Below are 288,358 nucleotides of genomic sequence, written 5' to 3'. Positions count from 1 at the left end.
CACACATACAAGCATCCTTCAACACCTACACCTCTCTTACATGGTACAGTTGAATAGTTACAGATTTTCCTGACAAAAGGTTCCTTCTTTCAGTGATACACAAATCTCAGGTAAGAATCATTAAAGAGTGTCTTTTCATGCTGGAGAATGCTACCCTCTATAAGCCAACTCCCATTTAAAATCCTTCCAGGAGTCATAAACCATTTTTTTCCTCCTCCACAATGTCAGCTGGCCATTTCCACTTTGTTAAAATAAGCACTGTTTCACTCATTTGAGTTGAAAAATATCTCTTTTCTAGATGAGGTATCAGGTCTCATGCTTGACTGGCTAATTAAAAAGCTCGTATTGGGTTTGTGTGACAAACAGCAGGGGCCTACAGGGGCGGGTTCTGTGAGAAGCTGCTGGAAGCTTCCCCTGTGTCCAACAGAGCCAGTTCCATCCAAGTTGGATGCACTGCTGGCCAAGGCTGAGCCGATCAACAATGGTGGTAGTACCTCTGTGATAACATATTTAAGAAGGGAAAAAAACCTGCTGCATTATCCTAGTCTGATTTGATTGGTAACAAATTAAACTATTTTCCCCAAGTCAGGTCTGTTTTGCCCATGGTAGCAATTGGTGAGTGATCTCTGCCTGTCCTCGTCTTGACCCATGAGCCTTTCATTATATTTTCTCGACCGTGTTCAGCTGTGGAGGAGAGTGATAGAGCAGCCTCCTGGACACCTGGAATCCAGCCACGGTCGACCCACCACACAGCTCCTTCTTTCAACAAGGGGTAAAATTCTTCCCTTGCCCCTCTTGATGACTCACTGCACGTTTCATTTTAAAGCGTTTGCTGCCTGAACTTTATGGTCCATATCACTTATTTATAGACTTGTATTAAAAAAATAAATATGTGGCTTATTACTAGTTCTATATCACAACTGTGATAATAATGTCACCACTTTGGGCTGACAGTTGGTTTGGTACGATCTTCCCCATATTCCTTCTTCAAAGCATCCTGTAAAGTGACTCCACAACTAAGACAGGAAGGCATTCTTCAGGAGGCTGGTTTGAAACTTCACTTCCTTTCACAAACTGCTATGCTCTTGCTCAACTTAATGCAATTTGAAAAGGACTTAAGCTAAAAGTGAGACTCATGCTAATTATAGAATAAGAATACCCACATATGGAGTTGCTTAGGAATAGCTGTTCTTGCATAACACCATATAACCATGCCCAGGACATATTTTTAAGGCTTTCTTTACAATCATGACAAGTAGGGCTTTGGATTTTTTTTTTTCTTTGCTTAGCTTTCTAATTTCTTAAAATTTAAACAAAAATTCTGTGGCACAAAACTTGCTTCAGATAAATTGTTCGGAAAGTGCATGAGTATTTGTATATCCGAATTCTATCCTAAATTTCAGTGAACGTTACCCATCACAATGCAACTGGGAACCCAGAATAATTTTCCACATTCCTAAGAGCAGAAGAAGTGATATAATTTTAATTATATCACGAAGTATCTATTCAGCACCCAATGGGAACAAGATGCTGGTCCCTGACATTAGCTCAGTGACTCAGGCATCACAGCAGATTTCCTTCCCTCTAAAAATTCTTTAGTTGGAGTGGATGATGAGGCATCTGTTCCCTCTCTTTTGGACTCAGTACAGTCCTCTATGGAAAGACACAACTGTTTTGGGAAACAGACAGTGGAAAATCTTTTTGACAAAGTACAAAAGGCCAACAAACAGTGGAGCCAAATCCATTCCTGACATCCCTGGCGAATTTCAGTGGCACTACGGCAGAGATTATTATAGCCTACGTGCTAGATGCTCTGCTACAAATTAAAAGCATTAGAGTAACTTTGCGGACCTGGTTCACAGAAACAGCTAGCAGTTAGGACAGCTGGCTGTGTGTGTTAATGTTCCACTTCTTCTAGGAAAATGTTGCTAACTTTTTTCTTAGGAAGACAGCTGGCTTTTGAGCCTTGCTCCCTCTTTCCCTGGCCATTGAGAAAATCTGGGTGCATATCTAAGGAACAGAATTATATTGTTGCAACAATATAATTACTGGTTCTGGGAAAATGGGAAAGATGTTCGAAGACTTAATTTGTGTATCCTTTGTACCCCTGTATGTGCACGGATACTGGGATTAGGGAGAGAGCAGGACAGGCACCTTAGAAAGCAGTAAGGAGCACAGAAACAGTTTGAGCATACGTTTAGTGTCTGCTTATTAGAAATTTCTATCAAAGCGACACAGTCTTCTAACTTCCATACATTCATACTCCAGCGATGAACTAACTAAACCTAAAAAGGAAAAGCTACACATGCAACCTCATGCAGCCCCTCTCTCCCCATATATACAAGCACAGAAGAGAGGAATAGTTCTGAGGGAGGATGATACACACCTGCTGGAAGAACTGCTTCCCATTACCTGCAACACCCTGCAGCACTGACCTTGGCTGGGAACCGATGCAGCAGCCAACTTACCAGCTCAGGAATCACTGAACTCTTCTTTTGCCAAGGTGTCTGAAGTGTTTTAAGGAGATGTAAAATGCTGCTGTTCTCTTGGGTTCAGAGGAGTCAAGAATTCACACACGCACATTATGAGGCCACACATCAGAGATTATGAAATTATCTCCCTGAGATGATCAGAGGTGTCTGTATTAAAGACACTTTGTAGCTTAGTGTACTAAAATATGGAAATGCATACATTCTGGCGAAATCTTGCATTGAAACTTGACAATAAAAAAGCAGGGGGAGGTTTCTTGTAAGACACATTTATAGTCTGATTTGTTCCACGTTAGTTTTGTTCTGAAGTGAGCGATACTGTCTGGAAACAGTATTAAAATGATTTAAGTAAGAAATCATATAGTACTCTGCAAGATTTATTGGAAGCTTCTATAACCACAAAGTACAGCAGAAATATACATAATATTCAGAGTCCCAAACTCATAATCCTAAGGATAAATCTTTCTGCAAATTCCTGAGAAGGCCTAATTTTAGCCAGCTTCCAATAAAAGCAGATAAACAGAGAGCAAAGTAGGAGATGTAATAACAGAATCATGAATAGTTTTACACCACTACTGTAAGTACACAGAGGGATTAGACTGCATGAGATTTCAAGCAGGAGAAGATCTCCACAATACTGTTATCTTCAAGCCTCATTAGGAATTAATGATGCCTCAAGTAGTATTAACTCTCACAAATTTCTTCCTACTTCTGCTGCTACCCAGCTATGGCAACATTGCGGCTTCTGCCCAGCCTGGGCTATTAGGGAAAGGGATCTGCAACAGAAACAGGGAGGCATCAATTCCTTGGAGACATCTTACTGATCTGCACATCGTTCGACTCCATTAACCACATATCTGGGATTTCCAGACTTCAACATTCCCACGGAGTGCTCCATCTTCCCTAAAGCTCTGAGAGGACAGCAAATGTCAGCTGAGCCTCCTGAAAACTCCTGCTTTGTTTCCCTTCCTGTGGGATGTACACCTTTAATTGAGCCTAGCTTCATTCTGTCAGCAAAATATTGGGTTTATCAGAATAAATTGGAGAGAAAACTTTGCAGAATTAATGGAAGCACTCAACCTTTTCTAATTATACACTGCATTAAACTTTTATGAGAGAAACCATATAAAAATACTTTGCTTTGAGTGTATTCTCAGAGCAGCTAATTTAGTTCGGCCAGTTGAACTGATCTGGCAATGAAAGTTTAAGCCAACAAAGTAAAATTATTGATGCAAGGGTGGAATCCCACATTAATCTCTGAGCGAAACAAAAAAAAACCCCAAAAGCTCATTGCTGGCTCCAAGAGGTAATAAAGAACATGCTGCTGTATTGTAAAAAAAACCCACCCTAATTTTGAAGCAAAGGGTTCTTCTAAGGTACTTTTTCCAAGCATAGATATTTGTCTTTTGGTCATTTTATTTATCTGTCTTTGATACATCAGCTGATACTGAATTTTATTTCTATTACTGTATTCTGCAGAACTCAGATACATGTCCCTGCTGTGCAGTACAAACGTGTACATAGTAAAAGATCAGCTCTGTTCCAGAAAGAAAAGAACTTGAGGGCTAAATAGACAAGGCAAGAAGATTGGCAGGGAAAAAGCAGACTCAGAACACTCATTTCACAGGTGGTGAATTGACGCACAAGACTACAGTCTTACACTGGTAAACGGCAGCAATGTTTTGTCACTGAGATACATAGGGATAGGGTTGCATTTTACATAGTGTACCCAGAGGGACATGGGACATCCGTGTCAGAAGGGAGGATGGAGTCCCAGTCTGCTGCACGCCATTCAGAGATGCTGACACGCTTTGTTTACCAGCACAAAATACTTTTGTACAGCATAAACACACACATTACATATACATTCTGTACACAGTAGGGAATCTAACATATTATTTATAGCATAGAATATATATTGTTTATACTGTAAAATATACATGATATTTATGTCAAAAAAAAAGTCTAACAACCTCAGAGCCAGTGCTTTTGATGCCTGCTTGGTATTTATTAGAACAACAGAATGTAGCTCTGCTTAGTAATTTGCAAGTGTCAATACCTGCTAGTTGACTTTTGAGAAAGAGACAATTTGCTGTTGCTGGTTTGTGACAGATGCTTGTAGGTTGGCGGGTGGGCAGCCAGCCCTCCAGATCTGTGATTTCACCTTTGGAGAAATAGGAAGTGTGTACACTAACAGAGAATGTGGACTAAGCTGACCTGACCTCTATCCTCAAACCTGGTAGTTGGAGAAGTGGCTTTGGGGTGCCCTGCTTTACCAGCAGCCATTGTCATACTGGGCAGGTCCTTTCACTAGTTCCCCCATTTGGTAGCTATTGGAAAAAGACAACTATTACAAGTGTATAATAAAGACTAGACCTAAATGGAAAATAGAACTTTGCCTGATGAAAGATGGTGATATATAAAGTTGGAAAGAAGCTCTTCGACATTTTCAAAATTCTACACAAAGACAATTTTTTAAACAGGAATAAAAACCAAACAAAATTATTTTCTGCTCCAGTAGAATCTTTTGATTCCATTTTAGTTTTTGTTTGCTTGGTTAGTTGGTTTTGGTTTTTTAAATAAAAGCTAAGAAAGCAATTGAAATAGACATAATTTCAAACAACAACAACAACAAAACCCCTCACTATTCTAAGTATGCCAAAACTTAGTCAAATGATTTTTTGCTTGTTCACTTTTTTTTTTTAATTAACATGGGCAAAATTTATCTTTCAAAGCCCTTCAAAGTCAGTATCATCCTTGATGTCTTGCCAACCAGCTCTAATAAAATACCTACTGTTGTGTAATTCTTTGAGAATCACAAATATGAGGTGATATACACGCATAGCAAATAATAATAATTAATACTGGAGATAATAGATTTTATAATTTTTTGAGCTAAGCTCATAGCTATAAAAAAAGAACTCCAGCAAAACTAGGCCAGTCTCTCTTGTGTGACATGATTGACAGAATGAGCTGGTTACACTAAGCATGACACTAAGTCCTGCTAGTCTGAATCAAGATCTTCCATGACATGTTTTCTTGAGTTCTCCCTGTGAATCCTACTGAACATTTCTGTGGAAACCATTCATTTGCTGTTAGCTTCAATGTATACATCGCAGCAATAATTTTAAAGGATATATGCTGAAGCTTCAACTAGTATTTTGGAATAACTTATATATGCTTACATTCCAAGAAATCCCAGATCAAAAGTAGATATATTTCTAAAAAGATATACAAATTCTCAAAGGGAAATGTGGTAGTCAGTACAGAAATTATTTGAAGAGGATCTTTAGCTGTAACACACAGAAACTCAGTCTTGATGGTCATACTGTCTTTTTCTTCATTAATATTCTATCTTTTACTCACCTATTGTGATGGAAACTGTGCTTAAAATGAGAAGAGCTGCTTCCTTATTGCAAACTTGGTCATATTAGGCACAGCCTGAGCTCAGTTTTGCTGCAGTATGCGTAATTCTGCTGAGGGCAAACAAATGAGGCCACTTAGTGATTCTCTGCTGCAAACTTTATCAACTATGCTGGCCATGCAACATCCAAGAAAGCCAGCTGGTTTCTTGTTCTGTGCCCAGCAGAAAAGGGCTTTGACTGATTTGCCTATGCGCTCAAGCTCTGTGGCTTATAGTGCTTCACACTTCACAGTTCTTGCCTCCTGTAGCAGCTATAACTACAGATACATGGCAAACTTGCTCAGGAAGAAAGGCAATACTTTACTAGCGGATAAAGTATAAATTTCTACATCCTTATGACCAATTCGGGCATTTCCAATGCTATCTGAACACAAAAGCACTCAGCTTGAATGTCACAGCTCTATCAGAGTGAAGTACAGAGCTCTGAACTGGGATTCCGAAAACCTGAGCTTTGTAACTAGTCCAGCAAATAGACTAAACTTTCCCACATTTGAAGCCATCATTTGTAAAACAGAAAAAAATGATCTATCAGTGAAAAATTTCATGTAAAAGCATATATATAGTCTTTTAATCATAGCTACTACTGACATGATTTTGCGGTTCTTTTGCTAACTGGAGTTAGGTCCAAGAAGCAAAGTTTGGATCTTAATGCTCAATTTGCAGGTCAAATTCTGCCCACCTAATGTCGTATATTAAAATATCCTGAGCACAGGCTTTATGTGTGCAAGGTAACAAACATACCATTCCTTTTCTTTCAAGGCTGATAACATTTTCTTTTAGGATTAAAACATGAGCTACAGTTTTAGCATTTTTGTTGGATTTGCTCTTTAGAAATCACCCTTGAGTTCAGAACAAAGGTATGGAACTCCAGCCCAAAGGAATAATTTCTGAGAAGTTCTGAGTTCCTAAAATAGAAGTATCAAAAGACTCTCTGTTTTGGGGTTTTTTGCTTGTTTGTTTGTTTTTTCTTTGCTAGTCAAATATCCATAGCAAAACACAGAAGGTATATCACTCTGTGATCTGAGATTATGTACGTAATTCAGTGCTTCTATCTTCTAGATTTTCTCCTACAGGTGAGGCACATAGTATCCAGGGACCAACAAGTGTCATCTTGTCACACAGAAGGCAGCTCAGATTTTAATACAGGTTCAGCCTGCATTAAGACAGCAAAAGTTTCTCCCAATTTCGCATGCTGATATAACTAGAAATAGAACGGGCAAAATTTGAAAAAAGACCAATACATCAAATACAAGGGTTTTCATTAAATCCAGACAGTACAATAGCAATAACAGTAGACATCTGTTTCAACCACAGGAAAAAAATGTAATTTTCCACTATATCCAAGTTTTACAGTTTTCACTGAGTCAGAAAAATCTATTTTATATACATAAAAGAATTACATAAACACATGTTATTTAAGGAATACTTGTCCACTTTCAACATTTCTGTAACTGCAGTCCAGTCCTGAAGAACTTGCCAATGCCAGGAATTGGGATTTATTATAGAAGAGGACAAAATGTACATCGTAGGAAATCAGTGGTAAAAGCAGATGAACTTGTTCTGAAGAGGGTTTTAATATATGCCCTTTGAAATTTATATGCCCCAGCATTTACAGGTACAGTGAGTCAGAGATGGGAACTGGGCAAGGCAGACTCCTCAGAGAGAAAAATGACTCACCAGAATCTGCTTAGACTGAAATCCCCATTTCTGTGTTCCGTATAATATGGAACAACGCTGGGGGAGACAGGGAGGTGGTCAGACGAAGAAACATTTGCCCCAGTGGGACCACTCTTTCCTCACCCCTTATCATCTGCCTTAGTTGATAACCTTTTCTTCATATGTGGAATTGTAAGATGAGGAATTCCGATCTCACTGAGAAAGCAAGTATTTACAGAGGAAGACAGCAGTTATTGAAATACAAGGAAAGAAAATACAGATAAAATGAAGGGCAAAGTTCACTGACAAAATTAGCAATTACTTGATGGTCTTAGAGATGGTCTAACTCAGAGAGAACAGAGTTTATATGCGGCCACTATTTGCAATTATCAATGTTATATTCTGTGTGTGATCCCCTTTTCTTGGAAAGGCCAGAACCTGCCTCACTGTGCTGCCATCATAGATGGCCAAAGCTGGTCCTACATTTCTGTCCCCAGCTTGGTAGAGATTATATGCAAAAGCTAATTCAGCTTGGAGCTGTGACATATCTTTCCAGAGACACACTCCGGGACAAGAGCCCTTCATAGTGCTTATCAAAGCACTCAGACATAAGGAAGGAGTGGATCTCTGTAAAAGGAATACCCAAAACCATCTGCTCAAGAAGGAGCTCTTGGCACTGTTGGGTGGGGAGCTTGCTGGAGGGACTGACGCCCAGGTGGGTCCTTGGCTGAGAACGGTGTTGAACAGAGCCAAGCTGTCTCTGAGGTGCCACAGCTGTCACTCACTCAGCACAGGGGCTGCCTACCACAGCAGAGGAAAAAGTCTCACTCCTTCCCAGGATAACTTCCCAGGGCAAACATGACCATCGCCATCCCAAGTGGATTTAACCAGTCACCAGGAACAAAGAGTGCATACCCTTCACTACTTATACCAAGAATTGTTTTTCACACTTTTTATAAGGTTTCCATCCTATTCTTAGCCCATAAATAAGCAGCTGTTGGATTTAATTTGTTTTATCTGAAATAGCACAGAGTAAATGAGCATCTTACAATGGGACATGGAGCTTTCCTCATCATCTTTTTTTAAAAAATAGTTTAGTCTTGGTGCAATTACATTCATTTCAAATACTTCCCCCCAGTATTTCTTTCCAGGGACTCTACCTGTGGGACTATGCTTCTTCTTGACAGGAATGATCTGACAGTAACCAGAAGTGAAATTAGTTCTTCCATTGTATAAAAGGGAATCAAAGCAACCTTGTCATTCAATTTAGTGGCAGAATATTAGTGAGCAGCTTCCACAGGCCCCTGAAATCATGTTCTGCAATGAAATCCAATTTAATTTAATATGATCCTTGCCATCTTGAGAAATACAGCACATTTCAAGCTGCCACTCAGCCCTAGCTAAAACCCAGCACTGGCTTTTCAATGCACTGGGTTTTTTATATATATTTATAATACAAATTTAAAAAAATAAAATATATTTATTTGGGGTGGTCTGTGTTTTTTGTGGTTTTATTTTTCCTGAAGCAGTCAAAATTTTTTTATATTTTGCTTACACAGTTGATAGGAAATTTATTTCATTATTGGCATTAAGCATACTACTTGAATTTCCTGTGGTTTAACAGCATCCTAACTGATTAAAAAGGGAGGAATGAGAACACTGAGTGCCTCTGCAGGGGACTGCCTCCTCTGTGTGAAATTAATGACAGAGATTTGCTGAGTCTCAATACTTCACTAAAGAGGTTCACGCAGACAGTGCCTGAGGAGAGCAGAGGTCTTAAATGAAAAATATTTTTCACCTTTTAGACTGGTTAATCCAGCATTTCTCCCCTTGTTTGGACATCACTTTGTTCAGAGGTCACTTGTGAGGCTTCTTTAAGTTGCAATTAAAATTCATGTTATGTGTCCACAAACACTTGAGTAGAAACTGTGAGCCAACTACAGAACTACAAATCAAATTTTTTTTTTTTTTTTAATTTGTTCCCCAGAAATACATGTGGCTTTACAATCCACGCATATGTATCACCATTAAAATGTGGGTAAATATATCAATGAATGCCGACGTGACACCTGGATTAAGCTACACATTACATCAACTCATTCTCACTCAGTGCAAGCTCTTAACAGTTGTTTTACATATAAGTACCGATGAGATTTAGCAGAAAGCAGTATTTTTCAGGAGATGGTTTAAAATGTTGTGATTTTGGTGTTATGTCTAGGAAGTTTTCAACAATGAGCCAGACATTTCTAGTGGACACTGTTGTGATTAGTATTTATTTCTCATTTTTATCGCCATAATAACTAGGAACCCTAAAAAGCATCAGCCCATCTCCCATGCAAAGAACTGTGCAGACATTGCATAAGAAGTCCTCCAATACTCAACAACCAAAACAATCAACAAGCCCTAGCCTGAGCCAAAATCAGACTTGGTAGACAAACAAATTCACAGGGGTGATAAGTTTTAAACATAGGAAATATAGCTGTCAGTAAACCAGGTGCACTTGGAAAAGTAGTGCAACTTGAATTGATTCGGTATTGAGCAGATACTTGGAGAAGGACCTCTCTTTGAACTGGTATCTTCTTGGTGATTTTCTTGTTTTCTCAGTCTTCTGAAACTAATGGGTAAACCACAGCCATTCTGCATTGCTGCCACACAAGAAATCACAGCAAATTCCATGTTTTTATTGCTCTCCAGTGTGATTTTCTAATAACCCATATGAATTGTTTAACCTACTGCCAAACTCTGGTCATCTTTTTCCCTTCTAATTGCCAATATTGAGAAAAGAATCATGAAGAGCATTAACTTAAAAGTGTGTGAATCCACATTAGTCTTCCGGTTTTATAGATGGTTGGTTATTTGATTTACTGTCATAGAATAATAGCACCATTTAGGTTGGATAAGACCCTTAAGATCATCAAGTCCAACCATTTTACAACTTTTTACTTTACATCACAGGAAACAAAAAGGCACAGGGAATATGGGCATAGTGATAATAGTTAAAGATTATGTTTCAATTCTATTACTGTGGAAAAAAAATTGCCGTTCTAGCTGATAAGAACAAGATGATGTCATCATGACAAAGAAAATAATTAATTTAGAAAAACTGGACAAAGATAATTTCAGCATATTTTTTTTCCTAAGCTATTATGCAGCACATAAATTGTCTTGATTTTATTTGGTATCCATACATATCATTCAAGGCCAGGCTGGACGGGGCTCTGAGCAACCTCATCTAGTTGCAGATGTCCCTGCTCATTGCAGGGGGCTTGGACTAGATGACCTTTAAAGGTCCATTCCAACCCAAACTATTCCATGATACCATGATATTTTCTCATCTGCACTGATTTGCTCTATTTACAGGAATGAAACGATTTATATTTTGCATCAGTGTAAGAAGAAAAAAAGTCCTTCCTTTAGCTGAGTATAAGTTCTTTGATTTGATTTGATTTAGTAAGATACTGTGTTTTTTGACTGATTGCTATCAACAACTTTTATCAATGAGATTACTGAAATTCTGAAAAATTTGTGTAAGATGCCCACACACCCATATTTATGAACATTTATGTAGCGGCATTTTTCTTTAAATAATGCACGATTTGAATTAGAGATAGAGCCATTGCCAGTAATCATTTACAACTAATATTAGAAGTTCCGGAAAGTATCTGCATGCTCTTTATCAGCCTTCTGTTCCTCACACCACTACAGAAGTACACGGTTTTCTAAAGCAGATCTTCTCTGCAGACACTCTGTCATTCTGATAATGTAACATAATGACAGAAGATTAGCACTTAATTTTCAGTCCTGCTTTTCCAGAAACTCTACATTTGTCACTCTTTGAACAACCAGAAAATGGAACTCGTCACAGAAGGATGAAATCTGCATTGAATCAGAAAATCTTTCCAACACCTTCAGAGGTTAATTTTTAACTTCTGTTGAAAGGTTCCACTTAAATTTGAGAAGAAACTTCTTCTCAGTGAGGGTGACGGAACACTGGAACAGGCTGCCCAGGGAGGTTGTGGAGTCTCCTTCTCTGAAGACATTCAAAAGCCTGGACGCCTCCCTGTGTAGCCTCATCTAGGTGTTCCTGCCCTGGCAGGGGGATTGGACTAGATGATCTTTCGAGGTCCCTTCCAATCCCTAACATTCTGTGATTCTGTGATTCTGTGAAAATGAGATACAGAACAACTAAAACCAAGATAAAAACAAAGGACGTATTTCCGGGAATCTGAGTATTAGCTTTAAGTAGATCAGTATTCAAATCATATTTAACTGAACTGGGGACAGGCACACAAATGAATTCATCAAGATGATCCCATGCAAATGAATGATTAAAAAGCCAAAAACCTCAGCTTTGATGCAGTATATGAATATCGATTGTACCTCTTGAATTCTGGGAGATTCTTGATCTGCTCTGTCCCCATCTTTCTACGTATTAAATAATGGACATAGGGGATACTTTTAGCTAAATCTGTGAAACTAAGTGTACTAAATCAGCTACTGACTTGGAAGCTGAGAAGAAAACTAAAACACCTCAGCCTGAAGTGTTTATTCAATTTCTTTCTAGAGAAACAAACAAGGAAGCCTATAAAACAGTGCTGCCACCTTGAAAAGGCTATTCTTCCTTACAGCTACTTGTAAATATGCTTAGATATAAACATTCTGAAATCGAAATCTGAAACATTTAACAAAAGAAAAAATCAACTCAAAATACTTTCACTTTTGATGAGAACATTTGAATTTCTGAAAGGGTTTATTGACCAAATTGTTGAATTCACACAAAGATGTGCTTAATCTAAATCAGCATTATTTTTAAGTGAATAAAATATTCAATTGACATATTTTACCATGAGCCAATAATTTAAGCTGAACATGCTAAAAACCAGCTGGCCCATCACATTTCTTTCAGACAACATGCTGTTTACCCCAATGCTAACTCTCCTTGTTTACACACTCTCATTCTTTCTCCTGGAACAAACTCTCTTGTACTTGTTAAGTCCAACCCAGAAGATGACTAGGGAGCGGAAAGGAGGAGTTCATGCATTTCTTTTTGTGACATAGATTGGGTCAATCTCTCTGTCTCCTTTCCTCCCTCCCAGGCTCACAATTACTTTGGTGGCAGACAAAGTCAGGTTTTCCACACCCTGTCCAGACTAGTCGATTGCCATACTCACTCTCCAGAAGTTAATACCTCTTCATGTCTATGTAGTTGATCCGCTGGTGAACTGATCTTTAAACTGGTGCTATTAAAGTGGTGGTGGGGGGGAAATAGGAGGGGAAATGCTTCATCTGTGATGGATATACCACTTCAGAGACAAGGGGTGGTGGTGAGAAGTCCAGGAGACCACAGTATGTTGAAGTGGGATGTTGTTTAGTTTTAAGAGAAAATGTGTAAAAGATTCCTATAGGGAAAGGAAGAAAGGGAAAACTGCCTTTTTCCCTTCATGAAAACAGAGGTCCATAGAATAAACTTATCCCTTTTACTTATGAAACTGTCTTATTTAAATCAGTCAAGTATTTTTTATCATTCGAGTGCATTCTGCTTTTTAAAAGGTGTATGTTTCTAGTTGTGAGCTCAGCATCTTAACTAGCCTCAGAAGAGGATGAAGGGTGGACCCTAGACCTGTTGCTTCAAGCTGAGTACTGTGAGACACATAATGTGACACCAGTCTCCATCACTATCTGACTGAACACCAGTAACACACACCATGAAGTTCAATGGGCAGCACAGCTCTTCAAACCACCAAAGCTTAAAGGCCAAGTTACAGTCATCATTTTCATGAATGCAGAACATGGAGAGCTCCAACCAGAGAAACCATTTATGCGCCATTTGAGATTGTCCTGAAATAGCACTGGGAAAAGCTCCAGGGAAACCAACGAAATTACACAAGGGATTCATCTGTTTCACAAGCATCATCCCTGCAAGGTTTAACAGAGCAAACAGAAAGACACTCTCAACAAAAGTAAAAATCTACTTCCAAACAGAACTGTACTAATGAAAATATTATCAGTCCCTCAAAAAAAAAAGCCATGAAATCTCAAACCTTGCAGATTTCAGATAGGTTTAATTGTCCTCTGATATCAGGGCATCTATGTTCACATTTTCAAGCTTTTCTTCACAACTACTATGGCTTTCTTCAACTGAAAAATAAGAATCCTAGGCTGTATGTAAACCAAGAGGATTTTATAGACAAGAACCTCAGCAGTGACCCTGGGGGTGCCTGCCTAAGCCACACAGCTGGGTTCACTTCCACTGAAAACTGAAGCAAAGTGGAGAAAGAGTGTGCAAGAAGGTCTCACCCCAGCATGGAGCTAGGGCAGGTGCAGGGCTCCTGCACAGGTCCCAGAATTAGGCAGTGCTCCTCTCAATAGTTCTTAATAGAAGAACTACTGCTTCTGATAACAAATAAATTCTAATCTCAATCACAAAGTTGGTAATTTAAGGAAAACACAGCAAATAAGATACAAGCTGGCCACACTCAAAAGTATTATTTTTGTACAACATGTTCATGAAGTATTGGCTGCACTATGTATCTGTAATGTCGAGCCACGTTCTGGGAAAGTTACAGCCTTCCACAAAATTAGGGCAAGTAAATCAAAATCTACCACCTATTATAAACAACAGAATTTGACCAGTTGACTCAACACCTCTAACAGAACTGCAAAACAAGGGTGAACAAAAAGGGAATGAGTAGATCATTAGGCTGTATCAATTGAAGTCCCACATTCTGTTCTGTACTTGGGCAAAACTCCAGTCTACTCCAGTGAAGAACAGAAGAGCTGGACTATGTTGTAAGTGTTAGGAGCTACAATGAAGGTGTCTGACAATTCATCTATGTCAAAACTTTTATTGAAATTATCTTTCTAACTGTCACTTTTTGTAGTATTGCAGTGAAAAACAAGCTGTTTAAAAAAAAAAGGCATCTCTGATTCTTTTTCCTTAGGTTATAATTATATGCTTTTATCCTTCATATCTGTTGTTGTTAAGTTTTGCGCATCATTAAGAAAGCTGTTTATGAAAATGTTATCATACAGCTTTCTGTTTTGGTAGAGAGGGACAGTCATTTGAAAGACATGGAAATTTTATTCAATCAAAATTTCAGCTATTGGTAACTGAAGCGTTGCTTTTATGTGTCCAGCTTCTGCAACACCTGAATAAAATGGCCAATTCAAATGTTACAGGTTATGCTCATGTCACCTTTGAAACAGAGTGGACAATTATATTTGCAAATACTACTCAGCCTCCTGAATCACCAACACGTAAAATCTGAGTTCCTAATACAAGCTGATATTCAGTGCTGATATTTTTTTGCTTTCAAAGATAAATCAAAATCTAATGAAAATATGGAAATTATTTTGACGAAAAGGAAATATGCCTATTTGTTACTGCTCTTCTTGAAATATTCTAAAACTCCAGCTTCTCGTCCTAAAGCTATGAATGACGTATCTGGTATCACAAAAATTTAGCAAAGGGCTGCCACAATACGCCTTTACTGTTGAGAACAATTTGCAAATGTCCAAAAAGAGCTGCATCAAATAATCCTTATCTGAACTCAACACAACTGCAATGAAAAACAAAACAAAACCACAAGATAAATAAAAAAGAAACATAAGAAAGGAAAATTGAAGAAAGAAATGTTTTTCTCAATTTTGTTGTAAGCACTGCTACTAAAATCACTGCTGATCTCTCACACTTCCTTTATGTGAAACTGCATCACTGCAGCATGTGCTGCAGCTCTGGTCTAGTTTGGATCAGCAACAGCACCACATATCATATGATTGTGGCTCAACACCACAGCATTTTCTTTTATCATTCTGACTAAAGGCAATTTGACTACCTACCTCTGCCTTTGAACTTAGATTTCTGCTCTCATCTTACTCTACAGGGGAAAAATGTATTGACCGAATATTTTTCATATAGCTCTTTTTAACTATATATGCTACCAAGTATTAAAGTTAGAGAAGGTAAGTATTATGAATGGCATGTTTTGCTTTAAGTGCAGGGCAGGGAGGTTTGTGTCAGTCTAATTTCTGTGGTCATTCAGTCCTACGTCTGACTGCTCTCAAAAACATCCGGCATCTGAACACACCATTTTTACCTATAGAGATCTGTGCTGTGTCAAGCAAAGAAGGTTACTGATGATGGCTTTTATTTGAGGCTTTTAGTTGGCTGTTTAGATATACTATGGAAGATGTTGACTATCAGGGTAAAAGTAGTGGTATAATTCAAAATTCAGGGGGAATTTTAGCAGAGAAAGGGAAGATTGAGTGTGGTCCTGATGTTCTATGAGGCAGAAGACATTTCTTAGTAACATTTTGTACTGGATGGTGCCTAAGCATGGCAGACTTCATTACCATTGTTGCAACCCAACTGAGAAATAATAAAGGTGTGAATAAGGTCTTTTAACTACTCACTGAAAATATTCACTTGCAGATGGGGACAAACTCCTAGTTTGCTGAAAAAAAACTGTTGTACAAAAAATATAATCCAACTATTTAACTTTAATGAGTACCCTAGAATGTATGCAGTTTGGCAGTGTAACACCTTTGCCTCTGTTCCAAGTCCTGCATTCATGTAAATCCACTTACTTAAAATAAGTTATTCATAGCTCCCATTAATGCAAATGAGATCAGAATGAAGTTCCACTTTATATGTAAACATGGGTGAACATGCATCTGTAAACAGTGCTATGCTAGGCATCACAATATCTCTATTCACTACAATTGTTCAGACCTAAATTGTATTAATCCTTTCCCCGCCAGTTGCAAAAAGACACATAAAGGGAATAATATTTTAACCCTCCTGCTAATAAAACAGCAACAGATGCATACTGAAGTAGGAACAATATGCTTCACTTTTGTATTGGTGTGCCAGTAACACATCAGCTGTGCTATGGAACAAATTCTACAAAGCCTGAACATTAGTGTAGGAAAAAAAAAAAACCCAAAACCAAGCAAAACACCACCACCACCACCACCCCCCCCCAAAAAAAAAACCCAAACATAAAAAAACCAACAACCAAACCAAACCAAACCAAAACCACGAAAAAACCCCACAACCAAAACTCCTGATATTTAGGAAGACAACAATGTGAATGAAATGTTCCATGTACCAAACATTAAGAGTCCAGCCCAACTATCTCTGAAGTCAACAGGAAAATTCTCGTAACTCAATGTTATGAAACAGGGTACAATCTCAGTAAAGCTACTTTTAAGGCACAGCCCTCTTTCTGACTTTGATCCTTATTGAAAGAGAATAAAACACTATATGAAAATTAAAAATCCTGTATGAAATCAGTTCAGACAACATTAAACTCTATCCATACACATTGAATAGCTGATACTGCTTTCATCATATTTTGTCAACCACTGTCGTACTTAGAACTGATGTATAAATACATTCTTAAACATCTTTACTTCAGCACAGTGCTTCTATAAAAACGTTTTAGTGGAAAAAAAAAAAAATCTATTCTAAGCAGGTTACCTTTACGGCTTTTTTATTTTCTACTTTTCTGGAAAACAGGTTCTTCAGGACTCCATGCTGTTGCCTCTCATATTCTCATCATTTATTGAAAATCTGCCTGAAGGTTGAATTCACAAGCATGGCAGTAGCACTATTTATTTACCAGCCTCTTTTACTCTGCTATTAGAATTGCAGCACTAGCACAATCTAAACAATTTATAGAGTGAATGGAGAATCCTAGCTCTTCCAAATAAAACACGTAACTGAAATCAAGTTGTACAAATGGCTCATGACCCACTGGAAGGATGTGACTAATGCGTGGCTGTACTGCTGCCCATTGCTGGATACAAATAAAACAGGTTGCCTTATATCACTGGCCCAGAAATTGCTAGTTCTACTCATCGCTTAATCTGATTTCTCGATGTAACTATTTCAGGGAATTTTATTTATTTGGTTAGTTGGTTGGTTTAGAGATACTTTTTCCCCAGGTTATTCTATTTCTGCATCCAATAATACACAACACATTATTTGTCCTTGCCCTGGAAAGTAGTCTCAAAAGGCTCTGAAGCCCATCAGGGAACAGCTGATCAGGGGTGCTGATATTACTGTGTACAGACACAGGCACTGAGCACTATCCTCCTGCAGAAAACTTCAGTTAGCTGAGACTATAGTGAATTATTTACATCCTGCTTTCTATTTTATAATTCAGCTAACCCCAGGGAGAAATAAAACTCCACCTACACAAGCAAAACCTCCAAACCCTCTTTTTTTTTTTTTTCTTTTCTTTTTCCTATTATTTGGACTGCTCATCATGTATGAAAGTTTTCATATAACATCTATAATTTTCCCTAGATCCCCATTCTCCTGTGTTGTCCTCTAAAACAATATGCAATCTGAAATTTCCAGGCAATTTGAAAGATTTTCTCTCCTTTTGTATCTTATTGATCTTCCCTGCACTTTTTTATTCAACTTAGTCCACAGTGTCACTTCACAGCTTCAAGGCCTCAGCTGGGCCCAAGAAGCCTCCCACTTCCGTGTTAACGAGTTTTTCTTCTTCCCATTAAATAAATGTGATACTGTCTGAATATTTCTTTTAGCTATGTTTCTGTAACTGCTTTATGAAAGCTTGGTTATTGCACTTCCCTTTCCTCTTCCACTGTTTTTCATCAATGAGCCCAAGTTTTAATTTCTGATGGAATCCACAGAAGCTTTGTTAGCTATGGTAGCTGTGGTACACTCTTGACAGACACTTGAGCAATCAGACTCTTGCTTGGTTTTGAAATCAGAAATGCGCTGCCTGGGTAGCAAACATAACTAATCTAAAATGGAGAAACACCTCTGCAGTCGAACATCACTTTGCGTTCTGTCAGAGACATGCCAAACATGAAGAATTGCTTCACTTACTGTGTTCAAGATTTGCTTAGTCCAGCTCTTTTGAATACCTGATTTCAGCACTGACACATAAGAAACAAACAAAAAAACCCCTTCAATTTTATCTTGAAGAATGCCTTTCAGGTGTTCTGTCTCCAAGGCAGTGCAGAGATGGCTGCCAGCAAGAAAGGTTTTTTTATTCTAATTCAAATAAAGAGTAAAACTTCTTCACAGTTTGGCGAGGTTGACGATTGTGGGGTTTTAGTTCGTCTTAATCCTTTCTCTGAAGAATATCTGCACACAGCATTGTCCAGCAAAGAGCTGCAAGCAGATTAGTACATCTTTTAAATTGCAATGCATTTAAAATAACAACCCCCTCCAAACAGCGTTTGGGCTTTTTAGGTAATAAGAGACAATGGCAGGGATTTATAGAATACCCAGAATTTCAGCAGCAATAGATCAAATGTTAAAGATTAACTGATTTATTAAGCAACATCTGTTCTTTTTTCATGATATCCCATCATCGTCTTTTCATCATCTTTTCTTTATGCACTTCTGCTTCTTCTCATTGCTGACCAGTATTTGCTATTTCAAACACAAATTAATGCATACACAGCAATGGCAACATGGGGTAAATAAAATGAAAGGTTATTTCTGGGAAGAGCCTTGGTACGCAATAAAATTTTTCTCCAAAAATACATTTTGTCTTACAGTAATCATTAAATTTTCTTGTCAAGAGCTTTCTAAGTTGTGACCTTAACAAAAATAGAACTTAAATGCACAAAAATAAATCACTCAGAACAGATTATACGCATCTCTATGGGATATACACAGTACAGATATGTATTACAATGTTTAAAGGCAGAATTTGAAAAAGAAAATTAATTATGTGCTAGACTTATTCATACAGTATAAAAATCTACCCAGTTTGGGTTGTGGTTTGTTGGGTTTTTTTTCAAGTAAAGTCTCTGGTTGTTTTTGGAATAAAAAATGAATATATAATATTCGAAATGTAGCAAATTGCTTTGGAAAATAAAGAGTATTTCTCATCTTTAATCTGTATTCAGTAAACAAATATTCTATCTATGGCTGAAATAAATACATAATAAAATACTCTAGTAGGAGAGCTGAAGCAGCAAGCCATTACTCTGCTTTGTTGTTCAGTTTAGATACTTCTTAGATTACATGTTTAAAAGTTTTTGTTCAGGAACTGCACTTAGAACAATCCATTATTACTAAGATTATTTATGGCAAATACTGTCTATTTGCTATTTTTAGCATTATTCCTGTTTATAAGTGTGTAGAAAATGGTTTTCTTCTATTTTATGAAGAATGAATCAGTTGCCTATGTTACATTGACTCATAACTATAAGAGTTAGAAGAACCAGAAAGTGACAGCTTATGGCAATGTACTCCACATCCTGCTACTCCAAAAAGCAAGTTTTACAGTCAGATTCCATTCTTTCTCCCAACAGCCAAAGACAAACCTAAATCCAATAAAAAATACAACTATGTTATGACTCATTCCATATGCTTGTATAAAACCATCACTGTTGCTTATTATTTTTTGTTGCATATATAGTGTCCAAGCTATAAATTGAGGCTACTTTTTGTTCCCTTTAGACCCACTAGTCTACTGGAAAATAGTAGAGATTAATAGTAGAGAGTGTACCTAGCCCTACTAAAGAGGTTTGTGATTATCATAAAATTTTGCTTCATTTCCTTGGCCAAATTGAAGTATTCCCAAACTCCAGTCATATTTTCCCTTCAGTGCATACTGTCCATCCTTCAAGGTAATCCTGGAGTTAGTTTTAATATTCCTTTAGACTATTAGATGAGAGTTTAGGCACTGAACCTTACCATGAGTGGGTACATTTTAAGGCAATGTATTGATAATCATCTCTGCTTTTTGTGATAACTGGCTGTACAAATACTTGACACACTAAAAGAGAATATTTATTGGCATTTTAAACTATGTTATCTGTTATTTATTTTTCCAGAGGATTAATTTCTATCTAGATCAGCTAAGTTTTAAGAGGCTTTCTCATATAAAATCTGCAGTGAGAAACCTGTCTGACAGCTTTTATGAGCTTCCTTTTACAAATTCAAAACCAAGGAAACACACCTCTCTAAACAAAGACTAGAGCACTGCTAGAAGCTAACAATTTGGGTTTTGTCTCTTCGCACTCAAGCATGAGTCTGGCATTCATCAAAGTATTCGAATGTATCCAAATCATAAGAAATATCCACTAGAAAACCACTGAACTGAGATAGAGTGAACAAGGAGAGGTAGACTCAGAAAAAGGAGTATAGAAGAAAATGCAAATTAGTAGTTCAAAACCAGTAAATCATCCAGTCTAAATAGTGTCTCTGAGAGTTCGCATGCAGTTTGCATGTAAAATGGCTGACTTACTAAAGGGAATATGCAATGCTGCAATAAAATAAATTTGCAAGGTGGCAAAATATCACATACCAAGTTACTAAAGTTTGCAATGTCTAGTGAAGGCTGTAAGAAAGTGCAAAGAGACCTAAACAAGAGCCTTATAATAGCATAATTATTTAATATGCACACTGAAGAGCATACACATTTAAGAGAAATATACAAACCACCCATACAGTTTAACTGTATCCAAAGAGATCTGCATGTTATTACAGAAAGTCAGAAAAACTGCACTAAAAAAAAAAAACGAATCCCCAAATCCTCCACTACTACAGATAATACCTTTATAAGAATAAACAGTACAGACTTGTCCAGTCTACTCTGTGCAGCACTGGACACCTACCCTGTGAAAATATACATCAGAATCAGAAATGTTTGGTTATTGACAAAAAAAGACGAAAGGATGCTGTAAGGATTTGTACTTTACATCAGGAAGAAGAATACTAAGTGACATCAAGTATATAATGTATATAACAAGCGGAACATTGAGCAACTATTGCCTCTGACTTGTGACAGAAGAATAAGGCTATACACAGTCAAACAAAAAGAACATAGATTCCCAGCTGATGAACTATATTTTCACAGAAATGGAAATAAAACTAAGGAACTTATTGCCAGCGGCTGTCAGATATCTGCCAATGTGCAGAAGTTAGACTGAAAATTTGCATTCCACTGAAGTTATCAAGTGATAGCACAAGACTCATAAAGATCTTAAAAGGACATTAGACTGGCTACTTTACAGACTTGGCCAATATCTAAATAGAGATCAGAAGCCTCGACACAGGTGGAGTCTGCCAAGCTCTTACACCGTTCCTTGAAGGACCAGGCACTATGCACTCCTTTGATAAAGAGCTAACTGGCATTTGGCCTAAATCTAAATGACAATTCTTGTACTCATTAGTGCAAAACTCAACTTGAGTTGAAATTCCTAATTCTGTCCATAGGGTACATCTATGGACTTGCAGTTTAACCCAGGCGCAGGAGGATAAAAAAAGTGGCAGGGCAAGAAATAGTCTCCAGGCAAAGCATATTGGAGTTTAGAAGTTTTGATCTGAACAAAAGCCTGGTTTATATGTACCACCAAACAAAAAAGTTACACAGAATCACAGAATCACAGAACCACAGAATGTTAGGGATTGGAAGGGACCTCGAAAGATCATCTAGTCCAATTCCCCTGCCAGAGCAGGAACACCTAGGTGAGGTTACACAGGAAGGCATCCAGGCGGGTTTTGAATGTCTCCAGGGAAGGAGACTCCACAGCCTCCCTGGGCAGCCTGTTCCAGTGTTCTGTCACCCTCACTGTGAAGAAGTTTCTTCTCATATTTAAGTGGAACATCCTGTGCTCCAGTTTGTATCCATTGCCCCTTGTCCTATCATTGGTTGTCACCAAGAAGAGCCTGGCTCCGTCCTCGTGACACTCATCCTTTATATATTTATAAACATTAATGAGGTCACCCCTCGGTCTCCTCTTCTCCAAGCTAAACAGACCCAGTTCCCTCAGCCTTTCCTCATAAGGGAGATGCTCCACTCCCTTAATCATCTTTGTGGCTCTGCGCTGGACTCTCTCCAGCAGTTTCCTGTCCTTGTTGAACTGAGGGGCCCAGAACTGGACACAATATTCCAGATGAGGTCTCACCAGGGCAGAGTAGAGGGGAAGGAGAACCTCCCTCGACCTACTAACCACACCCCCCTTCTAATACACACCAGGATGCCATTGGCCCTCCTGGCCACAAGGGCACAGTGCTGGCTCATGGTCATCCTGCTGTCCAACAGGACCCCCAGGTCCCTTTCCCCTACACTGCTCTCTAATAGGTCATTCCCCAACCCATACTGGAACCTGGGGTTGTTCCTGCCCAGATGTAAGACTCTACATTTTCCCTTGTTATATTTCATTAAATTTTTCCCCGCCCAACTCTCCAGCCTGTCCAGGTCTTGCTGGATGGCAGCACAGCCTTCTGACATGTCAGCCACTCCTCCCAGTTTGGTGTCATCAGCAAACTTGCTGACAGTACCCTCTATTCCCTCGTCCAAGTAATTGATGAATATATTGAATAATACTGGTCCCAGTACTGACCCTTGAGGCACTCCACTACATACAGGCCTCCAACTAGACTCTGCCCCACTGACCACAACTCTCTGACTTCTTTCCTTCAGCCAGTTCCCAGTCCACCTCACTACCCAATTGTCCAGACCACAGTTCCTCAGTTTAGCTGTGAGGATGCTGTGGGAGACTGTGTCAAATGCTTTACTGAAGTCAAGGTAGACCACATTCACTGCTTTGCCATCATCTATCCACCTCGTTATGTCCTCATAAAAGGCTATGAGGTTGGTCAAGCATGACTTCCCCTTGGTGAAGCCATGTTGACTGCCTCTGGTGACCCTCTTATCCTTGATATGCCTTGAGATGGCACCAAGGATAAGTTGTTCCATCAGTTGTTCATACAGGGTGAACTTAATCAGCATGAAAATTCTTTACTACAAACAAAGACAGCTGTCTGGTGAGAAGGCTGACCATACCTTTTGTGTCAATATTCCGCACAGTTTTATTCCTGCAAAGACTGAAGGATCATGTCCTGAACAATTAAGCACAACTATGATTGTGAGAGCATCTCCATTCACAGAAGGGACTATGAAGTGTAGGGTATTTTTTTACATTGCAGCTGGCACACTGGAAGATTATAAAGGAGCAGCAGGGTCAAACTGAAAAGATTTGTGTCCTTTCCTCCCAGACTTGTTCATTCTTCCAGCAACATTGTTTGAAGAATTATCGCCCTCTGTTCTATAAATAATTTGTGTTTTGGTTTGGGATTACCTAAAGGATTAGAAAGAAGCCCCATAGAAAATACTTCAGAAGCACTGAAATGTAGCACATTCTTTTAATTCCCTGATGAAAGTGATTGTAGCCATCAGTTTACAGTTACATCTATCGTAATGTGCTTGTGCACCTTCTTCCAGCTGTCTGCTTATTTAGCTTGTTTTCCCAGTGGTTTTAGTATTAATTAACAAAGCACCGTGAAGTTCTGTGGCCCGTGAATTAATTCGGTTTCTTCCCAGATCTTCCATCAGCCAGAACTGCCTCTCTTTCAAAATGAGGTAGAGATAGTAAACCAAAGACCTTCAGTGCTCAAACAAACAAACAAAAACCAACAAAACAAAACAAACCCACACACAACAACAACAACAACAAATCAGCAGGCTGGAACTGGCAGCTGTAAACTGGATGCATGTGTAAGCCTACACTCACACAATGGAAGAGCAGTCTGTATTAGTGAGGAAAACTATTTCAGTTTCAAATTCTCCAAGGATTTTAAGTATTAAAACCTAACTTCTTGATAATATCTTTCAAAACAATGGCACCTTTACCCAGTGCAGCCTGATAAGAGCATGAAACATAGCTTCTACAGCAGCCTCAGAAAGGGGAAAACAAGAAAAACAAACTCAGAGTAGACCCATCAAAGAAGTGGCAGCAGAAAAAGCAGAAAAATGAGGCAGGGAGAAAAGGAGCTGACTCATCTACAGATACCGAGCTCTCATACCACTGTTAAACAAAGACAGTGCAAGTCACTGAGTCATCAAGACCTGCAGCTTTTTTATGGCTGTATTGGAGTCAGTCTTGAATTTCAGTGATGCAAGCAAGAGGGACACGTACCATGAGTAGATCTTCAAGTATCTGTTACACTGGACTTGGAAAATTAACCACACTTTTCTACTTAATCAGTTGATGTTCTTTCATTCTTTATTTCATGTGTCACATTTTAGTCTTTCTTTTTAATAAAGACCTTTCTAAGTGTTAAGATTCTTGATTGTCATCACATACCCTGCTAGAGTCATTGTTCTGTATACGTACAGGTTATTAGGTATGTGCAGTCCAGCTGCCTATTGCACTGCACATTGTGAGGCCCAAAAGGTGTCCTAAATGCCAAAAGCCTCGAGTTTGGATAAAAGTAGCCCTCACTGTAAGGTCCCTCATATGTCTTTTCCATTGTGCTTCTGATTATTTGCTTCTAGATAAAATATAATTGCCTGTTCTTATCGCCAGGGCAGTGGGAGGCATTACTATTTACTTTTTTCAGTCCTTTGGGGAGCTGCTAAGGATCGCTTCATTTAGATGTAATAATAAATAGAGCAGCCTTTTACCAATTATTATTTCATTGTTTAAATGTCAAGTATGTAAAAGTCATTTCTAGCTCCAGTGTAAATATATTAAACTAAAAAAAGCGGGAAGACCCACATTTAAGTTCTAACCCTAGTTCCTATCTTAATTTTAGTGGAAGAGAGGGACAGCTTCTCTGCTGATTAAAGGATGATGCATCATCTCATATTCTCCACTCAAATGATCGCAATTCAATTTAATGGACGCATGCGGATGAGAGCTTGAAAGCTACCCTCACTGTTCCCCACAAAGCTGAGCTGCAATCACTGATCAGTAAGAGAAAAGATCAGAAGAAACAGGAGAAGGAGATGGGAAAGTGCTTGGTGTTAGCTCTATTCAGGAGGAATCCTCCTGACCCAGGTTGGTCTGTGTGTTCGTTTTAGGGCTGCTCAGTGCAGTGCAGTCACAACAGAAGGCCAGGCATAGATTTACCGGACACAGTAAGTTCTCCTCTTCGGAGGTAGTGTCTTTTCCGTCCATCCCATGTTACTCCCAGAAAATCAAGTTTTCTTATTGTTACCTAGGACAGAAGGTAAAGTTTTTTCCTAGAAAGTGTTTAACACATGAAGATTAGGAATTGCATACTCCAGTATACAAACTGGGTCAGAATATTCAGTGATGCATCATTAACAGAGCATCCATGAAACCACATAAACAAAGACATTTTGTCTGTAATCAAGAACTAAAGTTTAACAACAGAGTCTATTTTCTCCTTTTTCATCAACACTTGGGGTGTGATTTTTCCCATTCTGGTATGAAGTCCAGTTTTAAAATTTAATACCTTTAAAATGTATTCTGATTTTGTGAAATATGTTCTCAGTATACCAGACACTAAATGCATAGATATTATTATCTGTTATTTTATTAAGCATATCTTTCAGGAGTGAAAGGAAAAGAGGACCTGATTGCAAAGCAGTAAGATGCACTCATGTAGAAATTGCTTTGTTCATGTGCTTCATCTTCCCACCTCAGGGAATGAAATCTTTGCAAAAATGGCTGCCATCAAAATCTCATCTGCATCCTGCTTTGATCCTCTAGAGACATGACTGCCAGCTACTCACAGCCTTTCCAGGAGAGAAAATATGCATTGGGATATGATCCCACAGTTCCACGTGCTAAGTTTGATCGTTATCATTCACCTGATGTGCCTGTACCAGGCTGAGCAACAAGCTATCTGGACGAGTAGATCTTATTCAGAGTACTATGAAGATCAGACTAAAAGCTTTGGGAGAAATAATGAACAGATGCACTACATGAAACTATTTTTAATACTTTTGCAAAAATAGCTGTAAAGAAATTTAAAATTAGACTCCATTATAATTGAGAAACACGGAAGAACTCTTTCAAAAAACAGTGAGATTTTGTTTTTTAATTATTGATTTTCACATGTCACATAGATTCTCTTATTCGAATTTGAATATTTTGCTATTTTGGATAACATATAATTCCTCTTATTTGGGATTGCTAATGTTGAAAAACTAGCTAATGAAAGTCAAATAAGATCCTTCTAGAAAACTGAAATAGAATGAGGTTAATTATGAATATTCAGCTATCAGACCTCAGATTTATTTTGTATTATTAACACCCACTTCCTATCATTTCTGGTTTTACTACTTTTCTCTACATCTAGCCATGACTCATTGTTGCTTGCAAATCTGAAGCATTTAATTTTAGACTCTATTTGTCTTTTGGGAATCAGTCATAAACGACTATAAAAACTGACAATCTTTTAAGCCAAAAATGTCACCTCCTGTCAGAGATATTGAGCCTTATTCCGCACCCTCTTGTTTTCCTATTATTCCATTTATTTCTGCAGAGGTAGTCTCAATTCCCATCAGCTTCAATGAAGAATCAATTCCATAATTTCAAGGCTTAGAGAAGAACACCAGTTAGCTAGGAGCAATGGATTCAAACTACTTATTTGTGTTGTAGTAATGGTGTATTGTCAGCAAATGTACCTGCTGCAGCAGAGATTAGTAAACCTCAGATCAAAGAGATAACATAAAGAGCAAAATTACTCAGTTTTACTATTTGAAAAGTAGAAGCAAACTTTTAAGAATGGGTTAAATGTGTATGGTGACTACTCCAACCATTTGCGTATTTGTCTTGTAAATCATTTTAAGCTAGGATTCCATGTTGTTTTCTTTCTCCTGCTTTGAAATTCAGCCAATGATTTCCTGTTTTGCTGTGATATCCAGCAAAAATCCTGCTGGGATATCACAGCTATTGTGAGGCTCTGCCAAATGAGCGAGCCCACACAGAATGGCGTGGGTCAGTGCCATCAGATGAAATTATCTTGGTGGCTTTAAAAAAGGTATATTTTTATCACATCACAAAAGACAAATTGCATGTGGTTACTTTGACTGTATATATGGTGTTCAGGCTGGGTGCATAAATACATACAGAAGCAACAGAACTCCATTAAAACCAAGCCCAGAGCATACCTTTATTTTACATCCTATAACCAGCACAACGCAGATTATCCTGGCTGGTATAATACTTCCTAATTTTTCTTAAGAAAGCAGCGGTGTCTTCACAATTTCATTTAGCAACTTAAGTAATAACAATGCTCTGAGACTATAAGAAAACAGACAGGTTTTGCTTCCAGAGGATTACTTTACAAAAAGGTAAGCCTTGAGAGCCATGGAAGACAATAGAGGAAAAAGTACAACTTCTGAGGGAATGGCATCACAGCATATCTGTTGAGGTGTGGGTCTTCCACTGCCCAGATAACTACTGAGGTGAAGAACAAAAGTCAAAGTGGTGAAAGAGGAAGAGGGGACCTAGGAAGATAAGGAAACACGTAAGAATGGGGACAAGGGAATATGGGGAAAAGTAATAGTGGGCCCAGGGAGGAATGCATAAACAGGCAAAAGAGCTCAAGGCAGGCAAAATTATAGACAACAGGAATGAAATGCAGTTAATGAGGGTTAAAGAAAAATTCGGAAAGAAAGGAGACTCTTTGGGAAGGAGAGACTGAGAAGCCAAGGAGGGGGGATTTGCCCTATACATGACAGCATAGTGGGAATGCATGGAGCTCTGCCTAGGGACAAACAGGAGCCAGTTGAGAATTTCCAGGTTAGGAGTAGTGGGCAGAGCATCATGGGCGACATCTCAGTGGGCACCTGCTAAAGACTTCTTGTGCAAGAAGAAGTAGGTGAGGTGTTCTTAATGCTCACATCGTGTTCTTAATGCTCACATGTTCACATGTGTTGTTAGCCCATGTGAAAACCTATGAGCATTCAGAGGCCCTGGGTATGTAGTCTTGCGACCAGAGTATGCTGCAAATTCTGTTTAGTCACCAGTAGCGACTGCATTAAAGTCATAAAAGAGATGGCTACCCTGTCTACAAATACACTTTTTTTTTTCACTTAGTAGTCAGGCACACTAAAGGCAAAATCAGACATGCTCTAAATATCTTTGCAGCCTAATGGGAATCTTTCAATTGATTCCAGCAAGAGCTGAATAATAAATATTGCACGAAAGCTGTGCAAGGCAGGCTCATTGTGCAATATATTCATGACAGTGACATTTTACTGAGCTGCAATGGGCCATGAGTCATATACTGCTAGGTGTAATAGTCTGAAGACAAAAAATGTTATACACGTAATAAGGAGGGGGAGGAGGGATATGAATGTTGTGCAGAATAACTAAAAGTTAGATTTCACCAAAAGCCACAGAAACCAAAATGATATCCAGCCACAAATGCATTCAAGGGTCTGACAGCAGTGAAATTTTAAAGACTCAATAAATCAGGGACGCAGGACTTGCCAGCCATCTGGGGTAGTTATGTTATGCAATATCTAACCATTCTGAAGTGAAGAAATGACGGCCTGACAAAAACCTCTTGTTTTGCAATAGGTTGGAATACTACCCATAAGTTTCCTAAATACAGTCCCAAACAGGTTCAATATTCTAATGCACATGACCAACTACCGCTCTGTAACAACTCCTCAATCACAGACTCATGCATGTAACCATTAAATATAACCTTTTTAGTGACCAGAATCCAACTAAGGCTGACTTTGTCTCAGTTTTCTTTTTAATCTTTCAGGGATTGACTCAATCCAGAATCCTAACATCCAAAAGCAACATCCCTTTGTCAGCTGAACAGGGGGGCTGAACCTAAGCTAAGGCTGCTCAGGACCATTAAGATCTAGTAGTACCCTGATAAGTCTGTGTTTCTTCACCAGCAGCAACTAATTCAAAGATTCAAGGCACAGTTAAAATATGCATGTAATGAGGATAGACCAATGTCTGCTGGACACTTCCAGTCAAAGGGCTAAGAATAGTGATGACCACACTAGGGAACAATAAACAGAATGACCAGTATCAATTTAGTGTTCACTTAGCAACGACAGATTTGGGACCAGCTTTGTGATTATCATTAACTAGGAAGGAAGCTGACACGCAATTCATGTTTTACAAAGGTGGGGTGTTTTGTGTTTGTGGGTTTTTTGTTGTTGTTTTGTCGTGTTGTGTTTGGTTTTTTGCCTATGTATTATAAAACATTATGACACTACATATGACAGAGTTGCAGGTTTTACCATAACTCCCTCTGTTACATACACAAAGGTAATCTTAAATCTGTATATTAATATTTCACTACTTCAGCAGCTGAACATGTAAATGCTCCATAAAATTTTGACCCTGTTGAAATCAATGATGATCACTGTAATACCTCTTTGTTAGAGTCAGGTTTTCAGTTTTTCATTCTTCAATACTTTACTGAAAATTAATGGATAAAACAGGCAACTCTTACTACATTGATATCTGGCTCAAGGTTTCATTAAAATATTGTTAAAATATTAGACAGATGGATTAACTGAGACCAAACATTACCCCACATATATTAACCCTACAAATATAATGAAAACCCTCTTTCACACATGCTACTATAAAGCCTTTGTTAACCAGAATTCCCCTTCTTGGATACTCAAAATGAAGAACTGTTCATTGCCACATGGCTCATATTAAATACAAGGAAACAAACAAAAACACAGTAAGTCTTTGACATTTTAATGACTGCAGATCAGCTACTCCTACCAGAAGCTGCTCTATTGGCTAATTACACTCTCTGGTAAAAACATTAATTTTATTTCTACTTTAATTTCAGTTTCTGCCTTTTCCCACTAATTTTGAGTTCAAATCTTGGTGCTGGAAAAGGTTATATTCATTATCAGTAGCCCTTAAAGACCCCATCTGAGACGAGGGTCCCTTTGGCATTGTATAATTAGAAAGTAAAAGAAAGCTCTTGAATAAGATTGATTACACGAGACAGAAAAAGAAAAATGCTGGAAGTGAATGGATATCACAGTGCCTTCATTTTAGGATAGGGGGTTTTGTCCTGTGGGGGAAAAGGTTCTCACAGGATCCATGCTGGTGGTCTGGCTGGCTCCCAGAGCTGGTCAATAAAATTTCTCACTAGCACAAGCTTCCCATTAATCTCAGCTTTTAGAATTCAAGTGAGTTACTCAATGGTGCCAGCTCTAACCGCTACTATGCGCATTTGTAGGTTTGCAGTAGTTAATAGGATCCTCTCTCAATCTCCATTTGAAAAGTAGAGATTTGCTATTGTATAAAGATGAGACAGAAAAGATCTTTCCTCTACACTATTGGGTTACATGTAAGTGATTCACCTTTTGAAGGAGAGACATGGTGATCAGACTAAGGAAGCGCCATCTGATTAAAGAAAAAATTGGTCCACACACAGAATGCAAACAGAGTAATTCATGTAAGTCACACAAAAGTAAGTCAAGTGAAAGACTGATGCATACAGTAAGAACAGAGACACCACTGGATTGCTGCTTACCATGATATCAGGGTACTGCCTTACACTAGAAGAGATGTTCTGTCAAACGAGGACAAAAACACAAAACAATGCTACTATCTAATTGTGAACATTCTCCTGAGATCAGGCCAACCACAGTTGGTACCTTTGCTTGTTGACAGTCCCATATTATATAGAGGGAAACTAAGAAACCTTCATGCATGACTGAGCTTGAGTATCAAGGAGCTAAGGCAGTTTATCACAGATTGAGAAATGAAGTAATATTAAAACATTTCTTACACTACATCCCCATTAAAATAAACTATTTTTAAGGCTCTAGGTGATCCCACATAAATATTTGGAAAGAAGACAGATTCCAAGAGAGAAATTACCCTATTTTCAATAACTCAAAGCCATGCAAGCAGAATGATTTTCCTAAAAAATGATGTTGAGAAAACAAGGTGTAGATGCTATATAAATCCAACAGTGATGAAGGCAGCTGCACAGACATGTGACTGGGGCTGCTAGAAGCTTGGAGCCCAGGTAACATCCCAACAATTCTATCAGTGAAGTCTGCCTTCATCCTTCTCTGTACCCATACGTTCACGCTGATAAATACACACAGAGAGAAAAGGACCTATTATCTGCCTCTCTAGTCTCTATTGAAAGATTATTTTGACTTTTTTTTCCTCCATAAAAATCTTATATTATTTTACATAAAACCAATGGAAATGGAAAAGATTACACCTGGACTTCAGAAAGGTATTGAAAAGATAAGCATCCACCCCCAAAGGAACACAATGACTTTCAGACATTGACTCACTCTACATGGAGTATTAGTTAGACATGATGGAGGAAATGAGAACAAGAAATGCAAAGAAGGTAAGAAACAGGCTAGATCAAACACTATGATTGTGTACCAAAAGTGGAACTACTTGAATGGGGGGCAAGGTCTTCAAGGATCCATTTTAGGATGAGTCTTGTCTTAATATTTTCATTGGTGACCTGGACACAAAAAATACATGTACTAATTAATGTTTGCTAATGTTTAAAACGGAGAAGCAGCACAAGTCTGGGTGAGGACCAGAATATCATACACAAAGAGCTGTATGACCTTGAGGAATGAAATAATAGAAACTGGATTAAATTTTAACACAGCAAATTAGCGTTACGCACTTGAGGGGTGCTATGAAACACAGACAACTGGAAGCAAGATAGGAAAAGGATGGCCACCTCAGGATACCCAAGACACTCATTTGATACAACTGTGGAAAAGGCAACTGAAATCCTCTGATGTATCAGGAAAACTATTTTTAGCAAAGAAAAGGAAGTATAAATGCCATTGTATAAAGCATTTTTGATGTTGGAGCACAAATGCAGTCTACGCTTCCAATCATCTATGTTGAAAAAAACATACATTCAAAGTGGCTCAGATGCAGATAAGTCTTCCAAAATAATCAAAGGAACAGAGAGATTCCCTGTCTTCTAAGGGACGATCTAAAGAAGCTGGCCTGCTTATCCTGGGAAAAAGAAAATTAAGTCAATTATGACAGCACATTAGAAGCCAAAACACAAACAAGGAGAAGATTAATCTAGGCTAAATAATACTGGCACAAGAACAAATGGATTCATATTGGTCACGAATAAACTTAGGCCAGAATTAGGAAGAGGCTTCTAGTTTAATCGTGAAATGAGTTTGTGGAAGAGCCTTCTAACAAGAGTAGTACATGCCAGAAATATGACTCACTTCCAAATGCATCTTAAGCTGTTCATGAATGGGACGCTAATATGTTCTATGATATGATTTCTGAAAACAGCTGGAGGTTACACTTAGTGACCCACAGGTCTTTTCAGTCCTCTTTTCTATATTCATCTGTTACTATCCAACATTTAAACCCACATATGTGTATGCTTACACCTTATAGAAGAAATTATAGACTATGATTGGTATCATAGTAGGTGTAGCCATTAAGAGATGTGTTGCTCCTACAACTTCACTTCACTGGACAACTAAGGGAGGATAAGGAGTAAAAAACCCTTCGCTCAGCTTCTCACTAGTTAACATTTAACCCTTGGTTTTTCCCCTTCCCAGAAGTCTGAGACTATTTCAAATCACTTTGTTTGATAAACACACTTAAATTTAATCAATTACTGTTTTCTATAGGTAAGTCACACAAAACAAAAATACAGGAACAGCTCCCATTTGTGGCAGGAGTGGAAGATACAGGCATTGCTTAGGAATCCTTACTTGTTTGGAAAAAGTAAAATAGCATCTGCTATCATCTAAATCACTTTGTATGTTCTCTCTTTGGTAATATAGACTGTGACTAACTATGTCAAAGGCTTCAAAATAGCTGATATAAAACAAAATAACACAGCAGCAAATCTGCAGCACTGCTTTCAAACTCTACCAGTCTCCTATTTGTCTTCAGACAAATAACTGATTTACCTGAACAGTAACTGGGAGAAGCAAAGATTCTATGGGAGATCAGCTCTTTGAAGCTTTAAAAGTTTTGCAACATTTCAGTAATTTAGAAAACAGTACCTATGCATATGTAATACAAATGTCACAAAGCATAAACACAGAAAGATTACGATGAAGAATATACCTATAACAAATATCTATGTCCACAGGTAACATGGACATATATATATATATATATATATATATACACACCCTACCACACAGGAAAGCTGCTGTGTGAGACATACATATGTGTATAAAACAATAGTTAATTTATGTCATAATTATTTGTTATATAACTTGTAAAAGTTTAAACAAATTGGAAGAAATTTAACAAAGGATTTTTGAAACTATTTTCTGTAAAAAAGCTTGTTATTTTATTGTTCCTTTCCCAATATACACCTTGTTCTATGTTAACTGGAAAGCCTTCAGAAGTTTGTAATAAGCAGGAGTCTTCTACTTTTATATAAGTGACTTTATGAAGAAGGTTATATGTTTATAAGCATAACAAAACAACACAGAAAAATTAAAAACATTTAATATTGAAAGTCAGGAAAAACAAACAAAATATCCACGACAAAGTTTAAATTGTTTAAATGTAAGGCACTTGCTCATCTGGAAAGTCAATCATTGCCTAAAAGAAAATGCCATTCCAAATGTCCAAAGAAGTCCTATAATGCTGCAAATAAATAGTTATGAGAAGGAAAAACAGACAAATTACATGCAAATGTCTATCACAAAACAAAATGTTGTTCTATTAGCACATTACTTTGTGTATTATAAACAAGATAAATCACATTCATCTACTTTCAAACTCAGCACCTTATTGGAGGAGGGAAAGTGGTTATTTTAGATCAAATGTATTTGTGTTCAAATTCTCTGGAACACTATTTAAGAGTCCTTGAGAGTCTATGTTAGTATAGCCCATCTCAGCACTGGTCTTATTTGAAGTGAAATTAAATCAGAAATACTATCCTGACTATTGTAACAATCTGGCAGATCGATTAGAGTTAGAATTATATCTGTGTATATTCAACATCAGCAAAATAATTTCTTTATTTAAAAACTGTCATCTTGCTAATGGATAAGAAAGACATACTGAAGCTTTATTAACAGAGGGAAAAATATCAGACTACGAGAGTAGGGAAAGACAGAAAGTGTGGCTTCCTAAGAGATCTTAGCAAAAAGGGGTTGGAAAACTGGTGGCAGAGTTTTGAAGAAAATAAATTTCAAGAAAAATAAATGAAAAAAAGTAGACACAAACCAGGTCACCTATTATTGCAGTACTGCATGAAGAATTTTACAGCTGCTTAAGCACATCGGTCTTTCACAGAACAGTTTAAAATGCTTTTCATTGCATTGTTATTAAAAAGGCTCTTTCCTAAATCATAAATATCTTCAAAATGTTAATTGAACAAGTCAGATTTTCCATTCAAGAAAAACTGAAAACCAACTTCAGCTCTTTAATGGAATTTAATAATTTGCCCCTTGCTCCCCCTGGACAGGATACAGTGCATATGTAAGCCTGAGGGTATTTAATGCAGTGAAGTAACTCTTTAAGAAGACTGGTTATCAAGGCCTACAGATTCACATGAGCAGAGGCTTTTGAAGACATGAGAGAGAGTCACACACTGAAGCTGCTTGAATAACGTCCTTCTACAGAGTGGAGAAGTTGTGTTGCAATTCTAGTAAGAAGATTGGGGTTGACATTTCTGGTTTTATGGCAAGAACTTAAATTTCTTAACAAACTTTTCTTTCTCTTTCCCTCCTCCCTAGTCAGTCCCTGAAGACACAAAGTATAGCAACTCTTACTTTGAAATTAATAATTAAATTTGGTGCTACGGCAGAATCTTTCTAGCCCTGCAATTTGAACTGAACTGGAAAACAGAATCCATGAAGTGAACACTCCAAAATAGGCATTTGGAAATGTTCATAAGCATTAGCTTTCCTTTTTGCCACTTAGTAGCATGAAAGTGGGAAAAGTTCAAGAAAAACAGCACATGCTTGGTTCACTGCACAGAAAGTTAGATTACTTCAAAAATCCTACAGTAACAGTCTAGCATGACAACAGAATTAAAACATTGTCTTTGTAAATTCAAAGGTAATTAATTTGCAAGGCTTCACCAGCATCTTTTACAATCTTTACTGATGAAAATAATCTCTCCTTTTCAACAGAAGGAAAGAGGGAATGAAAAGGCAAATGGAGTTAGTCTAATTTCCATGTATTGCCAGAATATTTTTTACAAATAAAATTATTTCAGTTTAACCTTTATTTATGAAAATTTTTAAAAATCAGTTATTTGAGCAAAATGCATTCTTACAGATAACCTTCTCCAGATGCAGAATACATTTTTTATTAATCTAAATCTGATCTGGCCTTTGTGGTTCTGTCTGTATTGTGGGATCTGAGAGCATCTGTTATCTCTTGGGTACAGGCACATATGCCTGGTTCCACATCAGCATATCCAATATTCCTTATGTGTGTATTTTTTTCAAAGAGGAAGAAACTTAAGCACATGATCTGGAGGGGAATCACAGCATACTCCTCTCCCTCAGTACCAGAAACCTAAATGTGTTTAACCTGGACTTCTGGCTTAGGAAGCATTTCCTAATCACAGGAGATTAAGGAGAACCAGTGTTTATGACAGGTGCTATTGCAATATTTTGGATTACTATATTGGCGCTTCTCACTCAGAAATGTAAAATTTCTTTTCTATGTATTATTGCATGTATGTAGGAAATACATATTCTTTCTCTGGCTGGAGCAAATGCGCAGTGATAAGTAATGCTAAAAAAATTTATTTATATGTTGCCGAAGTGAATCCGGAGCACTTTCTCATGAGTGTCTTAGTGTTGCTATATAAAAGGAACATGAATATTTTTGTCACAGTAAAAAGATTATCAACACAGAAAACCAAAAATTATCACTCCCCAAAATATACCAATAAACCAAACATCTAGAACTGGTGGATCTGTAAAAGCTACTAATACTATGAGACTCTAAAAAGAGCAACCAATTAGTATAGACAGAGTTGCCGAGACCTGTGATTCAGGTTTGAGAATTCCAACGATCTATGAAATGCCAATTATACTGTGAGCCATAGCAGCAGAAGGGAATGGTGATAGAGTGGCAACAGAATGTTATCAACTGATTCAGCGAGACAGTTTTACAGGCTGTTTTCAGATGATCAAATATTAATGGGTAAAGGTCATTCAGATCAGGGATCCAAAGGCATTCAGACTCATCAAATAATTTATTTCGTATGCTGGTAGCCACAGAATTTGGTTTGCAGACCAAAAGGGACATTGGCATACAGATCTTGACACTGTGAAGGTAATCAAGTACAAAAGGGACTAAAAGGAAAAGAGGAAGACAAGAAGCTCTAGATCATACAAAGTTAATTTTAAAAGTGTAATTTCACCTTCTGATATTATAATAACACATTATTTTCATCATACTTTTAACCTTGCATAACATTTATTTCTCGACTGGCATGCACCAGGTGTGTTGCAACAGTCCATCAACTTCCATCCATCAACAGAGGATCTGACTGCCAGCATACGAGACAGCCAAGCAAGTTGATTTTTACTGGGACTAGAGGCATCATTTATTTCTACAATTTGAAAGCAGTAAGAACTAGCACAGAATAGTACAAGCTGCAATAGAAGCATCTCTTTCCTTCCACTATCCTACTTTTGGGGAAGTATTTAGGTTAATAATTTATGAATATTCGTCAATGCCCTAGATCTTGACTAAATCTCAGAATATTAATGCCTCAGATATCAAAATGTTAAACCCTTTAGCTACATTGCTAGCAAATTCCATTGAAAATATCTAATTCAGGGGCCACCCTTATGTTACTAGTGCAGAAAGAATAAAATGTCAGCAATGCATTTTGTGGATATGGATAATGGCAGAATCTTTCACCTGTACATTATAATTCAGAGCTGTTCTAATAGTATGCGTGTAGTTTAGTAAGAGCTAGCCTATATGAGATGAATATAATATTTCAAATATGACAGCATATCATATTTCAAAACTGAACGAAGTCACAGCTTTCTGTAGTTACCTTTGCTACTGATAGGGAGTTTAACAAATATGAAGTACACCATTTCTCTCCTTAAGACATGTTCCTCCGTGTCACAATACTCCTGCAGAGCTTTGTCATTCCTGTATCTAATTCCATGAGCCAACAGGACATCTCTTTCTAGAGTAATGTTCACCAGAAACCACAACTGTGAGTTAAGAAGTGTTGGCTAACCCCAAATAAAATAAGGATTTATCCAAATGCTATTTAGTTATGATATTCCAGCAGAGACCCATGTGATTTTTTTATTAATACAAATCCAATCAAGTCTTGCCAGACACAAATAAACAAAAAGGCTTCCCTCTACACAAATACTGATAGAAAACACAAGTACATGAACCTTTTGGACAAATGGACAACCTCTTATGAGAATCATTTTTGCATTCCCTGACCATCGTATTTTTTTGTTGAAAACACTGTAAAGATAATGTAAGTAAAAGAAAATCCTCATCTCCATCAGGCAGCAACTGGCTTCTTGCAATAAACTGACAGGCTACAGTCTAGGATTTAACAGTGTGAAAAACATTTTAAGCAGTTCCTTCTTATCATCCAAATTGTCTTGACCCGGTTTATCCAGAAGTGTCACAACTGAAATGTTTAAGACATATACTCGAATTACGTATTTTCTTCAGTCTGTCCGAACGCTTAGAAAAAATAATTCTTGCTCAGTTTGCAAATAGATATTGTCTCAGGTCACCTTTGCACATGGTGCCTTTCTGGAAAACAAAGAGTAAGAATATCCCTAATATTTTTAAAAATAATTTTTGAAGGTGAAATCACAAAGGTGAATACAGATAGATGAACAACATTCCAAAAGGACAGACTCTTCTTTAGACGTGCAAGGTTGCACAGAATTTGTAGTAGAAACAGCAGTATGGGATTCCACGGTAGTGTTTCAGTCATTATATTATTGTGAACTGCTATCCTGCTCACATTAGTGAATTATGCTGCAGTTAAAATCATTCACTAGCTGGATCTGTCTTGGGAGACATTTATCTCACTGCTGGGCTGTTACCACAAGTTATATAGGATACATACCCACTTGTAGCTCACTCAGATAACAATGCAGTCTTTAAACAGGTTTTTAACTTGATACAACCATCCATTCTAACACCCAACCCTTTCATATTCAGGACTAAATACTGTATTGAACTGCTATTTTTAAGGCTCTGATGAGAGCAATAAGGTATCACCTCACAAACTCTAACAGTTTTGTCATCCAAGGGGCATGTATTTGAACATGGATAGCACAAAACAGGCTCTAAATTGATCCTGAGTTGAAGGCCAAACAGCAGGAATCCAGTCCATCTGTAGGTGGTCTTAAATTTCCATTTGATTCTGTAAATACATAGAGGTCTAACAAATACTTTAGACACCTGGTTAGACTACCTGTGCCCTTCAGGGAGACAAACACATCCGTACACCGACCTCCATTCTCAAAAGAGAGACGATCTGATTGAGTTTGTGGTTGTAAGGGTACCTTACATCCAACCTTCACACAGGTTGTTTCGTGGACTGGTTTCCTTCTGCAGAAAAATTATTTAGGGAAGTAAACACAGACCCTCTCCTCACGTTTCCCCAGCACCTGTGCAAAACTGATCCTCCACTTTAGTATTTTCTGTTCGCACGTAATTTTTTCACTAAGTTAATATCTGCTTAAACAAATTATATTTAGGGAGTCTCACAGACCACAAAGCACTTGATCGGATCCACTGATGCACCTAATGCATGCAGATATTTGACCAAAATTGCATAACAAGAATTAGCTCTGCAAACCAAAAAGGGGAATCCATCCCTTTGAAAGCCTCTATATACCTTCCAGAAGAAGGACAGATTTACCCAGGGGCACATAGAAAAGCTACAGCTCCTGCTCGACCCCATTTGCTCTGTACAGATTGATGTGCTCTCCATGTCATATGACAGAGGTTGCATTGTGCTGTTCAATAGCACCCTTATTCACATCCTGCCTGCATCCAGCCCTGATGTATAGCAGTACTGTGTGAACAGATTGCTTTCATGACAGTTTTGAAACTCAGAAGGAGACAGTTTCAATCGCAATTTTATTTTTTACCGTCCTACAAGTGATGTCTACAATCTAAGACACAACTGTCTCCAACATGGTGCCAGTGTAAATAAGTGGACAGTTCTGAATGGTTACCTTATACACCTTTAAAGGGCAAACCATGACACTGGAGAGATTCAGAATCCTAGTATCGAGTTAGCAAACAATCTTGACATTTCTTTTCAGTTCCCTTCTCCTTTCTGTTGTGATAACTACATAAAAACATGATCAATTTAGGAAACTGCTCCAAAAGCTACACCAACGACACATGTGCAGCTTGAATTTCAGATTCCTGGATAATCAGAATAGTATGACTCAGAGGACTCGATAAGCTTTCCAATCATCTATTTCACAAAAGTACTTAGAGTACTTTTTAAACATTCCAACTACAATTGCGTGACTATTTTAGGCCTTTGCACTTACACTGTGAAATACTCAAATTAAACAAGACTAATGACGCATATTCTTTTTGTACAGGATGATATTTATCTCAAGTGGTGTAACTGGCACTTTGGTTATGTGTACACTGTGCAACGCAGTGTAATACAAAGACACCCAAGCTAACAGGAAAGAACACGATTGTGATAATTACAGCAAGAGTGTAGACAATGCGGAAGGGAGGAGAACTTGGAGCAAAACTATCTTCCAGAACAAACTCTTCTTTAGCTTCCACATTTGGACTCCTCTAAATAGCTTTAGAATATTTTAACCAGTGAATAAATGAAAGTGCCACGCAGTAACTATCTTTGATAGACATGGAAAAATGTTTATATCTCATTACTGGATCCTACCAGAGCAGCTTTCCTTTAATCAACCAATTCCATACTCCTTTACTAGACAGAAGCCCAAGCCTTCCAGAATAAATGGGCACCTGATTACACAGTCTCCAGGGCCTTATTGCTCTGCCGGGATAGTAATTATCCCATCAAGGTTTCCATGACAACTTTCTTTGCTCATGATGGACCCCAAGTAAAGCCATTCATTTAAAGTGATAGGATACATTTCAGTTCAAAGCTAGATGCAATGAACTTTCACTTTACATCTCATTCTGTCTATTGTGACAGGATACTCACAAGGCATTACCAGCTTCTTTAGCCACATGTTGTATTCTCCGCTGGATTAAGGCTCCCGCAAAGTGTGATCCACTTTTAACTGGTGGAACAGTTCAGCGAAATCCAAAGCTACTGTCAGGACTGAATAGGAGAGAGGAAATCAATGAATGACATGGAAATAAGATTACACACATTGACTACATGCATGTAAGAAGGGCGAGATACCATGCCATTTACCTGCATTTTCCAAAAAGCATGTGGAGTCATTCAACAGCTGTGCTGCATCCCATTAGAGGTGATATCATACAGGCTGAGAGGAACAAATCATCTTGGGGAAGGATTTCTGAGAAATGCAATGAGTTAGCAATTAGCTACAAATTCCTTATTTAATTAATGAAGAATAAAATGATGATGCTAATTAATCTTGTGATAATAGATTGATTTAAGAATTGCTGCTAAGTACTATTATTAGTCAGAAATGCTGCCAAATCATACAGTATTCCATTTGCTTTAAAGAAGATGAAACTGTAATAGGTTAATGCTCTTTCTGATTTATAGAAATGTAACTGCTTGCCTGCTATTACCCTTAGCAGCCATGTGGTTAAAGAAAAAAAAAAATTCTTTAATGATTTCAATACTTAATTTCTCTCACAATGAAACTCTCAATTTTGTGGACATTTTGGATTTTGTCTCCTACTACAAAACCCACTTGATTATCAATATCATACCATACACATAGCTGCTAATACGATGAGTGTGTGGTCAACTGCAGGGTGAAGACAGTGACCGTCCATTGTTGTGCTTTATAGCTGTTTTCAAGTATATGTACACACCACAATACCTGTGTATTTTTTTCTGCCCCAAAGAAGAAGCAAATTCAAAAACTATCTTACATAGATTGCCAAGATAAGTGTTGTGAAAACATACATTTGAGGGGGCGGAGTGGACAGAAGGGAAAAGATACGTTATATCACAAAGCAAAATTAACATATTAATGGTAAATAGGAGACAAGACAATGGCAAAGTTAAACAATGGGTTGTTACAACATATAGATGAAATTTTACGTCATTTTGTTACATCTCTAGCGATGCTCAGCGCTCACATAACTGAGTATGAAGCCTGCTTTGCACAGGAGTCCCTGCCTGCTCTGTGGAGCTCAATTCAAAGAAATATTGTGAAGAAACTTCATGCAGATGGCAAGCTTTCCATGGAGTGTCCATTCCACAGACCCTGAATTTTCTTGCTGTTCAAGAATCACTCTGCAGACAGCAGTGCTGGGCTGCACCAGCTACCACCAAGCTCTCAGCCATCAGGACAATCTCAGGGCAAGGGCAAGGACTAGAGGATGGGAATCTTCTGAAAGCTTTAATGAGGAAGATGAGAAGGACTTTGCTCTACTTCCAACTCCCGTCTGAACTGCAAGTCTAAATTTCTATGTTCTCATTGGTTTGACTTAGGAAATAACACTCCAGTATTCTCAGCCCCATTACTTTCCTTTGGATTCCTGGTTATCATCCTAATGAATGTTTTCATCAGAATTTGGCCCATAACAGTAAATATTGTTCAATACATCTGTCTGGGTTTTCTTATGACATTGCATGGACTTGAACATTGGCCCTGGAATATCCACATAACTGAATATTTCTGGATGTGGCAGTAATACTCTTGGAATCATGTCTTGTTTATGTGTACTTAAGCCTCTCTACTTAACTTCTTCAATTGCTCGAAGCCTTTAATAACTTTCTGTCCAATGTCCGCAACAGATTTATGCATACTTTTGCAGTTCACATTTTGCCATGAACTTTTGAAGTCACTGGTCATGAATCATGCTATACAGTTTACCATTCCAGAGGACACCCCTTCCTTGCATATTATGTTGCTGGAATTATGAACTGTGCTGCAAAACCCATAATGCAATGAGGTCCAATCTTGAAAGGTGTGTTGAACCTACAATTCAGAGTTCCCAGAACCTTGCAGAAGGTATCAGAAATCCAAACTTCTCTAGAAAAAAGGGATTTTAGGATGTTTGACATTTTAGCTTAAATTCCATTCTGCAGGCTGCCTTAACACCATGAAGGCTTTATACACAAACAATGATAGAAACCGAGCCCCTAACAGATACCAATTTGAAAAAATCAGTAATGCTTAAATGGTCTATTTAGGCGCTTAAGTATGTAGATGGACACTTTGAAGACACTGAGACTTTAAACAGTTCGCATTAAAAAGAACTGGGTTTTAGAATTTATTTGTAATATCCAAGAATTATTTCTTTACTATTAATGGACCATGGTCCGATTATAGTGAAAGCACAACTAGTGGTAGTTCAACAAGAGTTTCCACAAGCCCTACTTGCAACATCCATCCCGTTTGCTGCTTTTCAGTACTTTTCTTTTGCTTAATAAGTTCCCTCTAGTTACACAGAATTATTTGAATTATAAAATCAATATAAGAAGTATTGCTATTATATTAAGCGAGTCTTGACGCTGTCACAAAAACAAAGAAAAGACTTGCAACTGCCATATTAACGAGCATTTTTTCTGTGATGAGGTCCCTGCCTAGCTTTCTCCTTTTCTTTTTCAGGGGAAATTTTACACCTGTTACCACTTCTGATAAGCAACATAAAGGAGAGGGAGTAAAAAAAATGGAAAAATATGGAAATCACGCAGGAAAAAAAGCAGCTACGGTGAGTTATACTGTGTTTTGGGACACACTACAAATTTCTTAAGCTATATCCTACTAAAAAAATCCAAAATTGTAAACCTTCTTTTTCCACTCATATCTGCTGCAAACTGGAACCAGAAATGCAGGGGTTAAATGGCCAGGGAGCAGGTACAGCTGAGACCCTGCAACCCATCAGCCAATGCTGATACCTTGTTAAGAGCACACCTACACAAGAGAACAAAGCATAGCAGCTTTATTCTGGCCTGTTAAGAAGTCATATAGCTTTTTCCACAGAGTTACAGATTTTTAGAAGTGCTTTGGATATTTTTGTTTGTTTTGTCCTGCAATGGTAAGAATTTACTTTTGGAGTTTGTTCTTTTAAACTGTTGGGATGTGTAACTTAAGAGGTTTTATTTCCTTTTGCTTTGAGAGCAGTAGAAGAATGGAGAGCTTGTCTAACAATAGTTGGTGTATTTATCTTTCTCCTGAGAAAGCAATAAGTGCTGATTGGTAAAGAGAAGTACTAGCTAGGTTGTGTTGAGATAAACTGCTGGTCTAACTTGTCTATGAATTATGTGAAAAACAATACTTGAACTGTGAGGGAGCTGAGCAGTAACAACTGGGTTACTTGGCTAAACTGTAGCAATTTTGTTCCCAATTTAACACAGAGGTCTTGTGCACTGGGGCTATTTTTTATATTGTATTATTAAGCTTAGAAAATACTTAGAAAATAGAAAAGGCTAATTGTGAAATAGTTATATCAGTGTAAATACAGAAAAAGAAGTAAAGAGAGAGGCTGCCTTGTAACTCTTCACCAGTCCAACTTGGGGATTCTAATTCTTTTGATGTTTATTACAAGGGGTGGAGTTGATGATAAACTTGATTCAGTAGTTGGCTTCTAAACTGGAGAACCTATCTTTTTGGATGTGGAGACGTGTATCTGTGTAACAGCTGGAAAAGACTCTTTATGATCTTGGCTTTTTGTGTAGTAGTAGCATTTATTTAGGTTGGTTGGGGACTCTTGTGTGTTTTCTTGGTTTTGGATGTTGGGGCAGGGAGGGGGTTTGAAGGGAGGTATTTGTTTTTTAAAGCTATCTTGTCTAGCTGGTACTAATAACTGTGAACTCAGGTGTCCCTAGGAAGGGTCCCACATCAACTTTTAAAACAAAGTCAAAGCCTGTGTATTTTTTGCCAGTAAGTTATGAGAAAAATGCTTGAAGCTTGTAATGTGCTGGTGATTAAGTTGGTGGCTTACAAAGCTGGTGTACTACTATGGGTAGGTGATGAAATACAACTTCAGTATACTCGTGAATATACCTAAGATCTATGGGTGTTTGTCATTTGTGAAAAGTAGTATATCTGAATGAAGACAAAGCTTAACTTCACAAGATTTTAACAGCAGACAGTGATAATGCTAAAGACAAAATCCTACTGTGAAAGAAGCATTCACTATCTTTTGGGTCTATTAACCTATTTTTATATTTCAGTGTCGATACTCCAGCTGTCTAAATTGCTTATATATTTTATTTATCTGTACAAAATGTTGTAATTAAGGTTATGTAAGAAATCTGTTGGCTCCTTGAAGCTGTCAATCTCTTGTGGTGTGAAGGCCTGGCCTTTTAGACATACTGTATTTGTGGCTTCCCAAAGAGTCTGTAGTAACTGGGCTACTGGACTAAGGGCAGATTCAACCCTGATGAGAAAGGGGTGGCAAGCTTAAGACATCAGCAGGTGTGTATTGAGTGGGGACACCAGGCTCCACCTTCTCCCATCACCATCCTGATGAAAAGAGGATTATTTCCTAATACTGGGCGTAAGCCTGCCTTAGGGTGATTGTCTTTAAATATGCTATAATCATGGAGGAAGGCTTTAGATGTGTTTCCCTGCAGTGGCACATGTTTATGGTAGCTCATAATATCAAGATGAATGTGAAATGGGATCACCTAAATCAGAGTTAGATATATTGTCAGTGCTACCTATGTTGTGCAATGTCACAGTGTAGCAACGCCAGATGAGCATCACACTTGACTGGTTCCAGAAATGAAACAGTAGAGCTGTGTCAGCACAGTGCTGCAGCTGGATTAGTCATGCTTATAGACAGGGAGCTAACTTCTTTGGGAACAGACTCTGCTAATGCTACACCGCTGTAGACACTGAAGCTGTTAGCTAGGAATGGTACAGTGAGAATATGCTGGGTTCTGTGTTACTAGCTAGAAGTCCACAGCAGAAGTCTACTGTGCTGCTGCACTAGAAGCCGTATGGAGTGGAAACATCCCAGCAGGTCTGAGGGAAGAGCCTTAAATATGAACACAAGTTCAAAGTCAATGTTATACTTTAGGGCTGCTTCTAAGATTTATGCTAAACCCAGCTTGTGTTCCTTTTAATGTTTTGTGGTTGCTAGGGTGCCCAGAAAAACACAAGAAGAAATGTTTCTTACAGAAGCTGTTAAATATAATTGGATTTTTCACCCTAAACCATACACTAAATCCCTAGCTTTAGGGACTCTCACAACAGTAATGACTAAAAAGTTATTATTTGAGTAGTTTATTTGATAAATGTGAACTACTGCCTCTCAAGATGTTAAAATACAAAAATGGATTACCCTGTTCCTAAAGGAGTCTTGCCAGTCAATTGTAGCCAAGCAATTCTCTATCTCTAAAGACCAGATAATACAAATATGATAAATTTGTCCACCTTCGTACCCTGAAGAAAAAGGAGAGAAGGAATTACACTGAGTTGCTTGCCTCCTGACTCATTCTAGCCTAAGACAAAATGACTCAGAGCCACTATTTTCCACCTCCCTCACCCCATTATCTGTTGGGGGAGGAAACCAAGCCACATGTACTAGATGAAATGTTAACATCATCAGTCAACACTTAGTGAATACATATAGTTTCATCATTTGTATTGATTGTCACCCTAACATCTGGTGACAGCAGCATGTGAATTGCTCTGTATGTTAGGAAACAGCCCCATGAAAACAGGATTCCGAAATGGAAGATTGGAAGTTAGTGTGTATGACTGTAAGTAAATATGAAAGACGTGACAGAAGTTACTAACAGCAAAACACCGTGTGCAAGGTTTGTCTTGGTGGTAAGCATGTCTATTAAGTGATTCTTCTCTCATATTAAAAATGTAAAGCATCACAAGGGGGTTTTCTAACTAAGAAGCCATTAATTAAAATAACTTGCTGTTAGACTATTTTTATGTATTGGACCAAAGATATATTTTTTTCACCTATTGCCTCCAACGGGACCTATTTGAATGTATACATTTTATCTTCCTTACCTGTATGCTGTATTTTGTACATACGCAGAGAAAGATTTAAGGTGAAAAGTTACAGAAGAGAAGCACGATATCCATAAATGACAAAAGAACATAGCTGAAAAAATCTTGTACTTAGATTGCCTGGCTCAGGAAACTATCCTATTAGAAATAAAATTAGATTAGACCTGTTAACTCAGTAGTTCTGCTTCTGTTGGGGGAAATTCACATTCACATCAGTAGCCCCCTATAGGAGTAGATTCTTACAGGAAGACTCTTAAATTCCTGGGATAATACATTCAGCTGAACTGTGCCTCACTGCTGCTTTGAGCACACATAGCTGTGCTTCCAAGTAAACCAGGCAATTTGTAATATTATGTCTATGGCTATCTGTAAAACATAACTGGTAGGTATGGCAAATGGTCCTACATAAATAGCAGTTCTGTACAATCACAGGACTAAAAAGTAATTTAAGTGCAGAATAGTGTAGATGTAGGAGTCTGTGCTCCAAGCACTAATTTATGTGATCAGAATGGTTTCCTTATACTCAAAACAGAAAAAGAGACTCTGGCTTGCAGTAAAGTACCATTGCTGCCTTAAAAACATAGTCTCCTGCTAGCTGCCAGATCTAAACAAATAATGGTTCAAAATGCTGTAGCAAGCTCTGAGTTTATATTCTTGTCAAGGGCGGTTATTGCAAGGCTCACTGAATTGATGCCAAAATAGTATTAATCACTATGCTAAAATGTATATCTAACTTCAAGTCCTTCACAGCAAGACTGCTGTGTATCTTCACTCACTTTGTATTGTGAATGTTTAAAAAAGAATATAACTTGAAGCCTCCAGGATTTCTCAGGAAATACATGTCTTGCAGCATCCTGATGGTTTTTCTTCCAGTGATGTTACTTTTATTTGTCTTTCCCCTCCTCCCACTGCATTTTCTTCTTTCATTCATCCCGATGTACGTAGCCTACCTCACAGAATTGCAAGGGGAGCTGGCAGGGATCCAGGACAACCTGTCAGCACAGGCAGCAGTGAGGTTGTGACTCAGCAGAGGCTCTGTTTGTCTTTGCAATCTGCTGCAGCACTGCTCAGTCCCAACCTTCCTGGAGGCAGACCTTGTCTTTGACATTGAATGTGTCCACAGTTCCTGCTCATCCTTATTTGGATGGAAGGTAGGACACGTCCTCCTTTGAACTTGAGAATGTGGGGCTGCCCTACAGAAGCTAATAACCCAAGGAACAGAGGCTCTGTGTGATCTGAGGATTATTTGAGGCTTAACCAGAGAAGAAGGCTGGCAGTTTTGTAAAGCAACTCATTAAGATCTTCACCTAAGCTGCTGTGTTAAAACTATTTAAAAATAGCATAATTTCACTGTATTGATGCCACACTGCATTCTGTACAACCCCAACATAACAGCTGACATGCACAAAAATCCAACATGTACAACATACGATGGGATTATTTTACCTGGTGTTCAGAAACAAGCTGTCTACTTTGAAAGGAGTTATACCGAATGGTACAAAAGGACATCAAGGAGGCCAATAATGTATTAAGATACCGATGGCTTTGTTTTTGTTCTTCAAACTGTGTTTTTAATGACAAGTATTTAAACGGCTCCCTCTGGTGGTGAGAAAAATTCAGTATTGTTCTTTGGCAAAACTTAGTCCTTGAACAGAAATTAGAATTTATATATATTTTTACTGCATAGTCTGGTCATCAGTATGCTCTGGTGATGAGGAGACTGCACACACCCGTCTCTTGCTGCTTAGGTACTTTTGAAGCTATCTAAGAAAAGTATATAAGCATGCCTTAAACCGCCACCTTTCAGTTGTATATAGTGAAGGGTAGCGGAAAACAGACTGTGAACCATATATATTGCACCCCATTTAACTTGCTAATGCAGACTAGACTGTGTCTTGAAGAGAATGCTGTCCTTGAATATAAATCTCTGTAACATCTTAGCACAGAGTATCTGCATAGCACATCTTAATCTATTTCTAATGTTTTTACAGGTGAGCAAATCTGAATCTTGTAAGGGGTGGGAGGAAAGCAATCAACTCTGGAGGAAAGCTATGAGCATAAATGAGCCAGGGAATGGCAGTGAGGAAGCATAAATTGGATTTTGACAACCCTGAAAGTCTTCTTTCCTTCTTTTTACTACCTACTATTAACAGTTGATAAAGCTTTCACTTGGGCTTTTAACTCATGAAGGCTTTCTTCAGAATAATTAATAGCAATAAAACTCTGAAACTAATAATTGAGATTTTATCATAGCATGGGGCATACTTTGCATGTCAAGCAATAATATTGGAAATGGACATAGGAGAGGAAAATTCCTCATAAGAGACACTAAGGTCTTGATGACTTCAAAGGGCAAATTAAGTGTATACACAGGAAGTATCTACCATGGCGTTTGAAAAAGCAGGTCTAAAAACTTTTGTTTCAAGACAACAGACCCCAGTTCTGTGGCTTCTCACAAAATCTGTTACTGTATAGTTATGAATTTTTTTATTTAAGAAAAGCTAGGCTCACTGCAGCGCAGGATTAATCATATAGATGGTTTTACAGCTTGATAAAGCTACTTTGCAGATTATTCTCTTGACATAATCTCTGTTCATGCTGATTCAGAAGTCTGGTACAGACACAGGAGGCTATGTTTACTAGTTTGATGGGGGGGTTAAAATACTATATTGTAAACTCTCTGCTTTAGTTGTTCATCCTTCTTTGTAAAAAGCCTTCCATGTTGCAGCATTACAGGTTGTTAACAGAATGAATGACAATATGACTACCAATATAAAATTATATATGCTTTTCAAATCTAGGACTTGAATTGAGAGCAAATCATTTTGGGGTATATACATGCAAATAGAGTTACCACTTGTTCACAGAGGAGGAAAAAAATTACTATGATACACTGAATAATCATTCAGTATCTTAGTTTCTCTTTTGAGGGCTTGCATGGTGGCACCCCACAGTCTATTTCCACACTTCAGAGAAGAACTGATGAGGACAGAATCAAATGAAGAATAACTGAAAGCATTTATCAAACCTAAAGTGTGTACTTAAGCTCAAAACTGCTGTTCTTATTGGCTGCCAACTGGGACTAGACACATCTAACCTCAGAAATACCCTGTTTATCTATGCAGCCATGCAAATTTAGTTTTCTGAATGTAACCATCGTTATAATCTTAATGGAACCAAGCTAGCTGCCTTATATTTCAGGCCTGATGGGATAGGATGAGGCAACTGGGCATTTTATTACCTATTTCTCACAAGGTACTCATTCCAAAATTGTTTGGAAGATTTCTGTAAAAGGATTGAGTTGCACTATAAATACAAACACATATATTCACAAATATTTAACATAGCATGGGCTTTAAAAAAATATGGCCAAACACCGCTACTCCTAGCCAATAATCTAGTGGCTGGGGTATGTGCCTGTAAAGGGTGAGAGACTGAGTTCCTCAGGTGGAGTGGATTCAGTATCTTCTCTCCTGGGGTATCACCAGACTGCAGGCTAGCGTGGAGGAGAGGTGTTCTCAGAGACCTTAATAGCTTGTGTGGAGAAGAGAACAACAATAAAAATCAAAAAACACCTGAAACCTGACTGATAAAGCTCAAAAAAGCTGTATCTTCAGTGGTGAAGGCCCTCCAAGTCAGGCTTTTGAGACATGGCACTTAGATTAACAATAAGCCAACACAGAGGTATTTTTCTAGTTAACTTGCATTTTTTTCCAGCATAGTTTTGCTTTGTAAGATATTGGCATACCCAAAGTGGGGCCACCACAAGTTTGTCTTGCCACTATTCTCAATGCTATAATGCAAAATATTGTAAGAAGCAAATATCAATCTCTTAAGTTTTCTAAGTTTTTCATGTGTAAAAAGATTCTGTTCTCTTCTTGACCCAACATAAAGGTAGAAGCTTTCATGCTGACTTCATTTACTTGTTTTGTAGCAGAAGACTAATGTGGCAAGAATACACACTTGAAACTCTAGGCTAAATCATTAAAGATGCTTGGGCTATCCTTCCATTGTCACTTTTGCATTCACCTTAGTAAAACTGTAAATGTGGAACTGAAAATGTTTATGTGAAGGGTTTTTTTCAGTAAAAACTGGGAGAAGAGAAAGGCATGATAAGCATCTGCAAAACTATAGGTTTGGAGGTGAAGGTTAATTCCTTAATTAACCTCACCTTGCAACAGGGACAAAGCTTATCCTGAAACAGTAACGGTTTCAGAACCTGGCATTTGTTAGCTTCAACACTGACATAGGGAATACTGGTGCCTTCGGTATCGCTTAATGAGTTTACTGCATGAGGTCGGAATTTGGGGAAGCTTAGCTAGGGTATAAAATCAATACTTGTGATGGGGGTGGGGGATGTATGCCTTTATTCTGAAGTCACCTAGAACGCTTTCCACTGAGCTACTGAGGAAAATATCATTCCTTTGGGTGCCATTTTGTCTAGCATCCACTATGGTTAAGGTGTGGTATACTAGAAATTATGGAGTGAGATTAATACTAAAAAGCATTTCCCAAGGAAGTCCCAGGGCAGTACTCTTCACACTTTTCAGCAAGAAAATTAGGCTTGTGGTTCATTAGTGGGCTTTTGTACCCTGTTTCTGCATAACCTCAGGTTACGAAACACAATTAATCCCTTAAATGAGGTCTGGATTGGAAACTTAATATTCCTTGCTTATGTGTGCAGGATTTTATGAGCAAACTATTTAATATATATGTTGATTTTAAACAACAATTTTTCCAGCTGAAGGAGGAGTCTTTGTCATTGATTGTCCTGCATCTATATAATGTCAACACATAGTTTCTATGAAGTGCTGAGCTGTTTTATATACATATAATAACATCAGTCAAGATCAAGTTTCCTGGGATGTTGCGCATAACTTCTAATAGTGAATGCTGTAGACAGACTTAAAATTACCAAGCTTTTGTGTTAGATGCATAACTGTCAATGTCATATGTGGTTGAAAGGCACTGCATCTTATTTCTAGACCTAAACTAATAATCTGTACCACAGAAAATACTTACAAGTTTAATGGGTTGATAAGATTAAAAACCCTGCTGCATTTATAGCACATCTGCACCTTTGCTGTACATACACTGCACATCAGAAAAAAAAAATTCCTGTAGCTAAACTACTTTATGCTGCTTTAAATAAAACCACCACAATCTGACTTACTGAAACAGAAAAGCAAAGGTTTATACGTAACCAGCTTCCTAGCCTCCTTCTGTGCTATTAGTTCTCTAGGCCTTTTTTTTGCAAAGCATTTTAGCCATATACTCAAATGAGTGGACGTTGCATAAATATGATTATGTGCTTTTCTAAATTGAGGAATGTGTCCCACTTGCTGCTGCCTTGATTCTCTCATTAGAAGAGAAATCATCTGATGACACTTATATTTCTGGCAGCTGTCAAATGCTCAAGCAGAGGCTGAAGTGATTGTTTTGTTGTGAGGTTTTTTTGGCTTTCCCCCTCTCTCCTTTTTCTGTGTACTAAAAACTAGCCTCACTTTGTCTCTTATACTTTTGGCTCTGAAGGGAAAGATTACATTTGGTTCAGGTAATATTTTTTTTCCCCCTCAGTCTCATCCAAATATACTACCCTAACTTGTGTTACAGGAATTTACAGGAATTATGGTTGGATGTGATGATCTTAAAGGTTTTTTCCAACCTAAATTAATCTATGATTCTATTATATAATTTGCACGTATGTGTAATTACGGTTAAAAAAAAAAAGCCTCAAAAGCGTATATAGGCCAGGGATGTCAAACTCGTTTCCACAACCGCGAGGCTGATGTGGCCCCTGATGAAAATGAGTTTGACAGGCCTGATACAGGCAGCCCTTAGGTGAGTTAGCCTAGGCTGAGGAAACATGTCGGTAAGCTGCCCTACTTGATCTCTGGCTCCAGCCACAGGCGTGCTCACCATCAAGGGTTAACTGCGTTCGCTGGCTCCCGGCTCGGCCGCTGCGGTGCTCGCTCCAGCCCGGGGCTAACGCGGCCTCGCCGGGTGCCGCCCCGCCGCCCCTTTCCCGCCTCTCCACTCCGCCTTCCCCTGCCAGCCAGCAGCGGGACAGGCTGGCGCCGCAGCCCAGCCGGAGATGTAAAGCTGTGCGTTGCTCTGCTAAAAGCGCTTATTCACCTTGCAGCAAGGTGGCCGGGCGGGAAGGAAAGGCGCTGTGCCCTCCGCCGCCGTCTCCTCGGGATGGGGCGGCGGGCGGCGGCCGAGCCGGCCCCTGCCAAGCGCCTCCTTCCTCCCCGAGACCCCCGTAATCGGCTCCCTCCCGGCCTTCGTAGGGGCGGCTGCTGGCAGCTCCCCCTGCCCCGCCGCGGCCGTTAAACGCCCGTTTAACGCCCCGGTGCGCGAGGGGGCGGGCGCGGCCGGCCAGGAGCGCGCCGCTTGACTGCGCAGGCGCAGTGCGCGGCCTCGGAAGCGGCGGCGAGGGGCGGGTGCGATGCGGCCGGCGGGAGCATGACAGGTGGCGGGAAGCGGAGGCCGCGCGGGGCGGCGGGCCCGGACGGCGAGCAGGTGGCTGTTAGCGGGAGGTGGGGCGGGGGGGGCAGGTCGTGGTGCCTGCGGGGCCGAGCCCGCCCGCGGCACCGGCCCTGCGGGGATCGCGGGCAGCGGCAGCCGCCCCCTGAGGTACCCCGGCTGCGGAGCGAGCTCTGAGGGCCGCGGTTGCGGGGCCGCAGGCCTGAGTCGGCGCGGGCGCCTTGTAGTGCCGGGCCTCGGCCTCCTTGCCCCCCGTTCTGGTTCGCGCCGCAGCTTTGATAAAAGCCCCTGGGCCTCTCGGCCCCTCGGTCTCCGCCACGGGAGCCTCTCCCCGCCACCCGGGCATCTCCCGGGCCACCGCCGCCCCTGGGGTGTGCTGTAAACACACCTGCCCGGGGTGCCTGCGGCTGGGAACTCCCGCTGTGCTGAGGTACCTGGCGGCGGCCTGCTCGGGAGGTGGGATGTCTGCCTCATCGGCTGCCCTGACAAGATAAAAGAAACCTTGCCTTTTTTTTTTCTTTCTTTTAAAATAGCAGAGTAATAATTCCTAGAAATTCTCGGAGCCTTATGTGGGAATGAGGTGGTCGAGGTTACCGCTCTAGCGCTGTCTGTGCCCGAATGGATCGTTTCACAAACATAATGGTTCATGTTACATCATTTTTAAAACAACTTTACCTTAAAAATGCTGTGGTGTAAACTGCACTAGTTTGGGTGCTGAATAGCAGAGTAGTTCTGATAGTTGAGGCTCGGAGGATTTTTGTTGTGTTGTTTAACCAGATGTGACAAAATAATATGCCTACTCCCAAGTATTTGTAAAACACATGAGTTTCTTGGATGCAAGCTGCTGTGTGTTTGGAAGTGGTCATTTGAAAATAATGTAGAACTTGGATTAAACTTTGGGATTGCTTAGTCTCTTGCTTGATTAACTAATAAAAATGCTTCTGTTGGTTATAGTGACCCATAAATGGCAAAGTGCTATTTTGATATTACATGCATGTTTACCACATGTCTGGGATAATGCACTTTTAAGGGATTCTGTCCAAAATAGATGTTCTAATCAGTATATATGCTGCTTTAAGTAACAAGCATGACTTGATGGTTTTAATCATTGTTCCTCTGTGAATACAGAAGCTTTGTAAAATCCTTCAATAGAACTGACAGGAAGCAACTAAATGAAATTTGTGTTTTGGTTTGGTTTTTATCTGCAGTGTGAAAAAAATGGAGATGTCAAGAAGAGAAGGTCAAATCAGGCAGATATCCCTGATAATCTTCGTCAAGAAGCAGAAGCATGCTATCGGCTTAGACTGCCTGAAGACTTCTATCAGTTTTGGAAGTTTTGCAAGGAACTAGATCCTGAGAAACCAAGTGGTGGGTTTTAAAATATTTTTTTCCTTTTCTAATTTTCACTCTCAAAAACAGCCTGAAGGCAGGCAAACTGGAGAGGGTCAGATGCATTTTTAACGCTGCTTCAGTGTTCAATTAGGATGAAGGACATTTAAATGAGTGTAAACAAGAATACTGGAGACAATTACAAAGATGTTGGTACACTTCAGGCTTTCTAAAATATAATTACTTAAATGGTGTAATACAAAGGGACTAAATGTTGTTTAAGTTTGCCTTTGTTACAAGTCCATTGAAAATGTTTAGTGTGGAACCGAAGTTTCCTCATATCAATCCACACTTCAGCTTCCCCGAATTTATTATATAACAGAATGTGGCATCCCTGGGTGCTCTAGAAATGACAGCTTCTTTTAGGATCATAGAAGGGTTTGAGTTGGAAAGGACCTTCAAAGGTCATCCAGTCCAACCTCCTGCAATGAGCAGGGACATCTTCAACTAGATCAGGTTGGTCAGAGCCCTGTCCAGCCTTACTTCAGATGTTTCCAGGGATGGGGCATCTGTCACATCTCTGTGCAGCCTGTTCCAGTGTTTTACCACTGTCATTGAAAAAATAAAAAATTATTTCTCATAGCTAGTCTCAATCTCCCCTCTTTTATTTTAAAACTATTATCCCTTGTCCTGTCACAACAAGCCCTTCTAAAAAGTCTGTCCCATCTTTGTTCTAGGCCCCTTTTAAGCACTGAAAGACCACAATTAGGTCTCCTCAGAGTCTTCACTTCTCCAGGCCAAACAGCCCCAAATCTCTCAACCTGTCCTCACAGGAGGCATAATCCATCCCTCTGATCATTGTTGTGGCTTCCTCTGGCCCCTTTCCAACAGGTCCATGTCTTTCCTGTACTGAGGGCTCCAGAGCTGGATGCAGGACTCCAGGTGGGGTCTCACCTGAGCAGAGGGGCAGAATCACCTCCCTCGACCTGCTGGCCACACTCCTTTTGATGCAGCCCAAGATACAACTGGCCTTCTGGGCTGCAAGTGCACATTGCTGGCTCACGTCCAATCTTTCATCCAGCAGTAGCCCCAAGTTCTTGGCAGAGTTGCTCTCAGTCTGTTCATTCCCCAGCCTGTATTGATACCGGGGTTGCCTCGACCTATGCGCAGGACCTTGCACTTGGCCTTGTTGAACCTCATGAAGTTCGCATGGGCCTGCTTCTTGAGCTTGTCCAGATTCCTCTGGATGGCATCCCATCCCTCAGGCGTGTCAGCTGCACCACTCAGCTTGGTGTCATCTGCAAACTTGTTGAGGACACACTTGATCCCACTGTCTGTGCCATTGATGAAGACATTAAACAGTACTGGTCCCAGTATAAACCCCTGAGGGATACCACTTGTCACCAGTCTCCATCTGGATGTTGAACCATTGACCACTACTTACATGAGAAGTGTAATAACCTTACTCTTGAATGAAAGCTGAATAACAGAATGTCTCTGCTTTCCCTTTCTGGTAAGCAGCGTGGTTGACTGTTTGGATTTATGGAAGCTTTTGATACGTGAGTGACACAGGGACTTCTTGGTTTTTACATACGCACCCACCAGAAAGTAAAGCTAATTCATGCTTTGCTTTTCAGATGCGCTTATGTCAAGTGTTGGACTTAAGCTGGTTGGACCGTATGATATTCTTGCTGGAAAACACAAAAAAGCAAAATCAACAGATCTGGACTTCAATCTTCACTGGAGATTCTTCTATGATCCCCCAGAATTCCAGACTATACTTGTTGGGGATAGCAAAACACAGTATCACATGGGATATTTCAGGTATTTTATTTAATATATGCTCTTGCTGGACTGCAGTTGTATGTAGCTTTTTCTCCTCTTTTTTTTCCAGAAGACAGGAGTTTAGAATTGTGTGCTACTACCAAACAATCTTTCTCTTCTGTAGTAGGATATTAACCAGTGGATTTATCTTTTATTTAAAAAGATCACAGATATTAGGGTTGAAGACTAGATTTAAATATTTATTAAATTACCTTCCTCAACCCTCTAGAGCATGTTCACTTACTAATCTTAAATGTTTGCCATGTCACTTAGAAGAAAAAGTCAAGCCTTATTAAATAAAGCAAATGTGTCTTCTCTCTACTTGTATTGATACAAGTATCTTTCAAAGCCATGCTGTAAGACTTCAGAGCTTTAGATCTAAGGGAGTTTCTTGTTAGGTTTCTGAAGGAGTTGGCAGTGTGGTGAGGAGGCAAATTAATTTAACTTTGAAATAGAAGAAATGGACACAGCTTGACTGTTTGTGTGTATTTTTTCATAAATAGGGATGTGCCAGATGAACTTCCAGTGTGGGTTGGTGCAAATGAAGCTAAGAAGGGCTGCATGATTACTCAAGTGGGTGATAATGTCTTTGCTGCAGTCAAGTAAGGTTCATATTTACTTTTCTTTATAAAGAGTAAAGAGATTAATTGGGAGATGTGATGTAGAGTAATGTAGCAAATTTATCATGTATCTATCAAGAAATGCTCATTGACTATTTTGTGCTCCTGTTAGCAAATTTTAAGGTCATCTCAAAAGCCTTAATAGCCTTCTTGACAATGTTTTCCTTTTAAAAATGAAATAGATAAGTGTTGATTATCTCATTCTTTAAATATGTTGGCAGGGATAGGCTCTATTGAGGGAAAAAAAAAATGACCGCTGGGTGTGTTAAAGTACTTCATAAGTAAAGGGCATCTCAAACAATGGTGAAGGAAATCTGAATATTTTACTAAATAAGTAGCATCTATCTCTTGTTCTTGCTTACATAAAAATACATTATTTTTGTATATAATGAATAACTGCAAGAAGTATCACTTCTGACTTGGGGCAGGATAACATTTATATGGATATGTAGTTCAATGTGATTCATGAAGCTTTACATGGTCCTGCATCATGAATGTAAACAACAGATTTTATCACCTGTCCATTAAAAATTGAGAGCTCTCTAAGGACAGATGCATGTCAGTAAGTGAAAGCATACTGAAGAACAGCTTCTGCAAAAGAACCCTTGTGTAGTGCAGAGTTAAACGAGGACATTTGTTTTGAGAGCACCATGATGAAACTCATAAATATGTATTTATGTGCATGACTTGAATGATAAAGTGTAATGGCACTGAAGCAGCAAACTGAATTCTTAAGATAGAAAGATGAACAGCTACTGAGTCCAAGAGAATCTTCACTTGCAGATTGTGTAAGCTGGATTGTAATGCAAATACAGATAGGAAATGCGAAAGTACTGTCTGTGCTGAACTCTTTATCTTTCTCGTTGTCAAGAGGCTTGCAATCCCAAGTCTATGTGTATAAATAAACCCATGACTGCTAATCTTCATTATAAGATTTGGAAGTTTAGTGATTAGAAGGCTATTCATTTGTTTGTCTTCTGTTAAGCTCTCTTAAGACCTGTTTCTTCTTTGCAGATTATTTTTGTCAAAAAACCTTAAGGAAGTGACTGATAAAAAGAAAAATGCTATTTTGAAAGACATAGATGAAAAACTAACAAGAACAGCAAAAGAACTGGGTTATTCTCTGGAACAAAAAACCATGAAGATGAAACAGAGAGATAAGAAAGTATGACTTTCCTGGTCAACTGGAGAGCACCAAGTTCTGTTAAACTTCTTTCATTTACTTGCCTGCCTTTTTAATTTTTTTTTCTCCTTCTAGTCAGTAAGGATGTTTCATTTAGGAATTTCCAGAGCTAATCAGCTCTCTAAAACTTCAGGAAAGGGAAGATTAATAGAAGCGTGTTCCAAATAATAATAGGATTAAATCAAAACACTTTATTCTTGTAAACCATAGCTTGTCATTCAATTACAGAGAAACAAAACAATAAAAAAAAAACCAATAGGGGGAATAGTCTAAAAACTAAAACAAATGGGGACCATGGAGAAAACTGCTTCAAAGTAAAGATTAATGTGAACATTTGGGTTTGATCTATTGGAAACAGGGCCGTTAAGGGATGATATGGATTAGTAACAGAGGTTTTTTTGCATACCTATCAGAAATAATTATAGTAGGAGGTGACTAAACAGGTGTAGTACAGTGCTACACAAGTGACTACAAGGATTTGTAGATTTCAGAATTTGACTCAAATAGATATTTCCAGTTATTTTAAACCTCAGTACTTAAAAGTGACTGCTATTTAATTTGAAAGTATGTTGATGTCCTGGAGCCTGGACATTATATTAGGTTTGACCACCAGCAGTCAGGTGTTAATGTTGTTTAGTGAGGTCAGTGGTTTTATGTCACAGTATTGACTTACAGTGCTATATTCAATTTAATGTCTCTTTATTTAGGTAGTGACCAAAGCATTTCATGGAGCAGGCTTAGTTGTTCCTGTAGACAAAAATGATGTCGGATACAGAGAACTTCCTGAAACAAATGGTGAATATCTTGTTGGCTACATTTCCCTGTTTTAAGTAAACAAACTTTAGTCACACAACTACTCTGCAGAAACAAAACTGCACTGATATTTCTGGCTTGAAGAATATGAGCAATGGGAGTAAAAGGCAGAAGTCTTAACCATCACATCTGAGCTCAAAGTATTTTCTTTAAATGAACCAGAAGAAAGTCAATGAAACGTGCTAAATCTGAAATAATTTCCTGAAGTAGTAGTTGAGACGACCTACATGCAGGGATTTGTGCGTTTGTTTCTTATTCCCTGTCTTCTCCCAGTCTTCTCCCAGTGGTGTTCTAATAAGAATCGGCTCCCTGATGCAAGTTCACCACACAAATGCTTGTCTCTATATGGGGAACCGAGGTGGGTGGGCATGGGTCAAGAATGAGCAGCAAAGGGGGAGGCTTTTTCACTAGCAGCTCAGGATGTGCTTGCTTTGTCTTCATGTAAGCGTGACACACAGTAAGCTTTTGCCACAAACTACTTCTGTGCAACATTAGATTTCTTTATTTAAAGATCTAAATATTTCTGCCTTTTTTTTTTTGCAGCCAATCTTAAAAAAATTTGTAAGGCCATTGTTGATGCTCCTACTGATGATGAGAGACTGAAGGCCTTTGCACCCATTCAAGAAATGCTCACCTTTGTTCAGTTTGCGAATGATGAATGTGACTATGGAATGGGGTATGAACTGGGCATGGACCTGTTCTGCTATGGATCACATGTGAGTAATACAACAACCATATGTCACAAAATTGTGCATTATTTTTTGTGAGGACCAGGAGTTATGTGTCATAGATCTTTATTCCCAACTCTATTGTATAATTATACCTAGGAATCGTGAAAGTCTACAAGGATAGTCTTAATTTGTGAAGGTTGCTTAAAAAGTCTCACTATACCATTCCATGTTGAATTTCAAATTGCTTGTATGAAAGCGCAATCCTGCAATCCAGAAGCATTTAAGCAGCCTTTAACTGTTGTGATTTGATGTAAGACAACGAGTTGTCATCAAGACTCCTAAAAACGCAGAATGTTTATTTGGGATATACTGAATAGCTAGAGCCCCCTATCCTCAGCTACTTGTATGGGCACAAGCACTCATGGTCAACTGGATCAAGAAACACTGATGTTTGTAGCAACTCCAGCTGAGAAAACTTGAGCCTAGGTCAGTTGCCTGCTGATGCTGCTTGTATGGCTGCATCAAAGATCTCCCACCAGGTGTCTCTGGTTCTTTGTTAATAACAAATATCATAAATAAGCTCATTGAGTTACTAGCACTTAATCACACATCAAGATTCTACTTAACACTTTGTTCTGTATTAGCTACTGCCCTGTTGATGAAAAGGGTCATGTCTGTGATAAATCTGTGTCTATGAAATAACAAAGAAGCTTGAACATAAATGTAGTAGGAATGGATAGTCATAGAAATACCCATGCAAAATAGCTGCTTTTTAGTCAAAGCAGTATTGGCTAAGGGCTGCTCCAAAGCATCATGTAGAAAGATAAATCTTGCAATATTAAATGTAGACTCAGAAACATTGTGCTAAACACTAGTTAAAATATTTAGGCACTGAAATGAAGGAAAACTTGTTGTTTTTTCCATACACTGTTAAATTACTAATGTGTTTCTTAAGATTCCCCACTCTACTCTTGTAAGTTCCCTACAGCATCTGATAATGTATCTTGCTCTGGTATCTTGCTTATTGGGGACCCTTCCTTCAGTGATTATACTGTTTCAGCTGCTTAATTCCTTCCTACATCTGGAAGGGCAGTGGAGGAAATAGTTAGTTCCATTTGGCTGAGTAGGTAGAGGCAAACCCTGTCTTTCACACTCTGTGCTTCTCAGCACATGAGATTAACCACTGATAAACTCATGCAATGATTAATGATATCTTTACAGCATTGTGACATGGCCTGATACCTGATGCAGCAGTTTGAAACAGCTATAACTTTGCAGCTGTTTTCTGAAAATAGAAACCTTACTTTAATTTCTAGTTTAGTAAACAGAAAGGAAAAACAATGACTTCGCACATAAATAGCACCATGGTTTGGTCCCAGTGTTTTTTGCCTGCCTCTAGATGCTTAGAGCTGCTTTTCATTCCGAGTGGAGCTCTGTGTACAGAGCCAGAAGAAACACTGATACTTTCTCTGTAGCTGAAGACACAGAAAATGACTTAAACCTCTTCCACTTCACAGGAGGGGTATAATGGGCTTACATGTGTATCACAGATGCTAAATATACTCTGACTTTTATACATTCAAAGCACTTAAATGGTTACTCTAAGTACCATTGTCATCCCCTTGAGCTGTAGAGTGTGACAGGCCAAGGGACTTCAGTCCCAGGCTGGATGTCTGCATGCTTTAAGAACAGCTGTCACCTCTTGCCTTGCTAAACTCTATCTCCATCACTGCCTGCAGCAGTTCAGGTCCCCCTGGCCTTCCTGTGGCTGTTGGGGTGTAGCACAGGTGTGGGCTCACTCCTTTCAGGGCTGGCTGCAGAAACCAGTTTGATTGTGGCAAAGCCTGGAGCTCTGTACCCAAAGCTGCTGATCCCCAGGACTGTGTTTTCCCTCTCCTTGCAGTACTTCCACAAGACGGTGGGCCAGCTGCTGCCCCTGGCCTACACCTTGCTCAAGAGGAACCTCTTTGCCGAGATCATCCAGTTGCACTTGGCCAGCCGGCGAGAGGACAAGGTGGACCAGCTCGCTCCCTGAGCCCGGGGCTGGGGGGTGCAGGCGAGGGGGCATCTTCGTGTTCTTGGGCGTGGGGTTTGCGTTTTCTGTGCTGTGTGTCTGTGGGTTTATGCCCCCTGCTCAGTAAAGCTTTTCTAATGAGGGGGTGCCTCTTCGTGTTGGTTTCTTGCACCAAACTGTCCAGGGCTTGAAGGGTTGTACTTGCTGCTAGTGTGTGTGCTGATGGGAGGGGCTGGGCCCTGCCTGAAAAGAAACCAGTGGGTGCTGGGAAGGGAATCAATTCTGAGCTGGTTCAGTGCAGCTTGGTCACAACCAGCTGCTCTTTTACACCTACTGAGCTTCACATCCCTGCTCCTGGGGCCTGTGACTGGCATAGTGTGTTTCCTCAGTTCTGTCCCACCACACAGGTAACAAACTCACAGCAGTGTTCTCTGTTGGATTCTAACAAAGGTCCCAGTCTTCTGGATCTGGCTGAATTGACAGGAAACAAATAGGCTGGAAAAACAGCTAACTGACATTACAAGATAAATTAGAAGTTCTACTGCAGTTGCTACTTCACTAGTCAGATGGAGTCACCCTGTTTTCAGCAATCTGGACCTTTAAGAATAGAATCAAACTGATTTTGTACAAGATGTGAATGGTTTTCAAGTTCATTGGTCTACTGCTCTATTTCCTTGGTGTTTAAGAGTTTTATTCTCAGGCAACTGCTTGGAATAGGAGTCCAGCAAGCAATGGAAAATCACTAGGCCTGCTTCTGTTGGAGCAGTTCATGTCATTAGTAATGACAATGTACTACTGACAAAGATTACAGGCCACTAGTAACATACTCAAACTTTGAAGTTGTCCCTACTTTTTAGCAAACTGTTACACTTCCTAAGTCCCCTTCTGGCATAAACTAACATAATGCAGGTTAGAGTGCTGTAAAAGTGGGTCTTGAGTTTTAAGTCAAAAAGGTAGTTTCAGTTCTGAGGATCAGATGCCACATTTACTTTTGTAAATTTGACAGCCCCACCACTTTCACTTAGTGTATAAATGTTCCATTTATTCAAGCATAAGCACAAGCACCCAGAGACCTCTTCACAGGCCCAAAATGTTATGTCTTATATATGAGCAGCACTTCATTGAAAATTCAGTTTCATTCCCCCTTACATCTTAGGTTCTAAGCAGAAGATACCTTTATATTAATGCCCTGTAACTCATATAGGTAACAAAAAAGCATTCACTTTTTGTATTATTTGAGCTTAAATCTGCAAAAATGGGGACCTTAGTATGGATTTTTCCAGTCTTGTCTCTTAACCTCTAATTGAGGAGGAAAACTGTTAAAACTGGAAGAATACTGAAGTGTTCTACATAATTAATCTACATCAGCAGCAGCTCTCTAACTTAATTCTTTTTAAACCAGAGGTACTAAAAAATATACTGTGTAGAAAATACATAATCCTGGCTTTTAGACAGTAAAGGCATCATCCACTTTTAACTCTTTTAAATAAAGAAGCCAACTATTCCATAATTAAAATAATTTTTTAAATGTCTACTTCAGAAAAAAAAAATACCTAACAGTGGTCTGTTTGATTGGGTTGATTTGGCTACTGCTTTGTAGCCATATCCTATGCAATACAAAGACTGCATCTCCTAAAATTCATTCTTTTCTTTCTTCTCTATCTCTTATAGTTTTGTTTTTAAAATTCCTAGCTGTTAATTTTCTCTCAGGGAAAATAAATACAAAACTCAACACAGATATTGTTTGTGAAAACAAGAAGACGTGACAGAACAATAAATGGTCATACAGAAGTTTTTAATGTTTGATTAAATCATTACAGTAATCAGAATTTTTACTGTAATGATATGCAGCTCTACCACACTATTATAAATAAAAACATTAAGATCAATATTAAATACAGCTCTAGGCAATATCACAGATTAACAAAGAATGTATTCTTCATGAACCAGTAACTGAATGGTTTTAAAAAAAGAAAAAACAAAACAAAAGCTGACACTTTCCCCCTCCCATCCATCACATTTTGTTTCAAATTAGTAACTTGAGTAAGGCGCTGGAAGTTTTATGTTAGGAAATTGTTGTTGCACAGCACAGGCACACATACTTCCTTATCAGAACCTCTAATGTGTGTTTACCAGAAGACATTTCAAATGTCAATGGAGAAAGCTTAGCAGGTAAGAAGAGACAATAGAGAGTCACAACTTATGCAGAATTTGAGAGCCATACTGAAATTATAAAACACAGCAGGGGTGTAAACCGTAGGATTAGGTACAAGTTAATAGGAGAACATCCAAAAGGGCAGAGGTTTCAAACTGATTTAAAGCAATTTTCATATACGTAGTACATTCTTTCACTGTAGAAAAAAATTAGATGCAGAAATCAGCATCAGAGCCAACTGCCAGAGCTGCCTTCTAGAAATGGGTCAAATCCTGCTCTTTGTGAAGCTTCTTCTGTAAAGTTTCTTCAGGCTTACACAATGTAACAGAACACATTTTGAACCACTAGCACTGACCTCAGGTGAAGAATGCAGCTGGTTGCTGCAAGGTGCCCATTTCCACACAGCCTGCTGCCCTGTTTCAGCTCCAACCCCCTTTTAAATACAGCGGCTGGTCACCATGAGCCCACAGGCACATTTCATTTTCTACTGGTTCCAGTTGCTGTAAGAGATGAGATGATGAGATGGCAGTTTTATACTCAGATTGCTAAAAATTCAGCAGAGCGCTTCAGCGCAGGCATAATTTTGGAGCTTGCCCGAAGTACCAGTTTTGTTTCAATGTTACAGTACTTAAGGTAACTGATGATTGCCTTAGACATACCTAGGATGACTATTTTACACATTTACCATTTATATTTTTGCAGTCTTATGGGCATAATTTTATAAAAGAAAGAAAGTTTATCTAGCCCTATATTATAAAGCATGATTTATGTGAGCTAGATGTCTTTTTTTTATATACCTCCCTACTTCAGGCTTATGGCACGTTGCCTTTTTCCTCTGCGTGTGTCTGTGGTGGTTTGATAAAGTGAATATGAAACAAATTCATCTAGTGCCTGGAAAGAAAAAAGAAGTTAAGGATCTGTCAGTTCACCTGCTAGCGTGTGTGTTGCTGCTGAATTTTAAAGTCCTGCCAAAGTTTCAAGTACTGGATTTGTTTCTGCCCTGCTGCTCATCTTCTATGGCTGCGTATCATTTACACCTCTATATAGCTGGGGAAAAAAAAAAAAAAGTCAAAAGCAATCTAATAATTATAATTGCTTTCTTCCCATTATTAAAACCCTGCAGTTTTCTTAAATAAAATGTTAATGTTACTGTTCCAGTTATATGCTAGTAAAGAAAAAAGGAAATCTCAAGGTAACGGCAGTGAAGTTACATTTGAAAATTACCTTACATGCATGTTGGATCATAAAGAAACCAGTTTGCTTAAACCCTTCATCTAGTTGTAAACATTTGCTAATCCTCTATTACTTGCAGAGGATTACAAATTATTCTATAAAATCACATTAAAAAGGTAATTAGTTATGTGAGATATTAACTGACTCATATTTAATAGATTTTTTTAATCCATAGAAATATAAATAAAGAATGGTAAAACTTCAAGAAAAATAATATACATTTAGTGCAAGTTATGAGTTACATTTCTTCTTACCATGTCAGCAGTGGAACGTCTTTTGTGGAGAAGAAAAAATAAAAATGACCGTTCTCAAATTTTACAGGGGGGGAAAGATCTCCAGTGTTGTAGCATGCAATTTTTACCAGGTACACGTATACAGAATTGTTCCAGCTCTTAACTAGTAGAACAGCAGTATTTTTCCTTGTACTGCACGACATTGGTATATATCATAGTGTTCTCAATAATACAAAAATTGCATAAGACCAGGTCACATTATTGATATTTTCTGCAGCAAAACCAGTATTTTTCTTTGAAATGCTAGTTTCATCTGCTTTAAATTTTTCTCACATCATGACAGCGCATGGGCTGAAATAAGTCTGGTGTGGTTCTTGCAAGGTATTACCTGTTCCATCTGTTTTTGTCGCACTGGATCTGTACTGCTCCAAGCATTTCATGATATACAAACTTACACATTTAATGGCACAAGAAAAAACTCCCTTCTTGTGATCAAACCTCAGTAACTCACAGTACATCTCAATATGAGAAACAACGGCTTCAAAAGGGCACACCAATTTTAAAGAGGCTTTGTTACGGCTCAGGAGAGAGAGAAATAAAGCTCTTCTGGAATGTAGAAAGGTGACGTGTAATCATTATATGCTTCGTGAGTTAACACAACAGTTTTCAATGGTAAAAAGGGCAAGACCTTTCAGTCTCTGTAAGATGGCTCAATTCGGAATGATCCCTCCAGAAACAGGGACTAAACATGTCTCTTCAACGCTGAAGTACCAGGCTGGGGCTGGAGAACGGCGCCACCTCGCAGAGCTCGCCCACTGCACTATCATGGCAGACCTGACGTCTCGGGACGCATCCAGTGCAGGCCGGCAGCGCTCCCTTCCCTCGCTCCCTCGCCTTCCTCCTCCTCGCCACGCGTTCCCCCAGACCAACTCCCCATTGCCAGCAGCACCGTTACGCAAAAACCCGGCTCTCGTCTCTGATTTTAGAAGCGTCCCGCAGACTAAAGTGTTGTGCTATTCAACAAATGAACCTCCTCTTCGGTTTCCTCTCTCTCCTCAGCTATGGGTTTCAGTTGAACATTATTGAGGCGGGGTCTTGGTTTGCCGTCTGGGCCATATGACGGAGGATATCTTTTTTTGTTATAATGCCAAGGAGGCGCCTGGAAAGGATAAACGGAAGATGGGCATTAATCCAAGCAGGAAAACAATAAAGCAGAAGAAATCTGTAGCCAAGTCCTTTTTGTTGACAGGAATAGAGCAAAAGTAAACAGCCTGATTTTCTTATTTAAGCAAAACCATTTTATTAATCAAAATATTGCGGAACCACCGGTTTGTTAAAGACAGCAATGTGGAGACACTATATCATGTGGTCTCTGACAGCTGTAGTCCATTTTAATAAAATACAAGTAATACAAGCAGAGCCCATGACAATTTTTATTTCATTTTTTGTTTCCACAAAAATGAAATTTCTATTAGCATATGCCAACAAAAAAGTAACAAAGAGGGACAAAGAAAAAAAGAGGTATGAAAAAGAAGTGATTTTGATCCCATTTCATAAGGGAGGCATGTTCCAACCTGGCCATCAGAAGTGACGTACCACCTGATGGCCCCAAATCCTAACAGCAAATCAAGCTCTCCTTCCCTCCATTTTTAAATCATAAGGATCCTGCCAGTCTGGTGCACGGGCTCAGGCTGGATGTGCTCACAGGAGCACACAGTAGCGGCCATGAAACTTTTGTAGAATAAACAAGAGTTAACTAGTTTTTGGAGTTCACAGCTTTAAAAAATAAAATCATGAATAGTAAAAATTTCCATTTTCCAATTTAGATACTGTGCTCTTATGACAGGGTCTTCATGGCTTTTAAAATTATAACTCTGTAAAATATCAAAAAGGGTGAGACTGTCCAAAAGGCTAATATCACAGGCGAAGCGAAGAGCAGAATGAATGAGCTGCTGCTCTTGTTATTCTGGTTAGTACATTTTATTTGGTCATATTAAAGGACGCATGAAATACTTGTGAAATATTAGCATAAAATGAGAACATAATTAGCATGTTTTGCACATAAGCAGCTAAACTTGGTGGGTGTGTTTAGTAGAGATGTAACTAGTAACCCATGTTCAAATTAAGACAAAGTCTACTTTCTGTCTAAGGTTAGTTCACAACATCATGGTTAAAACAATATCTAGATTCTGAAGTCAATAGTCAACACAGTAGTGTGCCACTCAGTGGCTTAGGATATCACTGAATATTTTATAAAGGAGTACATTAATTGCTGTAAGTAACAGCCACAGAATCACAGGACTTTACATGAAGTCACAGGACTTTACTAAAAACAAGAGTACTTTTAAAAAATCACATTGATAAAGGGAGAATAAAAGGAAGATCTAATGCTGTGATACATTAAAATTATGCTTGGCTTTGCTTCTCAAAAGACATGATACTTTGCTATTTAACAGCTACTTACAGCTGTCAAGATCAGAAAAAAAAGGCAGATAGGAAAATCTTAATTTGCATTAGGAGGGGAAAAAGTATTCCTAGCTGCGTGCTTTCCCACCTGCGGAAATCAGCAGATCAACTCTGACCGAGTTGTGATCTCAAGAACAAAAAATATCAGAAAGTCTATTGTTTACTTTCCTTTAATGTTGTGACTAACAGTATGTCCATATTAACAGCTTAATTTCTACAAAAAGACTTTGCACTTATTATTTTAGGGTTTAATACAAATTTTTAGCATAAGATGATTTCATTGCTCAGCCGATGTCATCAAAGCCCTGAACAGTTCACAAGTTTCATGCTTCCTGACTTCTAATGTGTCTAATTATGAGATCTGATATATCTAATCACCAAGGGTTCGACGTGCTGCTTTAGTTGCTCGAGATGCTCTAATATGTTCTTCTTTGTGATGATCCCCAAGACAATCCTGAAACAGATCATGTTATGCTAATAACTGGGTGTGAAATCAAATAAAAAGTAGTTCTAATCATAATGAAAAAGGATTAGAGCAAAACTAATAATAATTTAAAAAAAAGGTTGCAAGAAAGCTAATGAGATAATTAAATGAAAAATGATTTGAAAGTCAGTACCCTTTCCCAGACATTGCCTCTTTTCTTTCTCCCAAAATGCTGAACAGAATTGGGTCTTTAACCACCCCAGAGCAGTAGGTTTCTCATGTCAAGTACAGGTCAGGGAAGCGCACTGCATCCCTTCTCCACAGACTCACATCTCTTCAGGTTTTAGAGGCACTGAAACTAAAATCTACTTTATTTCCTTTCTTCAATGGTTATTTCTCCTCACACATACAAATCATCATTCACATTTTAACAAGCCTCAGCAGATGAACAAAGTAGTACTTGTGTAAAGTCACAGCAGTCGAGCTTTGAAGCTGCACTATAGAGCAGGGTCATCTGGTGGCCCTAGAAACAGACAAATTTGTCGTTCATGACAGTGTAAATCAAGAGTAATTCCCTGGAATGGATATTGTCATACAAATTTGGAAGAGTTGGGCTCAGTCTTTATATATCTCTATGTTTGTTATCAGCATCAATTACTGCACAGTTCCTACTCCAATCTGAACTGGAACCAATAAGGTGGTGTGTGTCTTTCTGTGGGTATATTCAATTTGCAGGAAATTTGCCAAAATATAGATTAGTCCTTGATGTCCACATGGCAATATGCTGTGGCTAAATACCACTAGTAGTAGTATTTACTGTCTGATTTTGGTGTAATGGACAGTGTATTCATGGAATATCACAAGTTTGTACACTGAAGTAGGACAACCAATACAAATGTCTGAAGACAGCAAATTATTAAAGCCATCCATACTTGCTCCTACTTTACCATAAAAGTTAAAAATTTATAGAACAGTTCGACGTAGCCTTGCACAATTAAGCTTTCTTTAGAGTCTATTTTGACATCAATGGCAATGTTTGGGGAGTCAACCACAACAGAAAGTAAGAAAAATCATAGTAACTATTCTTCATTGAAGTTTTATCAATTCAAATTTCCTTCCCCAAAACAAGAATAATTGCATGCCTGCACTGTTAGATCATGATGTCCTTTCCCCATCGGGGAAAGGTTTTTAAAGAGTCATTTATACTTCTGAAAACATCTGCTCGCCATTCAATACAGGGATGAACTGAAGCAAAAAAACCCAAAAGGCAGGAGAACACATAAAATACATTCGTTTTAAAACACATCTGAAAAAATAAACTTGGAAACCGGTGTGATATGTAAATATTTGCCACTTATAACAGCAGTCCTTTTGCCCACAGCAAAACAAAGTAAGTCCCGCTCATATTTTAGGTTTCTTGCGTTTTGTCCCACGGACACTGATCCTAAATGATGTAGATTAGCAGACCATGTTTCACTTCCCAGGTGCCTTAAAAGACAAGCTAAAGAGAAAGCAAGATACTATGGTAGGAGCTGCAATGTTGTGTGTCAAGTGTTTAAAGCAGGAGATACAGGAAAGCAGAATGTCAAAGGAACAGCTAGACAGAAAAAGATATGTAAAAAAAGGAGGAATTTAGCTAAGAGGCAACTTTAATGGGCATTTATGTTTCCATGCCTAGGGCTGATAATTCCCTATAATCTCATTTACAAACATTCTAAATCTTAAAATTACTTTCTTGAAATATTTTGAAGTGCAAAACCAGCTGCAGATCGAAGTTCCAGAATTAGTAGCAGTTACTTAATTCTTAGTCTTCCAAACCCAAGAGCTTGGTGGTAAACACCATCACTGAACTACAGAAGAGGAGATATCAACTGGGTCATTTTCTCCCTCACTTTTTATGAACCCAGATATTTGTAGATGTCCAATAGTTGATACATTGCACATTGTCAGAACATATATAAGAATGAGGAAACACAGGCCTCAGGCTGTGCACAAGACTAAATTTCTGTGAGACAAGCCGTGTCTTCTCCACATGCAAGTGTCACATGTAAAACTGCTGCTGAACAAGAGCTGATTTTTAAAAGAACGTCCTGAAGTGACGGAAATCTCCTGCCTGCTTACTTGGACTACAAAGGAGGAGTAAGAACTTGAGAGGTGCCACAGCACAGCACCTCCTTAGTAAACAGTTAGAGTCCTCAGTTGCAGTACCAAAATTCTGGGTTCAAATACCACGATCCTGGAATATATCCTGGTTCAAACACTCTGACCCTGGAAATGAAAGTTACTGTATCTACTGAAACGAACAGCATTGCTGCCACTTTACTCACCCATTGTGTGTTACAAGGCACTGCCTCAAACCCAGCTTCCGGAAAATATCCACCACTATTTCCATTGGTGTGTGGTCTGTCACGGTGAAAGGGCTCATATCAAGTATGCTTCTGAGCTTCAGAGGTCGAGGGCTTTCTGCTGGAAGCGATGGGGTGTGCTGGGCAAAACAGACCCTGGAACTGCCAACGATCCCTTCCTGCTTCTTTCTAGCACTTTCTTCAAGAAAAAGAGGGAAGCAGGGGGAAACAGCAGAGGAGGAAGAATTTACATTCATGGTGTAAGATGATTTAGTGCAAACAGACAGATCAATTGACACTACCAGACCCTGATGTTATCCTCTAAATGCTGCTATTCTGACAGATGCTATTTGGATCTGTTTCCATAGCCACTGCTTTATCCCTAAGAAGTGTTTGTGCAGAAATCACAAAAGCCATCTACCATACAGCTTTAGTCATTCTTTGGCTACTGCCTTTCCCACTCCAATACATGACTTTTATTTACTAAAAAGAGGTGGCAAGGCTTAAAAACTACCAGGCAGGAAGCACATAGATGGCTGCTGAAGAAACTGTGAAAGGGAAAGCCAATCTCAGTTGCCAGCTCCCCGGTCACGATTCCAATGGCTGCAATTATTGTTGGTTTGAAACTAAAGAACTGATTTCTGATCACTCTGAAAATCCTGTCTTCTTGCTATATGAATTTATTTAAGTTTTTCTAACTAGATCCTCTTCATGTCTTTATCACCTTGGTGACATCAGCATCCCTCCCTGTGCCCTGAACTCTTTCACACAATGACTCTACTAAGCTGGCCAAAATCCACGACTAAGCAACTCGCACTGTGCACTCTCAGCAGCTGAAATGAGTCTTACCAGTGAATGTGTATTGTCAGAAGAACGTTGTGCTATTCCCCTGCTTACTCTTAAAGTAAATGCAAACTTAAAACAGTTTCATGTCTATAATAATTTCCAAGTTTTGGACATTTCTATACATCCTACATAATGTAATACCATAGTATACACAGTATTAAGACCACAGGCAAAAGTTTTACTGAAGTAAACAGTGTTGTGTTTGTGTCACAAAACATTTTTTTAAAAAGTTTCAAGAGACATTTGTGTCTCTTTCTCAAGTGTCTTTGGTAGAGATACTTGTCAATGTACAAATGTATGAATTACAAAAAAAAAGTAGTTTAAGATGCAACTTCACTGATTTCATGCACCAAATGTTACAGTTTTGTAACACTGACTTACACAATACTGATTTTTTCCTTTGGTTATGATAGTATCCTCAAAAAACACAGAATTTTTCTTGCCAGTGCCCAAAGCATTGTCACAAGTATCACATAAGTCCTAAGACTCGCCTGGAGAAAAAGGGCCCAAACGGGGCCTGTGTGCTCCTGCACCCAGGGCCAAATGCCCCATTACAGAAACAAATCGAAAAACAGAAAACTAAAATAATTAATATTTTACTTATCTCTCCACAATACAATCTTGTTAAAACAACCGTAAATAACATACTGTCAGAGAGAAGTACAATATATGTTTAAAAATGCCTTGGATAGTAATTCTCACAGAATCCTTCTATTCTAAAATGAGAATTACTCAATTTTGAAGAAGAATGTTAGTGTAGCATGACTTGAAGAAAAGAGACACCAGCAAAAGCCTTAAACCAAACAAAAATACTGGACTAGATGATGTTTTGGTCTACTTCAGTACGACAACTCTCATTTTTATGACAAAGAGACAAAAATTTTCTCCACTTCAGAGCCTCGTACTGAAGATAATTATATACTTCAATAAAGGAACAGACAGCCTGTGCGAGGAACCTGAAATAAGTCTTGAAATACAAAGAGTAAACTCTGGTTTAAGTTATAAAATCAATTTAACTTGGCATATATAATCATGCAATACTTGCAGATAATTACCTATTGCAATAGTTAAATCTCTTCGTAGAGCAAAGCCCACTAGTCTCTGCGATTCTTTCGACATAATAACAGGAAAACCATTATAGCTGGTTTCGTTGATCAAGTTTTCTATGTCTTCAACTGTCATATTATCCTGCGTCAGAACTGCTAAAGGTGGATCGCTTCTTCGAGGTCTCATAACATCAGCAGCCAGTGTTGTGTGAGTAAATTCTTCCTTTGCATCCAAGAAAGGATACCCATTCAGTCGGATGTGGGCCTCGTAGATGCCTTCCCTACCAAAGGCGTCTCCTACCCACTTACTGGTCATGACTGCGGCCATGAGGGGCACAATATATTCCAGCCCTCCTGTTAGCTCAAAGACAATAACTACCAGAGACACAGTCATCCTTGTCACACCACCTGGCGAGAAAAATGGTAGATAAGAATGAATTTCGATAATAACAAATAATAATGGATTTAGAATTTCCTGCCTTCCTGTTGCGAACTACAAACACAACTTTGCCATTGGAGGTCATCTAACAAACATTCTGTATAATACAAAGAGAAGTAGACACAAAAAAACCCAACCAAAACAAAACCCACATCAACCAACCAAAACAAAACCAAAAAAACAAACCACAAAACACAAAACTTTTAGAATTAAAAGTGAGCTTTAGGGAAAATTCTTGGAAAGACAATAAAGGGATTTTAAAAATACGTGAAGTTCATTCATGTAAGCTAAGAATACAAGTATGTATTTCTCCTTACCACACCTAGGTTAAAAATACTGAGAAATGCAAGGAAAACCGCTAAGATAAGAATTTGGAAAAAAGAATGGAATTAATGCAGGGAAGTCACAGGTAGCAATTCAACTGCTGTGCTGTCCAAAGGATAAGGAATTTAATGAATTCCTGTAGCTGAAATCATAAAAGCTAAAGAGAATTCTGAGCTGGTGAAAAGGAATCTCTGTCTTGTACAATGGGAGAAGACTGGAATTATATTTCTCTTTCGTTAGTATTCAAGATGTTTTTTTCTGCCAAGGTTTCTGATGCTGTATCTTCACTCAATAAAAGAGTACGATCTTTCTTTCAATGCTTTCAAAAGGTATTCAAGTTGATCTAGTAAAAGAGGAAACAATCTCTCCAGAAAATAAATTCATACTACTAGTTTATTTGGTCACTCAAATGTACTTTTCCTTAAGGAAGAGGTCTACTTTTTTTTTTTCAGAATCTGTACTAATAACTTTTAATTTCTAAGGCAATGAAGTTATAAGCTAGGGCAAGACAAGACCTTCAAAAACCCTCTCCTAGTTCAGGTGCCCAACTTAAGCCTCTTTCCATGAAGCTGATTTTCAACAGTTTGTAAATCAGGCTTGTTAAAAATACCTCAAGCTGGACCCCTCAAATAATTAGACACTTCTGAAAGTTTTGTTTGGATTATTAATTTCAAGAACAGTTTTTGCAGTTCATGTAGACGTGGCAGCTGATCACGTCACCTTCTTGTGATAATTTCAACAGTACTTGACTCTGCAAATCCTCTCCTTTATACATTTCAAGAAACTGATTTTTCTAACTGATGTAGTAATGACACCTCTTGATAACAAAAAGAGAAAGCAAACGCTCCTACTTAAATTCTTCTTTTTCTCATCATATAGTCGATTTAAATTTCACATGTTATTTCTCAGATCATAATAATCTGACAGTCTTGTGTAGAGATACGAATCTGTTATTCCGAAGAGAGAGAAATCCACATAAAAAGGTATTCCAAAACTGCACATGTTTTTATCTCCGTTTTTAATTGATGTTTTGGCAACATAAAAGAAATCAGATACGTATTTACTTTGTTATCTTTAGTTACCTAAGCATGCAGCAGCACCAACCATGGCATAAAGACCAGGTGTAATACAGTCAGCTCCAACTTCACACCACTCCTTGAAAATGAACCAGTCATGATGGTAGTAAGCCAGCTGCTCCACTGCAATTCCTACAATCCTTCCTGCTATTGCTCCAATTGCCATACTAGGGATGAACAGCCCAGATGGAACCTGCAGCAGAAACAGAAGAACTGCTGTCACACTGATGGGAACATACCTGATGTATAGTTTTACATTTTTTTTTCCTCCAAAAGAGATGCAAATGCTCAAATTGTCATGTTAAAAATATGTAAATTGACATCGCGAGGTTAGTAAAACTTAGCACAATGCTATGGATACCTCTGATCAACCCAGTTAGCTGGATCCCTTTTAGGAGTGTGGTTGTATTTTACTGTATTCAAGAGCAAATCTATCACCATCATAGGACCACAAACTAGACTCAGTGCCAACAGCGCAATTCTTACCATATGTGTGCCCAATCTGAGCTGTGCTACTAGTACCAAAAGGTCTTCCTATTTCCCATCTCCCTTATTACTTCATGTTCTTATGAGTCAACATTTGCTTACTAAACAAGCTTTGCACAAAGGACTGCCTTCCCAAACTGCTTCCTAACACTGCTATACATTAGACAGCCAACTAAACAGGTGACTTTTAAAAGAGGCTTTGCTTATTATATTGCAGTTTCCCATACAAAGAAGTCTACACAGAATGATAAATACATTGAGAGAAAAAGGCAGGACAACTCTCATTGCAAAAAGTAGATAACACATTACTTAAAAAACCCCCACATTACTTAAAAAAGAAATACACACAAACAAACAAAATGTAGTTTTAGTTATTTAAACTTTTTCTGTTATTAACTAAAACCTGAAAAGGCCACACAGCCTTGCAATACCAACATGGCTTAACAGAATATTATTGCAAGTCTTGATTTCATCAGCAGCTTCATAAGGAGTGAGGGTGCACCTGAGAAACTGCTGTTGTGTATCTTTTCTCCTCCTTAGGAAGCTCATCTTCTTTCCAAAAAAACACACTGGTGTCTAAATGTCTCATTAAACTGGAAATGCCCATTGCTTCTCCTTACAGCAGCTGTTAGTATCTAAATATTTTCTACTGTGACTGAGGTACAGACCTGACTACAAATAAGTGGTGGAATTTTTACTTTTTGTCTAAATGCACCTAAACCCATCTTGTCAAAATAACTTCATTAAAAAACTGCACTCCTGGTGTAACAGGACACATACATTTTTTTCCACTGCACAGCTGTGAAATTTAAGTATTGTGCAATTCCAAACTATAGATTTTGCCATGGAATCCAACAGCTGGTGCAGAACTGTATTTCAGAATCTATTTCAATTATTATTATATTGCCAATATTTATGGTTGCAGAGATGATTTCTAACAGACAAACCAAGGACACACAAACATAGCAAACTTTGTGTTTGAAAGCCAGCAACAGTTTTGGGGAAAAAAGTTCACTAATCCTTTATTCCCATCTCAAATTACCTATCATTTCAATGTCGATAAGAGGCAACTATTCAATGCTATCATTTTAGCATATTATCCAAATTGTGTGTTTATACCACTACTGTTATTTCCCACAATTAATCATACATCTAAACCCTTTTCTAACTGTTAATTTTTCTTTTTCCTGAGTAAAATTATTTATTGGCAATCAGCTCAGTAGCATTCTGAAAAAATAACATTTTAGATACTAAAGCAATTAAATAAAATTCTCAGAAACTGCCTGAGATTATAGTCTGCTACAGTGGTGTGCCACAGAAATTCAGTGTCCACATGGAAATTACATCCAAACTGTTTCTGGTCCTTTGTTAACATAACTTTTTAATGCATATGGCTCCTTCTCTTCTTTCCATGATTACAAGTCTAACCATAATTATGATTTTACAGCTGCATTTGTCTGCATAAGCCTCTGAATCACAAGTCACAAAGTGAAGAGGAACCTTCACTGAGAAGGAGCAAGGAAAGAAAGTTATGCTGTACCTCATCTAAGCTTTCTTCTCCAGTGCATGCCAGCCTAACCCAAGTTATACTACAGAGGAAATTATTTGTTCTGTGGCACATCTATCATCTTTGAAATGAGCAAGGAATCAGGATATGGGTGCAACTTTCCACTTCTTTGGTAGTGCAGCTGCACACCAGTCAGGTTCTGAGGCAAACCTGTAATCCCACTCCAGATGTTGATCATCAGCATTTAGGCACAGTAACGAGTCTACTGACAAGAAGCAGTACAGTATATGTACAAAAACCTGAAAGAAAAACCAAAACAAACCAACCACACAGTGCCCTATCAGCTTCCTGGTGGTCCTCGTCTGCGGCAGCAGGAGCAGCAGCAATCTGCACGTCCCACTGGCCCCAGCCAAGGGCCCTTGCTCACCTCCCAGGGAAACAGTTCCTGTGGGGCTGCATGTGTCTCCACAGGAACACACCTGGAGAGCCCAGAGGATCCTTAATAACGATTTCAATTACAAAGTAGGTTGGTTTTTTTTTTTAATTTTGAATTTTCTCCTCCTTTCATAGAAATAAAGCATAAAATGCAAGCAAATGTAACATTGAAGTGACATCCCCCCTTCTCCAAATACTGGCTGACATTCTAACCAGCCATATGCTTTAAAGTTTCAGAGAAATGTGTATGTAACAGAGTCCCACCAAAGACAGCACCAGGACTCCTTGCCTGTTTCCAAAGTGATAAAATATATTCTTACAACGTCACAAAAATACTTCCACAAAATTGCAGATGCTGAAGTTAGGAGAAAATGAACCAAACCCAAATGAAGTGTAAGCTCTACTCTTCTGTAATCAAAGTGTGATCCTGTGGTGACAATCCCATGAGAAACAGTCAGATGCACACGAACCGATGAATGGTAAGAAATGTTGTGATGCTTAGAAGGGCAGAGCCCTTGATATAAGCGAAACACAGTAAGTGAATATAATAGACTGGAGTGGTCATGTTATAGAATAATGTCTGAAATTTTGACCTACGGAAGACTAGCATTTAAAATATAAGGAATGGATTTCTCTTACCCATCAATATATGGAAAATAACTTCAAATAACAGACTGCAACATCTTCTAAAATATCAACAAGTGAGGAACACAACACGATATTGTTCTATCAATTACAGAACGACAGAATGGCTGAGGTTGGACGTGACCACTCCAGACTGTCTGAAGCAACATCTCTGCGCAAGCAGGGTCAACTACAGCAGGTTACCCGGGATTGCATCCAGTCAGGTTTTGAGTATTTCCAAGCATGGAGACTTCACAAGTTCTCTGGACAACCTATTCCAGTGTCCAGCCACCCTCACAGTAAAGAAGTGTTTTCTTACGCATGCAGTTACATGGAACAGCCATGTAGACTGAAAAGTTAAAGTCAGTTTAAACACAAATCCTGCTTAGGGAACTTTCTACAATATGTTTGTGTTAAGACATGTTTGATAATGATGTAGTTGCAAAAAACTATGAAGGGAGCCTGACAAGACAGAAAATGATGAAGGCATGACAGGTATATGCCATTCACAAAATGGCCACAGCTTGGAGAGAAGCTGAAGAGAGCTCCAAAACAGATGTACAAAATGACCAGGAAAAACAAAAATTACACTGCTTGGTAATGGAGAAGAAATTCCCACTACACTCACATGAACAAAGCCCGCTTTCTAGTCTTGACATGCAATACTGGAAATTTCAGGAAAGAAATCATCATCTGCTCCTTTTGACAGTCTGCAGTAATTACATTTATGTGATAAATGAGAGAGGGGATTGAAAAAAACCAAACCTACAAGTTGCTCAAGAAATAGTGTCTTTTCTTCTTCCGTGTAACATGACTAGGGAACCTGAGTAGTTTTGTTTGAACTCAGCTCTTGGAAATTTTGGAATCATCCTTGTTGCTGAATCAGGCCATACAAACAGCCATCCACCCACACAGTTACTGTTCCCTATTGAATTTAGCACATGTTCCTATTCAGCTGAACAAAGGGCTAGTTTGAATTTAATTAAACTTAATATTGTTTTCTACAAGACTTGCTTGATAATCAACAGTAAAAAGATCTTTTTATAAAAGAACTCCACATTAAAAAAAAATCTATAAACAAAGCTGCTAGCTTTGAGAGATGGGAAATGAGAAAGGCAATAATTAAATCATCACAACAGATGATGCCACCACTGCATTCACACTTACCTTGATACCAAAGGTGAAGACTGTCATGATTATTTTAAATATGAGTGCTAAACACAACTGCCATATAGCTGAATAGACTCCAGTGCCTGCTGGACGGTCAGGAATATCATCTACTATTTTGCTTGCATTCATATCATTTCTGTAGTCACAGAGAGAGGAGGATTCTAACGGCCCACAGTCTGTGAAGAGCTCTTTAATAAGCTCACTGGTGTTTAGCCTTGTATATGGATTAGGAAATGCAATGACAGCTGTTATTGCTGCGACAATAATAACCTCCAGGACAGGATACTTCCCAAATTTCGTAGATTTGCGGCGACGACACCACGCGATGTTTGCTCGGATGAAAAACGCTCCCCAGAGCCCACCAAATACTCCCAGAAGAATAAAAGGAAGCAGTTCAAAAAGGTACCAAGGAGTGTGATATTCCACGTAAAAAAGAACTAGGCGGCTATTACCAAAAGGATTGATGGACCTTAAAACAAATGCAGCTACTAAAGCAGCAAAAAATGATCTCCATAAAGTTTTCAGGGGGAAATAGTAACTGACCTGCAAAAGGCAAAACATGAGAATTATTAGTGATTCAATTAAACATGCTGGGAAGACTGTTTTATGCACGTTACAGTACTGCTGCTCACATGGTACATGCTAAAAAAACGCACTCCTAGGGTATCAGTGTTACTTGTATCACTTGGAGCAATGGCTCTCCAGCACATGCTACATTTTTAAAAAGCTCTACAAGTCATACTTAGATCAGTTTTAAAGTCAACATTAAAGCAGTATTGAAACTACTGCTGTTTTAAAACTGCTCATAAATAATGCATGGTAATTTATGTTTAAAAGCTTCTCTGTAAGTATCTCTTTCTAGCATTCATAAGAACCAGACAGTGTACTAGCTGCTCTCTCGGGTTTCCTGCTAATACTGTTTCACCTCCCTTCAGCCAACATTTAAATGTTTCAGGCAGAAGTGTTATTTTTATGAAGTATTGCTAAAAGGTAAAAAAAAAAAAAAATCCTCAAAACAGAACATGCCATTTCATGCTTAAGCCCCACATTGCCTGATTTGAATTTCAATTTCAATAGTCGTCTTCTGAGGCTTTTTGGGGCAACAAAAGAATTCCTCAAAATCCCCTAATGATACAGCGAAATTATACACAAAAGAATATTTTGCTTCCTTTTTTCAACTCAGATGGTTAGATTTTTAGATTCTTTAAAAACGCTAATGACCTAAATAACATTCTTATGTATTTTGAAAACGACTAATGAAAACTGATTTAATATGAGACATTTACTGGAGAACAGAGTTTGGTTGCCTTGGAGACCAGTTTTACAGTATATATGTCTTTTTAACAATTAACGTATTCAATTGTGTTTAGTGTTCGAATCTTTAAGAAATGTCTAAAAACTTGCTTCACAAAACTGTCAAATAGGTTTCTACAGCCTCTTGCAAAATGAAAAAGAAAGCTCCCTGTTCATTTTGGGGGTTTTATTTGTTTGGTTGTTGTTTAGGTTTGGTTTTGGTTTGTTTTTTCAGAATACACTCCTAGAGTGAAAAACTATATCTCTATCTGTATGTAAACTGTAATTATTAACTGACTCAGCTCTTCTCCAGAAAAATGTAACAGAATAAAGCAAGGCTGACATTCATCCAAAGAAAAGAAAAAAATATCTGTGGCAGTTTGCTGATAACAGGACTCTAGACTTTGAAATGTAGGTCCAAAAATAATTTCCTTCTTAGAAAAGACTCCACAGCTTAAAGGAGTCTGAGATTATTCATGCTAAGAGATTCTTTTTAATATCTATCCTTCAGTGCCATCTCTTGACATACCTCCTCCAGACTGAAAAGGACTCCACCAATTGGCGCACCAAAGGCTACAGATACTCCTGCTGCTGAGGCAGCTGACAACACCTGGAAAAGAACAATGGTGAGGGGTTTATTTGCAGTCTGTGATATGCTTTAAACATGAACAACAAAATCTCATTACAGTTATCAGTTTCTTCTATGTTGCTATCAAGGACACACAGACTTGCTAAGAGAAAAGTGTCAAGTGAAGTGTATCAGGATGCTCGTAAGATGTGGCCAGTGGTGGCAGCAACCACTGAACAGGTACTAGCCATGATGAAGCCAAGGACGCTGCTGAAAGCCCCTCCAGCAAAGCACCCGAAGGAGACTGTGGTGCAGTATGAAACTGCTGGTATCTCATTTCCAATGAACTGTAGTAAGCTTTTTCTGTGCTTGAGCAGGCAATTCCGCTGTGTCGTGAGTCAAGCAAGAGAGGCAGAAGACCAGCTTTGCTGAACAGGGAACAGCTCGTGGAGCTCAAGAGGAAAAAGAAATTGTACGATCTCTGGAAGCAAGGTCAGGCTTCGCAAGAAGATCACACGGCTGTGGTTCATATATGCAAGGAGACGACAAAAAAGCTCAATTACAGTTGAAACTGGCCAGTGTTGTGCTGGATAACAAGAAAGGCTTTTCTAAGTATGTTAACAGCAAGAAGTAGTCTAACGAAAACACTGGACCTATATTTGTTGAAGATGGTCATCTGACTAATAAGGATGAGGAAGAAGCAGAGGCATTCAATGCAGTTTTTGCCTCGGTCTTTAATAATACTGACAGACCTTGGGCTGCCCAGTCCTCTGAGTCAGAGGACCACAAGCGTGGAAACAGTGACTTTCCGTTTGTGGACACTGAAATTGTAAGGGAGTAGCTGAATCAGCTGAATGTTCGCAAGTCCACGGGGCCTGATGGGACTCACCCCAGTAGTCTTCAAGCAAAAACCCGCAAAAGATCTGAGGTGAACTGAGATTGAAGGAGAGATTAAGAGGAACTGATGCAACAGCTGGTCCTACAGCATCATGGATGAATTATGTTCAATATATGAGGATGATTAAAGTGTGTGTTGTTATAACAATATTGGATGAATTCCTTGCAGGAACACTGACCTCAGGTAGTAGCCCTTACATACCTATGGAAGAAAATACACAGAGAAACTCAAAGAATTATTACATTATTCTGAGATGAGCAGCTGAACCACAGGAGTTAAATGATTTAAGAATACACAGCTTTGAAATAGGAAGTGAACCCGAATTTCCCATGTTCTGCAGTCTCCTAGAAGTACAGAAGTTGAGCCACAGAACCGAAGCCCAGCTGGGACGATACCCTTTTTTATTTTACAATACGAAAATTTTATTGAATTAATAAGAGTGTTAAAACTTGCTACTCTCTCTGACAGTAACTGCCTTCGTTAGCATAGCTCTCTCTACTGGGTTTACGTGACAAGGTTTTGTTAGCGGGGGGGTGCAGGGGTGGCTTCTGTGAGAAGACACCAGAGGCTGCCCCATATCCAGCAGAGCCAGATCCAAACGGCTCCAAAATGGACCCGCTGCTGCCCCTAGCTGAGCCAGTCAGGGATGCTGGTGGTGCCTCTGTGATAAGATACTTAAGAAAGGCAAAAACACTGCACAGCAGCTGGGAAAGAGAAAAACATGAGCGAAACAGCCCTGCAGACACCAAGGTCAGTGAAGAAGGAGGGCAGGAGGTGCTTCAGGTGCCAGAGCAGATTCCCCTGCAGCCCGTGGTGCAGACCATGGTGATGCCACCTGTCCCCCTGCAGCCCATGGAGGTCCATGGTGGAGCAGAGATCCACCTGCAGCCCGGGGAAGACCCCAAGTCGGAGCAGGTGGATGTGCCCTAAAGGAAGCTGCAGCCCGTGGAGAGCCCATGACAGAGCAGGCTCCTGGCAGGAGCCACGGTCTGTGGAAAGGGGCCCAGGCAGGAGCCCGTTTTCTGGCACGAACTGCAGTCTGTAGGGGATCCAGGCTGAGGCAGTCTGTTCCTGAAGGACTGCACCCTGTGGAAATGGACCCACGCTGAAGGAGCTTGTGAAAGACTTGTCTCCCATGGGAGGGACCCCTTGCTGGAGGGGGGAAGAGTGTGAGGAGGAAGGAGCAGCAGAGACATAGTGTTACAAAGTGACCGCAGCCCCATTCCCCATCCCATAGAAGAGTCAGGAGTGAAGTTGAGCCTGGGAAGAAGGGGGAGCAGAGGCACGGTGGTTTTAGTTTTGTTTTTATTTCTCACTATCCTACTCTGTTATTAATTGGCAATAAAGTAATCTTCCTCAAGTCTAGTCTGTTTTGCCTGCGACAGTAATCGGTGAGTGATCTCTCTGTCTTTATCTTGACATATGAGCTTTTCATCTTACTTTCTCCTGGTATCTTACTGAGGAGGAGGGGTGAGAGAGCAGCTTGGTGGGCACCACAGCTAATCCACCACACTCACTAACAACAACTAACTGAAATAGAGCAGAAACCCTGTTGTCACCAACCCTTTTCCAGGAATATTTTGTTCACGGATTCAAAAGTCTGCTGTTGTCCTCACAACTGAAGACACCCATCATTACCAAAACGTAGAGCAAAGCCCAGAAAGCATTTAAGTAAAATCAAACAGTTTCTGAGGTGGGAGAAGTGCAAACTTACTCTGACACAGAAACAATTTACCTTGGAGAATGCTAAGGATAATTAATACATTGTTTTTAACACAATAAATAACTGTTGATAATCGAAGCCTCAACACTGTCTGAGAGAACAAATATTGTCTTTTAAATGTTTGGATATTGAATACATCCTAGAAATGCTTTTACAAGAGCTTACCTCTCTTTTTTTAGCTTCATTCGTGCTGTATTTTGGAAAGAGGTAGGAAAAAATATTCCCACAGCAGCAGGCAACATGTACCAAGGGACCCTCTTTTCCTAAACTCAAACCTGATGCGACAGCCAAGACTAAAGTAATTGTTTTTATCATCAAAGTCCACTTCCCCAGGTAACCTCTGATGATGAAGCCACTCAAAATGGTTTTTATCTGGAAGGAAAAGAAACAATACCTGTTACTGTATTCTGCTTTCTTCAGAAAACAGTTCATGTTATCATTTTAGCTGCATAAGTTCAAAAACAGCCTTTGCAAATGACTAACTTTATCACACTTTAAATTGTTCAGATTGCTACACTAAGTCCATTTGGTTGCCAGAGGCTTTCACTTGGAACTTACTCTGAAACACTGGACAATAACATACAACAACATTATCAACTATATTTAGTAGAAAATTAATCTGCAGCAGCTTCTGAGACTGCATTCATTGGTTTATGATGTAAATTGTCAAGTGAAAGTCAGAAAACTCCCAAACGAAAAATAAACCTGCAAAAACTATACTCAAGGTCATCTACTGTAGCAAAATCACATTTGCACCAATTTCACCCCTCTTGGTTTTCTCCTTGTTTTACCATCTCTACATAAAACTTTAACAGTAGATTCCTTGGCATAAAGATGGAAAAGATCAGCCTTTTCCACTAGAAAAGATGTGTCACTCACCTAAGGTATTACTTTGCCTACCAGCACCATATTAGCCTAGAAAATATGCTCATATATAGGAAATAATATAGTTATCATAGAAAAGGACAACATGTCTATAAATAGGATGTACACAAAACACTGGGCAGTTGTGTCTGGAAAATAAAGGTCAGCTAAATTTGGAAAGCTATTCAAGATGAAATCTTGTCTGGAATAATGGCACAGAACTACTCCGGACTTGGAATTCAGAGGCAGGATTTCTCCTTCAACTTCTACAACACACATACATAAAGAAGTATTTACAGAATGACTGGAGAAGTGAGACTCGCCAGTCTTTGACTTTCGGTTTTTCCCTCCCATTCTGTGTACAGCAGCAGACAGCAATTGTAAAACCAATGAGGTTTTGAGGCTACTACACATTTTACTTTGTGACTGTCTGATGGTTTGTGCTTGTTAAGGCAATTAAAGCCAGTGCAACAAAAGACCAATTGCTGTATCAAAGGACCTCTGTCAATGAACCACTGATTTCTCATCACTGCAGGGAGGGGGGGATTGAGGGGAGGTTTGGCAATCACTCTACAGAAGTTTACTCTCCTAAGCTGAGCGCTTCCTCAAAAAGTAGTTCAACCAGAAGCGGGCAGCAAAATCTACAAACTCAGGGGATTCTCTGAAATTCTCAGCAATGAATTAGCACAATTACATTATTTGTATTTGAATACTTGTATTAATGGATTTCACCAAAGTCACAGGGCGCTCCCTCTTGGATTCACCTGATCATGAAAGGCAGCAGGAATTTTCACATTAATATGAAACATCTGTAATGTACGTATTAGCTAGACCTCACCTCAGGTATCCCTGAGCCACAGGCGTAGGGAGCAAATACCTTCACCAGAGAAACTGCTAAGAAGGCAAAGCTCAAAGCCCAGAAAATGTACATTATGTAGTTCATTATGTATGAACCTGGACCCTAAAAGCAAAAACAAGCAAGCAAAAAGTCAGAATATAAATTTGATATAGGAGCAAAATCACTACTTAAAATAACCCAGGAGTACTCTTGCTGCAAGTATGCACACATTTTGCGGGATGGTAATTACTACCAAGCCAAAAGAGAGTTTTGTTTGAAAAGCATAAAGTCATGACACCCACAAATCAGCAAAGACTAGGTTATACAAGGTATAAAGTGTTCTAACACTTTATCTTATAAAGAAAAAATAAACATAGCATAGGTATTTTTTAATAGCTATTACCTCCTAAAATCTACTGAATACTGAGTAAATCTTCTTCAAAAATTTTGTGGTGGAAAAATAAACCAAATCTATGCTTAGTTATCGGAGAACACCACCATTTACATTTTTATTTTGTTATGTAGAAGTATGATGATGAACAGAAATTCTCATGTTATTAACCATTCTGTACTCTCATAACTTCCTCACACCTGCAACATTCCAAACCCTCTTGCAGTGCATTAAATGCATATTTATTACAGTATTACCTATTAATCAATTAAAATGCTGAAAAATGGAATTGACAGTACAACCCAAATCCATGTTTAGTAACCTAAACTTAAGACCATTATTTTCTTTCCATGTTCAGTCGAGCCGTTGAGCAAGATCACCACAGAATGGGCACATACTTACTTCTGCTTGCCCAATTATTAGTTCTGCCCATGTTTTCCACTGCGGACATTTATCTCTCTCTTCAAATGTGGTCTCATTTGAACCCCAACAACACTGTTCATGGTTAAACCACAAAGCACTAAGGCAAATGCCTTCCTTTAAGTCAGTCATCCAGTCAGCAGCGATGTCAATTAAGCCCGCCAGTGCCCCTGTTGGAGAAACAGGTTTGTATTAATATTCTGGTAAATAGAAATAACGCACACAGCTAAAATGATTAAATGTGCTGGTATTAATTGATATCAATTGAAATTATGGAAAACTTAAAGAAATATACATTTAAAATATTATTGATTTCCAGGAATATATCCTATTTGCAATATGGTAAGATCAGTATTTGCTGAAGAATCTAGTACCATGTATAGTTCCCAAGTTAAATGTATCTTTTTTTTTTTCCTATGCCATAGTTCTTTAGCAGTCCACTGAAAACTAAGGAGTTAAGAGTCAAAAGACGACTGATACATTTTTGTGACAGAAAAGACAATAGACCTTCTGACAAAACTACCTTGCCATGCTTCAGAGAGCTCATGAGCTATTCTACTATGTTTTGTACAGAACAGTACAGTAAAAACTCATTCTTACCTTGCCAACAGCAGTTTTCAAACAACATAAATAAAACACCAAATAAATGCTGATGACATTCCCATAATCCATGTACAAAATAACTTAATTGTGTAACATGGCAAGTACTTAAAACTCCTGTTGCAGGTAACAAACAGTAGAGATACAGAACAGTTCACAAACTCAAACCTTAAGAAGGATTCTGTGTTGTAAATGCATGCAGAAAACTTGCTGAAGAGTCCTCAAAAAACAGGCCTTACATGGGGAATTGCTTCATAGGATTTTTTAAAAAATCCTTTTTTTGACTAAAGCAAAATAGCTTTTCACAGTAGCAGTATACCGAAAAACTATTAATACTTCTAAAGTAAGTATTTTTGTGAATATGTACAACTGTTAGTTATAATTTATTATTTTTTAAGTATTAATCACCACTAGAAATAGCTGTCTAGAGACAGACACAGTTTACTTGTCTAAGTTGCTGGTAGAGAATTACCTCTGATTTTCTAATTTATATTCACTAATCTTGACAGACCCTCAGTTTGGGATCCTGGGCCAAAGTCAAAGGCAGTATTTCACCAGAACAAAATTTCAACCAAACTAATTAAAATATGGACACAAAAGATCTCCCTGTGACTGAAATCCATGTTGCACTATTTAAGATTCACTAGACACATACAACAGAAAGCAACCGAAACTGAAAAAGCCAGGAATGTCCACGACCAGAACGTGCTTGCTTTTTTTCTCAGAAACACAGTAAAGCAATTACAATATACATAGCAGCTTGTGGGGGTGGAAACACAACACTGCACGTTCCCACCCAAATTATCACAAGCAATTTCTGGTAATTATACACTCCCAGTTTGTACATTCAGAGGTATATAAACATGCTACAGACTTTGCATATAGATTAATTTATATGTGATTTGTGAAAGTGATTATGTATATAAGTAGTAATTATACAGTTACCATGCCTTTTTAGCAGGCATAGCCATACTCTGCAACTAATCCAATTTTCCTTGCATTTAATCTAAGATCTCTATTTGAAATACTGTTTTGGAAAAACTGGGCACTAAGTTTGTTACTTCTCACTCCTGCACCTTTCGGCCACTCCAAACTATGCTGTTAGAAAGCAACACTGCTTGACAGTGGGGCCACAAACTATCAGCCAATTTTAGCTGTAAAACTCATCCTAAAATATATCGAAAAGAAAAGATAGAGTTGAAGTAGAGGCCAACAAACTCCACCTGTTAAAGCTAATATTTTCTGTGTAACAACCTCTAGAAAGGTATGACACAAACATATAGCTAGACTTTGCTCATGTATAAACACATCCTTTACAAGGAAGTGTGTTTACCAGAACTATACATACACCAGACCTAACTTCTGGTTCATGTGGAATAAACTAATGGGTTCAGTAAAATTCCTAGGAAACAAACAAACAATTGACAGCAGAAAAAACACCTAGCAGAATCAATTAACACACTTTCACAAAAAATTCTACAGGAAAACAAGGCAAATTTAACAGAAAGAGAAAACAGCAATTTAAATCACAGGATTAAAGAACATCGATAATTTAGTAGGTGGAAGTCCAATAACTGAGAAACTCTCACTAAATTCAGTCAGGACTTTGTTTTCCATTTGAATAGTAAACCCTTCCCTCAAAATGCTAAAGCCTGTAAATCAAAAGAGTCAGAGTCAACCCTTTCCTTCCCTCATGGAACTCTGGCCATGGTCTGAACCAGCTCTCATCCAGGTTGGTGGATAACACACAAACGAAAAGTATAGTAACTATACTTGCTGACAAACATTAAGAAAGAAATCCTCTGTTTTTTAATTTACCTGATGCCAAACCAGTTAGCGTGACTACTAGCCATCCTGACCACGCATCGTACAAACTTTTTGTCATCTCCCATGCTGACTCTTTCTTCTTGCTGTTAATCTGCAAAGAGAAATCATCATGTATACTTGTACGTGTTTCTATAATATGAATAGGAGGAAAAAAGTAAGTATGATGTACAAACTGCATGACACAAGCTGCAGGCAAATATACCTTCTCTTTAAACTACGAGCATTCTCCTCGTATCAGTGCTTTACATCAATAAATTACCTTGATTATTGAGACATCAAACAACTGACAGAGGAAGGTAAAATTTGCTTAATTTAAAGAACCAAAATCGAAGAAAGCATTACTAGGATAAATGAATACTTTCTATGATACACATCTAAAACTGTAATTGGAAAAATTATTTCTGTCCCAAATCTTAAATTATTTTTTGTTGAACCTCAAACAAACTCCTGGTGTACTACTAATAAGCTATTCCATAAAATTCAAATTCCTAAACTTCTATTTTAAATATAAATGTATTTCATCTTTAGACTAAACACTACATGAAAATAAAACAAAAACTGGACAACTACCCTGTAACACTTTTATACAACTATTACTAATGACATCTAAAGTTACTGTACCAAAAAAATAATAATTCTTATCTACTTTCTACCGTCAGCTCAAATTTGTGCATAGCTTGTATTATGATTAAATCTTCATTATGTAACTGGATCCTATTTTAATGATATTTTTCATACTGTAAACGGAGGGTGGAAGTATTTGCAACAAACAGGAGAAAAACCAAACCAAACCAAACCAAACCAAACCCCAAAGAAAATCCACCAAACCAAGAAAGCACAATACTAAACAAGGAAATCTAGAAAAATATACCATCCCTCAAGCAAATAAATATATTTTATAGTTTCCTTGTCATTTGTGAGATTCCCAAACTTTTTTTTAAATAAAAAAGTTGTTTCTACAGTAGCATGTCTTTCAAAACCACAGTGAGCGAGTATTCATTCCTTCTTTTCACATCTTTCATTACGTGGACAATCTCCTATCGTTCGGGGCACATGTCCTGGTTCTGGCTGGGATGGTTAGTTTTCTTCCTAATAGTTGGTATAGTGCTGCGTCTTGGATTTAGTATGAGGAGAATCTTGATTATACACTTAAATTTTGGTTGTTGTTAAGCAATATTTATACCAAGTCAAGGACTTTTCAGCAAGGAGGCTGGAGATGCACAATAAGAAGGTGGGAAGGGGCACGGCCAGGACAGCTGACCCGAACTGGCCAAAGAGATATTCCACACTGTATGTCATGCTCAGTGTACAAACTGGGGGACTTGGCTGGAGGGTGACAACCACTGCTCAGGAACTGGCTGAGAATCAGTCAGCAGGTGGTGAGCAATTGCATTGTGCATCACTTGTTTTATATATTCTTTTATTATTATCATCATCATTATTAGTCTCCCTTCCTGTCCTATTAAGCTGTCTTTATCTTAACTCATGAGTTTTAAGTTTTTTCCGACCTTCTCCCCCATCCCTCTGGGGAGGGGAGTGAGCAAACGGCTGGCTGTGGTGTTTAGCTGCTTGTCGGGTTAAACCACAACAGCATCTTTATAAATTTCACAGTAGTTCTGTGACCACAAACTGCGAACTGTCTTGTCTGACTTTTCTGGTTTCAGACATTAAAATGAGTAACAGTTGGGAGAATTTACCCCAGACAAACTATTTCCAGGTGTGATCTGCCTTGCCAGGATTTGGTCAGGCCCAGCATTCTATCCAATGGCATGTCCACTGGACACTGACCTACACATCTGCAGGGGAAAGCTGGCATTGTGTTAACTACTGCTTAGACATCAAATTATGAAAAAGCATTACATGGAAAACACCTTACTTTTCATGAAATGCATTCAATTGTCAGAGACTGAAAAGCAGAATGTCTCAAAACATTGTGGCAAAACCAGTTCTACAACTTCCAGCCGCAGGAGATGTCACATCCCTAGTAGCAGGAGATGGGACAATTGGAATTGCAATTTACATATCAACAAGCTAACAAGCCACAGATAAAGGCCGGCTGTGGGATGTGTTGAAGGGCACGTAGCCCTGTATTCTGATAGGCAGCATGGCATTAAGGGAGAAGACCCCTGACTGCTCCCTCCAGGACTTTTCCATCTCTTGCAATCACCCCCCACTGATGGCAGCACAAAAGGGCAAAGATTGTGCAAGCAAGCGATCCAGAGGACTATAAAAGCCCACCTGCACAAACACTGCTGGCGCCCACCCACCACCCTGAGGACCACTCTGTCCAGCAGTCTCACCGCAGGAACTGAACAATCCACTGGAGGACACGGCACATCGCTGGATCTGAGACTACGAACCCCATCATACACAACGCGGAGCCATAAAGATGGTGGAATCTCTTTTCTTTCCTTCCTATATTTCTATTATTTTGCTTTCCTAATTAATATAGTAACATATACATATATAGATTTACAGTCCCACATGTCCCGCAAACTTTTTACGTTTACCAATTGAACTTAAATCACATAAATCCTTCTGCCATCAAATCATTTGCCAATTAGGCCAAGCTGCAAAATACAAGCCTTTTGTTTACGGACCTTAAGTATCGTGTATACTGTTTTCCAACCGAGAGGACTCATGAACCTGAGTCACCTTTTCCCTCCACTCATACCTCTGGGTGGGACCTGACATCAATCGAGGTGCCTGTTCTCAGGTCTACTGCCCAAGGATCTCTTTCCCTCAAAAAAGCACTACATAGCACAACTGTGAAAACTCTAGCTTGAAAACTAGGGTAAGATTCCTTTTTTTTAACCATGTCAAAGTAAATCAGCATATACACCCTACATTTGCTTCCAGAAAGTTACAAATGATGTTTCCAAAGAGAGCAGAATAATGCTACAGTGTTGGACGTGAAGAACCTCTCCTCTGACGCCTTCATACAATTACGATTCATTTTTAACTACTACTTTTGATCAGTTACAAATGTTTTAGGAGAAATCACATCTCAGAATCTGTTCTGTCTGTTCCGTCTTTAAGGTTAACTAACATAAGCATCCCAGAAGTCTGGCAATAAGGCTCTAAAGAGCATATTTCCTCCTAAAATGCTATTACACAAGTCTATTACATGAACAACAGTATCTAGCATCTTACTGACTAATAAAACTCAAGTCCATTTCATTAAAGAACTCATGGCAGCACACACTGATAAAGATGAATGGCCCGAACTTTGATGATCCTCTGAAGAGTGAGGGAAGAGTAGAAAGGACAACTACCATGCATATTGAGACTACTTTTTTGTTAAGCCTATATACACTGATATGTTTTAGACATAAAAACGTTCACTTTCCATAACCCAAATATCCACAGCACTACATAGCAGTAGCACAGATACACTTGAGTCAGCATAAAAGCAATATACATTAGTGCCCAATTTCTGTACAACTACCACCATAAGCACTACTGTACTACTACAAATATACCTAAACTGGAAAACAGCCTTTAATATACTAGCATGCAAAAAACCAAGTACTGTAAAAATGTCATTTAGGTGATGGGGAACTATTCCCACTCTATTAAATCACTGTTTCCTTTCCAAGTTCTAATATTGCTGCAGGACTACAGGTACCAATGAAATGGTGCTTTTTTAATAGCATTCAAGTAGTTCTAGCTGATGTAGCTACTTACATATTTAAAGTATGCACATATTTTCATTTGTCGCTACATCAGACCTTAATGCCAACATATAACAAAAAATATTTTTCAAGCATTGTTATTTATCTCAAGTACCCGTCTATGCCGTTCTCTGTCTTTGCACTTCTCTCGAACCCAGTCAATGGTATGGAAGTCATCATACGTTCCTACTCCAGGAATCGGTTCATCCAGAAGATCCAGTAAATGTGTTGAACTGTTGACACTTCCTCCATTTGTCATTGTATAATGAGTTCCTGTGGCAGAAGAAAGACAGGAATGAACTAATTCTGCAATAAACAAAGTATCCGAATGTTCATAACACTATGGCATACAAAATTTCTGAACAAGTAATTAAGACACTTCCCATAATATGCATATTTTACTTCATTTAGGTCTCTCAAAGTTGCATATAACTTTTTTCTGTCGCTCAACTGTAGGTTAAATTTGCACATTGGTAACTTTGTATTTCCATTGGTTAAATATGAATGTACTAGTCAAACTGTTCCATTTTGTGTGCAGACTCCAGAGAAACTTCTAAAGAAGTGGGAAAAATGAGCAGCTTCAACACACATTTAACTTGAAATTTATTTCAGTTTATGATCTACCAGAGGAAAATCTGACTGTAAGAAAACAAAGCCAGATAATTAAAGTTCATAGCACTTCCATAAGTTGCCAGTTATTTTTAAATATCCATACTATCGATTACCAATCTCTCCTACATGCCTACACTAAACCTAAAAAAAACCCCAACAGATTATCAAAGCGACTAAAAGGTAAAAGAAAGCCAAGCAAATATTTTTTTTATTTATTTCAGGCAATTCACAGAACAGCCCTCAGTCATGAAAAGCTGGAAATACTGTATAAAGAAAATGTCTTCTACTAATTTGTCATTACTAACTAGTCCCTTCACAGACAGCTTGCATAGCAACATCCCCAACAGTATTTATTTCAGTCATCAGAAGAGCGAGAGGAATACTGAGACATTTTCCCTCTTCACAAGTGATCAAGAAAGTTGTTTGTTTGTCTGTTTTAAGCTTTCAAACATCACCAGTTCTGTAATATCTTGACTTTTATGAGTTCCTGCCTCAGTATAGCGTGGCCACCATTTGTCCACCCAATACAAACTGCTTCTGTAACAGTAATGGCTATAAAGGGAACATTTGTAGTTAGGTTAATATAGACAATGAATGTTTGACTAAGAACAAAATAACTTGGCCAACAGCATATGACATTCCACAGTAACCTCTATTCTTAAGATGCAGGCCCAAGTTGGCCAAGACTTCTATCAGTTCAGACAGGCACTAGAAGCCATTTCACTAGACTGACACTGGCATGATTAGACAGGTGGGGGTTTGTTCATGCTTTTTTAACTGCAGACTCAGCTTCTTGGTGTTGTCAGCAGAAGTTTCCAACTTATCAAAAAACAAACAAACAAACAAAAGAGTCTTCTAAGGGCCTACCTGTAACCTCCTTCCAAATGCTATAAATGCCAAGAGTTCACCAGCCCCAGCTCTCACCACTAACTGACAATTAGATCTATACATAGGTAAAATGTGTTCTTTCCCTTTAAATTTTTAGAGTTTGAGCTCTAGCAGAAGCAGTGTGACATCTGGCATTATACTCAGACCCAAAGGTGTGCCTCAGCCACCCATTGCTTGAGAGGTCTAGTTTATGCCTGCTGAATAACACAGTGTTTATTTGGACATTTTCTTAGTAGTGAAAGACAACACATAAGAAAATAATGTAAAAATCCTATTAAGAAAATGCAATCTAAAATTTTGAAGACACAAAAAATATTATTTATTACACATAAACACTACATATAGAAAACCTTAAAATTTATGAAATTCTCTAAAAAGATTATTTTTTTAAAAAAAATCTTAAAGTAAGAGAATTGAAATGCAGGTGACAATTCCTCAACATGCCAATACCATTCTCTCATGCCAGCCTGGCTGCCTCTTTCTTAATATTGTTTTTCTCCCCAGTCTACGCCACATTAAATTCTCCTTCATCTATTCACCATAGCTAAGCCCTGTAAAACTCTTTCCAAAGCTGCTGCTATTCCTTCTTAAGGCAGATGTAAAGAAGCATTACCTACGCTTCCATTAATAAAGGGCTTACAACAACAAATTAAATCAGATTTGCTCATAGAGGTGATTGTGAAAACCTTGTTTTAGGATAAAGGATATGATTCTCTTACAATTTCCAATTCTCATAATTAGAAAGGAAGTCTAAGATATACATCTGGCTAGCTGAAAGGGCAGGCCAATCTTGTGGAAGAAGTAGTAAAAAAATTCACACCATAATGATTAGTTTAGCTCTCAAAATTAAAAGAATAACAGAATACTTTATGAAAAATCTTATTTTTACATGAAATTAACCTCCTTCACAAAGCAAGGGGGCATAAACTAAATTCAGCCACAGTTTAATTATTAATCTCCTACAAAGTCACAAGCAGTTTCCTGAATCTGAGTGATCACAGTAGGACGAAAGTTTGCCTTTGCCCCAGGAGAGCTGGTTTTACGTCCTGCTACATATGAAGCAATATCAAGCTATAAGGAGCATGTAATCCTATGCCACACAAGGCAAAGGAGTGTTGAGAGTTATAAATGTATTACAAAAAGTAACACATGATTTTATGCATATCACAAAGTGCTGAATTGGAATCCTGTCCAGGGAAATCATCGTGGACGGCACCATATTCGCTGCACTAGACCCCAAGCAGAACTTGAAACAGGGTATAAAGAATGGTCATTGCCTGAATACATTAAAACCCCACTGAAACTGTGTCATGCTCCTTTGCCAGCATTTGCTGTCACACCAAATATTGGCATATAAATGATCCTTGTATGATGGGGAGGAGACACAGAACAAGATTTGAAGCTGAAGAGGTGGTTTGGTTGAATACAGAGCTGTCATGAACGCCTGACGCAGCTGAATCACTATAATCTTCTACCAAGGGAGGAACAGGCAGCGGTGATGCCTGCAGCAGTGTGTGGCAGAAAGGCTGCCCTATAGAGGACCACCAAAAGGACAACTGTATAAAATCTGATGCTCTGTATGTGAGATACATAAGTCTGACAGCAGTGGAAGAGGACAATCCCCAGCTAGTGTTATGATCTACATAGGGTATAACTGTTCTAAAGGAGAATTTAGAGAAATATGCCTTTACCAATACGCAACACTTTTCCAAACTTCCGCTCCCCTTTCTTCTCTTCCTTCTCTAGCACTTCACATAAGATGCTCTTTCCAGCTATGATGATAATGATTCTCATCAACATAAACACATGCAAATTCTCATCGTTTATTGTCAGTTTAATCAAAGTGTTATTGAATGTATTTTCAACTCAATAGACTTTGTTAAAATCCTTACCGTAATATGTATTTTTCATCACAACATTCTAACCTCCAAGCAGGAAAGCACCATTACCCTGATAAATCGTAGCATTTAGCAAATGTATCCTTCTGGACATTCACAATGTTCAGAGAGTATTTCCCCTTCCATCTTCCTCCAGCTCCCCAGTCCTCAAGTTTCAAGACTTTCTCAGGCTACAACTCAATGCAAGCACTTTTCATCAAAATACAAGCAGCCTTAGTGTTAAAGACCACGAGCAGCATTTACCACACAAGGTATATAGGCACAGCCTCTAGCTATGGAAAGAGAACACCTCAAATTTCTGTATGTATACACCTAAGCCATTCTGCAGCTGTAAAGAAAACAAAGCCTTCTCTTTGTTGCATATGAGTTTGCTTAAGGCTTTATTAGACTGGAAAGCAGATAGTAAAAGTGGCAGGCAGAACTTTTATTATTACTGTTATTCCAAATTAACCCATGTCACTATGGGGAGGCAAACTGTAATACATTCATCCTCTCTAGAGGCTCAATGCAACTCACAGGAATCGTTACAAAGCAAATTTAACACAATCCTTCCATACTTAGCAAAACTAAGGTAGGTGGCATCCCTTTATTAGCACACTCTTCTCCAACAGCATCTGTAACAATCCTGTTCCTCAACATGTAACCAACGAGATGCTGCAGAGAGTGCAAGCTTGCAAACAGTAAGCTTCTAGACAATAAAAAGTAACATGTTTCTTCAGAGACAGGAGACTGACTTTTTTAGATGATTCAGCCACTGTAGGTCTTGCTTGAACTACCTTGTAGGAAGGCAGCTGACTTATTATCTTTCCATGCATGTAATTCCAAGCCTTCAGCACAACCCCTTCTCAGCAATCAGCTCTGGTATTGCTGAAGAACTGCTTCAAGTGAAGTTTCTTCAAAAAAAAACCCAAACCGAACCAAAACACCAACCAATGAAAAACTAATAAAGAATAGAAAGAAAAAAAAAAAAACACAACAAAAACCCACAATGTAATAAGCATTAAGGTTAACAGTAGAACACTGGTACTTTGGGACACCTGACCAGAACGAGGTAAAGCAAAAACAAACAAAAAAGCTACATGGACAAAACTGGAATAAGAGAAGTAGATTCCAAGACCATAAAAAAGCTCTTATCTCTGAAGAAGTTGGGGGTTTGCTGGGTTTTTTTTGGTTGGTTGGTTTTGTGTGGTTTTTTTTGCTTGTTTCAATAAGAATAAAAAAATGCAATCCAAAATCGCTTGAGAAGATACTCTGCCTGTCAGAGAAATCAGCCCTTACCATACTGCTCTTCCAACTCCCTCTGAACATGAACTTATACTGAATAGCTGTCAGCTCCCAACACCGATCCAATCTCCTGCTTTGCTTATGTAGTCCCCCCTGATGTAAAGCAGGAACAAAGAAGTTACAGAACTAATATTTTGCTATACATACACAAGTGGGTTTATACATTACAGGTTCCTCCTTGCCTTATGTCCTCCTCGAGGCAAGGAATATCTCTTCTATCATATTCTATATATGTGCCTTCATACAATCAATCTTGATTGATGTTGGAACTATGATAAACATGACAAAAAGCTGATTTATGTAGATTACATGCAGCATTTTTCAGGTGCCATGCACAGCATTTTCAAAGACTGTCTCACCTTCTCTAGTAGTGATCCCATATTCCCTTGTCCTTTTGCAACTCAGTAGATTTCTTTCAGATATAAAAGCAACTCTGAGAAACACACAGCTGATGAAAGTCATGGGGTTTTTTTTAAAGAAAAATACCTGCTAAGTTTTTACTTAATTCATTTAAAAATATCACATCACTAAGGACTAACTAATACATATAAAACATGAGTAGACCGCTACTGACTATTCACTATGGTACCGTTCAAAAATTATCAAGATGAAACATTTAAAACACTAACTAATCAAAACGTGAGTTGATAGGCTGCTGCATTTTTCACTTCACAGAACAAATCCCCAGTGATAGAACCCAGTACATCATAAAGATCTCCAGGGTCCTGCTACCCAGGCCCTGGTATGAAAAAACAAAGAGCCACTGGACCTGGGTTCTCACTTCTTGGTGTTCTCTCTTCTGGGGAGGCAGTGGGTTACAGTTTCCACACTCTACCATTTAAAACTCCCAGTGAAAGTAAACTTAGAACATCTTGAGTTAAAGAAATGAGGGAGCAGGTGCTTCACAGTTACCTAAATACAGTTTCACACAAGAAAGGAGTTTTGCAACATACTTGATGCTCCTGATTCCTGCATAACTGTTCAACAATCCTTCCCGACTCTTTCCTTGTGTACAGTGGTCCTTCTTTTCTCATAAATCTTGATGCTTCTCATTATTTTTAAGACAAATGCTGCAACCTGGGTAATCAAATGGTGCATGATAGCTTCTTATGTGGTTCTCCACCATGTGATCATCTTAACAATTACCCAATATGACCAAAAGAACAAATCCACAATGCTACGGCCCCTGCAGAGCATAAGGTACAGAACTGAGACGTGAACAGGCTCAAGAGAGCAGCTAGCAGAGTTAACAATGGACCATAATTTTATGATAAAATTTAAGACCCCTTCTGTATGCTGTACAGCATATGACACGCACCTTGTGAATGCACAACACAACATACATGGCTCTTAAACCCAGCATATATCAGCTTACTCCATTTTATGAAATGAGACATCTCTCGGGACATAATCACACAAAGGGCTGAGCTGACCTGACAGACTGCTGCCACCCAAACAGGAGATCTTGCTCCCTCTATTTCTTCTTCCCATTCTTGGTCACACACTCCCACTCTCACCCTTGGACCAGCTCTGTCACCCTTGGATCCAACTGCACAGTAAACCAATTTAACATGCTAATCCAACTAAGCAGACAAAACAAACAACAACAAAAAATTCTGCTCTTATACGGAACTGGAATCAAGCTTCTGTGCTGTCAAACAAGAAACAGAGCCAGTGAAAGAGCAAGAAACTGAGAGCAGAGATTGGGCACAATAAGCAAATTCACCCCCTTCCACAGCAACAAGCTGTCAGGCTACTTACATTGAAATATATAAATGCACCCTTGGGGTCTTGTTAGATTTTAATTATGTCTTTCTGTTGGAAACAATTTAAAACTTTTACATAAATATTAATATCCAGACACCATACAGTAATATCTGTTTCACAGTAATACCCATTCCAAAATTCCCAAAGGTGGCTATGTTTAGAAACATTTCAGAGTTGTGAACACAACAACAGATAAGCAATGCCAATATTGGAGTCAATGGCAGAGCAATAACAGGAGCCAATTTCTTGAAGGTATTTCTCTACAAGCTACGTAACTGCTAACTTTTCAGCAAGAATACACTAGTTTGCTGCTGCTCACACATCCCATTTTCTAGACGGTGCACAACTACATGGTATTCCCCACAGCAGCTGTCCCTCTGGCTGGCGGCAATGCAAAGTATTTCATCTGTGCTACTCTGAGCAGTGTGAAAGGACAGGAAAAAATAAATACACATCTGTAAGTAAAATGAAGCTAATCAGTTTACACCAAAGGCTGGAATAAGCTCTCCCTGACATGAGCACTCGGACCTGCTGAGTGCTAAAATCAGCAGGAGCTGTAGCTTTCCAGAGGCCAGATACTAATCCAAGGCTTTGCTTCACCCATGTGTCCTTGGGTATTAGGTGGCAAGGGGAACAGAGGCAGGAAGCACCCTGAATGCAACACGCACCATAAGGATCGTTTACACTTGTAACGGAGAAGATTTGTATACACGGATATGTGTTAGAGCCTCAGTTTCTGTCTCCATATTCAGACCTCAAAATATGAGGCTTTCTGTTAAAAAAAAAAAAAAAGGAAACAAAACAATTGTCAATTTATTTAAATTTGTCTGTAACCACTCAAGAAGAGTCATTACACTCTATTGTCTTTTCCTGGCTAGAAGTAATTTCTAAATTTCAGAATCAGAAGCACAGCACGCCATGCCAGAGTGCTATCATGTGCTACTGTTGATGATTTTAAAGTCTTTGTAATCAAGTAGTATGTTCCCCTTTGTGTCTAATTATGAATTTTCAGCCTGTCTCTTCAGTTGCCTCTTCTGAACTGCAACTTAAATATAACATCAACAGTGCAGGAAGGAGATGAGCAAAAAAAAAAAAAAAAAGGTATAAAGATATATGAAGTTAGATAAAGTAAACACTACAAAAGGGAAATTATCATCTAGCAATGGCCAAGGCGACAAGAGTCAGAACAACAGAAATTTAGGTAATCAGATTTTTAAGTGCTGCTGCTGCATGTACGTAAGAGCTACTTACTTGCTATTCTGGAAGGTAAAGGCAGCATGCAACAGAAATAATAATTCTGCTAATATGATTATCCCAGTCAGGCCATATTCAGACCCAAGGAGGGCATAAACTCAGTTTGTTCATTAGCTTTCTAATATCTCAGATAATAGTACATCTCAAGATGACTTACAAAAATTGAGACATACGAACCTAATAGAGAACCTTATCAGATTTACAGCAGATGCAGACAGATAACCTGTAACTACCTTCAAAGAACTGCAGTTATATCTAATGGTATTTTCTATTAATCACCAAAGTCAAATATGTTAAACTCATAATTGAAAACCCTTATCCCCTTTTTATACTAGTAACCTTAAAGTTCAGCAGAAATTCAGTGCTGTAACCATGTTGAGTTCCTCCAAGCGATACTTTCTCTCAAAGCACTCAATGTCAGGCAGCTATAAGCACCTTGAGCACATTTTCTGTCATAAGCCTGTAATTAGTCTAAAAATTAATTTTATTACTCTTCCTCTACTACCAATAAAATTTCAGGGTCAAACTCTAGCTCTGAGCATGTGTACACAACTTTCACACCCATTTTCTTCAAAGGTCACACTGAGAATTCCAGTCTCTAATTGCTTTTGATTTATCTACTAATTCTTAAACATGAGAAGCCCATAAGCAAAAATGTAGCCTAAAATACAAAAGTACAACTTTTACCAACTAGAGGATCTGAACTGGCTCAGGAGGCATCTGACTCAAAATCTTCCTAAGACATGATTAAACATCCTCTGCCCCATAGCTGAGGATAACAAGGGAAGCTGGGGAGGGAGGTTTCCCCAGTGTCGCTATTAATAGTGTAATCTAAGCAACAGGAGTTGCACCTACATGGAGTGGTAATCTGTGCACAACAAATGAAATTGTGAGTTATTTTGTCTCTCTCAAAAAAAAATTTACTAAAATGAAGTCATCAGTAAATTTGGTGTGCTCGTCATATAGACAATTTTCACATCTCGTGGTCACTAACTGCAGATTATTAGCAGAACACCATTTCATTAATTTTGCTTGAGGACTTCCAAACCCTAAAATCTAAGATGTAGTTATTATATGTAACAAATAAAAGGGAGTTGACAACCCTCATGCTTGCTGAAGCTCAAGTTTTGCTACCGGTAGCCTGGCCACTATACATGTACTGCCATTGCTCAGATTTCAAATGATTAAAGAATGGTAAAATGAGTGCTTATTTAGGAAAAAAAAGGCAAGAAGGGAATCAGAGTGTGAGCATGTTTGTGAATGGCTAGAAGACAAGCAAGATACTGATAATTTCAAACTTTCGAAAGGGTCCAGCTAGCAAAAATGATGCAAAAATAAATCCAGGGCAAAGAAGTGAACAACACTAATAATTTATTTACACAACATATATTCCAGCATATGGTTTATTCTATAAATAATTCCTACCATATATGCAATCCTAAACCAGGACTTAAAGACCCTTTCTGAGGAGAGAAGCACTACTTTTAACTCTTTTAGTTACCAGAGAAGAATAGAAATGAACTGTATTCCTGCAATTTTATTTCAGTGTATGAGGGAGGATAAGGAGGTCTGGAACTATGCATTTACTAGCACAGAAAGAGAAGTCTCAGGACAGAGCAACATAAGGAAGTCCTAATAAAAAGTGTTCAATAATATCCGTCTTTTTTTTTTTTTTTTTCAAAGAGATAATGATGAGTAATCAACATAAAAAAGTAAACACAACTAATAAATACGTATTTTAAAATCTTTCCATTTGATGTTTCACAGCTTATCTGCATTGAAAAAAAAAATCTTCTTAATGCAAACCAACAGGTCAGGCTTTTAATAATAATATATTACAATATTTTGTATCTTATCTCATTGAACGTTAGTGAAGGCTGGTAATTAAATCTCAAAGACCCCTACAGTGATTTCATCATTGCTGAGGTACAGCCACTTTGGGTGAGCCACTGCAGTCAATTAGTGCAACAAATGCTTTGATGTTACAAAGCAGATTTTCATGACATGAACGGTATTCTGAAGGACAGAACTGCTGTCGGTGTGTGAATAAGGGAAAAAATCTGCAGGCTTTAAAAATTAAGCCTATTTTCTTAAAATATCTTCATCCATTTTCTCTTGGCTTGTTATTAAAATGCTCTGAAATCTACGGGACATGAAAAAAAATCTTGGCAGTATCCTTTTCTAGACTCAGAGATAATAAAGAAATGTCCAGAATTTACTTTAAATTTCTGGTTTTGTTTGTTAGCATTTTAAGTCTCATTTTTGATAGCAAGATGACAGTAACAGGTTACCGTGGTATTGTAAATCAGCAGGAAATACACACAAATTTTGATGAAATCTATAGAACAAACTGGTCTGGAGATTCTTCTGAGTCATATGCACTTGACAAATTAAGATTTGCAAGAGATTATGGTAACACCGTTTGGGGTTTTTTGTTGTTGTTTGTTGTGTTTCTTTTAAAATAACAAAAACTCACTATAGCAAACCAAAGCAACAACAGTAACACTGGTTTTGAAATACAGTATCAGAATACAGGATTTACAAGCCCTAAGGGACACGTCACAACTGGGAATTCTTTTTCTGGCTCCTAGTACTGTCAGCCCAATGGGAACACCCAGTCAAACCTCCACTGTTTCCATTACAGTATTTGTAAACTGTATATTTAATACCAGTAAGCCGGATACCATTTTGCACTGTGAATAGATCTACTTTTTGTACTGTAAAATCAATTAAAATCTGGTAATTTCCAGGAATGTGCAGCTGATCACTTTTCAATATCTAACTATAATTTGGAGAGATTGAAAGTGTAACAATAGGTCTGTTTTACAGTTTTCAACTTTAAAACTATCTACAAATCTACACTCACATAATGGTGGAGGTTGGGAAGGACCTCCAGAGGTCATCTGGTCCAAGCCTGCTTGCTCAAGCAGGGCCACCTACAACCAGTTTCCCAGGACCACGTCCAGACAGCTTTCTCCTATCTCCAAGGAAGGTGATTTCACAACCTTTCTGGGCAACCTGTTCTAGTGCTCAGTCACCCTCACAATAAAAAACTGTTCCCTGATGTTCCTGATGTTCAGAAGGAGCCTCCTGCATTTCAGTTCGTGCCCATTTCCTCTGGTGCTGTCACTGAGTGCCACCTGGCTCAGTCTCCTTTCCATCTTCCCTTCGGGTATTTATATACATTGATAAGATCGCCAATTCACACCTCACAAATATTCTAAGAAAATACCATCCTTGATTTCTAGGAAGTGATTCTAAAATCTGACTTAGAGAGCTATCCAGCACCTGCTATGTAATAATAATCTGGGCAGAGAAAAATTTGCTTGTCTTAAAACACTCTAAACCATATTAGAACCTGTTGATATTCTTAACATACGCTGAAAAACACTCTAAAGTGTCTAAAGACAACCAATAACCTTTTATGTAAACTACTAAAACACAGATAAAAATGCTAGAAGAACATTAAAAAGTGTGACCTAATTTATTTATTTATAGAAATGAGTTTACAAGGAAAGGTGAAACAACAAATTAACATGGAGAGGAAAAAAAATCATCTTATGTAAATCATACATTTATTCTCAGCCTACCTCCCCTCTAATGCCATCACCATCAGCCATAAATATTGATAACTTCCTAATTTTAGATTAGCCAATTTAAACAAAACTACAGTAAGAATTTACCACGTTTACTATTTTTAAACACCAAAGTGCAACCATCAAACCCAACCAAGAAAAAACAACATATCCTCATAACTTGAATGCGTAACTTTAACTTAATCCCACTACAACTTCTTTCCGTACAAACCCAAATCTTTGTAGAACATATTCTGCTTTAAATTTGCAGTAAGAAACAAAAGGCAAGCTCCAAACAGGATTTTTCCCCCCAACACTGACAACACACTTCTTTTTAAATCTGCTTCCTAGCAAGCAACAGTGTAAATAACCTACCACAAATCTCCAGTTTCTTAACAGCTCATCAATACTGGCTTAACTGACATATTACAATTGCATAGCTTTCCCTCCATATATCAAAGACATCAACAAAGAATCAAGACTAAAAGCATGTAGGGAAACTTCAAAGCTAGACACTGTTCCTATCCAAGTTAGTGAAAGGCATGAAAACAGCCTCTTGCCAATTTAGTCATGGTCAGTCACAAACACATTTTTTGGTGTTTTTTTTCTTTTTGCACGCGCGATTATTATATTGATTTAAAAAAGAGAGAAAGCCAAGACTGCCACATATCGAAGATGGAGTCCCAAGCCGATGAGATGTGCAGCAGGACTAATCTGCCCACAGAGAAAACAGTCACTGACAGCACAGGAACCAGCCAGAACTGAATTCTCCTCCTACAAAAGGCATGAGGCTGGCAAAACAAAGCAATGCGATGATTAACAAGTCTTTAGCCCTCTGCTTCAAAGCCGAACAGCAGTCTCACACATCCAGATATGCAAACAAGTAACTCAAACGTGAAGCCGGCATACCTCGCTTATGCAGCTCCCTGAGCGGAATGCCGTCTTCTCCCCCCCCATCGTAGGGCAGATACGGATCAGAAGGGGCATCCATGGATGTGACGAACCCGAGGCCCGTGTGCCGGCTCAGAAGGGCCGCGGCATTTCTCACACAAGGGCGGCCGCGGGGGACGCTGCCATGTTTGACCAGGATCCGGCCTGCGCACCGCGGCTGCCGCTGCCGCCTCGGCGCAGGAGCCGGGCTCTGCCCGCCGCTGATGTCAGCGCGGGGCGGCCGCAGCCGCTGCCGGGGGCTGGGCGGGCGGCGGGCGCGGCTCGGCGGGGCGGCCCCGCTACCTGCGCCTCCCGCCGCGGGGGACGCTGCCGCCACGCACCGCAGCGCTCGCGGTTGCGGGCTGTTTCATCTGCGCAGGAAAACGAAGCCACGTATTTAGCCGCTGACAGGAAGAAGAGGAAAAAGGCCCGTTTGCAACTTAGGGCAGAGGTGCCCCCGAGCGGGCGCGCAGGGCTGCGGCCCGCTCCGCCAGCACCGCCCCGTCCTGCGGCTCCAGCGTCGTGGCGACAGACAGACAAACGAGGGCAGAAGTTCATTTGCTGCCAAAACTGCCAGCCTTTTCAACAAGGGGTTACGCGCTCAGTTAAAAAGGCAAACGTGCATTTCGGCGAATGAAACTGAAGAAAGATACTCGAACTAATTTTATTTCCCAACTGGAGCCACACCGGCATGGACTTTTTAAACAGCTACCATCACATTTTATTTGGAAGGGACATGAAAGATCAAAGTTCATGTATTACCCCTGGTGGGGGGAAAGCCTGTCTCCCAGTAATTTTATTTACTCTTTTCAAACATCAAAATTACTACCACTGAGGAAGAACAAGAGAAGCTGCTGTCCTGTTTTCAGCTGGGACAAAGTTAATTTTCTTCCCAGTAGCTGCTATAGGACTGTGGTTTAGATTTAGTATGAAAAGAATGTTGATAATACACTGGTGTTTCAGTTATTGCTAAGTAGTTGCATGGTAGTCAAGGACTTTTCAGCTTCTCAGACCCTGCCAGATGCACAAGGAGCTAGGAGGGGGCACAGCCAGGACAGCTGATCCCAACTGCCCAAAGGGATATTCCACACCGTATGGTGTCATGCTCAGTGTATATTTGGGGGGAAGAGAATGGAGGGGACATCCAGAGTGATGGCCTTTGTCTTCACAGGTAACCTTAACATGTGACAGAGCCCAGCTGTCCTGGAGACAGCTGAACACCTGCCTGCCCATGGGAAGTAGTGAATGAATCCCTTGTTTCGCTTTGCTTGCATGTACAGCTTCTGCTTTACTTATTGAACTGCCTTGATCTCAACCCACAAGTTTTCTCACTTTTACTTTTCTGACTCTCTCCCCCATCCCACCTAGGGGGAGTGAGCGAATGGCTGCATGGTACTTAGTTGCCAGCTGGGGTTAAACCACAACACATGCTAGAAGCCAAGCACTGCTCCACAGCGTGAGCTTGCCTCACTTTCACCGCCACCATCCCATTCACATTGTAGAACTTTCAATTCTACAGACGTGAATGTCCGATATGAACATATGCACTCCAAAACATTTACACAAGAATTAATTACATCTCTAACTAGAATGGTCTGGTATCTCCATTTTTTTTGGTGGTAATTGTTCTGGTATTATAACCACATAATATCCATATTCATATTAAAAAGTTTTGGGGGGAGCAAATGTAATAAACACAAGTCCATACTTTGCATTACTCTACACATTGATAAAATGCTCTAAGTCTCTTATAAGTCACAGACACAAAATAAGCAACAACCCACATGAATGCTATGCAAGGCATTCATGTGATACATCAAACAGTGACTGTTACAGCTTTGTCAAAGCCCAAGCACTTCAAATAACTGGTATCTAAAGACAGGAAATCTTGAACTGACTACATAATTGCTTGCTTTTGAAACAGATATTATTATATATTGTATCCATATATTAATTTATGTTTACTGTATGATCTTGTACTGGTCCTATCTTGCAATTACTGATAAGAATTTTTTTTTTGACATGAGATTTCCATAGTTAGTTCACTTGTAATGAAAGATGAAGATGTACATATTTTTTACTTTTTTCTCTCTAGCACGTAATATAAAATTATTGTTCCATGATATATTATTCTCAGTCATTTTAAGTGTTCTGCTTCAGTAAAATGTGTCATACATTAACTACACTAAAGTTGCAGAGATTCATTTTTGTCAAACTACATAACAGTAAAAAATGCTCCCAAGAGCTGAAAATGGATATGCTAGTTAGACATACTGCCTCAGTATAACACTGTACTATATCTCGTACGTGTGTGTATACACACAAACACATGATGTAACTGAGGGGTCCCAGTGAAATTACCAAGACTTTGAATGCTTAGTGAAGTTGAGAACAATGCATGCCTGCAGCACCACGGCCCGGCTTCAGTTTCATTCACACAGGACATAAGGAACAAAATTAATTTTATTATGTATGCTTTTTCACCTCTGAAAGTGTGACAGACATACAACTATTTTAGTTTTCAAATGCATTGGTTTCTTAGATAATTTTCCAAGTATGTTCTTAAGGAAGTTATTTCTTTTATAAGCCAATGTCAGTGTTACAACCTGTGTACTGTAAATGATCTTTTTGAGCACAGCGTAGGACAAGGAAATATTAAATTAACTTTACAGACCTGTCCAAATATTAAATCTTTAAAATATGGCCCCAATACAAATGTTGAGAAAATGCTGCTCTCTCTGTAGATGGAAAAACAAATGAGAATGAAGGGGGAAAAAAAGATAATATAGTCTTTAAGGTTTTAAAATATATTTTGATATCTTATCTCTAAGACAAAGGGAACCCTTGAGCCACAGATAGTCAGTTTTAAAATACTGGTGTCTTCTACCGAGTTAAAACAGACATCTGCATTTGCTGTCATCTATACAATGAAATGCTTTCTGAAGAGTGGCCTCCTACAATCACCTTTTCAACAAGAGCAACTGAATCTTTACGATCTTGAATATCCAAAAGTGGTGTGACTTTCAGAGCTGTTATGCATTCTCACCATTTATTTTTGACTGTTGAAAAATAAACTGAAGCACCTCTGACCTTCAAATTATTCACATTACTTCTCCGTTAAGTAAAAGTAAACCAGAAATCCCCGAGCATTCTCAACTCTTTACCTCAACAGCACCTGGAAAGAGTCTGTAATCTTATTGCAAGGCTCTAAATAAAAAGTTATTCACAGCAGGAAGAAATACAACAACAATTTTTGTAACCTGAAGAAAGAATTATTACAGAATTAACTGTTAGTACATTTATTTTATGTTGATAATAGAAGACTCCATATTTGATAGAATATGAAATAAAGGATATAAAGGACTTAACACAGTCTGGAATATCATCGCTAGTTTAAGAGTTTAATGTGGTTACCAAAGGCCTGGAATGTCTCAGAACAGGTAATAAAAATCAGTCATAGCAAATAAATGGCTAATTTGTTGGCCTAAACTTGTTCACTGTACTAGGGCACATGCAAAAATTTCTACACATTTCTAATATTTAGTCCAAGCTCAAAAAGATAAAGGGTATAACTAGTTGGAGAGCATTTCTCATAAACTTTAGATAATGACTGAAAATAGATAGCACCAAGTTTGCAGCATAAATCAGATACAACTTCTTACTTGCTACATAGTATTTCAAGTCTACCTAATTTTAATTGCATCAGCTCTACCAAGGTCACTTGTAGACTGGCTGCCAAATACAGTCCTTTCTTTGTCTACTCTTAAAAAGCAGAACAGTCATTTTCCCTTCTCAATTACCAACAGCTTGTGTTCTCATTGTTCATAACCACTACCACTGTGTGTACTCCCTTTCCTATAATACAATGAAAAGTGTGAGTTTTTTAAGCAAGAGAAAGATACTATGCATGCTAACCTGACCAAGTTAAGCCAGTCTTTTTTAATATCTAAAAGCCTACAATCTCATCTTTCCAAATTACTCTTTTTCTACCTGGTTTGAAATAGTGTCTGACTGGTGATTTTATATTCAGAACTGAATGTCAGTTATTTCTGTTGTGAAGTTCAACAAATTCCAACATTGTAGTTAGTGAAATAGTGTCTCTAGCTAAGTACGTACTTGGGGCATTAGGGAGTACACAATATTATAAACACTTGTTGCAAGGCCTAAACTTAGTTTTACAATAGCCTTATTTTTCAATGACTGAGAACCCTTTAAAATGGGCACACAGAACAGTTTATATGTAAACAGCAGGTTAGTACAGCAGCTTCCTTTCAAGATTTCATCACAGTAATTACAGACTAAGGCCTCAATCCCAGAAATCCTCCATCCCAAGTAACTTCACACATCTGAGTGCTCCCATTGTTCTCAGCTGGCACATGCTGTGGTTAACCCTCCCTTAGATGCATTTATCTTTGCAGAAAAGGGTTCCAAGTCCATTGTTCTAGATATATCACAATGTATATGGGTGACACACATTTAATGAATACTGAGAATGAAGAAAGATACTTTAATCCTCCCTCCACACCTTTTCCCTTTTAGGGAGAGAGAAGAAACACGTTAAAGATAAAGTAGCTGAAAATACAAGAACCAGTGAGAGGTTAGACAAATCAGATGCACCCAGGTAAAGGTGTTTTGTGGTGACAAAATAAGGCCAGTGAAAAGAAGAGCAGTACCACAGAGGCATGACAGCCTGCTTACCAGAGGTTGGATGGAGGACCTTAATTCCAAAGCACTACTCCACCATTTCATATTAAAAGGTAAACTAGGCTAAAGGGAGACAACCAAACATCTTGTTATATATAAACCAAACATAATCTCTCCATTCCCTCAAATAATTGGTTTATTTTAGTGATAAAATATGTAATTTCACTGCACCAGATAATGAAAATTAAAAATCGTGTCTTTTATAAAACTCCAAATGTAAGACTGAGGAAGCTGAATGATTTCATTAAAGTAAAAAGAGATGCCAAAAATATGTCTGATAATGACAAAAGTTAGTGTGATTGATGCAGTACATTTTGGTGACTCTTCACTGTCATTTTCTTTCCTATTATTATTCAAAACTAAAGCTTCTCCTTCAGCAGCGCTAGAAGGTAATTTTCTCTTGAAAATGCTACATAACAGAGCACTCCTCAAAACTGCTGCCATCTCCAACCATTTAACTCATACACATCCTAAACTGAAAGTTGGGCATGAAAGCATCCATTTACAACAGGGTGCCCCCCAAAAATACACAAAATGTCTCAAAACCTACTGTGTCTCGTTTCTCTTCCTTCCATTCCTTTTCTTTCCAGCTGCCAGGTCTAATCCCTCTACCAGCTTGACTTCTTATACTTAATATGCTTCGGTTTACTGATCTTGCAGCCCCTTCAGTCTAACTTTTGTTCATTCTGCATAGAATCATACAGCTTTCTCATCTGGGTCACACAGAGCCAGCAGTGAGGATACTAAAGAAAATAAGACAATGAAAGAAGGACAAACACCCTTCTCTCAGTTCTGGTACCCAGACATAGTCCAGAATGAAATAACTCAAAGATGTGATTAAAAAAAAGAAAAATAAGAAAAAATAAATTTCAGTTAGTTCAGTTATTCATAGCTTCAAATTAATACACAGTAAAAATATATTATAATAATCTTAAATTATAGAGTCCCAAACTTCATTCATTCATTTATCAGCATTATATGGAACTCTGTGCTTGATCACAGCGCTGGCAGCAAAAGGCTCCCAGCTCTGTATCAAGCTATATGCAGAAGACTCCATTAAGGTGTTTCCACTGCCACCTCATCAAAAACCTCACTGAGCCAGATAGACAACAATATGAAAAATTTTAGATCAAATGTAAAAGCAGAAGAAAAATTTATAACATGCTGTTGAGTAGTCCAAGGCAGATGGGGTTTAAACAAAACAGGAGTCAAAAAGCCCAGAGGAATGTGCTTAGCAGTGATACACAGTAAGATTTCCTCTACTTGTGTTTTATTATACAAAAAAACCCCCAGCTTCTTAATCACAGGGTTTGGTGTTATTTTTTTTCAAAATCATTTGTTTCCCACAAATTAGTTACTTAATTTTGCTTGCAATCATTTCACCCATCACTTGATTCCAGGATCTAGCCTAATAAGCTTGTGTCTTCACTGGCCAACCACAGGTTCCTCAATTATGCTTCTACAGTATTGTGTAACTTCCAATGGTGCTTTTATTCACTGTCCAGACACGGAAGACAGTAATTTAAGACAAACCCAGCCAGCAAACAGAATGCCGTAGAACAGGTCATATAGCTACAAGCACATTGTGTAATCAATTTTGAGACTGGCTTCCCCCCAGGGTAGCTGAACCTTCACTGCGAATCAGTGAAATATGAGTAAAGGTTCCCGACTGCCATGTAAAACCTTATGACAGGAAAAGAAAAAGAGAGACAGAAAAAAGGGGAAATAATGAAATCATGATGCAACATTACCAAAATAAACTGGAAAAAACCCACGTGTTTGGTCCCTAAAGACTGCTTTGACATCTTGGCCCAAAACACTTAAGGCAAGACTATTCTCTTTAATTATCTTTTCCCTTCTTTCTGTCCATCATACTTCTTCATCTATAACCAAACAACACTGGAAGAAAATCCTTTACATCAAAAAACTACATATAGCTATCAGCTGTGAGAAGTGGGGTTGTTTTTTTTTTTTTAATTGGTCAGCTTTATACTGACATTAAAAATATCTAATTTTACTGTACTAATAATGCAAGAAGGACTTTGAAAGAAAAGCAGACTATTTTCTGCAAACAAGTTGCTTTCTCTGATTCTTTAAGTACCTCTTAACTACTTTCTATCATTTTTCTGTTCTTTTACAGGGTAGGCTTTTCCTAAGAAAAAGTCCTACTGCATTTTCACCTTTGCATATGTGTCCTTTCCTCACACTCCAATATGCTAAAACCGTAATTATAACTCATCAACAAAAAGATTTTGCATTCTTAGTAGGAAGCAATCCTGGCTTACTTAGCAGCTTTCCTAAACTTTACTTCTCCCTTTTCCAGGATTAGCCCAAGTTCTGCTACCAAGATCATTTGGTTTTCCTCTTACATAAATGCATTTAAGGAAACAGGCTTTATCTGCTAGATTGCCGTTATTCGGTTTTAGGGTTATTTTTGGACACTATTTCCAACTTACACTTCAAAGTATGTGCTGGGGATGAAATTACAGCACCAGTATGTATTCCTCCCTAGATATGCCATATATATTAAGCTTACTTCTTGTCTTCAAGGATATTACATCTTCTCCATACATACACAAACTGTGTGAACATAGTGCCAACAGCAATTTTGCATGTTATTAATATATAATGCTCTTCTATGCCAGGCATATTTGAATTCCATGAAACTATGAGCTCAAAACTTAGTAGTGGTCAAAATAAGACTTGCTACTTCATGACATGCTATTTCCATGACATGCCAAATGCTGTGTGAAGTTCTGATCCCTCCCATAAGTTACAGATATCAGAAAAGGTTCAGAAAGGGGCACTAAAAAGGATTCAAAGCATGGGGTAGCTGCAAGGTCCAACTGAGCAAACCAGAAGTCCTTAACCTGGAAAAGAGACAACTGAGGGAAAGAAATAAGCAGCAATGGAAATAAAATTCTCACCATCTCTTCTAATGAAAGAGCTCTTAAGATAGTTATTGGTTTGCAGGATCAAGACAACAACAAATGACAAGGGCAAGGACAAGAAGAAATTTTTGTTAATGAGTATATGTTGTATGCAAGTATAGCAAAACATAAACAGTTTGATACCTCCTACTAGTGATTAACAAATTTACCTACTCACTGATTTGCTGTAATTAAACTACTGCTTTGATGCAGTTTTTTTTGATGGAAAACTTGGCTTTTTAAACCATGATTCTTTCCTTTCTCCTCTGAGAAGCCTTCCACAGCCACAGCACCATGCTATCCATGTGCTAACCATCATTAGTTTCTACCTGCATATGGCCAATGCATGACAGGCCTTATCAGAGTACGTGTATTGGGCAAGACAACCAAGTCACCCTGGTTTCAAGTCACCCTGTCCTAGTTTCATAGCAAACCTTTTTGTACCAACAGCAGTTTCATTTCAATAAGCTCATAATAACCCCTAAAGCCCTATGTATCAGCAGGAAGAGTTTTCACAGCTGCAAATATCAACAACAACAAAAAAAAGAGCTTGAACATTTATGCTGTAGAAGGGTGAGTGACAAGGAAGTCCATGTGTCAGTCCATGTGTCAGTCCATGCTACTGCATAGGCCAGTGTTAGCCTAGGCAAGACTGGCAGTTATAGCTGTTCTCAGCAATATTTATATCTGGATTTAGGTTCAAAATAAAGAAAGTGGTCCTTCACATAAAGCGTAGCTAAGCTGTTAGAGCTTGCCAAAGGATGGTGTGGGTGCTAAAGACCATGGAAAAGGAATCCACTGATGAGGACTAAAACTCTAAAAACCACCACTCAGCTGAGAGAGGCCTTCAGCCATTGAAAACCGCTCTACAAGTACTCAGATGAACTTCCATAGGCACTAACTTTTGACCCCTGTCAGAGACAGGATGCTGAGCTTGGTGGATTTGTGGTTTCACCCAGCAAAGCTGTTATTGCATTTCAGGAACATCACAACATCCTCTTCCAGAAGAACATTTCTGTTCAGTCTGAGTAGATGAAAAGCTTTTACTTTAAAATGTATTTCTTCGCTGGTAAGCAAGAATATCCTCAAAGGTAGAAAGCAAGAGTGCAGCCTGACATCAATTTGGTTAAAATCCTATCTGCCTCCTTTGGCTGACTTGAGAGAATAAATCAAAGGCTAAATGAATAAATGAAATATTATTATTAATGTTGTGATGACAATTATTTATTTAGTACTTGAAGACTTTATGGCCATATTAGACTATTGCACACTTCAGACTCTTGTTTCTACATACCTACATATCTGCCATCACATTTCCTCAGCTTTCATTCCTTCTCCTTACACTATCCATAAAGCATGCCTGGGAGGAGGACACACATCTGATAGCACTATACCAGGCTGTCAAGTCAGAAATAACTGCCTCAGCAGCATCTGTTAACAAAGCCAGTGTGCTGTGAGCACTTCGGCAGAGCTGCAGAAGGAAAACAAGATTATATAATATCTGAAAGACGGAAAGAATGAATTACTAGTATTATGATTCATCTTCTTCCAGCGTAACAGGCTAGAAACGCATATGCTTGTGTGTTTTGGAAGATGATGAAACCTAATTTTGTAAATACAACTTTGGCAAGAAAGACTGGCAAGATTATTCAAGGACTGTAGGGAGGGTTAAGTTCTAAAACCAACACAATTCTCATATCCTATAAACAAGTCTTCAAAGAACTGACCTTGGCATCTGTGAAAAATTAATTACTAGAACTTTACATACACACTGCCATAATTTCCATCCCTTAGGAAGTCTCACGCCACACCAATCCAATTCTAAAGGCACAAACTAATACTGTAAACACTGTTACAGGCTGTTCAACTAAAATAACATCAAGTGAATTTTCATTTTGGACAATAATTACGTTAAAAACAAAACAAAAAATGGATCAGAGTTCAGGAAAATCACTCTCACAATAAACAGGTAAGATGCAAAAGAAATTTCAAACACCTGCAACTCATTCAATAATGACATCCAATAACTAAAGAGAAAACATTTTTTCACCTTAACCTAAGAATCATCCAGTCAATTTTTTCATTTTCTGCCAGAAGTTTGAAATCCTTGAAGGAAGAGCTTTGTTAATTACCCCAGTTATCCATGTAAACATAATGTATAACAACCTGTGTTCCAGATAGATGGACAAAATTACCTTCATGCATTACTAATAAAAAAAAAAGAAACATTGTTCTGTACTGTCAGATATCTTGTGTTCACCTGCATTAGTAGCATGGAGCACAGGCAAGATGTCTGCAGCTCTAACTACAATCCAAGAGAAAAAAGTGAATGATAAGCAGTTACTGACAATTTAACTACTCAAAATAAACTAGCTGTGCCTCATGCTTGCTGTTGTGATCACAGCAAGTCATCTCATGCTTCAATTTGTATGGCATCATTTGAAAGCAAATATATTCCCTCCTTAAGAAGAACAATGAGCCCTTTAAGGCAAATATTGCTAACTTGGAAAATAGTTTGTATGTAACTTAGGAAAGAGATATGTCAAACTGTCATAGGGACTGTTCAGTCATGTCAGTTTTATACCACATTCATGGAAAACACAAACAATGCCAACAGTGCAAAATGACTTTGAAGAGCCTTCTTTATATCAGCCATGGACAAGAGGAAGTACCTGTTAATGCAATTTCCCCGCATAAAGAATATAACAGGAACTGAAGTTCTTCACGCAGGAAATAAGTTATTTTATTCTTTTCTTTGCATTCTTTCTTTTCTCTATGAACTGCGATATTTAAATACAAACAAGCAAACATGTGAAAGGACGTTCACGAGTTGTTGGAAAACATAATTATGTCTAGATCTTGCTTGAACAATTAACCTCTGATGTGGTATGAATTTCTGGATTGTATAGAAGAACCTGCACTTGCTGAAAATTACATTCTCTTCCTCAAATATGCCATAATATTAGATCACTATGTCATATTTTTGATGTTGGTCTTTAGGGTGCTGAAAATTAATCATTTTAGTCTCACTTTAGGCGAACGACTCCAACTCATGGGTAAGGACGGTCTAGGAGAGCTGCAGTGTTTTACACCATGACCCGCTGGCATATTCTTTTTTTCGGTGGTGCTGCTATCACTGTGGGGAGATAGTAGCGGCTGTAGCAGCAGCTTTTGAATTACCAGTTTACAGGTTGTCATATTAAGGTTAACTTTTGCCAATTTTCTGTTAACACCATATGCCAGACTGTAAACTGTCTCCACACTGAAGTCACAATATAAGCAACCAAGCTCCTTCAACTGCAGCAGGAAACACTATAGCTATTAAAAAGAACACGAAGCTCATTCAGGACTCAGACTCCCACAGACAGATCAAAGTACCTTGAGACATAAACACCAGTGAGATCATTTGTTTGCAAACCATTTTTCCTGCAAATAAGGTTTAATCATCTGATTTCAGTCAGTGCCTTGAAAAATTTGCAGTCTGACAACATTACACAAATCTACCTCCTGCTGAGCTTGCCCTGCACTTAAATAAAAAAAAAAAAAGTGAAAACTGATGCAGTCCCCTCTTACATCATATAAACAACCCTCAATTCTGAGTAAAATTATGGAGACCTCTCAGTTTCACCTTGCTAGCTGGCTAACCCCGGGTCATAAAAGGTGAAAGTTTGAACTTTGGAAGAGACTTGTTATACCCTTCAAACCCAGCCAGTAGCCAGGAATTATCTCTCTCTCAAACTTCAGAGACAGGCAAGGCAAGGCAAGCCAATGTTGACAGAAAAAGAATGGATCAGACATTTCATCTGCTCATTCACATTCCCCAGTTAAAATATGAATCTGATAATACATTTCAATTCAGGAGATTTCACTTCTGTTCAGAAATAATTATTTTTTTCCCCTATTAAAGTGATGGAAAACTATGAACTATTCTGTGTAACTTTTTTTAAACTGAACAGTATAGATCTCCTCCTATAATATTTAAACCAGTATATATTAGCTTGTATGACTTCATTATTAAAGAATGTATAGCTTCTCAATGGTAAGTATAATGTGTTTAAACGGACCTCGCAAGAAACAGAGCATACAGTCTAAAAATAAATACAGATAAGTCATCATGAAAATGATCTCCACAGATCGCATCCATGGAAGTACATTACATGTACAAGTGTTAGTTAAGACATCCTCCCTACAAAGAGGCAGATACTTCTGTTATCAGTATAATGTCACCGTAATTCTCATTACACAGCAGTTCATCAAGGAAAAACATTAACTTCAGAACTACAAAGAGATTAGTTTTGATAAGCAACAAAAACAAGTTTTGACCCAAGCTGACAGGCAGTATACCTTTTAGGCAGGGTTTTGGTGCAAGCCATCCAAGCCTCCACATGCATAGCAATTTAATTATTTAGCATGTTAAAACATACTACGCTAAAAGAATTTACAATTTCACGACACCTACTTGTTTTCCATAATGCTATCACTAAAAGTCTGAAATTTATGCAAAGAAAACAGCCTACTGGGGAGCATAACAGACATATGATATACTACATATATGCTATAATTACTATACATATATATTTATATAATACTACATATTCACAGTTTCTGTATTCTTCTCAGATGACACAGTGAAGGATTAGGTAATATACATGCTCTCAGATGGTGTTAAAGAGAAACAAGATCATTGTACTGCATTGTTTTTAACATAATGGTTAATCCTCCATGTGGAAATATACAAAACCACCCAAATTGCAAATCAGAGGTGACACTAAAAAGGCAAATGTCTATCAACCATATATTAAAGACACCTAACATTCTAGCTGATAAGACTTTCTGAAGACAGGTTCCAGTTAACATACACTTATTTAGTGCCATATAATATAAAAGATTTTCCCACATAAGTACTATGTATCACTAGTATTCTTTCCCAATATCATCCAATTTCCACATGCTTTCAACAGAAGGCATATTCACCATTGAATAATAGCCTCAATGGCTTTGTACATCCCAGTTAAGTGCTTAAGTATGAGTGGTAATGTGAATGGCAGTACTGTGCAGGCTTTATAGAATTGCTATTCTCGACAGCCAAGGGATTTATCAAGCCTACTGAAATGAGCAGACTTCTTCCATTAACTTACTGCCCTCTGAATGAGGGGGAAAGACTACAATTACTTTAGAAATTCCATATTGTTAGCTTTTTATCTGCATAATACTTGTGTAGTTTATGGTTCAATTTTCATTAGCCAAAAAAAGGAGAAAAAAAAAAATTTCTTGATCGTTCATCTTCTCCTCACTGCATGGTCTTGATTTTTAAAACTTTGTAATTTTATATTTCATTAAATAAACTGCACAATTATGATGAACACTCTATTGTCCGTGGCAACTTATCCAGATTGGATAAGTTCATGTCTGTGCTCATTTGTAGTCCAAGCTTACATTCTGCAGCCACGCAGCTTTCAATTTTAACTACTTTATTTCCACAATCACTTTGAGTAAAGATACATTATTGGCATTTTGTTCATGTTGCTAAGACACCAAGCTCATAAATTCTTCCAGCCCTACAGACCTACAACAGAAACTATATGTTTAAATAAGGCTCCCAATTTTGGCAGGGTTCACCAGCTAAAGTACAGAGCTAGATCTAAGGCCTCTGCATTCACATCATGCTCTGGAGGGCCTGCAGTGTGGAGAAGCAAGGGATCTTCCAGCTCCTGGAATGGTCCAGCCCTTCCTCAGGAGGTGGGATAGATTCTGTGTGGTGAATTCAGCTGTACTTAGACTCAGTGAAAAAGAAAAAATGTAAGGATAACAGTTTTTAAATAACAACAACACAAAACAAACAAACCAAACAGTTGATGCTAAGTAACAGAGGACTACAAAAAAGGGCACATGCAGTCCAGCAAAAGAGTGCTTGTTTGGTCTTGTCAATGAGATTTGCTGAATTAAAAACACACAAGAAAAAACACCTTACACATTTGGAGACCTAAGGAACAAGAAACGCAAATGTTCACCTCCTGCATGTGTGTTTATTTATAACTTCTTTGGAAGTATGTTCTTACCACCTGGAAATGAAAATTTACACCAGATGCTGATCTACTGCTATTTGCTATGATTTACTGTGCAAGAAAATACTTTGCATGCATTGAGGCACATAAATCACTATTCACTTAAATAATAGTGGTTATTATCATTGCTGCTTCTTACCAAGTGACCAGAATTGTGGCAAGCAGACACACCATTAGCAAAAAATTCAACTCCAGGAAAGAAAATACATTAGTATTTATGTTCTAATGCACATTCTAATACTTCAGCATTACGAGAGAGGGGCTGTGGGCATGTGCAGCAATTAGCATTGCCTTTGACAGCGCAAACAAAACCACCACCTCATCTGTTTAAACTCAATTTATGGATCTAATTTCACAACAAGTAAGATGCAGAATACTGGCTCTGTAAACCACTTCTTTTACTGCAAACTTATTTCTCTATAAAGCTTGAAGTGATGGTGAGGATTTATACAAACAATAACCAGAGTAGCTTCAGACTTTCAGTGCAGGTTGCAAATATTATGTTGGACAAGCGAGGCACTCATTTTATTAAAAGTGCCAGATATTCAGAAAAAAATATTACACATGGAAGCCAGCTGTTCACTTAATAATTTCCTAACTATCAAGTGCTTCACTTCATCAAGTTGGTGTTCTCTAAGTAATTTTGCAGAAGGAATCTTCATGTAGATTGAAGGTGTCCTGGCTCTTGATACCTGTATTGGTATAAAAGTTAAATAACTGCATATTCAAGACAGATGTAATTAAATAGAAGGAATACAGATGAGAAGGATGCTTACAACGATATAACACAACTATCTAGTAAAATGCCAGCATCCAATTGCTAAGTGTGGCAAAGGAAAAATGCATGAAGGAAGAGACTCTGCAGGGACAGAAGACAACTAAATGTTAACGGGGGAGGAAAGGATGGTAAAAAAAAAAATCCATGAGACTGAGTTTGATTTTAAACTAAGAGGAAGTGACAAGAGTATATATTTAATCAAGTTAACCATCTTAAGAAGAAATTACTTTCTTTCCCTTCTTCTGTTCCCTCTTTGACCATTGCTAAGAGAATGTTAACACTTTCACTCCATTAACTGCTTTTAAAATTAAAAAAAAAAAAGAGGGAGGAAGAGCTTTCTAGTTCTTTCTTCTTTGTATTACTTCAGTGCTTTTCTCAGTGCTCACAATAACAAACTTTCTTTGCAACATTTCACCTAGTCAAAAGTTAAAATCATATGGTGTTTTCTGTTGCTTCTAACACCTCTACTTATAAGGTTTCTACCTCTATGAATCAAGCAGAAACAGATTTATCTCTAGCAGTAATGATTTAAAAGAGACTGTTAATTTCTGCCCCAAAGAAATATCGAAGACAGTAGGACTTCCAAAATCCTGCTGCAGCAAAGACCAGGTAGCTGCACAATAGCCATCCTTCCGCTACTTGACAGCAAACTTGTCATTTGCCAGAAATAAGTTAATATCTGCCTGGTATGAGAAGTCATCCCATACAATGTAACTGTTGGGCAAGCACACAGAAAAACATCCAGCCACTTTCAGGTTCAAAGGACCCCTCTGAAGGGCAGATTAACTAAAGAGAAACATTCATTAGTTATGAAAAAAGGTTGGTTTTGTTTATTAAACAAACCCCCACAGAAAACCCCAAAACAAAAAAACCCCACAAAACCAGAAAAATACAACACCGAGAAACTTTTAAGTGGAAATTAACATTAACTTACCAATTGATGCATCACCATCCAAGAGATTGTCATCTTCAGAGGTCTGAAAGTCCATAATTACACCTGCTCCATCTAAAAGCTCCTCATCGCTGCTTGCGCTAGTTATACTGTTGTAGCTGTTTCGATAGTAGCCTCTATGAAACAGCTGCTCAGACTCCATTTAGCTGCTTTATAACCTATACAAAGATAATGAATTATTTTCTATTTGAATATGCACGAAAGACTGAGAAGTTTACATCAAATAAAACAAAATAACTATATTTCATGCTCTGGGGAAAAAATACTAAGGTCACAATACTATAAATTACAAAACATGCAGCATATATACATATAATTTTATATATAGAACATTTTACACACATCTGTAGTGATTTTTAACTGGATGATGCTTCCTCATCCCCTTCCTTGGCCTCTCCTTAGTTCCATGTTATCGTCATGAAAGTATTTCACTTTCAGTACAGGTGGTTGGAATGTGCATGCCCCATGCGTAAGCATGTGCATTGCACCATGGAGCTGGTGCAAAATCCAGCCAACGTTAAGGTTAAAAAAATGAATTTCTTTAGTCATGGTGTCTTTGTACTATGTCTGCTTGGAGTGAAACAGATGGCAGGCTAAAGTTGTAGCCCCTTGAACATAACTATTCATATTCTTTTGCACAGAAGAGCAAAAATATAAAAGTAGAAAACAGCCCAAAATCTTCACGTCCACATAAAGCTTTCAAAACCCGTACCTACTTGCCTTTTATTTGGTTCTTATTTTACTTTTAAACGCAATGAGGTGTCAGCAACACCTGCTTTTGTGCACTAACACATTAGGTTTTCACAGACTCAGGCCAAGTCCTCCTTTGCCTTGTAGAGTTAAATCCACAGAAATAACTTTGTGACTGGGGTGTGAGGGAGGACGTGAGCAGACCTTGGTTCCACGCTCTTCTTTGTCCAAAGAAAATCTTGTGTTTGTCATTTCTCAAAGATCATAATTCCTTATTAACATACAACAGTTCAATATACATTTTTTCAGTAATAAGAAACCTCTCATTCCCTCCAAGCAAAGGAGTTGTCCCCCCAAACCACCTCCAAATCTTCTCCTTACACCCTTTTTCCTCTGCTAATCTCCAAATTCTGTAACCATTCACTGTAACTGCTACAAGGCTATATGCACTGTAAACATCAGCCAGCTGGCAGCAATAAAAACAGATAACAGGACTTCCAATTCGGATCCCTCTCCTCTAGCCAGCTGTCGAGCCTTGTGAGGTACCGCCAAAGTGGCTGGCCAGTATCAAGAGTTACTAGCAGAGGTCAGACAGACATCCTTCCCATATTGGCAGACTCAATCTTCTAAATAAGTTACCTAGAGGAAGGGGTGAAAAACAAATCAACAAGGTTTGCTGGGTAGCTGCAGGTGGAACTCTCAGCACTGTGCGGCCAAGTGATAACACGAGATAAGGCTCTATACAGATAAATGTGAATTGCATCACGTGGTAAGGGGGCACCAGAACCAACCCAACTTACTTTACAAAGCAGTGGGCTCTCACCCAACTACTATCATTCACAAATAAAGTTACAAGAGTGAGCTCAGCATGCAATAACAATCCCCAAATTAATCTGATACAAGAATTATCAGTTAAGAGAGAGAACTTCATTAAGAGCACAGTGATGATGGACTACAAAACAGCTTTCCTTCTACAGGGCAACAAAATGGATCGGGACTCTTCAGTCTGGAAAAGATGTCATGTAGAAGCCAACGCAACCTATGTCAGCAGAATCACAAGGGCATGAAGAAAGTGAAGGGTATCCACTGTTTTTCAATAGTCCCTGCATGTCATAATGAAAGAGGTCAGGTGACAATCAGAGAATAAAGAGCTGATTCTTCACACTGCATGTAGGGAAGTGGTGGAATTCTTTGCTACTTTGCAGAAGTAGGCAATGGTTCATAAAGTAGCCTCACAAATTCACAGAAGAAAAAAAGAACATCAAAAGCTATTAAAGATGACACCTCTGGTGGAAATGCTAGAGGCTAGGAAAGCATTCTGAAGATGTGCATATGCCTATTCTGTTCTTACACTCCTCCCTAGAGATATGTTATCAGGCAAGACAGATCCCTTTGGCTTTACTCATTCTCATTTCCTTAAAAAATTATTTAGAATATTTACAATTTGAAACATACTCTCTCTTCAAAGAAATTTCTTCCATTCATCTTCATGTGATAATTTTGCTTGATCTTCTACCATTTTACAGCCACAGAAAAAAGTTTCCTAATGGACAGCCAAAAAAATTTTATAGTGCCATATCATTAAACGTATCCTCTTAGAAAATACAGTTGCTTATATCTGGAAACAATAAAAGCATCTCCATTTTTTCCCCAAATAAATCAGATCACAATTTACAATTTATTCAGAAGCTATACTTGAAACTGTTCAAGTGATACTAAGTTTTCAAACACAGTAATTTTTGGCATTCCCAATAAAATGGTACCTACAAAGAAAATGCACCAAAAAAAAAGTCTGATCACAAACAGCCTGACTATTTCATTATTATGCTCACAGAAAGTCCTGTTAATACCTCTCTGCCAGTGCCAGCTGGGTACCATCATAAACGGAAGCCGCACAGCACAGCTGAAATGAGACACTGGGACTTCCTAGAAGTGTTTCCACTCATTGCATCATTCATCATCATCTTCCACCTGCCACATGCACCAAAAATTATATTCTAGGTTCTCATCTGTCAATTGGCCTCCTGTTTGAGTGAAATCTTTGTTACTACTTTTACATTCATCTGAGTTTTCCTACATTCAGACGAGGTTTGCAAGTAAACAGAAAACTCTCCTGCCTTGTCCATAAAAGTAGCCCTAGAAGACAAAAAGCACAGGACACAAACCCCTCCCTGCAGCACGTTGTAAATTTTAGTCTATTGTGTTCTCTTCCTGTTGTATATCCGACTTTTTTAATAGTTAATTTTTTTCAGTTATGTAGTAATCTTTATTACAAAGGAGAAAACAATTAAGAAGCAAGAGAAAGACCACCTTTTAGTTAGCAGTCACCAAGAGTTGCTTGTCAATACACCAAAACAAACGAGGCAGCAAATCTAGACCCCAAAAGTACTACTAGTTCTATGTAAAGCCCAGGCCTCCAAGCTCAAAATTCAAACTGCACCAAGGACTCCTGAAGATCCTCAGTGTGCAAAAGTGAGAATACATATTTTGTAAACCACAGGCAGAAACACAACTAGTAAAGGCAATTACTTGAGCTCGTAGGGAATTGATCTGATAGTGTTAACACACACAAATTAAGGAGACAGGAGTAGTGAATTCTGTTATTAACATTTTTTTTGTTATGTTTGATGCATACTGAAGGCATGGCTAAAACCTGCTTAATCTTTTAATTATTGTACCAAGTTTGAAAGCCACATAAAGATTTTTGATCTAATAAAGACATTTTCCTGCAATGGCCTCAGCAGAAATATTTATTACAGTACGAAGCTGAAAAACTGTAAATGTCTCTTTAAAAAATATATATAATTTTCTTTATATTAAATTCCACAGCTTCAGTTAATCTTACTACACACCTGCTATTCAGAATAAGATAAATAACTCTCCCTTTGGATATCTTTTTAATCACTGTAGAGAAATGTCAGAACAGTGGATTACAGAATTAAATCTTCCAATAACTGATAAAAAGCTTTCAGCCTGGTCTACAATGCAAGGGAAAGTTTAATCAACTAGTAACTGACAAACAACCCCAACAGACTCACCAGAGCCAGACCAAGTATACTGCAAAGAAACCCCGCACCATCTCTGCACAAACGCCTCATGCCAACTCCTTTGGCACATACACACCCACGGTTACACCATAGTCATGATTCTACTGGCCGCCCCTTCTTGTTTTGAAACACTGTATGTCCCCTGCCTTAGAAGTACCACTTTTGACAGACCTCTCCAACAATCAAGCAAAAGTAGTAAGACCAAAACCATTCATTACAAGGACCCTAATCAAGATTCTTAAGAACTGTACATTAGTTCTCTGCATTCAAAGAGAGTCAACTACACCAACTGCTTTGTATCTGACACTGTGTTACAGATCCTGCCTTATGCAGGGAATAAGAGCATGAGAATGCTAACTGTGCAATAAGCTTCACATGGGACTAAAATTTTACTTCTTGGGAGCACATCAGTCACTAATTTGTCTACCACTATCCACAATTCATGGGGGGGAAGGACAGCTTAGGTCAACATAACAACAAATCTCTTTGTGAATCTTTAAGGAAAGGGTTTGTTTAACAAAGTAGGATACAAAGTTAGGGATGAGCTATCTTGAGCTGCATTAAACTTTCAATACAAGTTAAGAGTGTATGCTTATGTAACTTTAAAATAGTGTTAGCAAGTAAGAGATCTGACTCGCTTGAGTGAAGGAAACTGAGTGATCTGGACACCGTGAGCAGACTCCTCCTTGGAAACAGATCGCTGGGAATAGCAAGGAATAGCCAGAAAAACGTTGTGGGTTTTTGGTTTTGGTTTGGTTTGTTGTTGTTGTTGTTGTTTTCCTCTCTCTCACTCTACAACAGACAGAACAAGCACCATGCCTAACCCAGCCTGGTGCTGATTATCCTTTGTGGATACTGGAAGAGTGCACTCAAACAAGAGAGCCTGCACAAATGCTTACGGAGTTGTGAAGAGAGAACGAACCAGCCACCTTGCCATTTTATAATGTCAGATTCATTCCACAGATTCCCTGCCCTATCCAAATGGGCACTAGAAGGCAAGTGGGGAAAGACGGATATTACTCAAGAGAAACTGCAAACAGGGAAGAAAGGTACTGGCTGAATGCTAGCCAAAACAAACAATCTGAAAAAGCAAACAAACAATCCTACACCAGAGTTCCCAAAACCACTAGTTACAGTAAATATTTAAGTAATAAACTTTTTTCCAACCTAGACTACTGTAAAAATCCAAGAGCTATTACAAAGGACTGAGAACATTACAGATATTTCATTTAACTTATTTCTATAAAGCATCACAGTTTTGATCCAGAGGCCAGTCCAGATACCTCAGAAAGCAGACTCGAAAATGCTTCAGATCACCTTCGGAAAAAAGAAAGTGAAGTAATGCACTGTAAGAATAAAATAAAGTAGAAACAAAATTCTAAGCAATATTCATGGAGCTTTTGGAACAGGTAAGGAATTTGACTCAACACACACACCCAAGTCTTCTATGAAATACTGTAAAGCAATAAAGGTGCAACTAACCTGTCACGTTTCCATTACTAAGGTATTTCCAGGGTGACCTGACCCATCAAAATTCTACAAAGCAGGTTAACATAGAAGCCTCTGATGCTAAAAAAAATTAAACAACCGCCAAAAAACCTCAGCAAAACAAAAACACCAACAAAAAGCCTTAACAAAACCAAAGAACAGGCAGTTAAAGCAGGATGTCTTACCTGTTATGAGAAGAAGAAAGTAAAAAGCAGGTATATCAAATTGTGAAAGATCTAAGTAAATACAGTGCAGGCAGGACTACACTAGTATAGGAGAACAGCACAGAAACAGTTACATTAGTAGTAGAAAAAGGATGTAAGGGTATTGCAGTTTTCTGCACAGTCTAGTACCTCAGGCACTTTTCTACTCAAACATCAGATGTCCTGCTTATCTTCCAAGCTCTACAAATAAAAGGTCAAGCAGAGAAGTCAGAGTCAGCTGAGGGAACCACTTTCAACTCAGAGAAGCGTCCCTGGAGAAGACAGAGTAGGACAGTTAGAAGTCTGATTTACAGGACATTTGTTGTCAGGCGATCTGAGTAATCTGTAAATCTCTGCTATGTGCTCTGCTGTCCCATGAAAACACTTTTCTTTATCTCAAAGGGGTGGCAGGAAACAAAGGCATCTTAAGTTTGCTGTTTCTTAAAAGTACTCTTCCAGATTCCAAGCCTGATTTAGTGGAGCAGGGGGGCGGCGGGGGGGCGCGCGGAAGAAACGAACAAAAACACAAAAAACACCAGACCACAAACAAAACAACGATTGATCTTGCTAACAGAAAAGCTCTTTCCTAAACTAAGAATCTCGATAAACCCCAAACTCAGGGTAATATTCCGTTTTTCTATTTTTCTATTCAATACTAACAACAAGAGCTACAAGGCAGTCACCTGTCCCCTAACTCACACATACCTTCATGCAAATCCTACAAAAGGACAGCACCTAGTGAGAAATGCTATGCAGACATGTAACAAAAGCAGATTAAATGAAAATTAAGAATACAATCTCTACATATGTCCTACAGTAGAGGAAATGCAGTGATGGCAATAGAAAAGTTATTTGCTGTAAATTTAAAAAAAAAAATAGGATTTTAAAGGTTTTAACTGGCAAGAACCTTCAAAGGCCATTATTTGTTATGAACAGAAATTCTAAATACATCATCTTATTTAAAAAATATCCAACTACTATATACCTTAAGAACAGGTAAATAATATGACAGAAACATTCCCCACACCCACACTTAAATTAAAATGTTATCATATACCCCATATATGGCGATATGTGTCAGAAAAACCGCCCAAAAAATAAAAGAGGTCAAGAACAGCTTTAAACACTTACTTCCAAATCTCCCATATTATGTTAATATAAAATTACACAATGTCATCTCTTATTTTTTTTTAAATAAACCTACCCTTCATAAAGAAATTTTGAGCTCAGAAAAAATACTTTTATAACAGTTTTTTAAAAGACTATGTTGTGGCCATTCTTTCATCCTTAGTCTCAGCAGCATCAGAATTACATTCTCACTTTTGTCGCAGACCCAGCATATCTAACCTCCATTTATTTATTTTGCCTATCATGTGAAGATAGTTAAGCAAGATGAGAACATCACTAATCTTCCAAACTTCAGGTTTTTAGATCACTAGCAGGCTTTTTCTTCATAAAAATGCTCCAAAAAATTTTACACTTGAATTCAAATACAGAGGGGAAGATGAGCGCAATAACAGCTTTCCTCAACTTTCTCAAGTCAGCTTGGACCATAAAAGGATATCTTAAGGATACTCAAGAACCCAAACTCTTAACAATTTAGGGAATGCATATTCTAACCTTGCAAAAATAAATACACAGAAGATCATTCTCTATGGCATTCAAAAAAACCCATCTGAAACTAATTTGAACTCATTCCAGGGATAAGACTGTTCCCATTGCAGTCATTTAGTGAGAAAGGATCTTGGTCAATTTTTAGGTCATATTTAGAAAAATAAAGTCACAAAGGAGGACTTCCAGGTAACTAAAGCTATTTGAGTTAAAAAAACAAACAAACAAACAAACAAAAAAAGCAACCTCTTCAGGTTTACATAGTATGTTCTCTTGGAACAGAAGATTGAAAGTCAACTTCCAAAAATATACCTAGGCAAATTTTAGTCGTTTCATTCACAGCTGCTTCCAAAATAACATCAATGTTTGTGGAGGAAAGACACACATACTCCAATATTCTTTAAACAAGAAAAAAAGCAAGGGCAAGAACAGAAACACACAGACAAAACTACATGAAAAGATTATACTTGTAAAGCAAGACGACAATTTTAGCATTAAAATGGTAACAAAAAAATCCCCCACAGTATTCACATCTACTTTCTAGATTCTACTGAATCTTACCACTCTTAGTTATAAAAGCTTAATATAACATAACAACAGCCTGAAAAGTTTTTTCACTTTTATGATACATACCAACACAGAATATCAGCACTATATCTGATCTTCACAGAAGCAGAATCAATAAGAAATACTCGTTTTTATAGGACTTTTTACCTTCTCAGCTTAAAAAAACCCCACACAAAACCAAAAAAACTAAAAACTGCCAGCCTAATTACAGGATGAATACTGAACTCATGCTTCTAGTCATATGACTCCAAACATTAAGGGTATTGACTTTAGTTTGTATAAAGTATTCAAAAGTACTTCATCTCCACTCTGTATAATGTCTTAACCACTAAGGCTATGAGTAGCCATAGCTGTGACAGCTGAAGATCTGTACCACCGGGCATAAAGATATTTGCCTATATGATGGAATTGCTTCTTTCACATTCACCAAGTTACGAATATAATCACTTTTTAATTGCTTTCAATCAAAACTGGTTGGATTAGCTGAAAACTCTGATTTAAACTTACCAAACTAACCTCATTTATTGATAGAAAAAAACTCTGCTATCTGAGCTGAAGAGTAGTCTCCCACGCAGGCACAGCAATAAGCAGCTACGCGAGTGGTACAGGCTTTAGTTAATTATTAACAAAAAACAAAAAACAAACAAAAACACCCCACCACACAAGCTAAGAACATAATCCTTTAGCATGAACCTGAACTAAATATAAAACCAAACACAACTCAAAAGCTTAAGCTTCACAGACAAGTACTGATGCTTAGCTAAGTCATGGTAAACAATCGTGTCTGTTGCTGCCACTTCGGAGCAAGACTAAACTACATGCAATATATTAGTAATAGTTTCTAAACTAATGGGTTGGTACCTATAGCTGTAAATATTCTGTTCAGAAAATATGGAGAATATTCTTAGCAAAATAATCTTTGGTGTTTCTTCTCTGATCATATTCAGATGAGAATGACACGGAAATTCATTAAGACAACTGAAAGGTAAAACCCATACTCCTCTTTTGAAGGACAGGAACTATGACTGTCTGTCGCCATGATTCTCATTTTCTGTTCGATGAAAAGACACAGGAACAGCATGCAACCTTCTCTTTGCTGTTTTTAAAGGATTTTGCTCCTTTTTAAGGTGGACTTGTGTTGCAGTTATCTGAGGGTTACACAAACAATGGAACAGAGCTTTAATACACCACAGGAACGACCAGAAGTCTTGCCATTCATACTACTTTATCTTCTCAGAGAAATGCACTGAACAGTCCTCAGCTATGGGCACAGATTTGTAAGTTCAGGGTCACGGTTGTGCTGGATATCTTTCAGATAATTTTTTTCCAGTTCAATACATTTATATCTGAATGATCTATTAATAAAAGTACTCAAGGAATGAAAGAGAAACTTTATATTAAAGGAAATACAGAGCATCACAGAAAAGAGGCTCTGCAAGCCAAGACAGACTCCAGCAGAAAGAGAAGCACATGAAAAGTATTCATTCTTGATAGACAAAATTATAATTCAGGATAGTCAAACTGTAATCTGAAGAAGCACCACTATGCCCATTTTAACTCTAAGCATCATCTCAATAACAGCAGCTACCACAGATTTTTAAGATCCTTGTACTGAACTCCAATTTCTTTATAAACACACTAAAGCCCTTGAAATCAAGAAACAAAAAATCCTATGGAGCCCTCCAATACCCAGCACAGGCAGACAACCACTGCTTATGAAATCTTGTGGGAACCCCTGGTGGGTCCGGTTTACTTACTCTCCCTACTACTGATTTTTGAACTTCAAAGAAGCAAATACCAGCTACTGAGGAACCCATTCACTGTACTCTGGTCAGAAATGACAAGTCTTTGGTCACCAAGAAGTACAAAAGGCTGGAGGTTCTTCTTAGTATGTGTAACACACAGATAAACTGACAGATGCAGCTATTCAGGCTTCAAGGCTAGGAGCCTTGCCAATAGGCTTGCTCTTTTTCTTGCTCTGGATCCTCTTAAGCAGCAGGGTGAAGGCAGCAAGGTGCGGAAGGACTGAAGCAATCCACAAGCAACACCTGGATCTGGCTCACAGCTGAGCTTCTTGTATGTACTAGAGAGAAGCTGCCTCATTTTCGTAAATATAGCATATCCAACTATTACTGATTGCCATTCTGGTCTTCTCCGAAGGACGAAAGAAATAAATTTTTTAGGAAAGACCTGTGAACCTCTGACGTTAGTACATAACATTGTTAACAGCTTGTTTCTGCTTTTTAATAAAAACATATACCTTAACAAAAAAATCCCCAAACAAAAACACAACTACAAACACTAACACAACAAAACCCCCAAAACAAACCAAAAGGCAGCGTAGCCCTGGATGCACAAACACCACCAGAAGTGTAATAGTCACTAAATCAAGTGTGTCAGCAGTTCTGAATGCATAGCAAGTTCCTCTCACTTGAATATTCTCCTCTCGAGCTGTAAAACTCAGTTGGCTGTTTGGCAAATACAACTTGTAAGATTATGTATACCTTGTCGGGGTCTACAAACGGTAGACAAGTTGCTGGCAATTATTATTGTTAAATAGTGGTATCAATTTGAAAACATGAATCAAGGTGGATATTTTATGAGGAAAAAAATAAAGTGGCTTTATGGGAGATTTTTCGTTTTGAAAATTACAGAAAAAAAAGATTCAGTAATACTTCACTAAAAGGCTTCTAGTTAACAGAATTAATACAAGAAGGTCAGTTGTCTTAAACATGTTACATAACCACAGAGATGAGATGAGTTCACTGGGTTCATAGATCAAATTTACTAAAAATAACCCATCCTCTACCTATACAAAGAACCAAAAGGTTTTTAAAAATTTCTTAGAGGAATAAGCATTCAGAATTTTGTGACTGTTAGGTTTCTGCGGTCTTATAAGCTTTGTTGCACAAGTTAAAAGAATATTCATGTCTCAGCACAAACCAGAACAAAACTGGTAAGTCTGTAAGACCAATAGTAATTGTATTTACTCATTCTTGTAGGGTTCCACATAAGAATAAAAGTTTTCTGTAAGACAAGCAGCAAAAAGCAAAATAATAGTTTTAAAAAATCTTCAGTTTTCTTTCCTAGAGGTACCTCCTTTGGAAATCTGTAGATTCACTTCTCAGAATCATAAAATAAGCGTGTTTGGAAGCATAGGGAGAACTGCATGGGGTTCCTTCCAACACATACACAAAAGACATTAATAACAGGAACCTCAGGGGAAAAGCTGCAGTAGATCAAGAACTGCAGATAACACATCAAACCCCAACAAATCTGGCAAAGGACACTAATCTGGGGATAAGAGTGGAAGGAATTCAAACACCAACTTATCTTCCAGGAAAATGAGTACTTGAATTTTAACTGGAAGGACGCCAAAATATTGTCATCTCAATACCTCTGTCTGTAATTTAAACATATTACTGAAGTAAAATTTCATGTTTACTATTTCAATTAGGAAATGTTTCACCACTATACTGTATTGCAGTATGAACATGCAAAGTGGACATTTAAGTACTTCCTCTTTCATGAACTTTTTAGATAAATTTATCAAAATATACCAAAAACAAGAAAAAAAGCAACAGCAAAGGTTATCTTTATCAAAGCGTCTGTGCTTTAGAAGGGAACTTAATTCACTTTTTCATTTACTGTTCCTCCTTACCTTCCCAAAGTAAGCACAGAGTCTACTCCTCTAATGAGAAAGCCTAAGTAAAATGCTTAACAAACAAAAAAGCTGAATGTCTAGAAAGCTCAAGGGGAAATAACTGACTAGACTCCCTTCAAGTCATTAAAAATAACCACTGGTACCCACTGAGAAATTATAAATTCCTTTCTTTCCATTCATTTCCAGGAGTACACATTCAACTACACAATACAAACAAATAAGGATACTCCAGATGTAAAAAGATTTACACCTATTTTAATAGCTTTGTCTAAAATCCTTTCTATTATGCATGAAGCCCAGGAATTACTTTGTCAATTCTCTGCTCTCTGCTAGTGACAGGTATTATCAGCTCATTAAGTTTAACCACCATCTCAACGTTTTATGTAGATTTTTCCACTTAATCTTTTTAAAGCAGAGCACGCGTCCCAACAAACGTTATTTTTACAGTTGGTTTACAACCCTCTTATCGATTTAAATGAACATTGTTTTGTCTAAACATTATTCTCTCAGGTGATTTTATAAAGGCTTCCAAAATTAAAAAAACAAGTTTCAAGTTGAACGGCTATGAAAATTTATAATTGACAACTTTCTAATATTCTGAGCACCTTCGGTTTCCAAAGCCTGTCACGTAAACAAGCACAACATACTGTGTAGCAGAGCCTAGAACTGCATACCTCATTCATGAGCACAGGGAAAGAGAAGACCTGACACCTGCACAGCTTTAGGATATCAGCCAACACAGAACCTGCATTTTCAGGTTATGACACAAGGGCAAGACTGACCAGGGAGCAGAGAATTGGGAAGCTGCTCTCCAAGCATGCAGGTATTAAGTTGAAATCTTAGTTTGGGGAAAATGAGCAGGAAGGGTGTACAAGCGGTTTCATGCACATCGTAACTGTCACTGTTGACCGCCTTCATAGATTACTGGGTTACTGCTGCGCCAAGGAGGTGCCAAAGCAAGAAGTTTAGGAACACGCAACCTAGAGGCTGAGAATTAGGAAATTAACCCTTCAAACAACTCAAACTGGCATTATAATTTCTGGCACAAACCTCTTCAAAAGCAGAGCTTCTACGCCACTTTTTCCTTATGATGAAGGTAAAAATATCCCTACTACCAAATTATTACAAGGCTTCACCCTGAAAACTTGGTCTGCACAGTAACACCTATTCCACATGCATATGAAGTCACTTAAATAAGGGGAGGAAAAAAATTCTAAATGTTTCTAGAATGCCTTTCAGGAATGGTGCAAACTTGGAACAGTTGTCTCAGCTTTAGTGTTTACATTCAAAGAATACAACTCTGCTGTTCAAATACCAAGACACAGTCCCCAAAACAAACTGGTGGAAGAAAAAACAAAACTAAGTGTATATTTAGTGAACCGGAGAACACATATTAAACAGTTAGACCAAGCTGTTCCTAGAATAACCAGCACACAGTGGGTTCTCACTTGCAGGTTACTGAAACATCTGTTTGTGACAAAACATTAGCTGTGGAAGCGAGCACACGCAAACTCAAAAAATAAAGTGGCTCAGGGCAATGCAGTCATAGAATCATAGAACAGTCTGGGTTGGAAGGGACCTTCAAGATCATCTAGTTCCAACGCCCCTGCCATGGACAGGGACACCTTCCACTAGACCAGGTTGCTCAAAGCTCCATCCAACCTGACCTTGAACACTTCCAGGGATGGGGCATCCACAGCTTCTCTGGGCAGCCTCTTCCAGTGCCTCAGCACTCTTATGGTGAAGAATTTCTTCCTTATATCTATTATAATATAAACCTATCCTTTTTCAGTTTAAAGCCATTACCCCTTGTCCTATCACTACACGCCCTTGTAAAAAGCCCCTCTCCAGCTTTCTTGTAGGCCATCTTCAGGTATTTAAAAGCCAGAATAAGGTCTTCCCAGAGCCTTTTCTTCTCCAGGCTGAACAACCCCAACTCTTGAAGTCCTTCCTCATTGGAGAGGTGCTCCATCCCTCTGATCATTTTCGTGGCCCTCCACTGGACTCTTGTCCAAGATGTCCATGTCCTTCTAACACTGGGGGGTCCAGAGCTGGACGCAGTACTCCAGGTGGGGTCTCATAAGAACGGAGTAGAGAGGCAGAATCACCTCCCACAACTTGCTGGCCATGCTTCTTTTGATGGAGCCCAGGATACAGTTGGCTTTCTGGGCTAAAAGCACACATTCCCAGCTCATGTTGAGCTTCCCATCAACCAACACCAAGTCCTTCTCCCCAGAGCTGCTCTCAATCCATTCTCCATCCAGCCTGTATTTGTGCTTGGCATTGCCCCAACCCATGTGCAGGACCTTGCAATTGGCCTTGTTGAACTTCAGGAGGTTCGCACAAGCCCTCTCCAGCCTGTCAAGATCCCCCTGGATGGCATCCCTTCCCTCCAGTGTGTCAACCGCACCACAAAGCTTGGTTTTGTCAGGAAACTTGCTGACGGTGCACTCAATCCCACTGTCCATATCATTGACAAATATATTAAACAAAGCCAGTCCCAATACTGACCTCTGAGGAACACCACTTGTCACTGGTCTCCACTTGGACACTGAGCTGTTGGCCGCAACTCTTTGAGTGCAACTATCCAGCCAAGTCCTTACCCTCTGAGTGGTCCATCTGTCAAATATATGTCTCTCCAATTTGGAGACAGGGATGTAATGTGGGACAGTGCCAAATGCTTTGCACAAGTCCAGGTAGAAGAGCAGAGACCAACAGCTTCAAGTGTCTTTCCGGTTGAGGATTTGGATAGCCTTGTTTTTATTACAACCCAATATTAAGCACAAGAGAGAGATGACATACACCCCAAGATTACTTTAACTTGCAAGTGTGCACAAGGAGAACGGTAGTATTGTAAACCACTTAAAGATACGATGCCATAAAGATTTGGGCAAAGACAGCCTTGGAAATCATAGAACAAGAAAAATATCTTTCTAGAAATATTGCAACACACATTGTGCACGACATCTACTATTGTCAGGCAAAGATTTTTTTTGACTGGTATACCAATAACAAACAGAAGCAAACAAGAAACAAGCTCATTTTTTTCTGGAAACTATATACCTTTCATTTTCACAAGTTTTGAAGACAGATGCAAAGTCATTTTGTTTCAAGCTGTGAGTTTCACGCTAGCTGCAGTTTTCCCACAGCAGAACTGCTTCCCATTTTGACAAGTCAGAGTACTGAGCACTAAGTTTTCATCTGCTTGCCAACCAAAGAGACATGCACACATACCCTTCATTCAAATAGCTGTTTTTGCAAAGAAGCATCTATGTTGCCAAGGGATACAGGCTATAAAACCCTTCACAGGTCCACCAAGAAGAGAGGTGTCAAAAAGCAAGAAGTACCAATATATCTGACACATAAATAATCATTAACTTAATTTCTTTCACAAACTCTGCACCTTAAACTTCAGAGGTCCAACAGCCTCAAAAAGAACATTCAAGTCCTGAAACACAAATGATTACCATTTTGGGACATCTTTCAAAAATTATTTTTAAGTAGCTACTCTAAGACAATTTAGCACCAAAAACATTTTTAATTTGCTTTCAAGGCCTTGTTTTAACTCAGCTGAGTACTTTAAAGTGTGACACAGCAAATCTGCTATTCAACACTGAACATATTTCACTATTAGCACACAATTTTCCACTATTGCGCTTGCTCCTGCTCATTTTAGATGAGAATCAATACATACTTGTTTTACAATCAGCTCCCCGTTTTTTGATAGGGAAGGGAAGAATTTTGGATAAGTGGGGAAGATAATATGAAAGAATGTAGTCATCTTCAGTTTTAACCTCACTGGCCTGCACCTTTCTCATTTAATTAAGAGGCTCCCAGAGGAGCCCATTATTTCCCTCTCTTGTGCAACAGCAGCTTTACCAGCCAAACCCGTGAGCCAACATAAAGTGAGCAACTCAAGCAGAATAATACTTCTAACTCTGTTTACGTGACGAGGAGACTCTGGATCTTCCAAGCGGCAGAGCCCCTCAGAACAGCTGCCACAGAACAGCGAAATCAGGTGAGGAGGTCACACGCTGAGTAAACACGCAGGGTACTTCCCCTCACCCCGGCCTTTCCCGTCTCGGGGGAGGAGGTCGGATAAGTTGAGGGGTGCATGAGAAACCGCCATTTCTGCTCCTTCCCGCCTCCCGGCCGCAGAACGAAGCGGTCCCGCTGACGCGGGCGCAGCAGCCGCCGGGCAGGCGGGCCGCGCGGCGGGGTCTGCCTTCTCTCCTCTCCTCTCCGCCCGCGTCCCGCCGCCGTCGGGCCGGAGCCGCCACCTGGGCCTCGCTCGCTCCCACGCCAGCGGGCAGGACCGAGGGGCCCACCCGCGGCCCCTCCTGTCACGTCGCAATGCCGGAGCGACCGTCCCGTGCCGCGGCCCTCCGCCGAGGGGAGGCGAGGCGAGCCGGGCCCAGCCTCGCCCGTACCTGTCCGGGTGGCGCCGCCTGCTGCTCCCCGGGGAGGCGCTGGCTCATCCTCCTGCGGCGGCGGGGCGGGGTCGCGGAGACGCCGCGGACACCGGCTCGGCCCCCCGGCCCAACGGTCGCTCCAGCAGCCAACCCCGCCCCCTCGGCCTGGGGGCGGGGCTTCCTGCCGCGCACGCGCGGTACCGCCCCCGCTCGGCACCTGCTGGGCGGCCCGAGTCCGCGTCACCGCCGCTGCTTCCGGTTTCCGCGGTCCGCCACCGATACGGGTCCTCCCTGTTGCCCGAGCGCGCGGAGGGGCGTGGCTTCCCGGCGGCCGTTGAGGAGGGCGGCCGTTAGGCGCGCGCCCGATGCGGAGCCTTGGCGGGGGGCGCTGCCGCCGCCTCTCCGCGGCACCGCCGTGCCCGGGTGTCCGCCCGGCCGCGCCGCAGGCGGATCGTAACGCGGGCGGCGGCCCGTTCTGTGAGGGCGGGTTACGGGCCGGGGTTACAGCTCGCCGCTGCGCAGAGCGGGCGGTGACGGGGGAGCAGGAAAGCCCCATGCTTCAGAACGGGGAGGAGGCTGCTTCCCAGGTAAAGGAGGTGGCTCCGTACATCGCAGCACCGCGTGGCTTCTGGCTGAAGCAAGACGCGGCCAAGCTTCACGGGCGCCGTGCGCTCTGGCTAGCAGGTCCAAAGAGCTTCCAAATTTTACCTGCAGGTGACGTGCAGATGGCGGGCAGAGCGCGTCACTGCTGTGCAGCCCCAGCCTGAGGCAGGGCAGGGCATTTCAGAGCCTGCCGAGGTACGGAGGCCAGCAAACAGCGAGCTTACATCCACAGAACGGAGGTTCCAGCAAAATATTGTGCCCGGTTAAGTGTTGGGGTTTTTTTTTCCACAAGGAAAAATTACTAAAAACCCGCAGGTTCGTTTGTATAAAAGTGCTTTGCAGTGTGCACGCTGGATGATGCATCGAGACAATTCGAGTAAGGCCGGAAAAGCGCGTTGTGACTCGCACTGGGCCCGGCCCTCCACAGCTCCGCCGCACCGCTGGAACGCGCTTCCCCAGCACATCCCTCCCGGGGAGGCCCCTGGCCAGACACGTACCGCCGGTGCCCGGCTGCGCGGTCTTGCGGATCGTGGTTGGTTCGGGGAAGATTTATAGCGGTTTCATTTATTTTCACCTCGAAACGCAAATAATCACCCTGAGCGCCCGGCTCCCGGCCCGTCACGTGACTGCCGCCCGTGCGTTGCCACGGTGAAGCGCTGCTAAGGCGGGAAGGGCGGTCAAGCGAACCTGCTGCCCCGCCTTGGCACACGTTACCCAATAGGAGCTGAGCCGCTGGGGAGGCTCAGCCAATAGAGGCTGAGGGGGCGGGCCCGCGGCCGGCGTGAGGCTGGGTTGAGCAGCCGTGGCAGCGGCGGGCGCAGCGGGGAGGTATGCCGGGGTGGGGATGGGGCGGGCGGCGGCAGGAGCTGCTGGTGGGGCCAGGTTGGTGGCTGGTTTCCTGTCTCTTTCGGTCTGGGATGGGGGTCTCTGGCCGCGCTTCTCACCTGCCGCCGGCCTTGTCCCAGCTTTGCGGGGGCGGTGGCCTGGTGGGGCCCGGCGGAGGAGCGCGGCCCACTGGCCTGGGAGCCGCCGCTGGGCTGGGGTTGGCGGGCACGGCGCGGTGCCGCTTGGCGTCCGCCTGGTTGTGGCCTGGCTGTGCGGTTCGGGTTTGTCGCCTCGCCTCCGCACCCAGCGGTCGGTCGGTCGGTCGGTCGGTCTGTCTGTTTGTCTCGGGATGTAACTTGTGCCCTGGCGCACAAGCCGCTTTCGTGCGCGTCTGTGATGGATAAAATGACTTCTTGCCCAGGGCTTGAAAAGCCAACGCCCTGTCAGCGCTGACGGTCCTTTCTCAAGACTTGTATTTCCCATGCCACGGGTAAAAATAAGCCGTCTAACTCGTACAAAATTGTATACCCTCTTTGACTGAACTGTACCTTCTCACCCACAGGCTGCTTCTTGATCGCTTGTATTCGCATAGAACAGTGAACAGTAAGAGCCCTAAGCTGCGCCTAATGCATCTGGTTTAGCAGTAGTACAGCATAGCTTGTTTCACAAACAAAGCAGGGGTAGGAAGAGAGCTTAGTAAAGCCACGTGAAATTAGAATTATGTCTCACCTGCTATTTTTACTATTGCCCAAAAGAGAATGTTGATGTTAATAATGAGGGGGTTTTTGTTGTGTGTTTTTTTTTTTTGTAATCAGAGGTGCAACTTTGCACTAAACTATCTTTCTATACTCCAAGGTAAAGAAAGAAAAACCCACCAAGATGTTGCAGGCCTGTTATTGTTACTCTTTTCTTTCCTGGTAGTTATCCCTAGTCCTGCTTGTTTCCCCATCTCCTATTTTGCAGAACAGATTACTGCAGTTCTCTTGTGTTTTGTCTTGCTATATTAATCCAGTTTACTCATCTTAGTCTGCTTCTGTGGTATGGGTCCTTCATCGTCCTGACACTCTTTAGCAGCATCTGTGGTGCATGGTAATTCTGTGACAAAAAAAATCCCCGATCAGAAAGAAAAGCCACACCTGCGATGTGTGTGAAGTATGGATCTGTGTAATAGGGCACAATGCTGTTAGTGCTCTCAAGTGAGGCTTGGATGCAGAAAAGCTTAGGAACCTTTTGTCTTTTCAAGCTTACAGAAACTTGCTCAGGGTATGTAGGTTCCTTCTGCAGTAGGAAATACGTTTTAGTCCACCATGAATTTATTTTGATGTTTATCACTTTGGTCTTGGTTTTGACACATCTCTATGTTGCCATACTTTGCACATGCAACTCACTAGTGTCTTTTTTTTACCAATGTAGTTTTTAATATAGGACCTTAAACACCCTCAATATTCAGTTGAGTAATCTGTTTAATCTTGAAAGGTAGTCTGAGTGGTCAGACAGTACTTTAAAAATACTGATTTGCACCATTTTGCAATTAATTTATTTTCTATGCAACATAGAAGAATAAATCATCTAAGTTTTCAGTCAGAGTTAAGGTCACACCTTTCTATATTTTATAATAATTCTAAACTTGATGTGGCTCTCTTGAATTCAGTCCCTTTTTTTCTTCATTGTACTGACTAACTTCCAAAATATTGGATTTAGTGCTTCTTAAGAAACAGCATGTAGGAATTTCTGCCTCGCCACTATCATAGTTCTTCCAGGTAAAGTTCAATGGAGGATTGTTAACCAGGTGCTATAGCCCTATATGATGATTGTATGCTAGCTGAATCAGAAGTTATGGCACTGACTACTTGCTGTATTTAATGAGAAAACACACAATTTTCTAAATACTGTCTGTAAAGAAGAAAGATTAAACTGATTTTATCAATGCAGCCTTTTTGTTTTTACACCAAGTGAGCCAACTGTACCCAAATAGAATTGAGGCTAAGAGTAGGTGATTTATGGAAAAGCTACAAAGCGTGTGATGCAACCGAGGAGATGAATACGTTAACATTTTGAGTAAGAAAAAGAGAGGGCGGGGGGAAAAAAAAAGTAACATGACCTGGCAGATTAGATTACTAAGTACAGCAAACTAGATCTGGTTTGTTTGTTCTTTTTTTGTGTGTTTGTTTGTTTTTCCCTAGTACTCGAGTAAGGATGCCTTAAGAAGATAGCTATGGATAAATATATTAAAGTGCGAAAGATTGGAGAAGGATCCTTTGGGAAAGCAATTCTTGTTAAAGCTAAAGAAAATGGCCAACAGTATGTTATTAAAGAAATCAACATCTCTAAGGTGAGTGTTTATTACTAATTACTAATTCATTCTTTTTGCATTCCTTTTCTCAAAAAATCATTATTTTCCTTCTGAAGATGTCAAATAAGGAGAGAGAAGAATCAAGGAGAGAAGTTGCTGTATTGGCCAACATGAAACATCCAAATATTGTCCTGTATAGGGAGTCATTTGAAGGTAAGATTAATTAACACAGTAGAACCTGAAGTAATGATAGTGACTGTCTATGCATTATTTATTGCACATAGTTTTAAAAGTCAGTGTGTTTTCTCTCTTTAATCAGGTTTTTTCACACTTCTGTTACTCTTTTCATTTCTTTCTGGTTGTATTTTTTCACAATTTCCTGCATGTTAAAAATAATAGTTAATATGCAACAATTAAATAGAAATATTCATGTCTCTTCCTTACATGTGTCAGTTTTAGTTGATGCTTAAATGAAAGGGTTATGTTCCCTTTATTTCTCCAGAGTGTAAGTTTCCTTGAATACTTGTGTATACTCTAATGACTTGACTGCTTGTGCATGTTAAATCTGAGTATGGTCTAAATTTGGGTATTGATAACCTACCAAGAGCAATTTGGATGTCAAAGCCTGTTGTCTTAGAATACAGTCTTCAGTAATTATAATCATATAATTGCTTTCAGAGGTGGAAAAATAGGTGGGACTGTTTGCTTCATCAAGCTATGAAGGAAAGAGAAATATAATCCTACATTAGTTTTCACAGTGAATGTTTTTGGAAATGAGCAGAACAGATAAAAGATTCAAAGAGCCTATTCTATGGTTAAAATACTATTAAAATGTAAATTTTATTTGAGATACTCTCTAGGAATACTGCTCTTTTCTGTTTTCCTTCTTTTCTGCTTTCTTATGTCTTCTTAGGGCTTTTATTTTTGTCTATTCATTAAATTAGAATTTTGTGCTGGAGTCATTGCACAGCCATAGTCTTCTAATTTATAAATCTACACTTTTGTCTTTGTAACAGAAGCCTGTTCTTTAAGACTGGTTTTTTCTTTTTTCTTCTTTCAAGGGTAGATCCTCTAATCTGTAGTTCAAGAGACTTCATGTTGCATCTCTATTACTAAAGCACATTGACTTTGAGTGTACTGATTTGGTTTATAAGAGAGAACTATTTCAGCAACAGGTCTACCAGAAACTCAGAATCCTAGGATCATCTTTTAAAATTACACCATTATAAAGCTTAATCAAGATACAAACAGCTGTAAGCACAAACGAAAAGTCTTGAATGTGATGTTTTGAAAGGCAAATTCCAGAAGCATTCTGAAGGAGTAAAATTTAAGCAGCTTAGATGATTTAATTAATTTTGACTCTATTTAGAGTTTTTAAGTGCTATGACAATCTCTTTCATAAAATAAGAGTTTTTCTTTTGAGTGACATGTGACTGATAAAATGCATTTATTCAGCTCTTCTCAAAATCATGCCTAATATGTGGCTAGTGTAGTTCTTTGTAGTTTTTAGTAACCTGCTTCTGCCCAGTCTTTTTTTCATCAGTAATGGGATAAGATTGCATTGGGGAGCAAAACTGTAATGTTGTATGAAATGTATTATATATGTTCTTACGTCCTAGTGGAAACTTGCATAGGATTTTTGGAAGCCTCCCCGAATTTCATTTAAAAAATCAGAAAAATAATTGTTTCCGTCTGTCATTGTCTGCTGGAAGTTTTACTCAGTCCCTGAAATGAACTGTATGTCTGGTATGAGAGCTGGTGGTTGTCACAGTCTTGCACTTAGTGTGAGTAATACCTTGTCCAGATAAAACTCCAAGAAAGAATTAGGTAAATAGAGGCAACTACCTGAATTAGAACTCTGTTTTTAGAGTAGGGGATCTATAAGATGTCTGAAAGCAGGTTGAAGAGTGGTTTATATTACATTCGTAAAGCGACACCTTTAATTTCATAGTGGTTTTGAACCTCGTTTTGTGCCTTTGGTTCAGCAGATGTGGCTTTTTTTTCCCTCTCCTTATCGAAATAGTCCGATGTTACCAGAAATGGGAAACTCATGTTGGGAAACTCAAAATAATAAAAGTAATTTTGCTTGAAGTTTAAAAAAAAGTACTTAATAAGTGATATCTGAATCTGCATGTGAAAAGGTTAACTTTTTTGTTGCTTTTTCTCTGACTGCAGTGAAGATACTTGGAAAGCGACATTAAAGGTGGGTCTGCCTTTTTCTTTTTGAAATACATTGTGTTTTATTTTACAGAAAATGGCTGTCTCTACATAGTGATGGATTACTGTGAAGGAGGAGACCTCTTTAAAAAAATTAATGCCCAGAAAGGAATCCTGTTCTCTGAAGATCAGGTAACAGGAAACTGCTGCTATAGTGTTTTCTTGCATGATACTTTTTCATGAGTTTTAAATTATTTTGGTTCAGTGTGATAGATATAGTTGACTAATCTAAAGGAGGTTCTCAAATTGTGATTCTCATTGCCATCAGTCACAGTAGTCTCTTAAAAATGTAGCTGGAATTTTTGGCTATGTTAATTGGGGTTTTGTCTGTATGTGTAAGATGGTTTAAAAAAAGTTGGATCTCTTATGAAGTAAGTAAACCAAGTCTGAGAAATGAAAAATACTGAAAGACAACATTAATATTTTTAAACCTTTGAAATCATTTTTGTAAATATATAATGGCACAGGATTTTTTTAACACTGATTTGCACTTATGAGAAGTATAGAATAACATACTTTGTAAGTACAATAATATGGCAATATGAAGTTGACATAGTTGAAAGTTCATTTTTCCATTAGAAAAAATTTAATATTGTATTCATGTATACCAGCAGATTTTCTTTTCCCATGATACTCATTATAAAGTCATTTGTACCGTGTGAGAGTTTGGAATAAAAGAGAGCATTTTATATAGATCTGATTCAATTAAGTGAAAATAATTATGCAGGGTTCAGGTTTTTTTTGTTTCCAACTAACATATGTTTCCTTGTTTACAAAACTTTTTCTATGCTTTTGTGTCTGCTGCCAGTAGGATCTCAATTTACCTGTGGTTGGAAGGGCCTCCTATTGTATTAGGTCTGTTGATGGTGTTTAGAATAGGGTAATCATCAAACATTTTGGATATGATTTGTAAAACTTTTTTTCTAATTTGGGCTCACTTTTACAAGAAGAACTTAACATAGACAAGTGAAAATTACACCTTGGATTATACCGTAATCTTGACATGTATGTGCTAAATTGCGAGTGTAAAACCAGTGTTCACATGGAAAAGTTCTTGCAGGTAGTCACTTTATATTATGTTTTTTACAAATTTACAAAAACATGGGTTTTGTTGGCTTGTTTTTAATCTTCTAGGTAAATGTAGTTCATTGCTTTTCTCATTGAAATGTGCTTTGTACTATTTTTCTATTTACGGTAAAATACATAAAGTTACTGTATGATAAAATAAGTGTTTCTGTAAACATCAGTATGGTTTTGTAGGACTCTTGGTTGGTTGACTGCAAGAAGACTTGTATTCATTACCGCAAAAGTACAATCTTTAAGATGCAAATTCTGTGTCTTAAACATTTTCGTCAATCAAATTCATAATGCATACTTTTGTTAGCTTTATAATATGTAAGGGTCTCTGACTTAATTTCCAATTTGGGTAATATGCATCTTTCATTAAAAAGTTTGCACTGTAGTGACAATACTGTTACATTTTTTATTATTCTGTGGTATATAAATGACAAGTTTGTGGGAAGAGGGTAAAATCTTGAGTTAGAAAACTGATCTGATAGTATCTTTAGTTATGTAACTGGGGCAGCTTTCAGATAAATGACAATACTAATGTTGCATTTTCTTTTGCGCATAGATTCTGGATTGGTTTGTACAAATCTGTTTAGCACTAAAACACATACATGATAGAAAAATCTTGCATCGGGACATAAAGTCACAGGTATGTAGGTAACTATTTTTTAACTGAATTTACTTCCAAAATGGTTACATTCATATCTTGCTAGCGTAAGTTGGAAAATTATAGAAAATAGTCTTTTTACCTAAACACTTTGAATACTGGAAACACTTTTCTTCTTCAGAATTGTCTGGAAGAGATTTATGTGATATTTGTACAAACAGATGAGGCTATTTGATGAAGCTACTTGATTATTACTCATATTTATGAGTGGGGACAGAAAAGGTTATATTCTAGAATGTGTAATAGTGTTTAATTTTGATTATGGAGGACTAGAGTAAGCCTGGTGTTTCAGAGGAGTCAATAACGCTACTGCTAGTGACTTCAGAGTGATTGAATAGTAGAAAACTTTATTCTTCCCAAAACATGTTGAGAACAAGAAGTTTGCAATTGCATGAATGTTTTAATTAACAGACTTCTTAAAATTTCTGTATCAAGAATATATTTTTAACCAAAGATGGAACAATACAGCTGGGAGATTTTGGGATCGCCAGAGTTCTTAACAGGTAACTCCTTTTTGATGCTGTTTTCTCTGACTTAATCTAAATCGCTTTGATCTAGGAAAACACAATGTGTGCACTTCATGTGAGTTAACTAGTTAACATTCATTCTTATTTTTTTCTTAGTACTGCTGAGTTGGCTCGCACTTGCATAGGAACACCATACTATTTATCACCTGAAATATGTCAGAACAAACCTTACAACAATAAAAGGTACTAATAAACATTTTATTAAACGTTTTTGGTAAGGAAAAAAAAGCGAGCTCTTTAGAAATCTGAAGCTATTCTATTCGGATAATGGTGAAGAGCTACTAGTTCCATCTCTTACCCAAGAAAGTACTGAATCTGTACAAGTGGGATGTTAGCAGGTCTGTGCAGTACAAAGCAATGTGATGCAGAGATGATGTAGCTTAATGCTCCGAGTTCTTGATCTAGCTGTGTTCTTCATGATGGTTCTGCTTTTGCCTATCTCCACACTAGTTGTACTGCCTTAATTTATGCACTATGAATGTGAAAGCATGATGAGAATGAAATCACAAACACAGTAATTGGTTTCTCTAAGCTGATGCATAGATAAGTGGCTCAGCTTGCTTCAGATAACGAAGTCATACAGATACTTTGCTTATATATTTGCTGTCCAGGCAGTAGGCTGTATCTGGTAACAGCATCCGTCATGTCATTAACATGCTCACTCTCAAGTTAGTCTTAGGCCTCACTAAGCTGCTGCATCCATTGCTGTGGGTGCCTTGTACTAATTCCAATTGGTATCTTAAAAGATAAAAATTATTACAGTTCCTTGTCCCTTAATTTCTCCTATATGGCATTTATTATCAAATGGTATTCTAACCAAATCGTGTAATTTTGTCATCAGTAAGGGTAAGATAAGTCAAGGGTAAACAGAGTAAATTGACTTTAAGAATTTTATTTGCTGAACTGGGTGGAGGTTTTTGTTTGGGTTTTTGTTTGTTTAATACAAAGACCTCAGGTAAATGTATACATTTAAAGAAAGAAAGCCTCTGTCCATGTATCGTCTAATTTCTCTGATTGGAGTGGTTTAGATGAAAAGGTCTAAATAAAATCTGGAGCCAAAATAACCCCAGCTAGTTTTCAGGTTGGCCTGATTTTTGGTTGTTGAATTCTTTTTTTGTTTGGGCTGTTGTGCTTTGAGAAGGTGGAAGATACAAGAGAGCTTGTACATACTCAAAATACAACCTTTGCCTTTTCAAAGATGGACTTCACAGATGTAAGTTACATGGCCATGTTACACCTAGCACCAATTCTTAAGCATGTTCTCTTTGCTTTAGTGACATCTGGGCTCTTGGTTGTGTTCTCTATGAAATGTGCACACTTAAACATGCGGTGAGTAGAAACGTCTTGTTTCTTTAAAATCATAGTGATTTCAAACAGGGATTTTTCCTGATGTTATGCAAATGTGCCTTACATGATGAAAGGCTTTAATGGTGATTGTTTAAAATTACCTTCAACATTTTCATCTCCTCTTCCTATACTGACCAACATTTTCCATCTGTTTTTTGTTCATGCCAGCCTCTCCAGAAATCTTCGTACTGTATATTTTGTTTCAATGTCAGTTTCTAATGAACTATGCTAGCTGAAAAAAAATGTCAGGTGCTGTAGCAAACGATACTGTGAATAGTGTCTCCTTCTTTCCAAAAACTTGACTTGTTCATTGCAAGTCTGAATTTGGACCGTTGGCTTTTGTGCAGATGGATTAATGCATTTCTGTTTAGAACAGAAATAGTTCTTAGAGAAAACTCCTGAGGTGAAAGAGTTGCCTGTGTGTGTGTGTTGTTTTGAAGAACACATCTGCATCATGCATTTTTCCAGTTAGGAGGGGAAGAAAAAACCTTTTTTTCTGTCTTGTTTTGGTTGTATTTTTTCATATGGTTTTGTTTGTTTATGTTTGTTTTTTAAAATAATATTTTTTTCTTTAAATAAAAATAGCTAAAATATTCATATCAGAAAAAAAACAACCAAGGAATAAGGATTTCATTTCAAGCTTTTATAGTTTCTTATTGCTTGGTCTCTTCTGTGGCAGCAATGCTGACAATGTTGCCTTTCTAAGAATTGACAGCAATAGGTTGCTTTCTGTGAGCTGGGTGATACTTACTATTTTCTTTTTATAGTACAAAGGAATTGAAACAGTGTGCTGGGCTTCCTGAGCTTAAGCTGAAGTCTAAGCATTCCTTTGGATTTCACTCTGTGCAAGTGTGAACACTTTACAATGTTTCATTTGAAAAAGTGTGTGGGAGAAGAGATGAAGCAGATAATTACGTCATTATTTTTTCCTTAATTATATATCATTGTCAGTCTGGATCTGGAGTGAAATAGTTACTTGTTAGCAAGGTTTATATCTCTGTAGTATTAAATATCTCTATTATGAGGCAGCAGGTTATTTTAAACCACTGATGTGAACTGTTGATGGCCTTGAAAATTTGTTTTGGTACATTGAGGCAAGGGAAGGTGTGTTGGTTTTTGTTTTCCTCTTTATGTTTATATGCAGCCTTACATATGGACAGAGAGTAAGTAATAATAACTTTTCTTTCTTTTGTGACGTAGTTTGAAGCTGGTAACATGAAGAACTTGGTACTGAAGATAATCTCTGGACCTTTTCCGCCTGTTTCTATGCATTACTCCTATGATCTACGTAATCTGTTGTCACAATTATTTAAAAGGAATCCTAGGAATAGACCATCAGTAAACTCCATATTGGAGAAAAATTTTATAGCCAAACGGGTTGAAAAATTTCTCACACCACAGGTATGGAGTTAGTTTTAATTCTAACTTTGCTAAAAAACATCATAGAACTTTTCCTTTTCCCTACTGCAATGTCAATGTACAACATGAGAAATCGGAGTAATGGTATTTCCTAGAGCTTTTATAGAGATGCTTTCAGTGCGGAAGAAAAGGTTTTACTACAAATTGTAAAGAAAAATCTCAAATTACTTAAGTATTTGGTAGTTTCCACAAACAAATTTAAATTGACATTTTAAGTGCATTGTTTTGTGTGGTTTTCTGCATAGTGAGGAATTATGAGGGAGATGTTGATTTGTTTACATATGTATTTTTTCATAAAACGGTGCTGCCAATGACTTCAGCATCGCTTCTTTATCACAATTTCTTCAAGCCATTTTTGATTGGAATTTGGAATGTCCTGAAAGTGTGTTCTGTGAAATATTGCGAAGTAATCTTTAAATTTATTGATATTTAAATGTCACATATATATGACCTAGAAGTTGCTCACTATTCAGTTTAGAATCTGTTGATATCATTTGACATCTATTCATGTCCTTTTACTAATCTAAAGAGATCAAGTTTAACAATTGAATAGTAGTACTCATACAAGGTAAATAAATATAGACAGAGAAAGGACATACAGGAAATGAATGCAAACGGAAACCTCACCAAGTGTAAAGAATTCTAGTGGATTCTAACTGGCAACTAAAGAAATTTCAGGAGAAGGCTATTCATTTTGTATATGAAATATACTTTCAACTCATAATAGTTAGATGAAAGTCTTTACAGGTAAGTTTGTCTGAAAAAGAGTTCTTTCAAGCCTCAGACATAATACTGTTGGTTAACTGTTCGACTTTTTGTTTAGCTTATTGCAGAAGAATTCAATCACAAAATCTTCCAGAAGTTTGGACCACATGCTGCACCAGGTAAGTAAGTATGGCAAGTGCTTTTGCTTTCAGTTCTGGCAAGACAGCGTATAGAGCTTTGTTCTTTTATTAGTTTTGGTGTGTTCTTATACCTGATTGTAAAGTTTCAGGGAAAAAAAAAAGAGAGGGAAGCAATTTTCCTGTCTCCCCCAGAGAGCTTGAATGTATGTAGGGTACAAATGATGCAAATATGAACTATGGTCCTGTAAGATTTTAGGTGTACTTTTTCCTCCTGAAGTATGCTATGCTTCCAAAATTAAAGGAGACAGTGAAGACTGCAAATACTGGAAATAATTTATATGTTATTGTCTGTTTATTTTTTCCCTTACTAATGACAAATGGGTAACGAGAAATACCATTTCTTGTAAAAACATGGGAGATTTTGGTAAAAATTCCAGGATTTAGCCCTGACTTTAGCCCAAAGCAGTAGAATTTCTACTACTGGCAGCAAATTAGGCTCCAGGGAGACCTTATTGCAGCCATTCAGTACTTAAAGGGGCATATAAGAAAGATGGAGACAGACTTTTTAGCAGGGCCAGTTGCGACAGGACAAGGGGTAACGGTTTTAATCTAAATGGGGAGAGATTTAGGCTAGACATGAGGAAGAAATTTTTTACAATGGGGATGGTGAAACACGTTGCCCAGAGAGATGGAAGATGCCCCATTCCTGGAGACATTCCAGGCCAGGCTGGACGGAGGTCTGAGCAACCTGATCTAGTTGCAGATGTCCCTGCTCATTGCAGGGGGCTTGGACTAGATGACCTTTGAAGGTCCCTTCCAACCCAAACTATTCTATGTTCTATGAAATTAGATTGTGGTTCACTTTGTTCAGATGGTCATATCTTACTACTTTTTCCTGCATTATTTTACCCTTTTTTCCTACATTTTCTTCCCCTTCTTTATTTTATTTCCTCCTAATTACTTGAGGCTATGGCACATGCTTTGTTGTTTTCTCAGAATGTTGTGGGTTTCACTGCTATCCTGCTATTCTGTAGTAAGAGAACCCTGCTAGCACAGAATAAAATCCACAATATTGGCATATTTTTGAGAACTCTATGGGGAAAATGATATCCTTCAAGGACCCTGAAGCTCTTCCAGGGCTCATCTTCTTCTGACATGAGTGTTGCAGGTTGCAGTCCAGTGTCTTAGTGGACAGAGGCCTGTCTCTGCATTCCATTAGGAAAACTTTTACCTGTGTCCATGGGATATCCACTGGATAATAAAGCATGGCAGCTGAAATAAGCTTCAGTTCTGCAGTTTAGAGTGAAGTGTTGAGAGTGAAAAGCTCAGGGATTGTGTTCTGCTGTTTCTTACCAAGCATGAAATTTAGATGAGCTGTTTTAGACAACTGGGTATACTGCACTTATGCATCACCCCATGTGAATGAAATGTTAGCAGTTCACCTGTGTTCCTCCGGTTTTGCTGTTCTACCACCTTGTTAAAGGGAAATATAGTAAACTGGCTGGCTCGGATAGCTGTGAAACAGTTTTGTGGGTTTTTTTTCTTTTTAGCTAAAAGACTGGCTCAAGAACAATTACTGACTTCAGTTGCACCAGCTCAGAAAATTACCAAACCTGCTGCAAAATATGGAGTGCCTTTAGCAATCAGGAAGTCTTATGATGCACCTAAAAAGCCTAATGAAAAGAAGCCATTGGCTAAATCTAGACAGGTAAGAAGCTAAGTTACTTAAATTGAACTGATTTGCTCATATTTAAATGCTATGAAAATACTATGCATTCGTTTTCAAAATGTCTCTTATGTGGGCACATGCATCTACAGAGAAAGTAGTAGTAGTATAACTGCTTGGCTTGCTTTGTTATTGATTTTTGTTTGTTTAGTTGGTTTTAATATAATGATTTTTGGAGACTGCTGCCTTAAGTTTGGAGTTTAATTCCACTGCTGAATTAGATGTGCTTTGCATGTTTTCAGTTCTTTTGTTAATGTTGACCACTCTTAGAAATATTGGAAGTCTGTCAGGATAATTGACATAATAAAAATCTGTACATCTTTCTTCCTTGTTTCAAAAATAATCTGAAATTTTCAAAACATAGAAAAATTTCTTAGTCATTTTCTGAAGTGTTGTCAGCCAGAGGAAACTGTGCGATTGGAAGAGGAGTTTCCCAGACTTAATTCCATGAGCTAATGAGAAATAGCCTTCTGTATACCTTCATACTGTACTTTTGATCTTTCTGCCAGTCATCTTCTCTGTACTCCTTATTATGTAAAACTCCTCCTTTTTTTTTTTTTTTTTTCCTTTTTCTCTTCTCTCTCTTTATTCCTTTAATTACTGCATGGCCAGGAGATGTTTATGATACAGCTAGTTTTGAGCTATGTGCACACACCAAACAACTAGCAACCAAGAAGCTCCCACTTCAGCAAGAGAAGTAATTCACATTTTTTCTGAACGAGTAATATTTTTAATGTTGTTGGGGATTTTGGAGTTGGGTTTGGTTTTTTTTCCTTCTCCCCGTGGCACTTTGGGGAACATGATACTGATATCTCTACCCACCTGTCAAATTTGATAGGTGGATAGAAAATTACCCCTGAGATGTAACTTATTCTTGAAGTTCAAAATTTTCGGGGGTTTAGGGAAAAACTCATTTATCACACAAGCCTTGATGGCTTGGGATACACACTTTTTCAAAGACAGCAAGAAGAAGGGAAAGCACAGACTTCTTGTGTGGCCTTATGAGACCACAAGGTTTTTATGGTTTAAGGCTGCTGCTCTTTGTAATTGGTGTCACCAGTCAACACCGATCCAGCTTGCATAGAGACTCAAAGTGGCAGAGTAGAGACTGAGGAAATACCTTTTGCTCTACATGTAAGGAGTCAGTAACGCTGCAATTTTAAGATGTATTCTTTGTGTGGATTGTACCTGGTGACAAGGGATAAGATGTAAAATAGAAACAATGGCTACAGTGTAATATACGTGTTCTTCTATTTGTTGTTCCAGGGTAGTCTGAGCTTGCATCTCTCAACTGTTTTTTCAGAGGAGCATGTAGCAATCATCTGCTTTGTTTAGTGATATTACATTAACTCACTGTAGTTGAACTACATTGACTTAAGTCTCTAAAGGCTTCTGTCTTCTGAAATACTTGATTTTAAAGTACTCATTTGATAGGACTTTAGGTCAACAAAAGAAAATACTGTGAAGTGCTCTGTGTTCTAGCATGATCAGAAAAACATGCTTTAGAAGTAACCACTTCTTTGAGAAGACTAGAGTAAGCAGCATGGTTTATTACGTATGGGTGTTTCTTTACCCTGTATTCAATAGTGGCTGTGTTCTTTTCCATAGGTAGCAAGAGCCTTTGTTAGAGTTACCCAGGCTCAAGAGCCTAAGGATAACTTAATAAATCTCTTCTCTGAATAAACGAGAATCTTAATATCCAGGGACCCTCAAAGAGTTCTAATAGGAACAGATTGTGATGCAGAATGATACTACCAGAGAAGAAAAAATAAGACAAACAGATGTAAAAGTTACTGCCTTCAGCTTTCAAGACAGAGCTTACAGTAGAAGATGAACAAGTACAATAGCATTTACCCCTAGATCCTAGCACTGCTTTTCATTTAAAACCTCTTGAGTAATTACTTTAAACTTCATTGTGCACGTACTAAGTTGTGGGTTTAAGATTTTTTTTTTCTGATTAGAATTTTTCTGTCATTCTGGCATCATACTATCTAATTTGAAGTTTCACCTTTTATTTAGGCTTTCCAACTCCAATGAAGAAAATTAATCCAGAAGAAGAAAGGAGGAAAATGTTTGAGGTATCATGAAATAATGTTACTTTTTCAAACTAAGCAAAAGTGAAGTACAGAGCAAGAATGACAAAATAAAACCTTCAAACCTTTCCTCCTTTTTTTCCAAACATTATGTAACAGTGATTTTAAAAAAAAAGAATATATATATATATTTTTTTTTTTTTAATCTTCTTGGACATACACCAGCAATTGGAGCACTGGCCTATCTTGACAGAGACTTGACAGAATAATGGCTCGGTAATAAATACCAAATTATATGCTTATTTTTCAGGAACTTCCAAAAAAGAAAAGATTAGAATTGCCTGAAAAAGAAAAACGCCAGAGAGATCAGGTAGACAAGATTCTTCAGACTTTTTTCCTACCCATATTAATTTTAATGAAATATCTTGTGGTGTGTTGTATGTTGCATAAAAATACAGAGTAGTTCAATTCCTCGGTTACTAAACATGCTTAAACCTTACACATTGCAGATCAGTTTACTGAAGGCGGATGAAATGAGAAGATTGGAAAAAGAAAGGGTAAAATATGTTTAAAATGTGTTAATAGTGAAGTTCAATTTTTACTTAGTGATTCCTTGAATTATGTTTTCCTGTATTGTTTTCTCCTTCAGATGGAACGAATAAACAGAGCCAGGGAACAAGGATGGAGGAATGTGCTTGGTTCAGGTGGAAGTGGTGATGTTAAGGTTGGCAGCAGATGCAGAAATGTGCTGTAGTCTGTTCCCTCTGACTTTGGTTTTCTGGCATGGTCTTCTCTTTTCAGAAAGATCTGTTCTTGGAGATCGGCTCTTGGGGCTGCCCACTATTAATCTATGGATAATTTAAGTGAAACTCTATAACAGACTCTCTTCCCTGGCTTTTTGGAGAACATGTGCAATTTTCATTTTTAATACTTCCTAAATTTCTGAATCTCTTCTCTTTCTGCCAGTAATGGTTTTCATGCACTACTTTCTTTTTTCCACTCCTGCTCTTGCTACTTTTCTTATGCTCAATCTATGCATGAACAGCTGCTTTCACATTCAAGTTTGTTCTTGAATTCCTTTGTTGAAATCTTTTTCCAGATTCTCATACTATGATAATGGACCTCTTCCCCAGTATTAAACACCTACTTCTAAGCATTCTTTGTTATTTAGTAACGTAAATGACAATGTTTATATATACCGATAAGTTGTTCAGGAGGCGGGTAAGAATCCTGAGTAAATCTAATTATTTTTGTCTGAAAGCAGTAAACTCTTTAGCCATTCACTTCTTGCATAATTTAGTTACATAATTTAATCTGATTCTATGACAGTTTCTTTTTGCCTGTTTGTGTGTTATAGTTTCATGGAAACAACTGTGCTGGGAAGTAGTCTTGTGAAGTTATTTGAATATGGAGGTCTGGGTACTCTCATCAGACAGAGCCAGTGCAGGAATTTAAGTATTGCTGTGGTGTAGATCTATTTCACAATAGAAAATGGATTAAACACAGCTATTTGTTGCGGTGTTAGTGAGTCTTTAAAAAATATTTGGCCTGAACATGTTCAGTAGGGTTTTTGTAAACAAGGTCTGACTGAGCAGTAGAGTCAAAATGAATAAGGTTTTGTTTTCTGTTCCTTGTACAAGAATATGGGGAATAAACAAGCACTTGACAAGGTTTCAGTGGCTACTTGTTAAGTATATTATTTCAAAATAGACATCATCTTTGGATGTGTGTCACACATCATATAAGTGAAGCTTAAATATAAAAGCATACTTAAGCATACCAGACTTTAAAAACTGCATTTAATGGAAAAATCGAAAAACATAATTTGCTTCCTATGCCGTGCTTCTCTCTCTCTCTCTCTCTCTCTCTCTCTCTCTCTCCCCTAAGATGAAATTGGCAGGCACCAATGTAAGCTTCCACCCAACACAATATATCAGCATTGTCATTTTTGGATCAGAGCTATATATATTCCTGAAAACAGTCATGTTTCTGGTTAGCTTTGAGAATTTTATTGCAAGGTCCTCAGGCACTGCAAATGTATGAAGTATTCTGTTGTAGCTACAGCTGCATCGTTATCAGTATCCTCAGTCATCTAGGGAAACAGGTTCAGTGACCGTGTGTATTTTTCACTAAGCATCACTGGTGCAAAATGTCATGGCAAACATGCTTTAAAATTCATTGAAATGTCTTCTCCAGATTGGATGGTTTAGTACAAATCTTACTGCATACTGCTAGGTTATCATCACTCCAGCTTTCCATATGCTATTGTAGTATTCTTGACTTCATTATCATTTTCCTTTCTCCAAAATGAAAACAGTGTGTCCAGCAACTCCCTGACGATGCTGTCGAACAGCACTCTCTCATGAAAGCACAGGAGGCTCATGCACTGCATGATTTTCTCCTCCTGTTGTCTTTTTGGGTTGGTTGCTGGTACCTGTTTCTGAGGGAAAGTGGGGAAAGAGGTGACAAGGATCTGGCTTTTGGGTTCATGGTTCTAGCAGGGGCTGTAACTGTTCTGCAGACTATTGATGAGCACCTGCTTCACAGCATTTGCCTAGAGATGGATCATACTATTCCTTTAGATAATACTTTTAAAAACTGAGCTATAATAGTGATAGGTGAAACCTTGAATAGTGTCTAATGCAAGACTTTGCCTTCTGTTTGTAGAAACTGGAGTCTTGTATAGTGAATTACTTCTATTCAGATGAACAGCATACCAGCATATGTATTTGAGTGCCTGGATAAATCTTTCAGTGTTCTGTCATATGGGTTATGGGGAGCTATTGATGGATGCTGAGCAACCAAAACTCAGAATGTGAGCAGAATTCCATTGCCAAATGTAATCTGTTCAAGAGCTGCTAAGCAGGCAATCTTGAACCTGTCACATATGCACTCACCTATTTGAATTTATTAAAAATACTTAAGACCACTCTGGAAGGAACATTTACACTATTGTTAAAACAAATCCCGTAGATTCACTACCATGGGCTACTTAACTGCTTCCCCAGGTGTAAAGGGAACATTTTTATGCATGTGCTGACAACCTTAACCTTGTTTTGCCAGTTTCACATCTTCTGCTTCCATCCTTGCCTACTACTGTGCACAGCTGCTTGCGACATATTTCTTTATTATTATTTTCACATGAAGGTTCTGTAGGAATTCTAATTCTTTGAGAATGACAGAGATAATTTGCATAAAGTAGTCACTTGTGGTAGATGTTCCCCTGATCTGAGCTTTAATAGTGAAGCATCTCAGTTCTAGTGATGAAACAGAATTATAGGTTGGTAGCAAGAGGGATTCTTAGATAAATCTGCACTTAATGTCACTCAGCAACCTTAGAAGTGTGCTTAACCATTTCTAGCTTCATGAAAAAAAAGGGGTTTTGGCTACAAATCACTTGTTAGTACTTTGGTTAGTACTTTGTCACTTCTAGCTTTTGTGCTAAAACTTTGATTTTTTGCCATGTGGAACATCCATCTCTAATTACACTTCAATGGATGTGTTACCAATAACTTCCAAAATCTGTGATAGGTATCTTGTGTATAACTAGACTATTATCAGAAGGAGGTAAAATGCTGTATTATTCTGGAGCGCTAACAGAAAAATAAGTTTTAAATATATTTATCTTGTAGTTCCTTAAAATTGGGGCATGCCAGGAATAAAACTAGGAGCAATTCAGAGTTGTTGCAGGATATATTAATGCTCTTATTCTGCTGAAGAGGTGAAAATTGGAAGGGTTTGTTAAAACCAGTATTTGAGATTTCCACCCTCTCCTTTCTGATTTTCAGGCACCATATTATGGCGGTGGAGGTGGTGTTGGTCCTTTTCCTGTGTCTTCCAGAGGACCATATGAACACTATCATGCTATTTTCGACCAGATGCAACAGCAGAAGGAAAACATTAGAGTAGCTGAAGAGAGGGAAGCCAGATTGAGGGCGAAAGTACAAGGCCGAGAAGTTTCTGAAAGGTATGGCTACCTTGCACTAGACGTTGTGTGTGCTCTGCTTTAGATGAAAGTAATGAAAGTTACTGTACATATTTACCTACAGAGGAATTCCACCTGGAGTACGTCCAGGAGTTCCTAAGAGACCTGCAGGTCATCACCATTTACCTGATGCTGGTGCAATTAGGAAAAAAGTGAAAAGATTGAAGGAAGTGTCTAAACAAGGCAGTGCAAACAGGTTGGGCTACAATAATCCATAAATCTGTCCTTACATGTTAGATTCTGTTCTGTGTCTTGTTTCATTTAGTAGTTGGACATGTTTCAAAATCGCTTTTATCCATTGGTACTGTTCTGTCTGTTCATGCGTTAGTCCCTCACAGACCACAATTCCTTAGAACCAATGGAAACCTTGGCTTCCCCAATAGTGGAAAAAAGTAGATTACTAACAACTGTTTAGTAAACTACATTTCAGCCAAAATTATTGGCTTAATGCACTTGCAGATAATATTATAATTATGAGCCTCCTCCTTTGCTATTTTCATAGTTCCACTTTTTGTGTTACGTGTTTAGATGCTTCCTTCTCCTGTCATCTCATTCTGACTGCCTTCCCTACATCTAAGTGTTTGGCTCTCTAGCATAGGAGAGTGTCTAGAATGCTTCCAGAATTGTTAGCTCCTGTTTATTGATCAGTGGAAAACTTCCAGAAGTTTTCCTCATCAAGATGTTATGATGGTGTGCAATTCCTGATTTGGTGACACTTATTCTTTTCAATTATTGTAAACTGAGTGTTTTATATATAAAAAGGATTGTAAACAAGTACTGATTTTTTTTTTTTTTTTAAATTATTTCACTCTTTCAGGTCGCTTCTTCAAAACTTCTTTGCACTCCTTCAGACCTGTTAGTATTGCCCAAAGATTTATGTCCACACTTTTGAGCAGTAAATGGGAAAATATCTTTCTAGAAGTATAGTACATGAGCATCACTAAGTAACTTTCCTAGAGGGACGAATTTTCTCATGCATTATTTAAACTTCTGCAGATCCTACGATGTATCCTATGGAGGAAGAAATAAATGGAGTTAATGTCAGGAAAAGAAAGAGGCCAAAGAAAACATTTGTTCTTCTAAACGAATTTTATTCGGTTTTATGTTTCAATGTATTAATAATATATTTTGCCTCTGTAGATTTTTTTTTTTCTATTTTAAAATTTGCAGCAATAACATAATGTATTTAACACTGTTACAATTTTGCAAGCTACAAGATATATTTTATTTTACTTACAGTAATTTGGGCTGTTATGAGCTAAATAAAATTCCTCCTGGTAGAACCCAGTACTGGAAGGTGTATTTTCCCAGCTGATGTAGATGCATATTTCTATCCTCCGCTATTTATTCTCAGTGCTTTGCATTAAGTGCCACAATGCCCAGGTCTTGCCTAAATTAGGAAACACTGCCTCACACATTGACAATATTAAATGATACTTGGCCACATCTGGGTAAAGTGTTTTAGATGTGTTAAAATTGAGAAGAACTGTAGTAGAGGGCTGTAAATTATGAATAACATGGAGATCATGAAGAGAAACTGATTCAGTATTTCTTAAATACATGACCTTGGAAGAACTCAATGAAAATACTATGCAGTAGTTTCAAAATATTTAGAGATCTTTCTTCTATTTATAAACGGGAGTACCTTTAGCCTTAAATTGAGGTTCTGTTTCTTAGCATTTAAAATGTGGTAAGTATTTGTACTTTATTAATAATCTAGAAGCAGTTTTATTATCATAGCTAGCCTAGCAGTGTTTCTCTCCTACACTGTATTCTTTCAGCTGGAAGTGAAATATAAGGTAAGTGTTCAGGATGTTTAGCTCAAATGAAGCATTTAAATAGTCACAACTTTCTTAAAGATAGGTAATTCAGAGCATAAATTAAAGCTGCTGAGAAATCCTCAAGTTACAATGTTTTGGATTAGACTACCACAACTAACGTAAAGCTAAGTATATTCAACATCAACAATCTTTAAAAATTGTCTCTTGACCAGAAATACAGCCCAGAAGAAATGTTTTAGCAAAATGAGTCACTCAGCTTTAGTGCAGGGATAATTATTTTCATAAACTTTAATTGAAATAAGTTTTTCCTGTTAATTGGTTTCAGACAAATAGGTTTGTTTTGGTTTGGGGTTTTTTTTGGTTTTGTTTGTTTGTTTTTTTCTTGGGAAGCACCTCTCCTCCAACACTGTAAACTAAACTTCAGCTGTATGACACAGGTCTGGACAGATTTCACTATCCGCCAATTAAGTTCATATGTAATGAACTATTGCAGTAAAAATCTCGTAGTGAGTCAAATATGCGTATACAAAGATTATCAGTTGTTTGGTGTCAGCTACAGTGTTTGTTTTATTGTATCAAAGTAGTTTTATCTCTGTTGTCCTCTTAACGAATTGTAGCGCATAGAAATATTTCATTTTCTTATTGCTTGGGGTGGAGGTGAGGGGAGAGAAAAAACAAGTTGCAAGGATGTTTAATTAAGTGTGCTAATTCATTTATTAATTACTAGCAATAGTTCCTGTATTGCAAAATGGTTCTTTCTTTAACTGTCTCAGCCTGATGAGTTATTGCTATCAGCTTATTCCAATTTCTGTTGCTGGACCCCCAATACTCCTCAGTCAAATGAGGGTAGGGGAACCTTGGCAAGGGGATTACCTCATCATTCTGCCATTTGTTAGACTATCTTACACTATTTCTCAGTTGGGTGTTGTGTGTTTTTTGGTTTTTGTTTGTGGTGGTTTGTGGTGTGTGGGGTTTTTTTTTAATAGCTTCCTCTGACTCCACTTTAACCAATTTGACAGAAACTGGTTCCTCTACTAAACTGTAGAATCGAAGAATTTTTAGGTTGGAAGAGACCCTCTAGATCATAGAGTCCAACCATAACCTAAATCTGGCACTAAACCATGTCCCTAAGAGCCTCATCTACACGTCTTTTAAACACCTCCAGGGATGGTGACTAAGGCACTTCCCTGGGCAGCCTGTTCCAGTGCTTCAAAACCCTTTCTGTGAAGAAAGTTTTCCTAATATCCAATCTGAACCTTCCGTGGTGCAACTTGAGGCCAACGATCATGTGTATGTGCTAGGAGACTTGCCAGATGCTCAGTTGGGGTAACTTGAGCACAGCTGCCTTGTCTATCTAAGCAGGTCACTGATCTGGGGTGGACAACGTGGAAAAAACATCTTGCTCTGGCTAATTCTAAGGCAGGAAAATTCCTTCACAATCCCTTTAAAAATGAAAAAAAATCCCCCCAAAAGTTGTTGCCAGAACACTGAGAATACTAATTATCTAAGTGGTAGAAGCTATTACTCTAAACGTAGGTCAGTCTTGAAAGACTGCTGCAGTATTGACCTTCCAGAGTGGCTCACGTGATGAGTTCTTGCTCATCTCTGAAGGCAAATGTTTCATTATTGTTATCATTTGTGAAAAAGAGGACTCCTTTAACCAGCTGAGACATTTTCAGAAATAAATGCACTAAAATTGTTTTGACATTCATTTTTGTTTCGATGACCAGGATCTGGAAGGACAACATGGTGGTTTGGTCTGGGTTTTTTTTAAATTGTTCTTTTAACTTAGTCGAGCCTATTTTCCTCCATTTTATGGAAGTCTCACTTGTATTTTGGTTGATGTAAGGCATATTTTGAAGATGTTTTATTCCTTTGAAGTTACTTTTTTTGTATGTGTCCTAGTTATAATAGAATAAATGCAGTGGGGGTTTTTTGAGTGTCATATTTTGGAGACTTTCATCTTGTGATGTGTTGCAATTACTCAGGCAGAAAGGATGGATAGCTGCAGATAGAGCAAAGCAAGTGGAAGAATTCTGGCAACGAAAGAGGGAAGCCATGGAAAACAAAGCTCGAGCTGAGGGACACATGGTATGGAATCTGGTCTTCCTATGTATATTGCTGTTTCATCATGCTTTATGAATCTTTGAAGTAGCATCATTACCATGAAATACTGGCTAAATATTTTCCTTAAGTATTAAAAAAAAGGGGGAGGTAAGTTTTTTGCATTCTGTTCTTGGTTTTATTAAAATCTAACAGAATTTTGCAATACATTTCTTATGACTATAAATTTCTTAACGAAGGAAAGTATATTTTTTTTGCATGTGTCTAACTTGATACTGTGAATTTTGGAACATTCATTTACATTTTTTTCCTGTTCATAGCTTTAAAGGTTTGGTTAAAATTGAACTGTATGTATTATTCAGTAGCTTGCAACTAAAATGAAGTTTAGTTAAACTGATAGAGCTAATGATCAGATACAGTAGTGTGTTTTACAAAAACAGGTTCTGCTTATTGAGAAGGTATTATAAAGACATCTATCTCTGTCAAGGTTGATGTTTCAAAACCCTTTACTCTTTAGAGATTAACTAGTGGACAGTATCGCAATATGTTCTTTGTGTTGCAGTTCTAAATTCAGTATTCCTTTAGGAAGTTTGTTTTGCAGTAAAGGTATCTTTGAAATGACTCATTTGCAATGGGACTTTGTGTGTTGAACTATGTGTATTCATGATGTGGAGGGTTTTGCTTTTTGAGTGCTTCTCCACGCTATTCGTATACAACCAAGTCACAAAATCACTATCAGGTGCTGAAATTAAACTGACCGTGCTGGCATTGCAATAAGACAAGACCAACTGCAGATTTACAGAAGCGTCACCTGAGTTATAGCTGAATATCAGATCATGATGTACAGCCAGGTCTTTGTTTCAGGGATTATTTCACTGACAGTTCACAGTCAGCAATTATTAGAGACTTTGACTCACTGCTTTGATGGCAAAGTATCCTTACATTAGTATATATGTTTTAAGCCATAAATCTTCCACTTTAAAAATATGTTTCTGTTTTTTAAAACATCCAAGACTAGTAAATAGTTTTGAAAAAAGTGAGAATTCTAGTTAAGACTGCCTCTTCTTAGACAAGTCCTTAGTAGTACCTGCTTCTATTTTGTTCTTGACTTTGTCGTCATTAATATAAACGTGTGAGATCAATTAACGCAAGATACCCAACTATTCAGGTTAATGTTTCTCAGGTTTATCTAATGTATTCAACTGAGCCCGAATGTTTTAATTGGCTGCTGTAATAAAATAGGGAGGTTACTGAACAGTTGTAAAAGTAACTTCCAGGTGTTTAAGACTTGTAACTTGAAGCCAAGGTTCCAAATTCGTGTACTATCCTTTACCATTGACAGCAGAAGTTCTCAGCAGCATCCTTCTACTTGTGCAGGAAAATAATTTGACTAGCCGGCTGTAGTTCTTTTATAGGGACAGGACTATTGTCCAAACCGTGATGAAAATCAGTAGGAATCGTCAACTAATATGCAGCTCTTTGTCATATGAATATTTGTAAGTCAAATGACTCACACTAATTTCTGTTAAATGTAGTTGCTGTCAATTTTAATTTTCAAGTGACAGTCTGAAGTTTGACTCAGTAGTTCAGTTGATCCTTTCAGTCATCTCTTCTTTGAGACAGCTGCTGACCTAATTTGCTACTTCACTACAGTTGTGTGGCTTTGCAAAATTTTGAGTCCTGGTCTTTGATAACTTTCATGCAGGCAGATGAGTAAAAGTTAACGATCTACAGAAAGAAAATCAGTTCTCAAAAATCTTGCTTCCAGTTTCTTTCTTGTTTAAGAACAGAGGTATAAATCTCCATCAGTTTGAAAATACCTAAACAAACTTGAATGCTAGAATGAAGAACAATGACATGACTTGAATAGTGTCAGTTAGCTGTTGCAAAGCTCAGGAGCAGGCATAAAAAAGGTAAAAATAAACCCAAGTGTTTTCTGAAAAGGTAAATATGAAAATATTCCTTTCCATTTTGTAGGGCTTAATGCTTAAGCTGAAACCAGTATTTTTTGGAGTCTCTATGAATGTATGCTACTTCTCATCCCCAGGATTGTTCCTTTAATTTGTTTTCTGATCCCCAGTCACTAAACTACGGAAGTGCAGAAGTTTGTTGTTTTCCTTGAGTTCTTGATGGTTTTTTTTTTTTCCTCAATCTGAGAGAGTATTTAGCCAGAATATTTGGATTCAGTCATCCCTATCAAGAACTTAACTGAGGTATTTACTTACCGAAGATTCTCTACACTCACACTTGAGAAATCTAAAGCCTTGGTATTTTATAAGGCAGAAGGTCCATGTAACTATCACATGTATGCTTACTGTCTATATCGTATGTTGAGTTAACAAAGCAAGATATTTTTAACCTATTCAGCAGAGGCTTATGGTATATCATGAACAAAATAATTGAAATAATTTAGATTTTCGTCTAAGCAGGAAACCTAGAGTTAAATGATCTCTGTATTGTTTTGTATCGGACCGCCTTAAATGTTGAATCCTTTTGGTGACGGCACACAGAGTAAATCACACTAACCAAGACTATACCCTATAAATGCACACATACTAGGCATTTAACATAGCTTGTTAGATGTAATATGTATATCTAAGTATTTTATTAGGTTTTTGAGTTCGCAACTTGTCATATATTTTTTAAAAGTCATAATTGTGGAAAAGCTTAAACTAAGAACATACTAAGGTTCCGCTTTTACTTTAGGCTTGGCTCAACAATGGCAGAAATGCCAACTCTGTGCCACAATTTGTATATAAACCAGGTGTAGAAAAACTCGTGCCCATCAGAATTTAGGCTTTCTCACATGGCACGAGAAGATCAGAATTACAGGGAGTCGGCAACTATATTCTTAAAGCTCTAGTCTCTCTCTTTAGCTGCTCTGGATTTTTAGTTACTACTGTCATATTAACTTCAGAACAACTGCAGATTACTGATGGATTTGGTTTCTTGTAAGTGAACAGTTATTAGATAAAGCAGATAATTTTACTGCCCCAGCCACCTTAAATTTGATACCATTAAATGGCAAACAGGGTACACTGCAAAGCGTGGCAGATATCTATGGAGGCAGGTCCATTTCTGCAAGAGGAAGGAAATCCAGAAACAAGGAGGAAGAGGTATGCTTGCCGCATGTTTACCACTTTGCTCATCGCACAAATAGCACTGACCTTGACTGTGCCTAGTTCCCTGCATGGTCCATCCGTGTAACAAAATAAAAGGACTTTATAAATTCCTAGGAAATAATTTATTGTATAAAGAGTTTGGGTGTGTTTGGTTTTTTTTGGTCTATGTTGGGTTTTTGTTGTTGTTGTTTTGGTTTGTTGTTGTTGTTTGTTTTTAAATCATCAAAATTATTGTCTATATCAGTCTTCTTCAGAGAGGTTCTTGAATGTGCATACATATAGATATGACTCTCTATATCTTAAGCCTGTTGTAATAAAGGTAACGATTCCTAGCCTTCAGTGATGTAAAATGTAATGAAAGCTTAATACTGGGAAACATACATCGCAGTTTATTTTCATTAGGTGAGGATTTTCCTGCAGATTAGTAAATGCAAATATGGTGACAGCAATAGTGGGGGCGAAGGGGCTCACTCATCTTATTTTTTTGTGGAATCTTATGTATTTTAAGTTAACAATACTGGAGATGGTTTCATTATAACTGAAGCTTATTTCATTTCTTTGCCTTAGGAATATTTGGCTAGATTAAGACAGATCCGACTACAAAACTTTAATGAACGTCAACAGATTAGAGCAAAACTTCGTGGAGAGAAGGTTGGTTTGAAAAATCTTAAATACTTATGGAAGTTGGCTGTGGGATGTATTCTTTTATCCTTATAGGAAGACTTTTCTCACAGGCAGTTGTATATAGAGACATATACTTTTGACATTTAATTCTGTTCCACACTTTGTGTACTTCCATCTCTTTTTCCAGAATATGCAAAATGTGTGTGTTTGTTTCAGTGCTGGAGGTGCAGCTTCAGTACCTGTGAACTAACAGTATTTTAAAAACAAGACAACATAAGGTTACATCTGAATTTGACATATAAATTTCTCATCAAGCACTAGTATGTCTGCATTTATTTGCTTTTAGTTAGGAACTTCTCCTGAATTCACTTTTCAACAATGCTCACACAGAATACGTATGAAGCAAGTATTTTCATACATTCTGTAGGTGTGTATTAAAGTTAAAAATTCCTGGCATGAGCTCAATTTAATCAATACATTTTTTTAAACATCACTTTTCAAAATTTTTTCATAATACAACAAAACCAAAATAATATGTTCATAAAGTAGATTAAGAACAAGCACTTCTTATTATCGAATAATCCAAGGCACTCTTGGAAGCAACCTATTTACTTGTTTAAACAAGTTTCATTTGAGAGGCAGTCTGTGTAGTAAATATGGTCCAGAGTTTGTTTCTATCTTTTTATTAACCTATTGTGTGATCTTGTACTCCTGTGTGTTCTTCCTCTTCCTGTCCATTTGTCTTAAGAGAGTGTTCAGGATTCCACAAGTGATTACCTGCTTATATGTTCACATTGTACGTTGTGATTTAAAACCAGAGAAATGTTCCTGTCCCACCCCTGCCCCTCTTTAAGCACCCATGCTAAGTGCTTTTGTGCATCTTGTGTATAATGAGCGGATATGTAAGGCAAGAGCATGCCCAGTACCACTCATGTGCTTTGGACCACCATCCCACCTAAACAGAGTTCTGCATTGCTGTAGTGGTTTTTTTTGGTTTGGGTTTTTTTTTGTTTTGGGGTTTTTTTTAAATGATAAAATATTCTATATTTTTTCTGTATTAGTTACTTCTTTTGAATAGTTTTCTTTATTTTCTTTAGCCTTGATTGCATCTCACAGGTGAGACACAAGAGAGCCAAATTCCATCTCTTGCTTGAGGTGCAAAATTTCTTTAGTACATTGAAGAGGATTCTCTTTTAAATCTAAAATGAATGATCCAGAGCAAAAGTTATGTACGTTTCTACTTGAGAAGACTGTGCAAACTTTATGAGATGTGCTAATGGCTGAGTCTGGCATGGGACTAACACGGGGATTCTCCTAAGTTTGTCGTAGGGAACATCAGGAAAGTCGAGGTCTTGTGAGTCTATGAAGTTACTGTAGAGCCTGGTCAGTGGAGTTGATCACTAGAACTGACTCACATAAAATGTTAAGCTGATGCACCATAAGCCCATGCTGTCTTAATTGCAGTTGGTGCTAATTTCACTCCTAACTGTCGTCTTTGCTGTTTTGGACAAGCTTCAAAGCTGCTGCAGTGGGACTAATCCTCTTCGTGCACAGCCCTACAAAATCTTACTGCGTGTCCTGAGTACCCTAGTAATACTGAGGACAACGCTAAAATGTTACCAGTAAAGAGCCATTGCTGTACTGCACTGTTTCTTTCAGTTCTTTCACTGAGAAACTGCCAAACTTCCTCTCAAAGTTAGGAGCACCAACATTCCACCTGCAGCGTGGTTAACTGCAGAAGTAAAGGTACTCACCAGAAACCTTTTCTCTGGAAGCCACGGCTGCTTGTGCTAGTGAAATCAAACGAAAGTACTGTTGCTGTGACTGTGACAGTAATTCTTTGGATGGGTTATGAGGCATGTCAGGAACCTCACTTCCTTTCCCAGTGACTGTACCTTACCTGGGGTAGCGTTGGATGTCCCAGAAGGTATGTCACCTACAAAGGAACAGAGAATAGATCAGTATATTTCCAGGAAGTAGGCCTAAACTAATTCAGAATTCAGAGACCAAGTTTAAGAGGTTTTTTTTCTTTATGACCTGTGGATGCAAACTTTAGCATGGAAGTTCACTTCTAGAGGAACACCATCTCAGACCAAATCTTGTCGTAGATACATTTATTTCCTTACGTTGATTAACAATTTTTTATTGTCCTGGTTTCAGCTGAGATGGAGTTAATTTTCTGTCACCACTGCATAGTATCCTATTTTATATGCAATAGATGAATATATGTATTCGTTCCTTTGCCTATGAAAAGTACCAAATTATTTTCCTGAAGTTTTTCTGTCTTCAGTGTTCTTTCCAGTCATCTTTTTTTACTGTTAGCTCACTGAAGCCAAGTTGGGCATGACCTTATTTTTTAAATTTCTTTTAAAGATTTACCTAAAATTCTAGCTTTTGTTTTGCCACATTATTTCTAGTAATACTCTTACACTGCAAGAAGCCTACTATAGGCCTTCTAAACATTTTGTTTTAAATAAAAGGCCTGCACAAGTTGGTCATGAATAATAAAAGGCTCCTGACAGAAATTCTTCATGTAACTCTGTCAGTCTGTTCTGTAAATTGGAATATGCAGAGGCCATGGAAAGAAGAGAGATGGAAAACGGAGATTTTGGAGGTAGACATATGTTCTTACTTGTTACCATTTCTCCCCTCACCTATTCCATGTTCTTTGGAGCACATGCAGTGGAAGAAACTGGAATTCCAGAGGATCAAACTTTTTTCCCTATACCTTACCCGCAGAGCATGCAACAGTGATGAGGGGTGGCAGGTGAGAGCCCAGCATCATTAGCTCACTTCCCTTGCAACAGTAGGCACATAACTTTTTTTCCTCGGTTGCAAAAACTTAATATCTTTTAAAACAAAACAAAAAACCCTAAACAAATAAACAAAAACCACACAGAAATCTCCAAGTTCTGACAAGTAGACATTACTTTTTAGTAAGGAGTTACCTAGTGAAATTATGACTCGTGTTAGTCATAGTTGGTCTAAATTGTCTGAGTAGTCACTTAGATTGCTCAGCTTTTCAATGCATGAATTAATTATATAATAATTCTTTGAGGACTCTTGCTTTGCAGAATGATGCTGCCAGTTCTGATGGACAAGAATCAAGTGAGGAAGCAGAACTGAAACGCAAAAAGATAGAAGCGCAGAAGGTAATTGTAGGGAGGGAGGAGATGGAACTTCCTGTTTTCAGACTTGCTTTATATCTCACGAAGTTTCTTACATTTCATTTGGCTATCAAGAATTTGTTCATACATCCACCACAAGAGTTTTTTACTTTAACTGTACTGAGGTAGCAACTCTGTTCAACTGATTTATCTCAGTAATTTTCAAATGTGTTGTGACATAGCATAGCAAATCAAGGATTTATACTATCTCTGAGATTTTTCCTCTAGGTTAGCTTTAGTTCTTTAGGCAATTTGGTATAACTAAGATAGCCCTTAAAAACTGAAGGGGAAAGGAAGATGGACCTTAAATAGCAACAACTTTGTTTTAGTTAAAAGAATAAAAGAAGGCAAGACTCCTTACATGTGCTGATGTGGGCTGTGTATAGATTGGAAAGTGGGCGAGATATCCCTGTGGTAAAGTACATTTAAAGCAAATGTGATTGTAGAAATCCAGCATTTGATTGGAACTTTATTCCCTGTGGTGTTCTTTTGTCAGTAACTGTCTCTACCATGTGATATATAGCAAGTATTACTCAGTTCTCTGCTTTTTTTTTCCCCCATCATATTCAAAGAGCCAATGTAAAACCAAGCTAACTTTGTGCCTAACTTTCAAACTAGGGGTGAAACAGCAACTGAAGCTATTTGTGTTTATGTTGAGTGAGTATGCAAAGCTTGAACTGAACGTGTAATGTTTTATGATTAATGCATTTTGGCTTCAAAACTAAATTGAAGTAGATATTCTAATTTTACATTACTCTGTTTAAGATTACTATGTACAGTAAAAATATAACTGTGCAAATCAAGAGCTGTAATTAAGTTTTGAGGAGTTGCCGTTATTTTCAACATAGAAGATCCGTTGTTATATTTGTGTGGTGATCTTGATTGTCAATGGAGTCCTCCCTTCATATTCTATACAGTAGTAAGTGAGAGGAAGGAAGATAAGGTAATCCAAGAATGTTTCTTTTTAAAATGTTCCGTGGAATGAGGTACTAATGCTTTACATGATTTTAAGTTAGCCTTCTATTGCTTGTTTGTTTACTATAGGCCCAAGCAAATGCTCGAGCTGCAGTTCTGAAAGAACAGTTAGAGCGAAAGAGGAAGGAAGCATATGAAAGAGAGAAAAGAGCCTGGGAAGAACATGTAAGAAAATAAATCTGTTACATACAGTCAAAGTATGTAGTGCCGTGTCTTTGTACAGCTAAAATCTCATTGTGTGACTTTTTTCAAGCTTAGATAATTAGTTTATCTTCTGAAACTGAGGAGAGCATCTGTCAGTCAGAATTCCCTCATTAGAAACCTAATCTTAGGTATACTTAAATGAAGAATTTGGTTCAAGAATTTAAGAACATCAAACCTAAGAATCACTAGGATTACCTTAAGTATTTTATTAATGATCTGTAGCTTACCAAAGTGTACTTAATCTTCTTTTGCTTCTGCATGCCATGGAGTGACAAGTCGAACTAGTAATATATATCACTACAAAAAGCAGGATGCTGTGAAGCTGATAAACTGGAAATAGTTCACATGTACAGTTGGCAGTTGTCTTTTGTATAAAAATGTGTGGCATTATTGTCCTTTTCTAAGGTTCACATGAGCCTATTTGATAATGCTGTGTTTCATGTGCAAAGTCTTGAAGTTAATTTGTCGATTTAGTTTTTTTTTTTTTAATTCAATCTCTACAGCTGATAGCAAAAGGGGTGAAGAGTCCTAATGTGCCTTTTCATGTGGGAGCTACAGAACCCAGTCCTGCACATGGACTACAAGAGCTTGGAGCAGCTCTTCCTAAGCCACAACTTCCAGTGAAGCCCAGTACACCAGTCATCTCAATGACTTCTGCTTTGAAGGAAGTGGGTGTGGTAGGTACTTCTGCTAAGAGGGTAAAATTAATGGAAAAAAAAATACTGATTTGAAAAATAATTTTTAGAAAAACATGTAGATTAGGTAGGGAAAAAATTGCTAAGGATACTTGTTTCTGACTAGGGAAAGGAAAAAAATGTATAAGGAAACAAAAACTTGGAAGCTGTTGAAATACATCTGTACACTGAAACTCAAAATCAGTCAGTTTTTAACAAAATGGCTTATGATGAACCTTAGGCTGCAATTTCAATTTTGATCAAGGCAGTCATGATTAGTGGAAGAAGATATCAGCGTTTTCATCAGCCTTGTGAAGAGGAGAATTAGGGAATTTGTAACCTGGTGCATAAATTTTGAATGATAAGACTATTTTATATTAATTCTTGTTTTCAGTGAGTTTGTAAGTATGTGCTGAATATAACAAAGAATATAAAGTTTAAGAGACTTGAATCTGATAATGTTGTCTCTTCTTGTTGTCCAAAACATTATAAGAGGCTTCCTAATTTCTATTTTCTGTTATATTGGGTCCTGATATTGTAAATGCTTACACATTTGCCTCAAGTACCACCATTTCATTTAAGTAACAATTGTGAAACTGAGCATACTCGTGCATGTTTGTATAATTTGAGTTTTTAACACAGTGTGTGTTAATTTGAATGCTAACTTTTGTGGTTTTACCTAAGCTACTTCTAGATTTCACTGTAGTGTGCTCTATGCAAAACTGAAGGCTATGACTATAGGAATATTTAGTGCTAAACAGTGTATGTAAAATGAAATACACTGAAAGATGTCAGTTGATAGATGGAGAAATAAACAAATCATGTTTTGGAAAATACTTAAATCATTAGAATATTTTTTCCATGTGGATAGTTTGTTTTAACAGTAGTGCAAGATGGTGACTATACCTGACTACAAATTAGCGCACCAGAGCAACTGCAGAAGGCAAGCCTTGTACACAAGGATTATAAGTTCTACATTTTTGCCTTCAATTTTTAGTTAGACTATTTTACATATCACTAAATTGTCTCTTCTCGCTTCTGCTTTCCTTTACAAGTGTTCCTTGACTCTGTCCCCGCCACTTTTCTGTTCTCTTATAGAATTACTTATTGCTAGCATTGGAATTTGATGACATTTTGCTGTAGAGGTCATATGTATCTTTATCTCTACATGTTTCATGCGCTGAACTTTCACATGTCTGCTTAAACTGAATTTGATTCATTTGCTCACCACTTTCAGATAGTGAATGGCCCAAAGACTGAAGCTGCCCTTGAAATTCTGTCTTTGAGAAGTCCCATAAAAACAGAAATATACATTCTGTCTCAGTCTATCTGCAGTTGTCAATTAAAAGGTTTTAGATGTGATTTTTCACTATTATGTCTATTAATACTCTCAATATTATCTTTTTCTGACATTCTTTTATGTTTTATTTCATGCTTCTTGGACTTAAAGGATGAAAATGTAATGGCTCTCCAGGAAGCTGAGGAGGAAATAAAAAAGGCAGATCTTGCAATTCAAGTATGTCAAATCATATTCCGTTTGATTTAGTTTTCCTTTTAAGAAAGGTACTATTTAAGTGATATATGTTGGCCCTTATTTCAGAATAAACGAGAAATACTGAGAAGATTAAATCAAAATCTTAAAGCTCAAGAAGATGAGAAAGGAAAAAAGGAGTGTAAAAATACCTCTGAATCAGCTGGGTCTGAAGATGGTAAGGAACAGCAAGAAAGTGACCATGCACTTCTAGGAGATCGCAAAAAATGGGAACCTGAGCCATCGGAGTTGGTAGTTCCTTTAGCTCAGCTATCAATGGAAGATTCTCTCTCTGGAACAGATCGTAAGTACTTTTTTTCTTTTGTCACCATGACATGACTAAATCAGTTTACCATGTGTAGTGTCTGGTTTTATAAAGCCAGTTCTCTTTTATTATTACCATTTTGTTGTCAGTTGTGTGTCATCTGCTTCTGAAAAACAGGTGATTGTGTATTCCTTTGGATAAGGAATAAGGCACAGGCTGAGTAATTAAATGGCCTGCAGAAGATTGAACAAATAATTTCCTAATTTCAACAAATGGTTACCTAAATAAATGCATGGCTACTTTCTTTGAGCTTTCTTTGTAAGTGTCTTTTAAATAGGCACTTATTTAACAGAAAGAATAAAAGCACTTAAGATAGATGAAAGTTTCTTATTTAACTTCGATATCCTTTTATGTTATCATTAGGACATTAAAAACTGAGGGTTTTCTCAATTTATATCTGTTACTTTTGTTGTGCCCTTCTTTGTTTTTTTGGTTTGTTTGGTTTTCCCTTTTTTTTTCTTTTTACATCAAGCCTATCTCTTCAAATTTTCAATCTGCCTTCTCTGGTCTTTCAGGTGGCAGACCTTTTTCCTGGTTTCAGTGTGCATTATTAAGGGTCTGTTTCACTGTAGAAATAAATAATCATTGAGAATGTGACAGACTTCCTTCATAGCATAGTAGTTTTACATAGCTGAAACGTTAGATCAAGAAACTTCTTTTGCTCTGTTTGTTGCTTTGTATCCTCTGTTTTCCTTGGAGAGAGAAATAACAGAAACAAATGTGAAAAGGTAGCAGGACATGAGACTATAGTTTCCCATTTCAGGTAAAGTTAAGACCATCTCATGCCAGTTTTAAACATTTCTCATACTGTTTTCTTTTGGAGTGCCTGAATTACTGAAAGATCTGCTGCTGCTATTAAGTTGCAGATATTAACTGACATTGGATAACTCTTGTTATTCAATTTAATTGGCTGAAGAAAAACTCTAGACTTTTGAGCACAGTCTTCAGGCTTTCTGACTTGGGGAGAGGTGACATGAGTTCTGGCTTTGTAGTTTTTAGTTTTGTGGAGGTTGTTTCTTTGTTTATTATATAGAATGTGAATTAAAGTTTCTAATTTCTGAATGTTTCTATACTGTGTTTGTGTCTCAACAGGTCAAACTCTGGGAGAAGTAATTAAGTTAGATATTGGTGAACCCCACAGGAAAGTCTGGGGCAAAAGCCCTACTGATTCAGTCCTGAAGATCCTAGGAGAAGCAGAGTTGCAGCTGCAAACTGACTTACTCGAGGAACTAGATGTAATAAATGGTAAGCACAGCTGGTAATTATCTGCACTGCCGGTGTAGGAAGTGTCAGACTACCAGTTTGTCTATCGAGAACAATTTTGAAGTCATAAAAGAATATTTTACCCTCGCTCTTGTTTTCCGTTTCTGGGTGTTGCCTTAGTTCTAAATGTCAGCACAGGCTGATACTGGAAGACACCAAAATATTTCAAACTCACTGAAGTGGTAAGAAATTAAGAAGGATGTGCTGAAAGGGAAGTATCTTCATTTTGTTGAAGTAATGGACTTTGCTTACTGATACAAACAAGTCTTTTTTAAAAGGATGTCATCAATTGACTTCTGTATTAGATAAGTCCTATAACATTCTTGTTAGCATGTGACTTACTGTATTAGTGGATATTATTTTCTGGTCAACTCCCGCTTTTTATCCTTTCTGAGGACAAAAGGACTTATATTTATTCAAAGTATAAACTTGTACTCATGATAATGTAGCAAGTAAAATTCAAGTTTTAATATTTCTAGCTTTTCTCTTCATAATTGTTGTAATGAAAGCATGCAAACTTTTCTATTCTGTTTTCTTTTAAAGAAACAAAAATTCTCAACTTTCTTTATAGTCACATTGTAGTTTATTTTCAAACTGTGTCAAAGCACTGTTTAAACAGTAAAATAATTTTTGTATCAGGTGCTGCAGAACTTGAAGGAGGTCACCAGTCCTTAATTGTAAAAGAGGAGAAGGAAGAGAAAGCTTTTCCTCCTGTTGGAGCTCAGTCTTCAGTACCAGTTGGTGTCACGGAGTCTGACGTGACTATACCAGAAGAATCTCAAAGAGCTGGACCTACCCAGGTGCAGAGCAAATCTATTATGCTGAATGGTAGGTAATTTCATTAGTAATTGTAACTACAATCTGTTTTCTGATTTGATGAGGGAAGTACTGATCCTTTATGCTTTTATATCTTCCCGTAAGTAACGTGCAGTTTTTTATTAATGCCTTTTAGGTAGGCCCACGTTAGGTATCCCCCTGCTGTAATTTGATTCACTAGCCTATTTTGGACATTTCTGGAAACCTTTTTTGTGTGCTTATAGAAAACTCTCTAGAATACAAGTGGAATTGTGAAGTGCTTCAATTTTGTTGTTGTTGGGTTTTCTGTTTGTTTCTCCCCATCAATTGTAATGGAATCTTTTCCTCTATGTGATACCAGCACTCTGCTGATGTCCAGAGGAATGAGTGCTACAGAGGTTTTTAGAACACATAGTTGTTTGGAGCTTGAAGATACTTTTCTTGTATCAGAAACAAACCTTCAGCTCTGAAGTTACAGAATTTAAATTGTTTCTACAAAATGCAGAAAGTTATTAAAGCTGAAGGATTTAAGCGTAATCTTAAAATGTGTAGTCTCTCCTGTCTTTTTGTTTGGTTGGGATTAATTTTAAATGGGGTGTACGACTTGATTAATTTTAGAGCTTGATGATTTGGAAACAGAGATGTTGGAAGAAACAGAAGATGATAAAAAGCACCAGAGTAAGGAATTTCCCATCACTGTTAATGAAGTATGGGTAAAAGAGAAAGAAGATAAGTAAGTACTCTCTTCCTCTTAGCTTTCTCTTTCTTGTTCAAACAACTGCCTTTAACTGAGCAGGGTTTAGATACATCAGCTAATATGTTAAGCTTAGCTAAAGCTTTATGGCTTGTCTGCCATGTTAGTTTTACTGCACTTGGTGACTTTTTTCAGTAGACTAATGACTCTTTTTACATGGTGTTTCCCCTGGATATGGTATTTTATAATAGGGCACAACATGACAGAAGAAATGAGGCAGCTTCTCAGAAACTAGTGCCTGACAAGGTGCAGCCACAAAAGGAAGCTCCAGAAGGTCCGTTGAAGTCTCTTGTTTTGTTTATTGTAGCTGGCAGTATGGAGTATTTGTATGGAGTATCCCTTCTCACTTCTTCACCAATCCCAGAAGAGCAGGTTTTCTGGTTTCGGTTTCTTTTTTTAGTTCATACTTCTAAAAAGCAAATTTTTGGTGGATTAGGAAGAGAAATTGTGGATGTTATTTTTGCCACTTGGGAAGAAAACATGTAACAACAGAGAGTATGTGTAGATAACCAGGGCAGTAGCCCACATTGATACTTGAAAGTGAACGTGAAGTTTCTGAGTGTTACGACCTTTTAAAATTACTGTTTTGAATGTTATGAAATCTGATGATTTTACTTAATAAAACTCTTGCTTTGTTTATAGACATCTCAAATTAATATTAAGCTGCAGCTTTGCTTAAATATTTTAGGCAGCTGCTAATTATAATCTTTTGGTTTTATTGCTTAGAAAAATTGCTTGCTCTTGGAGGTCTTTGAAATAACTTCAAAAGATCTGCATATTTTACAATAGAATAGAAAATACATTGGCAATGCTGTCAAGTATCATTGGTGAAACTCTTGCATCTATCTATGGGTGGCTTAAGCAAACTGTTGTGGCTTTTTTTTTTTCCTGTGTTTGGGTGAATTGAGATAGCTTTGCAGAAATCTAGTATAAGGTGAAAAGCAACAGATGAAAAGGGATGACACCGTAATTTCAGGCATGGACTGGTTAACGAGAAACTAGAAGGCATGAGAACAGAACAGGCTATAGCTGAGGGCTGTATATTCTCAGAAAGTTAAAATGTGCTAATTTCACATTATAATGTATTTCCTAAAATAATCCAAATAAATTTAATATTTTTACAGTGCTATCTATTTTCTGTATTATTTCTATTTTTAATTGTACAACAGAAATGAGTTAGTTTTATTCACTTTAGTTGCCTTTTGCTTAAGAGCTTGGGGTTTTTAATCTATTTAGATTTGTAACAGACTTTCTTTTACCACGTCAGAAACTTGTTCCAGTGACTCTCTGCAACCTGAACCCTTATTCCAGAGGGTAATACAGCCCACAGCTGTACCAACAGCCTCACCAGTTCTGTCAACTCAGTCTTCACAGGAGGAGCCTTTTGTACCTCGTTCACGTTCCATATCACCAGCAAAAAATAAAGGCAAAAGTTCATTGTTGATTGGACTTTCTACAGGGCTTTTTGATGCGAATGACCCAAAGGCAAGTTTAAAAAACTGAAAAAGAATACTTGTTTTTCTATAGTAATATTATTCTTATTTTCTTATTGAGGCTGAATGAGGCCAGAACAGATGGCATAACTGTTTCATCAGGTGTTTGTATTTGTCTTGCCATGTCTGCCCTGCAGTAGGACTGTCCTGTGTTCATTCTATCAGCAGGACTCATGCAGCATTGAGAGTCTTTGGTTTCACCATTCAGCATTCTATGTCCAAGTGTTTGTGCAGGAATGCCGCAACTTCTGAGATACAACTTAGGGAGTTCAAGAGGAAATTCCTGACTTCCGATATCTGCTTTTGCCCTTGCGTACAGTTTTTCAGACTTGTTGCTACCTTGCCATCATAAACACTGAACAGATTAGCAAAGGCTGTGAAGCAGAAAACTGAAAAAGGGTCAATGGAACTAACTGCTTTCTTGAAGATGTTTCCTCATCAGCTACATAAGGTCGAGCGGCAGCTTACAGTCTGTGAAATGAGCATAGCGTGGTGGAATGTGGTTTTGATATGAATTTAAAATACTTCAAGAATAGTTATGGAACTAATAGGTGAAACAGACTTTTTAAAATGATGTGAAATACTTCCCTGGATTTTCAAGTGCAAAGTACATAAAAGAAGAACTGTTTTTCAAGAAACAGTGGTGACAAGGGGTCTCTGGAAACTTGCACACCTGTGTTGCATTCAGTCAATATGTAGTGAAAGATTTCCTAGGTGGTGAAATGCCAGATAAGGAAGAATATTTCTTTTTTTGACTCCCAGCCCGTTTTTGAGAGTGCATAAATGGAGTTGCATTACTTGATGAATAATTGAATATTGAATAATATCTACTGGTTTTTGCATTGCTAGGAAGCATAATATCAGGAATAGTGCTATTTGCATCTTTGGAAAAATAAGGCTTTTTGACAAGCTTGCATCTGTTTTCACAGATCCATATATTCACATAAATCATAAAATCATAGAATGGTTTGGGCTGGAAGAGACCTTCAAGATCATCTAGTTCCAACCCCTCTGCTGTGAGCAGTCAGTTTCCGCTAGACCAGGTTGCTCAAAGCCCCATCCAACCTGGCCTTGAACACTTCCAGGGATGGGGCATCCACAGCTTCTCTGGGCAGCCTGTTCCAGTGCCTCACCATCCTCATGGTGAAGAATTTCTTCCTTATATCCAACCTAAATCTACCCTTTTTCAGTTTAAAGTCATTACCTCTTGTCTTATCACTACATGACCTTCTAAGAAGTCTCTCCAGCTCTTTTCTAGGCTCCCCTTAGGCTCTGGAAGGCTGCTGTAAGGTCTCCCTGGAGCCTTCTCTTCTCCAGGCTGAAAAACCCCAGATCTTTCAGCCTGGCTTCATAGAAGTGCTCCAGTCCTCTGATCATCATAATGGATTCATGACTCTAATTTTGATTCCTCAAGAGTTAGTCCATTGTTAAACAGCTTCCTAAAGTAGGGAAGTTGTCTGGCAGTTGGATGACAGATGAACATTCTTTGTACCTTTATCAGATTTGCAGATTAATTAATATTTTATAATTAAGTTCTTCAGTGTACTATTGTGAACCACTTCAGTATGTCCCTTGTTACTGCCTATTTGGCATGTATTTTGGCTGTGTTTGTCACAGAATTGTTAATGCAGTACCAGATGAGCTCTACATAATAGCAGAGAACTTGAAGAAAAGCAACAGATGTGTTGTTCTTACTGCTGCAGTAGACTTGATGAAAGAGAACAACAAATTCCTTTTCCTCATTTGATTGCAGCAAGAGTAAGTTCAGTGCTACTTTGCAGTACCTGCAAATGTAATTTTCTGGATTTTTTCAAATATACCTCTGCTGCAGCTCTTCCTCAGAAACTAAGAAAACCTTTAGCAGGGAGCAGGGCAGACATAGTGTCCAGTCTATAGGCAGCTCTATATGCTAGCAGAAGTAGGCTAATAGGAAAAGAAGCATTTTTTTGAAATACCTCGAATCTTTCAAATGACAGGGTAAAGTCAGTCTTCTAATTGTTCCTTTACTTTGGTAGTAGTAGTCAAAAAGAGTGGTTACTCCTTTGATGGCAGTAATATTCTGGCCATGTGCTCACAGAGGTTTGATACTTGAACATGTATATGAATACACTGTGCTGGTACAAAGTATTTTTTCATTAAAATTGAGGGGGTTTCTTTAGGAGCAAACACTGAATATGCATGTGTTCAGAGCTATGCTGAAGGAAGGTGAGGCTTATTGGTAAAACTTCTTAGTGCATATTAGATCTTGTTTTATTAACACTATGATGAATATTTAGTAAATTTTGGGGGTTCTTAGACTTCTTAAGCAATCTGGTAGATCACTGAGCAAATAGTTATTTTGTTTCCATGTTGCTTTATTTCCATTGCCACAAATTACAGTTGTAATTTGAACTTCTTTCTAATACTTCTTGTAATTAACTTCTTTCTAATACTATGGAACTGCCTTGAAGTATACCATAAACAAAAGTTACTGTTTTCAGTGACCAACCTAGAGAAATAATAAAGTGTCATCTTAAAAGTGATTGACAGACATACATTGTAAACAATTGCATATATATATATATTATTTATCTACTGCAATGTTCCTTTTCTTTAGATAGCCATTAAGGTTACGAACAAATCTGCAGAAACGGAGATCTGTATGTCAGTTGATGCTCTTAAAGCTTTTCAATCACTGTAACTGTAAAGGCAGAAGGAATGCTTTCCTTTTAGCTAAGAGGCAAAATTCAAGATGTCAAATTTTCAACAATTAGCATATCTGTGCTGGACACATCATTATTTTGAAACTGACCCCCAAATGAGAAAGGACAAAAAAAAAAAAATCTCATTTTGAAGTATTTTATAACCTCAGACTGCCTTTAGCAGTGTTAGCAAACAGACTTTCTCTTATCTTTGTAGATGTTGAGAACATGTTCTCTTCCGGATCTTTACAAACTCTGCAGAACTTTAGTCGATGTTCCCAGTGTAGCAGATGTGCAGCATCAGCATAATCTTGAAATAGATGATACGGAAGATGAGCAAGCCAAAGAAGGACCCTCTGATTCTGAGGATACGTGAGTATATCAAGTTTGAGTATTTCAACAGGCATCTTAGATCAATAATATTTCTGGTTAGACGCTAACAATTATACATGGTATACCAGCATGAGGTTTTTACCCAAATTTTAAAAATACTGTATTGAATCTCCATTTACTTTGAGTCTTCTTCCAGAGAAGCTAATGGGATGTACTGCTTACAGCAGCTGTCTAAAATTCCTTTCCAAGTCCCATCCAAGATGCTATTCTGTCTGGCTTCTGCACCTTGCATTCCACTGAAGCAGGTCAAAGTTGGTGGCTACCTCTCTTCTAGAAATATACATTTCTTGACTATTTCTTTTCTTTGTGTTTTCTGGGAATCTCGCTCATCTCTCTCCTCTGCTGTTGTACTGGGATGTCCTTCAAGTCACTCAAATTCTTCCAGGGGGTTAAAAATCTAACCCTGGCTCTTGAATGTTCCCTGCAGCCTGGATAGTCTGCAGGGATAAAATTATCTGATGTATGTATTCTGATGAGATTGTGATCTGGTTTTGCTTCAGACACATTTTTATCTGGATTTGACTTTTCATTTATTTCCAGCATTTCCTTGTGATGTATAAATACGTTGGTTCAAATCGAGGGACTTGAAAACCAAGCCATTAATTGTCCTTTTTTTTTCTCATCCTGATTTTTTTTTTTTTTCATTTGTTTTAAGTCCCGTTGAACAATACCATTATATTTCCTGATGCTATAACTGGAGCTTTTTATGTCTTTATATCCAAACCATGCTTATTTTTTTTATCAGATTGCGTCTTAAATAACATTATATTCAGCTTTTTCTGTTCATGGGCTTAAGAAAGTCAACTGGTTTCATGCTGTTTTAGGACTAAATACTTAAATGTATTTTCCCCTGGCCTTGATTAAAAATGAGCTTAACTCACACCTCTGTATCTAGAATGTTACTACAAAAATCACTTCTTTCCTGGTTTGACTATATAATCCTCTTTTGTATTCCTATGCCAGCTCCTCTCCTTGTTTTAAAAAAGATCACATAAAATTTTTCTCTGCTCCATTACTTAGAATCATCCTTTCTTCCCTCACCTTAATTTTCAAGATAGGTATTTGTACTGTTGGCCCCTACTACCAATTTCTGTTGCCATTTACTAAAATAATCTGTCTTCCTAATGGACATTTTTGGTTTTGTTTTTAAATGGTCATCCCACATTATGTAGAAAGTGCCCTGAAAAATGACTCAGATCCTACTCTATTACTTCTACACAGCCCTCTTGATGCTTTTGCCTTATTGGTTGTGTTCTATTTTGGACAAGCAAGTGCTCCCCTGTGGAATGAAATAAAATTCTTCCTGTTCTATTCTTGAAAAAATAAATCTGTGCAGATTGCCTTCCCCTTCCTTACCCATCAGTTGTGCCACGCCAGTTCAGGTTGATCACTACCTGGTCTTTACCTTTCTTCATCTCTGGGCATCACTTATTTGAGCTGTGTAAAAGAGAACTCTTCCCAGATCTCTCTCAGTCTATGATCTCTTAGAAGGGTGAGATAGAAAAGGAGAAGCTTACCATTGACTCCTTGAGTTTCAGTAACTATTCATTTCATGGGATTCTGGGGTTCTATAATACTGCACTAATAGGAAGATTTTGAAATTGTCTTACTAATAAAGTTGAATAGAGGACCTGTCATCATCTTTCTGCAAAACAGTCCGATATCCATTTAGCTCACCTTTGTTCCCTGTGTCTTACACAATATAGTGGTATTAGTGCTGTAATCACATTGGACTGAGGGCACAAATATTTGTCTCTTTTTTTTTTTTTCCTCCACTTACATTGACTTTCCAGTTTGTTGGCTTAACAAAAGACATCAGCTCTTCTGACAGGGTTTGTTTTGTAAGGCATTAATTATGTAACCTCTATATCACTTTCTTTTAGTATGTTTGGGGAGGCAGATACGGATCTGCAGGAACTCCAGGCCTCAATGGAACAACTGCTTAGGGAGCAGCCTAGTGAGGAATTCAGTGAAGAGGAGGAGTCTACTTTAAAGGCCAATGTCATCGAATGCATCACAAATGGTACAGAGCCGGATGAAGGAGATGAAAATAACCCCAGCAGTGAAAGTGCACTTAATGAAGAATGGCAGTCAGGTATAATTTCTGTTATATGTTTTACAAGTTATTTATTCATGTTAACAATTTGAACACAGAAGAAAGTTTTTTTTCATTGTATACTTACAATGAAATAAAGCTCTAATTAATAGTTTTTCTACCGAAGTTTAAAAAAGTCATATAATATGTAGACTTCCTGAATGTTAAGGTCAACATCTAAGCCAACATTTAATTTGCAACATTCCATGTTGATATTTCTTCAGCAGTGATTATAAGTCACTTTTTCTCTAGTTGCTTAAAATTTGTTTGCAAGGAAGATGAAAGACTCTTTGCACGTCATATGTTTTGAATAATTCATGACTGCAATGTAAGAGTGAAAAAGAAATAGCAATTGACGTGACTGGAATATCTGGGATCCAGCTTAAATTACAATTTAGTAATTTAACAAGCCGTCAAAATGAACATGAAATCATCAACCTTGTCCTTCATCCAAAATAGCTATTAATGCAGTCAAACTAAAAATGAGACAGAAAAATTTATTATTGCTTTTAGCATTTTGCATTAGCTACACACAATGGTGTCCTGAAGCCTCAGTCCTGCTTTTTAAATTCTGGTTGAAACCTAAGTATTTGACTACTGCAGTAAAATGAAGTGCTTTTAGAAAGGTAGGAAAAAATGTATACAATCAATAACTAATCTAAACCATAGCTTTTGTGTAATTTTGCTTTATTGAAGAAAATTTTAAACAAGTTGAAAATCGGTGGATATTCCTGTAAAATATTATTTATATAATACATTCCAATAAGTGTGTTACGGTAAAATAAACTTAGGTAATACCATCTTCTTTCATATTTGATAGTGCTGATGTTATACACTGAAAACATATAATACTCTCTGGTCCTGTGACTCTGTTGTTTGTGCAATTTTTGTTGTATTTGGTGTCAGTGTCCCACCTTCTAGATTCATGATATTTCATAAGAACTGCAGATTTCATTTTTGGGGGTGGGAGGAAGGCCTTCAAAACTCCGGGAAACAGACAGAACTTGAAACCAAATCTGTTCAAGATCCAGAAGTTAAATACAGGATTAGAAGTCATCTAGTGTGTCTTTAACCTATATACAACTTTTCTTCTTATTTCCATAATATGATTTGGTCAGGATTATACCTGACACTAGTCACATATAGGAATTGAAAGCTGTAGAGTTTTTATACTAACTCACAAAGTCTGTCACCTACCAGGCAATACTATGTATTTTCTTACAGCTTTGATAATATAAGCTCTGAAATCTAAAAAGTTGTGTGTATTTTCCCTGGGTAGATAAATCCTTTCATAATTTGAATGCTTACTTTTAAGGAAGTGTTTTTCTTGGGCAAAAGCAGTTTGCATTTTATAATAGGATTTCACATAGGGATTCTATCCTGTATTTTTAAATAGAACCTTTTTTTGTTAAACTTACATAATATTTGACTGTTACAAACCTATTTGTAAGGTTTCTGTAGACTATAGGCAAAATCATCTTGATTTCTGTCGTATCTTATTGCACCAATTGGCATAGTAAATTTGCTGCACAAAGGAGGTGCACTCATAGAAGAATGAAGAACTTTGTAGCTAAATTAGCACTGAGTTTTCTAGACTCGCTCCATGGAACAAGATGCATCTCAGTGCAGAAGTTAGATAACTGATCCTTAATAGACGTGCCCTTATTTTCAGATAGAAGACAGCTGCTTCATAAAGGTAAAGCTCTTTTCCCTGGAGTGGGACAGCCACTGAACCCTGCATTAGTTCCACCTCAGGAATATGTGAAATGGTTATATGGAACTTGAGCTACTAACATTGCTTTGATAAATCAAAGTCTGCTTTAAGACTATACAGGGTTTTCTTTCAGTATGAATACCCTTATGGCTAGCTATCAGAGTGGGCTTTTAGAGGAGATAGCTAGATGCTTCCCATTTGGGATTCAGAATTTATTTGCTGTTAAGAAAGAGACTGTTCCTGTTTCCTTGCAGGTTGTTCAGAACATCTGCCAACATAATCTACTGCTCCTGAGCTTACCTGCTTTCATTACATTTAGAGGTCTGTGTGAATATGAAGTTCAGAGACATAGAAACAACATTAAGAATGTAGGAAAACTGAGGGGGTTTCACTGTTGTTTTCTTTCTTTATAGATAATAGTGATGGTGAGATTGCCAGTGAATGTGAAGAATGTGATAGCATCTTCAGCCATTTGGAAGAGTTGAGATATAACCTGGAGCAGGAAATAGGCTTTGATAAATTCATTGAAGTTTATGAGAAAATAAAGGTTTGTGGAATAACCTCAAGTGGAAAATATTTTAAGAAACAAGATAAATGTACCTAGGGCTGTTTACTGTGCCAGTAACTAATTGCATTGTGTGACTAGAATCAATGCTTATTTCTTTAGTCTTTTTAAACACACTAAAATACACAGAAAATGCCATACCAGTGGATTTAAAGAGGAAATCTTCAGGTTTAACCATGAGTTGCATTTAATAAATTTGAACTATTTAATTCTATACCAGTTTTAATTTTGGCTACATGGATTGTCCTTTCTCCCAGGCTATACATGAAGATGAAGATGAAAATATTGATATTTGTTCCACCATAGTTCAAACTATTCTTGGAAACGAGCACAAACACCTGTATGCCAAAATACTTCACCTGGTGATGGCAGATGGAGCCTACCAAGAAGGTGATCTCACTGTGTCCTGGGCAATTAGGGCTTGTCTTAGTTTTTTCTTAGTTATATACAATAGGTTCTAATATACTGCTAAAACATATCTGTGCTTTGTTATATTGATTGGCTACATTGATAAAAATAATATTTTCACAAAGGGTGTGTTTATTCCTGCAAAGAAAGTGACAAACTTTGATTAGGGATGCTGACCACTCGGATTTAACAATATGTACATATGCAGTCAACTGTACAATAGATGCCGTATGAAAGATGTAGTATAATTATATAGATTCTGTCAAACAGTTACGCAGATTGGGAAGATGGAAATCTAGAATAAAACTTTCAGAATTAAAAGTAATTTTGTCTTAAGAATTAATGATTTTTTAATCTAAATTAATACTGTTCTTAACAAAACTCTAATGGATTGCAGCATCACTACTTTTCTGAAAAAAATTTCATGTGGCTCTTCATAATTGTCGTTTTTCAGAAGAACTTGATATGGAGGCACAATCCATCTTAGTTTTCAGGTGGCTCAGTAATACATGAAGAGAATTTACCTTGTTTTGGAGCCCTGCCGAGCTTAGCACAGGTTACTAGGCAGACGGATAGTCCTTAGATCTCTGAGTCACTCTGTGAAATAGCACACAGACCACTGTTGAGGAGAAATGGCTTTGTTTTTTTCTTATCTCATGTCAAAAATATAACTGCAGTTGTGTAATTCTAGATTTCTTATTATGAAAGTCTTTACTGGAGAGGAAAAAAAAAATCTAAAATCTCAATTACTTTTACAGAAATCAGAAGCATTACATATTGGCTTTAGAACTGTGTGCAGTGAATCACTATTTAATGTATTTTGATTTTTAAAAATATTCTCATGAACGTTAACCAATGTCTACTTTCTGCATCTTTTGAATTCTTTTACAAATACATTGCAATAGAAGTGAATAAAGGGTCAAATAACATTATGGCTTTCTATGGTTTTTATATATAAATGCTTGGGGGGAAAAAAGTCTTAAAAGTAGTTTTAAAAACATCATAATTTACCAACAAAATTCTAATACAAATTTTTCCAATTTTTCTTTGCTACTGATATAGAACCACTCAGTAAGAATAACCAGTACCAGGTTGTTTTCATGCTGTATTATAGAAGTATGACAGAAAAGTGCCTGAAAAATACATTTTCAACCACAGTGTGTTGATTTAATGACAGAATTAGAAAGATACATTGTAGTAGTGCATTTTTCAAGTGTCCAAAGGACTGGCAATGTAGAGCAAGAAGAAAATGGTAACGATAGCGTTACCAGTTTCTTTTCCTTACCACTTTGTCTTAAAGATATTTTAAAACTAGTACCGAAAGGCTTAAATGACAATTTGCTATTGGCATACAAATGGTAAGCTGTTTCCTAAGAGGATTGTTCTAACCGAAGCAGGCCACTTGGGATGAAACTCTCTGAAATTCACTCATCCAGTGAAGATGACGTGTTGTTCAGTATTTGTACGCATAGCGCTTTCAAGGCAGTTTTGGTAACAGTCACCTCACTGGTGACTTAGTGCTAATTCTTGTATTATTGCTTACGAAATTGTGGCTTCTAGTTTGTTTTGTAACCCCAGCTTCATTTGCGTGCATGTCTTTCCTTTTCACCCTGTCTCTCTCTCTCTTCTGCTTTTTACAGATAATGATGAATAAACCTGACTCAGGAAATTCATTAATGCTGAACTATGGATCGGTGTTTGAAGTCTGCATGGCTGAATAGCAAATCGCAGTGGAGAATGTAACATAGGGCAAGAGAAGCAAGACTTCAGAAAAGAATGTTGATTGTATGAAAACCAGGAAAAACATGCCTTTTTAAAACTGAAATATCTATACACTTCTCTTGTGTGTACTCTCATGTGTGTTCATTAACTATCATATGCCCAAAAATTAAAAACAAAGCAAAAAAAAAAAAACAAAAAAACCCCTCAAACTTGTTATCTCTCAAACTCCAGAAGAACTGTAGAGAGGAATACCTGTAGATATTCTGATACAAAACTGAGATCTATCCTGTAAAACAGGATTTCTGCCATATCAGCAGTTGGCTGGTACAGTTAAGCAATTGGAAGGACTCCTGTGTTGTGGAAGTACATTTACCTATTCACTTACATACTTAAGAGCCTCTCCTCACACCTACATAAAGAAATTACTTGATTTTATTGACCCTTGTGGTTGTATTTTAATAGCATCTTAATCCTAGTGGTCCAGATGGAGTATTTCACTTTTTTCTTAATAAAAAAATTATTGTAATTTGAAGCTTAAGGCTTCTGTCACTTTTTAACCAGTGTCATCTGAAATATCTCAATGGTGTTTCTAAGCCAAGGCAAACAGGTACTTCAATCGTCATTGAAATGTCTGGTTTTTTTGAGATTGTAAGATTCATTTGGAGCTAGAATACTACTTTTTTTTTTTTTTTTTTTAAATATATTTTTCTTCCCCTTCATCTTCCTTGTCCCCTTCCCCAGCCCCTTTCCAAACTCCCAAGTATTTAGCTCTTTTGAATTTTGTAATCTGGTCAATGATAATATCATATGCTGTTGAATTGAAAGGGGTGTTTTTTTCCAGTTGTTTTTTAAATTCTTCCTGTTAAACTCATGGTTCCAGCAGCCACAACAGGCAATGAAATATTCCAGGCACAAGTACTTTGCAGCTTTTGGCTCATGTTTTGTAGCTTGATTTCCACCGCCCTGAAAGAAAAAAACAGGTTTCTTCTGCCCCATACTTCCTTGTTCCTCCTGGTCAAAGCAGCACCATACAGGGCAGTACATCAGGTGTATTTTCCAATCACCACCTCTGGAACAGCTTTACTAGCTTAGCCATACAATACGTTCCTTGGTACAAATCTGATGAACTGTCCAACTTCTGACTGCCCACTTGGAGAAAAAAATTTTTTTTTTTTTTGGTTAGCTACAGCCAGTCACAACCTAAAACTGTCAAAAGTTACTTTTCCATAAAGTAAAATAAAGTATATATATATATGTATTATTTAGAACTGTCAAAATATGTACATGATTTTTGTATAACTGTTTTATGGTGTTGTTATTAAAGTTTTGCCCACTGAAAAGTGTTAATTATTTTTAAAGACATCCAACTTTTGAAGGTGGACCAAATTTATTCTATTTCAGCTAGATCCTGGGAACCTGCTATGAAAATAAAATTAATAATCATAACTGCCTTTAATATATTAAAATTTTGATATCCTTTTTCATGTGACAAACACATCTTGCTTCATCTTATACAAAAGTATTATCGCTGTTGGAAACAGTGCTGGTTCTGTCTTATGCTACTGCTTTTCCCCTTCTGTTTTTTGTGTGTGTCTGGGTGGTTTTGTTTTTCTTTTGGTTTTGTTTGGGGTTTTTTTTGGGGGGGAGTGGGGGGCTTGTTTGTTTTCGGTTTAGGGTTGTTTGTGGTAGTGGTGGTGTTTAAACTTTCCACAGTGAATTTTGCAGCATTTTCTAAGGCTTCTGTTCCACTTTTCTCTGAATAGGTTAATCAACAGTGAAATGATCCTCATGAGCTACAAAATCCATGACATTTAGCAAACATACCCTAAAGAGTTTCATGAAGAATGAGTCCGCATTATTTTCCTTTTTCAGGTGATACCTTCCCCACCTTTTGGGGGGAGGACCCAAAACCTATAGATTTAAAAGGATGTAGATTAACTGTGTAGAAAGAAAACAATATACTAACTGCTATATTCCGTGCTCTGGTTTTGAATTTTCTCAAGGTAATACTGAAGTTAAGGGTTGGGGAGGGTTTAATTATTTTAAAATTGAAATAATATCATTATCGACATTCTTCACTTCTTGTGCAGTGTGCTGGCTTGCTTCTGGTAAGAAAAATGAACCTAATCTCCAGATGCCAAGCTTTACAGACATATAGCTTTTTATCAATTAATGATTCGAAAAATATGCATGGATTGTGCACAGCCTTTCAAGAATAATCTTCAAACCTGCCAACCAATACTGGATATCCTTGAAATCCCTCAAGAGCTAATTTAAAATTGACACAGCAGATAAGTTTGCTAAAGAAATACTTCTATCTGAAATTTAAAATCCCTATTTAACGTACATTATAATGACATCAAAGACAGTGTGACTTCAGGACAATTTATTGGTCTGTATGTAACAACTTATTGAAATTAGTTCAGTATTTGGCTTGTATTCATATTACATTGACTATAAAGAATTTTCTGTTGTAATTCTAGTAGCAAATTGAGATACAGAATGGTATTTCTGGCACAACTCTGAACTATTTCACATTATGTCCCCATCCTCAGTCTTTCATCTTGTCCTCTGAAGCCCACTGTATTTCAGATGAGAAATCCTTATTAAAAAAAACCCCCATAAAACCAAAAAAAACAACAACAAAACCACCCTAGCCCTGTATTGTGCTGCCCTGCAGATGTGCTTGTAGTCCATGTCTGTGGCACCCCCTGGCCAGCTGTGCCATTTACTGCTGTGTGTACACAGGGAGTTTTCTGACCCCAGCAGGAAGGAGTGAAACCCCAGCAGCGAGACAGAGCCAGAGCGAACGTGTCCTCATGGCCTTGGCTGCTAACTGGCTTGGTTTTGAGCTGAACACGCACAGTAGTGCTACCACAAGCACTGGTGCCTACAATCTTTTTTGAAGAGGAGAGCCTGAAGAGGCTTTTGCTTTTCAGTTTGCTGAACTCTGAGTATTTGAAGTTACTGCTAGAAGGTACTTTAAAAAAAAAAAAAAAAGGCATTACCTGTTTGGGCAACGTGAACCAAAGCAGATCACTAATGTTTCTGTGGTCTGGTAAGCAAAGGGCTGACTGAAACAAAGTTCCAGTGTACCTTTTCCTGACAAGGTCCTCTGTGCTCTTGTAGACATTTATAACATTTATCAATAATTCTTATTCAGCTTTTAGTGCTCCTGTCTCCCTCTTGCTCTGAATTGTGCATAAATGCTGTATGTCTATTCAAACATGCATTCTCCGCTAACCCTTCTGTCCTAAAGCTTTACAACCGTGTATAAATCTGCTGAAAACTTACAAAATATTTTTGTAATTTTTAAAAAAATTTATTTGAAGAGGAAATCACACCCTTTCAAACATCCGACTGTCCTCGACTCAAGAGTTGAACCGGGAATTCTTAAGCCAGGATTTAGAAAACGCGGCGCAAGTCTCCGTGTTTGACACGGGGCGGCGGTGCCGCCGTGCAGCCGCCAGGTGGCAGCACAACTGAGCCCGAATCAGCCTGGGAATTCTTCAGTTCCTCTGATGTATGAAGATTTCCTCGTACCAGGTCATGTTCTGAAAACCCTGCACATAAACATAAGATTTCCATATGTTTACAACACATTGTTACAAAAAATTTACAGATCAAAATATAGGGAAATATATAGAACCTACTCAACTGGGTAAGCAGGCTTGAGATAGAGCAGAGTTTCTCAGCTTGTATCAGTCGTGCAATCCTTACGCTCCTTATCCTGGGGGGGTAGAGGGGCGTCTGGATATGTCCAGTTTTCACTAGATGCAAATTTTAATAAAATAAAATCTGGCACTTTTAGAACAGTTATGATGTTGTATATGGTCAGACTATATCAATCTTCCCTTCAACTGGAGGAGGGAGAAGGGGGTAGAAGTACCCCTGACTAAATTACTGATTCGACTTGTATCTCTCTACTAAGAGCACCTCATCAAGGCTCAAAGGAAGCTAAGACTCTACGCGACTTTATTAACTGATAAACCAAAGACAAATATAGAAATGAGACTTTTAAATCCTTTTAAATGTTTTTCTTCCCAAATATAATAAAGTGCTTTCTCAGATCTTATTTTAACACTTGTTCATTCATGAGCCATGTAGTCTAAAATTTAGCATAGAACAGAAACCAATGGTTACCATTCCTAGAACATTTATTTTGGCCATTTTTATCATAGCAGTTTAGACGGAGCAATTTGCAGAGTTTAAATACCAGTTTTAAAATCCATTAAGAGCTTCTTCATTGAAATTAAGTTTGTGTGTTAATGCAATACACACTTCAAACACATTTCCAAGTTGATATGTTTTCCAGCTGAGCTGATGTGTTCATCAGTTCAAACAGTAGCACTTTGAATGGCTGGCTTGTGCAACAGTCTTAAAAACACTTCTTCAGCAACTAAACCCTTAATGTATCTTTACGGAAGCAGCTCAATTAATTTGTAGTTACTTGTGAACATAGGAGTTCAGCTGCTCCTGCTAAATTGCTTGCATTGAGCACCTCTGATCCAGTGCACTCTTCCAGATTTTATTTCCAAGACATTCTTAAACCAAGATGTGATTTAGCTAATTCCATTAACTCTCTTTGTAATGATGCAGTTTAAAAACTCGCAGAGCCAAAGACTTGGAGAGGTTTTTTTTTCACATGAGCTGCACAACGAAAGACAAACCCAGGCAGGAGGCACAGGAGGAACATTCCAGGGAGGCAGCATTGGCTCAGTTTCAGGATGGCTGTGACAGTTCTTTCACAAGTCATCCCTGAGCTTGACTGTATCAAGTGTGAGGCTGGGGCGTTGCGTGAGTCACTTCTGCCTGGCTGATGGATGTTCCCTCAGGGACTACAGCCAGCCAGGAGAAAACACAGTTCGTTTTAAACAGCACTGTGGCTCAGGCTGATGCAGACACACTCTGAGGATAATGGAACCATAATCAGGTCCTTGACATAGCCTCGTTTTTGCTGTGTCTTGCAGACAGTCCTGACAGTAATCTCTTCTCGAGGGGAAGGCATGAAGTATGCATTTTCGCTGTATCCTCAGTACAAGAAAAAACTTCCCCTGATTCAAATTTTAGGCAAAACCTCTGTGGCTCTAGCTCTCTTAATAAAATTCTAAATCTCAACCAATACTTCAGGGATGTTATTTTTCCCTTCTATTGCCTTCCCCATCAGCTGGCAAGAGTTCTCATTGCTGTTTGTTTTATTGCTGCTAGAATTATTTAAAAGTTATCAGACTAGTTTTGCAAAAGTAAGGTATGCTGCCTTTTTCTGAAGTAGTGATTGAATTGATGGGGCTATAGAAATGACAGAAAACTTGAGATGCCATTAATGATGAGCTAGAGCTCTGTCTATTGTGGACCTACACCAACATGACCATTGCTTAAAGGGTTGGTCAGTCTCCTTTTTATAAACTGGTGTAGCTGTTGTACTAAAAAACCCCTCTGTTTCTTCCTCTGTATTAAAGCTGTAACGACTCTCAACGAAGACATCTAGAAGTAACAAAATGCACCTAATTTACCATTATTGTAGTGCACTTAGTTGATCCATTCCCACTGATAAAAGTCTTGATAACTTACATAGCGGTTTGGAGTATTTTAGTCTTGTTCTTCAAACTTTGTAGGACAAAATCAAAAGGTAAAGATTATCATGGCAGTTGGGCTTCTCAGTAGACTAAGCTTGGGCTTAGGCTGGACATACTTTTATGCCTTTTTAATTGTAAGAAATGTTAGCATTTTTTAGTGTTTCATGTTTAATAGTTTAAAAGCCTTATTTAGATGATCTGTTAGTAAACACATATGGAGAATTCTTTCACAGCAGTAAAACATCTCACGTGATTTTTAGCTATTAATAATAATACAGCATTTTTTTCAGCTGTTGAAAAGCCTGATTGCACTGAGATGTATATCCTGTTCCACCATGGACTTTAATACATCAGTTAATGATCACAGTGCCCTGAATAACTTCACTCCCTGTATTCACCTCATTCACTGCAGGGCCTCCTTTCCTCGGGTGACCACTGTTGCTTTCTCTCCATTGGGCAATCTCATTTGTCCAGGAAGAGACTCGGCAAATTCTGACTCAAGCAGACAGTGGGGTTAAGCATTGCCAGCTGGAACAGGGAGCTCAGTTCCGTCCTGGCCTGTGACCTTCGTTAACCATGCAGTGACACTGCAATAACTAGTCTGCTCAGATCAGTCACAGACAGATTTTCCATAACTACCAGTACCTAACTGTACATACAATAGCAGAGCACGGATGAGCACAGTCATAAGGCCCCCCTCTTCCCAGTAAAACTTCAAGAAAACTTGAGTCAAATCCCACTGTGATCTGTTAAGGTGCTCCCGTTCTCAGCTGTCTCTTCTTTCCCTCTGCTGATGATTATCAGGACGAGGAGAATGAAATGTGTGCCCACCCTCACACTTCGGCACAAAGCACAGTGTTGTTGATTAAAGCACAAAGAGGGGGTTGAGCCAAGTCACCAGGCTCTGAGCTGCAGTTGGTGAGGATATCTGCACATCTTCCATTCTGCTTATTCTGCCACAGTGGAAGCAACCTCCATCAGAAGGATGGGGTGTAACAGATGGAGCTATAACTTAAACCACTTTGTAATACTTCCTAAAACTCATCTGCCAAGGATGTTGCAAGACTGCTTGTGCAGTGTTAGTAAGATAAATTTATCTATGAATATACAATGTGAAACAGGCCTGCTGAGGAGCAAAAGCTGTGCAATGTATAATGCTTATCTTAAATTAATCAAATCATAATGTGCTTACTTAACACTGTTTTTGTTTTCACTTGCTGGCAAAACTCCCCACAGATGTTTTATTCTGCCTTACAGCAGTTAAAAATGTGAGAAATGTATAACTGAAATAGTTTAAAATATCTAGTAATTGTGAAATTGCCTGCTTTGTCATATGATAAACCACAAGGGCTTGTAAGAGGGATGCTACTAATCCACAGTACGAGATGGGTCAGATGCCTTCCTACAGTCGCTAGCTTTAACAAAGCTGGTTTTGATACCTCAACTCCGGTATTTTCAGCTAAAATTCAGAAACCTTGCATACAAGGTCTGCAAGACGTGGGGTGTCTCTCCTGCCCTCCATTCTGCATTTCTGTCTTAGTAGTATCTGAAAAATACGCTGCTCACAGTTACACTGATGTTCATGGAAAGTGCAGGTACCTCATTTCTGGAAATCAAACCCTGATGCTTTTCCAGCCTTAGGGAACTGTATTTCCTTGCCATAGGATAACAGAGGGGTCAGAAGGCTTTGTGATCCTTGGACAGAAAACTGTGTAGAATAATAGAATGAACTGGGAAAAAAAATATGCTGAAAGCATCTGGGAGGTTTTTTGTGCATACAAGACAATACACTCTATACTCACTTCCTGTGACCAAGTTTACTGTTACTGAGGCCTGGAATTAGCCAAATAAAACAGCAGGGAAGCCTTCTCTGTGTTTCTTGCTTCCTTTTCTTACTAACATTTTTACATTCACTCATTCCCTCTTCTAATGGAACCTGGGGGGAAGTGCCGAGCACAGCACTAATGACATGAAGAAAAATACTGAAGGAAGCAGCAGGGAGGCCAAGGTTTCAGCTGCTCTCCCTTCCTTGCCCAGGAAAATTTCAGTGACCTCTTGACACCTCCCATGGGAAACGTTAAATTGACAAGAGTATTTGCCAAGTAAATGCAAAAAATTGCATTAAAATAGTATTGTTTCTGACTTAATCCTCCTAAAGTCAATGAAAGCGAGTTAAGATTCCTGCATCAGCTATAATGCACTAACCTCATTCTAGATGGCGGTGAATGTGGATACGGACCAGGGCTGATTAAAAAACACTTCCATGCACTCACCGGTATTCACTTGGGAAACTGAAAATAAAAATGCCAAAAATTAAGTTACAGTTCGTTCCTGGATTATCCTGGTATTTTAGTTAAAACTACTATGTTTCATGTTATACAACACTACCTAGAGTCAAAATATTGTTAATTTGTCCTATGAAAACAAAAGGGGAAGGCATTGCAAGTTTGTTATACCCTGACTGTTTATTCTGCCATGTTTTTGCTGGGGAAAGTTACTCAAGAATCATTATCAGGACACTGGGAAAAATACTCTGGCTTTATTATCTGCCAGTTGCTAATTTTTCTTCTGAAATCTGACAATCAAGAACAGAGGGATATAAGACTACATTGCACCTCAAGCGTCGCTATACCAGTTCTCCCCATACATAGAGAATGCCTCTGCTACCCAGCAACAACCAATGGTTGTCACTAACTCTGATCCTGCTCCTTAAGGGTATTGCAGGAGAAGAGATCACTAAACGGGAGATTTGTGGTTTAGTTCTGGGAATTGTCCTTTTGCTTCCACCCCAGCAAATTATTTAATTTATGCTGCAGAGATAACTGCATCTATGCCAGTCATTATCTCCCCTCATTTGTCTTGCCTTCTCTTACCTTTCCAGTCTTTTTCGTTATTAGTTGCAAAGTCTTCCATGTATGAGGTACCTCTATCTTTGTGTTCCCCATCCCCGTCATACAGAAAAGGAATAGCACAAAAAATACCATAAATAAGAACACTTCCAGAATGCAATACCAGGAGAATGCTCACTGACTAATGTGAACTAGCAGACAGGAAAACACCTAACACAGACCATTTCCTGACAACTGTTTTGAGCACAGCTGCCTTAGCTATATTTAAAGACTGTGACATGAATTAGAAATATATCCTTTTTTTAGTGTAGGTGTGACCTTGGAGAAGAACGGTGGTAGAACTGCACTAGCGGTTTGCAGTGATGCGTGCGAACAGGTTTTTGGCATGCTTATCCATTGTCAGTACCCAAGTCACATCCACATGCAGAGAGTTGCTGTTCGCATTTGCTGGGACACGTGGGAAAACACTACTTGAAAATGAGTTTAACTATAGCTCGTATAAAGTATATTTAAGAGGTATTTAAGGGCTGATTCTTAGCTAAAGGGATGGAATCCAGCTGCCTGTTTTCTTTGGCCCTGAGAGTCAGTTTGATGTGATTTACATTTTGAGAGCTGGCTTCACAAAGAAGGAGCTAGAGGGTTGGTTTTGAGGCTTTTTGTGTGTGTGTGTGTGTGTGTGTGTGTGTGTTAGTGAGTAAATATTTTACAGCCCAAATTCCTAGTTCCACAAAATCAGTGACTCCAGGCTGTGGGACAATATAAGTAAGCACAAAGGCTGGAATTTATTGCTAGTAATGATCTATGAGATAAGATTTTCAACTAAGCCAGTGCAGAGAGGTCTCTTGCCAGATGTGTGGGAGTGAAAGTGACACTAATCTACCAAAAAAAAAAAAAAAAAAAAAAATCTTTGGCAATCCCAGAGTGATTATATAGCCTTGTAGCACTAGCAGCCTCAGAGAATTCATTTCGCATCTCAATGTCTTCAACTTAAAAGCCAAGTCCCAAGCTTTATAAAAGAAATTCAAAGTAGTGCCCTGAATACTTCATAAATTTATCTCACTTCCTTAATCTTATTTGAACAAGTAAAGTTTTGAAGTTTTTTTTCTACATTCCTTTGTTTGTAAAGAACTGTGGTAGCAGAACAATAGTGATTCTGCAAAAAATCACCACAGAACTTGTCCCTTTATTCCCTTATTTTCACCTCAGTGTAGTTCAAAACTTTCCTTCAGAGTCAAGCTACATTGGAAATCCTTGCTTTTTGCTTCTAGGATATCACAGACACAAACAACAGTAGATAGTGCATTGCTCACATCCAAACCTCTGCCTACATCCTTTCATAAGTTTACTAGAAATTGCGGATAACTGAAGCTGTAAAGGAGCTTCTGCATCTTTCAGACAACACAAGAAATATAATTTGTGCTAATGGGAATGCAAATTTTCTTGTAGCTGGGGACACGTTTCAATAAGGGGTGCTTCAGTCACAGAAAATGCTTTACCTTGGTATAAGGACATTGCTTTGACTAGTTTGGGATGGAAATATTAGTGCTCTTTAAATGCTGTAACATTTTGATTGTTTATACCCTTGTACACAAACTCTTACAACACCTCTCTCATCATTCGCTCTCTCATCATTCATGTATGTTTGATACCACAGCAGAACTGTGTAAGTGTGACAGAGATGTTTGAAAAGTAAACATGCTGATAATTCTACTTGCCTGTCAGATAGCTCTGCCCAGTAGGCAGTTTTAGTAGGAAAATGCTATTTTAAGGAAATAAATCTCTTTGAAAAAAAGTAGCTGAGCATGCTTTTAAGAACTAACATGACAACTCTTTTTTTGGTGGGTGGTTTGGTTTTTTTTCCCCCCAACTATCAAATTGTTGCAGCACTCAAAATTCTAAAATGGCTTAGTTTTGAATTTCAACTAGCTAGCAAATTCTTGTAGAATTTGCTCTTAAAAACACATGAGTTTCATATGGAAAGATGTCACATATTTATCCTGGAGCATCTTACCCGCCCCTGCTCCTAAGCCTGGCAGTGTGGCACAGCTACATTCAGATTCTGCTCTGGGACAAAATCCAAACCAACTCTGGCTGCAGAGGTGATCGATCTAAGTGAAGGGAGTTTGGTGCTTTTCAACAGATTTCCCGATTTGGACAGTAGGAGGAACTGCAGGACTCACCATAAAACACACACAAACCACAGTACAGACATAGCACTGCCATCACTATACATTTCTTATGCTTTAATGACCACAAAAGCATGAGTGGTTTTTAAGAGTTACTTTCAGTAACTGCTCTTAGAATAAGACACTGAGAATAAGGTGCTTGTTAAAACCTGCAGAAATTTCTGGGTTTTCATTACATTGTCGTGCAGTTGCCAAAAGAGAAAAAAACCTCCCTTAAATCACCTGTCGTAGAGCATATGCTCTGCATGGACTTGAAAATTGCTCATCTAGAAAGACGAAAAGGGGTGCTTAATATGTTCTGAAGATATATTTGGTGTGAGAATGCAAAGAGGTCTGAGGCTCTGGCCTGCTACTTTTTGGAGGATGCTTTTCTGAGGATAGGACTCTGAAGCTTCGGCCAAGGATGTTTGCTCAAGGAAGGCTAATTTGAATGCAGGACCCCTCTAGATAAATTAGCACAGTGCTGTGAATTCTTCTCTATTCATGAAACTTACGAACTAGCTTTGTCTGTCTCACAGGACTTGAGAGAGTGAAGCTGTAGTGCATTTCTAGAAACACAAAAGACAGGATCTAGGAATGGTAGACCTGACATGATGGACACAGACTTCTCCCAGTGCCTGCAACCTCTCTCCCTCTGCACAGTCCCCATGCAGAAGTGCCTCTGACTCTCCTCAGCAGTTCCACCTCCTCCTATCTAACATTGTATTTTTTTGCTCAAATAGCATACACGCCAAGTATCCAGTGTCCAGACGTTCAGCTTCTTTCAGATACTTTGGTAATGAGGTGTGGTAATGAAGACTAAGTAAACTTTTATGACTGTTGAATATCCTTTACGATATTATGGTTTTGCTTACTTAAAAAGAAAAAAAAAATATTTGGGCCTCACAACTCATCTAATCTGTTTGGTTTTTGAAAGCTCCGAACATTTGTCACAATATTCTTGAAGGATAAAATTAGAGTTTAGTCACTCCAGCCCACTATCACTCGAAGAGGTTGATTACAGTTCTGCCTGATCTCAGTCGGTAACACAATAATTCTCCTTAAACAATTATATGATTAGCAAGCTAGTTCACAATGTTAATACACAAATGGTACTCTCCTCAAGAAAACAGGAAACTAAAAAGTAATCAAACCTCAAATGGCATCTCTGTCTCGTCAGGTTTGAGATTCAGCCAGGCAACTTTTGTCTGTAACCCAAGCTAGATGCCTAGAATACAAAATAAAGATGGAAAGCTAGAAGCCAAAATGTACTGAGAGCACAACAACCCATTTTTCCTGCCTCCTCACAAATGCAAGAACAGCATAGATCCTTCTGGCAGGAGGCAGAAGACTTAGAAGTACATTTGTGTTACAGTCATTGATTTAGTTATGACTAGTCTACAATGGAGAAAGTGCAGCAGGGGCAGGACAAAACCCACTTTGCCAGCAAACTGACTGGATCGATATCAATCATGCTGAGCTCTGAGCCACCAGAACTCCACTAACAGTAACCGTGGTAGGCAACCTAAGGCTAGTACTAACTGTGGCACAGACACCTCGTTGTAAAAGAAAACAAAACAAAACACCAAACCCAAGACCAAACCACAACCCACTCAACCCCCCCAAAATAAAACCGCAACTCTTTAATGAAAAGGGAACAAAGTCATTGAAGAACGTCCTTGCTCATTTCCAGCAGAGACTGCATAAAGTCCGCCACGCTTCACTACGGGCTTTACTTGGCAACATAAAGCCACCAACACCAGCATGGCCATCCCTGGTAAACTCTTACTAAATTGCTGTCAGTGGGAGTTTTGCATGGCCTTTGAAAAGAAATCACCACTGTATCTCCAGGGGTCATTTTACAAGGAAATATGAATAACCTTGTTGGTCTGTGCTCCAGATCTATATTGCATGGGAAAGACAGGCTAATGTAGACATTACGAATGGGGAACCATCATCCTTTCTGACAAAAAAAATAGCTATAAAAATAGTTTGGTAAAAAGAATACCTCAAAAAAAAAACCCATGCTTATTCTTCTCAGTAGAAATAATGTTACAATTCATTCCTGAACATATAAATAAAAGAAAAAAAAGACTATGACTGCCACAAGACACTATCTTCTGTTACATTTTCTTTCTGACAGGACATAACACCTTTTGTTCCATGATTCTTATTATCTTTGAGTCTTTAGCAGTCATCTCAAGATGTTAAGGATGGAATTCACAAATAAATTAAATAGGCATTCATATGCTTATTCTCACAGGCCAGGCTTTCCCTACTCAGCATTCAGTTACTCAGTTTTGGTTTATGAATCTAAATACACAGACTGCTAACATGACTTTTTTAGGCTCGCCTGTTATCCTGCTGTCAGGGGCAGAGTCTTCAGGGACATTTTGTGGTAACAGAATGGAGACTGGACCTGGTTTCACTTTTCAGTGCATTATTGTATTTTAGTACATTTAATGCTTCTGCTCTTTAGTGCATTAGTTTACAAATGTCTGTATGTTTCAAAAGATTTGCACACTAACAAGTGGAATCCTATTCTGAAATGTCTCATACTACAGGGTGTTTCAAAAAGATGGACCCAATTTCAAAGACATAGTGATTAGTAAAATTTCCTAAGGAACTAGATGTAAATGATTATGGAGCACATCTGTCAGCCTCTCTTCCCAATTATTTATAATTCATGGGCAAAATCTCACAGAATATTTGTGAAGATATTAAGATTCCACAGGTTTTATGAAAAACAGTGGCCATTTACAGAAAAGATCTAAAATTTAATGTCCCCCCTACAGAAAAGGGTGTAGTGAAGGTCACGTTATCTCGCCTGCCAACTTACCAATTAGTCAGTGTTGTTCAAAGCCAGGCACCGTATACGCTGCCTCACATCTTAAAGACAGAGGAAAAACTAAAGATGCTTGGAAATGTGATAGAAACATGAATTATTGCAGCAACATTTAAGGAGGATGAAGAAGTATGATTGTCCTGGCAGAGTGGGCTGAAGACATGGGGAGGCCTGCAGGTTGGCTGGCCCACAGAAGACAAAGAGGGTATCGGCAAAATGGACAGAGGAGCCCAGAGGACATAGTGGGTTTGCTGTACCAAGGATGTTGGATGCAGAACACAAGAAAAAGAAAGCAGGTGTTACCAGTTCTGCTACTGACATTTTGTCTTTTGCTCTTCTGCCTGTCATCTTTCGCTTCTTCCTTTACCCAACAGCTTCCAGATGAAGAGAAACAGCATGCGCTGGAAAGAAAAAAAAATAAAGCTTGCTGAAAATCAACTTCAGAAGTAATTGTACTTACAATTGTATTACATCAAAAATGTGCAAAGTATTTTTTCACAAATATGAACAAATATTAACAGACATTATAATCATAGAAATCCAGGGAATTCAGTAATTGGAGGGCATCTTTGGTCAAATCTGTGTTTTTGATGGTTCTTTTCCCTGTGCAATTTCTTGCATCAATTCCTTAGTAAAAGTTGTACAAGGAACTAATGAGCTGTACATAAGAATGCAATGGCTTCAAGAAGGGGGGTCTTCTTGCGTAAAAACGTGCAAAGTGTACAGTTCCCTGCTTGTGGCTGGAAGTGAGAATGTGTAAATGCTTCGATGTAACAGCAAATGTGTTCATTTCAGGCCTGGCGCCAGCCTATTCCAGCCACTCCGTGTCAAACACTTATCCGTAAGAGGGCAGTGCCGTACATCAGCACGTACACCTTTTTTTTTTTTTACATACATTATATTTGTTTGAAAATTAACTACTGCTGCTGCTCAGGAAGTAACATATTTATCTGATACTCGTCAGAATGTTTACTGCTTTGGCTAGTATCCCAAAATATATTTAGTATTTTACAGACTTTACATAAAACACTATCAAAGACCAGCCCTGATAAAGAGCTAATCTTTTTATCCTGCTTCCCTGAACTTTCATCTTGCTTCCCTGGTACACTACCTGTATTAGAAATTCCTCTACCATTTTAATAAATATTTTACATTCCTTAGGCAGCAAACTAAGTTTAGACAACAATTATTGTGTTGCTTACGAAACTATGCTGGAAAGACTGGCAAATTACCACCATGCAACCTCAAAGAGATCTTTTGGAAAAGCTGTGGCCAAAAGCGAAATCCAGTTGCAAGACAAACTTTTGTTTAGATTCAACGAGTCCCTATTTTAAATGTACTGATTATCCTTCTTTCTGTAGCAGCAGTGCTCACATGGCAAGACAGAGGAATACTATGAGACATGGGAATATTCTTAGGCATCAGACGTTTATACCCTTCTCTTCTATTTATGTTACAATACTCCCTGGAAAGCACAGACACAGACCAGAACCCCATCTGTATCAGTTTTCCTAAACTCCAGAATTCACGGGGGAGGAAACCTTATTTCTTAATGAACTGTAGATATTTAGCACTTTCAATATTTCCACTACAAAGAAAAAAACCCAACATTCATTTATTCAGTGTGAGCACATAATCAGAAGTTCTAATAATCACAGAATACTATTACCATAGGAAACAACCAAACTAACAAATCCAGAAAGCAAGACAGAAAAGCCTGTCACGCAATCAACTTAGGCAAACCTACACAACAGGTAAAAAAAAGAAAAAAAGACAGCTTTTTATATGCACACAAAATTTGTGAAGAATGACACAAAACTTGAACAGCTCAAAAGCGCACACAAGAAGGAAGCTTTCGGATTGCTTCCTTTTTGAGTTGCAGCTGATAAGATCTTTAACTGGAACTTACACACTTCTCCAGATCTTTTTTTCACCATCCACAGACAAGGTGCCTCATCTGACTTTAAAAGTGGATTTTTAAAAATACATTTTTGCTGTTTTCTTCTGCGCTTTTGCGACGATTTGTCTGTACCTTCGGGTTTACTTCCCCGTAAATTCCCACAGTCTTGTAGAGAAGTATGTCATTAAAAAAACGCCTCCAGAGCAAGCACTTCTTGTGTGTGTGTGTGTGTGTATTTTGGGGCAGTTTCTAACCTCAGTTGATTATTTAATTGAGCAACACTAACAAATTAGCTCTGTGTCGCCCTGAGAGAGGCACATCCCCCCCGAGATTAACGCTTCATTCCGCATTAAACCTTATCACAGAGCGGTCTGCAAGGGCCCGGGCCGCACCCGCGGGCCCAAGGGCTGCGCCGGGGCACCCACCTGTTTGCCTCCCCTGCCCCACGGCCGCCTGACCGCCCCGGCCCCGGCCCTTCGCACCGACCCGCTGCGCCCTTCGCACCGGGAGCAGAGGGCGCGCAGCCGGGGGACAGGCCCGGGTGACCCGCCGGGAGAGGCTCCCTCGCCCCGCGCACGCCCGCTCCGCCTGAGGAGCGTTTCCTTGGCCGGGCCGCCGCAGGCTCCGGGCGCCCCGGCTCCTCCTTCCGCGGGGCCTGGCAGCCGCAGGGCCCGCACCCCGGGCCGCATTTACCACCCCGACCCCCCCCAGGCTTTCGGCAGCGGGCCCAGGTGCCCGGCCGGGCCTCAGCCCTCAGGAACCGGGCGGATCCCCCGCCAGCCGTCGCCCCACGGCACCTGGCGAGGGGGCGATGTGCGGGAAGGTGCGGCCGCCACGGCCCGGCCCCGCCCCCTCCCGTGAGGGGAGGCGCCGCCGCTGAGGGGAGGCGGCCCGGGCCGGGGGCCGCCCTCCCCGCGGCCCCCTCGGCGGGGCGGTGCCGGGCGGGGCGGTGCCGCCCCTCGCGTCAGCCCTGCGCGGCGGGCCGGGGAGGGGACGGGAGCGTCCGCGCTGCCGCGGCGGGAGAGGCACCGGTGGAGCCGGCGGCGGCTTCTCACGGGAACAAAGCGGGGGCGGCGCAGCCCCTCCGGCCCCCTGCGGCGCCGCACGGTGAGACCCGGGAGAGGGACGGGGAGGGGGGCGGTGCTCGGCCTCCCCAGGGACCCTCCCGCGCCCCCTGAGGGGCGGCTCGGCGCGGCGGAGGGGCCGCAGGCCCGACCCCCCGTTCCCCTCAGCGCCGCGGGGCGGGGTGACAGCCCTCCGCCCTGGGCCTGCCCCCGCTCCGCCGCCGCGGGATGCACCTCACGGGGGTGCCGGCCCCGCTCGCCGCTGTCCCCGGCGGGCCCGCGGAGCGGAGCGGACAGCCCGCCGCGGGGTCTGCCTGCCTGCGAATCGCTGTTAAGGGAGCGAGTGGGGAAGCAGAAATAATTAAGGCAGCCGCTGTGGACGCGGAGCCCGAGCGCAGGTGGGTGCAGGGGCCGGCGCCCCGACACGCGTCCGGCCCCCGGGGAGCCGAGCGAGCCGCTTCCGCAGGCCGGCGGCGGGGGCTGGGCGGAGGCGCTCAACTTCTCCCGGAGCCTGGCTCCGGCAGCCCCCGGGGGGTCGGACGGGGCTGCGCGGCTGACCGTGGCCGTGCCGCCGCGGGAAGCGCTGTGGCAGCGGCCGGGCCCGGGCGGGGGCTGCCCGGCCGCGCCGAGTCCGCGGGCGCGTAGCGGTGGCGACTGCCGAGCTCGACGAGCCGTTCTCTTCCCTGCGGAGCAGCCTGGCGTGACTTCCCGCAGAATGTTGTCTTCTAGAGGGCTTTTTGGTGGCGGGATTTATTTTCCCTCCCTTTTCCCAGCCCCTCGCTGCACACGGGCTGGCCGGGGGCTCGTCCCGGCCGCTGTGGCCGCACACGCAGCGCTCGCGTTGTCCTGGCGATGGGGCAGCGGCGCTTCCTGCTGTAAATCACTTCGCGATAGTTTTTGAAGCGCTTCCTAAAGGCGGCACTGGGATGAACCCTCTCGTTAAGTGTCTGTGGTAAGCTTAAAGCCCTGTGAGCTAAAGGCTGATGTGTGTAACGCGCTATTACTTTTCACAGAAATGGTATAAATGTAGTCTGCTCTTCTTGGCTTACTTTTGGCATAAATGTAATTCCCCTTGCTATGCCCTGTTGGTGTACGCTCTGTTTTGGACCAGGTTGTAGTTACCTTTGCTGTCTCGTTGTGGAAAAAGCTGATTTCAAATAAATGTTCAGCAATACCGGTCTATTAAGCAAGAACTATGAAAAGTAAGATTTGTTATAAAGTTGTACTGGGGATAGCTCTTCATTCTCGAGTAATTTAAGAAAATAGAATTACTCAAGATTAAAATTTATGGGGACTTGAATTTTAAAACCTTAGCTGTTAGCATTTGTTATGATTTACTTAAGTAGATAATGTAGATTGCTATTATTATTGCTATTTTTATGCCTCTCATTTATTGAAAATATCTACTGAATTAGTCTAAAGACCTTTTATTTTGCTCTTTGTGTGAACATCTTTATATAAGATAATCTTATTGATTCTTTTTCCTTTTGATTAATGCTTTTTTTCCCCTCAAAAAATTTCAGAGCATGGGCAGAAGAGGAATGGATGTAACATGATATCCTTGGAGTGCTCAAAACACACAAATTCTTCAAAGATTTGTTTTTTGGTTAAGTAATACAAAGAAAATGGATGAATCAGCTTTGCTGGATCTGTTGGAGTGTCCTGTTTGCTTAGAACGCCTTGATGCTTCTGCAAAAGTCTTGCCTTGCCAACACACGTTTTGTAAACGCTGTCTGCTGGGCATTGTGAGCTCTCGAAATGAGCTTCGATGCCCAGAGTGCAGGACTTTAGTGGACTGCAGCGTTGACGAACTTCCCAGTAATATTTTGCTTGTTAGACTACTGGATGGAATCAAACAGAGGCCACGCAAACCCGTGGCTGGTGGTGGGACTGGTAGCACAAATGCTTTAAGAGTCCCCATCAACACTGTAGCTAATAGCGGATCAAAGGACCTGCAGAGCTCTCAAGTTGGACAGCAGCAAAGGGTGCAAGCACGGAGCCCTCCTGTTAGGGTAAGTACAGTGTGATGATGGTGTTTTGTTGCAATCATACGTTTCCCTGCGCTGTTTCAGAATAGTTAATGGCCTCTGCTTCAGGCTGAGGGCAGTCCGATAGTAAATATGGCAACACAGGGTAGAATTGGTTTAGATTTCTAACAAACACATCAATATTCTTATCAAGAAGGAGAAGAAAAGCATCTTAATACCTCATTGTCTTATTAGAAGGAAGTCAAATACAAGAAGATAACTTATTTGGTAAGCTTAAGTAATTGTTAAGGATAAACATCTTGTAAAGAACACTTGAAATTGTTTTTGGTTTGTCAACTGCAAGATGAGAGATTTTTTTGGCTCTTGCGCTTTCTGTAATGGTTTTGTCTATCAGTAAATTTCCTTTGAATTAGATTTAATATATGTTAAACATGAGCAGGGGAGTTATGTCCTTGTTGAAGTCGATGAAGGTTTTGCAATTGGCTTCTAAGGACTACACTTTTACTTCTCTTCCTTGAAAATCTTTGAATGACTGCAGTCTGGTAAGTTATTTGTACTCTCAGTCTTCACTCCTCCTTAATTAGTTTTTCCTCAAAATGTTTTTTTCTAAGTGATTTAAAAAAATCTGTGTGCTGTGATGGGAAGACATTGCTTCTGTCTGTCCTTCCTAGGACCTATGCAACCTGTAGACTCTCTCATAGCTAATAATCAAGACTCAGTAGTCTCATTTATGGTTATCCATTCTAGAGCCTGTATCGGGAAGTATAATTTTATGAGATGACTGACTTTGCTCTATTTTATCTAATGACAAAGCAGATCAGCTTCTCCAAAAAGCCTTGCTGCCCACTTTGTGATGCTTGTGTATTCAAGGTTCCTGTGCTTGATGTGAAGTTTCTGAATGGTTTAGGTGGTTTTCTTATTGTGAAGTTTATTGTATTTTTAAGAAATGTTCTAAGGAATTCCAAGGGGAGGGCTTAAACAGAATGTGTATTTGACAGGACTCATCTTTATGCTAAAGTATAGCTGAGTGATTTAGTTTACTTACCCAAAGAAGGAAGCCTTACACTGATTTGTCCTCGGTTGTACTTACATAGTAGGAATCTCTCCAAAACATCTTAGATACACCTCTTCAGTTTGCATGAGGACTTAAAATACAGGTGTTCTTACATTAGATTGTATTGTTTTCGCTACTTGGTAGAGACTCTCATTTGGTTCTTTACTTTAGAATATAAAAATAATAATTATCATGCCAATTCCTGTTCAGTGAGTTTAGTTCTGTATATAGATTAATTGGTAAGGGAGGAGAGAACATGATGTGTTTGGTTCTCTTCTTTCAAAAGGTAAACCTTAAAAAATACTACAAAGAAGCTTCAGCAGCATCAAAACCAGTCTTGTCTTCTCCAGAACCTTAAGATGTTTACCGTGAAACCTTGCATTTGCAAAAGCTCTTCAGCTGAAAACAAAGCAAAGTACCCATATGACTTGTTTATATATTTTTGTGTCAACTGTTGTAAATAACTGTATATTTTCAGAGGCGACTTGCCCAAAAAGGCTTCCAGTGCAGCAATGTACTGCATATGTGAATGACTGCACTTCAGAGTTTCTCCAAGCCTTATTAGAAAAAATAAAACCGAATATGGAATATTCTGTCTCTTTTTTTTTTTTTCCCCAAATGTTCTATAATATCCTCTTGTGCAACATTTGCATTTCCAGATGTTGTAGAGAGTGGAAAGTGATAACATATGGAATGTTACTTCAGTTCATTAGTTATGCTGTACCATGTGCCACTAAAATTGTGACCATGTGCATTCCTCATGCAATTAACTGATACGCAGTGTATATTAGTGATAGACTTCAACATTTTACAATAAGTCTGAATATATCTTTGTTCCTGGGGTTTCACAGCCATTTCTGTTTTCTTTCCTTTGGGAGACAGGGAAAGACGATCTTCCCATCTTTTGTCCACTTTGTCCAGAGCCTTTTGTACTAGGAAGGCAGTATTTTTAAGAACACGAGCAGACTCTGAGGGATTAGAAGACAGAGATAACATGAACTTTTATTTTTCTCTATGAAAAGTCGTCTTATTAAAAAAAAAAAAGTCCAGAAAGCAAAATACTAATTTAATGGACAGTGTTGGAGTGAACGCCCTATGTGTTTTGCTAACTATAACATCAAGATGGTTGCAAATATGGTTTCTTTCTGGGAATTGGAGAGGAAAATCTGTTTCTAGATGAGCGGCAGAGTCAGATTTCCTAAACTAATTTTGCTGAAGGGGAACTAGTAAATGAAAGTTGCTGTTATGTTAAATGAAGTGAATGTGGATGAAGGCTGTCAAGTCATAAACATTCTGCTTATACCCTGAAGTAATACTAAGCTCATAAATGCCCTTTCAGAGGATGCCATAATTTTCAGGAAAGGTTAATATAGCATATACTGCAGCGTGACTTCCTGAACTGTATCAGTGACTATGGAGCTGCCAGCCCTGTTATTGCATGGTGCTATGTACATTGCATTCTCTATATGTATGTGGTGACACATGGCAATAAACAAACAAATGATTCCTTGAGTCTTAAAACTAATGAAGCTGGGTGGGTGGTGGGGATTAAAAAATGTGCCTTGTATCTCCCCCACTGCAATAACCCTGTTTCTTCCTGTAACCTCTATAATCTTTCACTGCTGTAACAGCAGCAATTTCTCCCTGCAAGTTCTTAACCTCTTTCAATTCCCTGCTATTTTGATGCATAAAGCCTTCTGCTATACCTGATGAAAAACTCTGATTGCTGACTGCCCAGCTCTTCTGTTCTGAGCAGCCAGTTTGCCTGGGAGAAGAAATAATAGTTACGGTCATGCTGCAGCTTTTTCTCTCTGTTATGGATGCTGATTTAATGCTTTTCTCTTCTTTTTTTTTTTTTTTTTTGGTGTAAGTGAAAACCCTCAGCTAGGTTGACAGCTTGGAAGAGCTGTAAGAACAGCAGCCAAATCTGCTTGGGACTGGTCATCAGGAGCAAGTTATTGAGGGCTGTTGAGGGACTGTGACCACATGAGTCTTGTTTCCTTCCAAAGAGCCTATGAAAAATTTCGGGTACTCACTTTGAAATTTATGCTCATATTATTCATCTTGTCATTTTCACAAAGTATGTCAAACAGGTATTATCTTAAGTTCCCTATGGCAGTTTAATAAGGGTGTGCTTATTGCAGGAGTCTTAAACATAGCTTTGTGCATAAGTTGATAGATGTTGAAGGGCTGTTCTAATTTCTCTGCTGTAGGATAGATTTAAGGTGATAAACATTTAGCTTTTCCCTTGAATTTTTATGTGCCTAAGACTTACCAGTTCTGCTAGTTTCTTTATAGTCGAAGTTTCTGAAGTTAGGGTTGTCTTCTCAGCAGAACTTAGAGCAGAGTTGTCTAGATAGTCTGAGATCTTATCACTGTTGAAAATATTTTTTATTAATGTTTTCAGCTGTTCACTGGACCGAGTGTAGGCAGGAAAAGATAAGTGAAGGGTTCAAGTGGTTTCCCTTTTCAAAAGAAAAGCATGAATAGCTCAAAACTTGGCTGTGCCTAATGGAGTTGATGCTTATGCTGAATAAGTATTGATGGTGTAATTTGAGTATATTATACAGTATGTCAGTGGAAAATCTTATTGAGAAATGATACAGTGCAGACAATGGAAAAGTCCTAAATCTTTTCCCTTTTTTCTTGTTTTTATTCTGGAAAGCTAATAGAAACCCCTGGTAATATGAGTTGTGATGAAGTCTTCTTGAAATGAGAGGGCAAAGGAACACTAAAGGCTATTAGAAGATGCTAATCTAGGTGTTAAAGAGGGCTTTCTGACTGCTTCAATAAATTCTTGCTCTGTGCATTCCTAAAACTCTGTTTTTCTGTCAAGAACCACTGACATCTGAGATGTTTGCAATGAATTATTTTAAACTGAAGAGGGAAGAAAACCCCACAAACAGAAGGTTGTTCCGTGAGTTTTCTGCTAATGCTCAGCTGTGTTGCATTGTAGCATAAACCCACATGTCCGCGTTCATGCTTGTGTAACACAGGAAAGCAACAGTAAAATTTTAAATTCCCACATCCATACTGCTGCAGCAGCAGGGGTCATTTGTGATCCAGTAGGCTTGCCTGGATACTGCCGAAGCGCAGCCACGTTCTCCTGCCCCAGCTGTGGTGTTTGAGCTTAGCACACAACTTGAGGCAGTAGGGATGATGGGCCACCTTCTGGTCTGTGAAAGCTTGAGCAGGTCAGTCTTCTCTGTCTGTTGGACTCAATGCATGATGTTAGCAATTGGTTTTCTTTTATCCGAACCAACCTGGAGAAATCAGCTCACACAGAGTTTGACTGTCTAGCAGGATTCAAAAACCTGGTAGGAGCTAAACAAGTGCTGCTGTTATAGCCACGGCACTTGCTGCCCTACTGAGATCCTAGCAAAACCTAGTTATCAAAGAAACTTCTTAATGATTAGAAGACATCAATGGGACTGAAGATGTGCATTCATAGACCAATAGCTTTATTAAAGGATTGAAAATAAATATGGAGATTGCCAAGCATAACAGCATGTGTAGATTAGAACAGATGTTTAAATAATCTCTGAACAAGGGTTAGCACAATAAAGCAGTACATAGAAATGTCATATCAATAAACATCTGCTAGTCAGGTACCCTTACAAGAGGCTCGCATTGTGATAAGGTATGCTGCTTTGGGGAAAATGTGGTTGTAGAAATATGCAAGAAACAGTCGCTGATGCAGCTAATTTCTTGGTTGGTATTTGTGATGGTAGACTGGAAAATCATTACCTGATGATACCTGATTTTGAGGATTGTATTTGTACAAATTTGTACAAAATCTACTTTCCTCCATATTTAAAAAAAAAAGACACAGAAGTGTATCTTATTTTTCTATGTGGAATTTTAATTATGTATTCCTGCATGTATTCCATACTATCAAAGTGAGGAGTGTCAAGGTGCAACTTAAACATGTGAAATATCTTAATTTGAGAATGCAGAGATAGGTGCCTATTCATAATCTGGGGTGATCATCAGAAAACATTTTGGGAAGTCTTTCTAAATTGCATATGCACGCTTTTGTTTCCTCTCATACTTTCTGAAATAGCAGATTCTGCTTTTACATTTACAATTGCTTGTACAATTTTAATTACTTCTCTGTAACACTTTTGTATCCTATGTTAAGCTAGATAAAATTTAATGGAGATTATAAATATAAAAAGAAAACAGACTGTCTCTCATGGTGTTAATGTGTTTCCTCTCTGAGATAAGTAATTAAGTAAAGAGAGGGAGGATAAGCAAAAGGAGGAATTGTGTCAGTATCCAAAGGCATTGGACTGGGATTGAGAGCTTCCGGGCTCGATTACTGGCTCTGCCACAGACATCCTTTATAACCTTGCACAGAGGCATTCAAAGCTCTTTGTGCCTCTGTTTCCCATCTGCAGATATGAGTGATAGTACTTCCTTTGTTTGATTCTCTATTTAAACTGTATACTCTTAAGGGCAGAGATTGACTTCTTTATTTTGGATGGATCTGTAGGGTATTTTACAATGGGTCCACAGTCTCAGTTGAGGTCAGTAGATACTGCTGCTCACTCTTTAAATTGTTGACTTCCACATTACTGGAGAGCTGTTCATAATCCATTTCCTGTACCAAAGATGTGCTTAGTGTTACACTGTTAAAATGAGTTCATTTTGTGTTTGGATGTTTAATAGGAAATCACACAAATACCTCAGTGAGGAAAAGCCAGACACTTAAAAAATCTGTGGAAGCTGGTGTTCCATTCTACAGCTAGAGAAGTCTGCATCCAACTGGCACACTGGTGTGTAGATTTGGATTTGGGTGGGTTTTGAAAAGAATAAAAAAAGAATATCTGATGTGAATGGTGTTGGTAGTACAGAAATATTTAATTCCATACTTTGAACCTTGATAGCAATCTTTACCTGCCAGCTAACATTAATCTGCTTGGTAAATTAGTTGTGAAACTAGTATAATCCCTTTATTTAGAAAATAAATAGGTTTTGAAGTAAGTTGATTTATAAACCAAAACTCAAATCCACAGTATTTGTGATACTTAAATATTTTCTTCAAGTTTGTTTCCAATAACTTTTTTTCTGGTTTATTAGTGGAAGATACTGTTGTATGATTACTTTGTTTTCAGGTGGAAAGGGAAGGGGGGCTGTTTTTATTTCCCTTTGTTTTCCAGTTTAATACTCCTTCATTTCTGTAGATTTATTTAAAACAGCCAACCTGAAATAAAATGGTGTCTTTTTTTTCCTCCGCTGTAATTTGGCTGATCAGTTACAGGTTATTGCTCAAAAAGCTTTGATCATTCAGAAAATTCCAAGTTCTGCGCAAAAAGGAAGTCTAAAGCCCTTACTTTTTAACAGGCCTGTGAAGGGGAGCAGGTTTTTTGACGAGAATAAAAATATTTTTTCTCATATTGCCACAGAAATAAAGTACCAATAAAATTACCTTACATAGGTGGTTAGCAAAGTCAGTCAGCAGTGCTGTTGCTGTGTTTCTGTAGCATAGTGCCTGGCTTTCTGCAATGGTGGGTACCTCTTGCTCAGCAGCTTCACAGCCATCCTGTGTGGCAGGAGGAGCTGAAGGGGCTGGTTGGGCTGGGGTCAGCTGGAAATCCTTCTCCTCCCCTCTCCTTTACCTGAGTGAAATGATTTCCACATGGTACTTCCTTTTCTTACCCGTGTTTAGTGTATGGATAGGAACTGTGGAAAACAGCAAGCCTGAAACTGCAGCTGTGATAATAAAACTGGAAACTCGTTATGTTCAATTGTTTGTCTTCCTTTTGGTGGACTTGCCCTTGTAGCACATTTGGCCTTCTCCTTATGATATGCTTAACACCTTCCTTGGTCTTGTCTTTGGCTCCATTGTTGTCCTGTATTCAAACATTCTCTCGCCTCTGATCTTAGTGTACTACTTCCAAGAAAAAGAAAACATATATCTTTCTTCCCACTTGTGTCCAATTTGTCATTGACTGTGTCAAACATAGGGAAAATAAAATATGCAATAAGAAAGAAAATGGTCTGAAGTATCTGGACTACAGACACTCTTGTGATATTTATGATTAAATCTGCCAAACGAATGAGGAGCATAAAGTGTACGTTAATATTACTGTATTGCTTAGCTTCCTTTGGTTCAAAAGTTTAATTTTTTTTCTTCTTTAAATCATTGCCTATATGCACGTTCTACTGTGGGTAAGAATGCATCTCTGTAATTAAAGCTGAGAAGTCATCTGGTCAGCCTTGTTCATACATACACCTTGTTACTGGTTGCAGGAAAGAAAAGTATACATCTCAGTATACATCTCAGTTCCTGCTAGATGCCTCTTTGTTAATAGGCAAAAAAGCATCACCTCAGAAAATCAGCATGAATTCTTGAGTCTGTTGTATTAGATCAGTTTCTTTGCTTCTCTTGTCATATTACTGAATCAGGATCTTTTTGGAGGTCAGGGTTTTTTGGACCGAGAATGACTGCTTTGAGGTGAGCTGGATAATTTTAGGAAGCGAGTGGCCTCGAGGTGGGACGATCACACATCCCAGGGAAGTAGTACTCCTTTCTGCTCATCTTATCTTTCTTCACCTTCCAAACTCATGAAGATTGCTTCAGCCTTTCTGATCTGTTTGAACAAGCAAACGGATACCTTGACTCTGGCATGGTGATGTCCTGTGTGTTACTTACAGATTTCCACCTTCCTATAGATCTAAGAGGGACAGGGGGAAAAAAGCTGCTTCAAAGCCAGCTTCTGAGAGAAGATGTGTGCTCCGTTACGAGCACCATGTTACAATTTTGTGCCACTAGTAGACTTCAGTTATACTTCAGTGTCTGCAGTCCAAGCCTGAAGCGTTAGGACGAGGAAGCAATAGCTCCACTACCCTAGAAGTCATTTGTTCTGCTCTGGTTTCCACCTGTATCAAATTCTGGCCCAGCAGTGCTGACAGTTGAAGTTATCATCTTGGCAGACATCTCCTAGACACAGCACTGTCTGTGCAACCAGAATCCTGCATGTAGAGGGGGAGATGGCAGCACCATCCTCTGTTTGATTGTCACTCTAACCAGGACTAGCCCCACTGCTTAGTGCCTTGCTGCACTGAGAGTGCCTGAATAACTGCTTTCATTTATTCTCGTCCCATAGATGTTGCTAGGACTGCCATGCAGTTTGGACATGAAGCCCCTAGCTGGTCTTGGTCAGCACAGGGGCAAACAGTTAAGCCTGTTTTCTCTTCTGCCTGCTCTTAAATGCCAGGAAATTGTCAGGACTTGGGAAGATGCTCTGGAGAAAAGGCCAATCACTCCAAAGAGAGAAACTGAGTCCAGTATTTGGAATTCTTTGATATATGATGCTTATATGCATATCATTAAAATGTCATTCAGTGTTTCCTGGAAACATGTGTATTTGGATTCTACAGTTGAGAGGAAGATGAAACACAGAAGTCAAAGTCAACTGTTCATGTTTCATTTACAGAGACTGTTGCCAAATTGTCTCAGAATCTCAGCCTGCTAGGTACGTGAAAATCGACTGTGGCGCATATGAGCAATCCACTATGGAAATAATTTATCTTTGTACCCTTAGAAGCTTAGGACTGTGACGCTCATTTGGCACTCGTTGTGTCACTCAAGCATGTGATTTATTATCCAGAGTTCAGTTATTGTAGCATAAGAGTATGAACACTTCAGAATTTTAAGTAATGTGATATCTTGTCTTGGTCCTCATTCCTATCTAATTTGGCCCTTGATTAATTCCTTGCCACCAACAACTATAGTATATGCACTTAAACTCTCAAGTATAAAAAAACAGAACCTGCAAGAAAGTGTCTGTTGTCCTAAAAATGAGAACAAGATGCTCTTGTCCACATGTGGTTGCTCGTTCTCTCTTGCATAGTAACTTTGAAACATTGCTGATATGCTCAGCCTTCTGCATATAATTTTAAAATTATGATGTAAATTGGTGTTCACTTTTTAATTGAACTAAAAATTCTGGTCTGATGCTTAACTGTTCTTTCCATCTTCCAAGTTGCCATGATTCTTCAGAGTGGAATATGGATTGTCTGGTTTTATTTTCTGTAAATGTGCAAAGTATATTTTTACAGTTCCTAGCTGGGAAGTATGCTATTAATCATAAATGCATTTTGATCAAAGGTAAGCATTTCAGTGCTGCTTAAAAATTCATACAGATCTCATTCTCCTCCTCTCTGAAGTGAAGGGGTGCTCCTAGTGTTGCACAGAAGATAAACCAGGCATCAGAGAGTGTCCTGTTGGACTTCTTGACACCTGAAGTGCTCACTCCTCAGTCTTTAGTGTTCCTTGGTTAATAACACTGAGTTTGTTTCGTGACATTAGTGTTGCGTTAAGGTGAGGCAACTCTACTCTTCTTTTTATGAAGGAAAGATGTGCATATTACCTCTCTTCCTCTTCTCGGCATCTACGCTTTCAAAATATAGATGTACATTAAAAGCTTTTTAAAGAACTGAAGCCCTGTTATATCTTGTGTGAATCACAGTTTTATAAGATGAGCTTTTGAAAAGCTCTGGTTAAAGAAAAAATATTCACTCCTACCAGACTTTCAAGCCGCTGAACAGAAGGAATGTAGTCTTACTTACACAGAGGAGCAAGAAGATCAATACTGAACAATTTGAAACAAGTCTCTTTGATTATTCTTTATTAGCATGCTATTTTAGATCTTTAGGCTATAGTCTGCATTTTGTTTCTATTAAAAAATTGGGGAAGAATGAGGCACTTGTGACTGATTAAAAAGTGTTAAGATGAAACGTATTCAGAGATAATCAGATGACGATCTGAGTTGGCATATATAGGGCATAGCTGTTCTAGAATCTTATTTTAAACAAATCCGGTAAAGGTGAGTTCAGTGCACTATGGTAATGTGCCTCTGAGTAAAGATTAAGCTTTTATTGCGAAGCTGAGAGCTTGCTAAAAGAAAACATCTCATGGACCTCTACATGTTCGTGGAGGTCAGTGCCCTGCTATCTCACATGGTCTTCTTTTTCATGAGCTAGATAAAGATCTGAGAGGAGACTCTTAAATCTTACCCACACTAGCAGAGGTAAGCCATTTTGAAAACCTGTTTAATTTAACACAGTTTTAAATCCACAGCCTTATTAAGTTAACAAGCCTTCAGCCTTGCTGCCAGGTTCTGTAATCTTCTTAGATCTTTGGTCTAAGCAGGGTAGGGACAGTCAATAAGTAGATGAATAGATAATCTTTCAGAAAACATATAGCTCTTCCAGAAATATGTGTTGATATCTACACTGAGTTTTTTGATAGGTTGAGAAGTGCTGATCTGAACTTTCATTGTGTACAAGACATACTACCACAGTACCTACAGCTAGAGAAAAAATTTGGAAGGACTATCACTTTGTTGCGTTGAGGAGGGAATGAAGGAGTTTTCTTTTAATGCATTAATTCCTGGTTTACAGCCCAATAAAATTAAGTTTGAATTTTAGAGTGGGGTAAATAAAAATAATGGTTTGTTTCCTTGCCATTATGCATATGAAGATTAAAAGCTTCTTTGTAGTTGTTTTACAAGCTGTCTTTGAGAATCTTTCAGGCAATCAGTAGTCTGTGGAACCAGAATTAAAAGACATTGTTTCCAGTGTAGGTTGGGGAATGACCTGTTGGAGAGCAGTATAGGGGAAAGGGACCTGGGGGTCCTGGTGGACAGCAGGATGACCATGAGCCAGCACTGTGCCCTTGTGGCCAAGAAGGCCAATGGCATCCTGGGGTGTATTAGAAGAGGGGTGGTTAGTAGGTCGAGAGAGAGGTTCTCCTTCCCCTCTACTCTGCCCTGGTGAGACCTCATCTGGAATATTGTGTCCAGTTCTGGGCCCCTCAGTTCAAGAAGGACAGGGAACTCCTGGAGAGAGTCCAGCGCAGGGCCACAAAGATGACTAAGGGAGTGGAGCATCTCTCTTATGAGGAAAGGCTGAGGGAGCTGGGTCTCTTTAGCTTGGAGAAGAGGAGACTGAGGGGTGACCTCATTAATGTTTATAAATATATAAAGGGTGGGTGTCACGAGGATGGAGCCAGGCTCTTCGCGGTGACAACCAATGATAGGACAAGAGGTAATGGGTTCAAACTGGAACACAGGAGGTTCCACTTAAATTTGAGAAGAAACTTCTTCACAGTGAGGGTGACGGAACACTGGAACAGGCTGCCCAGGGGGGTTGTGGATTCTCCTTCTCTGGAGACATTCAAAACCCGCCTGGACACCTTCCTGTGTAACCTCACCTAGGTGTTCCTGCTCCGGCAGGAGGATTGGACTAGATGATCTTTTGAGGTCCCTTCCAATCCCTAATGTTGTGTGTTTCTGTGATTCTGTGTGTGATTCTGTCATGCAGATAATGTGGTATTGGCCACCTCTACAGGCTGCATACTACTGCAGCTCAGTTTTGGCTCTTCCAGTCTTTTTGAACTTAAGCTGTGTCAGTCTCCTGAGCAAAGCTGCTGAGGTGGCAGAGCTGAAGGAAGGGAAAAACAGTTTATGGTGGAAGAAGACTAACTGCAGGATCCTTGCCGAATGGGTTCAACACAAGCACAGGAGCAGAGGAGGTGGATGTGGGGTGCAAGCCAGGTCTGGGAGATGCCAAGGGTGACCTTTGGCTGGAGAGGGAGGCAGAAGAACTGAGCACAGAGCAAGCAGATGACTGCTTTCGTGCCTCATATCTTGTGGAAAGAATGGGAGAAGGCCTCTGGGAGGAGATGACTGAACAGCAGAGAAACTTTAGTACTGGTGGGTGATAAAGACGTGAAAGGTCAAGTACTAAGGGAACAGAGGATAGTGAATTATGTTGAAAGAAAACTGTGGTAGGAGATTTGGAACATAGCAATGACAGATTGGATAAAAAATTATAGAGAAGCAAAGTGGATTGAGCAAATTAGTCTCTGCTCACTGGAATTGAACTAGAGACCTGGTGAGGTGGAGGTCCTGAAAGAACAACTTGAAAAGGTAGCTTGATGTTTGAGGAAGGTTGTAGAGAGCATCAAAATAAAAATGTTGATATGGAGGAGCTAGCTAGACAAGAGGTGAGAACAACAAAAATTAACTGTGTTGACTCACATGCCGTCTATATTCCTCCAGTATGTGTGTATTTTAATTTCAAAACACAGTGTATTTTATTTTTCATTGTTTATTTTGAAATAGTGTGTGATGTATTATGTGACACGTAGAGTATTTCAGTTCCAAAATGGTTGAAGAACTTCCTGTTCAGGACTGTGAGGATTTTTTCTGGCATATTTCTCAAGCATTTTGAGATTCTTCACTGGATTCTAAAAGTACAAATTTTACTGCCAATAAACTATTCTCACAGTTTTTATAGAACCAATAAGGCTATAAATTTTAATCTTCCATTCAATAAAATAAAGAATATTATAGGAAAAGGCAGACTAGTCTCCTTGGAATTGCTTTGAAATCAGAAAAGATTCTCAAACAAGGAGGGGAAAAAAGAAAAAGAACATTTGTGATTATTCTGATTTGGTGGCATTTTCTTTCACCTTGCTTCCATGTTTCCTCAGTCTTTTGTGTAGTCCTTCGGTTAGTAATAGCTGAAAATAAGGATGTAAACATCCTACCAGCATTACAGAGAGAATATGGCTACAGTCTTACACACCGGTCTTCAGTCGTGACAGAGAAGAAAAATGAATTTTGTGGGGCAGGTTCTCCAAGCAAAATAATATAATATTTTCAGTATGTTTTCAGACCCTTTGAGCAGCTCACCTTTCTGTAATATGCTTAAAAGGAGAACTATCTTTCTAGAATTACTTTTTCAAAATACATGATTTTTGTTCAGTAAGGGAGATTTTTGTTTATCTTTACTTTTACTAATAAGTGAAATTGGTTTTTTAGTGGAGAAATAGAATAGCTAGTGGGCTGTTTCTGGAAGCAGATTCCCAAAGCAGTTTATGATTTCAGGAAATGTTTCTCTTCTCATACTGAAACCTCTGAACCCAGGAAGAAACATAGGAGTCAATGAAAGCTGATTTCCAACTTCAGCTCCTGTTGTGGGTGTATGCTCTTCACTCAAGAAATCATACTTTTTCATATACTCAAGTCAGAATTATGTTGCTTGTGACAGGGAACTGATATAGTTTATAGTTCTGTGTTTGTTATTTTACCAGCTCCCTACCTTTAAAAGGAACAGCATAAAAAGTTGAAATGGATTTTAAATGGCACAGAACCGTAGAATTCTTTTGGTTGGAAAAGATCTTTAAGATCATAAAGTCAAACTGTTAACCTAATGTTGCCAAGTCCACCTCTAAACCATGTCCCTAAGAACCTCATCTACATGTCTTTTAAACACCTCCAGGGATGGTGTCTCCACCACTTCCCTGGGCAGCCTGTTCCAGTGCCTGACAACCCTTTCTGGGAAGAAGTTTTTCCCAATATCCAATCTAAACCTTCCCTGGTGCAACCTGAGGCCATTTCTTCTTGGCCTGTCACTTGTTATTTGGGAAAAGAGACTGACGCCCACCTCACTACAACCTCCTTTCAGGTAGCTGTAGACAGCAATAAGGGTTATTCTACTAGAGTATTATACAAAAAACAAACAAACAAAACCCACCACCAAAACACTTACAATACTATTGTTTCAAATTTTGAGTTTCCACTAGAGGAATCAAAGGAAGGAGATGTGTGTTAAACCAGCACAATTATCGAGAAGTGTTTGTGCCCTTTTTTTCCAGCAGCAATCACACAATTTTACGTGCAAACTCAGATGCCATTTCAAAAATACTCTCCGAGTAAAATTTTATGTAACATGGCATCCTTAGTCCTTTAAGAGCTTTTGAAATGTCTGCAGTGCACATGCCGTTAGGCTATACCACACAATTTCTCAGTTTTTTAATGTTGATGGGAATTACGACAGTTCATGAGAGCGATTGGTTGATGAAATGTATGCCTTCGTTGTTTGTTTTTTGTAGGCTGTGTTTGAGTGGTTGTATATTTTTGTCTGGAGTATAATGCTCAGTTCCCAAGTAAAGAGATCAGATTAGAAACGGTTAAAAAAGAAGAAATATAATTATTTTAGAGTAATAGAAGGGTTTGGATTTATAATATGCAGAGGTACAATCCTCAGAAGAACCCATGCGTGTGCAATTTTTCCTCTGCTTACAAGAAGATTTCGGTGCAGCTGCACTTAGATAATAGTCAGGTTCAAGCCCAGTCTCATGTAGCCAGATTGAAATCCAAGGTAGTTTATCTGAGTCAAACAGAAGCACTAACTTGGTCGTTGTGATTAGACATGTCTTGTGGCTCAAAAATTCTTTTAGTCTGTTATGCAGTAGTCACAGCAAATGCGATGGCTGGGTTTGGTTAGTCTTGCCTATAGTAAATTGAAAACGAAGTATTCCAAATCATTCGTTTCAAGCAAATGTTAAATAGTTACCTCCAGGAATTCTTTAGTTTTGTTTGCCTAAGATACCTTATGATGTTGGAGAAATCCTCTTCGTGCTTAAATAGAGAACCTCACCCTCAGATCTGGATGTTGGCTGCAGTCTCATTTAGGAAATCATGCCTCTCTCTCCACTAACTGCTATATACAACGTAAGGTTAGGACCTCACAACTTCCTAGAAACAGCATTTCATTCTTGGGAAGTCAAATACCTCTGGTTCTCAAAGCTAGAACATTAGTAAGAATCAGAAAGATTTCAGATAAGCTGTATGTGTTTAAAAACTCGGATTCACCATCTTTCCACGTGTTTCCTTTTGGCGAAGGAGCTAGAGCCAATGGAGCTTTTGGTGGAGTGTGGCTTTCTGACTTGGGGAAAACCTTTGCTTAGTACCAGGGCAGACCAAACTGGGAACAGTTTTGTCAGTGCCGCAGAGCTCTGGTTTTGGGTGCAGACTCCAGTTACTGAAGTCTACCCTGAATATACTGTGAGATGCCACACTGTGCTTTGGTTTTGGAGAAGGCTGTTGATTATTATTACGGTAAACGAATCTGAGTGTCTTGGTGGTGGTAATCAGTGGATGAAATAACATTTGATTTGTGCTATATTTTGAAAAAATAATACCTTTTGCTGTGTTCTTCTTTCTATTCAGCATATTAAATTTAATAGAAGAAATCTGTCCAAAGTGGTCTTACGTAAATATTCACTGTGCTTATAATTTTCAGGGTCTTGTGGCTATAGAAATAAAATTGCAGTTTTGAACTTTGCTATTAAAATATACATTGAAAAATATTCTGTTGGAATACAGAAGAGTGTTAATGCCTCCCATGAAAACAGATCTGGTAAAAATCAACAAGTACAGTAGCTGTCCTTCATAGAGGGACACTGGTCTTAGTGTTCCTGGGGTAGCTGAAGCAATAGAAGCTGCTGCTAATGGCACTGATCAGCAGAATACATGTGGAACAGGGGAGATGACCACATGAGGACTGATAAAACAGACCATAAATACCGGAGCTGGGTCATGGTTTAGTGCCTGAAGAATGGTGGCTTTTCTGAGAGAGGGTTAAAAAGAAGGAAAAAAATACTGTGCATGACCCAGCAAGGCAACAGACAACAGTGCAGAGAGCACAGGACTTGCTGGTAGCACCAACAATTGCAGAGTATGTGGGTGCTGGTTCTTGGTCATGTTACCATCAAAGAATCATGATTTTATGAATGCCATCGGTAAATACTATTTTGAATTCTCATTTTGCCTTTCTCATGAAGGTAAGCCAGCAGGGACCTATGAATGTTGGCTAGCTGTTCAGATCAAGGGCTAACAAATACTTTGTATCTTACCTTTTTTGCTTTTTGTTTGTCTTTGCACATAAGGTTTTCAAAAGACGCCGGAAGAAATATAATGGGATGCCGAAGTCCCGTGGTTTTTTTCTGTTTTGTCATTTTGTCAGTACGCCTTATTAAATCACCTTAATTAAGGTAATTCAGCCTTTGGTTCAGTATTTAGCATACTGTGAAGATTGGTGCTGGTGATCATAGTGGCTTAATCATGTAGGTTTTGGCTCCTCTTTCTAAAATGGAACTTGTTCTGCTCTGTGAAAATGAAATATTCACTGGAAAAAGAATGAAAACCCAGCTACCCACATCCCAAGTGAGTGCTTGGGTCATTGCGTCTGGCGAATTGTTTTGCTGTCCCTTTCTGTGCTGTAACAGAGGTCAAGGGAAATTCATGCCGAGACATCTGTGCTTTGGTGTTTGGATCTCATGTCATGTTGGATCATGTATTGCAGGTCCTAATGACACTTCTGATGGAAATAGCACCTTTTTATTTTTTTTTTTTTAATCTCTTTGTTCGTGTCCTCAGTGAATTATTTTGTGAAATAAAATAATTCGGATTGTATATTTTGTCTAGAAAGCACAAAATTAAGTATGGCTTGAAGTGTGGTTTTCCACTGTTTTTTGACTATCATACAGGGAATGTAACAATTGTTTGTGTTGGCTTAGCTGTGATATTTCTCTTCACATTTTCCTCTGTAATTTAAAGATGAGATTAATTTAGGAGAAAGTAGTTTGTTTCTGACTTCTGTTTTCAATGAGAAAGTTGTATCTCTTGGGATACACTTTCAGATGTCGGAGCATTACTGTTTTGAAAGAAACTAATATTTATCAAAGCATAAATTAAGGCTTTTTCACAAGTTAAATTGCTTTTAAAAAGACAGCTTTAACAGCATACATGACTTTGAATATTACATTTCAGGTTAGCTACATCTCTCGGATCTTGTGGGGATTATATGTCTGCTATGGAATTTGAAGGAAAAATAACAAAAATAGTAATTTCAGTGTAATAGTATTCCCTGAAAAATAATAATAACAAGCAGATTGCATTGAGATGTATGTGCCCTTCAGTTTTTCATATGACCTAACACATCGTATCTAGCCTTTCACTTTTTTCCAATTCAGTGTTCTTCTCTACAATAAGAAATGAGTGTCAGGTATGTTCTTTCTAGGTGGTAAAAAACCTGATTAAATATTATGTGCTTTATGTTATAGCACAAAGTGTTTGGAAGCCCGAGTAGAGAATCTGCATCTAAAAAGAATCACTAAGCAATGTAATATTCCTTTGCTTCCTTTTTTAAAAAAGCAAAATAGAACCACAGACTTCTACCTCCAAGGAGAAAGAACAACTGAGGCTGTCCAAATGTAGTATTACTAGGAAGTACAAGGACGTGCTCATATTACGGCTCTAGATGAAGACTAACTGTTCTACTTGACGCATGCAGATGAGGGCATAGAAGTGACTGTAATGTGCTATATAAAATGTTGGCACTAGAAAGCTGAACTGCTGGTGTGTAGAAATCATCCCTTTGTTCTTTCCGTATTCTTCATTTACTTTGTACAATATTTCAAATAGAAAGCAAGACTAGGATGTTTATGGGTGTATTTTACTGTTTGCTTTTTTAAATAAAACTGCTTTTTATGTATCAGTTGATTATTTTTAATGCAAATTACTTTTATGTATTGCTCGAGTTTATTTTTTTAATCTCTTTTGTATTCAAGGTGCTTCCGTGATGATTGTCTTATTGCAGCTGTAATGATTCTTAAACTCATAGCTTGTTGCAATTTGTGTCAACCATTTAATATAATTTTGAATTTAGAAATGTGCTCACCCAGCAGACCATGCACAGAAAGGTCTGCTGGGCTGGCTTGGCACCCCCTGGTCTAATCTATTCACGAATAATTAGTACAAGCATTACGGATCGTTCCAGCCAGGCAGCATTAACACCAAGTTTCTAAGAAACCTCTCGCGTCTGGTTGTGTTTCATTAGTGTTGGCAGCGCTGGGAGCAGAGGAGTGAGCTGCCAAGGGTGCTACCCGGGGCTGACCCAGGCCGTTCTTGGCTGGGGGGAACCCAAAACACTGGAGTTGAGCTTACATCAGCAGTCTGCTTTAGATATTCCTTGGACCAAGGGCAGAATTAGGAGAAATTCTTACTGTAAATGAAGTTGTGCTGGAAGCTTCTCTGAAGTGAATCATCTCTTGAATGGACAAGACCATTAAATGCCAGTTCAATCCACCAGCGTTTTCTCGTGTCTGTTTTTAGTGTTTGGATTTTTCAGTTTGTAACAATAACACTGCGATGAAATGTGCCACCAAGGCATATCAAAACTGCTGTGGCTGTCAAAAACTAAGTGTAGCCTTTAGCACTTCAACAGTAAAACTAAGCTATTCATTTATCTCTTAATCTAATATGTTGCTGAGATGAGAAAGAACTGTTAATAAGCAGTGGAGTCTTTGTGGGTATAGACTTAATACTAGTAGATTTAACGGTAAAGCTTATTAATGGAAGTCTTGCCCCACACTTGGTCTTGTTAAAATTCAGTGTGCTTTCCATGATAATTATTGGTGAGAGAGATCTTAATTTAAATGTTATTTTCTGAAACTAATTTTAGGCACTTTTCTTTTTCAGCAGACATATGTTTATCCCACATACTGTTCTGCAGAAACCTGTTGTTGCAGTGAGGTGGACGACATCAAATTTGGCTCTCACCCAATTGTGTTTATATTCTTACGTTCTTTTGCTAGACTGACAAAAAATTGGCTGTTAAGGTGCTAGATACTGCAGCTTTGCTTGAATAGCTGAGCTTTGATTTACATTTCCCAGTGACTGGTATTCCAAAAGGGACCCACTGCGGGTAGCCCATAGGTAGCACTGAAAAGCAGCATGTCTGAAATTCTGCCTCTTCATAACTGAGTGAGCTGATTCTGGGATGTAGAGGGCTATTTCACTGCTATTGACAGTTTGAAGTCTTCTAGAGTTGAATGGTTATGTTGATGATTCCTTCAAAAGTTATTTTTTTCTTTAAGAACAAAAACTCCCCCCAAAATAGGGCACTCAGCGACAGCAAAAAAAACCCACCCGGCATTTCAGTGACGTGAGCACTTCCCAAAATAAATTGATCTTTTCTCAGTTTGTGGAGCTGTAGACTCTTCTGCTTCTGCTTTTGGAGAGTGGGCACTGTCCACCCGCCTACAGGCTGAAGAGCTGTAAAGTGTCTTGTTTGGGTCATGCCAGAAAAAAATGTTGTTTGACTCAATTATTAAAGGTCAGTAAATAATGAACAGGCAGTAAGGCAGCTCCCAGGGTTGATACGCGTCTCTGCTCCAAGATCTTATATATTTAATATTGCTTGAGAACAAACACCTTCAAATCAGCACAAGGGATGGTATTCTGGCCTTGATTTCTCAAAGGCAAAATCGAAGTTTGCTTTCATGTTCAGTGTGGTGAGTGTCGTAAGTGCTACTGGTGGCAAGATGATAAAATTCTGATACAATACAGTTGAAATAGGTATAAGGTAGTAAAAAGTGAATTTTTAAATCAGACACAAGAGCATGAAACAGCCATAGCTAAAGATAGTGTGTAGACTGAGTACTGTATGGTAGGTCAAATGTTATCAAATCACTTGAATGTTAAGTGGTTCTCCACTTACAGTGAGAAAAGTATTTTCCTTGAGTTTTTACAGGTTGTTTTTGTTGTTGTTGTTTTATCTTTTTTTGCTTCTTAATAAACATCTCAGTTACTTTTAGAGGTCAGAGTTTTAAAAACAAATTTTAAATTAATGCCTGACAGTACTTAGAGTAACCTGGATTTCGCAAATGAAAATCAGTTTATTTGATTAACTCAAATAGAAGGTGGAAGGGAAAGAGGTGCCAGCGTGCTAATGAGAGTTGCCTCTAGTGACTTTACCATCTTAGTTTTTTAAGATAACTTGTATTTTCTTTCAGATACTGTGTTTGTATTCAACAATAACTTTTTGTTTCAATACTCAAAATTTTGACTGAAAACATATTTTACTATGCGCCTTTTAAAAGTCAATACCGGCTAATATAAAATAATGTGAGATTAAATATTTTTTGGCATAGATGATGTTCTATGCTGCTAGTGGTACTCAGTTTCCTTTCAAATTGTGTGAGAGAGAAATCCCTGATGAAAGAAAACCTAATGTGTCAGAAGCTTAGAGAGCTTAGGGTTCCAAGCTACTGTAGAAATTGCTGCTTTTAGTAGCGTTTCTGACTCAGGAATTATTTGGCGAATTACTGGGTCAAAAGTGATGAGCTATTCTGTAGTTCCTGCCCCTAAATTATTCTAAGGTGTGGCAGTGATTGAACTATGCACGTTGCTTTCTTCATCTTGATTGGCATGGTCTCATTTATAAATTAATATGTGGATGAAGGAGCTTGGAACAGTAGGTTAAATTATAGTCTTAAGTGGTATAAATAAGGAAAGAGCCACTGGATCTATCAAAATTTCAGGTCTGTGTCCACATCTTACTACGTATCTTAAAAATCCAGCTCTTAAAAATATGACTTGAGTAGTAAGATTACAAAATTATTAACAACTAATTTCTGCAGTGACAAAATAAATATTTCTTGTTTTCTAAAAGTGTATAAGTGAAGATACTGAAAATAGCTTTCACTGTGCTAGCACTGCACACAACTGTTGAAAAGGCACAATAAGCTATTAGTAAGAATTGCAGTTTTCTTATTAGCAATTCACTTGGTAGATAAACCTATGGTAAATTATATTTCTTTATAGAAGAGGTGATGCAAACATTCCCAGGGTTTTTTGAATTGAGGGATAAGAAATAGTATTTTACTAGTTTCACCTAAAAATATATCTGCATCTAAAGAATGACCTTTTTTTCCTGGTGTGCGTGTTTGTTTGGTTTGGGGTTTTTGTTTTGGTTTGTGTGGGTTTTTTGATTGTTTATTTTGTTTTTTTTTTTCTTGCCATTGGATTTTCCATTCTAGTCTGAGCCCTTGATAGAAAGATCATATTATGATACCAAAATACTTTATAAAATATATTATTTAATGATTTGGATTGCCATTTAGATTGTGTTTCCAGCAGACGGGGAGATAAGAGCTGTAATTCTCAACAAGTACCTCCAAGGAGAGTTAGATTGAATGTGATTCACAAGACTGTGCTCATAATCAAGATGTATTTTAAATATCAGTCGTTTGTTTTTTAACTTTCCTTCTCTGTTAAACCTTCTTATCAGAGTAGTTTATCTTACTGTCCATTGTGGTAAGTATAGCAAGCTGTGAAAAGAACATGTTTCAGAGGTATGATTGAAGCCCATTATTTCCTTTCAAACAAATAACAGATTGTACTAGAAAGTTGATTTCACTTCAGTATGTGAGTGCAGGTGGAGGCACATTGACACTGTCAGCTTACTCCTATACTCAGTAGTCAGTGCATTCATACATTCATAAATATTGGCATATTTTTGTTTTCAGCCAATGTTACATATTCAAGATACCTCTTAATACACTATCTGTCCAACACTCGTGTATTCCCTACCATATTGGGAGTTCTCTTTGGTTTTACATACATGCACAGATCTTTCTAGTGCTACACAGTGTGGCTGGGATCCTTATGTTTGAGAAACCATTAGAGGTGGATCACCATCTCCAGTATACTTTTTGCTGCGGTAAGCTCAAATACACATATTGAATAAATGTGGTTTGTTTTGGGAACAAATAATGAAATGTTATATTGTGAAATTAGATAGTGTGATCTGTTTATCAAAAAAAAAATGCGCTTTTTATTTCATGGGCAGATGAAAAGAGAAATACTGGGCAAGGTTAATCTCTGTCCAGTGCTATTTCCAATAAACTCTTTCATGGTGGTTGTATAACTTTATTCTGTTTATTCCCAGCTAAGGTTATTACTTCTTTTTTTGGTTTCTATTTATCAGTTTGGTTTTGTTTTCATTTGCTCATGGACTCGTACTTTTGAAAGGAAAAGCGAATTAAATGTACTACTTTGGGGAAAAGGAGTCAACTCCAGCTGAATTTGCTGAATGAGATGGTCTTGTATCGCAGCTTTAGAGTGAATCTAACAGTATTCTTTCAGTTCAGGTTCATGTGGTCAAGGTTGCTCAGCCATATTGAAGTATGGCAGTGCTTGAATTCAATAAAATTTGTATCTTGCAAGAGAGAGTGTTCTGGGTAAGCTGTGGAGGTTTTGTGGCTTTTCGAAGGCTCGCGTGGAGTTTTGCATCATGGAAAAGACAAAAAAAATGGAAGCACTTAAAAAATCTGAAAATTATGGGATGAATTCAGAAACATTGATTTTTTTTTTTTTTTTGCCCTCAATAATAAAATGCAATAATGAATGTTACGTTGTAGTTAAGACTTTGAGATGCTGTTAAGTCCCAGCTCTTAAGCTGAAATGTGACGTTGGGCAAATCACTGAGTCCCTCTGTGAGCTGAATCATGATCTTTGACAGGTTTATCTGTGGCAATTTAAACTGTTATCACTCCTGCCTTCTGCTGAAGGTTACTGACAAAGGCAGTTCAGGCCCATTGGCAGGTTCTGAACTATTTCTGCTGATGAGCTACCACAGGGGCTTTTTTCCTCCTGTCCTTGCCAAATGTACAACTATCTTCGGCAGGGAAGTGGAGTAGAAAATAGAGGCAATAACATTTTAGATGCTGGAGTTATGTCTTCCAGAGAGGATGAATTAGTCATTAGTGCTTGATCTGAGAAATTGGTATAGCACCTTTTTTTTTTTTTTTTTAAACTTTGTCCACTTCTTATTTAATTTGTACCCAAGATCGACGGGGGTCAGAAATCTTCTTGTGCTGCATTTAGCTATTGAAGTGAAGGTACATCCAAGTGCCCTAAAAGATAAATAATGCATTTCTTTATCTTTTGCAATTAAATCTATCGGTTGTTGTAATTTGCAGAAGGCTTGCTGAAGTCAATTATTTTTCATTTATTAAATACATGAAATGTGCTTTATTTTATGCTAAACTTCTACCCAAAAAATTATTATACCCAAAGCAAGTCTTAAAAGTAGTACAGTTTTACATAAGAAGGTATTTGTTACTGAAATTGTAATTTACTGATGGCAATGGTGGACTTGCATTGCTAAAGCAATTAATTTGATTACTAGTAGGAGCAAACAGAAGTAGAGCTGGTTTGTTTGAACGTGATTTTTCTAATTGTATTTTGAGGCCTAACTTGATTTTTTTAAAAAAATCTTTTTCCAAGTAGCAAGTGGAGCAGATCTGTTTTCTGTTGGAAACTTGTCATTCAAAAACCCCTGCATCTCTCTTTCTCTTTTTTAATGAAACGAGCACATATAATTTGTATACTTACAAAACGTTTTGTTTCTAACACATTTAGATCTCCTTTGTGGGTACAATAGATAAGAAATCTCAAACATGGAAGTATTGCATATTGATGGTGTTTATGCTAGAATATTGTGTGGTATTTTTCAGATGATATATCTTGCTCTTGAACTCTGTAACACAAGAAATTAAGGTTGCTTACTCATAAATGAGTTCTTAAAGATTGTATCTACACGCTTGCTGAAACAGAAACCCTCATACTGATGAAATGGAATGAATAGAAATTTCCCAATGGCAAGCGGAGTTTCAAAAGAACATAGGCAAGTCTTGACAAAATTGGTTACAAACCCCTTGTAGATTATAGCAATATAAATCAGATTTTTTTAGCATAAATTAGATTAACTGTATAGGGTGCTGTGTTTGTGAATGGCTTTTTAATTAGTGTTCAAGTATTTCTATTATACATTCAGTAAACAGAAAAATGGTCTCATTCTAGCTGTATGTGTACAGCTTTACTAATATGTGGTTGAGTATTCACCTCAAAGTTTTAATTAAACTTGCATACGGTCTTGTCTTTAGCCTTTTTCCTCTGTAATTCTTAGTTCCTTGCATTATGTCATCTTGCAGTACAGTTTTTAAAACCTTGGATGCATGTGTGTTTTGATTTACTCTGCTTAGATCAGTAAAACCTTAATCAGTCACATGACAGGTAGAAAATCACTGCAGAGCATGCGGTGGGTTAAGTACAGTACCTCACAGTAGTAGTAAAAATCTGAAAACAAGACTAGCAAGTTTTGACATAAAGTTTTCTGTATGTTATAATACATAATAGCAAAGAATCGAGTTTCTCTGCCTGAGTAATTTCTTTTTTTTTCTTTTTTTAGAGTTTAGCTGTACAAATTTAACTTTGTATTGATTGTTTCCTAAGATATGTGGTAGATAAATAGGTTTATTCTAATTGGTTTGCTACCATTTGCAAAAATATTGTTTATTTTTTTTTCTTCCCTTGGCATTGTGCTTTTTTGAAGGCCAGATATTGTTAAATTAATCAGTAATAAGCATGATTTACCCATAGAGCTTGGTGCTTTATTTGTGGCTAGTTAATGCAATCTGGAGGATAAATATAGAAAGATTTATCCTATGGAAGAGAGAGTTGAAATAACCGTTGTGTATGTTATCATCTTAGTTTTAAAAATTCTATAGTATAATCTTTCATAAAAGTCGGTGTGTATGCATTGTTTCAGAGTATGGTGTTGAAGATGATATCAAATTTTGCTCAAGTGACCAGAGAAAGCACAAGAAACATGATGCCCGGTCACTACTGATGATCATCAGACTGATAAAATTCAAAGGTTTTGCTTTCCTTATTTGAAGTCTAACTACTAGGATCTCATGCTATTATGAATAACTACAAATATCTAAAATAGGAAGAAGAGTGAATGTTTTGGGTACCTCTAGGCAAATTTTGATACGGCGAATGTTTAGCATGAGCTGTGGTGTCCAGTATTTTTGTTTGAACGGAGGGTGTTTCTTCTTTAAGCTCATTTGCTACTTGAAGTAAAGCCCCTAAATCCCCAAAGTCAGAAATCTCTGTATTCTGTGAGAACCTTTTAAATGATCCTCTACTTTTTTTAGGTAGATTTCACTTTTGAAGTAAAAAACTAAAAAAAATTAAGGGGTTTTCTTCAAATGTCGTCTTCATTTTTCATTGAAAAATTGGAAAAGTCTTTTGGCTGTATGGCCCATACTATCATCTGCCCTTCTTTCCTAAGTACCGGGGACTTCCAGCAGGCAAGGCTAAAGTAGATTGACTTTTTAGGGGCTTTTTGAGTTTAAATTTGTTAATTGTTGTAAAACGTCCTGACACAATACAGTTTATTTTTACTTCTGCCCAGTGTTTCGCTTAACAAAAGTACCTGTTCTAGTAAGGGAATAAAGCAAATTGATGGGAGTTCCTTCATTTCCCAGTTCTTCTTAATTGGACATTCTTGTGGTTTTAGTTTACATTATTTGTCATCCGGTAGTAGGCAAAAGTCTTTCGTTATTAGAGGTAGTTAAAGTAAATGTGGTGCTTTAAGGAGAAAACTATATTAATTGGTTATAGCTTTTGCAATCTAAAAATTGAGTGTAGTTCAAATCACACTAAATATGATTAGAATTAGTGCTTATCTGATGTACTGTGTGTATGTTACCTTATGTGTAGGGTTGTGCTGAAAAAAATTATAATTATTTTTTTAAAAAAACCCTAATTTTTGATTTAAAGCAATCTCAACATGTAAGCCATATACATTTGTAAAAGCAGTATTATTTAAAGGGAGTTTAGTCTTCCTCATCTCCATGCCAGAAGGACTAAAACTTTAATTTTTACTAGCTAGGCAGAGTTGTCTTTAATTGCAGGAGTGGGTATAACCAGCCCCTGAACCTCCCTCCTATGCATCCTTTGCACTGTTTTGCAAGCATTGAGGTCTGTGCACATCTAACCCCAAATTTTCATGTATGAACATAACTTTTAAGACTGCAACTGTAAAATGTGATTTCTCCTTGGTTCCTACTAATCTGAAATGAAACAATGCCCTCGAAGAGCGTGACTCACGTTGTTGTGCTACAGCATTAAAGCACTGAGCAGTTTTCCAGAGAGAAAACTTGCAGAAGAGCAGGTTTGTGTGCTGGAGAGAAGCTGCACGCCGCTGTCAGGCTGTTGGCTGCTGCTCCTCTGAAGTGGCTGGAGCTTTCCACTGTTGCGTCTAAAAGATTAAAGCTACGCTTACGTCGACTTTTGGTGAATATGTAGGAGGCTATTTGAATTTTTCCCCTGAAGACAGTAGTTCAAATACTCCTGTTGGAATGGGAATTGGTTCCCTTTCAACTCGCGCTGGTATTCGTTGCCCTGTGATTGAAGAGTAGGACGGTAAATACCGCTCACCCCGGCGGGCAGCTGGAAGGCAGACAAGAGGAGCAGCTCTGCGAAACTGCGAGGGGTTTCAGGCTGAGGAATGAGGAGCCAGTTGGCAAAGCTGTCAATTATTTGGGCTGATCTTTTCACCGATTTGTTTGCAAAAGCTGAGATGTTCTGAATGGATTCTGGATGGATTGCAGGGGGCCCATTTTAAATCTCAATGTGAGCTTCAGCGGCAGGAACCAGCTAACGCAGTTGTGTGGAACCTTCTCACTGGGGACTCTGGTACACTGACTGGCAGCTGCGTTATTAAGTGAGATTGAAAAAAGCAGAACAGAAAAAGGATAAAGAATGAAATACCCTGTTCAACATATCAGTTATCCTTTCATAAGAGAGGACTCTGGTTTTCCACAGCAAGCGTTTTGACGTGATATGGAAGTACCTTGTTGTGTGATTTGACATGATGTTTTAATGTTTCCAGTGGCAGTTCTCATTGCATGAGGCTGCGAGCTTTTGGAGCCCCAGAACTATAAATAAAAGGAAAACGGGAAACAAAGACTTCATTTTTCTTGCTAGTGTGTAGCATAGACGTGGGGAAAAATATCTGGAGAACTGAAAGAAAAGGAGAAGAAACATTTTTCCCTCCGGGGTTGCTGGTTCACAGTAGATGGTTGTAATCTTGATTCTTTCCAGTGTCTCCTCATCCACTTTTTTTTTTTTTTTTTTTGGCTCAGATTTCAGTCATGTCTTTCTCACTGGGTTGACTAAAATGTCTGTGTGAACAGTGTTGTTAATAATGTTTTGTATCATTTTTGTAACAGTAATTTTTCGTGGCTTTGTATGTAATGTCTATTTTTAAAAAGGTTTATTCAAGAAACTTCCAGTAATCTTTATATCCCTACGCGATATATTTCTGAGAGTTAGATTTGATTACTGGAGGATATTTCAATATGTAGGAGTTCTAGGTTAGTTTAACATTTTAAGCTTCTGCAGCTGCCATTTTTCTCTAATCTTTGGATGTTTTTGTATTTTATTACTAATATCTTTGCTACTCTTAGGCAAAGGACTGTGTTCAAGGAGAGTTCTATTAGTCTGTATTGCTGGCTGTGAAAATGGCATTATTGTATAGGAGTCGAGGAAATTGGAGGTCATTTGTATTTTGAACTCTTAAGTTAAAATTATTCCTTTCAGGGACTTTTTCAAAGACATTTTCAAAGAAACGTGCTGTACCTCTCTGTACATGAGGAGTGGTTGTTAAAAAAACTTCAGTTTTTGCTAATACTGGCTCAGCTGCATCAGTGTGATGTGAAAGCGAGAGCTCTGCCTTTGTTCTTCAGCGCCAGTGTATCAAAAGTAGCAACAGTGCAGATATGCTGTGAAAACTCTGTTAGCATAGGTAAGGGTTATGTCTCTACTAAATGGATTCGGAGTTCCTAAGGAAAGATGTGAGTGTTGGAAGATCGCATACAGGTCGGTCTGGGATTGGTGGAGGAGCAACTCTTTTTAGCCCTTACGAACGTATGATGAAATGTTGATGAAAATATGGGAACGATGATAAAGAAGAAATAGAGAAAATAGAGATATGCTTAAATTTTGTATTTTAATGTGGTATTTCGTTATGTCTATGGTTAGTTCATGAACTGCCTTTGGTAAGTTCATGAGTAAAAGCTCGTTCAGATTACACTGGAGTATAACATGAATATTTGTCTCTAAGCATTCTCCCAAGTCCTAATGATTTCCTCTTCATTTTTTTTTTTCTTAGGCTGAAAGAGTGTATATGTTCTCTTTTAAAGACCAGAATAAAAGTGACAGGAAAAAATAAGGCCATAATGAGTTGCAGTGTGTTACAAAAGGATGAATGACATTCCTAAGGGAAACAAAGTAGGAGGGCAGGGCAAAGGTCATTTAAACGCTGGACAGTAGCAGCAATTGTCTGCTGGGAAAAATGAAGACCAACAAAAAAGCATATTTCTTCTAAAGAGCCTATATTCCCTGCAACAAATATTCGGAGAAAACAAAACAAAGTCTAACCTTCAGCATTCTCCAAGTACTTCCTTCTAAGATTCAAAGTTCTTAATGTGTTTGCGAAACAGAAACCTATTCCCAAGAAAGTTAGTTACATTTTAACTTGTGTAATTTTTTTTTTTCTGTAATGTATCCTCAACTACGTGTTTTGAGGGATCAGAATGGAAAATTGTGCATTTTCTAGCTCATGTTAAAATACACCCTTTTTCTGCTGTGTCCAAAACACACTTTGTATTCAAATAGCACAGTAGGTCTTTATTGCAGAAAGCTGCTGTTCTGCTTTTACTATCAAGCTGCTAATGACCTATCTTGTGCCAAAATATGATTGAATATTAACACTTGTTCACCTAGAAATCAATGTTCTGTCTGACTTCTGGTAACACCAGCTGACTTCTAAACTGTAACCTTACATTGCTTATTTGTTTTGAGAAACAGAAGAATAAGAGTTAAATTAATTGTTCTGTATGTGTGAGTAGAAGGAAGGAATAAAATACACAAAATCTGCTGTGGTAGGGACGCTGGCTACCCCTGTAATAACAAGCAATTTCTAAGATGAGTCTGTGCGCATTGCCATAAGTATAAATGTGTGTGTGAGCATTTTTAAATCATCACTTGTGATTTTAAAGAGCATTTTGCAAGCTAGAGTAACATAGTCATTAACTGTTGCATTAAATATTTTTTTTGAAACACTGATTAGTTTTTCTTGGATTTCCTGACATAATTTGTCTTTTTTTTTTGGAGTAACCCGAGTCCCACTGTACATCTGGAGATGATTTCTAATTCATAGATCCTTTGAAATGCTAATATACAAACAGTATATAGAAAATAGCTAGGCTGATGGGCATTAGCTTTTCCATTTTCAGTTGCCTGTCTCGAATACTGTAATCGTAACTATTAGTCAGACTTCAAAATACTCTGTCAGAATGGGAAAGTATTTAACACAATGAATTTAGATAGTCCATTTAAGAGGACGTTTTATCTATCTATCTACACATATATATATGTGTGTGTGTGTATATATATATATGTCATATATATATATATATGTGTATATATATAAAATGTCAACTAGTAGTTTTCTGGGTTTTGTGGATTATTCAACACTGGAAGATACATTTGCAGAGCATAGTTTTTCAATGACATTTGCTGCCAAGTAGGGTGTGGAGGATGAGGGGAGGAGTGTGTACATTCACTTTTTTTACTATTATTTTCTACAACTAGGTAGTGTACCACAGTTACAAAGTTTTTAACTTTTTGTGCTTAGACTTTGAAGTTTAGATTACACCCAAGTTTGTACTGATGAAAGTACAGATACTGATGGTGTGTAAGCCCAGTCACGATATTTGAATCAAGTCTCAGTTGCCCACATGAGGGAGTGGAGCTCAGTCCGCTTTGAGGAAGGAAAGAATGAGATTGCCCATAAGAGAAAATGAAGTATCTTGGCTGGGAAGGGGAAGGTAGAGAATAAGAACATAAAAAACTTAAGTCAGTAAAAATTGCATATTGCAGCTGGTTGCTCCTGGGCCAGCTGTATTTATATGAGGTTATTTAGAGCTAAGTAAAAATAAAGTCTTGAAGTCAGGAGAGAATAGATATTATAAGTCTTACAGCAAGGGACAAATTCTATTATATAATCTGATGTGTGCCTCTGGGATGTAAATGTTGCCTTGTTCTAAAAACTTGTGTTTGTGTTACTTTAGTCATGCAGGGGCTTGTAAGCTTTCTTTCCTCTTCTCCAAGGTATTGAAGTGGTAACTTAGCTGGTCCACTCAGGCAGGCAGGGCCAGGAAAATGCTGCAAACCAGAAATGCAAGGAAGGGACCATTTTTTTGTTGTTGTTTTTTGTTTTTCGTTTTTATCCTGGAAAGGCCAATACTTTCTCTTCTCTCTATTGTCGAAGAAGATTAAGCTTAATAGCTGCTTCACCTTGGACAACCACAACACGAAGGCTGGTATGGCAGTACTTGTTAGTGTGGGCCCAGTCGAAATACTGTCTCAAGAGTTCTAGATAAAAACTGTTCTCCTCACCTTTTTTGCTTTTGAATGTTTAGCAAGGAAAAGTGTTCCTCCAGTTCACCTATGGATATAGCATCGTTTGGTCTCTTGGTGGCTACATGAGTACTTCAGGTATTCTATCCAAAGTAGTGGTTGCATTATGTCTTTCTTTTCCCTGGACTTTGTAATCAAATTTCAATATTAACTCATAACATGGTATCCATTCGTAACCATGCAGTAGTTTTCTGTATGGAAAAGTGTGTGTGTGTGTTTTAGTGTGTTGTTTGCCATCACTGGTACCTATAGTATGAATTTCCCAAGTACAAAACTACATGTCCTGTGCTCTGGAAAGGATTGCTAGAGAGAAAGGAACAAACCAAGTCGGCTACAGGGAATGAGGACTTTTCATTGTTAACTTTTTGCTTCTTTTGCCACTGCCTCATCTCACTGAAGTGATTTCGAATGTTTATGAATAACTTTGTCGTGCGTAACATAATTAAAACCTTAATAAGGGAAACTGAAAAATTAGTATTCTGAGTTGGTCAAATGAGTAGGACATGGAGACTTATCACTGATTAATGACAAGAAAACAATGTAACACGGTCTCATCTCTAGAAAGTTGAAACAGCAATCATGTAATTAGAGATTGCATCATGTTGCATATTTAGGGGAATAATGTAAAGTTCTTCAGGCAATTTCAGCTCAGCATTTACTAACTTGGAGGACTTGAGTGTGTAATGTTACTGGCTTTTAACCTAAGTTGTATTTGAAAGGGAGAAACAGTAGAAGAGCTACCTTCTGTCTAAATATCAGCTGGTTCCACTAACAAACCATGAGACTAGCTTTTCTGTATTGTTGGAGGAGCTGCTTTGTTATTTGACTAAAATGCCTTTCATCTTCAAATCCCAGTATGACACCAGTAGGTAAAGTATGATCTCCGCACTGTCTGCTTTTTCTCTGTCTCCAGAGAGAAAGCTTTTTTTGATTATTAGTTTTCCGCTGTTGCCTGGATGAATAAAGTTAAACATGATATCTTATGGATTTTTTTTTTTTAATCTTTTTGGTAAAAAGGGAATGGGCGAGGAGAGCTGCTGAGATAGTCCATGGGATGACACTTGTTGAGCCAGTTATGTGGCTGTGAGAAATCTGGGATATTATTAGTCCAGTTTATGAAAATTATTAAACCTTTTGCGTAATTTGTGTTTCAATTTGTAACCAAGGCAAAAGACTAACACCTTGTGAAGCTAATGAGGAAAGTTGTCTTTAGATTGAATCCTAATTGTGTTGCAATATGTCTTATCAACAGCCTTCCACTTGAATCTGAAAATGCTGTATTTGTGGCAGGATCTCCTAACTTGCACAGGGCATGCCTTTCCTGCCTTTACCCTCTTATTCTTCCATACTTCCTTTCCCATCCTTCATTTCTTTACTCAAGTGCTGGATTAAGTTCCTTTGTGGCAAATATTTTAATAAAATAAATTAAAATGCTGTTTGGCGTAACACTTTCTCTGTTCATAGTGCAGGTTTCTGTGGCCCTGTGACATCACTGCTCCCTCACCTTTGGACAAAACACAACAAAATGGAGCTTTTGGTGCTTCTGGAAGGGACCGGTTAAGCAGACTAATATCTGTCACTTACTTTATCAGAGGAATTGCTGAACTCGCTGAGGAGATGGCTTGTTGCTCAGCTGATGTGGGAGGTGTAGGTCTGGGTATGGAGTACTTGTGCTACGGAAGCCTTTTCAGAGGCCTTTTGTTCTCATCTCAGACTGCTTGTCCAAAGCCTTTTCCCGCTCTACTTAGTTTGACGTACCTACATACATGGAAACAAATGAGGTTTCAATGGATTTAAAGAAACAATAGTTGTAGGGAGTAATAAATGCAAGGTGGTAGGGATCAGCTAATGTTTGGAGAGCTAATGATGTGGAATAGTTGTCTTTGCTAGAATAAAATAATTGCTGGATATAGTTAAACAAACCTCAAAATATCACTTTAAGAAATTGTTTTGCAAATGCTACAGAAAAAAGAATTGGGGGGGTTAATTCACACCCTTAAAATGTAGAGGGTTAAACTAACAGTCCTCCTGGCTAGGAGCTTTTTTTATAGAGGCTGGATTTTTAACTCCCTATCAAGGTAGACAATTTTATTTAACAAAGCAGGTATAAGATATGGACATTATCAGCGAATGAAGGGAAGCGGTCAGTACGTGCTGGGGTAATCTGGAAGCACAGATCTGTTCTTTCCCTGTAGAGACCAGGTAAATCCCATTGCCCCAGTTTGCTTTGCTGAAGCTGTGGTTATGCTGTAGCTGTTAGTCTGGTATCTTGCCAGAATGTTTGCATTCTAGCATTTTTCCATTTACTGGCTGATTGGTCTTTGTTCCATATATTGAATATTAGCTAATGATAAGCTGCAACAGTCAAACCATGTACTCAGGTGAAAGAAAGTACTGGTTTTGTTCATTTGCTTCTTTAGCTAGGAGAGAGTAGAAGACCTTCTACGTTATTTCTCCACTTTGTGCACATGTAACTTTGACAGGTATTTAAATGTGGAAGTCCCCTCTGGTTAGGAAGGCTGCTTATTTTCATTAGACTAAGATTTAGGCCTGTACCAACACTGCTGTGATCTGTGATGCCTCTTCGTGTCCTCTGTGTTAACTGGTCCCACAGCATTTGGGGTTTGCTTGTATCCCTTGTCGCTCTCATGTCCCCTCTCAGCCAGCTGGAAAAGGGATGCTTGTAGCTGGTGTCAAATTATAAGTGTCCTCGGTGAGCAGCCAGTAGCCACGGAGAACCAAGCGGAGGATGGCACTAACGTGGCACTCTGCCTTTTTATGTGCCAGCTTGTTTTAATGCAGCTTGATAGAGAGGGAAGTGGAGCTGGCCAGGACTGCAGGGATTCCTTTTTGAATGTAACCAAGCTAAAAATTGCCTTTGGCTCTGTAGCAGACGTGGAACATTTCATACAAATTGAATTTTTTCTGTAAAGATGTGATCGGATCTTGGCGTTTTCATCCACGTTATTAAGGTTATAAACCTTCTAGCTCATGTTTAAAGCAGATGTTAACAATAACAATAATGGTTTAGAACAAGTTTCCAAAGTATGTGAGGCTTTTGTTATTGTTGTCTTTAATATTTTAAAAGAAAATCAATGACGTGATTTTGAAATATGTGCTAATTTGTAATGATGACAATGCTGATTTGTAAAATACAATTCCTTCTGATATGTTTTGATGTTAAGCTCCTCTGTACACTGTTCAAAGACTCATGTTGAATTTAAGTAGAAGACTTGTGTGCATAGTTAATTTTAGGGGCAATGTTACAGATGTGTTTTAATAGTTTCTTGTATTTAAATAGCATTTCATACAGAAGCTTGCAAAGACAATTTAGGAAACCAAACTGTACTACATTTTAAACATCTGGGGAAGCTTTTACTTGTACCTAGTTAGTGGTGTATTTGCAGAAGCCGTTTAGGCCAGTGCTGTGTTTACCCTCACAAAACGATTTAAGTGCATTTTTTTTAAGCAGAGGAGAGACAATGCCTGACCCATAATAACATCTAAATAATATAATTGGAAAAGCCAGCTGTCAAACCTTATGTTACTAAACTATTGAGCAATATAGCTGTGCAGAAATAAATAGAAGCATGTATTTAACACTCCCAACTGGAAGTTTGGGAAAAACAAAAATAGTGTGATGCAAGGAAGACTGGAGACTCCATCTTGCCAAGGTTGACCATTTTTATGTACAGCTAATTATTTACTGTTCATCTGGAAGTTTAAACTAAATACAAGCTGCTAATGAAGATTTTAAAACTGCAAGGAAACTTAATTTGAACACTTGAATAATGGGATAATAGGTTTGATTTCCTGTAGGCAACGTAATAAATTTGCAATGTATTTTGTCTGGTGAATGAATGGATGATAATGAGGTTTGCAGAAGTGTGTCCACGCAACACAGCAGAGTGCTTCGAAGTGTGGTGCCATACACATTTTTTCTGAAGGCTAAAATTTTGTTTGTACTGCAGGATGATCATGCTAATGCCTAACCAACATGGAGGCAGATTACAAGGCAAGTGCCTTGCTGTGTACCAGGAGAGACTTTTCTTGGGGATTGCTTTAGAAATTATTTTAGATTTATTCTGTGCAAACTTTGTACATTCTTAATTTTTTAAATATTGTTAAAAATTTCTGATGAGTAATCAAGATACAATTAAAAAAATCTGATGCTTCCTTGTATTCAATGTGATACTTTAGAAAAAGAGCTGCAGTAACCTTGCTCTTCAATCTTAAGCTGCGTTTAAATAGAAAATCCATGATTTTTTTTTTTTTAATCGAGATTTCCTCAGTCTGCAAAATTCGCAAGCTGAATCCAAGGAACTGAAAAAAAAGTAGTTTCACATGGAAAGTCTTAGAATTTTAGTGAAAAAGGATTCCTGTGTTACGATCATTATCACAGAAAGTTATTCCTTTGGCCTTTCCTTTCTAAATTACATAAAGACTGTCGAAGGATCCAGAAAAAACTTCTATCAAGACCACTAATAGGGAAGATTTGAGTTGCTTGTAGAGGAGACAAAGCATGCTTTGAAAGGTACGTGGCAGTATGTGGTTCGCTTGTTTCTTTCGTTTACTCCAGGTCTCATAAATAATGTTAAAGACTACTTAGTCTTCGTTACCAGCGACTCAAAGCACTCAGGATGATGCAGCAGAGGAGGTTGATGACTTCCAAACTAATGTTTAAAGAAAAGAAAGAAGTCAAGTTTGGAGGTAACTTTAATTTAACTTTCAGATTTTGAAACTGCAGCATTACCTTTTTGGCCTTTTTTTTTGTAGCTAGAAGAGTTTTAAATTTATTTGTGGATTATCGAAGTGTATATTTAAGTAACTGTAAAGCTTAGAGTTTTGAAACAAATACTAAAATCAGAAGACTGAAAGTCACAGAAACTGGAAAAATGTGACCAAATTCTGGAAGCACATGAAAACTGGCACAAGTCTAATAATTCATATGCCAGTTCTGTGTAAATATTGCAGAGCTGCAGAACTTGGACTCATGTGACACAATTTCTTTGATATTGAGATCTTTCTTTGTTCCAGTCCAGTGACATTAATGGTAACATTAACGTAACCATTCTGGTTTGGCAAGTCACAAATTTCAAAATACCTTCTCAGAGTTTGCTTCCGATATAGAGAATACTGGAAATATATTTCCTTAACTGGACTTACTTGCAGACAGCAGTAAACAACAGCTTGTTGTATTGGAAGGATTTTTAGTGCATTTAGGAATAGACCTTCACAGGCTCTCTATATGTATTCTTACAGTCTGACTTGTATCCTCCAGAATTCGTAACTGATATAGGTGATGAAGTAGGATCAGTGGGACTTTCTACTTGAGAAAAGTTAATCTATTGGGAAATGTGAGAAGACCTTAAATGGTATTGGAAGGAAGAAGAGAGCAAAGAGAGATTATATGCAATTCACTGTCAACTCTTTAAGTAAATTTTTTTTAAAAAAGCTTAAAAAAGAAAAGAATTATTTATTCCTCAAACACTTAATGTAATATAAAGGAAGAAGCCTCTCAAACTGAAATTCTTCTGTACAATAGTCTTATTCTGAAGATCTTATCCAGCTTGTATTAACGTAATATTAGTTTCTAAAAATACAGGTAATTCTTTTCCTTTGCAGAATATATTGAAATATATAAATATATTTGAAGTATGATTTCCTATTGCAGGAATTTAGGCATTTTTGGCTGTCATAATGAAGTTCAAGACAAAGTATTAGAAAAACAGTAAATTATGTTTGGTATAAGTAACCCCTGATTTATATGTTCCGTGATTCAAAAGGGCTACTTTCCCAAAGCTGAAAAAAATAACAAGTTTAGCAAAAATAGTCTCATATAACAAGTGGTGGAAAAAAGGCATACAAATTAACACAAATTACAGCTTTACATAATCAGAAGAGTGATGGTAAATAATGGGCTAAAGTTACACGGAGTTACACAAGTACTTTGAGAACCCTCTAAATCTTTGTAGTGTGATAAGCCAGTGGAAACCTCCTAATGGGAGGGTTAAATCGTTCAACTGTTGATAATTTCAGTTTAAAGCTTTGTGCCTTTCTGGAGTAAGTGATTTTCTGCATTGCAGGCTTCATGGCCTCTTTAGAAACAACCTTAAATGCTGGCATTCAGGCAGCACAGGGACAGACTCACAAGCCACCTCTGTTGAAAACAGCAGATGTTGGACAGAATGTGTTATGGTATACCTCAGTATTTCCATAGTATACTTTCCAAAATTGTGTCTGGGGTCACATCAGACCCTAAACCTCAGCCATCCTACAAAGAGAAGACAGAGTTCAGTGAATAAAGAGGAAAAACTGGAACATCAACAAAACTTGACAGGGAGGACAGTCAGGAGAACCATGGGGGGCTTGTTGCTTACAAGATAATTTATTTCCCTTTGAGTTCAAATCAGTGGGTTGAAGAGTTGCAGGAGAGTTGCAGGAAAGTTGTATGTGTGTGACGAGAGTATGTACAATGGCCTAATATCAGTGTTGTCGTACCATGTGCAAGTTTTGTACCTACATGACCTTATATTCAGGGCTTTTTATTCAGGACAGTATTTCCGTGTCAGCACCAATTCACAGAAATGTGCTGAGTAGAATAATTACAAAGCCAAGGGCCATGTCAATGCGGTTGTGATTTGCAAGGGTTTTACTATACATTTCTATTTCTTTTAAAAGTAGTTGATTAGTTTGGTTCTATATAAATAAAGCACAGTCTCATACAAGAGCTGAGAAAAACCAACTCCCTTAGTGGTGGGCTTTAAGGTACAAGCCCTCCTACCAAGGTGACAAAAAGTAGAGGAGTTGCAATTTATTTGATTATCCTGCTCGATGAGTTGTCTTCCATCAGGCTTTGCTAGAGTCTGAATCAGAGAACTCTGAGGCAGGATGAATGAATTCTGCTTTTGAAATATATCTCAACCAGTTTAGTAGCATGAATAGTTAAGAGAGAGAATTAAAGAGCCGTCAGCTTTTAATTATCCTATCTGATTCTTAACTCTTGGCTCCAGAGCAGTGCTTTCCTATAATAATGCATTACGATTGAACCACATAATTAAAATACTTTTTATCTAAATGAGAAAGTTGTACTTCTTATAAGTTCTTCTTGAGAGTTTATTTGTGGAACATAATTATTCTGTGCATTCCCTGTTCATGTAAGTAGGCGGTTATTAATTGGCTTGCTGTGGAGTCTCAAGGGCAGGAGGTCCTTATGCAGTAGGAGCTTACAGGCTCCTTCAAGTTTGAGAAGTTAAAATTGCTCAAGAAATGCACGGTCTCAGCCCCCTGGAAGAGCTTACTATCTCCTACATCAGAGTTTCTGATATCTAGTCCCTTGTTGTTCGTGATTTTTATCTGAGCAGTTAGGAGGCAGGTTTTGGAAAAAAAAAAAATCTGTCTGGATATCATGGAATTAACTTTCATGGAATAAACCTTTAGTGGGATTAACCTGGCTGGAGTGGTAACTGTTTTAATTATTTCAAAGAAAACATTGAGATCATGGCATGTATCACATTTTACAACCAGAGGACTAAAAAGGTTGGGAAAAAGGTTAGTTTGGGAAAACTTTGGCTATATCTGCATTAGCAAGATATCTGCAGTGGGAATGGATCCATAGAAGAAAAACGGTGGGTGCTGAGGACTTGGTGGCCACAGCCTATATTTTTTTCAGAGCTTGTACTTTGAGTGGACTCTAATTCCAGGAAATTCTGGAACAGTAAATCACTTTTGGAGCATGTCTTCCATGCTGGTTTCATCAAGAAGTCGTGGAGTTCATATACTTTAAGCCTGCTCCTAAATGAAAAAAAGCCAACAAGAATATACTACTTATTAAACTTCGTCATACATATAGCTATTTGATTAAAATCATTATATAGAAGTATATAATTTCATTTATGGCATGAACACATAAATGAAAACTATGAGCAGATCTGGGACAGTTAATAGTATAAGATATAAACAATTCCCCTTTGTTGGGGAAGGAAGATGGTCATTTTCCTTGAACTGCATAGAATAATGGATTGTTTCTTTTGTGTTTATATCCAAGACAAATGGAAGAACGTTTCCAAATACTTGAGAGTACAGAGACTGGTAAATTGTGGTACAAGTCCCAAGAGATATTTCAGATGTTGTTTTACAAAATTACTGTGAAGTTTTCATAACATTTGGGGGGGCGAAGGGCTTTCAGGAAAACTCATATGCCATCAGGATAGGATTGCTATTAAATTGTTGTTTGAAGTACAAAGGATGTGTATTTTGAAATAAAAGACTACTTTGAAGAAGCAGCTTTCTGCATATAATACTCAAAGCTTACCATTTTGAGGCAGCGTCTACCAAATACAAAAAAAGATGTGGGAAGAGTTCCAAATGAAATCACCTGTAAACAGAGAGATTTAATCTGTGTTATGACAGCACAGTAATGATCGACTTGTTACTTTCAAATTTCCTCTTCTTTCTGCTGTGAAAGCAAATGCAGTTATTGAAAGACCATTCGTTTAAGTAGTTTAAATGCATCTGTTTTCTGAGGCACAGTGAAATTTGTTTGGTTTGTTGTAACCAACTAATAACAATGTCAACAGTGCAAGTGGACTAGAGGAGCACAACTGCTATAAGCAACACAGGCCAACTAGACCTCCCTGGACCTAAACTCTGGTAGCTTTCCTGTGGTAAAATACTGAGAGGTAAACAGGTTATCCTTTCAATCTAAGCCCCTTATTGCCTAGCATTTCTAACCCTTGTTCATCTGTCATGCTTAAAAACAAAACAAAACAAAACAAGCCTCTTGGATTAAACAACTGCGTTTGAAAGCAAAATGGAAAATCCTTTCCTTTTTATCCAATCTAGTTCTACTTTGCGTACTCCTTGTGCAACTCTCCCTGCTTCTAACAGTGGAATTACAACAGTAAGAGATTTTGCTCTGTTTGAGCTAATAGGTTTGTAAAAATTAAGCACTTTGGTACAATGAAGGACAGTGTAGAGCTGTTTAGCTTGGGAGAAAACTTGGCGAAGATCTGCTGCAGTTTGACACCTTGCTGCAGTTTGACACCTTGCTTAAGTAATAGCTCCCACCTAAAACCAGTGGCAATTCTTAATGGAATAAGGGGCTAATTACCGTGAACAGGTAAAATATAGTTTTCTGCACTACTTTACAGAGAGGTAGTCACATATTGCTGGAAATCTGTTTGCCGGTTAAGGAGCAGAGTAATGGTGGATCCCAGGAGAGCCAATTCATCTTCAGGGACAGCCGGAGGTGGGGGGCGGTGGGGTGGCCTTGCAGGGGGCTCGGGCCGGACAGGTGGGGAGCAGAGGGAGAAGCAGGGAAGGTGGAAGTAGGGACGGATGGCATGGGAGGAATTTAGAAACACTGAGCATGTAGGCATGCGATTAAGAAAGGGAAAGCTCGGGCAGAACGGAGGCTGGGGAAGTCATGGAGACCAATGGGAAAGGCTTGTAAAGGCAGTGCGGGGAGCGTGGTGATGCAAGATATGGCTAGGAAATGTCTACATACCAATTCAGGCTAAATAAACTCAAGACACATGGATCAGTTTTGTTTTCTACGCTAATATGTTTATGCTAAAATGTATTCATTTGAGAAATACGAAATGCTAAGTGTAGTACTCTCTGTAGGCATCATGGGTTCAAGCCTGTTCCAGGAGTACGACACTGAGCAGAAGGCTCGTTTGCATCAGGCTGGTTGTCTACTTGTCACTGCACAAGAGATAAATGTTAACATTGCATTCTTCTGGATCACTCAGCTCTTTTGTTATAATAAAGACCATACAGGAACATTTATCTTACAAAAAATTGCATCATTTCAGCTAGGATTAGTTGCCTTTTCAAAAGGCCGACCAGCTGCTTCAAGTAGAGTACCATAAAAATGTTTTGGAAAGAAAATAGATACTCTAGGAAGTTGTGCGGCATGAAAAATTTAAAGGATAAGTAAAAGTAAATAGCAAATGTACTTTGTCATTTACTCTGTGTATGCAGTGGACATACGGTTGTGTATGCTATAGTGACAGCCAAAATCGGCGTCTTTTCTTTTCCACAATAGGCAAGGGGCTGTTTGAAGTCAGGATATTAAAGGAATTAAACTGATTCCAAAAGAATTTCAAGGGATTGAGGGAGTTTCAGGAGGAGGAGGACATGGTACCAGGCCCAAATCAAGCTCAGCGAAAGTCTCTGCAGATCCTGGCAGCAGGAGTTTGCAGTGAATACCTGAGAAATGTGTGTGACAGGGGTGTTGTGTTCATCCAGAAGGTTGGACAAGCACCTGAACATTTCCAAAATAGCAGAAGTGACAGAAAATAAACCTAAACCCACTTTTTCAGCAGGTATTGGAATGTCAGATGCTGTCTCAGGTTTTTAGAATCACCTTCAGATAGGAGAGCTGTGTGTGGTTACACTCTTTTTAAAATATCATCGTCAGGGTAATTTTAATTTCTGGACCTTGCACTGTTTTGGCTGGGAATACATTAGAACTCAATGATAATTGAAAACGAAGCATGCTCAGATAAAAAGTCCTGCCTGTCAACCTTGATAGTTTTTCATCAAAAAATGCAGCAACCTCTTCATTTGCAACTCTGTGTTTTGCCATTGCCCAATTTTTGGCAGGAAAGTATTTGAGAGATTAAAGGAACGTTTCTTCATGCTGATCTCATGAAGAGTAATCTTACCAAGTCCCTCCCTCGTTCAGTCATTTTCTGGCTTTGCTCCTTCTGTATCATGTTCAAACTCCTCACCTTCAAAGTGCAGTAGGAGTTCGCTCTTGGCAATCTCATTTCTCATTTATTCTTTTCCATTTTTTTTCAATCTGTCTGCTCACCTGGAATTCCCTCTCCTTTTCTTGGTACAACAAGTAACGTATTCATTTTCACATCACAGTGAGAGAAGCTTGTTTACCTTCATTTTCAAAGTGTAAAAACCTTTAGAACAATACAGAGTATTACTCAAACTTTTACGTTGTTGATAAACCCTGGGGAGCTTTTGATACCTGTGTTAAAATATCAGCTCCCTGAAGTAGGGACAGGGCCTCCTGTGTTCCAGTGTTTTGTTGATAAACCAAATGTTCCAATCTTCTGCACTAAGTAGATTAACCTTTTTAAAGGAGCAAACAGAATGTGTTATGTAAAGCGGTGTTATAAAGTGCAGATTTGTGAGAGAATTTTTAACGTGGACGGTAGAATAGATCTGCTTTTCCAGTATTGATGGCTTATGTTTAACACAAAAATGAAAGAGAATGTATGTATTCTGATTAGCCGTATTAAGACTGGTAGATGACACAGATATTTCTCCTTGTTTCTTACCTTTGTTTCTCCAGCATAGCACAACGATGTGTACCACGCTGGTAATGGGATCTTCTCCAGCTCTTAGCAATACCCTCTGGGTTTATATGGACTCCCTTTTACTCCTTTTTAATGCACTGAGATGTTGTGTTAATGTATTTAGGGAAAAAAAAAAATAAGAGACTTTATTGAATAAAAGAAGGGAGATGTTTCTTAGCATTGCAAGGTGTCTCCTTTCTCTGAGCTTGCCGTTTACTGCGTCCCTATATCTTCATCAATTACTGCATATGCTGCAGAAGTTCTCACGAGCTGTCATGTAAAATATGTCAGTCAGACTGGCTCTGAAAATTACAGCAAGATGTTTTTTGAATATTTTGTTGGGTATTTTTTTTCTTCCTGGTGACCGATAAAAGTTGTTGCAGATTTCAAATCATAACAGTTGCAGTATTGATGCTTTTTTTGTTTGAGGAAGGGTATGCAAAGGCCTGTGGCATCTCTAGCTGTCAACCATTAAGCCAATGGGAAAGAAGAGTATTCTGAGTTTACATAACAATCTCTGTTTTATCTGGACTTCAAGCTTAGAATGGCACACATCTTGCTTGGGAGTTAATTTTTTTGGCTCTTTAAGCAATTACACATGGCTTTTGACAGGGAGAGTGACTTCCAGATAACTGTATTAGAATGAGAATATGACTTTCAGGAGCAGCAAAAGGATGCAAAAGATGTGTAATTTCCAGTTTATGTGGAAACTAAAATGAAGAGTGAACATGCAATAGCCAGATAAGAATGCATTTAGGGAAGGAATTTAACACTCAAGTATGGTCTGTATTTTGGTAGTTTTCAGAGGGTTTTTTTTTGGCCCCTCCTGTAGTTACTGGTTTGTGATTTTATGTTCATATAAAAAGCAAAAAAAACCAAGCGATACTTAAGAATCTGTACTGGCACAGGAAAGCTGTCACACTTCCCATAACAGATTTTGGATGCGGAACAAATAGTTACGAAAGGTGTTTACTGGGTGACTAGGCAAAATGAGCCTTCTTGCTAAACTCAGAAGTACTATCTACAAAATTGGTGTTTTGAACAGTTGAATAGTTCTGTATTCTGAGCTTGAGCGATATCTATCATTGAAAACTACCTGAGATGCATTATTTCTAAGTCTTCTACCAGGTCTCTGACAGGCTTATACTTTATAGTATGTAATTTTTTTTTTTCATTTGTTTGCTGCTTCTTTTCTCTACATTTGCCTGGTTCACTTTCTTCGTTTCCTCCTGTCCCTTCTCCCTGGAGGGGAAAAAGAAAAAAAGTCTTATGATTATAAAGATAAGTCACCTTTCTCAAGCTGGCTAGAAAAATCAAAATACACCAGTGGATCAGTAATGTACTGCATCTATTTTCCATTTTTCAAAGTGCTCTTTAAAAAGATAAGATTAATAATACCTGTGGGGTAAGTTTCTTGCACTTTTATTGGTGTATATAAAGAAAGTGGAATCAGCAACTCTTTCCAGACCACTTATTTTTGACCTCCCGTTGTAACTTTAGATGTCCATAGGGATTGTATTATTGACAAACTGGATATGGTTGGGGAACACTAGAGAAATTTTAAAGTCTCACCCCACACTGAGATTTCTTGAGGGATATACAAGTAGTTAGTGGCACTTTGGAAGAGGACTAAAAAGCCCCATTGCCTAATCTCACAGTTGTACTGCTCCTCTAGATGTGTATGCTTGCCGAGAGGGGTGAGTGGCTTTCTTTTGCTTTCTTCTTGGGGTGTGCAGTATTCTGGTCTTAAAAGCCATAGATAGTGTTTAATGAAAGCAGAATGCATTGGAAAATTTACTGGTAGAAGAGTTTAAGGGAAAAGGAATGAACTTAGGCTGTATAACAACTTGACGTGTTTAGAGATCAGGAGATCCTCACTGCTGTACAGTGGCACTGGGACAAGAAAAATTAACAGGTTTATGGAGACATCAAATGCCAGTGAGCTGCAACATACCAAGAGAAAATCGATGAGGATAGTAGGTTTTCAAATTGACTGGTGGGGTTGGTATAACACCTTATAAGAACAGATCTTTAAAGCATAGCATTGCTTTTGGAAATAACTGTTTTATCTTAGCTCTACATAGTGCACACTTTAAAGTTTTGTTTATATTCTTACAAGGATCTGGTGTTTTTTCAAAGCAGAATGGTTTGGTAGTAAACAGTTAATCAAAAGGTTTTCAAAAACTTGGAATGAATTTGTTTGATATGCTTTGGCTTTCCTTTTCAAAATCAATGGGAATATCTTGAAAGTTACCTTTTCAGTTTTTCCTGTGCAGAGCAGTTTCCTCACACTTTTTTTTTGCCTGTGGAAAGAAGCAATCCTAAACCTGTCAAGTGCACACAGCTAAAATATTTGGGGACATGCATGTGCAGGATACAACTGTGTTCTCTCTCTACTTTTTTTCTATTTTTTTACTTACTTGTTTGGTTATTTTGAGAACTTAGTTTAGTGGAAAGTGTTCAAGATTTTCTTTACTAAACAAATCTTGGTAAAGTAAGTAGGTGAGAGCTTTGCATTTCAGATAGGCAAAGGAATGAAGGTGGCATTCTGAAGACACTATTTTTTTCATTTGGAAAAAAGCTTTCAAAAGCACAGGTATTGCACAGAAAGAGACTGAACTAAGTGCCTTTGGAGAGCTTTGTAAATGTCCTTTTCTAACCCTCCATATTATTAGTCTGATTGCTTAGGCCTTCAGGCAACATTTTAAAATTCCTTTCATTCTGCTGCATTCCAGCTTTTAATTTCAAAACAACTTTATGAGAGATAGTTGCTCATACTTACATTAAACAACCTTAGATTTATTTCTTGAAATCAGACAGGAAAGAATGCCAGATTTTTTTTCTTCTAGAAGCTGTTATGACAGAGGAAATAAAAAAGAACTTTTATAAACTGGCTACTTTAAGTATGTCATTGATGGTTTACCTCAAAAGAACACACAAAAATTGTTTATGTGAGAAGAGGTGCTGCCCTTCTATTACAAAACCAAAGGTTTCTCTGAGCCTGTGCTGTGAAGTTCTTCTGCAAGTTACCACAACCAAAGTTAAGTGATAAAGTCCTCAAAAGAGTTAGGCAAAGGGCTCTAGGAGTTCTTGGCATTTCAACCTGTGTTAGATGGCTGAAACCTGGAAATATAAGAGTATTCCAATATGTCTCACGCTATTACATTTAGAGCTAATAGTGGTGTTAGTTATCATGTGTAGGCATTAGAGAATTTTTACCATTTTCTGTAATATTTAGCTAGTAGCACAGAAGCTTTGTAGGTGCACTAAATAAATTTTAACTTGATGGTCAAATTAAATAGTTGTAAAAATATAATCCCATTTCCTCATTTATCAAGAACCTAAAATTTTTACTGGTTGCAGTTGTTGTATAACAAATACGTTGGCTTGATTGTGTTTTTGATCTTGCATCCTATTTTTTTCCTACGGTCATCTTTCTTCAAAATGATTATTGTTATTATGTAGGTCACTGTTAAGTTACACACGGATGGATTTCAAACCTGGTCTCTTTAATCAGGGTAGCCTGGCTACCTAGTTTCTTCTCGATGCACAGCTTCTCCTACTTCATTAAAATCCAAAATTATACCAAGCTGTGACTAACCATATTTGAATATGGCATTTCAAAACAACTACAGTTTTTTTCTGTGTTAAGTCAAATATGTAGTTATTTATTTTATGTGTTCTGAGAACAATGAGATCTGGTACAATTGTATCATTAGAACCTAATATAAATGAATATACTTACCAACATTGACATTGCTCACTTCCGTAGTCTAGTGAGCTGTCAAACAAAAAAATACTGTTTCACTGTATTCAGTAGAGCGATAGTAATTCATATCAGATGATACCAAAGGTTTGGTTTTATGGTTATTATGGCATACTGGAACCTGATACAGCCTCCTGACGTAAAAATATCTTACATTTTTATCATTTGGATATCAGGAACCTCAGAGGTGCTGTAACTAGAAATCGTTTCGTTTGTGCTGTTGACCTCTGCAGTCTTCCAAGATAGTTCTGATGGCAGAAGTATGTAAAATCGATTCCACTAACAGTTTAGTGTCAGATGCAAATTAATAACGCTTGAGTTAGCCTTTCTTTCAGCAAATCTGACCTCATTTGTATTGTTCCTTACATGAGAAAAACAAATGCAGGGAGCCAGCTTTTTAACATTCTTCTTGGATTATGGAGACACTTTGTGTTCTAGAACTTGGAAAGAAATGGGGAGACAGTTCCAAATGTTAACATCTTTAGGTTGGTGTGTTCTGCAAAACAGAGTGTTTAATTTGTTCATGTGCCAGCAGTATACCTATAGCTTAACATAGGGAGCATGTTTCCTTCCTTTAGAAGAAAATCCTACTCAAGGAGACACAAGTATTAATGTAAGCAGTTTAAGAATGTCTTCCTTGAAGTGTTTTTATAGGCTCTGTGTCTCAAAATATCTGAAAATTTAAATGCGAGTGCAGAAAGGACAAAGGAGGCTGAAACAAAGAAAATTGAACTACACAGATCAGATGGCTTTAAAGTCAGACTTAAAAACAGGTATTGGAGCCAGCAAGAGGAGAGACATAAAAAAACTGTAGGTACAAAATGGGATCTTCTTGCACAGAACACTGAACAGCTTGGTAAAGGCCAAAGAAGGCAAGAAACCAAATTAAAAAAAAAAAGCTGTAAAAACTACGCAATTGAAAGTTTTGAGTCAAGAAGGCAACAATATGAGAGTGGACTAGAAGATTAAAAGCAGCAGTGTTGTCATTCAAGAGGTTGAGTGACTTGGAGTCTGAAGAGGAAATCTCAGGGATACCTGTGCCTACTGAAGAATGTACAGGTGAAGAACTCGCTTGACCCAAATCTGCCTTGCAAACAAGTTGGCTGCAGCATATTAACAAACTCCTTTGCTTATGTAAAGGCAGCTTTTATTAGCAACCAAGTACGTCTTCCAGTACTGGTTCTTTGGCGGGGGGTGGGGTAGAAAGAGACTGATAATGGCACCTCTGTAGCACTAGACTTGCTGTACTTACAACTGCTGTGTAGTTGGAGCTTTCTCATGGTATCGTCTTGATTATTAATGTGACTGTTAGTTTGATTTAGGAACTACATGGAAGGAGAATAAAAAGATTAAAAAATATTTCCGTCTTTACTTGTAAGGAAATTGCAAATAATGATATTTATTAAAGAAGCTCTTATGACATGGATAAACATCATAGTAACTTCCAGTTTTAGATTTTCTGTAAGGAAAGGCAGAAGTTATTTAGGAAAGCCAGGCATGAAAACTGTTGATGAGGTGTCTGAGCAGGCCAGCTTTCTTGGAGGCTGATAATGCTTTGGTTGTGCACATAACACAGTTTCAGAAGTATTTTTTGTCTGTCCTACTAACATAAACAGTACTTGGGTAAGAAGATGATTTCCTGGCCTCTAGAAGATACTCAGTGTCTGGGAACCTCCAACAGGTGAAAACTGCATCAATATTTGGGTAAATTCAGCTGGTTCACAGGGGAACTCGTGCCACAGCCCGGTGTCCCAGCTGGAGCATAGGGACGCCTGGCTTGCTTGGGAGGGTGACAACTAGGAGCACGGCAGCCAGGGAGGCTCGGAAGGACAGGGATGCAGATGACCCAGTATCTGTTCCATTCATTTCCTTGGGAGGGGATTTACTATTTTTGCTATTTTAGCTTCTGCTGGTTCTCCAACTGCAGTAAGTTACACAATGAGCACTGTTTAATGCCAGTGTGAGCATATTTACATTTGGGCTTCGGCCACAGAAACTCCTTTTAAAAATGAAGTTGGATCTCGTGTTTCTGTGCAGGCGTAAGTTTCTCTTGGCTAAAGCTCATAAAAAAATACATACAGTTGTATATTGTCCGTTAGAAAAAGAAGAGTAAAGTTCAAAATAAGGTGACTGAAGGCAAAGTATAAACCTAAAGAGGAAAATTGTAAGTGAATTCTGTAGGTTTCTAAGACAAAATATCTGGGTTGAGAGAAGAAATATGAGGGACTTGAGCCTCATGTATATGAATGAATATGCATTTTTTCATATTCTTCTTAAGCTGTTTGTTTTGATATCATCATACGTTATTGATTTTATTTTCTTTTAAGAAATCTAGCATGTGAGATGTATGTGTATCCACGCCTTAGGTAAAAATGAATTTTAACAGTTTGTGCATCAGCAGTAGCATTAGAAGTTCAATTATTTTTGCAAAAGGATTTTGCATAGGGACCTAAGAAATAATTCTAAGAATTGTGTGGAGTCTTCCTGGGTTTTATATTTTAATTTCCTAAAATGTTTTTTTTTGTCTGTGCGGTGGTGGTTTTTTTGGTTGCTTTCTCCGTGAGCTGGCAGGGTAAATGGCAGCTGTAAACCTAAGGGTAGGCTGTGAAGTTTTTCTCCCAAAGCCTTCCTTTCATGTTTAGCCAAGTGAGAGACATGGAGTGAAATGTGAACTCCGGCTCAGCATTTCCTCATGGCCCTCTCTGCCGGTGAACAGCTCGGGGCAGAAGGGGGGCTCAAGCCGCCCAAGGCTGCTGACTCTGATGGCCTGAAAGGCACCGGCCCCGAGCCACGGATCCCGGGTTGCTCAGAGGAGGAGGAATGTGGGGATGGTGCTCAAGGGCCCTTGATACCGTACTCCTGAGAACGGCGTTCCTCATTGCACCACAGCCTTCTCGCTTCATCCACCCCCCGGGACAGAAGGAAAAGGCAGCGGCTTTGCTCCTCTGCCGAATCGTTTGACCGTTTCTCTTTAATCCCTGGCATCTGGCTGAGAACTAAGTCTGTGTTTTGTTGAAGTTCGTTCTGTTTGAAATTACGGACTGGAACCATTTCTATTTAACGTGGGAAACAAGCTTTGCAGGAACTCAACCTATACACTGGGAAAGGAACATCCTGTAAAATATAAACAGATGTTTGTACATTTGAGTGGTTTGTTCATGGGAGGCTTTGTGATAAACTGTGTAAATGCAATATCGAGTTCTAACAATTAAATGATGGCCAATTGATGAGTTTGATCACTTTGACATGATCTGCTATGCTGGCACTCCTGGTTTCTTTTGGGTTTGTTTGGTTTTTAAAAGATATTTGTTTTCCAACTGTATTTTGTACACACAGTTAATGGAAATTCTTCCTCAGTCTGGGGATGTAGAAACAGAGTGATTCCTGGGAGAACTCCAGCTTTTCCCTCCTGTGCCAGAGAGATGCGTCTGACTTGTAGTAGCCGTAATAGCTTGGAGCTCTTTTTCTGCCAAGTAATTCTTTGACTGGTAATCACTGAAGGGCTGTAAATTTTTTAGTTTGTTTGTTTTTTATTGGGATGGAAATGGATAAGCAAGCAGCGTTTCCTCTCTTGTGTAGACGTGTTTCCCTTTGCTTCCAACCTGCCGCTTTCTCCCCAGTTCTCTCTCTGCACTTGTCCTTCTACACTGACTGTTTCCTTCGTTCTGTTTACTCTGCAGAGAGCACATAGGACTAAAGCCAGATACATACAATATATTTTCATTCTTATGTTGTGGCTGCGAATTCCACCCTCAGTCAGCTGGGGCCCAGAAATTCTCTAATTGATGTCTTAGTCTTTTTCCCTATCCAGGTTTGGTTAGAGTATGCCAGAGGTGTTTGCATTCTGCACTGATGAAGTGTGATCATGGAGAAAAATATTGTAGTATTGTTTACATCAGTCTGAAGATTACCAGTTTTTGTGAACAGTTGCATGGATCCTGCTAATATAATAGTTTTAGTACTCATCCCAGATGCAACAGAATGAACTGTGTTCCTCCTGCATCCATATGTAAATCATACTCATTTGTACCTATACATATACATGTGGTTATCCTTTGACTGGTATGGAAAGAAAATTATTAAATAAGCTAATCTTTAAGATGTTATTTACCCATTCTTGAAAATATTAATCTGTTTATAGAATCATACACAAAATTAAAGAAGTCCGAACAAATTGGATTATATTGAAAGACAAAATTTTAAGTGTTAAATGTGAAATAAATTGTCAAGCACTCTGTCTTCTGACCAATGAGACAGACTTGAAGTGCTAATCTTTCTGAGAGTTTCCCTGTGGGAAATTTGTGTGGCTACCTCTTGAGATATTGCAAGTGCAACTCCATTTTACAGTCTGAGCTGGTAGAAGACTTTAGAGACATATCAGGGGGTGGATGTGGTGAATAATATCACCAACATTGAATTTCATTTAAATTCACCTTTTCCATAAGGGATAGCATTAAAGATGTGAAATACTGTGTCTAGTTGAGTATAAATGCTGTCTTTGCTATGGAAAGACTGCCTTAGCAATGCAGGTTACTGCTGATTGCATCAATAATGGCATCAGCTCCCCTCTAGGTATTTAAAGTTGGAGGGAAAAGAGTTTGGAAGGCAGGAACCCTAACACTAGAGTTGTAGAGTTTTATGGCTGGCTCTTGTGAAATGTGGAGGCACAAACTGAGCAATTAAAAATTTATACCTGCAGGGAGGATGACACAGTATGATGTTGTAATCCTTCTGACATGCACTCCAGAGCAGCGCCATTGACCTGTAGTATTCAGATATTATGGAGGAATCACGTGAAGAAATCCAAGGATACACACCTTCCACAGATTTTTTATTTTTCTCTCCAGTAATTCTTTTTAGCTTTGTTTTTAAATAAATAAATTAATTAAAAAGCTTGTTCCAGGATGAAATATCTCACCTTTAATAAAATGAGATTTGTTTTTCAAACTGGAAAACACCTCCCTTATGTCCTTATCCTTAGTATTCTATACCTGTGAAATAAATAAGGTGAGGAAAATAATAAGTTGGGCAGAAAACATGCCTTCAAGGACTTATAGCATATTTGTTATTCTAGTGCTGTACTTTCTTGCAGCATTTTTCTGTCAGATCTCTCAAGTGGTCAGGATACTTTTCAGTTTGTTTGGGTTTCTTTCAATGTTTAAGCTTAGTGAATTAGTATATTAAGATTAAAGTGTTGGGTTGGTTTGGTTTTTTTTTTTGCCTCTCGTGTCTAGCAACATTGTAGCATTACTGAAAATCCTCATGGCTGTATAGAACCAAAGCTCTTCCTACATGTTTGAGTAAAATTAGTAGAATCGTTGCAATAAAATAATTTATTGTGTATAATTTTACTTTGCAATTTTATAGAGTTTCATTCATAGTCTTTAAAAGAATGTAATATGAATTCTATTTAGTAATACTGATCTAATTCTTGCGGGTTTTTGTTTTTTTGGGTTTTTTTAATTCTTTAGGGTGTACCTCAGTTACCATGTGCCAAAGCATTGTACAACTACGAGGGAAAAGAACCTGGAGATCTTAAATTCAGTAAAGGAGACATCATCATTCTGCGTCGACAAGTGGATGAAAATTGGTATCATGGAGAAGTCAATGGCATCCATGGCTTTTTTCCTACCAGTTTTGTTCAGATTATTAAACCTTTACCTCAACCTCCGCCACAGTGCAAAGCACTTTATGACTTTGAAGTAAAAGACAAGGAAGCTGATAAAGACTGTTTACCATTTGCAAAGGTAAAAACAGAATAAAATTATTATTGTCTTTTAACAATTTCATTCACTTGGATAAGAAATAATAAGACTGTTCTGTAGTCTTGTCTGTTTTTTTTTTTAATGGAGCTGTACAAATATGAAAAGGGCAAGTTATTCTGCAGATATTTCTCCTGTGTTGCTTAATTTTGCCTTCCATCTCTGCTCAAATTACATATAATTTCTCTGAGGTTTTATTTCTGATAATGCAATTTTTCTTAATTGCAGTAGTACTGTTCTTAATTTATGAGAAATAACCTATGTGATGAATGAAAAGTGTTCCATCTTCTAAAGAAACACTTATTTTAAATTGTTGAAGTTGGTAGAAGTTGGCTTTGCATTTAGTAAGCGACATTTTTAGGATTTAGGTACTAGACACAAAGTACTACTAAACTTTGTCATTCTATAATAATACTAGTTGCCTTTTGGAAAATATTACTTTCTTCTTATATTCTTAGTTTCCTGTCTTGCAAGGCACATAATGATATAGAGTTTTAACAGGAATCAGAGCCGGTCCTCTTTGTTCAATTTCTGATTCTTTAGTTTATCAAATTGCACTGAAATGTTGCAAGATCAAATGTGAGTGAATCTCTTTTCTACCTTGCCTATGAAAAATGAAAAGGATGGTAAAATTCTGAAAAGAAAGGATATTAACATATGGACGGACAGTGGTTATTACAACACTGAACAGCAATACTAATGGAGGAAGTTTTGCATTAGATTGTGTATTTTGATTAACTTGTTGGCAAACTGTTGGGGATTTTTTTTCAGTCTGCAATCTCACTTGAGTAAACATATGTTTCCAAATACTTTAAACTTGCATATAAAACAATTACGTATCTTGGTATAAGCAAGAGCAATGTTTAATGTGCATGGAATCCTTTTTCATGTAACATTCTCGAAACCATATCTAAACCAAATGCTCCATGTATACGTGAAAGAAATGGTATCACTTACCAGCATTTTTAAGTACTTAAGTAGAAAAGCAACATGTAGGGAAGGTTAGGTAATGAGTCAGTTGTGAAGGAAAAAGACTGCAGTTCTCTTGATTAACGCCAAGCACTTAAAGGGGGACTGATGGATGCCCTGGGCTGAACTCGGCAGGAAACCTGGCACTAAGAACCAAGTCAGGTGGCTGGAATTGGCTGTGGACAGTTAGCTGGACTCTGATAAAACAGGAAAAGGAACGGCTGGAGCCAACTTCAGCCCCAAAAGCGCCGTGTTCCTGTTACGGAGTGCCTTCTCTGTGGTTGTTGTCAATGAGCTGCCTTCTCTGATTACCTGTGCATTATGGAGGGAAATTAAATTACAAGTTTAATTAGAGCTGGGAGACATAATCACTGCATGTTCACACAGGATGATGTTCTGACTGTAATTCGCCGCGTGGATGAAAACTGGGCAGAAGGAATGCTGGCTGACAAGATAGGAATATTTCCAATTTCGTATGTTGAGGTGAGTAAAGTTGGGCCCTCGGTAAGGTTGTGCCCATTGTGTATTTTGTTTTCCAAAAGGAAAAATGATCAGTACTGGTGATGATTCTAAAATAACCTGAGCCATAAATAGTCTTAGACCTAAAATAATCTGAGATCTGTGTGCCTAGTTTGGGAAAGTTAATTACCTCAGCAGTTGAAGTGATTTTTACTTAGCCATTTGGTACCTGTTTTCATTGAATGGAGTTGGAATGAAAGTACTTGGAGGCAGTCACTGTGGTTTCTTGTTAATACTGGAGTCACGCAGTCAATCGCAAACTACACTTAACTGCAAAATGAAACCAATCAGCAGGTCAGAGAAATAGTGAGCTTTGCACTGTCCTTAATACCTGCCTCTCAAAACTAAATTAGCACAACTTGAAAGTCAGAGAACATAGGTTGTTCTTAAACAGGTAGAGCATTGACTTTTACATACATTTTCCTGCATATCTCATATCTGATATGACAACTTACAGTGAGAGGTAGCAGTTGAGAAGGTTTTTCCAACCTTTTAAGGTTTTAAGGTTTAAGAGTTGAGAGCTGTATCTTCTATACAGAAAGATATAGGTGATTAAGAACAGTGTGTACAGCTGCAACAATGATTATTAAAATTTGCGATACATAAGAATATAGAGGTTTGGGATAGTGTTTGTCTTTTTCTGATAGGTATGCTATGGATACTTGGTAAGATACACTTCTCCTGCTGAAGAGATTTTATTTAAATGAGGCAGAACAATAAAAGAAAAAAAATATTTTCCATTACCTGTGTGATGAGAAATATGTAGCTCAGGTCACAGAAGGTATCTGTAACCATACGAAGAATCAAGTCAGGTTTTATTAGTTCAATTTCTGAATGCCCTGATGAGATGGGAACTTTTTAAAAAATGACTCTGTTCAACCAACATACGAGGTGGTTTCTTTAAAAAGAGAAAATATGTATATTCATCTTTATAGGTTGATGTAAGGGTCTGTATATCTGGGGATAAAAATTTTCACATAACTGAAAAAACAACAACAAAACCAAGAGTTTCAACCTGCTTAGTGCAATTCTGGCTTCAGTTTAAGAAGTTTTTAAAAGCCAATTTGAGAAGTTATTGCCCTTGGCTATTCATTCCTAGCTCCTTCCAATTAACTGCCCTTTCAGTTCAGCCAGTAAACATTTTTGTGGTGCTTTTTGAAGCTTGATCACTTAACTTAGCCAGCTTAGAAAAACCACTTTCCTAGGCCTGCCACTTGGGCTAACTATTTAGGTAACAACTCTGTTTCCATCTCTACAAAATTTTGCAAAATGGAGGTATACTGTTGAAAAAAATTATACTCAGTCACAAAATGTATTTCGCCATTGGTGTTTTCAGACAAATTCCATCAACTAAGGAAATGTATCTTCAATTAACCCTTTTGGAACAGGCACAAGAACTTAGGTACACGCTTGTAAATCCCCACTGAAATGATATGCAAAATCTAGAATGATAAATAATACCCAAAGAGGTACTTCAGGTCAGATAGGTGGTTTTTTTCAGTATGTACTAAACTGAAACACATGCCGTGGTGAAAAGCAGTGAGATATTCAGAAAATACCAATTTGTATTTTGAAATAGCTGTTTTCTGAGATTTATATAACTGATGTTGTTCTGGAAAATACACATACAGTTGATATACATAAGTATATCAAACTATTCTTACCTGTATATTAACGACACCAAAGTTGAGAAATAATTCATATTTTTGAGGTATTTTTAATATGATATTTTTAGTTATATTTCCCAATCTTGCAATCATTGCTTGTTTTTGTCATAATGACAGACATATCTTTGCCTTGTGCATGTTAGTCCACTTTTTTTTTTCTTTTCCTTGAATATGTGAATCAGTAGCTGCATTTACTGGAGATTTTCTGAAGTTGTTATCTTTGAAATGAGCATAGTCTGTGGTGTTTATTCTGTAGTACAGGTCTGATACTTGCAATGGTTCTTGTACAATGAGATCATGGGAGAAAATTCTAGCCATGTCGAAGTCCATGAAAAACTCTGGTTATATTTGAGGATAACTTTATACCTGGAGGAACATTTTATTTTTCTATGATTGCTAGTCCACTCTGTTCTTTTATATTGCTTTCATTTATTAAATCTGTGGTAATAATAAAAGGTAAGACTCAAAACACTTTGAGAGGAATTTTAATAGTGATTCCATTAAAAGTATGGTTTGTTAACTGACTCACAAAACATTGTTTTTATCTGTAGACATATAACACTGTGAAATAATTACTTCTTTCTGCAAATGAAAAATAAATAATGCAAAACATTGCAAGGAATGAAATTCTATTTTCTAAGAAGTGCTAATACCAAACAAACCCTCTAGTTCTACTTGAGTGAGACCTGATTAACATATCTAAATTACTAGACTTTTGACTGATGGAATTACAATGTACTTGCATCAAAACCAGGTCAGCCAGGTTCTTACACAGTGACAAAATAAAATGTAGTGTGTCTAGAAACTGTATGATTAAATTTATGACACTAATGTTTGTCTCTGTGCCAAAAAGAAAGATTAATCAGAACTAAACAGATAGTATTAGAATTTTTTGATGTAAAATACTTTTCTGGGTACAATATACATTTCTTAGGAAGACCTCTAATTTGACATTTTGATGTGGTTTAACACTTAGTAAACATATTCCAAATCTAAAAAGTATTTAAATTTTTACAAGTTAATTCAGTACTTGTGCAGAACAACTAGAAAAATGCAAATACCCAGAGTAGGAAAAGAAAAATCAGGGGAAAGGAATCACTTTTCAATCAAAATGTCAGTAGAAACTAATGACAGCTTTTGTTTTCCCAAGTTAACATGAACAACTGGGAAACATCTTTGTAGTAATCCAGCTCCTCTAGCTTTACTTATAAACAATCTTATAGAAATGTAGGGGAAAAATACCCAAATGATCTAAAATGTTCACTGGAGGAGAATTTTAAGTTCATTGTCATTTGATACTACTGTATCCATCAGTTAATGCGATGTTTTAATCAATGACTATGTAAGATTTTATGTACCTTATGTGTTGGTTGTTTTCTTTTATTAGCATCTCCTCCTGTACCAAACAGTAGTGTTTCAAAATATATTTACCTTTTATTGTGTCTATACTTTTTAGATTGGATTTTAGGCTGGATTTCTATCATGGTCTTTTTATCATTGTACTTATGAGGCTAAACTTTTTCTATCACTGTTAGGTGATGTGATCTGATTTAAAGTGCTTAGGAAAAAAAAAAAATCAGACTTCTGTAATAATACTAACTCAGAACAATAAGGTAAAACCTTTAATGGAAATTTTCATCTACTTTTTGACTGTTTTGCCTGCCCAGAACTTAAAACAGAAAATTTATGCAAAAAGTGAATGTTGTATATTACATCCGAAAATAGAGAATGTTAATTTTGAGTTGAAAATCATAGTCTCATCCCCACTATATTTGAATGAGAGAATCTCGGTGTTAACATTCCAACAACAACTTATGAGTGTCGTAGTTTTGGTTTATTTTCCTGACAAAAACTGTAATACAGAACTATTTCATTTGTTTCAAAAATGGATATAAATGCAGCTTTGCTCATGATTGTGATCTGTTCAAGATTTGCGAGATGATTCTTCTGCTGGTTAAACAAAGCATGTTTGCTCCAAAACTTTAATTACAAAGCTAAGTTTAGGTTTCTAAGCTATTGTCCATCCTCCAGGATGATGCATAGCAAAAATAATAACATCAAATAAAGACAACGTTTGCATTAGTTCCACTTGCACTTTACTCCTTTGCTTCCAAATATATGTGAAAGTAAACTGTTGTCTAGAAACTGGAATTTGATAAATAACAGTGTTGGTAATGTGGAAAAATAACTGCTTGACATGTGTCATTGGAATAAAATTGCATAAATAAAAATTTTGAATGAACATGAATAGAAAGATCACTTGAGGGAAATGTAGGGTTTTCTCTTAATTTCAGAAAGTGATTACATTTGACTTCTGAGTGAAGAATGCCTGAATTCATATGTGGAGTAAGTACAGTAAAGCACAGCTATAAGAGACCTTAGAGCAGATCTTGCCCAGGAGTCTGCTGGATAATTTCTCCACATGGACACAAGCAGATGGGATCCCGTGTGCCGCCCTCGACCCCTGCTTGGTTCTGGGATGGGCGCAGCTGCTGCCTCTGCCCCCCCCCTCTTTGGAAAGCTGTTCTGTTTCCTGGGGTTTGGTGGGAAGGGGAACTTCCAGGCTACCTGTTGCAGCAAAGATTTTGTCCAATGGGGGAAAAAAAAAAAAGTGAATGTAAAAGTTAAGTAAAGAAGCTTTGGTTCACATACGTCTCTTCAGGAAAACAACTGACGCAGAATGTGGGAACAGATACAGGGGTATTTGTTGCAGCAAGGAGTGCTGTATTGAAACACTTCATAGCAGGAGTGGGCTGCATTCCCACAGCGACCTTGAGTAGTTGCTCGCCATTTCGTTGGAGAATGCATGCAAGTTCTTAATTTCTGCTCTCAAGGAAGATGTAAACTGCACTCTGCAAAATACTCTGCAACTATTGCTGCCCTCAGGTTGCTTCTAAGAAAAGGCCAATAATCAGTTCATTTCCATGTTTAGGTTCATGCTCCTGTCTTATGCTTGCTCCTCTACATAAGAAAGCTCAGTGTGTTGCTAATATTTGAATCGGTCTGGAATCAACCCCATGGGCAAGTCTTCACTTTTCTGTAATAGGTTGTTCACTGTACAGAATTAACCAGATTCTGCAGGCATTAATAGCTTCAGGAGGTAAAGAAACCCAATTAGGTGTAACAGGTACCTCGGGCTTTTAGCAGAGTGGCTTTGGGGTTTGGTTTTTACTCCTGGGAGATCGCTTAACTTTTCTGATTAGGTAGTTCTTGTTTCAGAAATGAGTACTGCTTTTTTTCCTCTGATCTGTATGATTTGTGAAGAATGTTTGCTAAATAAAGAGGTGTATTAGATAAGAAGTGGCTGCAGCCATCATATAGAACAATATGGAGGACACAGATTCTCAGAAAGGACGTGAAGAATTTCAGTTGGAGTTGGAAAAAAAAATATGCAAAATACATGAAATGATTTGTCTTTGAAAAGCCTGCGTGTTTTTCCATCATGAAGGATAAGACCCTGACAGGATAAGTAGCAAAGTAGGCTTGTTTTGGTCTTATTTTCTACTTGACTCATAAATCCACAGAATCATAGAATGATTTTGGTTGGAAGAGACCCTCAGGATCATTGCGTCCAACCATAAACTAACCCTAACCTAACACTAAAATACCGTATCCTTCAGCCTCATATTAGTGTTCTGTGATAAAATAACATTGTTTTTTCTAGTCGGTTAAAAATGTTTGCTCTAAATCTAAAATCTAATAATAAAACCCAAATAACAGGCTTGCAAGTTAATTGGAGAAATCTGGTTGGTTTTGTCTTCTGGTACAAAAGTGTTTTGTCTGTATGATCTATGTCCAGTGTTAGCAGAAAAGAAAATCTAATGTCCACCTTTTTCTTAGGAATGTTTGCTACTGTGACGTCTTCTCCTATCCTTCCTTTTATCTTCAGCTGCCTTCTAAAGGACCAACAATAAGAATACTGAGGAAAAAATGCTATGTCCTCATCTTAGTGTCCTTTTTCAAATCCCCTGTTGTGCCCCTCTTCCACTGCAGTATGTTCTAGGTAGTGCTTCCTCTTCAAGCGTTTCATAATTTTAATTTTCCTGCTGTTACATCCTAGTAGGTTTTTTTACATCAATTCCTCATTGTTCCAGTAGTTCTAGTTTTGAACTTCTTATATTTCTTCTGTATATGCATGGAATTTCCTTCCAAGATCTCATCTTTCGAATACTACTCAACAACCTTTTCTATATTAAAAAAAATATTATTTTATACCACTTTATATATCTACTTGTCCTCAGAGATAGGAAAGTATTCAGAGTATAAGATGTTCTTGTCTGTGGGAGCTGCATTTAAATCAGTATTGATGCTATCATGATAAATGGTTTATTATTTGTCTGGTAAAGTTTTGGGGTAAAATACTGCTTTAAAACTCGTCATGAGCATAGTAGGTATCTTACTACTTGTGGAAAAATGGATAAAATAAATAGAAGAAATAATATGGCGAAGAACAGAAACAGTACTTCAACAGTAACTGATTTTATTCATCCTGATGTTCTTCAGAAAAGATATTTCCCTTTTTCATAATTGGCTACACTTATCCAAGTAACAGTATTCATATTCAGTGGTATATATTAACATTAGTTAACTTGTTCAGAAAACTGGTGCTGATTTTACTTCAGCTCATGCATAAATGAGAGTTCTGACATTATTTTTTCCACCTGCTCTAAAATATGAGTAAGATTTTCTGGAAATAAAGGGTTTGTGAAAAATGTGGGGTTTTTTGCTTGTTTCCCACTCTCCCCCCCTTACATAGTTTACATTTCATTGTAAGAAGAAATCGTGTGTGATTCTATATTCCTCCATTGGAGAGGAAGGATTTGTTTGCATTTAATATAATATTGTTGTAACAAATTAATAAATAGAAAATTTCGTTGTGAACGAAAAATTAATTGTGTAAGCTTAAAAAAAAGAAAAAAAAACACTTGAGTGTTCTTAGGCACAGAGATGCTACCTCTGCGTTAGAAAATTCAGAAGCTGAGGAGGTATTTCCACAGAATTGCCAATATGTTTCTTTTCTCTTTATAATGTCATATGCTTGTATTGCTGCTTGTCAGGCAGTATATTGGTATAGCTGGATCTTTAGTTTGTCCTACTATGTTCTTCAATCTGTGTTTAGGAAGCCTGTTTTTTATTACTGGTAGTGATAAAGACGTGCACACATACCAAGGGATACTAGGAATGTCTTCAAGAGCCCACATGCAAAGGTGTGGGCTTATGTCATACTTAAAATCAAAACAGAAAAGGCTTTAAATGAAATGAACATTCAAGAAGTTTTGTAATACAGACTTTTTATAATATAAAAGTCAAAGGGGACCACTGCGATTCAGTCTGACTTCTAGATAACACAGGCAGTGGATGTTGTTGAATTAATCCATGTCTGGGCTAGAGCATGATGTCCTTTCTTGATGGAAATTTTGCTTCTGATGGGTAGCCCATGCCAGCCCAACAGTGTGTTGAGTTTGTAGTGAAAGACTTGTCACTCTGTAATGATTAATTTGTAGAGTAGGTTAGTATGTCACAGTTTTAAGTTGCAGGGTTTAAATTCTATTATGAATAAAAGTAAAACAGATTTTTTTATTTTGGTTATATTCAGGTGATTTTTATAAATAAAAAAAATCTTAACATGTGACTGTCTTTTGTAGTTTAACACAGCAGCCAAGCAGCTGATAGAATTGGATAAGCCCTCAGGTTCTGCTGTTGACTCTGGAGAAGGTACCTCTGGGACAGCCCACAACAGTTCAACCCAAAAGCACACCGATACTAAGAAAAACACCAAAAAACGGCACTCTTTTACCTCCCTCACTATGTCCAACAAGTCTTCGCAGTCCTCTCAGAATCGCCACTCAATGGAAATCAGTCCTCCTGTCCTCATCAGCTCCAGCAACCCAACCGCAGCAGCCCGCATAAGTGAGCTGACGGGACTTTCCTGTAGTGCCCCTTCTCAGGTAATTTACATGAAATAAAAAAGAAATAATGTGTGCACTTCTTAAAAAATAACTATAAAGGCTTCTTATCTTGTCAGATTACTTCAAATTATTAATTTTATGTAATTAATACTAACACACTCTTTCACGAAGTTTATCTTCCAACATGAGAACGTGTAAGGAAAGCATCTTACAACACCTCTTATGTAATGACAGCAAATATTTTTGGTCTTGTAAGCTAATTTTTTTTCACAGTTGTTGACCTCTTAAGTGCCACAAAGATTTTTAAAATGTGGAAACTGGAAACTGGAATGATATAATTTATTGTTGTTTTTTGTTTTGTTTCTTCTAAATTGAATATAATAGCGGATATTAATAAAGTGCATGCAAGTAAAAGGTAAATTTTACTTAAAAATTACATGATTTCGAGAAATGTACCATATTAATCTCCGTGTGATAAGTACAAATATTTATCTGGCTTTATTTATTTGTTAATCTTCAAAGCTTTTAGTTACAAGCTACAGGAGTTGGTGAACAATTGTCTGTTTCACGTAGACATTACATTTGGGGAGAAGAGAGAGAAATGGAAACTAAGAAGTGTTGGCATTATTTTATGTGAGCTAATAAATATGCTTTATTTGGGATCTGACAGCCTTTTGTGGAAAAAAAAAAAAAAAGGCATTGGTAAAAGTGCATTTGACATTGCTAGTTCAATATATCTCCAAAGTTTCTGAAATGCCAGGAAAAAAAAAGTGAGCAGTGTGATCCAATACTGTTTTCATAAGTAACTAACAAAAAATTATTTGCAGTCTAAAGTTACAGATAGTAGAGTACTGATGATTTTGACTATGAAGCTTACAGCTGTGTCAAAACCAGCTCTTATTAAACTACACAGAACTGACCCTGCTCTTTTTATTTCTTTGACAGGTTCATATTGGTACTACGGGGCTAATTGTGACTCCACCCCCGAGCAGCCCAGTCACAACAGGGCCTTCATTTACCTTCCCATCAGAAGTTACCTACCAAGCTGCTCTTGGTGTACGTACTGTTTAAGAAAACTCAGCTTTCCCATTTATCTTTCATCTGTATGGTCCTTTTTTTTCTTGAGCTCGGATAACACTTATTTGAAATTATGATTTTATGATGTTTGTCTGTGTGATACGCAATGGTATAAATTGAACTGTAGTGAAAGCATTACTGACACACTAACATTTGCATCCTGTGATACATATCCAAATCTCCAACTTTCCTCTGTCGCTTTTCTGTAGTAAACACAAGATGCACACTTCCTTCCAGAATAGTATTTCTTTTCAGCATGAATAGGAGATAGATTATGCTGGGGGTTTGAGAGGGGAGGTTAGGGGGAACAAGCAAGATCTTACAAAAAAATATCAACTTGAAACCACAACTGCCTGATATTTTTGTCTTACTTAATATTATCAAGATTCTACAAAGTAAGTTTCAAAACTCTGCTTTCTTATAATTAAATAAGATTATTTTAGCTGTGTGTATACCTGTGGCCTAAGGTATAAGTTAGGTTCTTGGAGATAAATATGAAAAACTGTTGCAAATGGCCATCTTTTGAAAGGAGGAGTACATGGCAATGCTATTTCCTTTGGACAAAGAAAATGACATTGTCTTCAAAACCGGGCAGGATTTCATTCCAAAAACCAACTGAAATTCTTCATTTTGCTGTGCTTGTGGTGGAGAAGCTCTGGAATGTCCTATATCATACCACACTTAGCAGAACCTGACTTTAACTGCAGTAAAGATTGTGGATACCAGTTTTCACAGATCTTCAAGATAACTTAATGAGCCTTTATTTTGAGCATAGGAATTCTTGAAATTTCATTCTTGTTTCAAGTGCAAAAGTTGTGCCCCTAACCTTTGGGGGATGGGGAGACAGTTGAATAATAAATCTCCACTTAGTTTAAACAAAACAAACAACCCAAACCCAAACAAAAAACCCCAAGGCTTGATCTTCTTTACGTGTCTAATTATCCTTGCAGTCTTCTAAAGCAAGTAAAACATGATAAATAGTCTTGCTGCTAGATATGTCTGGTTTTGTTTTCAGCTCTCGTGCTGGCATCATTTTACACATTTGTCTGCAAAATCAAAGGCAGAATTGTCTGTCTTCTATTATCAACTTTTTGTTGTTCCAGTAAATGCTTAGGTGTGGCTCAGTCACAGTTGAGAGGTTGCATTTTGACAGCTTTCTTTGGGTCTCCAAGTTATATTCTTTCAGTCCTTAAAATTATGATGCTGTTATTTTCTGAATTATCTCTAGTACTTCTGGCATGGTAAGCACATGGTAAGCGTGTTCCAGAACTGGGTACAGTAATGCACGGTCATTTTCAGTGATGAAAATATTGATAGTAGTAGCCTTTCACTATTATCCTGTCAGTCTGATGTTTCTATCTTGAGAATTTGAATCCATTCATTTGGCCTCAGTGTAGCACAAAGTTTATGTTCAGCTAAATAAATTTTCATCATCAGTAGTGAGGTGATAATTGCTCTAATCCAAGTAAATATATTTCACGTTCTTTGTTCTTCGGACAGATGACCTTGTTATTGACAATTATACAGACAGTGTGCTTTTGCCCTGCCTTATGGAGTAATGCACATTGCACTGCAGCAATGCTTTATCCTTTTATTTTTAATGACTCCTGCAATCTGTGGATTATTTGGTCAGTCCTACTGTTGAATTTATGTTAATCTGGAACCAATTAATAATCCCCTGATATTTACATTAATATTTTTATGTCATGGAGTGTTTGAGGTTGGAAGGGACCTCTGGAGGTCATCTAGTCTAACCTCTCTGCTCAAGTAGGGCCGCCTAGAGCCAGTTGCCCAGGATGGTGTAAAGGTGGCTTTTGGATTTCTCCAAGGATGGACTCCACAACCTCTCTGGGCAACCTGTGCCAGTGTGCAGTCACCATCACAGTGAAAAACTGTTTCCTGATATTCAGACTGAACCTCCTGCGTTTCAGTGTGTGTTTCACTGGGCACCACTGAAAAGAGCATGGCTCCATCATCTTCCCACCTTCCCTTCATGTACTTATACACTGATGAGATCCCCCTGAGCCTACTCTAGGCTGAACAGTCGCAGCTCTCTCAGCCTTTCCTCATGGGAGAGATGCTCCAGTCCCTTAATTATATTAATGGCCCTTCGCTGGACTCTCCAGTGTGTCCATGTCTCTCTTGTACTGGGGAGGCCAGAACCAGACACCAGACCTCCAGATTTGGCCTCATCAGTGCTGAGGACAGGGGAAGAGTCTCTCCCTTTACCTGCTGGCAAGACTCTTCCTGATGAAGCTCGGGATACCTTTGCCCTTCTTTGCCACAAGGACACATTGTTGGCTCATGTTCAACTCAGCATCCACCAGGAAGGACCCCAGGTCCTTTTTCTGCATGCGAAGTGTACATCTAATACTAGAAACAATTAGCTGCTTATATACTAATCCATGTAATCTTTTATACTTCTTTCATCCCATCCTTCAGAAAATTCCTATGAGAACAGAACAACAAAATCAGTTTTGGTATCATTTGTGCTGTCAGGCAGAATACAAGTCTAGCTAACATGTATACTGCAATCATTGAGTAGTTGGTTTGATTTGTGGCCAAGATAAGTTTTGGAGAGGATGGGGTAGGCAGCATTCAAAGCACAATTTCAAAAGTTCTGTCAGAAGTTGCCTTTTTTTTTCCTCTCAGTAACAGTTTTGTTTGTTATTAAGAATCAGTAGTTCTTTGATGCCAACATAGAAAAATACTTCATTTTGGTGTTGATGCAGAGTCATTAAACCACCTCGGGTGCTTTAGTTGTATAAGCTTGTTCAAAAGCGATCTCACCATTGGCACCCACAGGAATTAAATTACAGTGCTAAATGCAGCATGGAGTGCAACTCCTGCCACCTGATCATCCTGTATCCTGGAGTGCTACTTTCTCTTTGTGATAACCATGTTCCTGGTTATGTTTCCAATTAGGCTTATAATTCCCATCGAGAATGTGAATTATTCTCTGCTACCCTCTTGAAAAGTCAATAACCTTCTGTACATAATGTTCTCTTTCTTCTTGACTTATTTTCGGCATGACTAAAATACAAGCTGCTTGCTCAGGCTACAATCAGGTCGTTCCTGTGTTTGTCTGCTATGGATGATATTAGATGATTATGCAGTTTATAGTCACAGACTCTGAAGTGCATCTTTTACATACACTTTCCTCTTGCTTCGTAAACTCTTGTTTTAATTTTAGAAAAGTGCAAAATGGTTCTGACAGGTCAAGGGAGAATGGAATGTTCTTGTCTCTCTAGATGTTTCCCTTCTGGAAATACCATCTCTGACATTTTGAGCATTAATTTTAAGCGATGGAATAATTGTGGTGGTATGATTTAATCCATCAGAAGTGGTTGGCTTCGGTCCTGCTTTTGTATAAAAATACGAATGTATTTTGTATAAAAATACAAATGCAATAAAAATAAAATATACAAATACAAGTGCTTTTGTAAGCATAAACTCCTGCATTTCCCTGAGCTTCTCCCTTTATATTTTTCTTAATTTCTGAATACTAAGCAAATGACGAGGGAGCTGGATTGGAACAGAGTTTCTCTTGAGTATGAAGATGGTTTAATTGGATCTTGTTCCTGTCAGTCATTTTGGTGTTTATAACACTATTTAAAGTAACGGATTGTTCTTTGAGAGCAAGCCATTTATACAACTTTCACTTCATGCCAAACTCAGATTAAGGGAGAAAGAAGTAATCAGAGAGGATGAGCATGATTCCCCATCAGTGAAGAAGAGAAGAATATATGCCTTTACAGTAATCCTGAAATTATACATCTTTGCTACATTTTTGTGTCCTGAATCTAGAAGCAAGAAAAGCTAGTGTCTTCTCTTATTTTTTGTAAGATAGATAACAACTTACTTTTTTTTTTTTTTTTTTTTTGTTAAGAGGAGATATTTTGAGCTGTTTTGGTGGGTAGCAAGTTTCTCCAAGACAGTGGAGATCAATTCCTATCCCAAAGGAGCCTGTTATTCTTTTGTCTGTGTTCATGTATAGGATCACATTTTTAGTGTGTTACATTATATTCGGAAATATGGTGGTGGTTCAAAAAATGACAATTGTATTAATTTTATTTTGTCCATAATAATCTTTTTGAGATGCTATTTGGTACCAGATGTTGTATGAAGTAAGTAATTTGCAGTCAAAATCACACAAATAACACTTGGGAATGAGAGTGCTTTTGTCAAGTGACCAAATACACTATATGCTGCTTGTAGCACTTAAGCAAATTTTAATTTACGTTCAGAAAACCTGTGACAATTTATTTAAAAGTTTTATTTTACAGCAGCAGTTCTTTAGCCTAGTTCTTTAGCCAGCAGTATTCTTTCTCTTTTTATGTTTTGAGGTTTGATTCTTTGAAATTGAAGAAGCTATGAACCAAGACACTTCTCACAGCTGAGGCTTTTGACTGTGATATTATCACTTACATTGTTCTCTGGGACTTCAAATCGCAACTTTGCCCTTAATGGGGGCATTAATTGATCTGCTCTTCTTGGCCACTGGCATTTTTGAACCTTGTAGGTCCTTAGTATATTTGTTCTTCATCAAATATAAATAGCAGATGTCTAGTTCAATAGTTGTTGGGCGAAAATATGCACATGCAACTTTGTAAAGCTCATTTACCTGGAGGAAATTCTTGGATGTAATTTACAAGGTAGTTATCTAATGGAGGAGATCTAGTTGCCATAGATTTTGCTGAAAAAACTCTTAAAGGAATTATGTGATTTGAACCATGATATGGGAAAAACAGAGACAAAATATACCACATCAAAGTTAGAGTTACATTCAAAAGCAGCAGAAGAAAAACAGAATGTACCAACAACAGATAACTTACCTTCCTTCAATCTGCCTTTACAGTCTCTTGATAAGTTAAAAGCTTTTTCGACTGCAGTCGACCTAGATATCCATATTTCTACTTCTGCACGTTGAATATGTTGACTTTTAAATAGTGTCTTATGTGCACTTAACCACCAGAAATAGGTGGTCTATATTTGGATGGTTTATGTTCACTTGTGTGCTGAAGGTTTCAAAAATTTAAAAAAAAAAATAATCCCTGTTTTTTTCTGGTCCTATTCTCTTGCCCACACACCAAAAAAAAAAAAAATTGCCCCTCTATGTTAAAGTATATAAGGTAGTTTGATTTATTATTAATGAGGCACAAGCTGTGAGGGTTATAGTATACTGACGACATTTAGCTCTCTTTCATGTAGTTCCAGCTGATTAACTAGTGTAAGTCAGGAGGAGGTTTAAATAAGAACTATCTGAGTTTTAACCAACAAAAATTCGAATCAACTTTTGTTGCGAAGAGGAAGCAGCTGAAAGAAAAGATAAGGTTTTGTATGAGAGGCTCATTCTTGATAACATATATTTATGGTTTAGGAATTTTGTTAAACATGAGCCTTAATTTGCTAGCCCTCAGGGGTTTTTGCAAGTCTTATATTTTTTCCTAGACCTTGTGGGAGTGAAGACAGTTAATGAATTTTTTTTCCACTGCTGTACCTTTTGTTATTCTTTGGGTGATCTTCAGTTGACTAATACAGGAATGCAGCCTCATATTTAAACTTAGTAATATGTATGAGTTTGTAGAGCATGAGTGTAGGTACTATTTGAAGTTTTTACATAAATAGAGTATCAAATTATGTACTATTTCATCTTTCAATAAAAAAGTATTATTTATTTGCTGGTTTATATGCTTGAAAGTACACTTGTCTGAAAAGTAGCCATAGAAACTTTCAGTTTTTCCCCATCAACTACCTAAAATAAAAATACTCTTACTTATTTTGATAATTATATTTTATTAAATCACATGGGGTTTGCAGATATTCTTTCACAGAACGTCGAATATGGGAACCCTCAAAACTAGCTTGTGTGCTGAAGGTAGGTGTATTTCTCAATAGCTGGAAAAACGGTTGCATGCCAGAAAACTTCTTGAAAACTTGTCTAGAGCATTTGGATCTATTTTATCAAGTTATAGCAGTGCAAGCTGAGGAGCATTAGTCCTCTAAAGCCTATCAGGTAGTTTATTTAGATTTCTAAGTACTTGCCAAGTCTTCAGGAGTTTAATTGGGCTGTAGATCACTGCAGGTTTCATTACCATAGTAATAGACACAAGGAGGGGAGCAGAAGCTGAATAAAGCAGAAGAAAATAGAGCTGGGAAGATGCCTTTATTGCAGCTAAAAATTCAATGTCTATTCTTTGTTCAAATGAATAAAATACAACGCCCAGCATTTATATCTTTGGAGTTGCACAAAGTGTGGAATTGTGACAAGCTTGATATTGTGCATGGATAGGTTTAATTTTAAAGTTTCCAGCTAATTGTCTCCTAATGGAGATTTACTGGTTCCATCATGTATAAAGGAATCTAGATGCCTAAAAAAAATTTGAATTTATATTCTGTAGACAGGTTGCCTAAAAGGTAGATGCTCACGTTCAGCTTGCATTCAGCTAAGACATTTGTTGAAGCTGACTGGGAAGGGGAAATAACTTCTGCTGTAAAGCAACTGAAAGAGAAATGTTGGTATTTTGGTGTGAATTATCAATATATTTTAAAGTTTGCTAGATGGATAGTGATCTGGAATGTGAAGTAAATGCAACTGCTATTCTTATAAATAACTAAACTATTAGTTTCAAAGCTTACAATGATATTTCTCCAGCAGGTCATCTCTGCTTTGTGTTGGATACAGGAGGCCTATTTGGTCTTATGAAATTGTTAAAGTACAATCAGAAAAAAACTTCAAACAAAGCAGGAATATTTCACAATATACTGTGCAATTTCTGTGATAAGTAAACATGAATTCTGACTGAAAAATTGTAAGAGTTAATCAGTTTTTTCTAGATTGGAAAGCTTTTAATTATGCAGTTTTTTACTGTGTCTTGGCAGCGTAAGACTAGTTCTGAGAGCTGCCTTTTTATTAACACTGTCACCAAGTGCAATGAAGGAATAGTCACACAGTGTAGAACTAAAACTTATTTTCCTATAAGGATTTTGTTTAGAAAACCAAACAAAAAAACCCCAACAAGAACAACGGAAAACCACAACCACCTTTAGAAGTAGGGTATTTGAGGGGTATTAAAATGTCTTTCAATGATATATTTTCCAAACCGATAACGTAATGTTGTGCATTTATATGCTGATGAAGAGCCAGGCAGTACTTCAAGACATTTTATTAATTTATATTTTTGTTATGTGGTTTTTAAACCTGAAGAGGCATGGTTTAGAGTTTTGTTTCAGTATCAAAGGATTGCGTTAAGTCAAGGATCATGTTGTAAATGTAAAACTGAAATAATTCAAAAATGTTGGAGGTTTTTTATTACTCTTTTGGTGTGCATCGTAACACAAATAATTATTTTTGGAAAGGGGGAAGGAAAGTTCTCCTTTTGTGAGAGACTTTTCCCAGGAGTGTCAGTACACAAGGTTCTAAAGAATTGTCTGAGGCTTTACAGAGCAGAAGGTAACAATTGCTCCATTGATTCTCAAAAGGCATAGAAGCCTGTAGGCAGGACCCCCATTACGATCTGCCTGTAAAGGAACTGTGATTTTTTTTTTTTTTTTTTTTTTTTTTTTTTACTGGGGTGTTTGTTAAAGATTACCAATCTCTAGAATACTGAATTTCAAAAGCTAACTCTTTAAACTAGAAGAATAGGAGAAAGTGGTAACAATAGCTCAGTGACTATAGTCTGGTATTGCACTCGCTTTTCTAACCCATACATCAAAAGAAAATTTCCCCCAGAAAGGGTGGTTTTGGGTGCACTGCTGCTGAATTGTATATTATGTTTCACCTTCAGGTTACAAAAACTATCACGTTTTGAAATGAAGTACAGTCAGCAGTAGGTTGCAAAATCTACCTCCTGGAAGGCTTCTGAATTTTTGTCAAGTCCTATCCTAAATATGTTATAATTAGAAACAATGCTTTCTGTTTTTCCTGTGCTGAGAAATTGCTTGTCATTTGCTTAATTAGCTGCCAAGTCTTCAAGATTTTAAACTGCAAAAAGAGAGTTACAGACAAACCTAACTCTCCAGTTCTATAGTACCAGTAGGCAAAAGAATACTGAACTCCGCTGGTTTTTTTCCCATTTCCTTAGAATATCATACATTTTTTTTTTTTTTTCCGGCTGATTCAACTCATCAAACAATATTGGTCGTCTGTTGCTATTTTTTCTGTTCCCATAAAATCAGAATATGAATCCCCCACTTCCGCCACCACCTCTCTTGTCTGCTGCGATCATTGCATCGGCTTCTGCTGGACCGCAGTCTGCAGGTGTAATGCAAAGGCCTCCATCAGGATCAGCTGACCAAATGGCACATTTACGACCACAAACTCGTCCAAGTGTGTAAGTAAAATTGACACTTTTTGCCAGTCAGAAAAATGGAATAAGATCAGTAACTTCACATGTGCTTATATCATGCCAGCTGGCTGTGTTCTGCTAGAATGCCCAGAAAGCCAAGCATACCACCCAGAACAAAAGCAACAAAAGATACATAAAGGTGATGTCCACTAACAGCATTCATACTAAAGGATATTTATGTCTTAGGTAAATATAATCAGCCATTGCTGTGTATGGAAAGGACTCACTTCAAAAATATAAAGTATTTATCATGCAGAAGATGAGAGAATCCTCAAGTTAGTGGTGGAGACTGTATAACTCACAAGTGGCAAACTCTGGAGTGAATTTATTCAATATTTTCTGTTATGTATGGAATGAAAAGGCTATTCTCATATGGAATAACTTATGCCAAAACACAGAAAGCGCTGTATTTCATTTAGACTGTTATATTAGCATGTCATTGTCAGACTGCTTGTGTAAGTTGCATTTGAAATTTGACTGAAGATTCTACAGTTCAGTTAATTAGTGGGTGGCAATTTGAAATGAAGGCAGAAAGCTGCTAGTTAGGATTTTGTCTTCACACTTGTAATACAAGCAAATGTGCATCATTCTTCTGGATAAAAATATTTTGTATATTAACATGTGCTGCTGACAACATCTTTCTTCTTGGAAACTTCTTTGTGTGCAGCTTGGAGAATGAGAATGATAAAAGAAAAAATAAAATTCAGGAGTGGCTGAACCATCTAATAGGACACATTTGAATAATGCAAGGACTGCTTTTGTTCTGTGTCTCTATTTTTATCTTCCCACCAGGTTTCCTCCCACTCCAAAAGAGCGGTCGTCTTGTGTAGCAGGTGCATCTGGATTTAGGCTGTTCCTTTGGTGTCACGCATTTTAACACTGCTTCTTATGGATTATTGTGCTTAGTGCAGTTAAGCCAGTTCCCATCTCATCTATTCCCATCCTCCATCTTCAAAGGGTTGCTCTGTATGAGGATACTAGTGAAATTTGGAATGATTTAACTAAAAGGGAAGTTAATGAACACCAATTAAAGCACATCAGTTGCTTTCCCATAGAGCTTCAATATGTGGCTTTGTAGCTCTCCCCTGAAGCATATACCTGTGAAGCCTTTTGTTGCTAGTGTGTCATATGTTGCCTTTAAAGCATATTTTGGACTTGCTTTACCAGGCACCCATATTGCCTTTAAAGCATTTTTGCAGGTAATGCAAAGTTTCCTGGGTGGACAAGGAACAAAAATATAATGCAAAAAGGAGAAGCATACAGTTAATGCTGTCATTACTGTGCAGCACAAGAGACGATTTTGACGAGAGCAGGTTTTGTAAAGCCGCATTTTTACCTTTGGCATAAAAAGAGGAGTGGGAAAGACTGGCATTTTAAGTAATTGTGCTTGCTTTTTAAAAAAATAAGGTATTCTACCTATCTGCCCTAATTGATTACTTCTTGTGAAAAGTATGTTCTTTTTGAGCAAATGTGATTTATAAGAATGCTATTTCCCATAGGTCTGCATCTATAATTATGTAAACATTTTAATATAAATGGTTTAAACAGTTTTCTTATGTTCAAACTGTGACAGAAAATAGAACGCTGTGGTGGTTAAAATAGTATCACTTTTTAATGTGATAATAGGAAATTGTGCAATCTTGTTTGAAGACTTCCCTAGGAATATTCCAGCATGCAACTGCAGGAGCTTTGGGTTTATTTTTACTTTTTTTTTTCCCCCTAAGAATATCTTTTTAAAAAGAAAAAATGTAAAATGTTTCTGAACTCTCACTATGATTTCAGATGCACTATGTTATGCATTAATGTCGCTTAGAAGGAAAAAAGGAAATAACCTTTACAAGTGAATAACTGCTAGCTACTTTACCCATAGACTTCAAGTTCTAGTAATGTATCTTTTTTGGCACTGCAGTTGCACAGAGAGATTCCGGTTTCGCACTTTGAAGAGTAATTCTGATATTGATCTTCCACTCCCAACTAACAAGACTTCTCTGTGCTCCCCACCTCTCCAAAAAAACAAAGAAGTTGACGTGTTACAAAGCATAAGAGATACCAGAAGCAGGTGTAGGGAGAGAGAAGTGGGATATGCTGGGATCTGTAGCTGATAAACACCTGTTTAATTAAGTTCACTAACTTAATCTTATCAGAAGCATTGTACATTACATTAAAGTGCAGTTAGGAGGTTATTCTTAATGGTCATTGTTTCCCTTAATATCGCCTTAACTTTGGTTTTAATATTGTAAGAGTACGATGGATCGACTAACACATAGCCTTTTCTGCCACGCCTTCTCATCTCTGGCTGAACTTTTTGCCAGAAAACACAAGTGGTGTTTTCAATGGCTTAGGTTTATCAATTGCATCTACTTTCTTGTCTTTTAGGTATGTTGCCATATACCCTTACACTCCTCGAAAAGAAGATGAACTGGAACTGCGGAAGGGAGAAATGTTCTTAGTGTTTGAACGCTGTCAAGATGGCTGGTTCAAGGGAACTTCCATGCATACAAGCAAGATTGGTGTTTTTCCTGGAAATTATGTGGCTCCAGTTACAAGGTATATGTTTATACAAGTGTCTAAACAGTTTACCTAGTTTCAAGTCTAAAATGATTCTATTCTTATATTTAATGCTAAAATTGCATAATAGAAGAGCTGTGGGTTTTAGCAGCTAGCTCATTTTTCAGTTGTGTTTTAGTGTTTTTGCTTTTAATTTTGGCAGGACGGTGACAAGTGCATCACAAACAAAAGTTCCAGTGTCTACTGCTGGCCAAACAGGACGAGTGGTAACTATGGTCAGCCCTTCCACTGCTAGTGGGACATCTCAGAAGCTCCAGGGGAATGGCGTGGCCGTGAACTCCAGCACAGTACCCACAGCTGTGGTTTCTGCAGCGCATATCCAAACTAGTCCACAAACCAAGGTCCTTATGCACGTGACAGGACAAATGACCGTCAACCAGGCTCGCAATGCAGTTAGAACAGGTAAAAAAAAAAAGAATATATATATATATATATATATATAAGCTTTTTCTGGGTGGTAGACAAACTGTAGCGTCTGTCTGGGCAAGTGGCTGGAGTCAGGGAATATGTAAATATGTGTCGGGTTTTTTAAAGGCAGTTTTTATGTCATTTTTTAGAGTTGAATGCTTTCTGAAATGACCATATATCTCTCTAAATTGTTGAATCTTTTATAATTCTCCTCTAAGCAACTGTGTGTACGTACATACTCCTACTGTTGGGAATTTATATGCAATTACTTTAGGTGGAATTTTTTTTATTCCAGCAGTATCTGGGATAGGGGCATTCTTTGAGCTTCCCCACTCATAGGCAATTCATATAGTAATAAAAGTGATAAGAACATCTGAGTCATAGCTTATTTTTTCGTGTTAACTGCATAACAGCTACAGATTGCTCTAATTTAGCATTCACTTTTAAATTCTCTCCTAACATCTTTGAAGATCTTTAGCATTCATTCCTTCTTCATTTTGGGGGCTCTGGCTCAAGGTTGGTTCTTAGGCATTCATTCCAGTTTGTTCTCTAAACCTGGCTGCAACTTCTTTCAGCTTTGACTCTGAAGCACTAAAACTATGCTGGCTTCAAGATCTGTGCCATCTCTGTCATAAAAATCTGTATTTCTGACAGTTATAACTCTGCCTTTACTGTCTGGGGCAGGCCACATCATAGTGAAACATGCCTTCTTGTTATTTAAACCTAGATCTGAAAATATTGATAGTGGCGTTTCAAGAGTTTTTGTTTACCAAATCCATGCACTCCTCTGTGGATTTGCCAGCCTAGGAAAATACCACACAACTGGAGCCTAATCTGTTCCAATTGCTTCCAGGGCCTCAAAAGAAAAGAAAAAAATAGCCCATTTCAAACCATCCCAGGGTTGCCATTGACAGCCTTAAGTTTGGGGCCTAAGATACCTTGGCTGAGAGGGTCATGAGATTTTTATCATGAGATTCTTACTGGCAGAGCAGAAGAGAAAGCAAAATATGCAAATGTTATTATCTGATATCCCCTTAAGGATGATTGTTTCTTATGGTCTCAAGATCCCTGAATTAGCCCACTCCCTCTTCAGAGCCATGCATCTCCTAAAACACCCTGTGCGTGTTCAGATGTCAGCACCAGGTTCCTTTTGGAGATAGGTGGGATATGTACATATATCTTAAAATATTTTATTTCCTTAATTGGCCCCATCTTCCTCCAGCCTGATCTTAGGCTGGAACAGATGCGATAGTCCTTTGTAACAACTTTATTCTTTACCTTTGAAGATAACCAGGTGCTATTGGCAGCTGGTAAGAGAAACTAAGCAAAGCATCTGTACTTTTCTGCCTTTCAGGCACAGGAGGTTTCACTCTAAATTCTTCTTTTGAGCTGCCTGGAAGCTTGCAAGTGACAGCAGAAAGGAGAAAGCTCCTGTGGGCTCCAGAGGCCTCTCTGCCCCTGCATCTCTGCACTGCTGTCAAGATGAATAAGCTCTTACAGTTCCATTCAGCTGGAAAACATAACAACATACTTCCCACCAAATTTTCAGGTCCAAAATGGAAAAATCAAAGGGGCTGCACTCTCTTCATGGGGAGCTTAGCACTGGGTTGTGGTGTAAAGGTGTACTGTTCAGTCACAAATACAGATCTGTTCCTTTTAAGGGCCTGAGACCTGAAGCAATAGTGGCTGCTTTATGTTCAAATGTTACAGAGAAGTTTGTAGCCAACATCTGAAATGTGATCATCTGGAGTTTTCCCTAGGACCTTTGCTGAGTGTTAGTCTCTTGATCGGCCTTCACAGATCAATGCTGCATTTTGCAGGGCTGTTCTTCAGTTTCAGTTTAGCTCAGGACTTCAAGGGCGCTTCTTCAAATGATCTTAGTGAGGACATCGCTTGACATGATCCTCACTGAGGGATTATGTAGTGTTTGACTGAAAGAAACTGGGAAGAAAATGTATATTCCGCCTATTTCATTAAAGGATGAACTGTATGAAAATGGGGTGACTTGAAGCATTTTTCCTACGGATTCCATCGGGGTAAGAAAACAAAACCAGAAAGCTATACCATGCTTGTACTCCACCGATTGCATGGAAGTGTAGACATATCTTGAAGAATAGCAGCTGCTTGTAAGAAAACCTGTTTTGTCTCATGAACAAAAGGCAGTGTTAATAGTTGGTTTTTTACCAAAAAATATCGCTGCGCTCTCTTTGTCTTCCTTTTTGAAATCTTCATGGTACTCAGGAAATGTCTGCTACAGGGGAAGAGGTTACATATCAAAGAATAGACATAGGATTAAATGATGCTTTCTTTTTAAGAAAGAATTTGTGTTTCTTATCATAGAGATTGTAATTGGGTGTAATACTGTAGGATTGTTATATCAAATTAGTGAACTTTGTCAGTCTTCTCTAATATACTGTTGATGCAATCTAACCAAATTACCAGGGGAATTTGTTGAGAGCAGAATAAAGAGAACATGCGCTGGAGGCTTGATTCCAGGATATCACTTGTAACAAGCCCGAAAGTCTAATTAGTATGTGAAAAATCAGGGTGAATTGATACGTTTGAGATGTGCTTGCACCAAGCTATAGGGTTTGCCCCTCCTTAGCTACTAAGTTTCAGAGTATTTGAAGGAAAGAGGCTGTGCAGCACAGGGATGCTGCCTTTTGCTTCATATTATTCAGGTCAGATGTCTGCACTTGATACCACCCAGTATTGCAGAGATACCCAAGCTGTTGAAATGACCCAAAAGCGAGTATGGTTGACCATATAACTATAGAGTTAATAACAATGTTGTTTCATGGGAAGGATAAGTTAGTTTATGCAGAGCTCTGCACTTTGCAGCTGGGCTGCAGCCCAGGTGAGTGTATTCAGCTCTCTGGTCTTCCCCAACTTCCACGGTAGATGTTGCTTTTATTTCACAGGGGTATGAGTAAATCCGCTTCTGTATTTAAACATCCCAAGAGACAATAGCTTACGTTTTCAGAGAAACCGCTCATAGCAGTAATTGCCACTGTACTTATTGTTTGAAAGACCAACTAAATCTGTTGTGGATTTTGTGAACAGTTTAGGGAAAACAATCCAATTATATTTTTAGCAGCTTCTGTAAAGAGTGTTTGTTCCTACTTTGTTTTATGTGCTCTGACAACTACAGAGCAAATTAAAAGGAACAAACAAGGTCCAGCCAGGATTTAGCTCTTACGAACTAAAATGTAATCTTCACTTTGCATCTCTATCTGTATGTGAAGCATTTTACTTAGCAGCTTGGATTTCTTCACAACAGTTGCAGTGCTGTTATTCTTCTGTTGTATACTGATGCAAGTAGTGTGGCATACACCACTACTTTAATCTGGTGAGATAAATTTGATGCTGTGTAAGATGTTGTTATAGTATTATAAATTGAAGTGATGAAGGTAGAAAGGAAGCTTCTTATGACTGATTAGCTATAACGCAGTCGCTGTGCCTCATTTTGTGTGTCTTGTGAAAAAATGAACTCTCTTACATTTTATTCTTTTGTTCTAGTTGCCGCGCACAGCCAAGAAAGACCTACGGCAGCAGTCACACCCATACAAGCACAGAGTCCAACATGCCTTATTCCTGCAGCTGTGATCATTCCCCACCACTCTGTTGCCTCCCAGCAGCTCCAGCCCCAGCTTCCAAATACTGCTGCTTATGTCACGTCTGTGAATGTGAACCGCTCAGCCATCCCACTGGCATGTGCAGCAGCTTCTTTGAATTCTCCCAATGTTGCTGCTTCATCTTTGGAGGGGGATATTAGTGGGAGAACTGTAAACACTCACCCTGGAGCTCCTGCATCTCCAGAGAGTGCTTTAGCAGCTAGTGGAAACGCTGCTGTCAGTAAAGCAGACAAGGATGGCAAAGTGAGTAGAGAATAAAATCGCTCCTTCAAATTATCACATTTTAATTGTGCAAACTTTTAAGAGAGCCATATGTTTTTTTCTTACATTTGCTGAATAGCAGCATGGTAAGGTTTTTAAGACTGAACCTGAAACTCAGGCAGCCATTTTGTGACTTCAGCTATGGGAAAATTTATTCTTGGCCATACAAGAATAATTTGGGATAAAATCCAGAGCAGACCTTGGAGAAGGGTTAAAATAGAGTACCAGATTCGTGCCTTGAGCAGAAATAAAAAAAGGTGAATGAATAAAGTTCAGAAGAACTATTAGACTGTTGGAATTTCAAGTATTTTGTTTTTCTTTACCTGCATTCAATTTCCTGAGTGTTTTAGAAAGTTGTATGGTTAGCAAATGTTACCAGTAAGTAAAGTATCCCTAAGTACACTAATAAACCTGTAATGCAAAAACAACAACAACAACCACCAAAACCCCAAACCAACCAACCAAAAAACCACTACGAACTTGCAGAAACATAAAAAGTTCAGTGTAGTAAAATAAACCTAATGTTTAGTGAAAATCAGTATTCTTTTAGGTTGCTTGTCTTATTAAGCAGACACACTGAGAGATTATGAAAAACACATTACCAGCAATGTTTATTGGCCAAAGAGAAGCAGCATGTAACTGTCTTTTCTAAATGTAGATCAGTAGAGTCTGTAGTGATTCTGCTTTCCTTCCTTCTATTTGAAGTATTTTCCTCTGTGTCTAAACTCACTCTCACTGCCCAGCAAGCCATGTGACTGTTATATTGTAGGCAGAAACATTCCTCCAACTTTCTAACTCGTTTTATTTTACAATTGTGGTGCAGTTAGATTTGCTTGTCCTTTTGACAATTTTCTTTACATCTCAAATGTTTTATACTTTACCTTACTACTTTTTACCCACATGCACTCCTTAATTAAGTTTGTGAAGGTTTGAATCATAGGCTGTACAGGAATCTCACCCACTTTTAAATTATTTTTGTTGATTATTGTTGAATGGAGGTACCCAGAACTTCGTTTTTAAATTACTTTAGCCATAGCCACTGAAATCAGACTGAGCTGCCCTTTGGCAGGGCTTTTAGAAAATTTATTTATAGTTTAAGGTTAAAGATGCTAACATAGGTGAACTATGTTAATTTGAGTTTCTCTTTTTCTTTCACATTTGCTAGACAGCAGTTCTTTGCTGAAATAGCTTTAAGTTACTGGAGACTTGGAAGAAGGACAGAGGATTTTTCATTCACAGTTCACCAATTCCACTGATTCTCGAACTACAATAAAAATCTCACATTGCTCATGCTTTTCTCTTTCTTTAGTTAAATAGCTTATTTTTGTCTCCAGGGCTTACAATCTGGCACCTCTCATAAGCAGTAAATTCACTCAGTCAAAGGGTTGGTAAGAAGATCACTGCCACACCCCTTAAAAAAAGTACAAGAAACACAAAAGCTACTTAAATAATTCTCTTCAGGGTAAGTGATAGTCTTCAGGGATTCCTGCCTGGACAAGCAAAAAGTATGTTTACAATTCTTCCCTCTAGCAAAGCAGCAAAACACAATACATTCCCCTTATGGCAAATTTCTGTTAAATCATGAAGGTCTTCCTTACTGAGGGAGGATAAATAAAAGACACTTACCTAAACAGCAGCCTCCAGGGCAGACTTTTTTCCCTGCTTGGTTCGAAATTACTCTTTATGCCTTCCTAGAAACTTCCATGTTAACAAAATGTTTTACTTCATAGATTCCTGTTGTGGGAATCTTAACTCCTCACTCCTTTTTCTAGACAACCTTTTGGGCCAGTGCCTTGGCTTTTAAGGTAAGCCTTAACTAAGAGAAAGGACTTAGCTAGTTTATGGTCTACATGGCTTCCTGTTTTTCTCTTCAGAGTTTTAATAATTATCTTTCTCTTTTATCGTTTTCATAATTATCTTTTGTAATGTGTACAATCTCTAATATCTCCTCGTAATTTACTGCGTCCTGTCTGATTGCGATGACGTCTGTCAGAAGGAGGTGTTTGACTCTTCACTGGAGACTTCTGTTCTAAAATGAGTCACTACGTTTGGTTTACAGAAAGAAAAAAAAGGTTTGCTGAAACTGCTTTCTGGAGCATCCACTAAGCGCAAGCCCCGATTGTCACCTCCAGCATCACCAACGCTGGAAGCCGAGCAAGCAGCCGCAGAGTTAGCCCTGCAAGGTGCAGTCGGGCCAGAGGTTCCGTCAGCAGGAGGGCACAGCAAAGCTGGATCCTGTCCCACCGACAGCGAGGTCTCAGGGCCGGCACAGGACGCGCTGCATCGGAAAACAAGTTCCCTGGATTCCTCTATTCCAATCGCGCCGCCGCCTCGGCAGCCGTGCTCATCCCTGGGTCCAGTCCTGAACGAATCCAGGCCTCTTGTCTGTGAAAGGTAAATTATGCAACATTGCTAGACTCAGGAAAACCAAAATTAAAAAAATCTACTCTCTGATGTTTGCAGTGTCTATTAGAACTGCTTAAAAATGCTGAGATTTTATAGCAAAACAAAACTTCTTTTTTAACAATGCTCTATATGCTTTTCAACCAACACTCATGTTTATGTTTGTTTACTCTTTGTGTTACTCTGAGGCTTTGAAATGAATAAACACTCTAATACGGTGATCACAGGCCTGGTATGAGAACGGAGGTAGATAAAATAGGCTTCCTATTTTGCAAAACATAAACACATTATAATATTGCATTCATGAATATCAGGTTTAAGATTATTAGCAGTACATAATTGCGAACTTATATACACGGTGAATGAGATCGTTATCTGTTGGTAGACATGATATGTGATTTCTTGAGATGTTGCAAAGATACTTTTATTACCTGAATGCCCTGTGACTGTGCACTCCATGTAGCCAGCTGTAGGGCAGCCTCTGTGTCATGGCAAGTGAGCCTGAAAAACACACAGTCACCTGGACTCTGAAATGGCCAGGCAGTTGCTTTAAAATTCTGTCATTTTTCTTTTGCATTCACCTATTATTTTCAAATTTCCAAGTCCTCGGCAGATTGCACAGACTGTGAAGGAAGTGGCAGTTTTCTAACTACTGTCTCTCTATTATTCCTGGTAGTAGACAAGCAACATGAAGAGTGTTACAGGATTTCTGCAGTAGCTACAGGATTCTGTGGTGTACAGCAGAAAAATAGTGGAGTTGCAATGTTAACAGCTCTAGTACTGAACTGATTCATGCTGACTGTTGTAGGCTTTGTTCTGATACTATTAACACATGGCGTGTCAGCATACTGTTAGATTTCCAGAAGCCCATTGATCTTAAGCTACGTCTATGTATTAAGAGCCAGACAGTGTATGTTTCTACTTTGTCTTTTATTTTACTTACCTTCAATGTTTTTAAAAGATTATTACTGTTTCTGTGCAATTTCCTTGCAGAAAATGTCTATTTCCTACTGAATTTCTGAAGTAGGTCTACACTTGCAGATGGAAAATAAAAACTGACAGACTTCTTTAAGAATAACATAATTTATTTTCACATTATTATAAGTCTGTTTGGCATGGTAGTATGTTTTTATGCTTAGAATGTGGAAATAGTGTCAAATTCATTCTGGCATGACCAGCAGATATTTGTGCAAAGCCATTTGTAGCTTCAAAAAAAGTAATTTTTTCACTTCTGTGATGGAGATTTTTTTTTTTCCTCAGAACAACTTACAGAAAACGATGCTGTATGTTTTTATTGATCTAGTAATAACATATACTCAAACATTCTTTTTACTATATCTCTGTATCCTTACTGTTATTTAAGTAATTGCTACCAGAGAAGTGCTACCATAAGATCACTCTCTGTGGTATTCATGCAGAATTATTATATTTTGGTCAGTGTATTTAAATAGAATTTCATCTGGGTTCTCTTTTCCTTTTCAGGGCAGGGCTAATGCTTTTCCTGCTGATGTGCTCTTGTGATGTTTCCATTTCTTTAGGCCGAACTGCTTAAAATGTGTTGCTTAACGATACTTACCACTTACATTGTAGTCAGTATCTTCAAAGTAACTTACAAGCATCAATTAATCTTCATCAGTCTGTAAGAAGAGGTGGGTAAGAAACACACTGATGATGCAATAGTGTCTGCAGTGAAAATTTGGGGTTGAGGAGGAAAACGTTCATGAGGATAAGCTCAAAAAAAAGCTGAAGAACAGAGGAATCTCCTGCTAAGATTATTCTGCTCTCAGGTGTCACATAGGCTACAGCCTGTTTGGAAAAAGACGCAGTGTGCTTTCTGTTCTTACTCTGGCTTTGTAGTACAATTATAAGTGTCCAAGTTTTATCTTCAAAGGTGACTAGAGGATTTAGGAGTCAGGTTCTTCTGAGTATTCTGCATGAATTAGGAGCAAAGTAGCTGGCTCAACTCTGGATAGCACTTGAAAATGTTCCCGGTTTTGGATACAGAGTTTTCCCCAAAATCCTTGCTTCCTTCAAGACACAATAGCAAATTCTTATTCCAGTCTCACTGTTTCTTCATTCACGAGAATTGCAGGTTGTCTTAGAGCGCTTCTTTCCCGTGTGTTCTACAGGAAATTGGAAGTAAAAATTATGAACTTGTTTCCAGTCATACAGAATAAATGGATGGACGTTTGATTCATTTGATAGCAAATGAGCTCTTTGTGGCATGGATTTGCAGATATATACTTAATACCGGTGGTCATTTCTCTAAAGGAAGGGAAGATGATGACATTCCCTTCTATCTTACTATTGCAGATCTCCTCTGTAGCAGACCAGTAATTTACTTCCATTCCTATATTCACTCCTCCCCTGTGAACTAGGCTGTTTGCTCACTGTATTCCATGGTCCTTCATATCTTCCTTGTACAGAAGGAACAGAGAAGTTAAAAAGAAATTTCAGCCAAGCCTTGCTTCCAGTTTGGAGAATTCCTGTCACCTGAGACTTTTCAGTGGTGTTCAGTTGTTTCTTCCGATTCTTCAGCCAAGACACAAGTTGTCTTGGGGTGTTGTGATTTCTTGTATTGATGCAGCACTGACAGGGCCAAGGGTCACCGTCTTTTCATTAAAAAGATAGACCCAAATCCCTGCAGCTCCTAGAGGGAGCTATGTTATGCTATTAAATCAGAGTAATTTGTTTATCTAAGGGTTTTAGTTTTTTCCATGTCAAGAGATAAAAGAATATTTCAAGCTTTTTTCATGAACTTTCTCTTTTAGAGGGAAACATTGATCAAACAGCCTTAAGTTTTACAGTAAATATACAACACCGTAATAAGAAACTTGCCAGCACCCCACAGTGGTATTAAAGACCTGAAGTTGAACCTAAATCCACATCACTACATATCCCAAACTATCATATGAATCCTTCATCCAGTCACAGTGAAGCACAGCAGTAGTTCAGTTCTGTGAGTAAAGAGACCTGAAGTCATTTTATTCCCCACAAACTGGCTGGTGTAACATCTGCTTCCAGTGAGCAGGCCAGTGGCGTTAGAGTGCAGCAGGTTTTATTGCATCTGGCAGCATTTAGTGCTGTTAATTAAATGCTGGGAATCAGTTGTTACATGGGTGTTGATTATCTGTGGGAGTCAAGGCACCTGCTCCACAGGCGGGAGAGCTGCACAGCAGCGGGGTATGGGCGACCTGAAAAGTAAAAAGTCAGAATGTAAGAAAAAGAAACTAAAGCAAGAAGTTGAATAATAAGTCTGAATTTAAATTGTGTGATAATAGTAATTCCAACTTTCCGTGTTTTCCTCAGCTAAAATTTTCTGCATGTGAGAAAATGTTTTTATCCACTTGGTGATCAGGAAAACCACAGATAATTGTCCAAAAATCAACTGCAAATAGGTGGGAGGTATTTTGTGTCTAGTGAAACACAGCAATGAAGAAAGGGAGAAACACATGAAAGATAAAATTTTTCATGCTGCTGAAAAGTGTGAGAAATGCCAATATTAAAAATGAAAAGCAGAATGGAGAAATGTGAAGACAGACACATTAGGAATATCAGGAAACGACTGGCAAATATAGTGGCTGCTTCTGGGAAGCCGAAGTACCTTTATTTTGATAATACGAATATTTTATCACTAGCCGATTACAAAGTATTAGGCTAATATTTTGAAAATTAACAAAAATACTGTAAGACAGTCAAAGAAAACAGAAAGAAGAAAATTCACACTGTGAAGCTGAAGCATATGTAAAATATTATAGGTTAAGTGACCACAAAAGATGTGCAAATTTGACCTTCAGACATTGGAAGCATTGCAAATATTAAATAGAAAGATAAACAAGGAAGTGTCTTGGAAGACTGGAACATGTGGGAATGAACATTGTTTTCCAAAACATAGGTCATGCTTAGTAAATGTGATTATTTTACTCCAGGGACCTGGCAATGAACTTCGGAGCTGAAGCATAAGCTTTTTACTCTGCATCGAATCGGTAGTTTTGGCAATATGTTGTACATGATGAAACGGGTAATGGAAAATTAGTTTTTGTTCCGAAGCTGATCTGAATAGAAAGCTATGTGAATGTGTGATGAGTCTGGATCTGGTCAGCTCTATTTGGGCAAATAGAATTCGTAAAATGTGGCATAAAATTTGGTGGTTTGTCTTTACAAAATAAGGAGGTGTCATTTAAACGTGCAACGCCTGATGGGCTTCTTCTCACTAAGCATGGAAAAATATAGTAAAATAGCATTTTAACACCAGGAGTTTTGTGCTTTGTTTTAGACATTAGATTACAAGATGGGTATTGAAATACTTGGAAAGCTTAAAAGTTAACAAGAAGGGCTGAATTACTGCAGTGTTGATGAGTTCAAAACTGTATGGGAAGCTCGGGAGAAGAGTATTTCTGCACAAGTTGGTGATCCCCTAGGGAGGGCAAAGAAAATATGGGTTTTTGCAAAGCTGTTGGTTTGAACTCTGAGGAGGCAGCAGCAGAAGTAGGTAGGGCAAGAACAGACTGGTCTGTGCATTCAGGAGAAGGCAGAGGTTACTGACAGGCAGCATGCGAAACCAAAGCCGAGCCTGTTTCAAGTCAGTTGTTTACAGGGCAGCATTTGACAGAACGCAAGGTAAGTCAGTCAGGGGTTCTTTCTTGAAACTCCTTTTGTAACAGGCTTTCTTTTGCATAAAACTAGTGCTATGTGTGTGTTATTTAGTGTGCTGGTTAATTTTCAGCCTGAAAGCAACCTGTTTATTACGATAGTAGAATTCTTCATAGCTTTATTGCAGTTCTTTATCCTTTACTATCTTGTCCTGCCTGAGTAGAGGCTATTGTTTTATCTCAAGTAGTTTACAGTCTTAATTAAACTTACAGTCTATTAAAAATGTTGGCTTCTTATGCCCTAAGTCAGCATTAAAACCCAAGCTGCCCACAGCAGAAGTTAGTGTGGCATCTGCCATGCTGCCTAGTTTGGATGAGGAGCATTCTGAAGCTGTACACTAATAAATCTTGTAATTGGCTTGGTAACTTCTATGAAGCGTGAATCTCATAATTCTAGTGCTCTGAAATCTGAGAATTGTCATAACTGAAATAAAGTCGTAGCTTGTAAGTCACTAATAAATAATATTTGACAACCGATTAAGTCCTAATATGATTTGGTATACATGGATTTCCTAAGAGACGTTAATTATTTACACAGTGCTGCTACTCTTTTCTGAATACTTTTAACTGTATGGACAGACTTCATTTTTGGGTTTTATGTTCTTAAGCAAAATGTACTACTATAATATAGTATCTTTCTCTGTTTCGGTATTACAGAATTAACTTGTATTATTATGTGTATTGAGCTACAGTTGGTGTTCCATGCTTTGCTAGAAGTATACTGTTATTTTGTGTTTTCATCAGATTGTTAATTTATTATCTCAATCTATTAAAATAAGAAAATATTTTAAGATTATTAAAATAATAACCCAAATCTATTAAGTAGTATGTAATCTGCATCAATGCAAAGTGAAATGAGTGGATTTTAACTGGAAATTAGATTTCGTCCAACAGATCTCCTAGCACTGCATTTAAGGCTCTTAACCTTAAAAGCTTTTGAATTCTACAGTCAGACATGGATTCTATTTGATTTCAACATGCAGACGTTATTGGTTGCATAACTAGACACTGAGGTTGACACAATTACCTATAGAGCTGTAACACCTACATTTTAGGTTTATGTGAACTCAAACTATGACAGAAGAAATTGAGTGGTGTTACATGTGTCTAAAAATAGAGGTAGAAGAGTGTAGGCTCTTTTTAATGTGCTCATGTTTGAAAAGTGTGAAAAAACTGATTTTTTTTTTTTAATCAGGTGCTTAAGAAAATTGTCGAGTTGAACACTTTTTAAAATGTTTATTTTTAATATGGTAGAACACAAATTGTGCAACTGTGTTCAAATAAGATGGCATGCATTCTATCCTGAAAAGCTTATAAGATAAACAAAAGCAATTTAAAACAACAGTGCAAGTTAATAGATTTTGTTAGTTGCTTATTTTTGTTCTGTGCCTTTTCTTAAGATCCTTCCCTGGGATAGCATCATACTAAGCATAACATACAGTTGTAAAATTTTGCCAAGTTACTGCTCTGAATGCTGTGATTATTGTTGAGTCATGCTGGCTGGAAGAGTCTGCAAATTTATATCCATAAATATCTTTACAATTTTCTCCTGTTATTTAACCATTTTGTGTATTTTTACAGGAATCTGGGTGAAAAAAACCCCAACTTGATAGGAGATGCATTCAATTGACTTATATTCATTATGTTGCTGTTGTTATTTTCTGTTTAAGATGTACTTAACTTTTAAGTTGTTATGTACTCAGCAAACAGTTTTAGGCAGTTTCCTGTTTTGATAAATTTTAACATGCACAGAAATATTTTTAAAAGCGTTGCTTTAAAAAAAAAAAAAACCTAAGTTACCTAAATTAAGGTGTCTTTTCCTAATTACACAGGTACAGGGTTGTGGTATCCTATCCTCCTCAGAGTGAAGCAGAACTTGAACTGAAGGAAGGTGACATTGTTTTTGTACACAAAAAACGTGAGGATGGCTGGTTCAAAGGCACTCTGCAGCGAAATGGAAAAACGGGCCTTTTCCCTGGCAGCTTTGTAGAGAACATTTGAGAAGATTCATTCCAAGAGCTTCAAATCCTACTGTACTGTAAAATAGCACAAATATTTTACCAGAAAAAGCACAGTCATAAAATATTTTCAAATGACTGTAATGTAAACAAAAATCTACGTATTTTTACAGTGTCTATAGCACAATTACACCAGCGAACAAGGAAGATGAAGGCATCTGCTGGTTTTATCACTTTGGATTCTTAAGTGTGATGTGTGCCTTGTACTGTCTGATTTATTATATAGAGGAACTTTTTTTCCCCCAAGTACGTTACATAAATGAACAATTGTTTACAAGGCTGTAACTAATTTATTCTTGTTTTTTTTAAAACTTGAATTTTGTGTAATAGCTAAAATTCTTGTGACTATGATTTTAACAAATTATTAATTTATGAAAGAATAACTAAGGGGAAGCTGGATTCTCTCCTTATGAGCAAGCAATTATATCTGATAAAGAGCCTCCCATTTATCCTCTGGACATTTTTCCCCTGCTGTGTCTGACAGTGGAGTAAGTCTGTTTTTTATGAGTTACTGTTGAGTGCTGGTGATGTGGCGTCAAATAGAATTTGCCAAGTGGGGAAAAAATGTGTATGTTGTTCCTTGGACAGAGAAAAAAAAAAAAAAAAGAAAAAAAGTCAGTGGTCTTCTTGAGTCTAGTTCTGCTTCTTCATAAATCACCCAAGTAGAGTAATGTTTCCAGGAGGCAAAGATGTATGTGAACAAATGAATAAAATTCAACCATCTCAAGGTTAGGATCATCTCAAGGTTAGGAAGGAGGAAATTTAGGAGTGCCCGTAAGAAATTCCCTATGCCTTCTGTTTATGTAAGAACTTGGCTATTTGAACAAAGCCTAGCTTTGTATATTGGGCCAGTTCTTTGGGCATTTAGCGCTCAGGATCCAACAAAATGGAAAGGAATGTTAAAGCCCAACACTTAGAATGATGATATCTTGCAAATATCTGTTTGATAAGACTGAATATAAAAATAAAGTTATAAGTTGTACTAAATGTCTAAAAATGCCTAAAAAGTGTAATTTTGCTGTGTTTTCTTCTCAAACTGATCTGCATGGCCAAGAGATGTTTTAAAATGTCTGAGCAATAGTGGTGGTAAGTGATGCACTTGTGTTAAAGTAAAAGGCTGTATGAAACACTGTGAAAACTTTACTAACTTCTTAACCATTGCTACTTTGCTATGTTCTGACCATTTATTTGTCTTGCATGTGTTACTCAATTCTTGCAGTAATATGACTGTGCATGGTTGGCATTTTCCATTCCAGTTTCCTGTTGCTGGATTATTTTGTTCTGAAAGTTTCCCAAAAGCCACTTGACCAAAACTAGTGAGCAACTCACCTTCAACCAGAGGAGGTGTCCAGTGTTTAAATCATTAATAAAATATTTTAATGTCCTTGCAGCTGGTGGATATAAAGAATGCAGCCTGCAAGAGAAGTGTTTTTTAGTCTTTCAGGGTTTTGTTAAAAATTTGACACTGGTGAACACACACACTACTCAGCTGAACTTGGTTTTTATTATTATTTTATTATGTGATTATAGTAGTTTAGTGCTAATTTTTGCAAGACACTGAACACCGTCATCTCCAGTTAAATCTGATGTAATTTGGCTGTTATTCAGCACTTTACAAAGGGAAGCCAGTAGTGTGATTCAGTGTCGCACAGTACACAGAAAGTGATGAAAAAGTACACAGCGATGTGTTAAATCCTTATAATTTTTTTGAAGTTATACATTGAAAATATAAAATGTTAATGACAAGGATTTCTTGCAATATCAGGTAGTATCATGATGGTCTTAAAAATAAGAAAAAATATATCTATAAATATATATAGTTGGATATGACAGCATTCCCAAATTAACCATCTCTCTGAAACACTGTATAATTCAGTTTTTGCATTTTTAAATATGTTTAAATAGTTTACTTGAATATTCATGTAATATATAAAAGTTTTGTGAAATGAATTTTAGTTAGAAAGAAGCTGATATCAGCTTTTGTCAGCATAAATTGGCACTAGTGTGTCATAATATCCTTATTTTGGAAAATTTAGTGCATTTTATATTAAAGACTACTAAAGGTTAATTTTTTTCTATCTCTACTCTCCATATTTTAAACTAAGTGACTAAGGTACCTCTATTAATAGAATTTAATGGTGTAAAGTCAGTTAAAAATCAGCTGTTAATCCAATAGTTCTGTTAGATGGCATACATTTTTA

At 38.1% G+C, this 288,358-nt stretch overlaps 4 protein-coding genes and 1 long non-coding RNA gene across 20 annotated transcripts; 3 read left to right on the top strand and 2 right to left on the bottom strand.

Moving 5' to 3' along the window:
* Positions 1-52,805: 52,805 nt before the first annotated feature.
* Positions 52,806-61,455, top strand: LOC135988455 (histone PARylation factor 1). Its single transcript, XM_065634440.1, has 8 exons — positions 52,806-52,901; positions 54,074-54,233; positions 55,832-56,018; positions 56,522-56,620; positions 57,653-57,803; positions 58,529-58,616; positions 59,178-59,350; positions 61,209-61,455. The coding sequence occupies exons 1-8, from the start codon at positions 52,845-52,847 to the stop codon at positions 61,338-61,340; spliced, it is 1,047 nt and encodes a 348-aa protein (XP_065490512.1). The 5' UTR covers positions 52,806-52,844; the 3' UTR covers positions 61,341-61,455.
* Positions 61,456-63,095: 1,640 nt separating this feature from the next.
* On the bottom strand, positions 63,096-134,712 carry CLCN3 (chloride voltage-gated channel 3). 7 transcript variants are annotated; one of them, XR_010606095.1, is made up of 15 exons: positions 134,562-134,649; positions 118,844-119,019; positions 91,340-91,497; positions 87,542-87,641; positions 85,106-85,293; positions 84,313-84,435; positions 82,776-82,982; positions 79,951-80,031; positions 78,126-78,671; positions 73,913-74,099; positions 72,077-72,475; positions 70,158-70,374; positions 67,785-67,860; positions 64,962-66,099; positions 63,096-64,521 (listed from the first exon to the last, which is right to left on the bottom strand). XR_010606095.1 is itself a non-coding variant. In XM_065633346.1 (14 exons), the coding sequence occupies exons 2-14, from the start codon at positions 119,001-119,003 to the stop codon at positions 65,941-65,943; spliced, it is 2,601 nt and encodes an 866-aa protein (XP_065489418.1). In that variant the 5' UTR covers positions 119,004-119,019; positions 134,562-134,649; the 3' UTR covers positions 63,096-65,940. The 7 variants fall into 7 exon arrangements, 6 of the variants coding, with proteins under 6 accessions (XP_065489418.1, XP_065489424.1, XP_065489421.1 ...); XM_065633346.1 differs by having other exon boundaries at positions 63,096-66,099; XM_065633352.1 differs by lacking the exon at positions 118,844-119,019 and having other exon boundaries at positions 63,096-66,099; positions 134,562-134,712.
* A 313-nt stretch (positions 134,713-135,025) lies between these two features.
* On the top strand, positions 135,026-183,768 carry NEK1 (NIMA related kinase 1). Of its 9 annotated transcripts, none has more exons than XM_065633746.1 (34): positions 135,026-135,130; positions 138,155-138,303; positions 138,381-138,477; positions 140,516-140,613; positions 142,115-142,198; positions 142,652-142,719; positions 142,840-142,926; positions 144,018-144,072; positions 145,291-145,491; positions 146,333-146,393; positions 147,905-148,062; positions 150,424-150,483; positions 150,623-150,670; positions 150,763-150,837; positions 153,902-154,080; positions 154,163-154,294; positions 157,868-157,970; positions 160,976-161,059; positions 161,633-161,716; positions 164,764-164,841; positions 165,901-165,996; positions 166,539-166,712; positions 168,160-168,225; positions 168,310-168,544; positions 169,658-169,810; positions 170,468-170,656; positions 171,242-171,356; positions 171,569-171,651; positions 172,645-172,862; positions 175,769-175,923; positions 177,828-178,039; positions 180,167-180,300; positions 180,576-180,708; positions 182,367-183,767. In XM_065633746.1, exons 2-34 carry the CDS (start codon positions 138,187-138,189, stop codon positions 182,378-182,380), a joined length of 3,846 nt encoding a protein of 1,281 aa, XP_065489818.1. In that variant the 5' UTR covers positions 135,026-135,130; positions 138,155-138,186; the 3' UTR covers positions 182,381-183,767. The 9 variants fall into 9 exon arrangements, with proteins under 9 accessions (XP_065489818.1, XP_065489817.1, XP_065489819.1 ...); XM_065633745.1 differs by lacking the exon at positions 135,026-135,130 and adding an exon at positions 135,932-135,974; XM_065633747.1 differs by lacking the exons at positions 135,026-135,130; positions 150,763-150,837 and adding an exon at positions 135,932-135,974 and having other exon boundaries at positions 182,367-183,768.
* A 10,434-nt stretch (positions 183,769-194,202) lies between these two features.
* On the bottom strand, positions 194,203-198,311 carry LOC135988608 (uncharacterized). The gene is made up of 3 exons (XR_010606178.1): positions 197,793-198,311; positions 196,203-196,284; positions 194,203-194,266 (listed from the first exon to the last, which is right to left on the bottom strand). It is a non-coding gene; the product is annotated as an uncharacterized LOC135988608 (long non-coding RNA).
* Positions 198,312-198,764: 453 nt separating this feature from the next.
* Positions 198,765-287,932, top strand: SH3RF1 (SH3 domain containing ring finger 1). Of its 2 annotated transcripts, XR_010606112.1 has the most exons (13): positions 198,765-198,890; positions 200,371-200,859; positions 251,433-251,708; positions 253,080-253,175; positions 260,524-260,826; positions 261,733-261,843; positions 270,043-270,197; positions 272,589-272,759; positions 272,923-273,182; positions 276,708-277,066; positions 279,144-279,478; positions 285,972-286,645; positions 287,212-287,932. XR_010606112.1 is itself a non-coding variant. In XM_065633647.1 (12 exons), exons 2-12 carry the CDS (start codon positions 200,473-200,475, stop codon positions 286,138-286,140), a joined length of 2,622 nt encoding a protein of 873 aa, XP_065489719.1. In that variant the 5' UTR covers positions 198,765-198,890; positions 200,371-200,472; the 3' UTR covers positions 286,141-287,932. The 2 variants fall into 2 exon arrangements, 1 of the variants encoding a protein (XP_065489719.1); XM_065633647.1 differs by having other exon boundaries at positions 285,972-287,932.
* The last annotated feature ends 426 nt before the right edge of the window (positions 287,933-288,358 follow it).

The sequence above is a fragment of the Caloenas nicobarica genome, chromosome 4 (genome assembly GCF_036013445.1).
Source record: "Caloenas nicobarica isolate bCalNic1 chromosome 4, bCalNic1.hap1, whole genome shotgun sequence".
Classification (NCBI taxonomy): domain Eukaryota; kingdom Metazoa; phylum Chordata; class Aves; order Columbiformes; family Columbidae; genus Caloenas; species Caloenas nicobarica.
Note: the sequence above shows the minus strand (reverse complement) of the source record. Positions and strands in the feature narration are given on the sequence as shown.

Bases quoted from the DNA above. Each gene is read 5' to 3' on its own strand.
- LOC135988455 (XM_065634440.1), top strand. From the start codon at position 52,845: ATGACAGGTGGCGGGAAGCGGAGGCCGCGCGGGGCGGCGGGCCCGGAC. The intron at 54,234-55,831 runs GTGGGTTTTAAA...TTTGCTTTTCAG, and splicing joins AGATCCTGAGAAACCAAGTG to ATGCGCTTATGTCAAGTGTT. The intron at 58,617-59,177 runs GTGAATATCTTG...TTTTTTTTGCAG, and splicing joins AGAACTTCCTGAAACAAATG to CCAATCTTAAAAAAATTTGT.
- SH3RF1 (XM_065633647.1), top strand. From the start codon at position 200,473: ATGGATGAATCAGCTTTGCTGGATCTGTTGGAGTGTCCTGTTTGCTTA. The intron at 270,198-272,588 runs GTAAGTAAAATT...CTTGTCTTTTAG, and splicing joins CCACAAACTCGTCCAAGTGT to GTATGTTGCCATATACCCTT. The intron at 273,183-276,707 runs GTAAAAAAAAAA...CTTTTGTTCTAG, and splicing joins TCGCAATGCAGTTAGAACAG to TTGCCGCGCACAGCCAAGAA.
- CLCN3 (XM_065633346.1), bottom strand. From the start codon at position 119,003: ATGGAGTCTGAGCAGCTGTTTCATAGAGGCTACTATCGAAACAGCTAC. The intron at 87,642-91,339 runs GTACTTGAGATA...TTCTCTTTGCAG, and splicing joins ACAGAGAACGGCATAGACGG to ATTAACAGCAAGAAGAAAGA. The intron at 80,032-82,775 runs GTAAGCTCTTGT...GTTCTTTTCCAG, and splicing joins ATGAAGCTAAAAAAAGAGAG to GTGTTGTCAGCTGCCTCAGC.
- NEK1 (XM_065633746.1), top strand. From the start codon at position 138,187: ATGGATAAATATATTAAAGTGCGAAAGATTGGAGAAGGATCCTTTGGG. The intron at 138,304-138,380 runs GTGAGTGTTTAT...TTCCTTCTGAAG, and splicing joins AAGAAATCAACATCTCTAAG to ATGTCAAATAAGGAGAGAGA. The intron at 145,492-146,332 runs GTATGGAGTTAG...CTTTTTGTTTAG, and splicing joins AAAAATTTCTCACACCACAG to CTTATTGCAGAAGAATTCAA.